The sequence below is a fragment of the Giraffa tippelskirchi genome, chromosome 14, assembly GCF_054371585.1.
Source record: "Giraffa tippelskirchi isolate mGirTip1 chromosome 14, T2T-mGirTip1v1.2.pri, whole genome shotgun sequence".
NCBI lineage: Eukaryota > Metazoa > Chordata > Mammalia > Artiodactyla > Giraffidae > Giraffa > Giraffa tippelskirchi.
In genome coordinates, this window is record NC_137288.1 from 21,928,625 (window position 1) to 22,177,500 (window position 248,876).

Below are 248,876 nucleotides of genomic sequence, written 5' to 3' on the forward strand. Positions count from 1 at the left end.
AATAAAGCATCACTTGCTACTGTTTGACTTAACTAGTCATGGCATTATGTGCGGTTGGTCTAAGGAAACTGCTAGCTCCGCTTAGATAGGCCGGTGTTCACAGCCCTAGGGATCTGAACTATACCTGGGACAAGGCTGGAGGGAATAGTCTATATTATATGCAAAGTCCCCGCAGCACCTTCCTCACGCCCTTTCCTCACCGTCACAATTTAATCATCACAAGATGCTTTCAAATATCTTTTAGGAAAGGTGTAGCTATCATAAAATGAGGCAGCGAAGATAGCTTGGGTCTCGTTTGTTGTTCTTTTAATCCCTCACTTTCTATTATTGGTTTTTTCAGGTGGCACGTGGTAAAGAAACCACCTGCCAATGCAGGAGATGTGGGCTTGATCCCTGGGTCAGGAAGATCCCCAGAAGAAGGAAATGGCAACCCACTCCAGTATTCTTGCCTGGAGAATCCCATGGACAGAGGAGCCCGGCGGGCCACAGTCCATGGGGTCACAAACAGTAGAACACCACTGAGCACACACACATGCATTGCTATTATTATATTTATAAAGCACCACGGATAAAACTAATGTACCTTAGCAACTGCAATAAAATAATTTTTACAAATCACATGTGCTGTGTGCTATGTATGTTTTTTTGTACCTTTTTGTTTTATATTTTCCTTGAGCAATAATATTCATCTCATGTATTTCACTTCTACTTATGGCTAATTACACTTCCTGGTTCCCATAATCCAAATAATGTTGCTACTATATTTTTTTTGTTTCCCATTCTCTGATCATTTCAAAATCATTTCAGAGATTTTTATTGATCTAATAACTCCTTGGTGTTCCACTTTAATAATAAATCCCCAGTGAGGGGCTTCATCAATGTCTACATTCTTAGCTCTGTGATAGAACAGAAACACCCAATTTAAGGGCTTTTAGGGTCATAATGGGAAATACACACTGCACATCACTATTTTCCTGGGGGCTACTCAGGGACCAAATCTCTATTTTCTAGTAAAGATTTTAGAGGAAGTTTTTATTTTATTAAAGGCTACTGTACACAAGCTGCTGTAAGATTTCTTTCTGTTCTAGTTTTTTCCCCCAAAGTTGATGCTTACAATCTATTATTCATCAGGTTGCAGAGTTGGACGAATGAATGACTAACACACACACACACACACACACACACACACACACACACACACACCCCTATAAATTTCATGAGAGCAGGAGTCATATTTTCTTGTTCAGTGTTTTATCTTGTTCAGTGTCCAACATGGAGCCTGTTCATGGTACTTGTGCATGACAAAACAAACCATTAACAAAAATGAAAAGGCCGCCTACTAGGTGGGAGAAGATATTTGCAGATTATATATCTGACAAGGTTTAACATCCAAAGTATACAAAGAACTCATACAACTTAACAGCAAAATAAATAAATAAATGAACAATCCAGTTTAAAACAGGCAGAGGATCTGAATAGACATTTTTGCAAAGAAGACACACAGATGGCCAATAGGTGCATGAGAAGATACTCAGCATCACTAGTCGTCAGGGAAACGCAGATCCAAGCCACAACGAGGTAATGAGACATCACCTCACACCTTTTGGGATGGCTATTATCAAAAAGCAAGAAATGACAGATTTTGGCAAGGATGTGGGGGAAGAGAACACTTGTGCATTATGGGTGGCAACGTAAACTGATATAGCCACTACGGAAGACAGGATGGAGGCTCCTCAAAAAATTAAAAATAGAACTACCATATGATCTAGCAATTTAGGTATTTATTCAGAGAAAATGAAAACACCAAGTTGAAAACACATATGCACCCCTGTATTCCTAGAAGCACTACTTACAATAGACAATATATGACAGCAACCTAAGTGTCCACCAATGCATGACTGGATAACATGGCACATACACACACATACACACACTGGAATGTTATTCAGCCATAAAAATAATGAAATCCTACTGTTTGCAACAACATGGATGGACCTTGAGGGCATTATGCTAAATGAAATATGTCTAAGCAAGAAACACAGATATTGTATGATCTTACTTAATATGTAACATCTAAAAAAACCCAGAAGTTTACCAAAAAAGCAAGCTCACAGATATGGAAAACAGATCTGTGGCTGCTAGAGGAAGGGGCTGGAAAAGTAGGATGCAAAATGGATGAAAGGAGTCAGAAGGTAGGAACTTCCAGTTATAAAATTAAAAAGTCGTGGAAATAAAATGTACAGCATGGTGACTATAGTTAACAGTAAGAAATATATTGCATATGTGAAAGCTGCTAAGTTAGAAAATCTTAAAAGATCTCTTCACAAGAAAAACAATTCTGTATATGTGGTGGTGAATGTAACTAGATTTATTGGAGTGATCATTTCATAATATATACAAATATCAAATCATTATGTATGCTTAAAATTAATATAGTATTGTATGTTAGTTACATAGGCTTTCCAGGTGGCTCAGTGGTAAAGAATCCACCTGGATTCTCCATTTGCAGGACATTTGGGTTTGATCCCTGGGTCGGCATCATATATATATATATATATGATATTTTCAGGTATTGTTTTAAGTGTTGTTTAGTCGCTAAGTGGTGTCCAACTCTTCTTGGCCCCATGGACTGTAGCCCACCAGGCTCCTCTGTCCATGGGGTTTCCCAGGCAAGAAAACTGGAGTGGGTTACCATTTCCTTCTCCAGGGGATCTTCCTGACCCATGGATGGAACCCATGTCTCCTGTACTGGGTTCTTGGCGGACGTCTCCTGCCAGGTTCTTTACCACTGAGCCACCAGGGAAGTATTGTTTTAAGTACTTTTATACATTGATTCATTTCCATATAGTGACTTATTCCATCTATTGGCTCAAGGCATGTCTCTCCATATATTGACCTCACCTATTGACTCATGGTCTTTACAAAAGTCTGACAGATGAAGACACCTTGGGACTGAGCACTGCAGAGACCAGCGAGGACAAGGCTGAGATGTGAACCCTGGCCTTGTGTCTGAGCGTCTGCACCATGTCCTGCACAGCCCTATATGATAGCTATTAATCACATGTGGCCGTATTTAAATTTTAAATTAACCTAATTATGCCAAAGGAGAGGGGGGGCAAGGGAGGGATGGTTAGGGAGTTTGGGATTAGCAGATGCAAACTATTACATATAGAATGGATACACAACAGGTCCCACTGTAAAGCACAGGGAACTATGGTCAATATCCTATGATAAAACATAACGGAAAAGAATATGAAAAAGAATGTCTATACATGTATAACTGAATCATCGTGTCGTACTGCATAAATTAACACATTGTAAATCAACTATACTTCAACGAAATAAAGTTTTAAGAATAAATTAATTAATCTAATTAAAATCAAACAATATTACAGGTTTAGTTCCTCAATGGCACTAGCCACGGTTCGAGTTCTCAATAGCCATGTATGGCCTGTGGTTTCTCCTGGGCAGAGCAGATGAAGAACATGTCCATCATCACAGACGCTTCTACAGCCCGGTGCTCCTGACCATGACACTTCCCTGCCTCGTGGACTCCAACACTCTGTCCACTCCGCCCAGCTATGATAAAGGCTACAACCTGAATTCAAAATATATGTCGCAGAGCAGGACACGACTGAAGCGACTTACCACCACCACCACTCTATTATGCTGAGCCTACATTTTACACAGCTATTCAATATAACACATTGAGGGTTGCAAAGCAGCCTGGCGAGACAATGGTTTGGATCCATGAAATTAAAAAAATTGGGAGGGGAGTTTGGGGAAGAACAGGTACCTGCATGCGTATGGCTTAGTCCCTTCGCTATTCATCTGAAATTATCACAACATTGTTAATCGGCTATACCCCAATACAAAATAAAAAGTTCTAAAAAAAGTTAAGCTCAGGTAGGAGTCAAGAACGGCTTCCAAGGTGGTGCTAGTGGTAAAGAACCCACCTGCCAATGCAGGAGACGTAAGAGACATGAATTCCATCCCTGGTTGGGGAAGATCCCCTGGAGGAGGGCATGGCAACCCACTCCAGCGTTCTTGCCTGGAGAGTCCCATGGACAGAGGAGCCTGGCGGGTTACAGTCCATAGCGTTGCAAAGAGTCGGACACGACTGAAGCGACTTAGCAAGCCCGCATGCACAGGAATCAAGAAAGAGTAATCCCTTGCAGAGGAGTGAGGTGGAAGGCTGTTGGTGCAAACCTAGTAGCAGAGTCAAATTGCACCATGTCTGGGGTCATCTGTCTCTAACCGAAAGCAAGAACCCAGAAAGTAACAGAAACGCTTGACGACCATCAGCTATTTTCCATCAACATCTTTGCTCTCTGCTCTCCTTTCCATCTCATCTCCCATCCTCCTACTTGGTCTCTGCTTTTCTTCCAACGTCCCCTGAAAGCGCCACAGTCTTTTCAGGACCCACGTCTTCCACGATCCCTTATGAGAATTCTGGAATGGGTTCTTCCCTTCAAACCCCTCCTCCTCTTTCTCCACCTTCTTGTTCTGCTTTTCAATGACAGCAGCTGTCATAGTGGGGAGCCTGTCACTCTATGCCAAAGCACTGTGCTATGTGTCTTATTTTGTTATCTCATTTTCCCTGGTGGCTCAGATGGTAAAGCGTCTGCCTGCAATGCAGAAGACCCGGGTTCGATCCCTGGGTCGGGAAGATCCCCTGGAGAAGGAAATGGCAACCCACTCCAGTACTCTTGCCTGGAAAATTCCATGGACAGAGGAGCCTCGTAGGCTACAGTCCATGGGGTTGCAAAGAGTCGGACACAACTGAGCGAATTCACTTTAACCTCAGAACAGCCTCCTCTGGTAGTATTACAAAACCCTATGACAGAGCGGAAACCAAGGTGTAACTTACCCGGGCCACATAAGAGCTGACATCTGGATGTGGACTCAGGTCTGGGTGTCTCCAAGGACTTTTCTTCATGGTGCAGGAGGCCATCTTCAGCATCCTCAAATCAGGATCACCTGTTATAGTGGAAAGAGCTTTTTAACTAAGGGAATTAAAAAACCCTCACTTTTCACTCTATTCCAGGCTAAGTTCAGTGATTATTATGGGGAAATTATCTAATGTCTCTGGACTTCACTTTCTTTTTTGACGCTGATGCTGGGAAAGATTGAAGATAGGAGGAGAAGGGGGCGACAGAGGATGAGATGGTTGGATGGTATCACTGACTCAATGGACATGAATTTGACAAAACTCGGGGAAGATGGTGAAGGACAGGGAAGCCTGGCATGCTGCAGTCCATGGAGTCACAAAGAGTCAGACACGACTGAGCGACTGAGCAACAACAACAAATTTGTCAGATGAGGACTTGAGGGAGAGGATTTTTGAAGTCCCTTCCAGCTCAAAACTAAGAATTCTATTCTACCAATATATTTTAGTTTCCTCCTAAGTATCTAATTTTTGCCACATTTTAACTGATGACAAATAGTATTGACTGTTGTCAATAGGAGCCAGGCATTTTACACTCATCTTGATCACAACCTGTGGAGGTGATTTCACTATGGATTAAATTAATTCCATGATGCAGCAACTGAAACTCAGGGCAGCTAAATAGCTAGCCCTACCTATTTTATTTTTATTATTTATTCCTGGCTGCACTGGGTCTTCATTGCTTTGTGCGGGCTTTCTCTCGTTGCACCAAACGGGTCTCCTCTCCGTCGCGGTGCGGGCTTCTCACTGCTGTGGTCTCCCTTGTCGCAGAGCACAGGCTCTAGAGGTTCAGGCTCCGGCAGTTGTGGCGTGGGCTTAGTTGCTCCTCGGCAAGTGGAATCTTCCCAGACCAGGGATCGAACCCGTGTCCCCGAATTGGCAGGTGGACTCTCAACCACTGGGCCACCAGGTAAGTCCCAACTTGCCCCAAGTACGAAGGATGGTGGCTGAACCCAAACTCAAGGCACCTGGCTCTGGACTCGAAGTCTGCGCTGACCCCCAGGCACACCCACAGGTCCTCCCCTCCCTGGTCAGAGGCCGTATGCTAGACTTTTCATAGCACACAGACATCTAGCACTAGAGAGAGTAGTGCAGAGACACATTAACTCTCAATAAAAAGTACACAACAGAGAAAAAAACAAGCAAACATATCTTGATGGCCGGCCTCCTAACAGGCTGTGAGGCAGCAGGCATATTCAACTTTTACCTGCCTCATTGAACCCACAGACTAGACTTTCATTTGTGAGTTAAGCTGCAAGGGCATGCCTGCTCAGTCGTGTCCGACTCTGTGACCCCACCAGGCTCCTCTGCCCATAGGATTTCATGGAATCTTCAAAAAATCATATGACAAACACTGATTGTAGTACCTCCACTAAGCTTAAAAATCCCACGTAGTTTTTTTTTTTTTTTTTTGAATTGGCATTTCTCGCTACAAGTTTAACAAAAGTCACTTTTAAGACTGGAGAAGGGAAAGGCTACCCACTCCAGTATTCTGGCTTAGAGAATTCCACAGAATTCCACCTGCCCATGCAGATAGATACCAGAGACAAGGGGTCCATCTCTGGGTCGGAAGGATCCCCTGGAGGAGGCATGGCTACCCACTCCAGTATCCTTGCCTGGAGAAGCCCATGGACACAGAATCCTGGCGGGCTACAGTCCATGGGGTCGCAAAGAGTCAGACATGACTGAAGTGACTTAGCATGCATCTCTACGAATACTTATTGACTCCTTACCATATGTATAGTCAATGGGGTCGCAGAGTCGGACATGACTGAGCGACTTTCACTTTCACTTAAAGAGTAGGTAAATTCTGGCTCAATAATACTATCGAAAAAGGAACCTTTAGCACTTTAATTGCCTAAAGTCCATGTACACCAGAAGCCTTATACAGGAACTGAGCCCCTCCCGTGTTTGGCAAACAACAGTGATTTATAGGGCAATTAAGACATTTCTGGAGCTATCACTGATTATTCTGTTGAACTAGGAACTCTCCTCATATAACTATGTAAGTTTATAAGCTTTGTTTTCTCATTAGCTTAATCAAATGTATCATATGAAAATCCCACCTGTGGAGTGAATATACGGATAGATATTTGATGAAGCAAAAACACAGAAACATTTTAACTATAGAATCTAGGTGGTGGTGACATGGATGTTGACTGTACAGCTCTTTCCACTTTTATATTTGAAAGTTTTTACAGTAAAAAGTTGGGAGAAAGATCCCCTTTTATAAAATATGTATTGCATATTCTGTGAATGGGTTTCCCAGGTGGAGCTAGTGGTAAAGACCCCACCTGCCCATGCAGATAGATACCAGAGACAAGGGGTCCATCTCTGGGTCGGAAGGATCCCCTGGAGGAGGCATGGCTACCCACTCCAGTATCCTTGCCTGGAGAAGCCCATGGACACAGAATCCTGGTGGGCTACAGTCCATGGGGTCGCAAAGAGTCAGACACGACTGAAGTGACTTAGCATGCATCTCTACGAATACTTATTGACTCCTTACCATATGCCAGGTGCTGTTATATGCTGAACACTGGGGTTTGAAGCAACGATCCTGCAGCATTGGCTTAGGCTGGACTTAGAGCCCAAAGCAGAGGACCAGATAGCCTTATAGTTGAGACAGGAACAGCCCCGTGGCCTATCCGTGAAAAGACCCACCCATGAGCCTAAGGACAGTGACCTGATCCAAGACTGTCAAATAAGTTTGCAAGTCAGTCTGAAAACTCCTCACCCACTACCCACTCCTACCACCTCCAAACCACTTTCAAAAACCCCACCTTGGGGGAAAACCCCTCCCAAACAGGACAACGACCAAAGACTGTTTGAGACGTCCTCCTTTTACTCCACAAACTCATCCTTTCAAACCCCTTTGAGTCTCTTCATGGTTGTTTAGTCACTCAGCCATGTCGGACTCTTTGGGACCCCATGGATGGTAGCCCGCCAGGCTCCTCTGTCCTTGGGATTGTCTCAGCAAGAATACTGGAGTGGGTTGCCATTTCCTCCTTCAGGGGATCTTCCCAACTCAGGAATCGAACCTCAGTCTCCTGCATTGGAAGGTGGGTTCTTTAGCTCTGAGCCACTGGGGAACCTTTGAGTTTCTTGTAGGAGTGCAATAGTAACTGACTCCCTCTCAACAGAAACTCTGAACAAATAGACTTGGATGAGTTCCACAGGTGATCTTCAACCTTTAGATAGTCTCAGCTACCACCATCTACATGCTTAGTTAAAATCAGTTGTGACAACCCTTCACAAACAAATCGGTCCTTGTTGGTTATTCATTCATAGGTCCTTGTTGGTTATGCATTTTATATATAGCAGCATGCACATGTCCATCCCAAACTCCCCATCCCTCCCCCATCCGTCCCCCAACCCTCCGCCCCGAACAAACATAAGTTTGTTCTCTAAGTCTGTAAGTTGCTTTCTGTTTTGTTAGTAAGTTCATCTGTATCATTTTTTTTTAGATCCCACACATAAGGGATGTCATACTGCATTTCTCCTCTGACTTAACTACTTCACTCAGTATGACACTCTCTAGGTTCATCCACGGTGCTGCAAAGGGCATTATTTCATTCTTTTTAATGGCCGAGTTTTATTCCATTGTATATATATATATATACATATACATATATATATATATATATATATATATATGTACCACATCTTCTTCACTCATTCCACTTTACTTTTTTATTTGACTGGGCCTTAGTTGTGGCACACAGGATCTTTGATCTTCATTGCAGCATGTGGGATCCTTAGTTGCACCATGCAGGCTCCGAACTGCAGCTTGTGCAATCTAGTTCTCTGACTGGGGATCAAACCCCGGGCCCCTCACTTCAGGAGCACCAGGGAAATCCATCACACTTCTCTTGCAAGGTGAGCTGCTGAGGTCAATATTTTATGGACTACAGTAAAAACACAGAGAATACCCAGGGTAAGGATGCCAGGATACGCTTCCTACTTTCCTATCCATGGGAACCATTCTAGAAGTAACACATAGAAGTGATTGTGCTGTATATTGCCTAACGACAAGGTCATCCTATGCCATTCTTCAACTGTTTAGAGCCAACAAAATACAAACTGCACTATAAAAGCATGGAAATCAGAAACAGTGATTTAAAAGGACAGACCCATGAATTTCAGATGAATTCCAGCTGTCCGTGAACGCATACCAAACATGTTTTGGACAGAAAACTTATAGTCCAGGCACCTTTGGTCATTCAGAGCCTAGAAATGAAATTGTTCACAACTGGTTCCTAGAATCTGAACTGTTACCCCTTTAATTGGGGCTTCCCAGGTGGTGCAGTGCTAAAGAATCACCTGCCAATGCAGGAGATGCAAGAGACGTGGGTTTGATCTCTGGATCAGGACAATCCCCTGGAGAAGGGCATGGCAACCCACTCCAGTATTCTTGTCTGGAAAATTCCATGGACAAAGGAGCCTGACGGGCTACAGTCCCTGGGATCGCAAAGAGTCAGACATGACTGAGCGACTGAGCACAGACACGCACAGCACAGCCCTTCAACTGCTCATTGTTATTTATAAAATCAGTAGCATTAATGGTTGCCTGCCCCCTTCACAAGGCAGTTAAGAGGAACAGATCCCCAGCGGTAGAGCTTTACCCCTCGATTCTTCAGCTTGCACATTTTTGTGGTGCTTTGGGTAAACTTCAAAGCAATTTAAATGGACCTGCTCCATTCACTGACACCTTTCATGATCACCTTTCATATAGCCAAGTTGGGAACCCCACTCTTCCATGCTCAACAGGAAAAGTCAGCAGGCACTGTTGGAATTTTCTGTGAGTCCGTTCTGAGCGAGTGAGGCTGTCGTCAGATGCTTCCGTCTGTAAACAGAGTAGAAGGGAGAGAAATCAAGGGAGCTGGTTAGTTGCAACAAATGCTTTGGTCAGCTGTTCCCCACCCCTTCTCCTTGCCCACCTCCAAATGCAGATGCCAAAAAAGCGAGATGCTTCCTTTTCCAGCCACTTCTATAGCTCAGGGAGGGAGGCCATGAGACCCCTTCTGCCCAGAGAGATGTAGGCAGAGCGACCTCCGGAAAAGATATTTCTCCGCAGATACAGGAGATGGGTGTGAGGGAAGGGTGGCCTTTTCCACCCTGACAGCCCTCCTCTCCTGCATTCACACATGGCCGTGTGAAGACCTGCAGTCTGGGTGTGGCAACCACCTGGTGACCTTGAATCATGCCACCTAAGGATAAAACCTGAACCTCCTACAGATGTTGAAACATAAGGAAATGTGACTTCCCTGGTGATCCAGTGGCTAAGACTCTGTGTCCCCAATGCAGGGGCCCAGGTTCGATCTCTAGGCAGGGAACTAGATAAAGCGTTTGCATGACACAGTGAAAGATCCCATATGCTGCAACTAAGACTGGGCACAGGCAAAATAAATAAATAAATGTAAATTTTTTTTAAAAAAGGAAACATAAGGAAAGAAAAGAACATGGGGCCCCCATGATGCTAAATCAAAAACCAATCCAGGAGCACCTTCTGCTAAACATCTTATCAAGTTAGCAATAAATGTGCTTTCTTAACAGGACACCTAAAAGAACAATACTGACTCAGTTCTAGTATTCAGTTTCAGTTCAGTTGCTCAGTCGTGTCCCACTCTTTGCGACCCCATGAATCTCAGCACACCAGGCCTCCCTGTCCATCACCAAATCCTGGAGTCCACCTAAACCCATGTCCATCGAGTCAGTGATGCCATCCAGCCATCTCATCCTCTGTCGTCCCCTTCTCCTCTGGCCCTCAATCTTTCCCAGCATCAAGGTCTTTTCCAATAAGTCAACTCTTCGCATGAGGTAGCCAAAGTATTGGACTTTCAACTTCAACATCAGTCCTTCCAATGAACACCCAGGACTGATCTCCTTTAGGATGGACTGGTTGGATCTCCTTGCAGTCCAAGGGACTCTCAAGAATCTTCTCCAACACCACAGTTCAAAAGCATCAATTCTTCAGTGCTCAGCTTTCTTTATAGTCCACCTCTCATATCCATACATGACTACTGGAAAAACCATAGCCTTGACTAGGTGGACCTTTGTTGACAAAGTAATGTCCCTGCTTTTTAACATGCTGTCTAGGTTGGTCATAACTTTCCTTCCAAGAAGTAAGCGTCTTTTAATTTCATGGCGGCAGTCACCATCTGCAGTGATTTTGGAGCCCAGAAAAATAAAGTCTGACACTGTTTCCACTGTTTCCCCATCTATCTGCCATGCAGTGATGGGACCGGATGCCATGATCTTAGTTTTCTGAATGTTGAGCTTTAAGCCAACTTTTTCACTCTCCTCTTTCACTTTCATCAAGAAGCTCTTTAGCTCTTCTTCACTTTCTGCCATAAGAGTGGTATCATCTGCATATCTGAGGTTATTGATATTTTTCCCAGCAATCTTGATTCCAGCTTGTGCTTCCTCCAGCCTAGCGTTTTTCATGATGTACTCTGCATATAAGTTAAATAAGCAGGGTGACAATATACAGCCTTGACGTACTCCTTTTCCTATTTGGAACCAGTCTGTTGTTCCATGTCCAGTTCTAACTGTTGCTTCCTGACCTGCATACAGATTTCTCAAGAGGCAGGTCAGGTGGTCTGGTATGCCCATCTCTTTCAGAATTTCCCACAGTTTATTGTGATCCACACAGTCAAAGGCTTTGGCATAGTCAATAAAGCAGAAATAGATGTTTTTCTGGTACTCTCTTGCTTTTTCGATGATCCAGCGGATGTTGGCAATTTGATCTCTGGTTCCTCTACCTTTTCTAAAACCAGCTTGAACATCGGGAAGTTATGGTTCACGTATTGCTGAAGCCTGGCTTGGAGAATTTTGAGCATTACTTTACTAGCGTGTGAGATGAGTGCAATTGTGCGGTAGTTTGAGCATTCTTTGGCATTGCCTTTCTTTGGGATTGGAATGAAAACTGACCTTTTCCAGTCCTGTGGCCACTGCTGAGTTTTCCAGATTTGCTGGCATATTGAGTGCAGCACTTTCACAGCATCATCTTTCAGGATTTGAAATAGCTCAACTGGAATTCCATCACCTCCACTAGCTTTGTTCACAGTGATGTTTCCTAAGGCCCACTTGACTTCACATTCCAGGATGTCTGGTTCTAGGTGAGTGATCACACCATCGTGGTTGTCTGGGTCGTGAAGAACTTTTTTGTACAATTCTTCGGTGTATTCTTGCCACCTCTTCTTAATATCTTCTGCTTCTGTTAGGTCCCTACCATTTCTGTCCTTTATTGAGCGCATCTTTGCATGAAATGTTCCCTTGGTATCCCTAATTTTCTTGAAGAGATCTCTAGTCTTTCCCATTCTATTGTTTCGCTCTGTTTCTTTGCACTGATTGCTGAGGAAGGCTTTCTTATCTTTCCTTGCTATTCTTTGGAACTCTGCATTCATATGGGTATATCTTTCCTTTTCGCCTTTACTTTTCGCTTCCGTCTTTTCACAGCTATTTGTAAGGCCTCCTCAGACAGCCATTTTGCTTGTTTGCATTTCTTTTTCTTGGGGATGGTCTGGATTCCTGTCTCCTGTACAATGTCACGAACCTCCATCAATAGTTCATCAGGCATTCTGTCTATCCGATCTAGTCCTTTAAATATATTTCTCACTTCTACTGCATAGTCATAAGGGATTTGATTTAGGTCATACCTGAATGGTTCTAGCATTGGGACCTAGCAAATCATAGGGGTTCTAAAAATACAACACAAAAATAACTCAAGACCTGGCAACAGTAACGGCCAAATCCACAAACAACCAGTTTAAACAGCTTGTATTCATGGAAATATTTACCTGGAAAGAATAAGAACCTGCTAGAACAATTCCAGAGTTCCTCAGCCTCCAGGTCAATTTAGGATGAATGCCAGACTTCTCTGGGAGGAATTTCACAACACCCTCTTCATTGGGAACGTGATGACTTACCCTACAGACACAGCTATAAAGACGAAGGAGGGACTTCCCTGGTGGTCCAGTGGCTAAGACCCCACGCTCCCAACGCAGGGGGCCCAGGTTCCGTCCCTGGCCAGGGAACTAGATCCCACATGTCCCAAGTAAAACATCTCGAATGCCGCAACTGACACCTGGCACAGCCAGACAAATGTTTAAAATGAAATACAGATATATTCTTTAAAAAAAAAAAAAAGACCAAGCAAATAATGAGAATTGTTTCTGATATAGGAAACACCTCCAGAAAGATTGGCAATTTTGTTTTAATAGTAATTCATTGGACTTCCCTGATGGCTCATCAGGTGAATAGCCTGCCTGCAATGCAGAAGACACAGGAGACTCGGGTTCAATCCCTGGGTTGCAAAAATTCCCTGGAGGAGGAAATGGCAACCCACTCCAGTTTTCTTGCCTGAAAAAATCCATGGAGAGAGGAACCTGGCAAGCTACAGTTCTTGGAGTCACAAGAGTCAGACACAACTGAGGGACAAAGCACACAATCTTTGCAACATCCCAGTTGGCGTGAGATAAAGAATAATCACTGCCATTTTACAAGGAACAAAATACAAAGAACATGAGGTTAAGTGATCGCTTATACATCATAGTCAACATTCAGCCTCACGTAAAGATAGCCAGGGACTTCCCTGGTGGCCCAATAGTTAAGACTCCACGCTTCCAGAACAAGGCGCCCAGGTTCAATCTCCTGTCAGGGAGCTGACGGGAAGAACTGACTCCTTTGAAAAGATCTTGATGCTGGGAAAGATTGAAGGCGGGAGGAGAGGGGACGACAGAGGATGAGATGGTTGGATGGTGTCACCGACTCAATGGACAGGAGTTTGAGCAAACTCGGGGAGATAGTGAAGGACAGGGAAGCTTGGAGAGCTGCAGTCCATGGGGTCATAAAGAGTCAGACGTGACTTAGTGACTGAACAACGACCCCCCCCCATTCGAATGCCAAAGTCTGTTTTGAAGTATTTTATGAGTATATACTATTATTTCTGTATTTCTCGTGTAAGCCTTAACATTAAGACAAAGATTTAACTCTTCTACGTGCCCACACATTCACATCATACCCACTCCTCCTTTCCCCATTCTACCAATTTATCAATGATTTAACCAAAAATTATATCCAATTTTTGGTTAAATCATTATCCAGGTGTTTACATTATTATAAGTATGTAAACATTTTTAGGCTTCCCTGAGGGGTCATATGGTAAAGAATCCACCTGCAATGCAGAAGACATAGGAGATACGGATTCTATCCCTGGGTAAGGATGATCCCTGGGGAAGGAAACGGCAACCCACTCCTGTATCCTTGCCTGGAGAATCCCATAGACAGAGGAGCCTGGCGGGCTCCAGTCCATGGCGTCGCAAAGAGTCAGACACGACTGAGCGACTGAGCCCACACAGGGTGGAGAATGGTCTCTGCAGGAGCCTGCGGCCGTGGAGTAACAGGAGAATAGCTGTGACGGCGTTGCCCAGACGGCATCTCCATCATGGCACGTTCTCAAGCAGATCACTTTTAGAAAACAGCAACAGACACAGCACTTGCCAATCTGGGAAACGATTCTCTTAAAATACCCATGCCTCCATAGTTTAGAATAGTTTTCACGTACTTAACCTCTAGACTTAATCCATACGCTTAACCCAGTTTGAGGACTACTGTTTTAAAGCATTAACTCTTTCTGGTAACGTGGGATTCAAAAGGCAGAGAGAAATAAAAACACTAACTTTCTTACTCTCTCCTTATTTTTTACTTGTCACCTTTACTTTTATTTTTTACAGAAACAAAGAGCTTTAGTTACTTTGTTCTTCTGAAACACTTCCTCCTTCCACCTAATAGAACAGTGGGAAAAGAGGTTCAGCAGCTTCTATGTGATTCTGATGTTCAATAACCTATATTTCTCTAGAGTCTAGAATACACAAATAGAATCATCAACAATGACAATTTTCTTTTTTTCTCATTTTAAAAATTTAACTGGAAACGTCTATGGTCCTGATGGCAAGATGTGAACATTTTAAGATGTATATGTACATTATTAGACAAAAAAAAAAGATTCATGATATTTAAGGATTTTAAGATAAAGATGATTTTAAGAATTCAAGATAAAGAAGAAAAGAAAGATTTTAGTAATTTTCTAATCACCCTTATCTTTATTGTGAACAATTTTGGCATATGTGCCTGCTAAAGAAAAGTATTATTAATTTTAGTAAAATTTTAAGAAAGTCACCAAATCCTAGATGCTGAATATTATGGAAACATTATAACCATACTTTCCAGGTTCTTATCATCTCTTTATGGAGACCAGACAGTTAATCAGTTAAACAGTGTATGATTAATTGCTGAAATGAGAGTTATGAAAATATAATATCTAAAAAAAAAGAAAATAAAATATCTGATTCAGTATCATTAAAGACTTAGACTATTAGGAAATTTGCTCCAGAATCCTATCTTGTCATTTATTTAGATGAAAAATAAATTTTACTAAGCTGTTAATTGCTGAGAAATACAACTGAAAAGTTCATACTAAAATTCAAACAGATTACCTTAATAGATATTCAACCTCTGGGTCTAAGCATATTCATTTCTACCACAAGTTCTGAATAGAAACAAACATCATGATACTAAAATTGAATTTTAGTCTAATGCCAACACAGAAATGAAAACTGAAAAACTACAGCACAATATGGTACATTTATTTCTTTTATTCAGAGTTTTATGAAGAGTTTGAAGCTATTTGAACAATCAGACTCCTTACATTTTAACTTCCTCTGAAAACAATAGACATATATTCCCACCCTGTTACAGTTTTATCTCCCAGTTCCTATAGAGAAATCCTTTCAACTGAAACAGTTCACAAAAAGGTTAAAATCCAAGATTCTATCAATTAATGATGAAGTTTAGCAATTTAGTTATTGATGTTACATATTTAATGTACTTAGATGAATTCTTTCATGCCCTTGAGCTAATAATGCATATTAATTAAATTATTAATTAAGTTAAATGCAGAATTAACATTTAATCTTCTTGTTCCATGGCAAACTTAACTTTTCATCACACGGCAAATGCCAGTAGCTTGAAAAGCCACAAATGATTAGATATGTGTGTAGCTATTTCAGTATGTAGAAAAGAAAAAAAATCAGTATCTGGTTCACATTTTTCTAAAAAACTCAAGTTCAGACTTTCCTTTTCAGTCAGCATTTGCCACACCTCTGGATTCCACCAATTGTCTCTAAGTTGTAAGCAGTGAAAAACTACTTCTTCAGAAGTAGACCAAGAAAAGAAAGAAAATGAAATCACCTTTAAAGCAGTGAAACCCAACCACCGACCATCATTACTGGGGAAATAAGTAGTCAGGGTTTCAGCGAGACCTAAATATAAACTTTTGCATACCACACCTTAGCTGTGCTTCTCCACTGAAGGCTCCAAAAATTACATGGTTTCTAATAAGTGAATTGGGCTTCCCTGGTGGCTCAGTGGTAAAGAATCTGTCTGCAACTCAGGAGACCCAGGTTTAGCCCCTGGGTTGGGAATATCCCCTGGAGAAGGAAATGGCAACTCACTCCAGTATTCTTGCCTGGAAAACCCCATGGACAGAGGAGCCTGGAGGGCTACAGTCCACAGGGTCACAAAAAAATCAGATATGTTAGCGGCTCAACAACAATAAGTGAAATAAATTTGTATTTTTTCCATAATCAAAGGATATAGATCAAAGTTTGAGTTCTTTACGCAATCTTGTTGCTTCCTGAAGTGGCATTCTCATGCAAAAATGAGGCCATCACCGGGTAAATCAAGACACCAGCTCAGAAAGTGATCAAAGTCATGAAAAAGTCATTTTGTAAATTATTGAGGGGCATGCAAACACACTCTATTGAGAGTTCCAAGGTCATAGCAGAGAAAAGTATTGAAGTATGTTTTTGCCTTGTGCTTTACAATTTTCATTGAAATGGCTTCGTTTGGAGACCTATAGGAAAGGCAGTGTTGTACCAAAAGAAGGCAAAGAGGCTGTAGATTTTAACCTTCCATGGAATCATTTAGATTTCCTTTTTTTACCTTTAATCTATTCATGTGGAAGAAATATTCTGGAAATGAATCTCTACCTCTCCCCAAAAATCAATTCTTGTTTTTGAACAGGGAATTTTGTTAGATATTACTCATCTTGCACAAATCAATATAGAATGAATTAAAATGTTATTTCTGGAAAGCAAAAAAAAAAAAGGCTGAGTTACAGTTGGAAGACTTCTGGATGGGGGGGTGGCAAGAACAGAATAAAAGCAAGTTAATAACAGGATGTTTTCCATCCAGAGGTAATTCATCTACTGACAATGAAAGGGTTGGAAAAAGTTCTCTTGGTTATGGATTGGGTTCGCCCAGAACTTTTAAACAACCAAAAACACCGTTACAAATCATATGCGCCATGAGAAACACTGTTACAACTAAACATTTAACTAAATGGGAAAAAAAGTTCTGCCCATTAGGCAATGTTAAGTTTTTAACCTTATTATAATAAACGTTGTCCCTTTAAATAATTCAGTAAGACAAAGGCTTTTCTTTATTTCCATAAATGGGTCAAAGGTATATGCAGGAACTGATAACGCTCTATTATATAGAGTAAACGCTCTGAGCACAACAGTCTTCATACCCCTGCAGACAATTCTTTTAGGAAAAAAAAGAAAAAAAAATAGAAATAACATAGAAAATTTCATCCTAAGGGAATCTTGTATCTATTCTGCAGCTAATATACCTAAAAATTATTAGTTATCAAATGATTGTCAATCAGAATTATTTTTAATTCAGTTCAGTTCAGTCACTCAGTCGTGTCCAACTCTTTGCAACCCCATGGACTGCAGCACGCCAGGCCTCCCTGTCCATCACCAACTCCTGGAGCTTACTCAAACCCATGTCCATCGAGTCGGTGATGCCATCCAACCATCTCATCCTCTGTCGCCCCCTTCTCTTCCTGCCTTCAGTCTTGCCCAGCATCAGGGTCTTTTCCAATGAGTCAGCTCTTCCCATCAGGTGGCCAAAGTATTGGAGTTTCAGCTTCAGCATCAGTCCTTCCAATGAATATTCAGGACTGATTTCCTTTACGATGGACTGGTTGGATCTCCTTGCAGTCCAAGGGACTCTCAAGAGTCTTCTCCAACACCACAGTTCAAAAGCATCAATTCTCGGGCGCTCAGCTTTCTTCACAGTCCAACTCTCACATCCATACATGACCACTGGAAAAACCATAGCCTTGACTAGATGGACCTTTGTTGGCAAAGTAATGTCTCTGCTTTTAAATATGCTATCTAGGTTGGTCATAACTTTTCTTCCAAGGAATAAGCATCTTTAATTAATTATTTTTAATTAAGATACTTTAAATTTTTTAAGTGTTTTAGTTTAGGCAATATTTATTAAAGTCAAAACATAGAAAAACCAGAAGTGAAATTCAGATAACCTCCTCTCTGTTCCTCATTTTAATGAAATGACTTTATTCTAAGAGGATTTTCACTTTCCTTTGATCTCCATCAAAACTCAACATAAACTGACTGATGTAATCAGTAGACTTACAAGGTTCATAAATAGTAGTTGGAGAAAACTAGCGAAAGAATTTCTGACTAGTGGAGGGAATCCCTTAGAGTGAGCAGAAACTTTTCAGTCAATGAAGTTCATCTGCCACTAATGGGTCAATAATTGTGTGCATTCAGTTGTTTCAGTCATGTCCGACTCTGTGACCCCATGGACTGTAGCCCTCCAGGCTCCACTGTCTGTGGGATTCTCCAGGCAAGAATACTGGAGTGGGTTGCCATTTCTTTCTCCAGGGGATCTTCCTGACCCAAGGATTTAACCCACATCTCTCATGTCTCCTCCATTGGCAGGCGGGTCCTTCACTAGTGAAAGTTGCTCAGTCATGCCTGACTCTTTACAACCCCATGGACTGTAGCCTGCCAGGCTCCTCCGTCCGTGGAATTTTCCAGGCAAGATTACTGGAGTGGGTTGCCATTTCCTTCTCCAGAAACCTATTAGAGGTTGTTTATTTTTAATTATAATACAAGGCACTGAAAAGATTTCAAGTGTTTTCACATAATTTTCCAAGAAATGGTCAACACTGGTATACTGTCCCACATCTATGCCTTCTAGATACTTTATTATATGATAGGGATGAGTTAGCCAGGTAATCTCACTATTCTAAAAAATAAATAAATAAATCTACTCATGCCTACAGTAGGCAATCCTACTAGATTACCTCATAAAATAGAATGTGAAAGATCTACCACAGGATTTATATACGCTTCATAAAAAGTGATCATATTTAACACAAAGCTATTCATGGGAACGTGCTCACATTTTTATACATATTGAACTATTTTGATTTTATTGGCACATGTTTTGGTTCATTACATAGTGAAACGTTAGATGCCACCTCCCCCGCTGTGAGCAAGAAGGGGCAGGTCTAGTTGGAACAGACTCCTGTCTTCCCACCGTGGAGTAGCCATGTGACCCCACGGGACACTTTGAGAATTTTATTATTCTGGCCACAGTGATTGGTTCAAGAATGAATATATGATTCAGCTTAAGCAATTTGGAGTCTTGGCTAGGATTTCTCTGCTGTACTGAGAGGAAAGAGACACCTTTTCTCCACTGATGACAAAACTATAACAGTGTGTTTCAAGGACTACCAGCAGTCAGGTCCCTCATCCCACGGAAAAGCTTGAGAACAGAGCTGACATCCAGAGACGACAGGTGGAGTGAAAAGGCCAGGATGGCATGGGGTTCCTGGTCCGAGCTCAGGGAGCCAGCACCAAACCATGAAGTTACAATCAATGATTCGGGGGAGTAAAGGCATTGCTCATTTAAAGATGGGATAAACCATCCTCAGTTCCCTGATAACCACCTCCCTCAAGATTAGATTAGGTCTTACTGAACCCTACCCTTCTATGACACTCATCTCACTTACAATTACTTTCATAGTTTGGACACATAATAGAAGCTCAGGAAATACTTTCGGAATCAATGAGTGAACCAATGACTAAAGGAATTCATTAGCAGTGGAACATGAAAAGTGTGAAAGCGTTAGTTGCTCAGTCATGTCCGACTCTGTGCGACCCCATGGACTGTAGCCCACCAGGCTCCTCTGTCCATGGAATTCTTCAAGCAAGAATACTGGAGTGGGGAGCCATTCCCTTCTCCAGGGGATCTTCCCGACCCAGGGATCGAACCTGTGTCTCCTGCATTCTAGGCAGGTTCTTTATCTCTAAGCCATGGGGGTAGCCCATAAAGCAGGTATAAATCATTATTTCCCAGAAATATGGAAGGGAATGTCCCTTAGATTGATCACAGCATTTATCATATGAACAGGTGGTATATTTTTCTACCCATTTAAGTGCAGACAGAGAAGCTAAAGATAGCGTTTAAAAGATAGGGCTCTTCTGTAAGGAAGCTCTTGCTCAGGGTGTGGAAAGAGAGTTGGCTGAGCACAGGTAAAGGAAATGAAAGAGAAAAAGTGGACAACCACAGCTACTAGTACAATAGGGCAATTTCATTACTTACTAGCAAAAAAATCAGAATTAACGCTTTTCCCTCTGCACCAAACATGTGGAGAAGTCTTCCCAAGAGTTCAACTTCACTGAATCTTGTTCCTATGTTAGTATATTAGGTAGTTAAAAGAAAACTTGACGAGGCCATACAAGGGACAGCAGTGGTCACCTCCCTCAGGACCTCAGAAGATAAAGCCCCCCAGATACACCACCAGCCAGGCCTCTGTCAGTGTTTTTCTGCCATGGCTTAGATAAGAGTATTTTTTGTTTAAGCGACAGAGTAATCCCCTAGGGAAGATAGTAGGTCATTCATTTACTTATGCTACAGTTCTTTCCCAGACAATCACAGATAGAAATGCTCCAAATAATAGAAAGCCCTGAAGAAAGGGAAGGATGTATATCCTACTGGCTTCAAACATAGATTTTTGGAGCCAGACCGTATGACTTCAAAACTGGTGGGTTGTTTTTTTTTTTTGGTATGTGTGTGTGGCTATGGGAAGGTTCATCTCATTTTTTATAACCCTCAGGTATCTGCCTTGCATAGGGCTTAGGAAATGCAAAATAAACGTTAAGCATTAGAAGTATTAGGTATTAGAAGTACAACTTAGCGGACATGACTTAGCGACTGAACAACACTGAAGTACAATCCATTTGCTATGATAATTGAGAAATGGTGTAAAATCAAGTGTCACATCCCATAGTCACAGTTAGGCTTGTAATTCTCAGCGCCAAACGGGGCTAACCATTTGCCAGCCACAAGAAAAAAGGTGCCAAAGACAACAGTGAGAAATGGACTGCAATAAAGCCCATGCAGGTGAGCAGGAGGCTTCACAATGACACTTCTCAGTGGAGAGGACCAGAGACTCCACATCCTGAAGCTGTTAGATGTGCACTGGGGAGAGAGGGCAGATTACTTACACAAAGGAGGAGAGGTTCTCTTTAGTGAGGCTCTAAGATGGAATCCCATACACTGAAAAGAATGTTTTATGGGTTTCCCAGGTGGCACCAGTGGTAAAGAAAAAGAATCTGCCTGCCAACGCAGGAGACACAAGAGACAAAGCAAGGAGACGCAAGCCAATGGCAGGAGAAGCAAGGGTTCGATCTCTGGGTTGGGAAGATCCTCTGGAGTGGGAAATGGCCACCCACTCCAGTATCCTTGCCTGGAAAATTCTGTGGACAGAGGAGCCTGGCGGGCTACAGTCCATGGGGTGGCAGAGTCGGACACAACTGAGCACACACACACACGACTTATGACCTAAGCTGTTATCAAAAACTAGTGTGTATTAGACTTCCACAGGGTCGCAGAGAGTTGGACACAACTGAAGCGACTTAACACACACACACACACACACACACGTTAGACTTACAGAACAAAGTGAGATCAGAAAAGGCCAGCTTCCTAGAAGAATGCGTGCTGCCTAAAAACTTCCTTGGTGTGAAATCCATGGCTCATGATCAGAGTCTCTTTCCAGCTTGAGATGTACACTTATTTGCAAGCCAGTTACCAAGGACAGAATTTGATGGCCCCAAATGACCTCTAGGCAAAGCAACTGGCCCTGTTCATAAACCCTGTAAAAATATTGATAATCCCTGCTTTGGTCAGCCTTTCCTGGGCTTTTATAACCTGAAGGAGCCTCTCCTAAGAGGAGACCCCTCCAACTCTTCCAGAAGAGGTAGTGAGGAAAGTAGGGAAAATTGCAATTCAAAACAAAACTCCAGGAGTCTAATGACTACAAAATTCAGCTGTGCTCAGATATAGATATTTAATGTAGATGCCACTGCTACTGGGCTCTTTGTCAGTGTCAGGCTCTGGCGCTATCAGGAGGCCCTGGATTCTGGGGAGGTAGCTTGGGGAAGGCGGATGGGGAAAGCAGATGAGGCAAAAACCTCCATTAGCAAGACAAGTCATGCAAAAAGAGCAGGAAAACAGAAGTCAATTTTTTTTTTTTTAAATTTGTTACAGGTTAGGAAACCATTAAAACTGAAAATTGGAATACAAATGCACTAAAAGAATTAAAGGATTTTTTAAAATGAAGTTTAAATGAAGCTAAAGAGTTGAAAAAAGTTTGGAGATTAAAATAGACAATAAGGACTAAATTCAAGTGAAATAAAAGTTAAAATATTTTTGATTCAGAAAAGTTGAAAAGCATAAGTAAAACCTGTGGGGTTAAAACAAAAAAAAGAATTTAAAGATGAAATGGCAGTGAGTACTGTCCGCACGACCATCAATTAAGATGAGCTTCATCTATATTATTTCATCTGATTGATGACTGTCACTTACCACTTTATAGATACTTCTGTCTCGGGTATTCCTTTGGAAAAGGTATACGGATTCATAACATATTCTAATGTATCGTCTATAGATTATAAGATAAAGTCAAGCATGTATCTGCTGATACTTTTTAAGTTGACCTGTCTTTATACTTAGAAATGTCTCTTAATAGTAAGCTTCCCTGGTGGTTCAAATGGTAAAGAATCTGCCTGCAATGCAAGAGACCCATGTTCGATCCCTGGCTCAGGAAGATCCCCTAGAGAAGGAAATGGCAACCCACTCTAGCATTTTTGCCTGGAGAATCCCATGGACAGAGACTGGCAGCTACAGTCCACGGGGTCGCAGAGTCGGACACGACTGAGCGACTCGCACTCTCAGGATGTTCTCAGTAAGTCATCTCTACTGTGGCAACAGGTCTGCTCTGTTTGAATGAGGAAGAATCTATTTGGCTAGGGTGTTAAGTTTGTAAAGTCTAAACTGCTACATAGTTCTTGAGGCCTGACCAAGAACTTCCCATTTCATTAGCACCACCATAAGCAAAATCTGATATTGGAATCAATGCTGTCAATTGACACCAGTTCTAGAAAACGTGGTTTAGAACAAGACATTATTTGCATTCTATGAAAGTCAAAATTTGTGATATATTCTCAACCAGGTCACTTAAAAGTTTATTTTTGTATTAGCTAGGATAAAAGACCTGTTAAAACGTAACTGAACGGCAAATTTTCAAGTGAATGTTCAACCCGATGTGGTGTTTCAAGAACTTCAAAACATATAAGGCAACTCAGTGGCTATTAGAAATCATTGTCTATGAAAGGATTTTTAAGTAACTCCTACAGAAAGATAACCTGATTCTATTAAATACCATGAAGTAATAAGGGACATATTTTTTAAATGTCAAAATCCAAACTTTTTTATCCTTTGGCCTAACATTCTGTTAGAGAGGTTTTATTATTACTGTGTTCATTTTAATTAGTCTTTGTTTTGCAAATGTTCTGCCAACTCACTGCAGCCTTTGTGCTGAAGGCTTTAGGATATTAGCAACACTGGCTGTCTCCCATCACCATTTCACTTTTCCTGTTTTACTAAAATTTGTTGGTCCCCACCTCCAGTCTTTGCTCAGTTTATGGGACATCCAGAAATTATCTAGTTAGCCCTATATTAATTACAAGTCAAACTCTGCATCTGATTATTAAATAGACCACAAGGCAGATCTTGTGAACGAAATTTTTATTTACACATTGTATCTAGAAGCAGATACATAAATTCTTTATACGATTAATCTCCAAAAATGTGCAAGAATTACTATAGGTTTACAAACCAAAACACGTATTAAAATCAATGGACTTTGGATAATTCATTCTGTGGTGTTCTCAGTACAAATGGTACACACCTGATTGGAAACATACAGAAAAAGTGTAAACTACAGCAATCTGGATTGCAAGTATTAATTCCATGGCACTCCAACAACTATAAAATTTCTTTAACCCAACATGTATACTTATTACAAAATTCTATAAGAATTTTTCATCATCTCTGGAAGTAGAGGTTGGATCACTTTTCAGAAACAGCAACTACACATTCGCCATGTTATGACTGATTAATAAAAAGGATGTTTATAAAAAAATCTTTACAGGATTAAAAAAGTATTAAAAGAAACCGAATTTGTGATTACTAGCGTACCAATATTTGTTTTAGAATTTTAAAGTTATTTATGGAACTGGCAAGTGTTCCTTATTAGAGTTTTCAACAAAACTGTCTATTGCTGGTAGTGTGATTTCAAATTAAGACTTCACATTGGATGAAAAGCCATGAAGATTTAAAACGGATTATTTTGAATCATTCATAAAGCAAATCTCTCTCATATACAATGTGAGCTGTACAAAGATCAAAACTGGCATTTCTGAAAGCATTAGGAAAGAGATTCGGACTGGTAGCACTAGCAGGGACACTGAATATAACCTACTGAAGATTTCAGTAACTTTTATCCTGTTTTAGTAATACTGGCTGAGAAATTATCATGTATATTATACTTGGGTTTTATTTCCTATATTCCAATGGTTTAGCCTTTTGGCACAATTTCTTTTAACACCAAGATGGTTGCCCTGTGTAGCTGGTTTCCTTAAAAACTATTTTAAATTCTATGATCGTTTCCTGTGACATTTTTTGACTTTCTAAAATTTTCAGATTATTGCACCAAAATGGGGCACAGTTTTCCTTAGAAAGAGAAAGGAGACTTTTTCAAGTACTTTCTATGCTTTCTTATTATTTGTAAAAAAACGCACAATAGTGTCCTAGTAAGCCTGGAAATAGCTTCTGGCTTTCATCATGTTTCTGGGATGAGATATTTGATAAAAAGCAACTCTGATTCATTTTGTACGGCAGAAGGATACAGCTTTCCTGTGTTCTTTCTCTTGCCTTGAGTTCAGATATTCAGAAGCAAACATTTAAGAAATCACTTACAAGCAGCACCCATGTTATCTAAGCCACCATTCAACAGAATCCAGAAATTCACCCAAATGCTACCTGCACAAAAACTACAGGACGAAGACTTCTCTTTTCCACCTTTCCATTTTTAACCAGACCATTTTACTAGCCCATAAAGCCAATTGCTCACATTATGTTGTGCTGCCTTGGCCAAATGGTTCTCTCTAAAAAAAGCAAAAAAACATTGCAATATTCCTTTCTGTTTGTAAATGATTTCTTGGCAAAAACTTTTATTTTTATCGATACACTATCAGACCCTAGCAATCTGAAATTGGATTAGAATAGGGCATTTTACTTGAAGGTATTTTATATTATGAACATACAAAAGCACACTACGAATTGGCTTTCTGAATTAGAACAGTATCAAGACTTGCCCTCCATAAAAACACAAAATACACTTTTTAAGACATTTATATGGAAATCAGGATGATCTTAACTTGAAACCAAATGGCTCGATCTTACACACATGGTTATCATGAGGAAGGCGTGGGGAACAGGCTATGCCCACATAAGACGGGGTTCAGGGCAGTCCAAAGACCTCTGTGCACCACGGTCTCACAAAGAGTACATGTCAATGCTTCTAGAAACACGGAGAAGCCATCTCAACACTTATTATTAACACACAGTGACTCTGTGACAATACCTGCCATCTAATATAGATGCACAGGGACTTTTAACTCACCCTAGATATATTTTAAATTGTTTAAAAATAAATAGTTTTGCAAAAAAATAGTTTAAATGTCTTGCATTAATTTGATAACAAGTTTACAACTCTGTAATAGTTCTTAATCCAAATAGCTTATAATGAACACTTAAATTATATTATTACAGTATACTCCATATTCCATCTTATTAGGTGAAAACATATCAGAAAATGAAAGAGGAGTCTTTGCAACAAGGTACAATCCAACATTCCACAAAAATTAAGTACCTTTTCCCCTTTAAGTCAAAATACCATAACACAGGTATTAATACACTGGGCCTTTTCTTGATAATTCTCAGTTGACTCTAAAAAAAAAAAAAAAAATGGGGATACTGATATGTCTGAATGACAAAGCTATTAAACTTGACCTAAGACCTTTACTCTTTGTTTTGTTTTTTCTAATGGGGATAAGAGATAGGAAAAGGAAGAAATGTCTTACATTACATGTTTCATTGGAAGGGGAAACGTTTCCTTTAAAGTTATGTAGCTAGAAACATCTTCTGGATGGAACAATTTCAAAATACTAAAGAATCTGCAGTGAATAAGCACTGCATTTCAAAATAACTAAAAAGTATTGGATACAACATACTACCCCCACCCTGCAAAGGACTGAATCAAAAGAGATGAAAAAACTAATGATGCTAATTTACTTAAGACTTAGCTAAATTAAAAACAGAAACCCTATTGATAAACGGCAGTATTCATGGTAGGTAAAGGCACACACCTGAATCAGTGTTAACATTTTTGTTACACGGTGCGCCACAATTTCCACAATTTTTCAACTAAAGTCACTGGGATTTTTTGGTTTTGTTGTTTTTGTTTTTTTGGTGGGGGAAGGAAGTGTTAAATCTAGCACATTTCAATGGTGACTACATAAAAGAAAAATATAAACCCAACTTTAAAACATTTTCTTTCTATTCAGATCAATTTAAAACTTTATATAGACTTTAATGTGGCAAGAGGATCTAGTCCATTTATGAAAAGCATTTCTACATCAAGTTCCCCCAAGAAAATGTTGTCTAAGCTAAAGAAATCACAGATAAAACATTTTACCAGAGGAAAGTATAGATAACAAAAAATTGCTTATCACAGGAAATTAAGATCATCTAATAATTTCTTTAATAGCTCTAGTTCCATAGGTCTTTATACGTTATGCCAATTTGTACCAGTTTAATGACAGAAAAGGCAACAATTTTTAAATTGGTGGTATACATTTCTTTACAACTTTTTAATGTAAGGCCATTTATTAAAAACAGACGAACCACAAGATGAAAATGAAGGCAACAGAAAAATCCAACTTCTCAGAACCAAAAGACAGCACAACCTCAAACATAATTTAGAAATGAATGTGGCAGAAAGATATGTCGCAGACCTGCGTTCCATTACCCAAGGTTATGTCAGTTCACAATTCTAAATAAACCTTTGTAGAGCATGAAATTAAAAATCATTTTCGGTGTAGGTGTAAACTCTTGTGATTAATCACACGGCTATGATGACTCAACACTATCTTTGAAGATGGGCCATTGAAAGAGAGACATAACAGGTTCATTCTGCAAGTTTCATTCAACTTTACTCAGGATTAGATACACATGAAATGTGCTTTTAATGCATAAAATCACAGTGGATAGCAGCAAAGGACTGGGGGTGGGTGGGTAAGGAGAATCTGATCATTCACATTGTGATTATTCTGCGCGTTGATGGAAGAGACTTCACACCTCCTCAAACCTCCAGACTTCCCTTTGTAAGGAACGAAAATGAACCCAAGACACCTCGCGGACGGTTCCCCACCCCTAAACGGACTGGACACTCTTTTACACATAAAACTGAAATAAAGAGTATGGCAGCAAAAGATTCTGATGGCGATGAAGAGTCTGTAAACTGCATCTCAGTCTCTCTCTCACTCCCAAAGTGCACGATGCCGGGCTGCGGTCCTCTGTCAGTAGTGCTTCTCCTGTAGGTAATCCTTCATTTTGTTGGGCAGGGGCAGCTTCTGGATCAGGTCTATCCGGGTGTACTGGCGGATGACGAAGCGGCACAGGTACTGCAGTGAGCGCACCTGCATGAAGCGCGACACGGGGTTGGTGAGCCGCACCGGGTAGGTGGCGGAGCCCGGCAGGCGCGAGCGCGAGTAGCAGAAGGCGCCGTTCTCCGAGTCCCTGATGGAGTGCTCGATGAGGTCCACGATGGACGTGTGCCCCTCCACGTCCGGCTGCTCGTAGAAGCTGAATCGGCCATTCGAGTGCTCGATCCGGGTGTGTAGGGTCTTGCCGTGCGAGCGGAAGCTCAGGCTGAGTAGGTAGCGGTCGTCCGAGCTGTCCCGCACCAGGAAGGAGCCGTCGGGCACGTTGGCCAGCTTGCCCTCCGCCTCCCAGCGCGTGATGGGCCCCCAGTACCAGCCCTGCTTGGCCAGCTTCTTGAGCTCCTCCGTCAGGCTGGTCACCGCCAGGGGCCCGCTGCTCTGCACCGAGTCGTACACCCTGGCCACCCCGGGCGCCGAGGTGGGGTCGAAATTCAAGTGGCAGCGCACGCTGTCGGCCGCATGGGCGTCCGGGCCGGCCAGCCCGGCGAAGGTCCTTTGGCTCGGGTCGGTCTGCAGCGGAGGTAGCAGCGGGGAGAGGGGGGGGCCGTCGTCGGGGCCCGCCCGTGGGCTCGGCAGCACCCCCGCCGCGGGGCCCACCAGCAGGCCGCCCGCCGGCGGGTCAGCGAAGAGCTCGGGCGCCGGGCGCCCGGCGTCCTCGTCGCGGCGGGCGGGGCAGGGGCCCCCGGCGGCTGGGGGCGGCGGGACGGCAGAGACCTCCATCGGGGAGGAGCCGTCCAAAGGCACGGTGTACGGGAGGTAGTCCTGAGGCAGCAGGCCCAGGACCACAGGCACGTGCTCGCCCAGGCGCAGGCGCAGGTCCCCGGCCGCGGGCGCCGGGCTCCCGGGCGCGGCGGGCGGCTCCGGGCACGGGCAGGCGGGCTCGGCCGCTGGGCGGAGCTCGCCGAAGTCCTTGCGCACGCCGTTGAGGGCCGGGCCCGCGCCGGGCGAGTGCACCAGCGCCTTGACCCGCACCTCCATCCGGATGCATGTCTCCTCCGAGGCGGTGGGCCGCAGCGGCCAGGGCGTGGGGCTGTAGTGGTGGCTGCGCAGCGACGTGGAGCGCATGGGCCGCGGCGCCCGCGCGTCCTTGAACACCAGCGGCGCCGAAGACGACGAGAACGTGTCCTCGTCCGCCGCGCCCCCCGCCGACGCGCCGCCCTTGCCCTTGGCCTTCTGCTTGGCGCTCAGCCGCCTCTTCAGAGTGCCCATGAGGCTCTCGCTCTTGGCCCGGTTCTTGCCGCCGCCGCCGCCGCCCTTTTCGTCCTCGCCGTGCAGATCGCAGCCGGCCATCTCCTTCCCGTAGCAGCTCCCGAACAAGGACTCCTCTTTGCCGAAATCGCTGGCTAGTGCTGGCTGTTGTACGACCATGAATTCCGCGTCTTCTTTGCTCTTACTTAAGTTGAAAGATTTCCGGAAGGTCTTAAGACTGATCTTCTTCATTCTGACGAGCTACCTGATCCGAGGGGCTCAATTTCTCTCGGGGATATTATCCTCGAACATCTGGGCAGGCTGCAGGCGAGGCTGCATCCATGCGTTTTTCCAGCTTCATTTCCCCTCTGGAGTCACTGTCTAAAAAAAAAAAAAAATTAAAGGTCACATTAATGTCTCCACAACAAGTCTTAGTTTTAATTCTTCAGCTTCTGAAAAAAGATGCCTCAGTATAAAAAGACTGCGACAGATTTTTTTTTCCATTTCACACAGCACAGTAGATCACTGCGTATTTGACCAACATTTGATAATGCTTCAGAAACAAACCCTAATCTACCTTTTCTCCCTGCGCCTCGCTTTGGTTTAACCCTAATTATGGTCAATGTGCCTGTCCTTCCTAACATTGAGTCAGTCGCCCTTTTCACACTGACCCACACCGGCCCAGCCGCCAGCCTGTCCTGCAGACAGCCAACACTCAGCAAAGAAGGCACCACGTCCATAACAAGCCCAACCGACTCTTCAACAACCTACGTGTATTTTTAAATCTTTAAACAGCTGTAAAAATGAATTAAAGGAAGTCCATAATCTGTGACAAGTTACCTGAGGAAAGCCTAGACATGTCCTCCATAGCCACAAGTCTACTGAGAACAGGCTCTGTCCACCTGCACGATCCCAGAGCCCACACAACCCAGACCTCCCGAGACAGGTGCTTTCACCCGCAGGGGACACCCGTAACAATAAGTAACAATGAGTACAATTCTTCACAGTAGGAGAAACTGCATTATTCGTCTTAACAGGCAGAAAATGGTGATGTGAAGACTAATAAAAACCTCTGTGTGTTAAGTGATCATTTTCTGGCTCATTAGCAACGAATCTAATTTGTCCACCAAAAAAACTGGCCATCAATTTACAGAGATTAAGAACACTTAATTACCAATATCCATAAAACTAGAGGCCGTGAATACAAGAGAAAACATGTTTAGCCCCCAAAACAGGGATGTTGTAAAGAAAGTACTGTTTATAATAATAACCAAAAATCAGCAAATTCTTGATAAACTAGATCAATGGCTCAGCATCCAAAACAGATTATGTCTGGTGTGTCTGGAGTGTTACCCCAACATCTCCTAAACCCAGGCAGGTAAACCTACTGCACCGAAAGCTTGACCTAGTGGGTCAGGCCCCATCGGCTTTCTATGAATGGTATAAAATGTTAGTTCAGCTCCCTATTATTAAAAAAAGCAAATCAAAACTACAACAAGGTACCAGATCACACTCCTCAGACTGGCCATCATTAAAACCTCTACAAATAACAGATGCTAGAGAAGATGTGAAGAAAAGGGAACCCTCTCCTACACCGTTGGTGGGAATGCAAGTTGGTAAAGCCACTATGGAAAACAGTATGGAGGTTCCTTAGAAAACTAAAAATAGAATTACCATATGATCCAGCAATCCCACTTGTGGGCACGTATCCAGAGAAAACTCCAATTCAAAAAGATTCATGTACCCCTATGTTTATAGCAGCACTATTCAAAACCACCAAGACACAGAAACAACCTAAATGTCCATCAAGAGATGAATGGATGAAGATGTGGTTTATAAACACAATGGAATACTACTCAGCCATTAAAAAAGAACAAAATAATACCATTTGTGGCAACATGGATGCAACTGGAGATTATAATACTAAGTGAAGTAAATCAGAAGTAGAAAGACAAATACCATATGATATCAAGCATACATGCAATCTAAAATATGACACAAATGTGCCTATCTGTGGAACAGAAAGACTCACGGACACAGAGAACAGACCTGTGGTTGCCAAGGCGGGTGGAGGCTGGAGTTGGCAGATGTAAACCATTACATACATAACAGATAAACAAGGCCCTACTGTGTAGCATAGAGCACAGGGAAACACAATCATATCCTCTGCCAAACCATAATGGAAAACTGCCTCACCTGAAAAACAGATGAAGCATTTCTGAATAAAATGTAAGATGTTAAAATCTTAAAACAATCATCTGGAGTCATTTGGAGCTCTCAGGGAGGGCTATCCAAGCTTCTCCAGCAGGCCACGCAATTTTCTAACAATGGATGGGCGGCGAGAGCTCAAGTTCAACATATATGCACTAGAGAAACTCAAATGTGAGTCAATTGCATGTAGAGGTTTTATTCACAGCTAACTTCCATTTGCAAGTAATTCTTCATAAGGTCCCAATTTTGTGACATAATTTTAGTGATATTAAGTAACATTCAGCCTCAGTTCTGGCAGGAAACAGTTGCAGTTGCAAACCCTTCTAGGTCTACCAGTTACGGATATACTGATCATTAGAAACGTGTATGTGTGCAGACACAGTTAATGCAGCAAGGAACACACACAGACTCGTCCCAGGGCTGGATGGAAAACATCTGCGGCACGTGCCACATACTGCAAGTCCAAGCTTCAGAGATGAATAAGGAGGTTAAGTCCTGAAAATAAGTCCAGAAGATGAAGAAAGATCCAGAACACGATGCGGAAAGGAGGCCTGACTAGGAGAGAATCTGCAGCAGGATCTGGACAGCCTGATCCTGCCCACAGGCACTTGGGTCTCCCTCAAATCTTCGCTGCCCTGCTGCAGGAGGACCACAACCTGAAACAGCTTCTCGGTTCCCTCAGGGAAGGACACAGGGGCCTGAGGCTCACGTCCTCACCCCGTTCCTCCCGGGCTCTCTTCACTCGCCTCCCGGTGCTCGGAACACTATAAGCACGCTGTCATTGAGGGCCTTGGAGCTGGCTGCAAACCTTATACAACAACCCCCCGCCCCCAGCTTCGGTCAAGTCTTCCCAACAGTCACTTTCTCGATGAGACCTGCCCTGACCATGCCATTCAGGCTCCACCACAAACCCTCTTACCCAGGACAACAGAAGCGTCTTGCTTTAACAGGCTCTCTGTCACTCCCCTCCTCTTTCACTCACTGACGTCTCCCAGGCATCCAGGACCGTGGCAGGGGCCCAGGAGGTGCAGGCATCAGACACCCCGCCCACCTCCACTTCCCTCACACCTCACCTCAAGAGGTAGTTCATCATCTTAGGGAAAGGTTACACAGCTCCTGAACACGGTCAATACAGTTCTACACGGTCAGGCTGTTCTGGGTGATTTCTGCTCCATTCATATTCACCATATTCTCACTCAACACAGAACTTTTTAACATACTGCTCCTCGGACCTGAACTGTTTCTGTTTTCCTTCTCCTCTTTGATTAATTCCTTCGAAACTCAGCTCATCTGTCAATTCCTCAGGGAACATACTCTGTTCTTCCGGATTAGGTGAAATCCTCGAGTTATGCGATCTGAGAACACCGCACACCTCTCCAGCTTCGAATTTCCATCTGGGATGTATGCTTACATCTACCTGTATGATTACTTGATTAATGACCCCAGAAGGCTATTAACTGACACAAATGCAGAGACTAGTGTCATTGTTCCCTCAGCATGTTATCCCAGCACCCATCGTGGATCTGGCCCAAAGAAGGCACGCCACAGCTATCTGTTGAATAAACAACAAAGTAAAATGAGTGAGAACACTCGAAGGAAGGTCCACAGTGACAGATGACTTGATGCTGATGCACGCAACTGCCTCAACAGCAGAGTCAGTAACTGACTCGGATGTGCAAGCACCGTTTTAACTCACCCTTACTAGGTCTGGCTTCCCTCGTAACTCAGATGCTAAAAAATCTGCCTGCAGTGCAGGAGACCCGGGTTCGATCCCTGGGTTGGGAAGCTCCCCTGGAGAAGGAAATGGCAACCCACTCCAGTATCCTTGCCTGGAAAATCCCATGGACAGAAGAGCCTGGTAGGCTGCAGTCCACAGGGTCGCAAAGAGTCGGGCACGACTGAGGGACTGACTAACACTAACTAACTAACTACTAGGTCTGCGGTTCAAATGTCTCTGCTTCCCTCTGTCGCATCCATCTCACAGAAAACAAGACTGATAACTACAGAAGAAGTACTTGGTAATTATCCACTTGATGATAATTCCTTTTTTCAACTATAAATCCATATGCAACTGAATAATAACATTCAATACACAAAACTCAATCCTAAACATGAGAAACAACACAAAGTTCTATCAGGCCATATGGTCTTTTATCTCTTTCCTTCATGTTCTAGGCAAAGATTACTCTGGAATTTCTAAGAGTATCTGTTTTTCTGTTTGCACTTCCAAAAATATATGGCATCTTTTTATAGGACTACCATCTGTCTCATCATGCCTAAGTAAATGTTCTGAATTAGTTTCACTGCTTTTCTAATCGTAAAGATTTAAGTTTACAAATGTATTGGCTTGGCCAAAAAGTTCACTCGGGTTTTTCCATAGGCGCTTACAAGAAACCAGAACAAGCTTTTTGGCCAACCCAATACTTGAAAATGTGCATAAAGGTTCAAGGGGAAGTTTCAGACGTGAATATGCCACCCAGGCAGAAGATAACATCTTCAAATAATTTCACAATCTCTTTTTTAAGAAATGATTGGTGGTAGTTATGCTTGGCATTGTAACACCTAATGAAAAAACTTTAATTAAAAGACAACATCAAAACAACTACTTAACCTTCAATGAACAAAACCACTTTATTATTGTCATTTTTACAAGTAAGGAAACTAGGTCTCAGAGAGATAAAATTTGCCCAAATAGATTAGATAACTTGCTTCTAGGAAAAATAGCAGATCCAGACCTTAAAGCCAGCTGCTGACGCCGAAACACACATTTTCTCCTCTGACCGCTGCCCTGTTGTTTGTGCTAGTGCTGAAGTCACTGGTTCCCAAACTTTTGGGTCTTGGGACCTCTTTGTCCTCTTAAAAATTACTGAAGATTGAAAAATTACTTAAAATTACTTAAGTAATTTTACTTAAAAATTTTACTTAAATTTAATTTTACTTAAAAATTACTTAAGTAATTTAAAAATTACTGAAAAGCTCTGTCTATGTAGGTTATATAGAAATCATTTCTTAAAAGTCAGTTGCTCTGGGAAATCTGAAAGTGTATCACTAATTTTTTTTTAACCCTATTATATTCAATTCCTATTAGAAATCAAAAAACTGTGATTTAAAAATATTAATTCATTTAAAATGACAATGTACTCATTACATGTTAACATAAACCACTTTCCAAGAAAAATAGATACATTTTCCCAAAGAATTAAAATTCAGAGAGAAGGGGCACTGTTTTACATGACTGTAAATCTTTTCCTGTCTGACTTTATTAAGACAACTGGACTCTCATCTGTGTTTGTATTGAATGAGTTACAATATGTTGTCTTCAAGTGGAAGAAGACCCAACCTCTGACAGAAGCAGAACTGGAAAGGCAGGATACTTTAATAACCTTCCGTGCAACTGTGGGTGGTCTTCTTGTGATAACAGAACAAAGTCAAGGGATAGTTTCTTAAAAGTCAGTATTGCTGAGAAATCTACAACCATATCACATTTTTTTTCTACTCTATTACATTTAAATCTATTGGTCTAGGTTACACTTGGAATGAATCTTTTATACATGCCTGAGTTTTTAACATCATGTATTAGTTATTTCATCATACAGTATGAAAAAATTACATTTACTATCACCACTGATCTCATAAGCAAAGTCTTTAAGTATTGTGAAGCTGCGAAGCCAAGAGTGGTGAGTAGGAGAAGTTTTGCAGTTGACTTTTGGTTGAAAGCTTGGATTTAATTTAACATGGGCAACAACACCGTCAGTGAAGTGAAAGGCTGTACTTTGACCATTTATGAGAAACCATCCACTAAACACTCAAGATGACTAAGCATAATCTGTCAACTGTTCTTTTAGGTAAAAGCAGTGCATCATGAAAAAGCAGCTAGCTCAGCCCATTGCTCACACAAGGCTTCACTCTGGACACCTTCTCTAGTATGTGGCAGAAGTGCTTCCTACACACTTCCATCTCATCAGAAGCATTTTAAAAAGATGTGTACTCAGGGTCAAAATTTGATAAAATTAATAATTTTTATAGCTACATCAGTGACATTCTTAAATGTAATGGGAACCATCTTCTTACCACAAGTGCTTGGAGGGGAAAAACATATGGCCATCATGAAAGTTTAATACTGTCACAGTTGGTGCCACGGCCTTGTCTGTGGACAGGCACCATCATTCCACAGTTGGTGCCACGGCCTTGTCTGTGAACAGGCACCATCATTTTTATTCACGGCACTTTTGCACCCTCAGCAGAAATGGCAAAACAGTGCAAAAGGCAAATAATGTTTCAGCATTATGATGAAAGGGGATCCACAGACTGCATTTTGAGGATTGATATCTTAAAACTATCTGTGAAGACAGTTTAAAAGAGAAAGACTTTTAACGTAGGCAAAGCATCCACGTAAAAAGTCAGCAAGACAGGAGGCTGGCTCGCCACTGTTAAGTATCTCTCTGCATGTCAACGCCCAGCCAGTCTTCATGCACGCTATGGCTCAGGCCCTTCCAGCCAGCGCCCTGGATCCCACTCCCTGCTCCTGAATCTGTCAGCTCACTACCTGTCATCACCTTCACCTAAAAAACGGGAAAATAAAAAACAGGTACTAAAGCCTTTCCATGAAGGGAGAAACAGAAATGAGAGAAAGAAACAAACCAATAAAAAAGAAAATGAAGGGTAATGGCCAATGTAAATGAGATGCAGTGGAATTTAGGGCCCAATGCTTGTTGCCATAGTAAATATGAAGGGGATACACCCAACTATAAGAAGAAAACGACTTTCAGAGCTGTTTTTTAAAAATCCAATCATATGTTATAATTTTTTATCAGTTGAATTATATCTACTTATTTACTACTTTAGATCAAGAACCCCTATACCTGAAACAGTTCCTGGGCACTGCTGACATTCATGCAAACTTTGATAAACTTAAGATTCATTTTTTTTTAAGTTCTTTCTATAAAAAAAAGTTAACTGATTTGTAAACACTAAATAAATGCAGACAGGGAAAATTTTTTTCTGTGCAATTAGATGTAAGCAAAACCATTCTTCTTTAGAAAGAAAACAGTACCTTAAAAAAAAATCTAGGCCTTTGTATGAAGACTGCTTTGCAAATGTGATTTTTTTTTTTTTTTAGCAAAAAAAAAAAAAAGCATTTTATTGGTAAAGTCTTACACAACTATCTATGTCAGGATATAGATTTGGACTTGAAATTCCTAGCAGCCACAGTAAGCCAGATTCAGTTTACAAAATGGAATTTTATAAAAACTTAATTGCAACAACTTTTTTATATTATATAAACTTTTAAATTTATTTTTGTTGAAGCATAGTTGATTTAAAAGCTTAGAAGTTTTGATTAAAATTCTTACTCTTCAATCTTTTGTGTAGGACATGACACTTTGGGAAACTTTAGTAACCGATGTTAACTCCTCCTGAACATGTTTCACTCAACCAGGTAACAAATGGTAGACTGCAGAGGGTAAGAAGCTATGTGTATGTATGTGTTTCTACTTTTTAAAAAAGAATATTTTTAGGTTGACTTCTACTGTACTTTGTTTTTAAATCTAAGATCTTATTTTCTCCACAAATGTGGACACTAGGGAATGGAAATATAAGAGGATATATGGTTGAGAAATAGACAGGCAATGCACCTTGCCTAAAATACACATTGTTGTGATGGTGGTTTAGTCCCTCAGTCGTGTCCAATTCTTTTGTGACCCATGGACTGTATCCCACCAGGCTCTTCTGTCCATGGGATTTCCCAGGCAAGAATACTGGAGTGGGTTGCCATTTCCTTCTTCAGTGCAAATGTGATTAACTTCTAATTTTACTTAAAAGTTAAGTGTCAAACTGGAAAATCATAGATGATGCATTATGTAAAGCTAGAGATGACATAATTCAAACTGAGTTTACTCACTGAATATTTAAAGAAAGACATTGGTCCTACACTTGGAAACAAAGAGTGCATATTTACTTCTTTTAATTTAAAATAAAATGTTTAAAAGTACAAGAGTACATACTTTCATGCAGTTTTTCAATGAACTAGTAAATATCAATACTAACTATTTTCGGAAAAGATTCTCTAACAGAAAAGAATGAAAACAGGCATATGCTAACAACAACTGGCTGTGAGAATCAGGAAAAAGGGGAAAATGGATTTACACAAAATTAGAAATGGAAAGAGCAGTTAACAATAAATCTACAAGAAATCAAAATATGTAAAAGTACTTGGAGATGCTATGAAAATTAAGCTGAAACTCAGATGAAATGGAAAATTTTATGGCTAATATTTATTATTACACCAAAATTCTATCAGAGGAGGCAGGAACCCAAAAGAGGCTGACAGCTGTCAAAGAACCTGAGAAAGTTACCCAGTTATCATGGCCTTCTCTTCCCCTGAGGAGAAAAAGTGACAAGTCACTAAAGACATACGTCCAATATTCCAATACTAAACTACGTCCAATACTCACTAACCTAACCTACTTCAGGGCAGAGAGGGAAAAAATTGGCTCCCAAGTTTATTTTTGAAGTAAAAAAAGAACATTGGTACCACAACTGGACTAAGACAACAACAACAACAACAACAACAACACACCCGAAACACCAATCTCACTTATGAATACCAAAACGGAACTCTTAAATATTAGCAAAATTGACAGTGGTGGGGATAAATGATTCAATTAGATAAGATACATCCCACGTTTGCTGGTGTGACTGTATTTGTAAATCTACTAATATAATTTACCATAGATCAAAGAAGCAATATTATGATGACAGCTGTAAATAACAAGAAAGATCTGAAAAAAATAACATTAATTCCTGATTCCCCTCAAAACTAGTCTTTGTAGAACAGAAACAGATGGACATTTAACACAATAACTATAACAAAATTATGAGCCATAATGAATAATGAATAAATGCTGAAAGGTGGCAACAAGGATGCCAATTATCAATACTATTAATTAGCATTATCTTAAAAGAGTAGCCAGTTAATCTGTCAAGAGTAAGAAGCATAAATATTGGAAAGGAGGAAACACATTGTCATTATTTACAAATGCCATGATTGAATGAATACTTGGAAACACAACAGATGCAGCTGAAAAACTACTGGGGGGGGGGAAATTCAGTCCAGTAACTGCTTACAAAATGTATACATGAAAATCACTAGTAGTTCTACATTTTTAAAAAAGCTGATAAGAAAATATAATAAAAGACTAGATTCTACTTATAATGGTTTTTAAAAGGTGAAATTAATTTTTTAAATGTCCTGAACTTTATGAAAAAAACTCTCAAACTCCTAGGAAGGGAGCATAAAAGACCTAAAGACACATTATGTTCTTCAATAAAACAGGTCAATCCTGTCAAAATACTAGGTTCAACACCCCATGAAAACATCAATCATGTTTTTGCAAGAAATCTGACAAGATGACGTTGAGCTCAGACATACAAACGAAGAAAAAAGAACTAAGGAAAACCTACAGGACAAAACGAAAAGGATGAGCTGCACGGATCACCGTGCACTGCCGGAGCTCAGACCTGAAGGAAGACTGGAAAGGCAAGACACAGACCCCGACACATGGAAGGAGTCTGTGACAAGGGAGACAGCTTCAACTACTGGACAGAAGGTAGGTTACTACGGAAGCGATGAGAGAAGGCTGGAAAACCACTTGAGCGTGGTGGGGAAAGCAAGACTTTGACTTCATTTCTTATGCAACTATAAATTTCAGAAGGATCAAATTTTGCAAACAAAATAGATAAATGAATGAAAGTTGAAAGAACTCTTTAAAAACTTAAGATGGTGATGGCCAGTCCTGGTGTCTGAGTGATTCCCTGGGCCCAGCAAAGGGACCAAGTTTCCAGAGCCTTGAAGACAAGGGGTAACACCCCAAAATACGGACTCATTTTCCACTCTACCTTCATTGGCCGAGCAGCTGCCAAGAACAAAGGTCGCATCTCCCGATACCTGGCAAACAAATGCAGTATTGCCTCACGAATCGATTGCTTCTCTGAGGTGCCCACCAGTGTTTTTGGGGAGAAGCTTCGAGAACAAGTTGAGGAGCGGCTGTCCTTCTATGAGACTGGAGAGATTCCCCGAAAGAATCTGGATGTCATGAAGGAGGCAATGGTTCAGGCAGAGGAAGCGGCTGCCGAGATTACTAGGAAGCTCGAGAAACAGGAGAAGAAACGCTTGAAGAAAGAAAAGAAAAGGCTGGCTGCAATTGCCCTGGCTTCTTCAGAAAATAGCAGTGCCCCGGAGGAGTGTGAGGAGACAAGTGAAAGACCCAAAAAGAAGAAAAAGCAAAAACCCCAGGAGGCTCTTCAGGAGAATGGAATGGAAGACCCATCTGTCTCTTTTTCCAAACCCAAGAAAAAGAAATCTTTTTCCAAGGAAGAGCTAGTTAGTAGTGATCTTGAAGAGACAGCTGGTACTGGAAGTCTTCCCAAGAGGAAGAAATCTTTTCCCAAAGAAGAACCAGTTACTGACCCTGATGAGTCAGAAAACAAGAGGGTCCCCAAGAAAAAGCGGAAATTGTCTTCCAAGGAGGAGCCACTCAGCAGTGGACCTGAAGAGGCTGCTGCCAGCAAGAGCAGCGGCTCCAAGAAAAAGAAAAAGCTCCGAAAGCTATCCCAGGAAAGTTAGAATGGACATCTTCCTAGTGGGGCATAACTTACAGAGGTATTCCCCATCCCATCCCCTAGACCCAGTAAAATAAAAACAAATTCACAAGAAAAAAAAAAAAAAAAAAAAAAAAAAAAAAAACTTAAGATGGCAAGTTTCTATGCATAACATAAAACCTTGACCCCATAAAGGAAAAGATTGACAAATGTTAACAATGCGAATGTACAGCATAAATAAACCCACAAAACAAGCGGGAGGAAAACTGCGAACACATATGTTGCTGTCATTTAGTCTCTAAGTCATACCTGACTTTTTTGTGACCTCGGTGCACTGAAGCCCACCAGGCTCCTCTGTCCACGGGATTTCCCAGGCAAGAATACTGGAGTGGGTTGCCATTCCCTTCTCCAGGGGATCTTCCTGAGCCAGAGATCAAACTTGCGTTGGCATGCATGCAGGTTTTTTGTTTTTTTCTTCTTTAAAAAGCACCCTGAGCCATCAGAGAAGCCTGCAAATACACATGACCAAGGATGGATTTCTGTCACATAGACCATGCTCTCAGAAATCAGCAAGAGAAAGGTACACAGTTCTAGAAGCAAATGAGCAAAATATAAAAAGGAAAAACTGACACAAAAAGAACAGAAGGAAAGTCAAGAAAACAAGCAAGAGAGAAATCAAGCAAGCAAGAGGAGACAAATTCAAGTGGCCAGCTAACACCCTAGAAGATTCTCAACTCATCCACCACAAAGAAATTAAAGGAATTTGGGCATGATGGGACCTCTATTGACACACTGAGATTGTGGTGGTAGCTACGTGACTGAATGCATTTGTATAAACTCAACAGATGTACACTATAAAGGGTGAGTTTCACTGTATGTAAACTATTAAAGAGATGGGAATACCAGACCACCTCACCTGCCTCCTGAGAAATCTGTATGCAGGTCAAGAAGCAACAGTTAGAACTGGACATGGAACAATGGACTGGTTCCAAATAAGAAAAGGAGTATGTCAAGGCTGCATCTTGTCACTCTGCTTATTTAACTTATAATGCAGAGTACATCATGCGAAATACTGGGCTGGATGAAGCACAAGCTGAAATCAAGACTGCAGGGAAAAATATCAATATCCTCAGATATGCAGATGATGCCACCCTTATGGCAGAAATTGAAGAAGAACTAAAGAGCCTCTTGATGAAAGTTAAAGAGGAGAGTGAAAAAGCTGGCATAAAACTCAACATTCAAAAAACAAAGATCACGGCATCCGGTCCCATCACTTCATGGCAAATAGATGGGGAAACAGTAAGAGACTTTATATTTTTGGGCTCCAAAATCACTGCAGATGGTGACTGCAGCCATGAAATTAAAAGACACTTGGCTCCTTGAAAGAAAAGCTATGACCAACCTAGACAGGATATTAAAAAGCAGAGACATTACTTTGCCAACAAAGGTCTGTCTAGTCAAGCCTATGGTTTTTCCAGTAGTCATGTATGGGTGTGAGAGTTGGACTATGAAGAAAGCTGAGCGCCAAAGAACTGATGCTTTTGAACTGTGGTGTTGGAGAAGACTCTTGAGAGTTCCTTGGACTGCAAGGAGAAAAACCAGTCAGTCCTAAAAGAAATCAGTCCTCAATATGCATGGGAAAGACAGATGCTGAAGCTCTAATACTTTGGCCACCTGATGCAAAGAACTGACTCATTAGAAAAGACCCTGATGCTGAAGATTGAGGGCAGGAGGAGAAGGGGATGACTGAGGATGAGATGGTTGGATGGCATCACCAACTCAATGGACATCAGTTTGAGCAAGCTCTGGGAGTTGGTGATGGACAGGGAAGCCTGGCAGGCTGAAGTCCATGGGGTCACAGAGTCGGACTGACTGAAACTATATGTTACCTTTAAAAATTCACTAACAAGAAAATTCAAAACAAGATAATATCCTTCACAGGTGTTTGAAAAAACTAAATCAATACCAACGTTGGCGAGGGTGTGGGGAACCAGCACTGACAGTTAACTAACTGCTCAAGCGTAAACTGTCACAACTTGTGGAGGGTCACTTGAAAATGTGTATCGAAATTTTAGAATTCACATATGCTTGAGTCAGGTAATTATGCTATTAGGAATTTGTCTTTTAGATATATACACATGCCAAAAACAGGGACATATGGAAAATGCTGTGCTGCAGAGAATTAAAAAAAAATACAGAAACTAATATTAATTCATCATTTACCTAGTAATGACCTACTCTTAGTAAATACGGGCCACATATTGGCCTACTTTGTGCCAGGCCTTGGAATACACTGCGCCTCATTTAATCCTCATAACCCACCGAGTTTGGTTCTAGGCACAGGAGTACCGAGTCTGACACAGCGGGAAGCACTCACCTGGAGCCAGATTGCTCCGGGTCACCTGCATCCCAGCTCCAACTTCATCAGCTGTGTCATCTTAGAGGTATCGGTGTCCCTCACCCAAGTTAGCGGTGAGGTTTCAATGTGCTCATAAATACGATGTCCTTAAAAATGCCGCCCACAGATTAAGCTACACAGGTGCTTGCGGCTAAAGGCGGCAGGAACAGGAGCAACACCCGCTCTCTACAAGCAGGGAAGCTGAGGCAGAGATCACAGCACTCGCTTGTGATCACACCCGGATTCTGCAGGATGATCCGCTTAATCTAAACTGCGTGAGACTTCTGCTGCATAATGCATTCTGGTAAAAACGTGGAATTAATCTGGATATCAGGGAGCAACAGTGAAAACACACATCAAAAGTTAGTGTACTAGTTTAGTAAGTTATAGGCCATCAATCGGAGAAGGCAATGGCACCCCACTCCAGTACTCTTGCCTGGAAAATCCCATGGATGGAGGAGCCTAGTAGGCTGCAGTCTATGGGGTCGCTAGGGGTCGGACACGACTGAGCGGCTTCACTTTCACTTTTCACTTTCATGCATTGGAGAAGGAAATGGCAGCCCACTCCAGTATTCTTGCCTGGAGAATCCCAGGGACGGGGGAGCCCGGTGGGCTGCCGTCTATGGGGTCGCATCGCACAGAGTCGGACACGACTGAAGCGACTTAGCAGCAGCAGCAGCAGCAGGCCATCAATACAATGGAGTATTATATACACAAAGAAAGGCGTCCAAGAGACACTGAAAAAAGGCAAGCTACAAAAGAAAAGGCAAATATGATCCCATGTGTGTATTTATATGGCTAAATATATACAGCAAAAGTCTCCTGGTATCAGTGACCACACGTCCAGGTGGAGGACATGGGATCAGGAAGCCACACCTGCAAGGAGACGTAGGTTTTCCAGAGAGGACCTTCCCGTGACCTCTGAGCAGGTCTGACTTTACACAGAGCCGCCACCGCGCCCTCCTCCCCTCGGGCTGGGTACACAAGTGTGTGTCTGTGTGTTTTCGCCACCTGGGGTCACAAAAGCAGGACACTGATGCCCTCAGGGTCGAAGGTCTCCACAGCCTTCCTGAACCGCCCATCTCTGTGGACCTTCTGAAACTGCTCCCAGCCCTCCCTGGGTCCCAAACTCCTGACGCACCTGCCCTGCCCCGCCCCGGGCCTGGCCTGGTCTCGACCCTGGTACCTCACTCTCTCAGTTTCAGTCTTCCGCTTCCCCACTGAGACTCCCCCGGGGCTCCGCTCCTATGAACATCTGACCCAGGAAAGCCCTGGCGCCTAACAACCCCAGGACCTGAGCTTACCCCGGACAAGGCGTCCTCACCACTCACTACCATTTCTGTACGCTTCCTTAACTGCGCTCATCTCTTTGCCTCCCTCTCCTACAGCCTTTATCACTCCAGCTCACACACGTGTCTTGACACTGATAAAACACTGCCCTTCCTCCACCAGTGTGAGGAGAGAGCTGCAAACCAGGGATGAAAGATAAAGTCCTTACTCTCCAGGGCCTTCAATCCTAGTGCAAGATGTAAGTAAGCATACATTTGCAGAAGGGTTGTAAAAGACACATATTTACAGCCCAAATGACACTCTCATCCTTGAGAGGAGAGACCTCGCACACCAGGAGGCAGAGGCTTCTTTTCACCCACTGCGATCACTTCTGTTGGTAGCCACCACAACCACCAACCCCAGAGGGATTATTGCGCACAAAAAAATGCACACTAATCTTCCTGAATCCTCACAATAACTCTATTTTCAAGGTTCCAGCTTTATTTCTATTTTATAGAAGAGTCAACTAAACCTTAGAATGTTTAACAGGTGGCCTGAAGTTGCAAAGGAATTTGCCAAGCAACAGACACAAGAGCTGACCGTTGGCAGTTTCCAACGATGTGTCATTTTATCTGACCGCGTTAACACTTGATGGAGCTGGGAGAACAAAGCCTTGTGGTTCTGGGCAAGACTCTGCAGTCACCACTGCCTAATGACCCTGTGCACCATGCCTCAGTTTCCTCATCTGAAAACAAGAATTTAAAAGCATTCACCAAGGGGGATCCACTTCTGGCATGATGGAAAGGGAGACTGATGGATCTTCTCTGTAAAAAGCAGAGAAAAACTGCAAAAACTATGAAGATTTTTTTCCTCTGTAAAAACTATAAAGCTGGGCCAAACTGTTGAGAGCAACCATTTCAGCATTTTAGAGATAAACTAACAGCATACAGCCGAAAACTGATTCATAAAAACCACTAACCGTTGGGACTTCGTGAAAATTAAAAACTTCCGTGCTCCAAAATGTATCATTAAGAGAAAAGACAAGCTACAGATTGGGAGGAAATATTTGCTTATCGTGTATCTGATAAAGGATTTGTAGCCACAACAAATATATAAAGAACTCTTAAAACTGAATGATACGACAACCTGTTCTTAAGTGGGCAAAAGATTTAAATAAGACCTTTTACCAAAGACAAACAAATGGCTAGTAAGCACATGAACAGGTGCTTGACACTCCTGGTGGTGAGGAAAATGTAAATGAAAACTGCAGTGAGGGACCACTACCCACCCCGAGAAGGGCAAGACCTAGAGTCAGCAAGGAGGGAGAGAAAGTGGAACCCTCCTACATTGCTGGTGGCAACGTAAAACGGGCTGGCTTTTAAACGTTCTTCCTTTTTTCCTTATTGTAGGGAAAATGACTAAAATGCATAACTGGATGTGCACACCACGAAGACTTATCACAAGGCAGGTGCATTTCAGAGCCCCAGGAATCACGCCGTGGGTTTATACAGATCGGCTCCTTTCTTTTCTCAACAATGTACAGTACTCCCCTTGTGTCTTGACTTCTTCCTCTTGGGGTGTCCTGAGGAACTCAAGTTTCTCAATGTATTTCAGTCGAATCTGTAAGTTTTCTTTTATTGCTGGCCGCTTCTATTGTCTTACGAAACACTTTCAACACAGAAAGCATGTTATCTCCTGTTATTTCCTATAGAAAAGTATTAAAGGGTTTGCTTCTCACAGGTAAGTCCTTGGTTAATACTTGGTTAGTACTGACTCACATGTGAGGAAGGGATTAATTTGCATTTTAATTTGCATTTAAGGGATAACCAACTGGCTCGACATATTCAGAGAACACTGACCCTCTAAGAATCCAAAGAAATGCAAATTAAAATAGTAGTGATTTTTCACAAGTCAAAATCGGCAAAGATTTTTCTAAACAGTGATATTCATTAGTTGAAAACATCTTAATATAGTTGTAAAACATCACTTGGCTATATGCAACTCTTAAAAACATACTCTTTGACCCAATAATGCTATTTTTATAAATCTTGAATATGAAAACAAAGCATAACAACATCCCCTGCGTTTATAATGTGAAAAGATAAAGTAAATTTAAATTTAAAAAATCAGAAGCATTCTAATTTCCAACATTATGAGAACTGTAAACAAAATTCTTGCACATCTACACAATGGAACTTTAGGGAACCACTAAAATTGATATTTATACAGTTATAAATAACATGGGGGAAAAGTTCATATTGTTCATTTGTTACGTGCAAAAACACAGGAAATGAAATCTTATGTCAAGTGTGGCCTCGATTATGTAGAAAGAATAGGGAGGAAAATCAGACCAGAAAGAAATACAGCGTAACTGTCAACTGGATCACAGAAGACTTTGTAAGTATTCTTTCCAATACCTTATTTTCAAAATATTCTACAAAAAACACAGTGTTTTTTCCAGAACAAGGTCTGTAGGCTTGTTTGTTGGTAAGGCACTGTTTAGAAGTGAATGGCTGAGTAAATTCAAGTCAGAGAAGAATGCAAAGCCTTTCCTCGGTTTTCAGGCACAGCACGACCACTAAACAAAAAAGCAGGTCAACAGGTAAAAACACTGTTATTATTTTTGCTGTATTAAGAACCTAGACAGCCTCCTCCTTCTCCTCAGCCCACTTAAAATAACTTTTTGCAAATCTGACATTACATTTTATTTAGTGTATATATAGTCTAGACTGAAATATTCAAAGTTTAAACGTTAAGAGTAATAACCCCATCAGCTCTTCAATGGCCTTACTCCTGCTTGTATTCCACGATGAATCACCATCATTCCATAAAACATTCCTTCAATTCCCTTCCCCTGTTCTCACTGAAAAACTGTCCTGGCGGAACCACAACCCTGGGGACACCCGACTCTGCCTGCAGCCTCCCTGGGAACGTGGCTGGGGAACCGCAGGCCGTCCTGCTGGTCTCAGTCTGCAGTCGTCTCTGTGAGCCTCAGGGCAGCCTGACCTCCGCCTGGAAGTCGCCTGGAAGTCATGCTCCATCCCCCGGTCCACTCAGCTCTCCCCTTCCTGTCTGTCTTCCCTCAGACCTCTAACATCTCCCCCACCTTCAATCTCAGCTGAAGGCCCGGCTTCCTACTCCCCAGAGACAATCAAGCCCTTCAGAAGCAAAGGTGAGACTGCAGCCCCGGGTTGGCCCACGCCCGCCCTGTCACGGTAAACCCACGGACCTTTCTACAGGCCACTCCCCTACTGGGTCACTCCTCAGGATGCCACTCCTCCAAGACACAAACCAGCCGGCTAAGCTTCTCTCTTTAATCTCCCCTGCAGCCTAACACCCTGGGGGAACCACGTGTACGTGAGGACCCCCTTGCCCCCATTTCTCCCGCCGTCACAGGCACTCTTGCCAAGGTCACCAAGGCCAGCTGTGCTGCAAATCCAGCGCCTGCTCTCAGCCCTGACCTCCCGCGCCCCCGACACCCCCGACATTTCTGCTCACACACATCCCTCTACACTCACATCCCTCATTCTCGTGCACGAGATAACAGTGATATGCAACCCCTCCCGAACCGTGCCTCTGTTCAGTCCAGTTCCAGCCAGTTCCTCTCTGGACTCTCCTGCTGGCTATCTTATGGATACCTGAGACTCAAGGATACCTGAGACTCAAGCATGTTCAAAATGAAAATCTGGATTTTTTTTCCCATCCCAGCCCTCAACCTGCTCAAGCTGCACTCTTTCCCACTTTCATTCACGGCTACTCCATTCTTCCAGCTGCTCAGATCAAAACCTTCAGCACCAGCCAGGGCTCACCTCTTTCTCTCACTTCACATCCAATCTCAATCCCTATCTTCAAAACATACGCAGAGCCCTCTCACTTGTGGGTCCAATCACCACACTGGCCATCACTGCCGCAGCCTCCTCACTGGTTTCCTGCTCCATCTCCACGCCCCCCAACCCCACATCTCTCAACAAGGCACTGGTGCTCAGGAACTGGCAACAGATGCCTGTTACGATCCTGAAGTAACACTAAGTCCTTTATCTCTGACCCAGAAGTCTCATGTCTTCTGGCAGCAACAATGGAACTGTTTTTGGCTAACTTGGTAACTTGCAAGCAGCATAAAATCTGACTCTTCACTAAATAAGTGAAATGTAGTAAACATAATAGCATCGCTTTGACTTCTTTTAGAGTCTCTGATCTTTGCACAACAAGCTTTAAGAAGTCATATGAATATTTGCATGGCTATAAAGGTAGATAAGTGGGTGTCCCAGGTGGCTCAGAGGAAAAGAATCCCCTGCTAATACAGGAGGTTCAATCCCTGGGTCGGGAAGATCCCCTGGAGAAGGAAATGGCAACCCACTCCAGTATTCTTGCCTAGAGAATCCCATTGACAGAGGAGCCTGGTGGGCTACAGTCCATGGAGTTGCAGAGTCAGACACAAATGAACACCCACACACTGTGTTGACTTAAGTTGCCCAGTCACATCCGATAATCAAGTTAAGAAGAACGGACTTAAAGTTGCCATATAATTTAAAATTAAGAATGATGTTTATGAGTACAACAAAAGCTCTAATAAATTTTCAAGTTCCAACTCCTACTTTGTGGGCTAGATATAAAACTATACCATGGCACTAAGTTTTCTGTGTGACACAGTAAATCTCCAGAGTCTCAGAGTCCTCATATAAAATGAAGACACTGATCTCTATCTAAAACACATGAAGCTCTAAAATTATCTGATTCAATGAGAAAAATATCAGAGACTTAGAAATTTAACCTGTAGAGAACTTTTATGTGAGCACTTCTAAATGTTTTCCTATTACTGTGCCCAACACATTCCTATTAAATTGAATATAGAAAAATTCATAAATTCAGTCATTTAAACCATCAATGGAGCTAGCTTATAAGATTTGATTATTGAAATAAACTCGCTCAATTTTTTAACTGAGATTTTAACACATTGGACTTGAAAAGTGTGTGTGTGCCAGTTGCTCAGTCATGTCCGACTCTTCGCAACCCCATGGATGGCAGCCTGCCAAGCTTCTCTGTCCATGGCATTTTCCAGGCAAGAATACTGGAGTGGGTTGTCATTTCCTATTCCAGGGGATCTTCAGAACCCAGGGATTAAACCCACATCTCCTGCACGGACAGGCAGATTCTTTACAACTGCACCACCAGTTACCCATTAAAAAGGAGTACATCTATTACCAATTCATTACTGTCTCTATGTATATTCATGATAATTTTTAAATTATTTATTATTATTTTTCAAATTAATCATATACTATTTATTTTTAGACTGTTTATTTATTGTGCTGGGTCTCCATTGCTGCTCGGGCTTTCTCTCTAGCAGCTGACGGGGGGGCTCCTCTCTAGCTGCGGTGTGTGGGCTTCTCGCTGTGGTGGCGTCTCTTGTTCCTCTAGAGCACAAGCTCAGGAGTTGGGGCGCGTGGGCTTAACTGCTCCACAGCATGTGGGATCTTTCCAAACCAGGGGTCGAGCCTGTGTCCTGTACTGGAATGCAGATTCTTTACAACTGAGCCACCAGAGGAGGCTGCTCATTTTCTAAATACATACATCTTTACATCTTACCAGGCACTTACCAATGTTTTAGCTAAAAAACAGCAAATTCCCAAATAATCTCACCACTTTCACTGCCTATAAGAAAGTATTAAACTATTGGTTAAACTACCAAGTAGGTAAGATCCTTGGAGAATTTTTGACCAACTGTTGACAAGTAAGCAGGGCCCAAGTATCTGTCTGTTATTTACTTTTATTCAGGGGCAGGGGTGCTGTACCAAACAGTGTAACGATGAAGTTCCTTCATTACTTTTCATTCTTCAAGATATGTTTATACATAAGGTCTCTTAAATATATTGAACTACTAAAGCAAAAATTTTTAACTCCTAGTGGCAACATGCACATAAAAATAACTGAAAAGTAAAGCAACTGCTTTGACTGCTTTCAGCCTTTGGGTCTTAACACAAAGCTCCAATTTAAAAGGCAATTTGTCAATTGTGTGCTCAAATGCTTTTGCACAGAACATTTAAGTTTTTCATTTGATTTGCATTAGCGAATAAGAGTTTTTAGCTAAAACAATCTTTTCCTCATTTTATGTAAGTATGCACAAATAAAGAATAGCACATTTGGGATACAAAAAGTAATCCACATAAGATTTATTAAATGTATATTAAGAGTGAATACAAACTTCATTCATTGATAATTAGTGATAAAGGAGATCCTGTAGAGCAATAATTATTCAAGTGAATGATACAGCCCTATTAAGCAAATATAAATATCTTACAAAATGGAAAAGGTCATACACATTGTAAAATGATAACTTAATTGTCAAAAGTAATCACTAATTCAAGGCTGCCAAACAGGGGACCTCTAATACTTTTAAAATGATCCAAGTGAAAATAATTCATGTTGCCCACCGCAGATCAACAGGTATTTCGTAAATTAAGTTCCACAAAGTTCAGTGGCATGGGTGTGGCTTCATGACAGCACTAACTGAAAATATAATGAAAATCTTTATTTAAAGAAAAATCAGACTCGGGTTTTCCCCAAAGTAAAAGACTTTATTATTCCCTGATGCTGGCAAAACAAACACTTTGGACAAGCTTCTGATGAAACATCTACTTCTTTATCACCACAAAAACCCCACAAGGAATGTGGAATTTCCTGGCAGTCCAGTGGTTAGGACCCTGCACTTTCACTGCAGGGGCCTCGGTTCAATCCCACCAGCCACTCAGCCAAAACATTAAAAAAATAAAAATAAAAAATAAAACACGAGGACAATGAAAACTGGAATGCAAACAACAGCAGATGACAACAGTGTTAACCAGCTCAGACAAATGAAAGAAAGCTGAAATTTAAGCCTGCTACAAGGGCAAGGAACAAAAACAAACCTAAGGAAAAATATCACAAATCTGAAACAAGAGTCAGATGCTAGTCATGAAAAAGTGGGAGTAGAAAACAGTTAGAAAACAAAAACTTTTACAGCCAAAATTAAAATTCAATAGAAGAAAAACTGAGAAAATCCCCCCCAAGAAAAACCCCCAAAATAAACCGACTTAAATATTTGAGAAAAAGCTAAAAAAAAAAAAAAACCAATAACACATCAATCTAGGAGACCCAACACCCAACAAAGAGTTTTAGTCAGCAAAAGAAAGCAAATGCAGGGGGAAAAAAATTATAATAGAAAATTTTAAACTTTTCCCCAAACTGAAGAACACAGTTCACACACTGCTAAGACTCCATGCAATGCTCAGTACACACACCCAAGAAAAAAAATAATAATCAGGCACATTGTGGTGAAATTTTAAAATTTAGGTGATAATAGAAAAGATATTATACAGCTTTCAGAAACAGAAAAAAAAAATCACGCACAAATGACTGGGAAAGAGATGGCAACTGACACAGTGGTAACACTGAAAGCTGGAAGTCAGCCTTCAATTTCAGGAGGAAACCCACTTCCAGCGCTGCCCACGTGCATATCAACAACTCTGCCTGAGCACACACCCCCCCCGCACCCGCAGGGCCACGGGACGGCTCCCGGCCAGCGGACTTCGAGCAACAAGGACACGAGTCCTGTCTGGGCGAGACTGCTAGCTTCTCAGCTCTCTTCTGCACCTGCTGGCGTAACCCAGGGCCACCAGGTGATACGACGGGGAACTGCAGGAAGACGCCAGGGGAGCCCCCCGCCGACAGCAGACTCGGTGAAAGCGAGCAAGAAGCATCATTTACACACTGAGCTTTCAGACTTTCATCTGCCATTGCAGCACAACCTATCCTGTGCCGACTGACACAGTGACCTAGGGTTCTGTACACAGCCAGCATGCGTGTGTACCAGGAACCTTGCGATTCTCCAGGCAAGAACACTGGAGTGGGTTGCTGTGCCCGCCTCCCAGGGATCTTCCAGACCCAGAGACCCTGGTCTCCTGCACTGCAGGCAGATTCTTTACTGTCTGAGCCACCTAGGAAGCCTGTGCAGACACGGCCTGACAACAAATCAAATATTTACAACACAGACGTTTTCTGACATGTAAGGTCTCACACTCCATCATCTTTCTAGGAAGTTATGAGGAAGATGAGCTCCATCAAATCAAGGAAGCAAACCAAGAAACAGAGAACGGGTAACGTCACCTAGAAAGAGGAGCAGCAGCCTCCAGGTTGACAGCTCCAACCGCTCAGCCTGTCTTCCATACTGTCCTTGCACCTACAGCCCTGCCGAATGCCGTCCCAGAGTCAGCTCAACTGTGACATCCTGCTTGAAGACCCAGTCCACGTTCCCTGGCAACCAGAAGTAAAGGAATATATCCTCCATTGATGGCCAGGGAAGCTGCATTCTGGAATCTGCCAGCAACGTGGTACGCGACTCAGGCATGTTACGTAACCACTCTTCCTGCCTCCTCATCGTCTGCATAAGGATAAGGTTATCAGAAGGTGCCCTCTAATTCGAGAAAGGCAGTAATTCTTCAAAAGAACAAAAGCACTAAAATCCTAAAGTAATTCTTTGTTTGGTATACGCTTATACACTCTGACAGTCAACGATACTTAGTAGTAATGTTATTCCCTAAATATATGTACATATATTTGTATGTTAAAAGCAACGTCAATAGACAGAAATGACTTTAATCAGAGGGACAGTACCTTCTTTAAAACCAAAACTCGGGTTTAGTAACAGACACTTTCATTATTATTATAAACATCAAAATAAAAGGGAAATCACATGAAGTGACAAGCCTACCAGTAAAAATTCATCTTCCTTTTTTTAAAAGGGTATTTATTAACCCTGCTGCTCCTACCACCCGGCATGCTGCTGATGTGGTCAGAATACCACCCATCACAGTAAGGACAGCAGCAGGCAGCACCAAACGGCAGCCTGCGGCGCCTCCTGCATACATCTTTTCTCAATAGTTCTAAAGAGTAACATTAAACTGTTTTTGCCACAATTGTTATCTAAGAGCAGCTATATATTCCACTGCCTTCTTGGAAGAGACACTTTACACACAAGTGTGTACTTAATCTTGAGCTGCCACTAAACCGCTCCAGACAGACAAGATGTCCCTTCACATGACCGCACCCACCTGGTGGCAGACTTCAGGACGGCATGGTGACGCCGGCGGCGGTCTTCTGACGCTCAGACAGCTTCGGCTCCCAGGCCCGTAGAGATGTGGTCTCGTCCTCCGTGCTCCTTGTTCTCTACTACGCGAGAGTCGGCTCCCCGGGACAATGGAATAGCCACCGCTCCCCAAACATAGTCTCCAAGTGTGATGTCCTTTTAATAATTTTAAGAAAAAATTTCAGTGGGATGGCTGTTAAGAGTGATAACACAATATTAAAACAAATAGTAGGAGAACAAGCGCCAGGGACCTTGGCGGGCGGCCGTGTGTGGTATGTTCCTGCTCAAGATTTCCCAACAACTGACCGCAATGACCCGGAGCCAGTTAGCCCACCGCTGCTCACACTGGCAAAGTGTCAGTTGCTCGGTCGTGTCCGACTCTTTGCGACCCCATGGACTGTAGCCTACTCCTCTGTCCATGGAATTCTCCAGGCAAGAATACTGGAGTGGTTGCCATTCCAGTTTTCGTGGGATCTTCCCAACCCAGAGATCAAACCCGGGTCTCCTGCATTACAGGCAGATTCTTTACCACCTGAGCCATTAGGGAAGCCCCACTGTAGCCATGGGTAATCCTCAAATTCTAGTAGCTACACCAGCAGTACTTCTGTAGACTCCCATTCTCCTTCCTCTTTTATTTCCATTTTTCTCATCTTCTTGGTTTCATACCCTTTCCCCACAGAAGACTTCCTCAGCAAGAAAAACCAAGTCTTATGCAGATACTGCAGGTTAATCAGAATACTTCTTTTAACTAATCATGGTGTAAATGAAGTGAAGTCGCTCAGTCGTGTCCGACTATTTGCGACCCCAAGGACTGTAGCCCACCAGGCTCCTCCGTCCATGGGATTCTCCAGGCAAGAGTACTGGAGTGGGTTGCCATGCCCTTCTCCAAGGGATCTTCCCAACCCAGGGATCAAACCCAAGTCTCCTGCATTGCTGGTGGACCATCTGAGCCACCAGAGAAGCACCTTACATGCATTATCTCACTTAATTTTCACACCAATGTGGAGGAAGGCACACTATTATTATTTTACAAGAAGATAAATAAGATTTTTATTTTATTTTGAAAATCACTGCCCTATAAAAATCACAGGGCTGAAATTCAAGCCTCAATCTGCAGCCCTATGAGAGCGTGCCTTCACCAGCTAGTCAGTCACCTAGGTCTCTGGCTGGTCTAATTCCAAATGAGTTCTTCTTTCTTGCCACATCTTGAAGATGCCAGAGGTTCCAGACAACTGAAGTCTCATCCCACCAAGTTCTCTAAGGCAACTTCAACGGAAACATGCTCTGGGGCGGGTCCTCTCCTCGCACTCCAGGCAACTGTGATTCCAGACGAGATGGGCCAGCCAGCCGGGTGTGTGAGCGAATTCAGACAAACACCTCAGCCTGACAGGTAAAGGTGACTCTCCCCACATGCGGCTACGTAGGCCATGGAGTTTCAAGAACTCAGGCCTTATTAGTGCTATGATTTATTCAGCTGAGCAGATCAGCGCAGCCAGGGGTAAAGAAGAGAAACACAAAAACCAACAGACGTCCAAGATCCAAGCAGCACACCTCTGCCTTTACTGTGTGGACAACCACGTGGAAACCACAAGTGCTTTCTGCACCCAGCGTCCCCACCCAGGGGATAGGAAGCATGAGGAGTGTGAGGGGGACAAAGGAGAAAGACCACAGCCCAGGGCCTCCACAAGGAACTCAGTAATGAACATTAGATCAGAAACACACGAACTGATCAACGGGATTCCTGAAGGAGCTATGAGGAAGCGGAGTCAGGGAAGGCTTCCCTGAGATGGTGACCCTGGCATTACAATCCGAGGATGAACCAACCTAAGGAGGAGCCACTGAACGGCAGTCCTGTCCAAGGTGAGGACTAAGACGCAGCCTGGAATGCCAAGGAAGAGAAAGGCTGGACCATGACCATGCTAAGGCAGAGAGAGAGTTCTTCAAGACGAACTGAGGAGTCAGGCAGAAGTCTCATTTGTGACAATAGTAAACAGCTTGGATTTCACTTTACACAAAGCATCTGCATACTCACAGAAACTCTGTCAGATGGATTATCACCCCCATCTTAGCTCCAAATGAGGAATAAAACTCTGAGGGGATATATAGTGTGTTCAAGGTCACAAGCTAGCAACATACACTACCCCACTAAAGACTTAACACCTCCAAAACGTCCTCCATGTGCAAAGGGAGAGTAGAAATCTTCAATGACTTATGTATCTCCGACTATTCTATGTCTATTCTTCAAACATCAACAAGGCCAACAGTCACCCAAAACAAATGTCACAACAAAGTAAACGTAAAGTCTGCATGAATCATCAAAGACGACCCTGACGTTGGTTTAACGTGAAATGTGCCCTTAGTCCAAAAGTCTTCCCTACTTAACAGATAAAGCAACATGTGATGCAGCATAATAAATTAACCATAAAAAACACTAATGACAATTTCACTCTCAGTACATTTTAGAATACATCCCACTGTTGCTTCTCTTTTACTACCCGGATAACTCTTTCAATCAAGCTAGTCATACAAGAAAGTTTCCCCTTATCATGACACATTAATATTATAAATGTCTCTCTTGCAAAATGACTTCCATAATTTTATGAAAGTACTTGGACACCACAGATGTGCCATTTCCAGAAGTGGAAGAGGTTAGGAATGAGGACGGAGAACTGAAATAGACAATCTTCATTTCCCATAAAAGATGCAACAAGCAGAAAACAGCAAAAGGTGATCTTTTTTTACCTCTCGGTCAGTTACCTACCTGCCCTTTTTGAGTATTAAAATAGATGCATACACATCCATTAGTTACACCAGATTATAAATAACACGGGGAATCTGACCTCACGTGTGTGTGTTAGTTGCTCAGCCGTGTCCAACTCTTTGCAACCCCATGGATTACAGCCTGCCAGGCTCCTCCGTCCATGGGATTCTGCAGGCAAGAATACTGGAGTGGGTAGACATTCCCTTCTCCAGGGAATCTTCCCAACCCAGGGATTGAACCTAGGTCTCCCGCAATGCAGGCAGATGCTTTACCATCTGAGCCACCAGGGAGGCCTCACACTTCAACATATTTGTTGAATACCTGACCTCATATTTCAACGTATTTGTGTGTATCTTGTGTGTGTGCATGACCCATTTTGCATGACTGCATATTTATGAGCGAATAATAACAGTAATTGTCACAAACTCAGAAATGATCCTAACAGCTTCCTTTTTTTTGGAGTACTGTATTAGTCGCTCGGTTGTACCCGACTCTTTGTGATCCCATGGACTGTAGCACACCAGGCTCCTCTGTCCATGGGATTTCCCAGGCAAGAACACTGGAGTGGGTTGCCATTTTCTTCTCCAGGGGAATCTTCCCGACCCAGGGATCAAACCCGGATCTCCCACATTGCAGGTGGAGTCTTTACCACCTGAGCCACCAGGGAAGCTACGTTATAACTCTGAAATAAGATCACACAATTACTTCCATGAGCCAAATAAAAGAAAATACTAGTAGAAAACAGCTTCTTGAAAACTGATCACAATGGAGAAAACTACCAGAGTTTTCTCTAAAGAGTGACGGTTACCTCACAAGACAGGCTTAAGAAGATGCTTGCTTCTGCTCCCTAAAAAGAGGGCCATTAAAAGGAGCCTGGGATGATTAGGAATCCAGTCAGCACAGCTGAGTTTTCCTCCCAGGGCACTGCCCAGCCCAGGTTGGCTGTAGCCCAGGTCAATGGCACCCCAATCCCTGCTTGGCCACTCCCCTGCAAGGTGCTACAGGGGAGGGTGTCAGGTGACACCCAAGGGTGTGCCCCTGGGTCCTGTGGAGGCCATGTCTAAGGCCTGCTTGCCCATCTTCCCACTAAGAGAAGGGAAAGGGGCAGCGCCAGCTACTTCCCACCAATTCAGGAGGTATTTAAAGATCATAAGGGGAAAAAGTGCTTCAAAAGAGATGCTGAAGGGAGGCCCCAAAAAGGTAAAGGTTCCAGTGAATAAGGTGGGGGATCCTATCCAGACCAGTAGAAAGTATGTGCCAAGTCACAGGTGAGCTCTTCTAAGAATCCTAGTTAAGTCCAAGGTCAGTCTGACAGCTTCCCCAAAGGCAACAAAAAACCATTAGGGACACTGTCGGAACCAAAGGGTTGGTCACATATTCTGCTTGGAGCAGGCGTGGCCTCTGAAACTTAACCATATCCATGCTACCTGATGCAGAAATACAGAGAAATAAGACAGCACCGGAAGCAGATCACAGGCTGTTTCCAGGTTTTCTCTGTGAAACTTGATAAACAGCACCATTCATGTTTTTAAATAAAACATTCCTCACAGCACTACATATTTCACTGAACATCCATTCATTCAAGTAAGCTAAGTAGATTTCATGTTGTGATATTTGTTGCGTTAACCAGAAAAAAAAAAAAAAAGTCAAGATCACCGCACACCTACTGCGACTGGGAACAGCTCGGACGTTTCGTCTTAAAGGAGAGGGCAGTTTACTTTTGTTTGATGACAGACGTGTGTAGCCAAGGACCGCAGTTCATGAAGAACGTATTTGGGCAACGTTTTGTGTCTCATTCACATCGTAACTGTGATTACTACGTTCTCCATCCTCATCCACAGTGAAGTGGCAGGTCGCTTTTTCCAGGGCAGACGTTTCAAGAAAACATTCGTGGAACTGAATCCAACATTATTATATTTCACTACCGGAAGCCTGAGGTCTGCCCCCATATTCCCACCTGGCCCTGAGTTCCAAAAAGTGGGGCTGGGAACCCCGAATTCCACATGCCGCCTAAACGTGAAGTTGGCCTGCAGACGACCGCACACGTTCCAAGTTCTGGGCCGGGACCTGCCCCGGGAGAAATGTCAATAGATGCGACCCAGAAGAGAGGCACCAAGGTGTCCCTGAAGCGAACCGAACGCCGCGGCTCGGCCCGGCCCCGGGGGCGGGCTCACGTCCCCCCGTCCCCACGGCCAGGAAGGTCCGGCCGCGCGTCCCCGCGCGGAACCCACCGGGGTCCCGGCCCCGCCGCGGCCCTGGCCTCCCGCGCGCGCCCGCCGGCCGCCGGCCCCGGGGTCCGAGCGCGCAGGCCCCGCGCCGCCGCCCCAGGCCTCGCCGAGCCCCGGCCTCTCCCCGCCGGGCTGCGGGCAACAAAGGCGGCGGCTCGGGCCCGGCGCGCGCGGTGAAGGGCCGGAGGCCGCGGGGTCGGGCCGGCGCGCGCGGCGGAAGCAGGCCTCGGGCCTCCCCGGCCCGGCGCCCCGGCCCGGCTTCCCGGACGCCGCTCCCCGCCGGCCCGGCGCCCGCCCGCGGACCCGCCGAGGCCCTAGCCGCTCCCCGGCCCGCCCGCGCCGCAGCCGCCCCGCGCCGGCCCGCGGAGCCGCGGCGCCCCCGGCGCCCGAGGGGAGGGGGCTGGCGGCCCGGCCCCGCGCCACAGACGCTCACCCGGCGGCGGCCGCTCCGCGTCCTCGCCCCGCGCCGGCGCGACTGCCGCGCTCGGCCCTGCTCGCCCGCAACTCCGCCTCCCGGCGCCTTCCTCCTCCTCTTCCTCCCGCCTCGCCGCCTCCTCCAGGAGCGGCGCGCCGGCCGCCGGCCCGAGCGGAGCCGCCGCCGAGGAGCCGAGCGGGCCGCCCCGCGCCCACCTCTCGGCCCGCGGCGCAGGCGGGCGTCGGCGCGGGGGGCGGGCCGGCGGGGCGGGGCGGGGCCGGGGCCGGTGCGCGCCGGGGTCCGGACGCCCGCACCCGCCCTCCGGGCGCCCCCGGCCCCGCGCGCCGGCCCGCCCGCCGCCGCCTTTGCAGCCTCGCCTCCGCGGCGGCCGGGCGGACGCGGGAAGGACCGTGTCCTCGGCCCTCGGGCGCCGGCCCCGGCCTCGTCCCCTGCGGTCGGGGGTCCTCTCACCTGGCGCGGTGACCGGGACCACCCGGCCCCGGCGGGCAGCGGGACGGAGTGGCCGAGCGCGCGCGCCCGAGCCGGACCCTTCCCACACCTTTCTCTAGCTTAGCAGTAAGAAGTGCCGATGAAAAGAAAAACTTACTCCTTGTTTCAGGCCATATGCCTTTCCCTTTAGTCCTTGTTAGTGGGGTTTTCTTTATGCATGGGTGTTTTTTGTTTGTTTGTTTTTTAATACAGGAATAGTTGGTTGTTTGTGCTACCGAGTTCCAAGGCAGTGTGATGTCAAGTTGTGTGTTGGTAACTTGACTCACTTTGGGAACCAAACTGTGGATTCTTTGCTACCTGCATATAAAATTAACAGCAAATTGGACTTTTGTGGACAAGAAGCTACAGGAACATTTTTTATTTCTCTTTTCATCCGAAGAAAAGTGGTTAAAGATAAGTATCATTAAAGTCTAACTTGAGAATTAGTGTTGGCTTTGAAAGTTGTATTTCTTGAATAGCATGGAGCTTTTAAAAAGGAAACAGAGCTAGGGGAAAAAGTCTTAAAGTTGTTCCAAAGCGAATGTATGCCTGAGTTATACCTCAGTAAAGCTGTTAGTTTTTAAACAGTTAAAGTAATTGATCTTAGTTCTTATAAATGTTGGATATATAATTCTCATCTGAACACCAAATCTAGATTAATAATTTAAAAATTGCATTGTCAGGTGATTCAGCTGGTTTGTATGACTGAATAGTATATATATAAAGTTGATGTCATCTGTTATATGTGATTCACCAGACCTCTGTCATCTTTAGTTCTTATTTGAATTTATTATTAAACTCCTACAGGGACTTCCCTGGTGGTCCACTGGTTAAGACTCCCTGCTTCCATTGCAAGGGGTGCAGATTTCATCCCTGATCTGGGAACTAATAGCCTGCCTGCCGAGGGAGGCCGAAAAAGAAGTAAAAATAAACTCCTATTATTATTGATCTGATTTAAATGCAACTCAGTTCTCAAATATCCAATCACAGTGAATGTTAACTGAAATAGACCAGTCAGATTAGTGAAAATAGGAAGCAGTAATTAGAGATGAAACAAGACAAAGGATGAGATGATTGGATGGCATCACCAGCTCAATGGACATGAGTTTGAGCAAACCCTGAGAGAGAGTGAAGGACAGGGAGGCCTGGCGCGCTGCAGTCCACGGGGTCGCAAAGAGTCAGACACGACTGAGCCACTGAACAGCAACGGAGATGAAACAAACTTTTCAACCCGCCTCTCTTGCGGTTAAGGCCGTTCAGAAGGAGAAGACGCGGAACAGCCTGGAAATCGGACTGGTGTTTCCTTACCTGATCTAATAGAGAAGGCCAGTAGTTGGAGGCCAGGGAGCAGGGCCGATAAGCACGAAGCTAGCAGTGGGCTGGCTGCTTCTGGAGGAGACAAGATCAAGACCCCGGCTTCTGAGTCTGGCAGAGCCGGTGTGGTGTCTCAGCCGTGACAATTCATACAGATGTGTGAGCTTAACCAAGCTTCTCAGTTGTAACCTCAATTTCCTAGAAGAAGAGGGGTGAGAATGGGGGAGGGTTTTTTTATGTTTTTGTATTAACTCTATTAAATCAGTTCATTTCCAAGTCTTTGAGACCCCATGGACTGTAGCCCAGGCCCCTCTGTCCATGGGATTCTCCAGTCAAGGAAACTGGAGTGGGTTGCTATTACCTACTCCAGGGATCTTCTCAACTCTATATTAAACAGTTGTGGCGATTGCTTGAGATAGTGCACAAAACTGTTTAACTTGGTACCTGGTCCATAATGATTGCTGTTGCTAGGTAATATGTGTTTTACAAGCAAGGTATGCAAATATTTTGGGGCATATATTATCTACTTTAACAGTCTATTTGTAAGATCTGTATTATCATCATCCTCACATTACAGGTGAGAAAACTGTGCCTTCTTGGTTATAAGTAGTAAGTAACTTTCCCAGACTTAGGTCTCGCTGACTCCAAAATATGAGCTCTTAACCACTAAATTAAAATAATAGCGATAACAGTATGAATAATACAACAACACCTTTAGGGTAGAGATACCCCAGTGGATAAAAACACTATTAAAGTCTCCATGCTAATCTAGAAAAATGGAACTGATGAACGTATTTGCAGGGCAGGAATAGAGATGCAGATGTAGAGAACTGACTTTTGGACACCGTAGGGGAAGGAGAAGGTGGGACCAGTTGAGAGAATAGCATTGACATATATTAAATAGATAGCTAGTGGCAAGCTGCTGTGTTACACAGGGAGTTCAGCTTGGTGCTCTGTGATGACAGAGAGAAGGTGGGATGGAGAGGGGTGGGAGGGAAATTCAAGAGAGAGGGGATATATGTAAACACATAGCTGATTCACTTCGTTGTATAGCAGACACTATCACAACTTTGTACAGCAATTATCCTTCAATAAAAAAAATTAAAAAATAGAAATAATGCTGTAGATAAGAAATAAATAACACACTCATTGCTAAAAAATTTTTTAAAAAGTCTCCATGTTTGGCTGAATTCCAACATTTTGGCTTTAGTCAGCACTGTCTGATACATGTGCTTAGTTGTGTCCGACTCTTTGAGACCCCATGGACTGTAGTCTGCCAGGTTCCTCTGGCCGTGGGATTTTTCAGGCTAAAATACTGGAGTGGGTTGCCATTTCCTCTTTCAGGGGAACTTCCTGACCCAAGGATTGAACCTGGGTCTCCTGTATGTCCTGAATTGCAGGCAGTTTCTTTACCAGTGAGCCGTCCATCGAGGAATCCCCTATCTGATAGACACACTTGCTAAAAGATGGTCCTGGCAAAGGGCCCTATTGAGAGGAGCTCAGGTCTGCCTTTTCCTCCTGAAGTTACAGCTTGTAGTGCCAGAAAGAACCTTCTGGATCATGGTCAGTATCCTCATAGTATGGAGGAGGAAAGAGATTCTGAGAAATCATATGACTTGCCCAAGAGACAGAGTTAAAAGTTGCTGAGTCATGACTTCAACTGCCATCTCCCAGTTTCAACTCTGGCTTGATTTCTAGTATTAAAGATCTTCTTTTCTCCAGAAGAGGAAAAATGTGGACCTTGGACTGGAGGAAACTGGGTAGATGCAGGATGGGACGTGGTGGGTAGCCTTACAAACTCATCCTGACATTGCAAGTCCATCCTTGGTGCTAAAAGTCCTGGGGGAAATTAGCCCAAGTAAGCAACACTGCACACTCTCTACCTCCCTCTTGCTTCTCACGGCCATTCTGCTGCCTTGCCTCGCAGCTTCCTGTCTTTGACGATCATGAGAGGTCCTCCACTCATGCAAAGTTCCCTGATCGGTATTTATACTGGATGGAAGAGTGTCTCCAAAAATTCATGTCCTTCGCAGAACCTCTGAGTATGACCTCGTTTGAAAGTGGGGTCTTTGCAGATGTCATTAAGTTGGTACTTGGTCATACTGGAGTAGAATGGGCTGTTCATCCCATTTGATTGTTGACTTCATAAGGGGAAAAGAGACACAGAAGCAGGCATGCAGAGACACTGAAGGAGAATCCCAGGAAGGTAGAGATGGCAGCGATGTGCCCATAAGCCAAGGACTGCCAAGACTGCTGCCAACACCTGGAGCAGTGGAAGGATGATGCTCCCCTACAGCTTCAGGGAGAGCACAACCCTACAGACAGCCTGATTTTCTACTTCTGTCCTCCAGGACCAGGAGAGGAAGTATTTCTATGTTGATAAAGCACCCAGTTTGTGGAGCTTACCCAGTGGCTCAGTGGTAAAGAATCTGCCTGCAATGCAGGAGACTCAGGTTCAATCCCTAGGTTGGGAAGATCCCCTGGAGAAGGAAACGGCAACCCGCTTCAGTATTCTTGCCTGGAGAATCCCATGGACAGAGGAGCCTGGCGGGCTACAGTCCATGGGGCCGCAAAAAGAGGTGGACATGACTGAGCAATTAAACAACAGCAACCCAGTTTGTGGTGCTTTGTTGTGACAGCCGCAGGGACCCAATGCACTAGTCCTAGGCCTGCCTACCCCTCCGCATCCCCCCCTTCCATCCTGAGGGCCTGTTCTCTGGAATGAAGTCACTGCAATCACCTCCCAGGCAAAGCTTCTCCTTGTAGAGCTTCCCAATTACTAGTCACCGAACTTCCCAGTTTGCCCAGGTCGGCACCAGGTTATAACTGTCAGTCTGGCACAAATGTGAATGGTGCCACCTTTCATTCTGAAGTTGTTCCTGTTTGGGAAGTAAATTCTGTGTTCACCCTGCCTTCTCCGTAAAGCAGAGAAGAGTGACTCAGTTACTTGGCATTCAAAGAGAGTTGGACCCAACCCACTTCTCTAGCCGCCCCCCCCCCGCCCCCGTCCACTGTTTCCTCATATTACACTTTGCCCGGCCAAGCCAGGTAGCTCCATGTGCAAGCATCCCACCCTGTGCTTTTCTCTTCACCTAGAATGTTCTTCCATCTCACCGCAGCGCCACCACGCCAACAAACACACCCTCTGATTACTTCTATACATTGAAAACCTTACTCATCATCTGTCAAGGCTCAGATCCACCCCATCAGAAAGGACGTCATGCTATCTAGAAAGCCCACGTTGGGTTTTACAGCACATCCTATACTCTGCCCTGATTCCAGCAATTCTTCTCTCTTCTCCTTTGAGTGCAGATATGTTGTCTTATTCATCTTTCTATTATGCTACTAGTACCTAGAATGAGAAATTTTCACCGAGTAGGGACTCAGGAAATCTTCGATGAATAAATTTGAATATTTCATTCCTCTCTCCATCTATTTGAGAATAGCCTGGTGATAAATGAGTTTTCAAAAACCTTTTAAAGATCCACTTTAAGATAAAAGAGTGGCTAGTTTGTCCTTCGGGAACTGACAGATACCTGGTCTCCAGAGCATAATTATGTGGACCCAAAAAAATAATTGCCTGCCACGTCAGTAAACATCCAGTCCAACAAGTTGCCCACTGTCAAGCCTTCAGCCACAGTAGCAGCTCTGAAGGTGCACCCCGAGGGGGATTCAGGATGAAAAAACAAGATACTGCCACTAGATAGTTAAGATGCTTATCAAAGGAATCATCTCAATGAAGCCAAACACTTGCATCTTCCCATACAAGGAAAGGCACTAAAATCATTATCTTGGGATGCCTGGATGTTTTGGTGTGATTAGCAGTAGGTTTTGATGTTCAACTGCATATGTTTGAAGCAAAACTGCTCTATACCCTTGTGTGTGTGTGTGTGTGTGTGTGTGTGTGTGTGTGCGCGCGCGCGCGCACATGCGTTCAGTCGTGCCCAACTCTTTGTGACTCCACGGACTGTCAGGAGCCTGCCAGGCTCCTCTGTCCATGGGATTTCCCAGGCAAGGATACTGGAGTGGGTTGCCAATTCCTTCTCCAGGGGATCTTCCTGACCCAGGGATCAAACCTGCATCTCATATGTCTCCTGCACTGACAGGCAGGTTCTTTACCTGCAAAGCCTCAGTATATCCTTACTCCTCCTTTAACTCTTTGGAACAGTTCCTCAGAGTTCTCCAAGAGACTGAAGCTCAGGCTATTGCCCTCAGAAAGTCACTGAATAGAAGATAATTCTCAGCTCCTAGCTTGTGTAATTTTTTTCAGTTGGCAGTTTTTAAGAGGAAGTGATGCAGTCCATGGGGTCGCAAAGAGTCGGACAGGACTGAGGGACTGAACTGAATAATTTTCCTGAACTATTTCAAATCAATAGCTAGATTCTGCTCACTGGGGATCTGCTGACTGTAAAGGAATGGTGCCTACCTCCCAAATGATAGGATCTGAGGGTTTTTAAGAGCTGGCAGGAGGTATGTGGGAACCTATTTGTTTGCTCAGAAAGGTGTCACTTCCTCAGATTATCATCCCTACACGGTGACAGTCCCTTGTAGGCTTAGTTTCCTATTTATTCTTCATTTTCCTAGATTCCACATATATGTGTTATTTTTCTCTTTCTGACTTACTTCACTCTGTATGGCAGTCTGTAGGTCCAGCCACTTCTGTACAAGAGAATCCCATTTGTTAAAGAACTCTTCTTTATAGCCAGATAATGCACTGAACTCAAAAGCTAGAAATCCAAAGCAAGATCAGCATTTTATAGAAAAGTAAACTTCCACCTATGTTTGTAATTTTAAAGCATCAGGAAGACCTAACAATCCGTAAAAAAAGAGAAAAAATACTGTACCTTCTATGGATGGATTAAAATTCTCTATTAGAGCATTGTTGCATTATATTTGGAGTCCTTAAAGTACAAATTTCTCCCTAGAAGCAATATCACTTTTAGACATCATCAGTTGTTTACATTCTGTAACCTAAATATTACTATCACATTGTTATTTGATTTTTGCATCATTTTTAACTTTTCATATCTCTGTTTCCCCATTCACCTATAGTTTTCATGGAATTCATTTTGCTCTTTTTAATTAACAGCAGACATTTCAAAAGTGTGAGATTTCTCTGAGGGCAAGAAGAAATATTGGTCATTCAAATGTCTTGTCACATAACAATCATGAACACACCTGGAGTTGGCATGCACACATTTTCCATCCTGAGTCACATGCTAGTGGCTGACAGAGAACTTGAGATCAAAAGGCACTCTCTCTTTGAAACAATACCTGCCATAGAATTTCCTGTGGATGACTCTCCAACAGGATCCATTTGAATGTCCCCCTGGCCTTGAGTTTTGATGGAGACTGGGAGTCATAGGTGTTAAGTACCCTGATGTTAAGTGCTAATCTAATCGCAAAAGGAGTCACTTCAAAACCTGTTTTGCCTGAATTAGCCAACCTGCATAGCTTCAGGTGCTGAAGAGGCTGTGTGCAGCCTGGGGACGAATAGGATTTCTAACTAGCCAATAGCAATATGGGTATCACAATGACACTATTGTATTTTATGATTTTTTTTTCAGAATTTTAAATAAACTTTAGAGAAAAATAGCTGATTATTTTTTTAATCATCAAGGCTTTGCAGGTATTTGAATGTACTCAGAAGCTAACAATGCTTGATTGAATGTTTCATAATAAGGATATTTTTTGGGGGGTCGGATCTTAGTTCTCTGACCAGGGATCGAACTCACACCCTTTGTGTTAAAAGTGTGGAGTTTTAACCACTGGTCCACCAGGGAAGCTCCTATAATAAAGATTTTTCTATGCTCTTTTCATTAACTTTTGTGTGGGTGTGGGTGGAGGGAATATATTTCTTTTACCCTGATTAACCTCCCTTCTCCATTCATATGAGCCTGGATTGTAAAATTTAATTTGTGATAGACTGAATGTTTAATTTAAATAATCCAATGAAATATAAACATATTAAGAAAATAACCTTCAACTCCACTCGTGAGAGTTCAAAATATAGAAACTGCTTACTTTCTTAACCCCATGTTCTCATTAAAAAACCAACCAACACCCCCCTACCACCACCAAAAAGACCACCACATCCTTTTCTAATCACATGCTTTTCTAATCTCTCTCCCTAGTTTCTCTTAACTCTTGACATCAAGATTAACCCCTTGCTGTGCCCGTGGTAACGATGTTTTGCGGGGAAGAAAAGATGCAATAATTACATGAAAAAAGGGAGGGAGGGGCAAACCAGTTTTCAGCATCATCTTATTGCTAAAACTTTTGCTCCAGCAGCGTTGGGAATAACTCGAAAGTAGAGTTAACATTTCATTGTATTTTAATAGTGATCACAACTTGGTAAATGCTGAGTCAGCCACCTAGGCACCTCTTTCCTCTCTCCTTTTCTTACCCTGTGGTGGTCCTCATGAAAAAGTGTGACTTCAAGAACTAGAAAAGGCCTTACACTCACTTAAGAATAGCACTTTGCACAGAATTCTTCATTATGCAAGGAACTAAGGAAATGTCTAGCAATAAATACTTATTTGACTATTACATTGTCATTAGCACATAGTGCGTACTTTAGTACCGTAGCAAACTAACGCCAGTTAAAAATAGTCGGTGAATAATTTGGACCCAGATCTTCAGAAATAGTCTTCTCACAGATTCGCCCTTTTTAAATAACTGCTGAGTGTGCGTAAACTCAGGAAAAATCTGGCACCTCCAGAATTTAACTTGAAAAGAGAAAGCAGCAGAAGACCTGGGGAGCTATTAAGGAAACATCAGTGTGATTCAGACTTCCTTCTGTCACCGACTATTTTCAGGTTCAGTTTTTTTTGAAACCAATTCTCCTGGGATGGGGAGCAAACAATAGCCGTCCCAGCACTTAGCTGTTCCTTTTCAGAGGACTCGCTGGAGCCCTGACAGGCCATCACAGAAACAGGCCTCAGCTCAGTCACTGCTAAGCTTGAGAGGCAGAAGTATAAACACTTGATTCCCATCAAATGGCTGGAGTGTATTTAAGTCCTTATTTCCGGCCGGTGCAGAGAAGTCGGCTTAACTTTTGGACAGGTTGAGGGTAAGCCAGACACACACGGGGAAGGTTGAGAAAGCACACAAGGATAGATCTGAATACGAGATTCTTCCTACAGGTTGTTCCAGGGCCTTCCTGAGGGAAGGCCGAAAATACCCTTTAATTTTACCTCTGCTCTGTCATTCTGACAGGCAATGGAAGTCCCAGAGTTCAAAGTCGTGCTTTAACACGGCAAAAACTTTTACCATCTGCTGTTACTGCTAAGTCGCTTTAGTTGTGTCCAACTCTGTGCAACCCCATAGGCGGCAGCCCACCAGGCTCCTCCAGGCAAGAATACTGGAGTGGGTTGCCATTTCCTTCTCCAATGCATACAAGCATGCTAAGTCACTTCAGTCGTGTCCAACTCTGTGTGACCCTATGGACAGCAGCCCACCAGGCTCCTCTGTCCACAGGATTCTCTAGGCAAGAATACTGGAGTGGGTTGCCATTTCCTTCTCCAAATGGAATACTAGAACACTCAATATGTTCCAATGGGGTCAGGAATTTCTGTCTGGTTTGTTGAACCCCTAGAGCCCTAGAACATACAATAGTACTGTCAGCACATAATGGACACTCAGAGTTGGCTGAATGAATTAATGAAAACTCTACAACCAGAAAAAAAGAGAAAGAAAGAAGGCCCTTTATGTACTGATATATAATAACCTCCGATACACTAAAACATGAAAATAGCAATGTACAAAAGAGTGCATATAGTATGAACTCTGGAAGAATATATAAGGTAATAGTGACTGTGGGAGACAGTCATATTATTTCCTTTTGTACCTTTAAAATTGTGAATTACAATATTTTTCATTCACAATAATACCTTTGATATTAAACATATGGACCAAAACACTAGAAATAAGATTCCTTCTTGTTTACAAAAATAATCTAGCTTTTCACGTTAGATGCTATAGGTACTAAATTAAAAATATTTTTATATTTTGATGGTTTTGAAAACTGTAAGATACACATACAAGATTATTACTATCATTCACAAACATTACCTCATTTGGTCCTTGCAATAACGCTGAGAAACAGGCTCCTTCTACCCCTGTTTTATGGAGAAGAAAACAGGCTAAAAGGAGATAAATGGCTTGACCAAGTAATACAGCTAGTAAGCTGTGGGCTCCAAACACAAACCCATTCATACAATTATTCAGTACCAAATGCATGTACTAGGTTCAGATAAGTAAAAGTAGACCCGGGTTGCTGCCTTTTAAGAGCTTACAGTCTAACTGGAGAGAATGGCATCCATCAAATCAACTGATTCCAAAAATATTATGATTATAAACTGTGATAAGTGGTACACACAGAAAGTTATTCAGGTCTTTTATCTCCCTACTGTTTCTGCCTCTATACCATCAAGCACATTTCTTCAGATACAAAACGGCTTATTCCTCATCTCCCTTTCACTAGACTATCTGAATTTGCTAGACAAAGTTTATTGCAAAACAAACTAGAAGGGAGATGGAAAAAAGGTGCAAGTCAAGATTACTAGAACTATTTTGATATATCAAAGGAGCCTGCATCTTTAGGATAGTCAAACAATTTAAAAGGTTATCTTTATATTTCTCCTAACTTTAAGCAAATGGCAGATGAATTTTCCTTATCCATTCTCCAAACAACAGGTTGATCAGACACTGGGAGAGAAAAGCAACTTTCCCATCCATCAAGCTCCTGCTTTACTATTAATTAAAAATTGTGTATCTGTTATCTTCCTGGTGTATAATCAGAATCATTTCCCAAAATAACTTAAAACCTTTTCAAAAGTCAGATATTTCAAGTTAGTCTTCAAGACTAAATCAAATCAATCTTCTGTTATATAAATAGCATAGTTTTTTAAATTATACCACTTTATAAATATTTTTCAAAAACATTTAGATAAAATCTTAAAAACTTTTAAGAAAAAGATGGCCTAGAGCAGTATTACTAAAACATGTATAAAGCAACACAAAACTCAGATGTTTTCTACAAGATGACATAAATTCTCTTTGTATTTCCTAAGGTTCTTGTTGATTACACCCTTGAGTGGCCCTTATTTTGAAAGAGGAGCTGAGAATCCATATAGTAAAAATGAAGAAATACCAATGCAGGTTTAAATAATGCCTAAATTTCAGAAATACTCTGGTTAAATATTTTAACGTGAATGCTGCCCGTTTAGAATGACTCAATGTTTCAAAATATTTTGGTTGAATTTTAATTTTGGTTTATTTTAAACTAGTGAATAGAAGAATCCGAAAGGCAATTTCCTCTCTAATCTTATTTACACCTTTTAGTATCCTACATCAGAGGCTTTTAAATCAATTACCTAATATGTATATGATACATATTTAATTCCATCTTATAATTCAAGACTGTTACAAGAATGAAGTGTTTCCTAAGTAATTACTACAAGAAAGGAAGGAGAAAACTAAAATTATTTTACTCTAATTCATACTTTATAAGACAAGACCAGAGCTTTCTTGTTAATTTCTTAAACTAATTAAATACTATATCAAAGAACAGTAATAAAATTTTTGACAATTCCTTTCAGATCATCAAATCAGTGGAAATAGACACATTGAAATGGACATTCAGTTCTAATTAAGTTAATTGGTACCAGTAGCTTAGTTTTGAGAAACTCAGGCAGGTTGCAGAAATGTTTGCATAGGATTTTCTATTTTTAGTGTTTGTCTGTAAAAAAGAGTCAAATGTTTGCCCAAAAGTAGTAATGCTCTTTATCAGTGGGGGTGATAAAAATTCAAATTTTTAACATCAGGAAAGAAGCAGAATAGTGTTGTTGCTGTTTTTTTTAACTGAAAATTGAAACTGTAACTCTGTAAAATACCTTTAGCTGTTTATCAAAGCTACCTTGAAGCCTGAGTGTCTCTCAAGATAAAATTTTCCTCATCCTATGTCAGTATTAAACATTTCTTGTTACTGAAAATATAGCTACATTCTAAGAAAGCATCGCTCAATGAATAATTAATATAAAACCCATCACTAAATTAAGAAGAAAAAAAAGGACAAAAAAAAATCTTTATCGCAAGATCTGAAACACTCAACAATGATGCCTCATTTCAAGAATATTTGCAAGATAGTCCAGCCACAAGGGATCGCTTCAGGAAACTGGCTTCATTTGAACCATGGTTAAAGTCCTTGAGAGAATTTCTAAAAAAAAAAAAAAAAAAAAAAAATACTGTAAAGGCCATTCTGAGCTCGCTTCATGGGCTCCGGACCAGCGCTGCTGCTTGGCATCCAAGTCAGAAGGTCCCACAACTGTCCGTTAACGGTCTGTTGTGGAATTCAGTGTTTCTTTAGCGCATGCGGAGCACATCCCGGCGGGGGGCGTGGCTCACCCGGGGCTGGCCGCACCTTGGGTCTTCGTGGATGACGCGCAGGACGGACTTGGCTCTTGCCCTCTTCCTTCCAGGTCCCTAGTGCATCCTTCAGAGGAAGTTGCCACACCCTTGGCCTTGGGAGGGGGCGGCTGGCCCAGGGGCAGGAGAGATGTCGCCTCTGCTTCCAGGCAATGCAGGCAAGGGATGATGGTTTGATGCCAGCGGGCAGGAGGCTCAGACAGGAAGCGGGGACCCAACCGTCGATGACCTGCACGTGCACCAAATCGGGGTTAGTAAGGGCATCCGTGAGGGTCTGCGCTAGCTCTGTGGGTGTCCTGGAGCCCGAGGGAGCGTGACATCAAATAACAAATAAAAAAACACCAAGATGGCAGAGAGATCCTTAGGAACAAGTATCTTCTAAATAGTATTTCTGAGACATTTGTCAACCTTAGTAAAATTTACACAATTCTGTTACTGATTTGTAACTTCAGTGGGATAAGAATGAAAAGAAAGTGAAGTCACTCAGTCGTGTCTGACTCTGCGACCCCATGGTCTGTAGCCTACCAGGTTCCTCTGTCCATGGAATTTTCCAGGCAAGAATACTGGAGTGGGTTGCCATTTCCTTCTCCAGGGGATCTTCCCAACCAGGGATGGAACCTGGGTCTCCCGCATTGAGGGCAGATGCTTTACCATCTGAGCCACAAGGGATAAGCAACAACTATCTATACAGGTATAGATGTTGCTTATGAGGGGCTTCCCAGTTGGCGCTAGTGGTAAAGAACCCGCCTGCCAATGCAGGTAGATGTAAGAGACATGGGTTCGATTCTTGGGTTGGGAAGATCCCCTGGAGTAGGAACTAGCAACCCCCTCCAGTATTCTTGCCTGGAGAATCCCATGGACAGAAGAGCCTGGCGGGCTACAGTCCATAGAGTCGCACAGAGTCAGACATGAGTGAAGCGACTTAGCGCGCACACACTTGCTTATGTAAGGGGGCCATTTTGGTATAGGTTGTTTTCGGCTCAAATCCATGTTCATGCTTCTCCTGTCTGTGCTGTGTTCTAGGAGGCTGCCCTCTATGGGCTCACTGGTGTCCAAGTAGGTCCAGCAACATTAGGAAAGAAGATGTGAGTAGAGACCCGCAGCAGAGAGAATTTGGGAGCTTGCTCCCCTGGTCTGTCCTTGCAGAGGCTGCCTTCCTCGGTTCTAGGTCTTCTAGACATGCCTCTCGGCCACCACCCCCTGGTTCACGGGTATGGTTCCCTCTTCTCGCCATTTTGGGTGGTAATGGACGTCCCGCTGTGCCAATTCCTGGGTGTCATTGTCCTGTGTCAGTCCTTAACCGTGCTCACCACGCTGTGTACTCTTCCTTGGTGGTGGTGTTCAAGTTGCTCAGTCGTGTCCAACTCTTTGTGACCCCATGGACTGCAGCACGCCAGGCTTCCCTGTCCTTCACCATCTCCCAGAGTTTGCTCAAACTCATGTCTGTTGAGTAAGTGATGCCATCCAACCATCTCATCCTCTGTCACCCCCTTCTCCTCTTGCCTTTGATCTTTTTCAGCATCAGGGTCTCTTCCAGTGAGTCAGCTCCTCACATCAGGTGGCCACAGTACTGGAGCTACTCTTCCTTCCTTAAGCTTTCTTTGGTAAAACCCTTTGGGTCTGCCTTGTGTTTTGCCAGTATTCTGAGTGATTCGGCACCTCTTATTGACACAGTGCTCCAATGGATGCAGTTCAGCTTTCTAGTTTGGAGGGGTTTTACTGGAGCATACATCTTAGAAATGATGTCATTTCATTTTCTGGATAATCTCTAAGCATCCTCTGGTGGCCTGGCAATATGCTAACTTGGCTAAGGCTAACCAGCAGTTCCTGGAATTCTCGTCCCTGTGTATTTCTGGTTAGGGCTGGCCACAAAGACATTTGAAAAGGGGAAGTCAAGTCGCAGTTACATTACTCTTATGCCTGGGAGATCGGTGGAGAGGCCTATGGGGCAGTTCACTCCTGGTGTCGTGTACCTTCCAGCCCACCTCGTGGGTGTCTGCAGCTGCTCCACTTCCTGCTATTCTCTGTTGTGATACCTGGACCAGGGGTGTGTGTTTAGCTCTAAGATGAAAAGGGCCAGGTCCCCGTGTGTCTCTGTGGGCTCCAGCTCAAGTTCATGCACCCAGTTAGTTCCCTTTCCTGCCCTCCAACCGTTCACCTTCTTCCCTTTCTGCCTCTGGCCCTGTAGACAGAAGGTCAAGCACCAGGCAGAAAAAAGCTATAGCCTTACAGAGACTGCCTAACCAGTTGCTAGGATTGTGGGAGGTCAATCTTCATAACATAACCATATTTGAATGATAAAGAATATATATATAGTGGTTCTGTGTCTCTGCTAAATCCCTCACACAGTGACACTACTATTCTCTTGTCTTCCCATCGGTGCATTAGATGTTCAAATCCTTTTGTTATATTTTTATCTCTCTTCTTCATTAATGCCATTTCAACTCATTTCAGAGACTCATTACCCTCTAAAATATCTTAGAAATAGTGCTGTGAGACTGTATTCCCTTTGAGAACATAATTAAGTAATTAGCATCAGTCTGGATGCCTGATTTGAGGCTGTTAGTATCCTCACAGAAGCTAAGATTTGGACATTAAAATTCAAATTAGCTATTTTTCATTTTTCTCAAACTGTTGTATGATAGTTATTAAGTTTTTAAAAAATATTTTAAAAATCATTAACTTTTAAATTTGAAATGTTCTGTGCCTTTCACTTAGCTGTGTTAATCCCATTCTTTCTCTCATCTTGTTCCTCTTTTGTTTATGGGTGCCTAAATTGGTCAGAAGTACTAGTGTATTATACCATAGTGGTGGTTTAGTCGCTCAGCCTTGTCTGATTCTTGCGACACCATGGCTGCAGCCCTCCAGGCTCCTCTATTCATGGCATTTTCCAGGCAAGAATACTGGTGTGGGTTGCCATTTCCTCCTCCAGGAGATCTTCCCCATCCAGGGATTGGATCCACATCTCTTGTGTCTCCTGCATTGGCAGACAAATTCTTTACCACTAGCGCCACATGGATGTCTTATCTGGTCAGAAAATGGGTGTTATTTATTCTTTTATTAAACTAGTAAATAGCATCCTTTCATTCGTATTTTACCAGTGGAAGGTAAAGACCTTCTATTATTGGACCAGTAAAAATCCATCCATGTGAACACATTTCTGATTGTGACATCCTTTGCAATCACAGAAACATCTTTCACATTACACATATTTGAAACTCATTATTATGTCACCCATGCCCTTTGTGGGCATAAGAAACAAAGGATGCTAATTAGTGTACTTAAAAATAAATTCTAGATGTGGCTACGTTCCTATTTTTTTTCTTACTTTGGAATTTATCCTTCAAAGTTAGGACTCAGATGTGTAGTTTATTCATTGTCTGATAGCCACATCTGATTAAAAAAAAAAGGTGATATGATGTTAGGTAATAATATTCAGAACAAATTAGGTTGGGACTTTTTTTATGAACATCTTTGCTTTTATGGATTATGTGATGTGGATTGCACCCAAATATTTTTATATTAGAAAAGGGAAAAATTTATTTTTTCAAAGATAAGTATAATAAACATGATCTGCATACCTAAGAATCATAAGATCTTTTGTTTATTTCATAAAGGAAAGTGAGTGAGCAAAACCTGAATCTTAACTTGTTAATTTGTGAGGTTAGCTAAGTATAGCACAATCATTATTTGGAAAAAGTTATACTTTAAGTATCTTTTTATATGCACTAGTCTGAAAAATATTATTTAATGTAACCTTTTTTTTTTACTATGTGAAGTCCATCTTAAGAGATAAGGAAGAACATTCATATTAATAAGGACATGCATTATCTTATTTAATTAAATGCCATCCACAGTGGAATTCATCAATCTGAAGAGGACACTGCACTTGAGTAATGGTAGACCATTACAGAAACTAAGCCAAGATGTTCTTCTAATTTTAAAAATCATTTTCTAAATCTCATAGATGTATTGGCACAGTGTTCATTTTAGTTAAAAGATGTTTATTTTAAAAGTGATTGGCACAGAACCTGGCCAGTGTTCTAGTCCACTAATTTTATACTCCTGGGGTACTCACTACAAAGAGATGAGAAGCATGGTCAGTTCTAAGCAAGAACTAAGTTTGTAATTAACATAGAGTTTGTTTCGATGGGCTGAAGGAAGGAGAAATAAATTCATAGCAACAGCATCTGAAATTAATATTAAACTTTCCATAGTGGAATATATTTTGTATAATTTACCACTAGCAAATTGATTTTATTTGTGTGATATATATCCCATAATTCTTTAATAGACTTGCATGATCAACAATGATTCCAAAAATAGTCATTACCTATATTTTAAAAAATTACTGGAAGAGAAGCAGACAATTTCTGTTTTCAATGTGGAGAGAAAGGAAGGGACATTTGCCCTATGCATTTTATTCCTTGGTTAATGGAACATTTACTGGACATTTTGGAAAAAAAGAAAAGATTAATATTTCAACAAAAGAAAATGACCACGTAATTTTAGATCCAGAATTCTTGGTGGAATTCCAATAGATAAATTAAAGTGCTACTTTCCTTTTCAGGAAAACAGAGTAATTAAATTATCTTCTTTTAAATAAGATTGATTTTTTAAAAATTCCTTTTGCATTGATCTAAGATGATTTCAATATTTTCTAATTTGTAACATTGAAATGATCCTTTCACATAGTGTGATAATATTAAGCATATTATTTTTCTTGGATTAGATGCCTAGCATTCTAATTCATATTAAAGTTATATATTCACTTTCAATGCCCCATACCTTACTCATGAATGCTAGTCTTTAACTGTCTTAATATATTAAAATGAACAGAACAAACATTTAAGTGCATCAGTGTGAGCATATTTACATGTCTGCAATTTTGACCAGCTTCCTCGCTCTGTTGGCTTCAGCAGCACTAAGTTACAGGAGAAATCTTGGATGAAGCCGTTCGGATTGATTTTCCTACATGAAGTCAAAGACAGAGATGGAGGTTTAAGTCTAGGAAATTTTATTGCCAGAAACAAGCCTTTCGTGTTCTAAGTCTATACAAAAAGAGTCACTGGACTTTTTCTCACCCGTATTTTAATGTTATGAAGTAAGTGACCTCAACTCTCCTGCACGGGTTTCTACTCCGGAGTATAACTGCAATGCTAAACCTTTAGTAAAGGCCAATCTATTCGAAGAATTGTCTGTCATGAAATTACTGATTGATCCCTTTGGTTGGACCCTGTTAACTGATTACTTCTCTTTCTTTTAGATAGATTTATAGACCTATTAGACATCACATAAAGCTAGTAATGTAGAAATGTTCCTCAACGAGGCTGCACAGACTGTGTTTAGAAAGTATGATGTGAAAATTTTAAAAGCAGGTTTAGAGTCTAGGACCACCTTTAACATTTTTTTTTCTTAGAAAATTGCAAATCCTTGAAAATAATGAGTACTTCTTAAAAATAAATTAAACTTAAACAATATAGTGCATCAAAAACATACATGAAAAGCTTTCTTTTGACATTAATTATACACTTCTTGCAATTTATTTATATTTTGATGCTTTTGCAAATTTCTTCTGCGGTCAGAGCACAGTAGAAATTTAGAAAATTCTAAATAATCAAGTGTTACAAGTTCATATTTTATCTGAATCTCAAGATAATTCTAAGTGTGTTTAGTTTTTAAAAGGATCTTTTGTTACATTGATGAATGAGTTGTTGATATCCAGCAGTTTGTGAACTCTTCAGGAAAAAAGCCAGGATCATAAGGCTATGGCATGGTTTCACTAAAACCAAGTCATGCTGCACTAACCTTATTTCTTTTTTAGGCAGCGTGACTAAAGGGGAAATTAAGGGGCATGCTATAGACCCAGGGTTTCTGGACTCGAGCAAAGCATTTGACAAGTTCTCTCACATAATGTCTTTGAGGATCAACAGAGAAATGCTAGCTGGAGGCAAAGGCACATTGCTGGAAGGAGCTCTAGATTAATGATCATCATCAAGGGCAAACTTGGTCTTTGGCCCTTTGCTGATCGAATTTATTAGTGATTTAGCTAAAGAGCCCTTTAGATTTACAGCTTGTATAAAAAAACTGGATAGAATGACCTGGACAATTGGGTTGAATTTACAAAAGTGGAATTTAATCCAATAAATTCATAATCCTTGGTCTTTAAAAATTTTTTTTTAACAAGTGTGGTTGGAAGAAATTTAGCTCAGCAATTTTAGTGAATATATGAATCAGCCATATGATATGACCTCGGCAAAGCTACCCTGACCTTGGGCTATATTACTGGCACTATAATATCCGGAGTGAAGAAGACAATTGCTTCAATCCACTCAGTCAGACCCCACTTGGGAATTACAATTTCTATGTGCAAATTGGAGCCTCTTCAAAAGAAAGCAACCAAAATGGTAAAGGAATTCCAAAAGCATATGATCTGGGAAACAGCTAAAGAAATGAGGATGTTGAATTGGGAGACAAGAAGACTAGAGAATATAAAATCGTGGCTTTACAGCATTTGAAGGATGGCCAGGAAAATGAGGATTAGACTGCTACCTCGTCCAAAGGGAAGACTCTGACGATTCTCCTTACAGAAGAGGAAAAGCTCTTCCCGCAGATCAATGTTAGCTTATTATACATGAAGAAGTGTTAGTCGCTCAGTCATGTCTGACTTTGCAACCCCATGGACTGTAACCCGCCAGGCTCTTCTGTCCGCGGAATTCCCCAGGCAAGAAATACTGGAATGGGTAGCCATTCCCTTCTCCTGGGGATCTTCCGGACCCAGGGAGTCAGGGATCAAACCCAGGTCTCCCGCATTGCAGGCAGATTCTTTACAGTCTGAGCCTCCCAGGGAAGCCCATAAATGTAAAAGGATTGATGGAATTAACAAGTCAGCACTTCACTAACTGTGACTGAAATCACTGCCTCAATCCAGGATAATCAATGGACACTAAAACTAGGAAGAGAAAGGTTGGTGAGAAACAGGATATTCATATGGTATCAAAAGGTTACTTTCTGCTATCACACTTATTTTAAAACCACATTTTGTGCAGGCATAGAGAATGTACTTGTGGACACAGAGGTGGAAGGAGAGGGCAGGACGATCTGAGAGAGTAGCATTGACGTATATACATGCATTCAAACGTGTTTACTAGAAAAAAATGAAAGTAGTTACTGTCAAGTTAATCTTATAGTGCCTGATATTCAAAAATACAGCCCCCTTCATCAAATCATGGGTTTCAGGGAAGTATATTGGAAGGCCATGAAATAAAGAAATGGTTCATTTGTGTGAAACATGATGATAAGGCTTCCCTGGTGGCTCAGGCAGTAAAGAATCTGCAACACAGGAGATGTGAGTTTGATCCTTGGGTTGGGAAGATCCCTCAGAGAAGGGAATGGCTACCCACTCCAGTATTCTTGCCTAGAGTATTCCCGGACAGACGAGACTGGTGGGCTACAGTTCATGGGGTCACAAAGAGTCGGACATAACTGAGCGACTAACATTTTCTATGAGGATAAGGTGAGAAGGGTATTCTGAGGAACAATAGCATTGGTGTGAAAAAATAAGCAAAGACTTTTAGGGACCATTTGTGAAAGTAAGACAAAAGCAAAATCTACTAATATGTAGGCACAAAATCTTGATTCTAAAAGAATCATCGTGAGGTCTTTGTGCTTGCAAATCTTATCTTGGCCATAACACATCAGTCTGCCCTACTGCTTAGAGAAGACTATATCAGAGAAGCTACTGTCATAGAAGTTCATCTCAGGTAAAAGCTATTTCAAGTTTTTAATAAGACAGGTTCTTTTTCAACTAGCAAAAAAGATAAACTCATTAGGGAAAAATATCAGTTACATGGCCTATGTTATATAAACCTGATTTTACTCTAAATTTTAGAAGCAAGTGTGATAAACCGTGGTCCCACTGTAGTCACCTGTGATTTATTACAGCTCTTCACCACTGACAGAGCTTTGCTTTTTTTAGACTTTGGCTTTTCTTTGAATTGTTCTTTTTACATTTTCTCTACCGACAGGAAGGAAGTCAATTTTATTTACATAAATCTAAGACTGTTTAAATATCAGCTTATTTCCCAAACCCGAAAATTGGGGATCAGTATGTCAAAAGTGGGGCTTCCCTGGTGGCTCAGACAGTAAAGAATCTGCCTACAAGGTAAAGAATCTGCCTGCAATGTGGGAGATGCAGGTTAAATCCCTGGGTCGGAAAGATCCAGGTCGGGAAGATGCTACTCTCTCAATTCTTAACCCTTATTATGACTTCTAGGATTCCCTGGTGGCTCAGACGGTTAAGAATCTGCCCACAATGTGGGAGACCTGCATTTGATCCCTGGCATCCAGAAGAGCCCCTGGAGAAGGGAATGGCAACTCCAGTATTCTTGCCTGGAAAATCCCATGACAGAGGAGCCTGGCTGGCCACAGTTCATGGGATCACAAAGAGTCGGACATGACTGAGTGACTAACACACACATATATAAAACACACGTATAAAAATTGGGGCTTCCATGGTGGCTCAGATGGTAAAGAATCTGTCTGCAAGCTAAAGAATCTGCCTGCAATGCAGGTGACATAGGTTCGATCCTTGAGTCTGGATCAGGAAGATCCCCTGGAGGAGGAAACAGCAACCCACTCCAGTATTCTTGCCTGGAAAATCCCATGGACAGAGAAGCCTGGTGGGCTACGGTCCATGGGATTGCAAGAGTCAGACACGACTCAGTGACTGAACCACCACCATGTCAAAATTATAAGACAAATTGTTACTTTCCAGTTTTTTATTCAGAACAACATTTTCATATAATAGGCTTGACCTCTGTCTCATAGAGTCATAGGCTAAAACAAAATTAGTTCTTATGTAGAAGAATACTGGGAAAATGGGAACTGGTTCTAGGTTCTGAATCCTGTGAGTTGTGAATGAGACAGAAAGTGGGGGAAGTGAGCCTGGGTTCACAATGGCCACTCCAGATGAGGTCTGTTCGGGCTGCTGCGTCTGACACCAGGGTGAGAGAGAAAATAAAGAGGATTTGGAGACAACATCAAGAAGCCAAGAGGACTACCACATTTCACACACTGGTGGATGCATACATCTTGGAGATGATTTTTTTGCATCATATTTTTTTAAAGGTCTTTTTTTTTTTGATGTTCACCATTAAAAAAAATACTTTATTGACTTTGTTACAATATTGTTTCCATTATGTTTTGATTTTTTTGGCCACATCGTATGTGGAATCTTAGCTCTCTGACCAGGGATTGAATCCACACCCCCTGCATTGGAAGGTGATGTCTTAACCATTAGACCACCAGGGAAGTCCCCTTGCACCACTGCTTATAGTCAAAATATATCTGTTATTTTTGCATAACAGATAACTTACCTCTTCCTCCCCGAAATCTGTAACTTCCAGCACTCTGATGTCTCAATTTTGACTGAGAGCTGGCCACAGTTTGCAGTTTCTTTCTTTCTTTTTTGCCACGCCTCGAAGCTTGTGGGATCTTAGTTGCCTGACCAGGGATCAAACCCAAGAGAGTGAAAGCAGCAGAGTCCTAACCACTGAGCAACCAGGGAATCCCCTACAGTTTGCAGGGTCTTGACTTCATGTTGGGAGCCCTCCCTAGACCATAGATGCCATTCCTCCTCAGTCTTCAGGGGGCTCATTGTTGGAGACGTGCAGGAGGAAAGAAAGAAGTTCATTCCATTTTTTCCCCCAGCTCTTCTCTTTGTTGATTATGGCTAATTTGATTGGTATATATACTTACTCTGCACGCTCCCACCACATTTCTAAAGCAGTCGAGGAAACTGTTCCCCCTCTGCCTTTTTGTGGCCTTGGTTTTTCCTCAAGGGAGACTGAAATTTATTTAACTAGATTTCAGCTGGACAAAATTGATAGTTAGGAAGAGAAAGAAGCATATAATGTGATTATGTGTGCCCCAATACTTCCTAGAATTAGCCCTGTGGACCAAATTCCCCTAAGGAGATGTTTTGCCCTTGTATAGTCCATACAGCATCTTATAATTATATAGCCATTTATTCCTTTTTCTGCTCCCAATCTGACTGATTAACTTATCTAACCATGCCTTTAAAACCCATGCATCATTTTTCACCATTAATCAGTTATTCATGAGTTTTATTCATGTCTGAAGTATGTTCATCAGGAAAAACAGCCTCCATTTGCATTTTAATTGGCCAATATATAGTGGGATCTGATAATACACATGGTGATATCTGGTTAAGTAAAAGCTTATGTTTAGGAAGATTAAAGTGATCTTTATTTGACAGTTCCCTGATGTGATTTTCATGAATGAATTAAAGTAAAAAGTAGGAATTGCTTATATGTTAAACTGGTTTTAACAATAACCATCCAACTAGGATTGCCAGATAAAATATAGAAGAATTCAAATAGAAAACAAAAGTTTTTTCTATTTTTTTCTAAATTTCTAAATTTCAGGAAAATAGCAAATAATTTGGTATATAAGTACACATACAATATTTGGGGGACATATTTATAAGAATATTTATTGTTCATATGAAATTGAATTTAACCAAGTGCTCTATATTTTTATTTGCTAAATCTGGCAATCCTGAATACATATGTATATACAACTACGTACAAAATCAAAACAACCACATTAACAAGGGTTTCCTATGTTAACCATGAATACTCTTTAAAATATATTTTTGATAATTTTGAAAGTAATTGCTTTACTTGAAATTACTTAAGTCTTTTCAAATTTCTTTATCTATAAAATATAAACAGTCTTATCTATATATAATCTTGAATGACTTTATCAGTAGCACCAGGAAACGGTGTTGACTTTCACTTTCTACAAGACTTTCTAGAACTAACACCAAAAAACGATGTCCTCTTAATTATAGGGAACTGGAATGCAAAAGTAGGAAGTCAAGAGATACCAAGTAACAGACAAATTTGGCCTTGGAGTACAGAATGAAGCAGGGCAAAGGCTAACAGAGTTTTGCCAAGAGAATGCACTCGTTAGAGCAAACACTGTCTTTCAGCAGCACAAGAGAAGACTCTACACATGGACATCACCACATGATCAATATCGAAATCAGATTGATTATATTCTTTGCAGCCAAAGATGGAGAAGCTCTATACAGTCAGCAAAAACAAGACCGGGAGCTGACTGTGGCTCAGATCATGAACTCCTTATTGCCAAATTCAGACTTAAATTGAAGAAAGTATGGAAAACCACTAGACCATTCAGGTATGATCTAAATCAAATCCCTTACAATTATACAGTGGAAGTGACAAATAGATTCAAGGAATTAGATATGATAGACAGAGTGCCTGAAGAACTATGGACAGAGGTTCGTGACATTGTATAGGAGGCAGTGATCAAGACCATCCCCAAGAGAAAGAAATGCAAAAAGCCAAAATGATTGTCTGAGGAGGCCTTACAAACAGTTGAGAAAAGAAGAGAAGTGAAAGGCAAAGGAGAAAAAGAAAGATATACCATTTGAATGCAGAGTTCCAAAGAATAGCAAGGAAAGATAAGAAAGCCTTCCTCAGTGATCAATGCAAAGAAATAGAGGAAAACAACAGAATGGGAAAGTCTAGAGATCTCTTCAAGAAAATTAGAGATACCAAGGGAACATTTCATGCAAAGATGGGCACAATAAAGGACAGAAATGGTAGGGACCTAACAGAAGCAGAAGATACTAAGAAGAGGTGGCAAGAATACACAGAAGAACTGTACAAAAAAGATCTTCATGACCCAGATAACCACGATGGTGTGATCACTCACCTAGAGCAAGACATCTTGGAATGTGAAGTCAAGTGGGCCTTAGGAAGCATCACTACAAACAAAGCTAGTGGAGGTGACGGAATTCCAGTTGAGCTATTTCAAATCCTAAAAGATAATGCTGTGAAAGTGTTTTACTCAATATGCTAGCAAATTTGGAAAACTCAGCAGTGGCCACAGGTCTGGAAAAGGTCAGTTTTCATCCAATCCCAAAGAAAGGCAATGCCAAAGAATGCTCAAACTACCACACAATTGCATTCTTCTCACATGCTAGCAAAGTAATGCTCAAAATTCTCCAAGCCAGGCTTCAAGAGTACATGAACCGTGAACTTCCAGATGTTCAAGCTGGATTTAGAAAAGGCAGAGGAACCAGAAATCAAATTGCCAACATCTGCTGGTCATCAAAAAAGCAAAACATCTACTTCTGCTTTATTGACTGCGCCAAAGCTTTTGACTGTGTGGATCACAACAAACTGAAAAATTCTTAAAGAGATAGGAATACCAGATCACCTGACCTCCCTCCTGAGAGATCTGTATGCAGGTCAGGAAGCAACAGAACTGTACATGGAACAACAGGCTGGTTTCAAATAGGAAAAAGAGTACGTCAAGGCTGTATATTGTCACACTGCTTATTTAACTCACATGCAGAGTACATCATGAGAAACGCTGGGCTGGATGAAGCACAGCTGGAATCAAGACTGCTGGGAGAAACATCAATAACCTCAGATATGCAGATGACACCACCCTTATGGCAGAAAGCAAAGAAGAACTAAAAAAAGCCTCTTGATGAAAGTGAAAGAGAAGAGTGAAAAAGCTGGCTTAAAGCTCAACATTCAAAAAACTAAGATCATGGTATGTGGTCCCATCACTTCATGGCAAATAGATGGGCAAACAATGGAGACAGTGACAGACTTTATTTTTGGGGGGTCTAAAATCACTGCAGATGGTGACTGAAGCCATGAAATTAAAAGACACTTACTCCTTGGAAGAAAAGCTATGACCAACCTAGACAGCATATTAAAAAGCAGAGACATTACTTTGCCAACAAAAGTCCGTCTAGTCAACGCTATGGTTTTTCCAGTAGTCATGTGTGGATGTGAGAGTTGGACCATCAAGAAAGCTGAACACCGAAGAATTGATGCTTTTGAACTGTGGTGTTGGAGAAGACTCTTGAGAGTCCCTTGGACTGCAAGGAGATCCAACCAGTCCATCCTAAAGGAGATCAGTCCTGAATATTCATTGGAAGGACTGATGCTAAAGCTGAAACTCCAGTACTTTGGCCACATGATGCTAAGAACTGACTCATCTGAAAAGATCCTGATGCTGGGAAAGATTGAAGGCAGGAGGAGAAGGGGACAACAGAGGATGAGATGGTTGGATGGCATCACTGATGCAATGGACATGAGTTTGAGTAAGCTCTGGGAGTTGGTGATGGACAGGGAAGCCTGGCGTGCTGCAGTCCATGGGGTCACAAGGAGTCGGACACGACGGAGCGACTGAACTGAACTGAACTTGCTGCTGAGATAATCATGTTCTATCTTTCCAACTTTTCATTGTGTGAAACCATGTAATACTTGATATAAAAACTTCATACCTGCTGCTGCTAAGTACTTCAGTCATGGCTGACTCTGTGCGACCCCATAGACGGAAGCCCACCAGGCTCCTCTGTCCCTGGGATTCTCCAGGCAAGAACACTGGAGTGGGTTGCCATTTCCTTCTCCAACGCATGAAAGTAAAAAGTGAAAGTGAAGTTGCTCAGTCGTGTTCGACTCTCAGCAACCCCATGGACTGCAGCCTACCAGGCTCCTCTGTCCATGGGATTTTCCAGGCAAGAGTACTGGAGTGGGGTGCCATTGCCTTCTCCGAATTTCATATCTATCAGGTAACAAATACACAAAATTTTGCATAGCTAAGATTTAAACATTTGTTTAATTGATATGCAGTTTTTTTCTTAAGAGAGTTAAAAACAATCTTTTGAGTCAGTTCATGTTCCTAGTAAAGTAATGCTGAAAATTCTCCAAGCCAGGCTTCAGCAATATATGAACCGTGAACTTCCAGATGTTCAAGCTGGTTTTAGAAAAGGCAGAGGAACCGGAGATTAAATTGCCAACAGCTGCTAGATCATTGAAAAAGCAAGAGAGTTCCAGAAAAACATCTATTTCTGCTTTATTGACTAGGCCAAAGCCTTTGACTGTGTGGATCACAATAAACTGTGGAAAATTCTGAAAGAGATGGGAATACCAGACCACCTGACCTGTCTCTTGAGAAACCTGTATGCAGGTCAGGAAGCAACAGTTAGAACTGGACATGGAACAACAGACTGGTTCCAAATAGGAAAAGGAGTACGTCAAGGCTATATATTGTCACCCTGCTTATTTAACTTATATACAGAGTACATCATGAGAAATGCTGGGCTGGATGAAGCACAAGCTGGAATCAAGATTGCTGGGAGAAATATCAATTACCTCAGATATGTAGATGACACCACCCTTATGGCAGAAAGTGAAGAGGAACTAAGAAGCCTCTTGATGAAAGTGAAAGAGGAGAGTGAAAAAGCTGGGTTAAAGCTCAACATTCAGAAAACTAAGATCACAGCATGTGGTCCCATCACTTCATGGCAGATAGATGGGGAAACAGTGAAAACAGTGTCAGACTTTATTTTTTTGGACTCCAAAATCACTGCAGATGGTGATTGCAGCCATGAAATTAAAAGACGCTTACTCCTTGGAAGGAAAGTTATGACCAACCTAGATAGCATATTAAAAAGTAGAGACATTACTTTGCCAAGAAAGGTCCATCTAGTCAAGGCCATGGTTTTTCCAGTAGTCATGTATGGATGTGAGAGTTGGACTGTGAAGAAAGCTGAGCGCCCAGGAATTGACGCTTTTGAACTGTGGTGTTGGAGAAGACTCTTGAGAGTCCCTTGGACTGCAAGGAGATCCAACCAGTCCATCCTAAAGGAGATCAGTCCTGGGTGTTCATTGGAAGGACTGATGTTGAAGCTGAAACTCCAATACTTTGGCCACCTCATGGGAAGAGTTGACTCATTGGAAAAGACCCTGATGCTGGGAAGGATTGGGGGCAGGAAGAGAAGGGGACGACAGAGGATGAGATGGCTGGATGGCATCACCAACTCGATGGACATGAGTTTGGGTAAACTCCGGGAGTTGGTGATGGACAGGGAGGCCTGGTGTGCTGTGATTCGTGGGATCGAAAAGAGTGCGACATGACTGAGCGACTGAACTGACCTGAACTGATGTCCTTACTTCAGAAAAACAATGAACATACTGTATCTAAATATAATCATCAGATCACCCATCTTAATTTTTATTTCTCATTTTCCTTGACTTCAAGGGAAATACATTAGTTTCCAATTACTGCTGTAACAAATTACACAACCTTAGTGGCTTAACACAAAGCACATTTATTCTCTTACAGTTCTACATGTCACAAGTCCAAAATGAATGTAATGGGGCTAAAATCAAGACGTCAGCAGAGCTGGTTCCTCCTTGGTGCTCCTAGGGAGAATGCATTTTTTTACTTTCTAAGCTGCTAGAGGCCCCTGGCCTTCCTTGACTCATGACCCTGTTTTCACATCACCCCCACTTCTTGGTCCATCATCACACGTCAGAGGACTCATTCTGATCTCTCTGTCTCTTCTGTCTGATTCTAGTGACTACACTGGGTTCACTCTGGGAATACAGTATAATCTCAATGTCAGAATCCTTGATTTAACCACATCTGCAAAATCTCTTTACCATGTAAGGTCACATGGGCACATGTCTGGAGAACTTGGATGTGCATCTTTGCAGGAAGGGGCCAGTATTCAGTCAGCCTCAGGGAGGGATTTCCACAGTGGTTTTATGAACACATTATGTATATATACACACACATATATGTATACATGTTCATACTCACGTGTCTTATATGTGTACTGTATTTATCTTGCTTGGGTTTCCAAGATGGCGCTAGTGGTAAAGAATCTGCCTGCCAATGAAGGAGACGCAAGAGATATGGATTCAATCCCTGGGTCAGGAAGATCCCCTGGAGAAGGGCATGGCAACCCACTCCAGTATTCTTGCCTGGTGAATTCCATGGACGGGGAGCCTGGGTGGCTACAGTCCATGGGATTGCAAAGAGTCAGACACAACTGAATGCCTAAGCACAGCACAAATATGTGCATATATATATATATTTTTTTTTTTTCAAGAGCAGTGCTTTTCACTCACAGGAACTCATTTGAATATTACAAAACACAGGAAGGTAGACAAGACAGGTATTGTTTTATTGATTTTCAAAAACTTATGAGTAATCATAATAGCAAACTTCTTTTCTTTTCTAGGTAAGATTAAATCACTACTCTTTTTCAACATTCAATTTAATAAATTATATTAATTCTAAATTATTTTTTAAACTACTAAATAATTGCAAACTGTTTTGAAGAATCACTCTGTGCGAGGCATAATGCTGTGAGTATTTTATTTTCTTTGGAAAACCCTATGAGTTAGAATCTATTATAATTCTTTTTCATAGATGACTAAAGAGGTATAGAGAGGTTAAATAATTTAGCAACAAAATTTTTAAAACAATTTTTAAAACAAATAAATACTTGTTTATGTATTTACTCAGCACTGTAGTAGTCTCTCTCTGTTGTCCCGTTTAACCCTTACAAAACTTTTACATAATAATGGTATTAATGCTCACAATTAAAAAGAGGTTAAGGGAAGTGCCCAAAGGCACACAGTTTGTAAAAGGCACAGCCAGGGTAAATCGAGCTCTATCGGATTCTGGGGCTCATATACCTTAAAAAAGCTGTTACCATGAAGGAGTTGGTAAAGAACCCACCTGCCAGTGCAGGAGATGCAAGAGAGATGAGTTTGATCCCTGGGTCGGGAAGATCCCCTGGAGAAGCAAATGGCAACCTACTCCAGTACTCTTGCCTGGAGAATCCCATGGACAGAAGAGCTTGGCAGGCTACAGTCCGTGGGGCTGCAAAAGAGTTGGACACGTCTGAGCACCTGAGCACACAGACTTTAAAAGCTACCTGAGTGATTCTAATAAGAAGTCGTTGTTGGTAGATCCTGAACTTCTAGGATGTAGCAGGCTATGAGCCATAGGCAAAGTAGAAGATAAGAATATTGTTCTGGAAGTCAATTATGTACCTTGTCACTGGTCACCAGGAGGTTTGCTGCATCTGGCAGATTATATGCAGAAGGTGACTGTGAGCCTGCAAAGAGCTATTAACTATTTTTTTCTGATACTCAAGTTTCTCCACAGAAGCAGAACCAATAAAACCAAGAGAGAGATGTATTGTAAGAATTCACTGATGTGATTACAGAGTTCAGGAAGTCCCAGGATCATGTCCAAGCCGGAGGAATCAGAAAGGCTGAGGATGTAAATTGAAGCCCAAGTCTAAAGTCCTAAGAAGCTGGAGTGCTGATGTCTGAAGGCGGAAGGAGGTGGACGTCCCAGCTCAAGCAAACAGCAAATTGTCACCCTTTCCCTGCCTTTCTGTCCTCCAGATGTTGGAGGACGCCCATCTGCAAGGGCAGGACAGTCTTCTTTACTTAATCTACTGATTCAAATGCTAATCTCTTCCAGGTAACACCCTTGCACCTGTTCCCAGAAACTCCCTCAGAGACTCACCCAGGTGTAATGTTTCGCCGGCTATCTGGATATCATTTAGCCCTGTCAACTGGAGACATGAAGCTAACCATCATGCTGTCGTTCTTCATTGAGTTTAGGGTAGGTTTATAATTCTAGGTTGGAATTTTGCCTCTAAAGGGTGACTGCACGGCCCCATGGTCTTCCAGCTATTGAATTCCCTGCCTTTACATAGGAGCTGTTTTTGTTTTATTTTTTTCCTTCTAGGAGCAAGTAAGATCCTCCTCTTATCCCCATTGCTTTGCAATTTCATAAAATAATTTCCGTTTTATTTTAGATCTTTTTAAAGACTTAGAAATTTTTTATCTCTATTTTATTTTTCACTTGTGGCCATGCTGGGCCTCCGCTGCTGCTCGGGCTTTCTCCAGCTGCAGCGAGCAGGCGCCACTCTCCAGCTTCTCTCTGTGGTGGCCTCTCCTCCTGCAGAGCACAGGCTCTAGGGCTTGCAGGTTTCAGTCCCTGAGGCACATGGGCTCAGCGGTTGTGACTCGTGGGCTTTAGTGCACAGGCACAGTAGTTGTGGTGCATGGGCTTAGCTGCTCTTCCACACGTGGGACCTTCCAAGATCAGGGTTCTAATCCTTGTCTCCTGCATTGGCAGGCAGGTTCTTTACCACTGAGCCACTGAAGCCCTAGTTATTACTACTATTTTTTTTTAATGTGGACCATTTTTAAAGTCTTTATTGAATTTGTTACAATTTTGCCTCTGTTTTATATTTTGGGTTTTGGGGCACAAGGCATGTGTATTTTAGCTACTCAAATGGAAGTCGCTCAGTCGTGTCCGACTCTTTGCGACCCCGTGGACTGTAGCCTACCAGGCTCCTCCATCCATGGGATTCTCCAGGCAAGAATACTGGAGTGGTTTGCCATTTCCTTCTCCAGGGGATCTTCCCGACCCAGGGATCGAACCCAGGTCTCCCGCACTGGAGGCAGACGCTTTAACCTCTGAGCCACCAGGGAAGTCCGTAGCTACTCAACCAGGGCTCAAACCCTCACCCCTTGCCCTGGAAGGTGAAGTTGCAACCACTGAATCTCTGGGGAAGTCCCACCAAGATATTCTTTGACATTGGTCTTTTCCCATTCATTGTGCTGTGCTCTTGATAGGGGGTTTATTAGTCTTATTTTTCAGTCTGTGCGATGTTCTGTTACACCTTTGATAAGTCTATTTTCTCTGTTCTCTGTTTCTGGAATTCTTACCAGCTGGATGTTGGGTCTTTATTTTGTAACCTTATTCTTTTCCTACTTTCCTCATATATTTTTTCTATGCTGGTAATTCTCTGAGAGGTGTGCTCTCCTTTATCTTCCAGTCCTTCAATTGCATGTTTTATTTCTGCTATCATAATATTAATTTCCCAGAGCTGTTCTGGTTTTATGAATGCACTCCTTCATGCAAGATCAGACTTTGTTTCATAGAGGAAATATATTCTTGTGTAACTCCGAGAATCTATTTTTTTCCCCACTGCTTCCCCCTCCAGGTTTCTTTGTTTTGTTCTTGATCTTTCATTTCCGTGGGTGTGTGTTCAGTCACTCAGTCGTGTCCAACTCTTTTCGACCCATGGACTGTAGCCCACCAGGCTCCTCCTCCTATGGGATTTCCCAGGCAAGAATACGAGAGTGGGTTGCCATTTCTTCCTCCAGGGGATCTTCCCAACCCAAGGATTGAACCCACATCTCCTGCATTTCTGAGTTTTTTCAAATAAGTAGTGAGCTCTCCTGGTCTATTCCTACTTTAAAATGAGGCTCTACAAGAGTTATTCAGAAGCTCTGAAGGTTGGTGTTTTTTTTGCTTGTCTGCGTGTTCGTGTTCTCTTTTTCGACTGGTCGGTTTCCTCAGAAAGGAAGATGTGGCTGCTTGTGTTCTGAAGGAGAGGACAGAAGACACTTTCCATAATGAGGACTTTCACTTAATCCGCACCCACCCACCCCCTTCTCAGTACAGGGGAAATTGCGCATCTGTTTCCTGTCAAGACCCAGCCTGCTGTACTTCTGGCTTTGCTAGAAATCTGTCATCAAGAACCCTCCACTTCAGTGTATTCCATGAATAAACCTCTAGTCTTCACCACACACGAAGGGAGGAAACAAGTGTTTAATGTGTACAATAGGATACAAGTTATCTGCAAATTTCTCTGCCCACATCCTATTTCCACATACCTCCTATATGTTTATATAGGCACTCACAATATCTGGAAAAATATACATTGTGCCATTAACAGGGTTATCTCTAGGAAATGGATTGTGGGGAGAAGGAAGAGAGTGGGGACTTCCAGTTCCTCGTTCTTGCAACTCTATACTTTTCACGGCTTTATCATAATTTTCAGAAACAGCTCCCAGTGTAATTGCGATGTCCATCTAGACTTGGAACCACTGGCCGTGATCTGACTTCTAGGTTCCCATCTCATCAGTATGTTGGCTATAATAGGAATTACAGCAAAGGCTGCATGCGTAGATGAAATAAATTCTGCAGAAGTCTTCCTGTATGACGTTATGGGAATGGGGGTGTTAGCAAAAAGGAAATAGTAAGCTTGGAATTCATGGTTTTTTTTTTCATCTGATGCATTTTTGGCATAAAAGTGTCTGACTGGTTGTTTTACAGAGTACTGTGGATGTTTGATAGGTATTGATAATTATACCAACAGTCTACCCGTGATCCTGAGCAATGCTGTAGAACATGATGCAACACAGCTTTAAGTTGAGTAGATGATTCTGTTTAAATGTTCTCTTAAAATATATATATGGAAAACCATTGATATAATTGAGTCTTTTTAATATCTATATATCTCTACTTATCTTTATGTATGTATGTATATATATCAGAATATTTGTAAAAACAAAGAAAGGCATTAATTACCTGACCACCTTAACACAATGACTATTTTAAAAAATATTTCTTTACATCTGAGGTTTTGATACATTCTCCACATCAATGAAAGTTCTTACATTTTGTCTGATTTTTACGTGAAAATTATTTCACTTTTCAATACATGTCACTTTTTTGTATACTTTTTTAAATAGATAAACTGCAATATGTTTGAAAATTGTTAAATAAAGAGTAAAGTACTATGTTTCTGAGTGTCTGTTGTTACTCTTTCCACCCACTAAAAAAACATTCCATTGCTACTCAAAAAAATGTCACTTTTTTTTTTCCTGAAACATTGTCAGAAATTCCTGCGATAGTCTTTTTTTCTCTTAATTCTGTACTAGGGTGGAAGGGAGTGAATATTACATTATAGACTTTTGTCTTGCACACCATTGTCATTAGATTGTAAAAAACATAATTTTAAGAAAGAAATAAAGCACTAAATACTTTATTTGTAAGCACAGTTAAATCATGTGTGGATCTTTTGTTTCTGGAAATGGAGAAGGTAAATAGAGCAGTTCCTCTTACTTCTCTGTGGCAGGCTCCATTAAGTTTTCATGTGTGCCCAAGTTAGCAAACAATATCATTTGTTGGTATTCACTGTTAATTATTGGTCTTCACACAAATCCAGGGAATTATTTGTAATTCCTTCAAGCTTGGCCAATGTTTTGCCTTGCATTGTAATGCCCTGCAAATTTGTGTATAAAGGAAAAATGTCTTATTAAAAAGAATTACTTTAAAACTTTCAGTGAGACTATTTTTTATCTGTTTCCGGCTCCAGTTTGAATATCAGAGTAAGCAGTGCACTAATTTGTTAGTTTTCCATTGTCTGTGAATTAGGTATCCTCTTATGATTTTGTTTTTATAAGCCTTTAACTCCACGCGGACTGTGGGCTCAGCCACACCCTAGCTAGTTTTTATTCACAGAGGCACACCTTTGGGAAGAATGCAGGATGTGCAGTCAGTTTTTCCTTGTTATACAATCTCACCATGGAGTAACGATGCTCTTGATGTTTAAGCAATTGCATAAAGCTATGATGAACTGTACAACTGAAAAATAAAATAAAATAAAGCTATGATGAATAAAGAGTCATTTCTTGTTTATTCTAACAGCAGTGCAATGGCTGGAAATGGCTATAAAATGTTCAAATGGAAACCGTTCTTGCCAAAGACTTTCACTCATTTATTGAACGTGCCCTTCAAAGAGATTTTTATCTCAGAGTCCCTTTTTTCTGCTCCCGAACAAGTTGGAGTGACTCAAGATGGCCAAATGGAATGCTTTGTAAGCCGAACTTACGGTGTTTTACTCTCTTTTATCAGATTTTGGTACTCTCTTTTATCAGATTTTGGTAAATGTCCTGTCCCGTTGTTCCTTTTACCCAGAGAGCCTGCAGGATGTATAACAGAGTCCATCTGCCCCCAGGATTCAGGATTCAGATGGTTGCTCAATCCAGGCTCATGCACCAGAGGCTCTGCTTTAGGCTGAAAGAGCCAGACCTCTCCTTCTGCTGCAGGGGTTGAGTGTCGTGTCCGACTCTCTGCAACCCCATGGACCGTAGCCTGGCAGGCTCCTCTGTCTGTGGGATTTCCCAGGCAAGAACACTGGAGTGGGTTGCCATGCCCTCCTCCGGGTCAGTCCCTCTTGACCCTGGGATGGAACCCATGTCTCTTAATGTCTTCTACCTTGGCAGGCAGGTTCTTGACCACAAGCTCCCCCTGGGAAGCCCTATATTACTCTCCAATTGACATATTCGTGTGACTTTTCACAACTCTTGATGACTATGGTGGGAGTTTCTCCAGGACTTGCTTCTTAACTAAACTGCTCCCCTTTACCATGAAGTCAGGCTCTTTTTGATACTGTGGGTGCATTTTGCCTTTTTCTTCTCACTTGCGTTTCCACCCACATTTTATGAGGAATAGGAACGCGACTTTCTGTGATTTGGTTTTCTTCCTCTGCCTAAACTTCCCGTCCAACCCCAGCTGATGTAAGTGGGAGTGTGGCTGAAGTCATTTTGCCCAGGTTACTTACAGCCAGTGAGCTTCAAAGCTAGAATCTGAGTGAGGGCTGACTCCCCAGCCCTCCTCTGCCCTGCACCAGGAGTCACGAGCTCCAAGCCCTCAGGGCCCTGTCAGGTGAGTGATAAGCCAGCTGAGTGGGGAGATGGGCAGACCGGGGGCTCAGTGACTCCCCAGTGCCAGGTTCCCCGGGAAGTCAGCCTGTGGCTTTTCACTCCATCTAGAGTAACTTTGGCTTCCCAGGGGGGCACTAGTGGTAAAGAATCTGCCTGCCAATGCACAAGAGATGTGAATGATGGGTTTGATCCCTGGGTGGGGAAGATCCCCTGGAGGAGGGCATGGCAACCTACTCCAGTGTTCTTGCCTGGGAAATCCCATGGACAGAGGAGCCTGGTGGGCTCCAGTCCATGGGGTCGCAAAGAGTCAGACATGACTGAGCGACCCAGCACACATACACACAGAATAACTTCAAATTCCTTTACCTGCGCTGGTTAGTCCCTGTTATCAGGATCTGAGCAGAAATTAAATCCAGGTAACAGAGGCAAAATGGTGATCTCATACCCACAGACAAGCCGTCAGTTGGATGCTAGGTCCCCTCGAGGTTTCCATCTGAAACCAGGGGAAGATGAATCATATAAAAAATAAACCCTGAAACAATTCAGTGATGCGTTCATTGACAGGCGGATTCTTTACTCCTGCCCCACCCTAAAAAAAAGATGATTAAACTTCCTCAAACACGTGACAGCCATTGAATTCAATACTGTTTTGAGAGGCAATTTTTCAATTAAGAACAAAACTTGTTTGTTACCTTATTCCCATGTATGGAGAAAAGTGAATAAACCATGTATCAGTAGAACTTAATTTGAAAATAGTCACAGAATTTTAGTGATTGTGATTGGGAAATACAGTCGTTTGGGCTTTCAGATAGAAAGCGATGCTGAGTAAACTGTAGATGTAGCAAAGGAACTTATGCATTATTCAAGACACATTTACTCAGAGTTTAAGAAATCTTAATGTCATTTTTTCTTTCTTGGCTGTTTTCTGTGATTTTTTTTTCAAGACTAAAAATATAATAACTGGGAAAAGCAATAAATTAACCACACTGCAATTCTTCATAAACTTATTTTTGTAAGATCTTTGTGAAATTCAGAAACTTCTAAGGAATTTACTACTATTTGTTTCTGTTTGACACAATGGGAGTGAACTCATCTAACGCTGATCTTCAGTTCAGATAAATATATCATATTTTGCTTATCTTTTGTGCAGTGATCAATTCTCAAAATTGGAAGTTAGCATACTTCACAAGCAGGTTATCAACAAAATTGTTTTGATTATTTTCTAAAGGCAGATCTATTTTAAATACATTACTTTTCCTCTCTGGAAGATAGATTGGTAAATGCTACTGCTACTGCTACTGCTAAGTCACCTCAGTCATGTCCGACTCTGTGCGACCCCATAGATGGCAGCCCAGCAGGCTCTGCCGTCCCTGGGATTCTCCAGGCAAGAATACTGGAGTGGGTTGCCATTTCCTTCTCCAATGCATGAAAGCGAAAAGTGAAAATGAAGTCGCTCAGTCATGTCCGACTCTTAGCGACCCCATGGACTGCAGCCTACCAGGCTCCTCCATCCATGGGATTTTCCAGGCAAGAGTACTGGAGTGGTAAACGCTAGAACAGTATATTTACCAGGTCTTTTCTCATGCATCACCACTTTTGATTTTCATAATACTGAAAGATAAAGAAGTGTTCACATCATTTTCACTCCACAGATGGTGGTGGAGGTCCAGGGATGGAGTTCAGCCACTCAGCCAGGACAGAGCTAGACACTGAATTCAGATCTTTTGACTCAGTAACCTGCTCTTTTTGAATTAGTGAACGTGAACCTGGTCAGAGGGACCATTGGTTATAAATACCCAAAGTGAAAGTGTGGGTTTCTTTCCTAAATTTGTAAATGATTGCTGGGAATGTAATGAGAGAACTTTTGGAACTCTCATACCCACTTTTTTTTTGGTAAGGTATATACTTTATTTTTATTATATTTAAAGTCAAAATTAATATATATAAACACATCCAAATATTTTTATAAGAACATGACTGGCATGAAAAACACCAAATATTGAGTTGCTTTTCTTTGATGGGAAATTATTGGTAATTATTGGGAATTTTCAAATAATTGTTAGTGTTGGAGAAGGAAATGGCAACCCACTCCAGTATTCTTGCCTAGAGAATCCTGTGGACAGAGGAGCCTGATGGGCTGCTGTCTATGGGGTCGCACAGAGTCGGACACAACTGATGCGACTTAGCAGCAGGAGCAGCAGTGTTCTATACATTTCAGAATTTCTTATACTGCGTGTGTGTGAAAATCGCTCAGTTGTGTCCGACTCTTTGTGAACCAGTGGACTGTAGCTTGTCAGGCTTCTCTGTCCATGGAATTCTCCAGGCCAGAACACTGGAATGGGTAGCTTTTCTCTTCTCCAGGGAATCTTCCCAACCCAGAGATCAAACCTAGGTCTCCTGCATTGCAGGCAGAGTCTTTACCAGCTGAGCTACCAGGGAAACTTCACAAACATTTTTATAAATGGAAAAAAGTAAATGTTATTTAACAGTGTCATTATTTAATAGACTTCAAGATACTTCTGGTCAGAAACAACGTACTAAAGTTTATATTTCATTGACCCTGAGAACCATTTTCACTGAAGTCTCATACCTACTTTTGATATGCAGAGTCTGATCCTTACTTTCTTTGGTGAAATTATAAAAACTATCTTAGAGTCTTGAAAAATACCATGGATGGGTCTCTCCTTATATTACTTAGAGTTAAGGAAAGGTACTGTTATCAGATGCTGAAATAGCTCAGTTGGGAGATAATTAGGCTGAAGATCTAAAGGTCCCTGGCTCAATCTGGGTTTCTGCAGTTGCATTTTGGGCTTCCCAGAGACCTTGGTTTGATCCCTGGGTCAGGAAGATCCAATGGAGGAGGGCATGGCCACCCACTCCAGTATTCTTGCCTGGAGAATCCCATGGACAGAGGAGCTTGAGTGGCTACAGTCCACGACAGGACTGAGTGACTAACGTTTTCACACTTTCACGGTTACCAAACACTGACGTTGCCTGATTCCTTTTCCATCTTGGCAATTGATTTTGACCTCAGACATAGTAGTGACTTTAATTAAAAGTATAATGAGGGACGAGGGTGGGAGAGAGACTGAACGTGGCGTGGATGTATGTATACCTAGAGCTGATTCACGCTGTTGTACAGCAAAAACCAGTACATTGTAAAGCAACTATACCCCGACTAATTATATCCCAATTAAAAAATATTTTTAAAGTGTAATGATAGACATGCTACAGAGTGGCATGAAGTTAGAGTAGCTGCTAATATGAAGAGGATGTTATGTTATTTTTGAACAAGGGAAGCGCTAAATTAAAGTGAGTGCACATATTTACCTTCTTTTTCGATAAGCTGTAGAAAGATGACTCCAGCACACGATATCCATGGAGTGGCCCTTCGGAACCACCCACAGGGGCGAGGGAGGAGGGACCTGGTTTCTAGCCCTCCCTCTGCCATCTTGAGGAGTTCCTTCTAGCTCAGTCTCAGGTTTTTCTTGTAAAATAGGGAAAGCATTGGATTAGATAACTTCCAAGAGCTTTCCTCGTAGCTCAGCCAGTAAAGAATCTGTCTGCAATGCAGGAGACCTGGGTTCGATCCCTGGATTAGGAAGATCCCCTGGAGAAGGAAATGGCAATCCACTCCGGTATTCTTGCCTGGAGAATCCCATGGACAAAGGAGCCTGGCAGTTTACAGTCCATGGGGTTGCAAGAGTTGGACACGACTTAGCGACTACACCACCACCACCACCAAAGAAAGGGCTTTCAGTTCTAGAATGTGAAGCACTTGCATTCTCATGGGGGGGGGGTGTCTTTGGCAGTTTGCACCGACCTCACTTTGCCTTTGCCACCCCAGCCAGTTGTTCAGTGCCTTCCCATCCACCACCGACTAGAGGTGATGGACCATCTTTAAAAATTATGTATTTATTTATCTGTGTTGGGTCCCAGTCACTGCATGCAGGATTTTCATTGCATCATGTGGGATCTTTCATTGTGGCACATGGGTTTCTCTCTACTTACGGCTTTCGGGCTCTGTAGTTGCAGGGAACTGGTGAGTAGTTTTCCCCCAGCGTGTGGGATCCTAGTTTCCAGACCAAGGATGGAGCCTGCATCCCCTGCATCGCAAGGAGGATTCTTAACCACCGGACCACCAGGGAAGTCCCAGTAATGTACTGATTTTTGTGTTAACTCCTTAACTAGAAAGGTATGTCTTTCAGGGAAAGTGGAAGAGAGAGCGAGAGTTGAGAGCGCTGTTTTCGTCTTAGAGTACCAACAGGAAAAAAAAAAAGTAGAGTAAATGACCACGAGAAGATGGATAGTTCCAGTGCAATAGACATGCTGCTTTTCTCTCTAGCTTTGGTTGCCGAGCCAGACTCAGAGTAAAGGCCAAAATGATAGCTTCTTCCTAGTTGTTGCAACACACTTTCATTCAACCACTTATTCATTTATGTACCCCTTCAACACATTCTGCTCTGTGTCAAGTACTAGGTAGAGATCCTTTCATGAGCTAAGGATAAACATACTTGACGATGTCAGCCAAAACCTTAGCAGAGATGAAGTTGAAGGCTGAAGAGGGAATCGGACCTAGGAGACTCACGTTCAGAATTTGAGAGCACAGAGGAAAGTTCCATGGAAAGACCTCTAGCATGAGGCTGATTGCATGCCGTCAGGAAGGTGACGGGTTACAGGAACAAATGAATGGAGTTCCGGTCCCTAGCAATGCCAAATAAAAATATGATGACTGAGTTTGGTCTTGTAGGTTTTCAACATGAGACTCAACATCAGACTTTGAACCAAGAGGTTCTCTTGCTGCTGGCAAGTTCCAGAGTTTTATACCTTCATGATATGTGTAATGACCCCTTGAAACTCTGGGAAAAGAAACCCTTTCTAAGGAACACCAGCTCTCATGCACTTTTATGAGAAGAGTGAAACTATCACTTACTAGTTGTGTGTGTGCGTGTGTGCTCAGTCGTGTCAGACTCTTTGTGACCCCATGGACTGGAGCCCGACAGGCCCCTCTGTCCATGGGATTCTCCAGGCAAGAATACTGCAGTGGGTTGCCACTTCCTCCTGCAGGGGATCTTCCCAACCCAGCAACTGAAACCCGAGTCTCCTACACTGGCAGGTGGATTCTTCATCACTGATCCTCCTGGGAAGCCAATCCTAGACAAATGTCTTTAAGCTTTTTAACTCATTCTACTCATGTGTAAACAACCTCCTCATAAAATCATGGAGATTCAATGAGAGATTAAGTTGTGGACACACATATATTCAGTTCAAGTCATAATTATTATTATTAAACATAAGCATTTTCAAGATGGAGAGTCTGTGATGTTAATAATTATTCCATAATCTTCCTGAAATCTGAGAGCCCTACTACTGAACTAAATATAGGCATGTTTACTCACTTCACTGCTATGGTTAAGCAACCTACATGCCCATCAGTCATCTAAAAATTGCCAGGAATTTCTGATTTTAAAGGAGGTACAGTCTCCAAAGCATCATAAACAAAACTCTCATCTGTTGGCGCAATTGTCGTTTGTTTATGTCTTTAAACTAAAACTTCATTAAATTCAATTACTGCAACCACCAATAACAAGTTCTTAAAAGTTCCTACTGTAACCACAACAACAAAAAACTAACTTAAGTGGTTAAACAGAGGAGAAAACTGTAGATTATCTAGTGAAAATAATCTGGTGAGTTTGATCAATGACTCAATCTCACTGGAAAAAATTTTTGTTTGACTTTACCTTTTCTGTAACCCCATGTGTGTGCTATAAACAGTGTTTCAATGTGTTGATTAAACAGATAACATATCCCAGGTGCTTTCTTACTAAGGCGGGACACTGTGACCAGACCGGATGAGTAACATTGTGACAGTATTTGCAAACACTACATTTGGATCTGAAACCAGGCACTTTCTCAAGCCAATAACTGGATTCAGAGATTGTAGAAGGAATATGAATGCACATGAAGGATAGAACTAAAATCTTAGATTTTACTGAACTCCAACTTCAGTAAAACTTGGGGCAGGAGCAGTAACATTATTTTTATATCTCTACAAAAAAGACATTTTGAATGGATAATTGACAAATGCATAAAAATTGTTGCTTCAAATATACTAAAAAAAATCTCTCTCTCTCTCTCATTTTTTCTGTGCGGCATGCAGGATCTTAGTTCTCTGACCAGGGATCAAACTTGTGCACCCTGCATTGAAAGTGTGGCGTCCTAACCGCTGGACTCTCAGGGGATTCCCTAAAGTGGTTAAAATCTGCACATGTATCTTTCAAAAATTATTTTCACAATGGAGACAACATTTATTGTTGGTCAAATGATATTCTTCATGAAAACAGTATCTCTTGCTATAGTGCACAATTCTTGCATATTCTTCTATTATGACAGAGGCGATGAATCATTATTACTTTAGCTGACAGATATGTAAAACTAAAGAAGAGTATCATTATTGATATTACTAATATTTGAGCAAACTCTGGGAGATAGTGGAAGACAGAGGAGCCTGGCGGGCTATTGTCCGTGGGATCACAAAGAGTCAAGACACGACTTAGTGACTGAACAATAGCAACAACAAATATTACTTTGAAACCATTTGTGATAACTAGAGTGTGCAGTTAATAGCTCTTTGAGGCCAATCCTAGGTTTGGTTTTACTCTGCTTTCTTTTTTTTTTTTACATAAGTTATTTATATTTTTGGGTGCTCAGAGTCTTTGTCGCTGCTCATGGGCTTTCTCGAGTTGTAGCAAGCTGGGGCTACTCTTCCGTACGAAGCACAGACTTCTCACTGAGGTGTCTCTCTTGTTGCAACTCAAGGGCTTGGTTGTTCTGTGGCGTGTGGGATCTCCCCAGACCAGGGGCTGAACCGTGTCCCTTACGTTGGCAGGCGGATTCTTAACCACTGGACCACCAGGGAAGCCCCAGTTTTACACTGCTTTCAGTAATATGATGCAAACCTGCTTAAAATTAAAACAGGGACGATGCTACCTCAATGGATTGTGGGGGTTTTCCACCAACTCTGTGGTCTCATTTAAACAATATGATGCATATTCTTCTGTGTTATAAGAAGTCATACAGAGTACATGGGGCTTCATTAACATTGTATATTTCTGATTAATTATTAAAATTTCAATATAGTCTTGAATTTCTACTGCTATTTAAAAACAGTTCAAGCTACATGGGTGCGTGCGTGCTAAGTCGCTTCAGTTGTGTCTGACTCTGTGCGACCCGGACTGCAGCCAGCCAGGCTCCTCTGTCCATGGGATTCTCCAGGCAAGAATACTGGAGTGGGGTGCCATGCCCTCCTCCAGGGGAATCTCTTGGACCCAAGGATCGAACCCGAATCGCTTGCATCTCTTGCATAGGCAGGCAGGTTTTTCACCACTAGCGCCACCTGGGAAGTCCCTCAAGTTGTGAATCTGTGATTAATGATATTGATATAATTTCCTTGATAGTTAAACTAAGCTTTTATGCTAAAGAAGTAACTAAACATAACCAGTGTAATAATATACCTTGAATGGAATCCTTTTGAACTACAGTCTAAGTATTTCAGTAGGAGGATGGCATCAAGCAAAGAATTGACAGCCATATGTAATAGCCCATGGGATAGAGATAAAAATTCACACGGCAATGGAGAGCTACCCTTTATAGATTTGCAGAAAATGGAGCAGTTACTAGAGGTTTAATGCTTAGAAGTATTTTACCATTATATTCTAAAAGGAGCCACCAATAATAAACCTTTCTGAAAGCCTGAAAGTAAAAACGGGTTATAAATTAAACATTCAAGAGGATAAAGCATTGACCATTAGCTGACAATTCATGATAGCTTCCCTATTCAAGAGAGGAAAAATATATTGCTCCTTTGGGGACCTGTTCTTAGGCTTCACCTAGACTAGAATACCAGTTTGTCACACATAGAAATAAAGACTGGCCCTCGTCACTTCAGTGCACACGCAGCTCTGATGTTGGGGAGGAATTGCCATGTGTTTTTTAATAATAATATTGTGCAAAAAAAAAAAAAATATTGTGCTCAGTCCGTCAGCCGTGTCTGACTGTTTGCAACCCTCATGAACTGTATACCTCACCAGGCTCCTCTGTCCATGGGATTTTCTAGGCAAGAACACTGGAGTGGGTTCCTGTTACCTTCTCCAAGGAATAAAATGAATCACATATAACAAATTATCTAACCACAGGGGACAGAATGGTGGTACAGTTACTGAGTCATTGGCTCTCAGTGCCAAACCACCCTCTCTACAAGGCTTTGTGACATGGGGCTGGGTTCCTTGGGGGTCCTGCCTGTGGTGGGGGTGGGGGCGCTGGGGAGAGGCTGGCGGGCTGGGGGCGAGGACCCCCTTCTTGAGGGTCCAGTCTGCTCCTGTTACTCTGTTGCCACCCCAGCAACAATAGCAGAAGATGAACCAGTCTGCAGTTTTTCTAACCTGTGAAGGGCTAGCCTCAAAGGACCTCCTCAGGACACACCATCATCAGCCAGCCTGCCGAAGTCTAGATCCCAGTGCTGAGGAACAAACTGTCCTCAGCGTGTCAGCTCTAAGGGACTCCCTCTCCCTCCAAGTTTCTCTTTTGTTCCTCAGAGAGGAGGGAACACCCTGCAGCTGTTACTGTGGTGGTGGATTAGTGTTCTCCTTTTTAGCACTTCAGACACAGTGAACAATAGGCTCTTCCTTCCTTTCTTCCCCTTCCTTTCTTTCGGCCTCACGGTGCACTTCAAAGGATCTTAGTTCCCTGACCAGGGATCGAACCCGTGCCCCCTGCAGTGGAAGCACAGGGTCTAAACCACCGGACCACCAGGGAAGTCCCCATAGTTTACGATTCTTTCCATTAAACTATGTTAAAAAAAAAAAGTCATTTCTGTCTCTTGACTGACACAAGTATACTTAGAAGAAAGTGATGAAAACCATTCAACTATAGAAAAACCATCAACTATAATGGCTGGGACTTTACAGAGGTCCACATTTACTTGGAAGGTCAAATGCCTAAGCTTATGATATTTTATAAAAAGGGAGTGGTGAAGCCCAGTTTATATTTTCCTTGGTTGTTTGCACTTTTGGTGTCATATCTAAGAAACTATTGCCTAAGTCAAGAGACATTACTTTGCCAACAAAGGTCCGTCTAGTCAACGCTATGGTTTTTCCAGTAGTCATGTATGGATGTGAGAGTTGGACTATAAAGAAAGCTGAGCACCAAAGAATTGATGCTTTTGAACTGTAGCATTGGAGAAGACTCTTGAAAGTCCCTTGACCTGCAAGGAGATCCAAGCAGTCCATCCTAAAGGAAATCAGTCCTGAACATTCATTGGAAGGACTGATGCTGAAGCTGAAACTCCAACACTTTGGCCACCTGATGCGAAGAACTGACTCATTTGAAAAGACCCTGATGCTGGGAAAGATTGAAGGTGGGAGGAGAAGGGGATGACAGAGGATGAGATGGTTGGATGGCATCACCAACTCAATGGACATGAGTTTGAGTAAATTCTGGGAGTTGGTGATGGACAGGGAAGCCTGGCATGTTGCAGTCCATGGGGTTGCAAAGAGTTGGACACGACTGAGCAACTGAAGTGAACTGAAGTCAAGGTCATAAAGATTCAGACCTGGGTTGTCTTCTAAGAGTTTTATGGTTTTAGTTCACACATTTATTAAGCAAATAAACATATACAAAAAAAAAATCCTAAAGTAAAAGCAAAATATAATTTTCCCTTTTTCTACCTTTTTGCAATATCAAACATGTCTTTCATGACAATAATCATTTCGCTATAAAGTGAAAGCTCCAAACATATAATTTTTAAAGTCCAATGATCTAGAACTATTTGGGAACTTAAAATACCCCGACTGAACTATAAAAAGGACAAGTCATTCTTTTTGAGAGCTTACTGCCTGTTTGTTTCTACAATGCTGAAAATAAAGCTGCTGCATTTAATGTCAAATTAACACCAGTTAATTGTATATATATTTTTTGCAATTTCCAATGTTAAGTAACTCAGGCGCATTCATTTATATACTGTTTAGATTCAGATAATTTCTATATTCTACTTACTAAGTTTGTTTTTCTTTTTTGGCCAAATAGGTTTCAGTTTTGTTTTTATTCCTCATTAAAGCTTACTCATGCTATACATCACTATGGAGAATACTTAGATTGCTCAATAGTTAGTGTATGTTGTTTAATATAGTTTATTAGCAGCAAATTGTGCATTTGACATTGCAGGAAATAATTTTTATTTCTCTTGGGGTAAATAATTCAAATTCTGGCTGCAGAGTTCAGGTCATTATCAGGACAGTCTATGATTCCTCAAAACTCCTGACTAGTCCTTTCATGCATACGAGGAAAAACAAACCAATGTCTCTTATATTTGCTGTCCACATTGCCTGAAGCAGATTTATAGTTGTGCATAGGGCTTCCCTGATGGCCCTTTGGATAAAGAATCACCTGCAATGCGGAGGACACAAGAGAAGTAGGTTCTCTCCCTAGATCAGTAAGATCCCCTGGAAGAGGGCACGGCAACCCCACTCTAGTATCCTTGCCTGGAGAATCCCCATGAACAGAGGAGCCTGACAGGCTACAGTCCAAAGGGTCAGACACAACTAAGCGACTAACACTTTTTTCATAGGAAAATGATTTATTGCTTGAATCTCCCCCATCCTTAAAACTCGTCTCTCACTAACTGAATCCTCTGACCTGATGCTGTGCAGAGGTTGGAGCGTATCTGAGCTCCTTATCCTGTAAATGTCATGGCTCCCTAGTTGGAATAGGGTTTTTGCTGCTAACTTCATGATGGAAAGACTACGCCCCATAATTTAATTAGCTGATCATTCTAATTTACTAGTTTAACTTCTTTTGAGCATTGTGTCACTTGGCACAACATTTTGAGACTTCATGGAAAAGAGCACAGTTTCCAGGCAGGGCACCTTCATTCACTGAACCAATATGGCACCATCATTATTTGAAATACCTCTTCTGTTCTTTGGGATTGGATGGTGTTCAGCCAGACCTATTGATGTGTGCTCTTAATGACCAGTTGTGTACAAAGCACCTGCTTCCCTGAGAAAGGATCTTATTTCTAAAACACTGCTAGTCCTTGCCAAGAGGCGGATTTACGTTTCCTTGGCTGGCTCGATGCTTTATCAGGGTGCCTGTTTGGACTCTGTCGCTGCGGTGCCCAGTCCAAATTTCTTCCTTCTCCCTTTGTTCTCAGAAGGTCCTGCCATGAATCAGTTTCCATCCTTCCTCTTAGAAGCTGGATCGTGCTGTGCCCGGCGCTGCAGCGATCAAGCTGTGATATGAATACAATGGTTCTAGTTCCTGCCACCTTCTCAGGGGAGCTGTTCTGGTCCAAGGACAGGCAAAGAGATACAGTCTGCACCTCCCCCTCCCCATCGCGGTCAGCAAACACCGCCCCTCCCTCTGGTCCCCTCCCAGCCGCCCGCCTCCCTCCCTGCTGAAAGGACTCCCATTGGAATCAGGGGGCATGGCCCGCAAAGTCAGGGGTCCTGTTATCATCTGTTCCTTTTGTTCCAGGACAGATGGTTCCAGCAGACCAGGCTTCAAAACCGAAGTACTCCCTCAGGGGAAATCACCTGAAACGCATCGTACCTGAGCAAAAAAGCAGCAGCAGAATCTCCCTAACTAACTCTGTGACCTTGGGCTTGAAGCCTCCTGTCTTCACATCTCAGTTTCCACATCGGAAAAAGGTGGGAGTGAACTAGATTCCTTTCTTTATTTCCTGCAAATTGATCAGCGCTTTGAGAATCTGATGAAACCCATGGACTTTCTCTTGAAATAGTGCACACAGACAAATAAGAAAAGGTTATAAAAAGTTAGGAATTGACTGGCACCCTGGAGGTCCAAGGCCACTGGGTTAAAAAAAAAAAAAAAAAGCAAATAAGCAAAACCAGAAACACAACCTCTAAGTTCATTTTGATGTCTCATGCCCTGTGGTTCCAGCCTCTTTGGACCAGCATCTTGACCTGCCTCGAACATCCTCAGCCGTCCCTGATGCCTCACTTCTGTGTGATGTCATGCATTGGTTTCCCTTAGTTAGCTGTAAAGTTACACTCTGGGGCAAAATCATGAAACCTTGATGAGACACTACAGGACACCATCATGGGCCATTTCTTTTCACTTCTGAGGTTTTATCTCTCCTCTTTATTCTTATTTATTTTGGGCTGCGCTGGGTCTTCGTTGCTCAGTGGGCTTTCTCTAGTTATGGTGAGCGGGGGCCACACCTGGTTGCGGTGCACGAGCCTCTCAATGCGGTGGTCTTGCGTGTTGAGGAGCACAGGCTCTAGGTGCTTGGGCTTCAGGAGTTGCAGCACATGGACTCAGTACTTGTGGAGCATGGGCTTAGCTGCTCCATGGCATGTGGAATCCTCCCTGACCAGGGATCCAACCCTCGTCCCCTGAATTGGTAGGCAGACTCTCTACCAGTGAACCACCAGGGATGTCCCCATTTCTCTTTTTTAAAAATTATTAAGAAAATTGTGGCAAGATATACATTAAAGTGGTCATGTATGGATGTGAGAGTTGGACTATAAAGAAAGCTGAGCGCTGAAGAATTGATGCTTTTGAACTGTGGTGTTGGAGAAGACTCTTGAGAGTCCCTTTCACTGCAAGGAGATCCAACCAGTCCATCCTAAAGGAGATCAGTCCTGGGTGTTCATTGGAAGGACTGATGTTGAAGCTGAAACTTCAATACTTTGGCCACCTCATGCGAAGAGTTGACTCATTGGAAAAGACCCTGATGCTGGGAAAGATTGAGGACAGGAGGAGAAGGGGATGACAGAGGATGAGGTGGTGGATGGCATCACTGACTCAATGGACATGGGTTTTGATGATGGACAGGGAGGCCTGGCATGCTGCGGTTCATGGGGTCGCAAAGAGTTGGACGTGACTGAGCGACTGAACTGATACATTAAAGTTCACCATCTCGGTTATTGTTACCTGCAGAGCTCACCGGCATACATATATTCACGTCACTGTGCAGCCATCACCATCATCCATCTCCAGAACTTTTTTTTTTAATCTTCTGAAACTCTGTAGTCATTAAACAATAACCCTTCATCCCTCCAGCTCCTGGCAACCACTATTCTACTTTCCATCTCTTTAAATTAGACTACTCTAGGTATTTCACGTAACTGGAATCATATAGTATTTGTTCTGTGTTTGCTTATTTTGCTTTGGTCCTTGTGGTCCATCCACATTGTAACATGTATCAGAATTCCATCCCCTTTTTTAAAAAATTGGAGTACAATTGCTTTACAATGTTGTGTCAGTTTCTGATGTACAGCAGCATGAATGAGCTGTAAGTGTGTGTATATAGATGTACATCCCCTCCTCTTGAGCCTTCCTCCCACCCTCCCATCCCCCCTGTACATTACCAAAGATCACTGAGCTGAGCTCCCTGTGCTAGACAGCAGCATTCCACTAGCTTCTATTTCACACACGGTAGCGTATACATGTCAGAGCTGCTCTCTCAATTCACCCCACCTTCTCCTTTCCCTCCTGCATCCACCCCTCTGTTCTCTACATCTGAGTTTCTATTTCTTCTCTGCAAATAGCTTCATCAGTACCATTGTCTACATTCCATATATAAGGCTAAATATTATTTCATTGTATATGTGAAAAAACAATTTGCTTACGCTTGGGTTGCCTCTGGCGTGTTGGCTATGGTGAGTAAAGCTGCTAGGAACAGGTATAAACAAATATCTGTGGAAGCCCTTGCTTTCAGTTATTTGGGGTATATACTGGCGATTCGGAGAAGGCAATGGCACCCCACTCCAGTACTCTTGCTTGGAAAATCCCATGGACGGAGGAGCCTGGTAGGCTGCGGTCCATGGGGTCGAGAAGAGTCGGACACGACTGAGTGACTTCACTTTCACTTTTCAGTCTCATGCGTTGGAGAAAGAAATGGCAACCCACTCCAGTGTTCTTGCCTGGAGAATCCCAGGGACGGCGGAGCCTGGTGGGCTGCCTTCTATGGGGTCGCACAGAGTCGGACACGACTGAAGCAACTTAGCAGCAGCAGCAGCTGGCAATTCAGTGTTTAATTTTTTGAGGAACTGCTGTACCAGTTTCCATAGCAGTGATACCATTATACATTCCCACCACCACTGCTCAAACATTCTAATTTCTCCACATCTTCAACAACACTTATCACTTGTTATTTTTTTTTTATAGTAGACATCCTAGTGGGTTCAAGGTGATATCTCTCTGTGGTTTTGATTTGAATTTCCCTAATGATTAGTGTTGTTGAGCATCTTTTCCTGTGCCTATCTGCTATTTGTATTTCTTCTTTGAAGAAACGTTTATTCAAGTTCTCTCTCCCTTTTCAACTCTTACCTCTACATTTTTCTGTGCTTTATTCCCTGGTACTTTTCTCTGTTTTAGATTTTTTGCTTAGTCAGTGGTGTTAAATACACACACAATTTAATTTTGCGGTAGACTTTAGTGTTAAAACGGGGCTTCCCTGCTAGCTCAGCTGATAAAGAATCCACCTGCAATGCAGGAGACCCTGGTTTGATTCCTGGGTTGGGAATATCTGCTGGAGAAGGGAATGGCTACCCACTTCAGGATTCTGGCCTGGAGATTTCCATGGACTGTATAGTCCATGGGTTGCAAAGAGTTGGACACAACTGAGTGACTTTCACTTTCACCTTCACCTTAGTGTTGAAAAAAAGAACAATTGCTTAGTTTTCTCTTATTTATTACTATCACTGTTATTGCATTTTTGTTCCTGAAATTGAAATGAGTCTAAAAGATAAGCAACAGAAGAAACTTGTGTGTCAGTTATAAAACAATTCTCATTGTCTATCTGCCTACTAATGTAGACACCCTTTGAAGATTTTATGCGTCTATCAGATTAGCTTACTTATTTCCATTGGTGCCATTTCACAGGGTTAAATTGTAATTAACACTTTGCTCACTCATTATTAAATAAATGTCTACAAAAAATTACACCACGGTGTAACACTGAAACCGAAAGATAAAGATCTCACAGAAGATTGTTATATACCAGGGAATGTAATGAAAAACAAGAAAACCAGTGATATCTGCCGAATTGTCATAGAAATTCACTGGAAATTATAAAATACTCATGAGGGAGCAAAGAAACAGGCCATGCTGACTCCATCTTGAAAAAGAAGGAAACTCCATCTTACACTTCCAGTGAGCTTTGGACTTTGTGCCTGGTAGCCATGGGGATAACATACCTACAGCCAAACTGGCCTCTCAGACTGATGAACACCAGATTCCATACCAAGATTTCCCATTGCCAAAAAAGAATGTAATAATCCCTTATGTGGTCAATCACCTTTGTAATCTTTATGGCTCCCATTGTATAGACTACAATGTATAACCAGCTGACTCTTCTGATTGTGAATCATGGCTGTAACCTGATTGTATCTCCCTTTAACACTTTCTAGGCTAGGTTCAAGGAATTTGCAGATGTGGGCTTGAGCAGTACACTTAAGGTATGCAAGGTTTTCACAAAAGTTGGTTGGGGTCCTTGGCTAAGAGGAGCCTCTGCCTTGGGCCCGCCGGTGTAATAAACTGCACTCCACTATCTGCATTGTCCTTCTGAGTGAGTTTGTTTCCCGGAATGCGTGGCTACAACACTCAGAGATAAATGGCTTCCCTGGTGGCTCACACTTATAGCATTACATGCCAAAAATTTGGGGGCAAATCTAAAGCAAAATATAAATTTATGCCTTTGGATACATTTGTCAGAAAGCAGATTAGAGTAAAGACCTTCCCTGTTCTTTGAGATCAGACATGTCCTAGAACAGCTGCTGACCTCTGAAATGCAAGGCATGCAAGTAGACCTCACTCATCTGCTGACATCTGCACTTTTGTGAGACGGAAATAAATTTCTGTCTTTCCTTCTCTTTTAAATATTTATGTGGCTGCACCTGGTCTTAGTTGTGATATGTGGGATCTAGTTCCCTGGCCAGGGATCAAACCCGACTCCTCTGCAATCAGCATGCAGTCTTAGTCACTGGACCACCAGGGAAGTCTAAATTTCTACCTTTCTTAAGCCACAGATAGTTTGGTCTCTGTTAGGACAGCTGAGCCAGTGTCCCAATCAACAGAGATCTACTTCACACCTCTTAAAAGATAAACTCTACCTCCATGAAGTGGAAGCCTAATAGAAACAGGTAAGCCGTGACACTAACCAAGGAAGGCAAGGGAAATGTCTTTGAAACTTGGGGTGGAGGAGGTGTTTAAAAGAAGACCCCCAAAAGTACCTTCCATAGTGACTTAAAATGAGAGAGATTTGACTATGTAAAAATTAAGCAAGGACCTTTGTTGAATGAAGGACAACACTGAAAAAGTTAAATGAGTGACAGACAAAAAAGGATATTTTCAATGTGCAAAACATGGGCATAGATCAATATCTAGAATATAGAAGGACTCTAGTCAGTCAACAAGAAAAAGATGGGGAATGGTATTCATTCTGTATGCTATTATAACAAATGGCTATAAACTTGGTGCCTTGAAATAACACAGATTTTCATTTTACGGTTTAGTAGGTTACAAGTCTGACATGGGTCTCACTGGGCTAAAATCAAAGTGTCTGCAGGGCTCTGGGTCCTCTGCAGACTCTAGAGGAGACTCCGTCTCTTAGCTTTTCCAGCTTCTAGAGCTGCCGGTGTTCCTGGGCTCATGGTCCCTTCCTGCATCTTCAAAGCTAGAAAAATCAGGTTTATCTTTCTCACATTGCCTCACTCTGACCTCCCTTTCTAGCTTCCTTTTCCACCTTTAAAGCCCCTGGTAACCACACAGAGCCCACTTGCACAATCCAGGATAATCTCCCTATTCTAAAAGTTAGCTAATTAGGAATCTTAATTTTCCTTTGCCCTGGAAAAGAACATACGTGCCAGGAGTTAGTCCATTGACATCTTTGGGAGAACCATCATTCTGCCCACCGGGAACACACCAGAACAAGACAGGGGATATGCAAGCTTCTAGCAGGAGGAACACTAACGCTTAGAAAATTTGGTTCTGAAACTACTGGCACAATGACCTAAGCAGCATCAGGAAATTCATTCATTTATTCAATCAGAATATTTACTAAGCAGATATCGTGGATGAGATTTCTACAGAAATGCAAAGATGGAGAGTTTCCAGGGATCTGCTAAAGGCCCCCTGGACACTCAGCCTGTCCAGGGCCATAGGAGGTGTCCTGAAATACTATAAATAAAAAGTCCATTGACTGTGGACACCAGCCCTATGAGAGATGTTCTTGGAATTCCAAGACTTCTGTCTTCATTTGGGAGTCAGAATGACACAGGGTTTAATCTAATAACTGTGCAAAATTACCTTCCCAATTAAAGAGATGATCAAAATTAATTTATTTTAAAATTACCATGTTAGCTCTGGACTACGTTTTTTGCCTTAACTGATGTCTCAGTCTTCCTTAGAGATACCTAACTTTAAAACTGAGCCAGAAAAATATCTGCGGTATCAAAATGCATTCTGTGGCAGTGATTGGAATCAGTATTTTATTTACAGGGCCAAGATACATTCAGCAAGCTGTATTCATCAGCCAAAGCAGGACTGAAAGTCGGGGTCATTTTCAGAACGTAGATTAAATAGATTACTTCCAGCTGGAGCACAAATGGAGTTCATTATTATTAAAGTTGAGTTGAGAGAGGTTACCCACATGGGAATCACCTGAAGATCACAGGGGTCTATATCTGTGTGCTGGATCTCAAAGGGGCTGGCTTTTTTTTTTTTTTTTGAGCTGGCTTTTATTACATTTTCCTGGAAGTAACACTTGACCAGCATCATATAACTGATGGTCATAATGAGGTTATGTGAATTTACACGTTGAAAAAATATCTGAACATAGTCACAATATTGCTTTGAGCTTCCCCTGCACTCTTTATCCAAGGACTTCCCCATCATTAGCTGGTTAAATCTCACTGTTTGGAAATCAAAGCATACATTTACCTCATTTTAACAAAGAGAATGTTTTGGGAAGTTAAAATATAGAGTAGACAGTTATCCCAATGGGAAGGAAGTAGAGGAATGTGGCAGGTACATCTTGCATTTCCCAAATAATGTAGATGATAAATGTAATGAATCTTCAAGGTTCACGTAAGGACCACCCATCTAATCTATCACTTTAGAAGGGCCACATATAAATGTCACCAGATACAGGGGAAAAACAATCTCACAGATTTGTGGGAAAGGTCTCTGTGTGCCTTTACAAAAATAAGCTCTTTATAAAAGAAATTCTTGTTCTCAACTTAATGTCTTCTTACTGCTTTTCATTTTGTAACACTTTATTGAGATATAATTCATGTAGCATATAACTCACCAATTTAAAGAGTACATATCAATGGCTTATAATATATTCACAGAAGTGCAACCATAACCACAAGCAATTTTAGAACATTTTTATCATTTCACAAAGAAACCCTTTACCCCTTAGCTATTATCACTCTGAGCCTCCAATGAAGCCCACATCTAAGGAAGCAGGAAACCATTTTCTGTCTCTACAGATTCGCCTATTCTGGACATTTCCTATAAATGAGATCATGTAACGTGTGGTCTTCTGTGTCTGGCTACTTTCACTTGTCGCAATGTTTCCAAGGTTCATCCATGCTGTAGCATGTATCAGCATTTCATTCCTCTTTGAGCTACATAGTATTTTATTGTATAGATATGATTTATCCATTCCATACATTCTTTGTTTCTCTTTTCATGACTTGATGGACCTTGGGTTGTTTCTACCTCTGGGCTCTCAGGAATAATGCTGCTCTAAACATTCATGTGTCAAGTTTAGCAGTTAGGTATGTTTTCACTTGAGGGGTGTACACTTACAAGCAGAATTGCTGGGTCATATACTAACTCTGTGTTTAACTCTTTGAGTGTCTGTTGACTATTTTTCAAAGTTGTTGTCATTATTTTACATTTCACCAGCAGCGTAGCAGGGTTCTGATTTCTCCAGATTCTCTCTTATTATTCTTTGACTTTTTTTTTCAAGTTTCAATTAATTTTTTTCTTGAGGGAAAATTCACATGACATAGAGTTAACATTTTAAAGTATACCATTCAACTGCATTTAGTACATTTCACCATGTTGGGTGACCATCATCATTATCTGGGTCCAAAACATCTTCAATACCCACAAAGGACATTTTGTAGTCATTTATCAGTTATTCCCCATCCCCCCTCCCACCAATGCCTAGCAAGCAGCGATCTGCTGTATGGGTCTGTAAATTTGCCTATTTTTGGATATTTCATGCTGTTATAAACTCAATGGTTTGCCCCCTTAATCCGTATGTTGAAGTTCTGACTCCCAATGTGATTGTGTTGGGTTGGTCAAAAAGTTCATTCAAGATTTTCTGCCCAATCTTATGGAAAAGATTGGACCCTAATGAACTTTTTGGCCAACACAGTACTTGGCAGGAATACCAAAGAAAGGATTCCCCCGGTAGCTCAATGATAAAGTTTGCCAATGCAGGCGATGCAGGCTCAATCCCTGAGTTGGGAAGATCCCCTGGAGAAGAAATGGCAACTTACTCCAGTATTCTTGCCTGGGAAATTCCATGGACAGGAGCTTGGCGGGGTATAGTCCATGGGATAGCAGAGTTGGACATGACTTAAAGCGACAAATAAAGGAAATGGAAGTAATTAAGGTTTAATGAGGTCAAAAGGTGAGGCCTCAATCCAATAGGACTGGTGTCCTTATAAGAAGAGGCAGAGTCACCAGAAAGCCCCCTCCCCCACCACTCCTCTCCCCCATCACATAGACACAGAGGAAGGAGCATAGTCAGAAGGCAGACTGCTTCAGGCAAGAAAGACAGGCTTCCCCAGAAACTACATTTTCAGGCACTTTGACTTCTTGCCTCGGGAACAGTGTGAAAATATGTTTCTTTTGTTCATGCCACTAAGCCTGTAACATTTGGTTACGCCATCTGGAGCAGACTAACACACAGATAATTGGAACCGTGAAATATGTGGCCTTATGTGACTCGCATCTTTCACCAAATAGAGTGTTTTCAAAGGTCATCCATGTGGTGGCACGGATCACTCCTTCACTCCTTTTTCACGGCTGAGTACTATTCAATAGTACAGATTTGCTGTATTTTGTGTTTCCATTCCTGCATTTATGGACACGTGAGTTCTTTTCACCTTTGGCTATTGTAAATAGTGCTGTTATGGATACTTATGTGCAAATACTTCCTTGAATTCCTTTTTTCAATAATTTTGGGGTAAGAGATGCCAAAGACACAGGTTCGATCCCTGGGTTGGGAGGATTGCCTGGAGGAGGGCATGGAAACCCACTCCAGTATTCTTGCCTAGAGAATCCCATGGACAGAGGAGCCTGGTGGGCTATGGTCCAGAGGGTTGTAAAGAGTCAAACACAACTGAAACGACTTAGCATGCATAAATCTAGGAACAGATGCTCAGTCATAGTTTGATTCCATGGGGCTTCCTGGGTGGCGCTAGTAATAATCTGCCTGCCAATGCAGGAGATGCAAGAGACTTGGGCTGGATCCCTGGGTTGGGAGGATCCCTTGGAGGAGGAAATGTCAGCCTGTTCTAGTATTCTTCCTTGGAAAAATCCCAGGGACAGAGGAGCCTGGTGGGCTACAGTTCATGGGGTTGCAAAGAATCAGACACGACTGAGCACAAAGCACATACACACACACATTGATTCTGTGTCTGTCTTTTTGCAAAACTGCCAGGCTGTTTTCCACAGTGGCTGCACCATTTTCCACGTTCACCAGCAATGTATGAGGTTCACAGTTCTCCATATCCTTGCCAACAATGTTAGCTTCAACATTTCTTATTACAGCCATCCTAGAGGGTATGAGTAGTATCTCATTCTGGTTTTTGATTTTCATTTCTTTGATGACTAATAACGTTTAGGATCGCTTAATGTGTTTACTAGGCATATCTACATCTTTTTTTGAGAACGGTCTATTCAGCACCTTTGTGCATTTTAAAATTCAGTCATGTGTCCTCTCATTGTGCAGCTGGGAAGCGTCTGTGTATATTTCTGATAATAGATCTTTATTAGATATATGATTTGCACATATTTTCTTCTACTCTCAGGTTATCTTTTCACTTTCTTGACAGTGTCCCTAGAAGCAAAAAAGTTTTAAATTTTGATGGTCTAAATTATCTTTTTTTTTTGCTTATGTTTTTCTTTCATGTCTAAGAAACCATTGCCTACTTCACACTCCTTAAGATTTATGCTTATATCCTCACCTGAGAATTTTATAGTTTTAGCTCTTGCATTTAGGATTTTGATCTACTTTGAGTTAATTTTTTAGACGATGTGAGGAATGGATACAAATTCATTCTTCTGCATGTGGATATCCAATTCCATTTGTTGTAAAAAAACAAAACAAAACAAAACTATTCCTTCCCCCATTGAATTGTCTGGGAACACTGATTGATAACCAATTGACTATACATGTGAATGATTATTTCTGGACTTTCAATTCTATTTCATTAGTCGATATCTCTGTCCCTCAGTCAGTACCAAGCATTAATGAATACTGTAGCTTTGTAGTAAGTTTTGAAATGGGGAAGTATAAATCCTTCAATTTTGCTCTTTTTGAGTTTGTTTTGGTCAGTCTGATTTTTTTTCCACATGAATATTATTTTCCTATAGATAAGCTTGTCAATTTTCACTGAAAAGGTAGTTGGGTATTTGATAGAAATCGCTATGCATCTGTAGCTTAATTTAGAGTGTATTGCCATCTTAAAAGCAGTAAATATTCTAATCAAGGACATAGGATGTCTTCCCATTTATTTAGGTCTTTTTAAATTTCCTTCAATGATATTTTATAGTTTTCAGTGTAGAAGTCTTACTTTTACTGTCTTAAATTTATTTCTAGGTGTTTTATTCTTTTTGATGTTATTGTAAATGGAATAATGTCCTTAATTTAATTATTGAATTGCTTATTGCTAGTATATAGATATATAATTGATTTTGTATATTGATTTTGTATCCTTTAACCTTGCTAAGGTCTTTTTTCCCTCCAATAGTTTTTGTTTTGATTCCTTAGGATTTTTCTCTAAATAAGATCATGTCAATGAAAAAACACATAGAGATGTACGTTTTCTTTCTAATCTGGAGGACTTCTCTTTTTCTTGCCCAATCACCCTAAATAAAAACTTCCAGGACAAAATTGAACAGAAATATCGATAGCAGACATCTGTGTCTGCTTTACTACATCTATAAATAAGACCTTTACTTATTAACTTGTACAAAAAAAGAGCAGGGTTCAAATTTATGTTGCTCTGCTATTTGAAATGGAACATGAATATATCTTGTTTCCATCCTTCCACTTTAAAAGGGCATGAAATATTTATGAACTTTCTATTTTGGTATGGGGACAATAAATTAGAATTTGACAATCCCCTTAAAAATTAAATATTATGTAAATTCATAGGACAAAGTTATGGGGCATGATTAGGAAAATTCATGAGTGGGAATGAAACCTCAGGCCTCAACCACTCTTCCTTCTTAGAGATCAGAATTATTAATAAATCATGATCTTCATTTTTAAACAAGGCAGGCTGGGGTCCAGGTGACTTTCCTGGAAGGCACACAGAATGCTTGCTGCCCTGGGGGCCTGTGAAGAACTTCCACACGTCTATTGGGTAGAGCTCCTTTTGTTTAGGAATCCTGCTTGCATTGTCTTCATAAATAAATTAGTATCCCAATTAATGTAAAAGTAGCCTGTAAAAGGATTTGCCCTTTGGACCAATAATTTCTTCCCTCTAAAAAATGAGGAAAAGGGATCGAAGCACTGCGTTTTTTTTGGTTTGTTTTGTTTTTGTTTTGCTGGAAATTTCTCCTGGATATGGCTGTACAAATGGCTGTAAGGCTGCAAGCACCCCCAACTACAGAGCCTCCCTCACTGAGTAGCAAGGTCATTTCTGGGGCCCAGCATCCCTCTGATAGAGCATCTACCTTGTGGTTATACTTGCAGGTAGCACTGGGATATGACTTGACATTGCATTTGATTCCTAGAAAGAGGATTATTTCAGTCCTTTTGGGTTACTGTTACAAAATAGAATGAATGGCTTGTAAACAAATGTATTTCCAGAATAGTTCTGGAGGCTGGAAAGATCAAGGCCCTGGCAGACTCAGTGTCTGGTGAAGACCAGCTTCCTGGTTCCTGCGTGCATGCTCAGTCACTTAGACGTGTATGACTCTTTGCGACCCCATGGACTGTAGCCCACCAGGCTCCTCTGTCCATGGGATTTCCCAGGCAAGAATACTGGAGTGGGTTGCCATTTCCTCCCCCAGGAGATCTTCCCAATCCAGAGATGGAACTCATGTCTCCTGCATTGGCAGGTGTATTCTTTTACTGCTGAGCCATCTGGGAAGCCCTCCTGGTTCTTAGATGGCTGTTTTTCTGTGTCCTCACGTGGCAAAAGGGAGGAGGGAAACCTTTCCTCTCGGAAACCTCTTTTATAATGATATGAAAGCACAAATCTCACTCATGAGAACTCCACCCTCAGGACCCAATCTCCTCCTAAAGGTTCCACTTCCTAATGCCATCACAGTGGAGATTAGATTTTAACATGAAATTCTTTTTTTTTTTTTTTTTTGGTGTGGGGGTAACAGGACAAACATTCAGTCCATAGCAAAGAAGCACCCTTCACTTGGACAGCTGCTAAAATGTTTGTTGTTAGTAGTAACTACATGTTATGGAGGTCCTGGGGTGCGTGCTTTCTGTTACCTGCTTTGGCCCTATCAGAAGGTACAATTATTAACATCAATTTCTATTTGTAGAAGTTGAGGTTATAGAGGCATCAGTTTTTCTCCCCTACCCCAAATTCTTTCCCCCCATTTTATGTTTATATCCCCTCTTTTCCTTAGTGGAAATCTTCTGCCCATCTCCTTGTGACACGTCCATAGTATCCTGTTATAATATCCAGTTATTCTCTTCTGCTCTTAGATGGGGCTTCCTTGATGTGGGCTCAGATGATAAAGAATCTGCCTGCAATGTGGGAGACCTGGGTTCGATCCCTGGGTGGGGAAGATCGCCTGAAGAAGGGAAGGGCAACCCACTCCAGTATTCTTGCTGGAGAATCCCATGGACAGAGGAACCTGGTAGGCTACAGTCCATGGGGTCCAAAAGAATCGGACATGACTGAGCAAGGAACTCACTACTGCTTAGAGAGTGAACAGGTAACCTAGGATCAGGCATGGAATATTTCCTGCTGTATCAGTAAATGAAGAATATCATGGTCTTCAGCAGTTGCAGCCACCACCTGATGAGGAACTCAGGGAGGAAAGACTCCCTGCCACGCAGCAGCCATCAGACTGCCGGAGCCACTGGCCTACGGTTGTGAAAACACAGGATACCGGCCCCAGACAGGTGAGGTGCACATCACAGGAGTGATGTCAGTGAGCCCAGACTCCTGCATTTTCTTATATACATAGAAAAGCACTAAATTCCTTCACTTGAGATACACGGTTTTCTGTTCAGACAACCTGCCCTCAAGACTACGTGCTTGTTGTTGTAAAACTTCTATATAACCCGGCTCCCCGCTTTGCCTCCTCGGAGCAGTTTTCTCAGGGTTTTCCTGAGATTCTGCCTCTTGGGCTTGAAGTTTTAAAAATTCCCACTGAATAAAACATAACTCTCAGCTTTTAAGTTGCGCATATTTTTTCAGTGGGCGCCAGGCCACCTTAGGTCCCAGCTGGTGGAGTCTTGGTTAAGTATCTCCCTTCCCCACTCCCTCAATTTCCTCCTGGTGCTTCTCACTGGCCACAGCCAACTCAGGGCTGGAGGCCCCGCTGCCTGGATGGTGCAGCCTTTTCACGTGGACAGGTCAGTTACCTGCAGGGTCCGGCAAGTGGAGTGGAGCCGCTGGAGGGGCCACGTGGAGAGGAACTGGCAGGCCGGCCGCCCCTTCTCTTACTCCCAGACCTCATCCAGCCACAAAGACTTTCTCATTTTCAGAGTGACTGTGACAGACTCACTCTGATTTTGGGCCTTTGCATATACTGTTTCCAAAACTCACTGCAGATGGTCACTGCAGCCGTGAAATTAAAAGACGCTTGCTCCTTGGAAGAAAAGCTATCACCAACCTAGACAGCATATTAAAAAGCAGAGACATTACTTTGCCAACAAAGGTCTGTCTAATCAAAACTATGGTTTTCCCAGTAGTCATGTATGGATGCAAGAGTTGGACCATAAAGAAAGCTGAGCGCCAAAGAACTGATGCTTTTGAACTGTGGTGTTGGAGAAGACTCTTGAGAGTCCCATGGACTGCAAGGAGATCCAACCAGTCCATTCTGAAGGAAATCAGTCCTGAATATTCATTGGAAGGACTGATGTTGAAGCTGAAACTCCAATACTTTAGCCACCTCATGTGAAGAACTGACTCATTTGAAAAAACCCTGATGCTGGGAAAGATTGAAGGCAGGAGGAGAAGGGGATGACAGAGGATGAGATGGTTGGATGGAATCACTGACTCGATGGACATGGTTTGGGTAAACTCCAGGAGTTGGTGATGGACAGGGAGGCCTGGCGTGCTGCAGTCCATGGGGTCACAAAGAGTAAAACTTGACTGAGCGACTGAACTGAAGTGAACTGATATACTGTTTTCTCTGGCAGAAATTCCCTCACCCGTTTTCACTGCATGGAAAACAAACAAACAAAGCCCAAACTCCTACTTATCCCTCAATATCAAGTTCAAATGTCACCACACCACAAGTGTGTGTTTTACTTCTACACTTGTAGAAGCAGCCGACTCCAAAAAACGGGACAAAGAAACATGAGTCATCAGTCAGCCACTTACTAGTTGATGTGACTGTGTGCCAGGAACGTCTCAGATTTTAAGTGCCTCTCCCCTCTTTTGTTTTCCCTTCAAAATAAGAATGGGAATTGGTGCCTCGACATCCCTTTTCCCAGGATGAACAGGTCCGCGAGGTAAAGTGTTCTCTAAAATTGCAAATCACTTTACAAATTTCGTTTTGTTGTCATCGCTTTTGCCATTGCTTAGATTTTTTTTTCCCCCTATTGAGATCGAAGTGCAGCAGTCAACTTCAGTGGCATCCGAAAAAGAACTCAAACCCCTCCTCAGCCCTTTTCTTTATACAGCCCCCTTCTCTCCTATGCACTTCCCTTCAGCCGCACTCACGTCTTTTTCCACTTGTTTACTCTGAACCTTGACTTGATGGGTTACATTCAACCTGAATGTGTTACATCCCGTAGTTAAAGAGATTGGGTCGTTTAGTCACGGGAGGGAGGCAGGTAGGGGTGGGGTGGGGTGGGTAATCCTAACAGGAGCCTGCATTCTAACTGGTAAGTGAGCTGGAATTCTCTGGGAGGTGAGAATTCAGACTGGCGGGGTGCTGAGCCAGCCCCTCGCGAAGGCAGGACGCAGGACTGGGTTGAGCTTCTGCAGAACCCGCGCCGCAGCCCGCGCGGGCAGGCCGGAACCCCGGGCAGGCGGGCGCGGGGGCGGGCCCGGAGTTCCGGGAAGGGCGCACTGAAGCGCCAAGACTACAACTCCCGAGATGCACGGCGGCAAAGCCCGTTCATCGCCCCGGTTGCCCCCTCTTTCTGTCCAGTGCTTATGATGGAGACCGCCGTCTAGGAACCGCATACTAGTAACCGTGGAGACTGTATACGCTCTCCTGGTGGCGCGGGGGCCGGGAACAGCTCACGGAGTATGCCTCTCACTCGTTGGGTCCTTCGCGCACAAGGTGCGGAACCCGCCTTCCGAGCGGCCGGGTTTCTCGGGGGGACCGTAATTGTGGCCGGACGCGGTGGCGCGGCGGTTTAATTCTCCGGCGGCGGCCGAGCGGGTGGAGACGAGACGAGATGGTCCTGACGGGGCTCATCCGGAAACTCGGTAACCGTCCGCGTCCCCCTGCGCCCGGGCCGCCCGGCTGAGGCGGCCGCCTGCGGAGAATGGCCAGGCCCCCCCGGCGACGGCTTCCCGTGGCGGCCGGGGCAGCCCCCCGGGGACCCACGTCGGACCCCCGGCGTTCGCGTCGCGGGTGCCCCCGCGGCCTGCGCGTGTAGACGGAACCGGCTTGTTCCTTTGCCTCTTCAGCCCGCTCCCGCCCCCGGCGTGGGCAGGGAAAGCGTTGGGGTGCATCCTCGGCGGGCGGCTCTCGGGGTCGGGAAACAGACGTGTGCTGTGCTGCTTTGACAGGTCACCCGCTGGCCGAGATCCGGGAGCGCGCGCTCAGGAGTATTCTCTGCAAGCTCGAGCACAGCTTGGTCTGCGGCGCGGACCTGGCTCCGCACAGGCTGCTGTTTCTCCACTTGCTGGAATGGTTCAATTTCCCGTCCGTCCCAATGAAGGACGAGGTCCTGGGTCTGCTGAGCAGATTGGTTAAGGTTAGCATCCCTTCGAAATACGCAAGTGTTCTGTAGTCGCTTGATTGGAGCGTCTGTTGAAAATTTATTAAGAAAAAAAGAACCACAATTGGAGATGTTGAATTTTAATTCATCAGGGTATATAATGTTCCTCCTTTTCTCTTATTTGTGATGTTGAACCTCACAGTGTCTCTCATGTGCTCTGAAGTTAACACAGTTTCTGAATTCAGGGATGCCCCCTCTTTTTTTGACATCATCTTGGGAGGTTAATATTTGTCATGCTGGTTTCCCTGAAGGTCTGTTGTTTACATGTTAAAAATTAGAGGTACTTTTGTATAAAAGAGAATGCATGAAAGATGATGTTACAGATCACGATGATAGACAGCACAAGTGTTGCTTTGTTTTTTTCTCCCCATATCTGGTTTTCAGATTCTTTTTCTGTCTTGAGAGTAGCGCGTGTTCAGGGTCAGATACCTAAGTGCTGGTTTAAGGTTTCTAAACTTTAAATTGCATGCGGTTGTGGGGAGTACTTATTCCCTTGGCATCCTGTGAGTAGTTGGAGGTAGGAAACGATAGGGCCAGTGTCAGTGGAGAGAAGTAATCAGTTTAATAGATAAAAGTAGGAATTGATAATGTGCATTTCTAGTGTTCATTGTCTGGGCTTTTCTCTCGTCAGTGTTACCAAGTATTTTATATATGTCTGTATAAATCTATGTCTCATGTACATCACTGCAAGTTTTATGTTTTAAAAAAGGAACACCTGATATGCCAAAAATAATTTCGTGTTTTAGTTTCTGCAACATAAAGTCGATAGAGATTTTGATATTCGTAGTTTTTCTCAAAACTCTCCTTTCTGGTTGCAGTATCCTCCAGCAGTGCAGCACTTGGTTGATCTAGGTGCAGTCGAATTCTTATCTAAACTTCGCCCAAACGTGGAGCCGAATCTGCAGGCTGAAATTGATGGCATTCTGGATGGACTTTTTAGTCTTCCTTCAGAAGTTCCTGAAATGTATTCTTCGTCTTACCAGACCAGTCAAACTGGTAACTCTCTGAAATCAATCTGACGAAGTCAATCAATCAATCATTCTGTTAATATATTGGTTCTAATGGTTAATGCCAAGGAAAGGGACCTTGGTTGTGGCAGTGTTAGTTGCTCAGTCACGTCCAACTCTTTGTGACCCCATGGACTATAGCACCCCAGGCTCCTCTGTCTATGGGATTCTAAACCCTTCCCCACTCCCCCATCCCACAACGTACTTTTCTTATGTTAACTTGTATGAATTTGACCATAATTCTCCTCCTCTAACATTATACAGGGACTTGCCTGTAGGTCATATGGTAAAGAATCTGCCTGCAGTGCAGGAGACCCAGGTTCAGTACTCTGGGTTGGAAGATATTCTGGTGAAGGAAATGGCAACCCACTCCAGTATTCTTGTCTGGAGAATCCCATGGACAGAGGAGCCTGGTGGGCTACAGTCCATGGGGTTGCAAAGAGTCAGACCCGACTGAGCAACTACCACCACCATCATTATAGAGAGGAGGACAGTTGTGTAATTTTGCCTTTTTGGTTGAGGGGCATAAAAAGATGCAAGTGACTTTCTTTTTGTGAGACTACTTTGGCCAATTATTTTTTAAACAATAACAAGAAATATTCATTGAGCACTCATTACTATGTGCCAGGCATTGTTTTAAATGTTTTGTACTTTCATTTTGGGATTGTGTTCTTCATATAGTGATAATATCTGCCCTACTCATGATTTTGTTATGGGATACAATCAAAATGAGCTACACATTTAGTATACCTGCTAAAATCAGAGTCAAAGAGACATGGATTTACGTCCCAGGTCTGCCATAGTTGGGTGGTCTTGGCTAAGGGCCCCAGTCCCTCCAGGCTTTGTTTTCTTCTCCAGAAGTTGGTACAGTAAACGAGAACATCTTACAAGATTTTTGTGAGGATTAAGTGAGACAGTACTTAGCATAGAGCCCAGTGTTTATTAAGCCCAGAACCCCTATTTGATGTCCAGTAGTTCCTTGCTCATGGAAAGTATTTAAATTGATTTGAAGAAAAGCAAATGCTCTTGAAATTTATGAGAAGTCTAAGATTTTCATACTCTTGAGTATAAAATTTAAGTAGAAGTATAAAAAATGTGTTTTTGCTCATTTAATCTGTTAGACTTGATTTTTCTCTGCTGTCACTGCTGTGACCCTTGGTCCCGCTCGCAACAGGAAATAACAATAGCAGCTGCCATTTACTGAATTCTTGTGTGATTGTGATTTTTAACAGTGTATTTTAGAATTTCTTTGTAAGGCATGACAAAGAAAGTATAATCTTATATCATGAATTTTCAACCTAGTTCCTGCAGGTGAGATTAGCGGAATGGTCGTGGGCTAATTTATCTGTATCAGTCTGAGGAGCACTGGCATGAGACTGCAAATGGAAAATTGCCAAGTTGAGCTTCAGCCTTTTCTTCATTCTCAGTCTCACTACAACTGAAGTGCTGAATATGCAATCACGTATGGTAGGGGACTGTCAGAGTTACTGAAAGGTAGTGCCTGACACTTGCTTTGGCAACTTTTTTCTTAAAAAACATGAATGAAAATTGAAGTGATCGGGAACTATGTAGAGTAAAAGAGGAGAGAGATGGACTAAGAAGCAGAGGTGAACAGTCCTTGAATTAATACCTCTTAGCAAATTCTGTATGTACATTGTACATGTTTTCATTCTGAGAAATAATTGCAATTACTTAACAGTAAAAGAAGAAAATCCCTTAGTTTGAAATTGACTCAGCAGTCACATTTTTTTTCCTCTTCAGGATGACAGATTATTTAGAGAAACATAACTGCATTTTTTTTTTTCTAGTTTTTAAAATGATCCAGAAACTTAAACTGTTAATATTTGAAAAGGGCAAGTTTCACTTTCGGCAAGTAATGCACCAGTAACATCTATTTTCTTTTCAGAATTGCTGCAACAACCTGAAATCTTAACAGGCTATTTTCCTCAAGACAAAAGTACTTTGCAGCAGACAGACATACTTTCAAGACCTATGGGTGAGTGTCTGTGGTGAAGTAGATACTGTTGACCTGGGAAATTGGAACATAATGTACTTTTCCTCATTGTCCAGAAGACATATTGTGGTCAGACTTAAATGTTTCAGCACCAAACTGTTTATTTCCTCAGATTAGATTAAGGTGGTCTAAAGGGTCCAGCTTTGTTGTTCTTACTGCCTTTGAGCCGCCATGGCGATGTGGTGATGGTGGCCGAGGCCCTTGGTGCTTGTTGAGTGGGGAGCCTCTGTCAGGGGCTGAGCTGTGCCCTGGGCACATCACCTCGTGAAGTCTCCAGCTCACCCAGCAGGACTGTCCATCCAGTGACGCGAGCCAGAGACTCTGGATCACGTTTGTTGCTCCTTTTGTGTTTATCCCAACACCCAGTTGACCTACGAGTTCTGGTTTAGAGCCTCTCCCGGGAATCTCATCCAGGTCTTCCTGTGTCTGGTCTCTGCTCACATGCCACCTCCTCAAAGAGACCTTCCTGAGGACTCTAGCCAATGATCGCTTTTTCTCTGTCTTTGGTTTTCTTCTTACATGTGTTTATTTAATTGTGTGTTTATTTACGTCTTGTTTGTCTCACTGATTGTAAGCTTAATGGCAGCTACAAGTACTGCTTCACCCGGTGTGGGTGTGGGGAACAGTGCCAGAAATGTACTAGGTGTTCAGTACGTATTTTTTGAACGAATGAGTGAATCTTCATGGAGCCCCAGATTGATACTCTTAATAACCCCATTTTACTAGTGAGGACCTTGGGACTTAGAAAAGGATAAAATCTTTGTAGTAGATGACACGGTTAGGGCACAGTTAAGTGAGCACGAACTTTATGTTTTATTGCCTGTGAAGTTGAAATGAAAAGTTCAACTTTCCACTGATATTTTTGTGGACATCAAGTATTCAGAGCAACTCAGTTTGGAAGCCCTCTGTTACAGAAAAGATTTCGTAGAAATTCTCCGGTAAAGTACAGCGTAAGAGCAGAAAACTTGCTCAGCTGTTAAAATACTTGACCTTTCCTTTCTGTAAAAGTTTTGTTAGGTTTGATACGGTAGTTCTTTGTGTTTGTGGCTGAGAGGCTTAATGTAATGACAACCAGAGACATCTGAACAGAGTGTCTCCAGGGCTGGGAAGGGTGGGTATTTGAGCTGTTGAATGCATCCAGGAAGATTGAGATGGTGACGCATTTTTATGTGAGTTGTAGTTTGTGGATTGATGGTGTGGCTTCCTTTAGACACATCTTTATGTCCCTCCCAACCCTTGCTTTTCCCTTAGACGGTAAACCCTGCGTTCATGTTAACACTTGTGAAGGAAGCAACTGTGCTCTGGGAATTTAATAATACCATTACCTGAATTTAGCAATCCCATGCTCTTTTCAAAGCATGTGGCAGAAAGTCTATTTGCCATTTGGAAGGGCTTATGTGTTGCCACCTTAACTTGTACGCTAGAAGATCTGTTCAAAAATAATTTGAAGGAGGGTAGTATAAAATTGCATTCAGTTGCTCGGATTTCTTTTAATCTTGTTTGAGCACTGATATTTGATCTTTAACCTTATGGTCTTCAAGTCGTCCTCAGAGTAACCGTCAAAATATCGAACACTATTTATGGTATTTGAACTTGACTTACTGAATACAGTGTATGATTACGTTTATATCATTTTTAGTTTCTACAGTTAGAAATCTCCAAATACCAGTTTCTTTTTTGTTTAAGGTCTCTGTTCTGGTTAGCCACGTGGTAGAATAAAAAATTTAATTGATACTATAAATGTTCAATATTGGTTTGTGTTTAATGCCCTTCTAAATATAATAGGAGTTCTGTTTAAATTGTGAAAAGAGATCTGTTATTTATTCTTTGAGGAGACAAATTTGCAGCTGATCTTCTTGACATACTTCAGGGAACTGTGAGCTATAACTTTATTTGGGGACTTGTTTTGAAGGCAAAGCGTTCCTTGGAACGTTGTGAATCTGTCCACATTGCCTGCTTCGCTGCCTTATGTTTTGCTTTTCCATTAGCAGCAAATCCGACCGCGAAGTGTTTGAAGTTTTCTACTTTCCCCTGGCTCCCCCTGACCGCAGCTGACAGACATGTTCTCTCATCTAATGAAAGGTACTGTGCCCGATGTATGGCAGGTGTTTTGGCTTCTGGTAATTGTAGCCATGAAGTCTGAGAGTTATTACTATACATTTTCATCAGGAAAAAAAAAAGATTCTAAAAGTGGCTGTGGTTGGTAGTAATGGGAATGAATATATGAATGATTTTCAGTATTCCAAAAAGCAAGCCAGAAAATTCCCCTTTGCCTTTAATCAGGCTTCTCATCAAGTTTCCTTTTTGTGCTTGGAATCCTGTGCACTCTTTGGTGACGTGAGTCATCTCTTATCAACAGGATTAGCTGGCCATTGCTTAGGCCCTTGGTGAATAAAAATGGAGCAATTAATCATAAAATGCAGTCTTTTTAGTAGACAATATATTTCAAAACATGGACTCTGTTAGGAGAAGGTTGGGGACCTCTGATCTGATTTTATGTAATGGATTTTATTTGGTCATTACTCCTCAAAATAGAGAGATGATATCTAGAAGCTTGGAGAGTGTTTTAAAGTCTAGTTTCACTTTTTGCTAAAACTTAATTTCAGTGAATGCCATACCAAATGTGTTGTCTGCCTTGTTTTGGTGAGGGTCTGAGAAATAAAGACCAGCTTCTAGAATTCGGGCCCAACAGGGATGCTACTAAGTGACTTCCGATGATGGCCCTTCCAGGCCAGCAGTGAGTTCTCTTGGAACAACATGCTGAAGAGGTTGCATGCAGCTGGGGTTGGGGCGGGGGTGGCATTGAGCTGTCAGTTCTGAGTTGGTTGCTGAGGAGGAGATATAGCCTCTAGGGGGCGCATGTGGGTGGTGAATGGTGGACTGGAGCTGGACTGAGAGTGGGTTTGGTTTCTTGGGGTGAGAGGTGAACAACTACCATCTTGCTGGGGAGGCAAGTGCTGTCAGAGAAGTTGAGAGGTGTTGTCATCTCCATGCGACACGAGAGGAATACCAGCTTGATTACCCCCAAGTAGGGAAGAGCAGTAAGGAATCTGATGCCTAGAATTTAATTCTGTATCTACTGTGATTTCCTCTTATACCCTGATTGATTTAGCAGATTTCATTGATCTCATTTCATGGCGTTGTGATAGTCTCTGGGCATACAGTGGTGGGCACCGTTAAGTCCCTGCTCTTGAGGAGGGTCCAGGGGGCTGCGAAGTCGACAGGCAGTAACCACAGCACAAATTCTGGGCACGTGAAAGAACACCTCCCCTGGGCTTGCTCATTGGTTAGGGAGGAGAGCTGGGAAGGTTTCCCAGGGGACGATGTGTCGGCCGAGACCTGAAGGGTTCTGATAGGGTCATTATGCTGCCTGGTTCCTTAGAGTCTGTTATGGGTATACGCTTTTTAAAAATAAATACTGTATTTTGTATATTTTGCAGCTCTTTAAGAAGTAGTAACCACACTGTAATCTGGAACACCTGTGAACTGTTGAAAGACGTTATCATGCAAGATTTTCCGGCTGAGATATTCCTTCAAAGGCCAAAAATTGTTCAGGTGCGTTTCCTCTGTAATTGTTTTAGATTTCGAAATAGGGGACTTTTTGCAGTGAAACACATTGTGCAAAGTAGGAGTCCTTGGGAGGGAAATTTACACTCTCATGTTTAGATAATGAACTATCTGGCTTTTCAGACCCATTATTCTCTAACTTACTTGGACAGAGGTTGTCCTCCTGATAGGAAGTGGTCTCATTTGACACACTCAGTGCAGTTTGACCACCTTGACCTTACCATTGATGGATCACTTAAAGGGGAGAACAGACGTGGGCCACGGGGTTGGGCAGCTATGACCAGTCTGATCAGTAAGACTCAATCACTCTGAGCATGTAGGTGTCTAACGCACGGTGCTGGCTGCTGTGGAAACGGCAGAGGCGAGCGGTGTGGCTGTCTTGGCGCTGCAGCCTGCTGCACGCGTGTGCAGCAGAGACACTGGAGCCTGCACTGGGCTGCAGTGTGTCCACAGCGTCCGGTCAGGCCCGACACCCTTGCTCCGTGGTCACCAGGCTGAGATGGGTGCTGGTGAGTGGCAGCTGTGAATACATGCTGTCCCAGCTCCGAGTGATAGCAGAGGAACAGCTGTTAATCATCAAAACATGCCAAATGATTTAGCTGTTTGATATGAAAAAGGCTTGCTGTACTTCAAAAAAAAATACTATGTAACAATGTCTTGAATAGGGACTGTTTCCTGTGTTCTTTGGGATAGGTACTCAACTGACAGTTCAGATATGAGAAAGGCTGACTGTTCCCTTTAAATTGGATCTTTGACCTGTCTTCCAGCATTACGCTAAGTCATTTTTACCCGTTTCTGCTGCTTCTCTCTTACAAATATTTGGCACCTTATCGAGACTCCTTTGATTGTTCATTTAACCTTGTGTAAGCTCCACGTCCTTCTTTGAAGTCGAGCACCCTTGATTGTTTTCATCACTATTCATTTCAGAACCTTTTATCTCTGTTGAAACTGGCCTTTGGAGGAGATGGAAAACATCGTCTGGCATTACAGTCAGTGTCCTGCTTGCAGCAGCTGTGCACGTATTTAAGAAACAGACTCAATTTCCACAGAGATCCAAGTTTTTCCTCTAATAAACAAGGTATTTCGTTTGTTTATTCCTTGTGCACTGGTGGTGTTTGTAGATCTTCCGGGAACTGCCCATTGTACTTACTGTCTGGCTTACTGTGTGTACATTTCCACAGTGGAGACGCCCCATTCCTGAGGCGTAATCAAATCATAATCTTTGAAAACTGTGTTAATGACAGAAGCACTCATGAGTCCATCCTCTTTTTTTTCTTTAAACAGAATGAACTCATCAACTTTTTTTTTTTAATTTGTTTGTTTGGCTGTGTCTGGTCTTGGTTGTACTTCTGTTTGCTTGTTTGTTTGGCTGTGTCCGGTCGTAGTTGTACTTCTGTTTGCTTGTTTGTTTGGCTGTGTCCGGTCGTAGTTGTATTTCTGTTTACTTGTTTGTTTGGCTGTGTCCGGTCGTAGTTGTACTTCTGTTTGCTTGTTTGTTTGGCTGTGTCCTGTCGTAGTTGTATTTCTGTTTACTTGTTTGTTTGGCTGTGTCCGGTCGTAGTTGTACTTGTTTGCTTGTTTGTTTGGCTGTGTCCTGTCGTGGTTGTACTTCTGTTGGCTTGTTTGTTTGGCTGTGTCCGGTCGTAGTTGTACTTCTGTTGGCTTGTTTGTTTGGCTATGTCCGGTCGTAGTTGTACTTCTGTTGGCTTGTTTGTTTGGCTGTGTCCGGTCGTAGTTGTACTTGTTTGCTTGTTTGTTTGGCTGTGTCCTGTCGTGGTTGTACTTCTGTTGGCTTGTTTGTTTGGCTGTGTCCGGTCGTAGTTGTACTTCTGTTTGCTTGTTTGTTTGGCTGTGTCCGGTCGTGGTTGTATTTCTGTTTACTTGTTTGTTTGGCTGTGTCCGGTCGTGGTTGTATTTCTGTTTACTTGTTTGTTTGGCTGTGTCCGGTCGTAGTTGTACTTGTTTGCTTGTTTGTTTGGCTGTGTCCTGTTGTGGTTGTACTTCTGTTGGCTTGTTTGTTTGGCTGTGTCCGGTCGTGGTTGTACTTCTGTTGGCTTGTTTGTTTGGCTGTGTCCGGTCGTGGTTGTACTTCTGTTGGCTTGTTTGTTTGGCTGTGTCCGGTCGTGGTTGTACTTCTGTTGGCTTGTTTGTTTGGCTGTGTCCGGTCGTGGTTGTACTTCTGTTGGCTTGTTTGTTTGGCTGTGTCCGGTCGTAGTTGTACTTGTTTGCTTGTTTGTTTGGCTGTGTCCTGTTGTGGTTGTACTTCTGTTTGCTTGTTTGTTTGGCTGTGTCTGGTCGTGGTTGTACTTCTGTTGGCTTGTTTGTTTGGCTGTGTCCGGCTGTCGTTGTAGCACGCGTGGTCTTCCTGCCTCATGTGGGACCTTGGGATCTTCTGTCACAGCATGTGGATGCTCTCCTTGTGGCTTGTGGGCTCAGTACTTGCGGGACACTAGGTTAGTTTCACCCCGGCACGTGAGATCTTAATTACCCGACCAGGGAGGGACCCCACGCCACCTGCATTGCCAGGCGATTCCTGGACCACCAGGGAAGGCCCCGCGTCCCCTGTTCTGACACGAGACAGCTGCACGGTGTTTTCTCCCGTGCATGCAGTGGTGACAGGAACTAAGGACCGGGATTGTAAGTCCAGCTGATCATGTGGGGCTTTGGGCATTTTAGCAAGTTATACATTGTGTTAAGAAATTGTTCGGCTTGAAAAATACGTGTCTGTATTTTACAGAAACTATTTTAACGCAACTTGTGTAGGCCGTGTTTTCTGTTAATTTGGTAGTAGCGCCCGACTTCTCAGGGAAAGAGCGCCACCTAATGGCCAAGAGGAGCACTGGGCTGGGCTCATCACACTCGCACTTACGTTTAGGGTTTCTGTGTTCTTACGCGGTATGCATTGAAAGTCCAATGTTTAATTACAGTGACTTGTCATGCTTCATAGTTAAGCCCTATTTTGTTGAGAGCATCACTGATCCTGTGCTACTTGAATGCTTACGCTTTATATTAGCTTTATTATGGACCTCAGGGGGCATGGAGTTTCCTCAGTAACATTCTTGAGAGGTTGCGGGTACCCCATATTTCCTCAGAAAAAGAGTTAAGTTCAATTTGGTTGGTTAGAGTAGTGGATAAATCAGAAGACTTGTTCATCTATTAAATAAATGTTTATCACCTATTCTGTGCCAACCAGTGCTTGCGGGCAGGGGTCCTCAACCTCCGGGTGGTGGACCTGTACCTCTTGTCAGATCAACGGCGACACTAGGTTAGAAGTGAAGCACACAGCACGTGTAATGTGCTCGACTCATCCCAAAGCCAGCCATCCACCTGTGGCCTCCCGTCCCTGGAAAAACTGTCTCCCACGAGACCGGCTCCTAGTGCCAGAAAGGTTGGGGACCACAGCTCGAGGGGGCGAAACACTGAACTGAGCAGGGGAGGCCCCCAGCTGTCTGAGCTTATGCTGCGGAAGGCTGGTACAGGCCGCAAACAAAGGAGCATTCAGGTCGGAAGTGCCCGAAGGGGACAGGAAGGGTGCTGTGACAGAACCTGACCCAGGACACGGGTCACCTAGGTAGGATGGTCCGGGAGGGCCTCCGGGAGGAGGTGGCCTGACGGTGAGCAGGAACCTCCACGTGAAGAGCTGCAGGAGGAGAATTCAGGGAGGCCAGAGGCCTCAGGAACGAGGGCGACATGCTCGAGGAGCAGAGGTCAGGCTGGTGTGAGTGAGTGTGGTTAACCGGGTGGAGGTGCAGGAGGGGAAGGCACGAGGTCCGGGAGGTGGCCTGGGGCAGGGGGTAACGGGACCTGCAGCTGTCAGTACGACTTTGTATTTTCTTTAAAGTGCAGTGAGAAGCTCCTGGAGAGTTGTTATTGTTCCTCCCTCCGCAAATGTCTTTATTTTATCTAATTCTTTTTAAAAATTACGATAAAATACACATAACATAAAATATGCCATTATAAACATGCAGTTCGGTGCATTAATTGCATTCATGCTGTTGTGCCCTCATCACCATCATGGGTTTCCAGACCTTTTTCATCATCCTAAACGGAGACTCTGTAAGCATAGCAGAATCCCCATTTCCCCTTCCCTCTGCAGCCCCTGGTAATCTCTAATCTATTTTCTGTCTAGGTTCTTCATCTAAGTGGGATCGTACAATACTTGTCTGGCTTATTTCATTTAGTTTAGTGTTTTCAAGGTTCATCCGTGTTGCAGCATATGTCAGAACTTCATTCACTTTTATGGCCGAATAATATTTCATTGTATGTACACACCACATTTTATTTATTCATTCATCTGTGGATGGATGTGGGGGTTGTTCCCAGCTTCTGACTATTGAGTAATGCTCTAGTGAACATTGGCATATCTGTTCAAGTCCTTGTTTTCAATCCTTTTGGGCGTATACCCAAGAATAGACGTACTGGGTCTTGTGCTAATTCTGTTTATCTTTGTGTGTGTGCATGCTCAGTCATGTCCGAGTATTTGCTACCCTGTGGACTGTAGCCAGCCAAGCTCCTCTGTTGGTGGGATTTTCTAGGCAAGCATACTGGAGTGGGTAGCCATTCCCTTCTCCAGGGCATCTTTGGCCCAGGATCAGACCTGTCTCCTGCATTAGCAGGCAGATTTTTTCCTGCTGAGCCACCTGGGAAGCCCTTAGCTTTCTGAAGACCCACCACCATCTTTTCCACAGCGGCTGCTCCATTTCACATCCCCACCAGCAGTGTATGAGGCTTCCAGTCTCTCCACAGCCTCTCCAACACAGTTTCCTTTTTAACCATAGTCATCCTCGTGGGAGTGAGGAGGTATCTCATTGTGGATTTTATTTGTGTTTCCCTAATGACTATTAATTAATGACTAGTGATTCTCTAGTGACTTTTCATGTGCTTATTGGCCATTGATAGATTTTTAGAGAAATGTCCATCAAAGTTTTTTGCTCATTTTTAAGTTGGGATATTTGATTTTTTTTTTTTTTTGATGAGTTTTGGGAGTTATTTATATATCCTGGATATTAAATCCTTAGCGGGTGTTTGATTTGCAAATATTTTCTCCCGTTCTGTAGGTTATTACTTTCTTGATAATGTCCTTTGATGCATGAAAGTTTTAAGTTTTGATGAACTCCAGTTTAGCTCTGTTTTCTTTGGTTGTTTGTGTTTTTGCTGTCTTATCTAAAAATTCGCTACAAATCCAAGGTCATGAGGATTCACTCCTATGTCTTCTGCTAAAGAGCTTTATGGTTTTAACTCATATTTAGGTTGTTGATTCATTTTGAGTTAATTTTTGCAACGTTTGAGGTATGGTGTCTCAGAGGGCTTTAGGCAGGAGAATAGATGATTCGTCTCTGATGTTGTAGGTGAACGGTGCTGGCTAGAAGGTTCTGTGTAATCAGGTCAGTTGGATATGAACCTCATGTGCTAAGGGAGTACTGCAGAAAAGGTTGACCTTCACTTTTACCTCAGAGAAGCATTTTTACTACCTTCATTTTTTTTTTTTTTTTTTAATGACAAAAAGCTCATAATCAGTCGTTTGTCTCTACCAGGGAATAATTTTATTCTTTTCTCCCCCAGATGCCGTGTCGCAGAATTCTTCCCTGTCCTACTGTCCGGACGCCAGAGCGGCGCCGCATTCCCAGAACCCGTCTCCTGGAAGCAGCAGCCCCCGGCCCTCGGTGGTGGGGCGCACGGGCCAGCGGCCCCGGGGGGACGGCCAGGACTGGGACGCCGTGTCCTCCAGGTGCCCGGGGGGCGAGGGAGCTTGAGCGCGTGTTTCAGTGTTGGAGGGAGGTCGTCTTTCTCTTCTGTCTTATCTTTTGAAGCTTTAACTCGGGTGTTGGCCTTGTGTTAACCAGTGGCTTTCATACTTTTTTGACCATGACCTCCAGTAAGAAATAAGTATTATACTGCAGCTCAGAACACAGACATATACCCTGTGTGTGTGTGCGCGTGTGTATGCATGTGTGTGCCCCTGTGTCCATACACCAAAACAAAACGTTCACCAAACCCTTCTCTGATTTTGCGTGTTACACAGTGAACTGCATTATTTGTTCATTTCTGTTTCATCAAGAAAATGGTGATTCTGACCCACTGAATTGTTTGTAGCAGCCACAAATGGAGTGTGATCTAGTTTAAAAGCATAGATTTAAAATGTTGGATACATCTTGATAACATTTTAAACCCACTTTTGGATTTCATTTAATTATAATTTAAATGTATTGGTATTTACTGTTAAAGGGAACGATTGAAGAATCAAAACAAAGTCCCCTTCAAGGTGCAGAGTTCATGGTGTTTTATTTATTTGTTTGTATAAAGAAAGATTTTTGCACATTGTTTCCTTAAAGGAACTGGCACGGTATTTGCGTGTTATCTCATCCTTAGGCTACAAGCATCTTAAAAACCTCTTAGTCTTTTCCTTAGGTTCGTTCCACTAAAATGCTCCCTGAAACCAGCACTTGTGTGTTGACCTGATTCTCTTCTCATGACATGACCGGTGTGGCCACTCCAGGCTAACACCGACTCACACTGGCTGTGTTCTTGGTGTTACCTCAAGGGCTTCATGTGCTTTGTCTCCTGTGGTGTACTCGTAAGAGTCCTGTGGTATGACTGAAATTATCATCATCATCATTTTATAGAAAAGTCTGAGGCTGGGAGGGCTGGGGCCGAGCCCCGGTTTGCACGGCTGAGGGAGTGCAGTGCAGGGACGCGGTCCGAGCTGTGCCCCTCTCCTCACAGGGCGGCTGCTGCTGATCAACGTGCTTTTCCTCCTCAGCTCATTCTCTGAGCTGTAACTAGCATGCTGCATGCTTGTAAATTTTCACTCCTGAGTGAACTTCCTTGCAGGCCCTTTCAGAGCTAGAGAGAAGCCCAGCTCATTTCCATGTTTTGGGATGCTTGGTGTATTGGGATTGAAGGAATGACGACGTGTGTTAAATTGTACATGTTCAGTAGTGTCAGTGTGTCTCTGTGATGCAGCTTCAGCGTTGGGTAACATCAAAAGTCAACGTTTTGAGGTGCTTTGTAAACACGATGTTGAAGCCTTTCTAATGGCACTTTGATCCCCACCCCACCCTATATATCCAAGGTAAAAATTTTTTTTTAAATAAAGAAAGCTAAGAAAGATGGGATGTTCCATTTTGGGGTACGTTTTCAAAATCATATGATGTTGACTGTACTAAATAAAGTAATCCATTTCTCATCATGTTTTTCTGGCATTTTCTTGCATTTTTCAGTTGCTAACATTGGCTTACTTAGAACATTTGGTGAAAATCACAGAAAGTCTAGGGAGCCATATGAACTATTTAGTTTTTGCCTTTATAAGTTACAGAAGAACCTTGCTATGAATCTGTTTGCTTTCCTTTAGAGATGGATGGGTTTTCAGTGCGTATGTCTATTACTGCTACAGGAATGTTGACATGTTTGGAGAATATCAATCTGAGAAGAAAATATAAATGCATTCTTGGTTTCGCTTCAGTTTTGAGCCATCTTTATGGCATTTAATCTCATAAACTTGTCAAGGTTTCTACCAGTCTGACCATAGTTGTTCCATGGAACAGTACAGTCGAGCCGAGTACGAGGCTCACTAAGAAGCCAGACAGCAGCCATGCAGTAGTCTGTCTGTGGGCTGTTTCCCTGCCCCAGGGTCATGATTGTCCTTGCTCACTTCACAGTGGAAGTAGCAGCCACGCTCACGTCAACTCGCGGGTCTCTGCCCCTTCGCCTCTGGACCTGGCGCACGTGGATCTGCCGGACCTGGCGGTCGAGGATGCGCTGGAGCTGCAGCTGCAGCAGCTGAGCCTGCCCCAGCTCTGTGTCTCTGTCCTAGAGGCCGCTGCACCCCTCCTGAGAACAGGTTGGTGGTCCTTGGAGTCAGAGCTCTTTTGTACACTTTGTGTTTGTTTCCGTCTGTTTTCTGGGACTCTCATTTTTCTCTTTTTCACTTTCTTCTTACGATCTTTAAAAATCTGTATTTACTTAGTAAGTTCACATTACTGGGGACTTAGTAAGGTCTTTATTCTTTCTCAATTAAATGTGGATGTCATGGAGCACTGTTCAGATAGAATATCCCCTTTCACTTCTGGCCTTTTATTGCACAGACGTCCACTTGTGTGTGGCTATTTTAAAGGTAAGCAGTGAAAAAAAAGCAACACAACTGGAGTGAGTTAGAGAAGGTGGACTGGCATGAATAGACCAGAAGAAAAAACTCTTTGGCTTTTGCTCTTTAGAGAGTTTTTGAGTTGCTTCCAGTTGTTCAGTCTTCCCACTCAGTTTTGACTTGAGTGATAAGTGAAAGTGAAAGCCGTTCAGTTGTGTCTGACTCTTTGTGACCCCAGGGACTATACAGTCCATGGAATTCTCCAGGCCAGGATACTGGAGTGAGTAGCCTTTCCCTTCTCCAGGGGATCTTCCCAACCCAGGGATTGAACCCAGGTCTCCCGCATGACAGGAAGATTCTTTACCAGCTGAGCCACAAGGGAAGCCCAAGAATACTGGAGTGGGTAGCCTATCCCTTCTCCAGTGGATCTTCCTGACTCAGGAATTGAACTGGGGTCTCCTGCATTGCAGGCGAATTCTTGACCAACTGAACTATGAGGGAAGCTTGAGTGATGGGGACATGTTAAAAACCCAAAGAGTCCCAACACTGGATTGTACGTTTGCGGTAATACCTTCCTCTTAAAAAACAAACCAGAATTCAGAAAACCCAAACCTTCTGGAATGACATTTCCTCACCACTGTGCTGGGTAAGTTTGCGCAGATGTCCTGCAGTGAACTTGGGGAAGTGGCTGTGATCTTAGTGGAGAAAGAATAGCGTGGCCAGTGTCCAGGGCAGTCCAGCAGTCAGTGAGGTTACCATGCACCCAGGCCCAGCTGTGCTCAGCTGCTGGACACGGTCTAGTGCACGTTATTCCACGTGCTCCTCACACCAGCCTATTCGGTCCATCCCTCAGTGGTAGTTACTGCTCTTCTCCCTATTTTACAACAAGGAAGCTGAGGTTTAGAGCGCTTTAGAAACTCACCCAAAGTCAGACAGCGAAGAATGCACTTAGCACTTTGCAAGGTAAAGGAAGATTTGCAGTCTCCTTTGTATTTGTATTCTCTAAGTATATACATTTTAAGTAATTGATGAACTTGTCAAAATATAAACACAAGACAAATTTTGCTTTGTTTGGTTTATACTGGCCGTGTGATAAGTGTATTCCATGTTAATGGTTCTGTAAGTCCTGTGGCTATTTTTTGCTTGCTTGGAAGTGATGCGGAAGAGGCAGGAGGTAAGTGTATATTTGGGAACATTAACAGTTTTTATTATGAGGACAGTATACCTTAACTTCTTATGATTGGAGAACTCTGCTTCCTGGAGTGAGGAGAACAGATTAACTTATGCACTAATAAAGTGACATGAAGGAAGATCTGAATTTCTTCAGCATCAAGTGTATATGTTTGTCTGCATGGTGTACTGAGGAGAACAGTTTTAGATTTAATGGTTTTGCATTTAACCTTTTCTTAATTTGCTGTAGAAAGTCAGATTGATAATTATAAAGCTGTAACATGGTACATAAAATTTTCTAAATGTTCTCTTGCCCTTTGGTAAAGGCACATTATTGCTTAATTTGTAATTGTTCAATGTCATGAGAGATTTCTAAGAGAATTTGCTCCAGCTGTTCTAATGAAGCAATTAATCTGGACCCTCATGATCCGGTAGTTTGTTTTACTCTCATTTATTAGAAATTGACCTTTGGTATGTGGGGCAGGGAAGTTTTGATTGAATACTCACCTCACCTAGAGTTATGGGTGGTGGGATTCCTTTGTTGTTCTGTCTGGGTGGAGGAGGAGGCTGCTCAGGTGGGTTGACAGCACCCTTTCTTCTGGAAAGTTTTTAGAGTTTAAGGTGAGTGTAGGTTTCCCAGACTCCTGTGTGGGAAACTACTAATTCATGACAAGGCTTAAACCTCCTAGTCCTAAGAGGGGAATTTATTAGACCATATCTTCTCAACTGACCTATGCCTTGTCACATATTACACGTACCGTGGATGGTCTCTGAATTTGAAAACTTACTGTACTCTGTCTCACAGTGGTTTTAGTTATAGTGTTATTCTCTTCCTGGCTATCTTTCCTACTTATGAGCACATTTGATTTTTTTGTAGCTAAATAGTGTTATGGTTGAAACAGAAGCCTAATAGTGACTGTATACTGTGGCTTCCATAGTCATCTCTCTTTTAACAGTTCTAAAGACGTCAAAAAATAAGAAGAGAAGTAGGAATTTGGGGGCATTAGCTGACCAGAGGATTGAGCAGTATGTTCCTCAGCTTTACCTGGAAGTTAACTTTTTTCCCTTCTCTCTCCTGTTTGTATTCCCAGGTAGTAGACAGATGATAATAAGAGTTCTGGAGTTGCTCACAGAAGTTGTGGTGCTTATTGGTGAAGCGATTTCAGCACATCTGTGGGATGACAGCAGTCTTTTTGCTATAGATATGGTGAGACTCAAGATTTTCCTTGCGGCGTGGGTAATAATATCAGTCTTTTGTTTTATCTTAGTCCTTTCAAGCTGGCTTCATTGTCTCATTAGCCTTTAAAATCTTTCTTTGTTTTAGATGCACTAGATTCTAGGCTTATTTCATACAGTGTCTGGAATTGGTTATTTCTCCAGAGATTCTAGTTACTTTTAATGTGTGCTTCCATATAATGGAAACCATATCATTTTTTACATTTCCCATATATCATAAATCATTTGCTTTTTTATATCTTTTATTTTCAAATTATCATCTCATGAGCTTGCTTTTCTGGGCAGAACTGGTGTTCTGTTTTTCTATTAATGTAAATTTTTATCTTAGGCCTCACCTTTCCTTTTTTTTCCTTCATCAGAGAATTGGAAGTAAAATTGGTTAGTTGTAAAAATATATATTGCTTCCTAGAGTTACCATTTTTTCCTCTTTATGTTATTTTGACCTACCTAGATCTATCTACATTTTATTAAACTTTGCTATAGGCTGCCTGAAATCCTTGTGTATAGATGTTAAAACAGAAAAACTAAATAAAATCCTGATGTTTACTTTATACCAGTATCTATGTGTGAAGAACTCCCCCAATTTTTTTATATACACAAATCTCTTGAGAAGAAACAGGATTTAAATCTTTTACAATAGGTTTAACAAATTGTTTCATGTCCTTCAATTTCCTTGTTGATAAAACAGGGATTATAGTTCTTAATCTTAGTTTTCGATAGTTCTTAAGGTTATCCCACTATTTTGTAGTACTTTTAGAAAATTTTCACATATTGAAGATTTTCAACAAGTGAGTTTTTCCTGAGAAGTGTGAAGAATGTTTTATCAGTTGCTTCTTAAAATAGCTTAAATTTCTTGGCTAGAACATTTATCTGTAAAAGTTAGTCATTCACTTTTAACTTTTGGCTGCTGATCTTTTATGATTCAATGAATTATTTTTGCTTTAAAGGTTAAATCTGTTGTGTAAGAGCCAATTGGTATGTTAGAAATGTTAAATAAAACAGTACTGCTTGAAATTATATTTGATTTACTTATTTAAAAGAAAAAAATGCTCCCTAGGAAAAAAATCTCATTCCTTTAGGCTATATGTTAATAGAAGCAGACAATTAAGTAGAATTACTTAATGTCTTTACCTTTTGCCAAGTTTAAAAAGAAAACAGAGGTATATTTTTGTTGTGTCATTAAAGGAACAAAATAATAAAAGTTGAGCAGTTCAGTAATTGAATACCTGAAGATGTGTGATAAATTCTCTAGAGCTTTCCAAATATTGGCTAATAACACTCATGAAATTCCATAACTCAGTTTGTGTAAACATAATCAAAGAAATTTTTTTCTCTATAAATTGAATATTTTTATTTCATTTGAATTAAATAAAATAAATATTTTCACTGAAATTGTTATATTTTGTTAAAATAAAAAATTTATTGATAAGTGTTTGTAAATGTTAGGAACACCTGACGGATGTTATCCCTCCTTTGCCTACCTAGGAAGTTGTGTTTATCTTTCCTTATTTGCCTGGTAAGTTAGGCTCACGGAGTGAGGCTCTCCTCCCGATGGCAGCTGACTCCAGACTCCTGGGGCTGCTTCTCTTCAATTTTTGCCATTTTCCTCTCTGTCACTGCTGTCACTCAATGTCACGAAAAGCAGTCTTTGCTCCTTCTTTATTACCCATTCCTTCTAAATTCTTGCCTGATCTGCTGTGAGCTGGTAACTTAGATTTCCCGGTTAGAAGAGTTGCTGGTTGAAGTTCAAGTAAAATTTCGAGGATTGTGAAAGATTCTAGAGAGAGGGGCTTAGTATCCAGTAAGGGCTCAAGAAGGGTAATTGAACCAGATGGTGAATTTATTAGTTGGCTGACCGGGATCTTTCCTTAACATATGCCTTCCCGCCACCCCAGAGACAGGTGTTTTAATCCACCAAACATTCTTCATTCTGTTCGCAAAGAGTCGGACACGACTGAGCGACTGAACTGAAACATTCTTGGATGCCTTCTTATATGCTTGGGCGCTGGGGATGCAAGAAGAATGAGCAACAATTCTTTTCCCTCTTGTGGGAGGGAGAAAAAATTGACTCTGTTCCCCATGCTGTACATTTCATCCGCATGACTCATTTACTTTGAAATTTGAAGTCTGTACTTCTTAATCTCTCTCACCCATTTCACTCATTCCTCTGCTTCCTTCCCCTCTGCCCTCTGGCACCGACTTGTTAGTTCTCTGTATCTATGAGTCTGTTTCTGTTGTGTTTGTTCATTTGTGTTTTTTTTTAGATTCCAAATATAACTGAAATCATACTGTATTTATCTCTATCTGCCTTATTTCTCTTAGCATAACACCTTCTAGGTCTATCTGTTGTCACAACTGACAAGGTTTCATTCTTTTTATGGCTGAATGTTATTCCATTGTGTCTCTGTGTGTGGGTCTGTGACCGTTTGCCCCAGCTTCTTCATCAGTTCATCTGTCAGTGGTCACTTAGGTTGTTTCCTTGACTGTCATAAGTGATGCTGTTATGAATGTTGGGGTGCGTGAATCTTCCTGGTTTGGTGTCTTCATGTTTTGGATACAAACCCAGGAGTGGGACTGTGGGATCATGTGGTCGTCCTCTTTTTAGTTTTTTCGAGGAACCTCTGTACTTTTTTCTCCTGTCGCTGCCTCAGTTTACATTCCCACCGGCAGTGCACACGGGATCCCTTTTCTCCACACCCTTGTCAACATTTGTGTTTGTGGCCTTTTGTCGGTAGCCATTCTGATAGGTGTGAGTTGGTGTCTGACTTCTGATTTGCATCTCTCTGACTCGGAATGTTGAGCATCTTCTCAGGTGCCCAGGGTGCTTTGAAAACACTCCCAAGTCGGCATTCTCAAGGAGGGATTTTGTAAATCGTGGGATGAGCTGAGTTGAAATTATGAATATGATTTGGCGAAGAAAGTAAAGGTCGGGTTTTTTAACCTGGTGAAGGGGAAGAGAATGACGGGAGGAGTGAGGCGTGCTGGCTGGCGGTTGAGGGTAGGACTCTAGGGAGGAATGCAGACAACCAGAACACAAAAGGTGGGTGGGTGTGGATGGCGAGAGGCTGGGGGTCAGCGGGGTCTGCTCGCAGAAGGCCGTTGACATGGTGCTGAGGAGTGTAGCTGTCACTCTGAAAGCTGGGTGGGCTTGCTGTTAGACACAGAAGTGCCTGGTGGGACTTGCAGGTGGGACGGTGATTGGCTGTCTTGTGAGAGGGAGAAAGGGACTGTGAGGCTGGAAGCATATGGGGGGAGTCACTATTTCAGATGCTTGATAGCATCCGAAACTTGTTAATATTGTGCAGATAGCAGAGAAATTGTGTTTGCACCATAAATTTTGTTTCATTGGGAATATTTAGAATGTTTTGCTCATCTAATACTTTAATGCTATAATTTTGTTAAAGTTTTAAATATCCTCTGAAAACTCTTTCCCCTGCCCGTATCAACTACCTTATAGCTGTTTAAACATCTTTAACCCAGCAAATTAAAACTATAGCCCAGATAGTATTGTTTTAAAATCTTTTCTTTTTCTTAAACATTAAAAACACTTCCTCTTTTTTGGCTTGGAAGAAGTGCTGGAAATAGTGAAAGGTACAAGATTGATTCTGATAGTACCTCCTTTTTTGCTATTTTGAAAAGTTGATTCATCATTAGAATTAGCAAGTTTATTTGAAACAGTTTCACAAAGTAAATAGATCTTTACAGAAAGCCCTGCACTACTGAGCTCTTAGACATGTTCACTGATTTAAATTGTACATTGTCAAAGTTAGTCTTGAGTAACAGAGATATGTTGTTTGTAGGTATTTAAAAGTATTATTTTAATGGAAAAGTAGTGTGTGGAGGAGCTGCCTATTGATATAATCAGGCTGTCTCTGTGTTTCTAACGTGTTTTCTCTAGACCAGTGGTTTTTAATATAAGGGCTGTTAAGTTTCTCTGTTTTAATTTTGTAAGGGTGGTCCTACTTTTGGTTTAAATTTTTTTATTTTTAGTTTTATTTCTTTGGGTTCAGAGAACATAGTCTTAAATATACATTGACTTTGTTTTTGTGACTGTGTAAACAGTTAGTTTTAGTCATTGTTCCTTGGAAACTTGAGGAGGTGTAGTCTTTGAAAAGTTCAAAGTTTATATCTGTTTAATTTATTAAGTGGAAAAAAGATTGAGTTAAAACCTAAATCCAGCTTCACGTTTTGCTTGATATTTATATTATTCAGACCACAAAGACTCATTCGTGTTGAGTCTTTACTCTCTATTATGCATTTCATCAATAGACAATTATCACTTTATTGAATTCTTTTGTTCTGAATTATTCATTATTTATACTTTATAGATTTTGTTCATATTTCAGTACACTAATTTTTTTAATTGAAGTATAGTTGATTTACAGTATTGTTCCAACCTTTGCTATACAGCAAAGTAACTCAGTTATATACATATGTTCTTCCTTTTTTTTCAATAGTCTTTTCCATTATGGCTTATCACAGGATATTTAATACAATTCCCTGTGCTGTGCATCAGGAGCTTGTTGTTTATCCATTCTAAGTCTAATAGTTCGCATCTGCCAACCCCAGACTCTCATTTCATCCCTTTTCTTCCTCGCGTCCCCCTTGACAACCACAAGTCTGTTCTCTGTGTCTATGAGTCTGTTTCTGTTTTGTAGGTAGGTTTTTTTTTTGGTGCCATATTTTAAACTTATCAAATGATCCATGTAACAGGTTTACTTTATATAAATAATTTTTCATGTTAGTTTCCATATCTTTTCCATGGAAAGCTGAGATGAGAACCACAGTGTTTTCTTTCTTCTACCATCTACTGATGCTGTCCTTTTAGCAGCACATTTATAGAAACATGTGGTTATGATTTGCCAGTCTTGTCTAATGTATCTTACCTTTCTCTTCATACTTTATGCATAACTTTCAGTTTAAAAGATACAACTACTATTTGAGTCGTAAGCTATCTAGAAATTTATGATGGTGGAACATTTGCTCTGAATCAGCCTTGTTACCTGAAGAAAGATTATATAGTTTAATATTGCATTGTTTTTTTTAATTATTTGGCTCTGCCTGTTTCATGTCTTAAGTAAATTTGGGATCCCTTTGAGGGCAGAGATCATGTCTCTTGAACTAGTGCCTTTTCCCCACATACTTATCATTGTGTTCAGGAGACAGTAAGTCCAGTAAGTTACTGGGTGAGAGGTTTACATATAATGTTCGAAGTTGGAACAATTAAGCACTAGAAACTAGGAGGAATTTTTGGTTCCTTAAGTTTTTATATTTTGTTTATTTTTATTTATTATTAGAGTTCATCATGTTAAATTCTTAAAACTTGAGCTTTTAAAAAAATTTAGGTGTGCTGTTTATTCTCTCCTACCATTAAAAGAATCCCAGCATGTATTGTTTATTCTTACCGAGAGGAATACATTTGTGTTATTTAATGATAAAATTTTATGTCATTCTCCATGACATTTGCATATTGGCCCCTACAGTTGACTGTGGTCCCCTGATTGGTGTTTAAACGTTTGCAGAAAGAGAAGCTGCTCATGGTGTTGGGGTCCCTTGGAGACACCGTGTGCTACCATAAAAGCAGCGTCAGTCTGGAGCAGCCCGAGGCGCTGGTCGTGCACCACAGGATGGCCTTTGTCAGCATCTCTCTGTTTGCTGTCCGGCTCCTGCAGACGCTGCTCCCTGTGGAAAAGGTAAGGCAGGCAGTGTGGCTTGTTTGTAGTTTACTGGGTGTTACGGTCCCTGTTGTAATTCTTTCTGATTGTTTCACGGTGTACAGAGATTATACTGGAAATGTAGAAGTTGAGAAATGGCTAATTTTAACATATTTGACTAGTTTTGATAAATTAGTTGATAGAAAAAAGCACTCATTTTGTAAAGTTCTTTTTTTTTTTTAAGGTGATTTTTAAAAATTCTTGTGAAGCATGTTTAGAAAAATACATTCTTACTAAGTGACCGTGTTGTTGTTGTTCAGTCACTAAGTCGTGTCTGACTCTTTGCAGCCTCATGGACTACAGCACGCCAGGCTCCCCTGTCCTTCACTGTCTCCCAGAGTTTGCTCAGACTTGTGTCCACTGAGTCGGTGATGCTGTCTAGCCATCTCATCCTCGGCTGCCCCCTTCTCCTTTGGCCTTCATTCTAAGTGACTATATCTCTGTTTAAAAAGTGACCATCCCCCCCACACAACATGAGGTAGAACACGGCCAGCGTTTCACTGCCCCCTCCTCTCCTTTATCTCTCCTGCCTCCGCCCCGCCCCCAGCTAAACTCCTTTCTGACATCTGTCACCATAGAAGAGTTTGTCTGTTGTTGAACTTTATATAAATAGACTTACAAAGTGTTCACTCGCTCAAGTTTTTTGTTTTTGAGATTCATCGTTGTTGTTGCTTGTAGCAGTTTGTTAATTTTTATCACAAAATATTATTCCATTATGTGACTGTATGTTAAAGGTGATTTTAATCAGTGTGACTATTTCTTTTAAATCCCCTATTGACTGTACTTTTAATTGGAGGATATATCTCTGCATTTGAATGTTAGTAGTAAAAATATCTCAAATGACTCATATGCAAGTGTTGTGAAGTGGACTTACTGCAAAAAGAAGGGTGTGGTATCATGCTTAACTGAAGGTATGGGAGAAATCACTGTAGCTAAAGAACTGTTTCCTGTGTCTTTTATTGTCCTTTGTTATAGGTACTTTCCCTTTTGTTTCCTGGAATCTGCAGAGCATGTAGTCTAAACTCCATTTAATAACACATATGCAATATATGTGATATATTACCAGGCCATCTGGGAAAATCAAAATAAAACATTAAAATTTAAATATAGTATTTTGCTTTAGGGAAAAGTAACATCATTTCTGTTGATTTTAATTTTTAACTTTTATTCACTAGTCATTATATTTCTGAAAAGCATAACCCCCTGTTAAAGAGTGACAATTTTCCAAGTCATTTGTTGTTGGTTAGTCATTCAGTAATGTCTGACTCTCTGTGATCCCATGGACTGTAGCACGCTAGGCTTCCCTGTCCTTCACTGTTTTCTGGAGTTTGCTCAAACTCATGTCCATTGAGTCAGTGATGCCTTTCAGCCATCTCATCCTCTGTTACTCCCTTCTCCTCCTGCCCTCAATCTTTCCCAGGATCAGCGTCTTTTCCAGTGAGTCGGCTCTTTGCATCAGGTAGCCAAAGTATTGGAGCTTCAGCTTCAGCATCAGTCCTTCCAGTGAATATTCAGGGTTGATTTCCTTTAGCATTGACTGGTTTGATCTCCTTGCAGTCCAAGGGACTCTCAAAAGTCTTCTCCAGCACCACAGTTCGAAAGCATCAATTCTTCAGCACTCAGCTTTCTTTATGGTCAACATTCACCTCTGTACATGACTACTGGAAAAGTCATAGCTTTGACTGTATATACCTTTGTTGGCAAAGTGATGTCTCTGCTTTTTAATACACTGTCTAGGTTTGTCATAACTTTTCTCCCAAGGAGCAGGCATCTTTTAATTTAATAAATCCCAAGGCATAAACATAATTCATAAAAGACTGGAATTGCATTTAAAATATAGGTGTCTCACTTTACATAATAATATCATATAACTGAAAACTTGGTAGTACTACAATAACTGGTTGAGTATTACCAGACTCAACATTCTATGTGTTGACTATTGTTGGAAAAGTTACTTGTTAGTTGTACCATAGAGCTGAATTTTTGCTTTTTTGATTATAGATATTTTTCATCTATATGCTTATTTGGGCAGGAATCAATTAAAATAAAAATCAGTAATTTATTTTATTTGAATAGAATGATGTAAAGCCAATTCTCCGTGACTTTTTTTCCTTAAGATACTTCAGTTCAGTACAGTTCGGTCGCTCAGTCGTGTCCGACTCTTTGCGACCCCATGAATTGCAGCACGCCAGGCCTCCTTGTCCATCACCAGCTCCTGGAGTTTACCCAAACTCATGTCCATTGAGTCGGTGATGCCATCCAGCCATCTCATCCTCTGTCGTCCCCTTCTCTTCCTGCCCCCAATCCTTCCCAGCATCAGGGTCTTTTCCAATGAGTCAACTCTTCTCATGAGGTGGCCAAAGTATTGGAGTTTCAGCTTCAACATCAGTCCTTCAAATGCACACCCAGGACTGATCTCCTTTAGGATGGACTGGTTGGATCTCCTTGCAGTCCAAGGGACTCTCAAGAGCCTTCTCCAGCACCGCAGTTCAAAAGCATCAGTTCTTGGGCACTCAACTTTCTTCACAGTCCAACTCTCACATCTATACATGACTACTGGAAAAACCATAGCCTTGACTAGATGGACCTTTGTTGGCAAAGTAATGTCTCTGCTTTTTAATATGCTGTCCATGTTGGTCATAACTTCCTTCCAAAGAGTAAGCATCTTTTAATTTCATGGCTGCAGTCACCATCTGCAGTGATTTTGGAGCCCAGAAAAATAAAGTCTGACACTGTTTCCCCATCTATTTCCCATGAAGTGATGAGACCGGATGCCATGATGTTAGTTTTCTGAATGTTGAGCTTAAAGCCAACTTTTTCACTCTTCTTTCACTTCATCAAGAGGCTTCTTAGTTCCTCTTCACTTTCTGCCATAAGGGTGGTGTTATCTGCATATCTGAGGTTATTGATGTTTCTCCTGGCAATCTTGATTCCAGCTTGTGCTTCCTCCAGCCCAGCGTTTCTCATGATGTACTCTGCATGCGAGTTAAATAAGCAGGGTGACAATATACAGCCTTGACGTACTCCTTTTCCTATTTGGAACCAGTTTGTTGTTCCATGTCCAGTTCTAGCTATTGCTTCCTGACCTGCATACAGGTTTCTCAAGAGGCAGGTCAGGTGGTCTGGTATTCCCATCTCTTTCAGAATTTTCCACAGTTTATTGTGATCCACACAGTCAAGGGCTTTGGCATAGTCAATAAAGCAGAAATAGATGTTTTTCTGGAACTCTCTTGCTTCTTCGATGATCCAGTGGATGTTGTCAATTTGATGTCTGGTTCCTCTGCCTTTTCTAAAACCAGCTTGAACATCTGGAAGTTCACGGTTCACATATTCCTGAAGCCTGGTTTGGAGAATTTTGAGCATTACTTTACTAGCGTGTAAGATGAATGCAGTTGTGCGTTAGTTTGAGCAGTCTTTGACATTGCCTTTCTTTGGGACTGGAATGAAAACTGACCTTTTCCAGTCCTGTGGCCACTGCTGAGTTTTCCAGATTTGCTGGCATGTTGAGTGCAGCACTTTCACAGCATCATCTTTCAGGATTTGAAATAACTCAACTGGAATTCCATCACCTCCACTAGCTTTGTTTGTAGTGATGCTTCCTAAGGCCCACTTGACTTCACATTTCAGGATGTCTGGCTCTAGGTGAGTGATCACACCATCGTGATTATCTGGGTCGTTAAGATACTTACTTTTCTTGTATTTGAAGGCAAATCAATATCTGCAATTTTTGGTAGCTCTTTTAAATATATAGCTTGGAACTTCATTAAAGCAGTAAATGGGTTAATGAAGAGATTGTAGTAAAAGTATTAGCTTATAGATGGTTATAATTGCTTTGATTGAGAACTTTAAAGTGAAATTTAAAGATAAATGCTCTTCTTCCATTGCTGTTAAATTTTTCCTTTAGTTGATATAAATACAAGGTTTTACTGCCCTCTGCCTGTTGCTAGCCCACCAGAAACTGAACTTGAATCTGACTCTGAAACTTTCTACACTGAAAGTAGCTTTTAAATATTTGAGTTGCCACTTACCAAATATGTAATTGGAAGTTGGAAAACGATAGTATGACTCTGTGTAAGGATTTCCTGAGTTTGAAAGTTTTGACAGAATGCCCTGGAAGACCTTTTCTGAAATTGAGAATTGCTGGTTTTTAGATGAATTTGGAGAATATCCATGTACAGGTTGAAAGGAGGCATTGGTAATCTTATGAAAAATGCTCTGCTCGGGTAAATCAAATTGATGAAACAAATGATGTTGACTCCTTTTTACCTAATGGTGGCAATGGCATCCCACTGAAGTATCTTCACTTCTAGTCCCACCTGACTGACATGTGAGTAATGCTCAGAGGACTACGGTCCTCAGTCTGGGGTGTCAACTGTGACGGGTCCTCTGGCCCTGGCGAGGATTAAATGTACGCCCTTACCTTGGTGCTCTGAGTTCCTGAGATGAATTTCAGATGTAGGAATGTAGAATGAAAATGTCAGAATTCCTGAATGATGGGTGAGAAGAGGAAAGAAAGGTAATTAATATTTATTGAGTGGGATATACCACATACTTTACGTGCTTAATCCACACGTCAGCTATTTTTATTTTTCTGCCTGAAGTCAGAGAAAGCTCTTTTAAACTAGAACACAGCGTCTTTGGAGTTGATCCACTAGGATTTACTCTCTCAGTGCAGTGCCCAACTCACTCAGTCTTTTTTGCTAATTCCTCTCTATCTTCCTACCCCTTAAAGGGGCAGAACCCCAAGACTGGGCATGCCCCTCATGAAATGTCATCCCATTTTAAGTCTTTAAATGCCATTTGTTTGGCAAGATCTCCCAAACTTATATTCCTAGACCACTTGTGTCATCTGAAGCCCAAACTCCTATGTATATCCTGTATCTTTTTGCCTTCTTCACTTGACAGTTAGTATCTCCAGCTTAACAGGTCCCAAGCCTAGTTCTTTGCTTCCCTCCCAAGTGTGTTCTTCCTGTGATCTTCCCACCTCAGTAAATGACACTTTCATTCTGGTTGGTAGTTGATCATGAGAAAACCTTACAGGCATCCTTGATTCCTGTCTCTCATACACTTAGGTCCAATCCCTGGACAAAGTGTCTTTCTCCCTTGAACACTGGTCCAGAGCCTGAGTACTTCCCACCTCTCCCACTGCTACTGCCTGAGTTGAAGCTGCCATCCCGTCTTGCCTGGGTTGTTGCAGTGACCTCCTCCTTGGTCCCTCAGCTTCCACCATTGCCCTTTTCCACCTGTTCTGTTTGGACTGATCCTGATAATTCGCCCGAAACCTTCCAGTGCCCCCTCAGAGGACAAGTCCTTTGGATGACCTGAAGCCTTCCCTGATCTGGCACCACTGCCCCCGGAGGCCGTCGCCCCGCGCTAGCTACTGGCCTCCTTGCTGCCAAAGAGGCTCCATGTCTGAGCCTTTGTACTTGCTGTTCCCTCCGCTGTGACTGCTTTTCCCTCAGACGTCCACATGGCTCCTGACTCCCAGGTCTCCACTTAAATGTTGCCTTGTCAGAGGCTTTCCTCTGTCACCCCTCGGGCCCTGTCCATCCTCCCTGTCTCCTGTTTTTAGAATTTTCTCAGCACTCCTAGCTGCACCTGACAAGTGTGGCTGACTCTTTGCTTTCTCCACTGGAATGTTAACTTCATGAGGGCAGAGGTTCTGTGTCTCTTCCCGCTGCGTCTCTGGGACCTGAAATGGTACCCGCATACAGAGTGGGCTCAGTGAGCGTGAGCCAAGGGAGCGAATAATTAGTCATGAGGTAATTTAGTTTCTCTTTCTTTTTTCCTTTAAGAGTGTTCTTCACAGAATAAGAGGAATTTCTCTTGACTTTATAATAGCTGCTGTCTTAATAGTTTTTTTTTTTCTGTGCTTAGTAACATAAAATTTTGATTCCTTTAGTTTTTGACTTTCATTTGGCAACTTTATTTCATGTAAAAGCATTGTTTAGCTGATTTAGCTCTTAGGCCTTCAGGCAGTTAATGATTATCCTTAAAATAGGTTATCCATGAAAATATTATGACTAAACCTACTAAAATAAAGGCAGCATAGTACTGAGGTCTTCTCAAATGGTTTTCTCTGAATGTTTAATTTTCAGTTCTTTTCCTTTTCTTAGTTGATGCATAGAATTCTATCACAAAGCTAGTATCATTAAAAGAAAAAATCTAACAGGGTTTTCTTAGTTTTAAATCAATTAAGTTATAAAATGGGCCCCTTGATTTTATGCTAATTAAAGGTCAATTTTTTGTGAGTGTTCTAGAACTGTTTAAATATTATGTTGAATTTCTCCTTTCCCTTCTAAAACACAAAACCAAATAGAAATTAATTTCTGTTTAAATCAGTATATAGTTATACTTGATTTAGTGTTAGTCAATTCATTGTGTAGTTAATAAGCCCTGGGCTGTCTCCTCAGGGGTTGACTGCATTTTTTCCTGGACATCTGTGTGCACCTGCACGGGATACTTAGAGAGAGAGGCCTGGTGCCTTCTCTTTAGCTGCAGTGGCACCAACAGGTGTGGGCTCCAGGGGGAGGAATGCTAAGGGTTGCTGTGGGGAAGGGGAGGTAACCCAGACCCCAGGCTTTGGAAAGGAGTTGAAATTTGGACTTGGGATATTTTGGGCTTAGAAAAAATTGCACTGAACGAAAGTGTAGAGGTAAATTAAGTCTCGGGGGATAGAATTTTCTTTGGAAAAGCACGGACTTTGTGATAGAAAATTACTAAAAAAAGTTGAACTGCATTAAGATTATAGTTTACTGTATTTATCTAACAATGGTTAAATTTTTTTTTTTTCTTAATTTATCAAGGCAAGCCACTTTTTACCAGAGCCTATGTCAGCAGCATTATTTTTTATTTCTTTGGACATGCCTGTTTCTTTGGAATATCCAAACATTCACGAAGCTGTTGTGGCCTATTTGGAACAGCTGAATTCTGAAAACTACAGTATTTATAAACGAACTGCAGAGGCCGCTTATTCAATTGAGTGCACCTGTAACTTCCTGTCTGATGTTGGGAAGGAGGTAAAAAGTTTTGTTAAAGTCTCTTTAAAATTCTTTTGATAAAATGTTTAGAAAATTTAACCTGTAGTTTTCAAACTGACGGACATTTAACAATTGAATTCTTTGGGGTAGGATTCATTATTACTCAATGGCCCAACTGTAAGATTAAGGATATGATTTATATAAAATAAAATGAAGATTTGGATTAATGAATGGTGTATTTTCATGAGACCAGTGGTATTTTTTTTTAAACAATTATTATCAATATCTTTATTAGATTGAGTTCCTCTTTGAAGTGGTTTACTGTATGTGAACAGTGTGACAGGTGACATAAGCGGAATTATAAGGGCAAATTTAGTGCTTATTTGTAGACATATTTTTCCCTTAATATTTTATAGATCTACATTTATTTATATAAAGAGCCTGTTCTTTTGTTAAATAAAATTATGAACAACATTGTAAGGTAGAAGGCCTACTTTTGGTACCCTGTTACAGTAGTAATTATGTATTTGTTATTTATCCCTTTTAGGATGTTATTTGGTATGTTATCTAAATAACATAAATAAATAGCACTTTCTAAATGAAAGTGTTAATGAGTCTTAAAATAGACATTGCTTACAATAGTTGTTTACTGTATGAAATACCAAAATGGGGCCTGAAGATTTTGAAAAATTAGTAGCAAAATTCTTACTCCTTTTGGCCCCTACAGTGGACTTTTTGGGAACCTCATATTTTGAATTTTCCTTATTAACCAATTCTTGCTTATTTTTATTTTCTTTTCCCTTCCTCTTTATGGCCCTGTATCTTGTTTCCTCCATGACAGAATTTTGAATTGCTGTTTAGTTGAATTAGTCCTGTGGCATTTTGCATGGCCAGTTCATCACACATGTATTGATCGTCCCCTGTTTTCCTAGAACCTGTCAGGACGTTAGAAGGGGGAGGTGGATCTTAAAATACACGGGTTCCGCCTTGAGCTGCAGTTAATAGGGAGACAAGGACACAGTCGAGCCGTCAAAGAACATGCCACTCAGAGGTAAATAGTATAAAGTCTCCAGGGGTGTTGAGTTGAGCATTTTCCCCTTGTTTTTCCTCTGAGGCTGACCTTTTCGGTCTGCTTGTGGAGACGGTTGACTTAAGCAAATGTGAACAGTCTCAGGGCCTCTGGATGATCTAATTTCTTGAAGCTGCTTTGTTAGCTGTTGAGAATCTTACTGTATATGACCTTGACATTTACTGTTGCATTCTGCTTCTTTTTTAGGGAGAGAAGAATCTCTTAGAATTAGTGGAGCTGGCAGATCAAGCCTTACGTAGCTTTTCCTACCATCAGCATTTCCCCCTAATAAAGGAAATCATCTACATTTGTTCAAAAATGTAATTTTTTTTCTTAATATGATTATATTATTATAGGGTGTGTGTGTGTGTAAGTTTAGGGACAATGAAAATGAAACTGGCTTTCAGTCCTGTTATTTTTAGTTTAAATTGCTTTTATATGTTCTGATTTTTAAACTGTGGGTATATAGCTGTATTAGGACAGTTAAATGTTTTCTTCAGTAGTAAACTAGAAATGTCATGCTTGTAATCAACATGAATTATCCTTAGATTTTTATACTTTTTGATGTCTTTCCAAATAAGTGTTCAAATTTGTTAATTTATCTTTAACATTGTAATTAATAACTTGAGGGTTTTTTAAATGTAAATTTCATTATTCCTATCTTTTATATAGATTTTTGGGAAGCATAATGCAATGATTAACTTATTTTGGGGACATTGGAGCAGAGTTTGCTTTAAAACCTAGTATTTTCATTGCTTTTGAATAGAGTAAATTCCATGGTGATAAATATCCGTTAAATATGGAATTTATTTTTCTATCTCTCTCCTGCTCTATCAAGTCAATCACCTCACATAATTACCTGGTGAGAACTACATTGAAGATTTACTCTTAATACATATAAAATGTACAAGATAGTATTATAAGCAATGGTCCCCAGAACTTACGAGTCCTGTGTAACTGGAACCTTGTGTCCTTTGACCCACATCTCTGCATTTCTTCCGGTTCCTGGCAATCACCAGTTCTACATTCTGCTCCTATGAGTTGACTTTTGTAGATTCCACATACAGGTCCGATCATACAGTATTGTTTTTCTGTATCTTGGCCCATGCTACTTAGCATGTCCTTCAGCTTCGTTTGTATTGTTACAAATGATAGGATTTCCTTCCTTCTTCAGGCTGAATGGTATTCCATTATGGGGCTTTCCTGGTGGCTTAGTGGTAAAGAATCCGCTTGCCAGTGCAGGAAACACGGGTTCAATCCCTGGGTCAGGAAGACTCCTTAGAGTAGGAAATGGCAACCCACTCCAGTATCCTTGCCTAGAGACAAGGACAGAGGACAGAGGAGCCTGGCGGGATACAGTCCATGGGGTTGCAAAGAGCTGGACGTGACTTAGGGACTAAATAACAACAACATTCCGTTGTATATATTTAAACACTGATTGTTTTCATGTATTGGCTGTTGTGAATAATTCTAGAGTGAGCATGGGACTGCAGATATCTCTTTGAGAAACCGATTTCATTTCCTTTGGTTACATACTTAACAGTGGGACTGCTGGCTCATACAGTAGTTCTATTTTTAGTTTTTTGAGGAACTTCCCTACTGTTTTCCATAATGGCTGTACCGTTTTACATTCTAAATATAGTTTTCTAAAGACTTTTTTTTGTACTCTTGAAGAGAGGATATTCTCTTTCTTAAAGCAAGTCATGTGCTAAGTTGCTTCAGTTGTGTCTGACTCGTTGCTACCGGCATGCACTGGAGCCCACCAGGCTCCTCTAAGCATGGGATTTCCCAGGCAAGAATACTGGAGTGGGTTGCCATTTCCTTCTCCAGGAAATCTTCCCAACCCAGGGATCGAATTCTCATCTCCCATGTCTTCTGCATTGGCAGGTGGATTCTTTTACCACTGAACCACCTGGGAATCCCAACTTGTTTTAAGCCTACTTAAAACAAGTAGACTTGGCTAAGTATTAATTCTAGGTTGGTTAAATAAGACCCCAGTTGGAGGAACTGGAGAGGGAAGAAACCCTGTTCGCTGTGCTTTTCCATGTCATGGTTAGTAACTTACTTGCCTCCTACCAGCTGGAAGTCCACGCAGGCCAGTCCTTTACTACAAGGAGAAAGTCAGAAGGTGTTTCTGCGGATGTTATCTCACCCTTTGCTACACGTGAAAGTTGAAACCTACCACTGCTGTCTGGAAATTGTTAAGGTAGGTTGTTCAGGTTTTTGTTTTTTCATTGGGGGAAGCATTAACAGTGGATTCTCTTATTATAGCACAAAACTAAGAATTATTACCATAAAAATAGATGGTAACTATTAGTCAACTCTAAAAAATTTATATTATTGCATGCGTGCTGTGTGTGTGTGTGTGTGTGCATGCTAAGTCACTTCAGTCGTGTCTGACTCTTGGCGACCCTACAGACCATAGCCCACCAGGCTCCTCTGTCCTTGGGATTCTCCAGGCAAGAATACTGGAGTAGATTACTGGGCCCTCCTTCAGGAGATCTTCCTGACCCGAGGATTGAACCCGTGTCTCTTAAGTCTCCTGCATTGGCAGGCAGGTTCTTTACCACTAGTGCCTCCTGGGAAGCCCCCCAAAATTGTTAGTCATCTCTAAAAAATTTATTCTATTAAATTCTGTAACTGCAAACTTGGTAAGTCTAGCATCTGAATTGCTTTATTAGAAGTTTTATTAAGAATTACATTTATGTTGTGTTATTTAATGGAAAAATGGTAAGGGAAAGTTGACTTGTATCAAGTATTCAAAGTGATTTCTATGTGCAGGAAAAGTTTTAGGTTATCACAGCTTAAATTTTATAGTTTCAGATCTGTTTTCTTAGTAATATTTTTCTTTTCTTTCTTTTGAAACAAATATTTCCTATATTTTTAAATTATAAAATATTTTAGGATAGAGTAGTACATAAATATTAACTACTTTGATATTGAAAAGAACACTGTACAAAGGACAGTATAGAAAAATATACATGTTCCCATGTACTCTTGAAAATGTCCTCTTGTATTCAATACTTTTATAAGTACTATCTAGGTATAATGTGTACATTTTGCCATTTTTACTTATGATCATTTGTTTTACAGGGAAATAAAAATTTAGTTACAACTGAGGCTTCTTTCCTTTCTCTTCTTCTTTCCTTCTGCCACCAATATAACATTCTTAAAAGTTGGTGTTTATCCTTCCTATTGGAGAAGGCAATGGGGACCCCCTCCAGTACTCTTGCCTGGAAATCCCATGGACAGAGAAGCCTGGTAGGCTGCAGTCCATGGGGTCACTAAGAGTCGGACATGACTGAGCGACTTCACTTTCACTTCTCACTTGCATTCACTGGAGAAGGAAATGGCAATCCACTCCAGTATTCTTGCCTGGAGAATGCCAGGGACAGCGGAGCCTGGTGGGCTGCCGTCTGTGGGGTCACACAAAGTCGGACACGGCTGAAGCGACTTAGCAGCAGCAGCAGCAACATCCTTCCTATCCATGTGTTTTACATACATGTCTCTATAAATCATGTATATTATTGTTTCTGCCTTTTTAAAGTAAATAATTTCATGCTGTATACATGTTTTTATGGCCTGTTCTTTTCATTTAATCTACCTAGTTCAGTCATCTTAACTGCTCTTTACTTTGAATGTATTTAGGTTTGGTCTACTTTTTACTGAAATAAAGTTTTTCAGTATTTTCAGTAACAGTCTGTAACTGATAGTGCATTTTTGAAAATGTCTTGATTTCATCTTACTCCTGAATGATTGATTAGCTGAATATAGAATCGTAGATTGACTGCTGTTTTTTCTTAGCGCTTTTCCAATACTCCTTTGCTCTTGTTAAGCTTCTATCATTGTTGAGAAGTCTGCTGTCAGTTAAGTTATAATTTCTTTGTATTTTTTTTCTCTCTACCTGCTTTTAAGATCTTTTCCTTATCTCTGCTGTTCTTCAGTTTCATTGCAGTATAACTTTGTACTAGGTATGTCATGCAGACTCAAAACTTGTCAAGAGAATCTTTATCTTCTACCAGTTAAAAGAAAAGTTTTAGTGACTTAAGTACTAAAATTGGATTTGAATTATAAAGAGAAGAAAGAAGAATCCTTTGGAAAAATCAGTGTCACTGATTTTTAAAAACTTTTTGTATTATTTTGCAGGAATGTTTAGGCATCCACAATATCAGTAAACCTGTGTCTTCCCTTTGTAATGGAATTCATTTTCTACTTCACCCAAAAGTTCTGTATGAAATCTCTGCATTTGGCATTCAAGACCCCAAAAATGAGGTATGCCATGTTAAGAGGAAGTGTCAATACAAAAGAGTAGTTCTGTAGATACTCAGTTAAATCAAGGTAATATTCTAATGTAACAAGACAGTAGGATGAAAAAGTAAAAAGAGACTTGTCTTTGATGTGTGGGTTCAGTTAAATTGTTGTTAAAAAAATGTTAAAAAAAATGAGGCTCAAAATACAGGACATCCTTGTTCTCAGAGAACTCAGATCAAACTGTCAGTTTTTCATCGAAGGTGTAGGAATGATGCAGTAGTTATAGTAAGGGTATTTCCATAAGAAACATTTTTATTCAATGGAAAAGTGTACTTTAAAGATAAAAAAAAGGGAAACCATTGAAGGGGGAAAGACTGGTTGAGAACAGAATGTGAGATGATGCTGCGGAAATAGGAACTCTGAAGGAAGAGGCATGGAGTGTCACAGGTAAGTAGGATGACTTGGCGGCCGCCTCACTGGGCTGCTGTCCTGTGTTGTTGGGCAGGTGAGCGCCGCGGCCAAGGCCATCCTGGTGCACCTGCTGCAGGGCCGACTGAGGGTGACGGCGCCAACCTGGAGCAAGTTCATGGAGTCTCTGTGCCCCGTCATCCCCGTGCTACAGGTACTCTGCGCTCACCCGCCTAGGCCACGGTTTCTGGGCGGTAAGCGTGACTGATTGAAACGCACGCCCTGGGGGAGACGGAGAGACGCCGGGCCGCTGTGTAGTCCGCCCGCGGGCCCTGTGTGTCTGGGTGGGAGGTTAAGAAGTGAGGCACTGGCATTCAGCACCGACTGTGAAAAATAGAGCTCAGCCTCATGTAAAGGTTTATAGGCAAAGCTAACCGTGCTCTTCAAGCAGACTTGATATAGAATGAAACTGGCTTCGTGGATTCTACCTGTTCATATATGGATTAGTGTGATAGGTTGATTACTGAGCCAGAGACACAGCTTTGTTAGCAGCCCTTCTGGGCTCAGGTAGAGGAGTGGGTTGCGTGCAGGGCCCCCCTCCCTTGGATGAGAAGGTGGGGAAGATGGGAAAGGCCCACCCTCACGGGAGCAGTGCTTCAGAAGACAGAGCCGGTGGCCGCAAGACTGCTTACCCCCTGCAGGCGCTCCCGCTGTGTGCGCAGGGTTGGGGTCAGCTCTGAATATCGGCAGGGGCCCCATCCAGGGCAGCGCCACAGCTAGACTCCTGGAGAAAAATTAGCATGTGTCAGGAAGGTTGGCACATTTTGCTGAAGTTCTCCAGTATTATTTTTTAAATACAGTTGGATATAGGCTTCTTACCTCATGTCGGTTATTTTGAAAAGTCCTTATTCAACTGAATTGAAAGAAATTTGTGAGTTGCCTGACAGGTCAACACAGTTTCTTATTTTCAAGGTAAAGAATCAAGCAGCATGTTATGTATATAGTCAAATCGTAACTTGCCTCTTGATGCAATCTGTTAGGGCTACGCCGACACTGAAGACCTTCTGGGGAAATGCATCCTCCACCTCAGCAGGGAGAGCCCGGAGACCGCTGGAGGGGTGCTGCCCTGTGCCGCCCGGCTGAGGTCCATGCTGCGGCTCCTGATGGTGAAGAAGCCCTCGTAAGTAGAGCAGGTCCTCTGAGCACTTGGGGCCACCGGAGCGTTCCGGGAAATGAGTGAATCGGTGTGGAGCCAGAGCAGGTCAGGGAGAGCGCTCCTCTTATCAGAGGGCGCCGTAGGCGGGCTTGTGGACGCTTTCCTTGTGCCCCATCCTCCTCCAGCCTCGCCACCAGGCCCGCCTGTGTAGTGGCCCCGCTGCCCTCACCGCTGGTCACAGCGCTGCTGCAGGCGAGCTGGAACCGGGCAGAGAAGCGGATGGCAGGAACCGTAGAGCGTTGGCGCTGTCTTCTCTCTTTAGAAAGTGTTAGCCTCCTGGAGTGAACCTTCCCCAATGAAATATTTTTTCTGAAAATTTAAGTTTTCCATGAAAGTGTGGTGGAGCAGTTGCCTCACATACTGGCGTCTGTTGTTGCTGTTCAGCCGCTCAGACGTGTCTGACTCTGCAACCCCATGGACTGCGTCATGCCGGGCTTCCTGGGGCTTACCAGCGTGTGGGTGTATTTCCATCTTGTTTAGCTTGTCCTCTTACTAGGGGAACTGAAGAAGTGTCCTTTCCTCCACCGTTCATGTGTCATTTTAACTAAAAGGAGAGGAGGAGAGAAGGACTGTCTTCCTTCCTTCTCCATCAGTGCAGCATGAATCTTCTGTTACTCTTGGTGTAGCAGGGGTTAGATTTTTCCCTCACCAAGAAGAGAAAAAACACTTAAAAGTCCCGATGGATCAGCAGTGATGACGAGAAAGGACTGGCTGGAAAGACTGGGGGACACAGACAGACGTTCTCTTGATGATGGGTAATTTTGTTTTCCCCTTACCTAATCAGGATGATACAGTGGCTTCTTTGTAAACAGGTAGTCAGATGAAAAAATAAGTAGGTGAAATAAAGTAAAATGATAAGAGAATGGAAGGAGGAAAATCGGGGGATTGTAAGAACACATGCCTCATGCAGAGAGGAGAGCTGTGGGTGATGCCAGAGTGGGTGGGGGACGGGGTTAGTGCGTGCGCTCCTCGGCGTCGAGCTTCTGCAAGTGCTCCCGAGACCCTGGGCAGTGTCTTTATCACTGCTGTGCTCGTTTAGTGCTCCCTTCCTCAAGTTCGGTGATTTAGCAAAACAGATGTTTATTTCTGGATCGCCTTTCCCGGCCCGAAGTCTCCAGGTAAACAGAAACGTTGTTCTCAGGCAGAACATTCTAGGGGCTTAGCGATCCCCTCCCAGCAGCCAAGGGCACGGGTAAGGCAGTTCTGTTACCCAGAGCTTAAAGCAGTGTAAATCAGTGCGTCATTGTTTTCATTATTTGACTAATCCTCCCTCGTCTCACTAGACCATAAACTCTATTAGGCAGGAACCCTGTCCACTGGCTATTCTTTATATCCTCAGACCTTCATTGACCACCTTGGGCATAAATTTGCTCAAAATATATTCGTTGAAAGAAACTAGTGTAGGGAAATAATCGGATTCTGGTGCTTAAGTTTATCTCCCAGAGGAAGAGATGCATAAATCCGTGTTTGATGTGTCCCCTCTAGCCTTTTCCCTGGGGGTGGTGGCTGCCCCGTGACCCCAGACGCTAATGCAGAGCACTGGCACAAAGGAAGAGCATCGTGTGGTGACACAGCAGAGGGGAGAGGGGGCTTTGCCTGGCTTCCCGCACCATCTTGGAGCAAATATTTGCCTTCCAAAGATGGTACCTGCTAGTAATACGGTAAATTCCTGCTTTCCGTTGATTTGGGAAGCCCTCAGGGACTGTGGTCGGCTGTAACCTGGCAGCACGACATGGCCCTTCTAGAACTGGGCGTGTAACCGAGAAAAGAGATTGTGTCAGTCACACTTTATTACTAATTGTAACAAAGCGAGATCAGTGACAGGGGACTTCAGGGTGAGGGAGCACAGGCTTGCAGGGGTAGGGAGGCCTGCGCGGGTGTGCAGGTTTTAACTGTAGTCTCACAAGTGGGACCTGAAGCCTGGAACTTGATTACCGCTTACAATGCTCCAGTGTCCATGCAGTTCAAGAACCTGTCTCTGTATCTCCCAGCTCACTGCTGCTCGTCCACTTGATGATTTTTCTAGTTTTCCATTTCATTGTCTAATAGTGGGCAGCACTTTTCTTGAAATCTCCCACCTTCCCACTCAACTGGCTTTAAAGCTAATCAAGTCCAGATAAAATAGAGTTTTGATGGGAGCTAGAAGTATTTGCATTTTCATATTTGAGGGGATCTATTTCACTCCGAGGATCTCACTTTAGCTGTTAACATAATTAGTGTCCTGGAGGTTCGACCTGTTGTCTGGACTCTGTTCCTGCATGTGTGATAGTTTTCATGATTGACTGAGGTAGATCACTCGACATGGAGGCAGGAGGCAGGATTTTTAATTTTTAATTTGAAGTTGAGGCGATATTGACTGTGAAGTTTGCAGTCACAGTGAGTCTGCATCTTCAGTTGTAATTATCAATTATTCTTTATTTCTGCTGCCTGTTTATAAATGTAAAATGCAAGAATAATTGTAGATATACAGTAAATATTTTAATAGAAAAGGTAAAATGTCATCTATAATGTCAGTATAGTAGAAAATGAAAAAGTGAAAGTGTTATCACTCAGTCGTGTCTGTTCTTTGTGACCCCATGGACTGTAGCCTGCCAGGCTCCTCTGTCAATGGGCTTCTCCAGGCAAGAATACTAGAGTGAGTATCCCATCCTTCTCCACGGGATCAAATCCGTGTCTCCAGCATTGCAAGCATATTCTTTACCATCTAAGCCACAAGGGAAGCATAAGCATCACTGATAATTGTGTTGATTTGTAATAATTCTTTGTGATCATGGGCTTTTCTAATTTCTATACCTTTTTTTTTTTAGCCGTTTATATTCAGTTTATGTTCTAAAATATTGACTTAAAGACTTTGTTTCTTCAGGGTCCGGGTGCTGGCATTAAAGCTCTTAGCATCTCACCTTTCAAGGGAAGAGGGGGCTGATACCAAGCGCCCTTCAATAGATGCCAGAGTTCTCTCCAGAGTTACTAACTTATTTATTGTGAAAAAACCTATTGAACTCAAATTGGATGACCGAAGAGAACTGATGATTAAGGTGACTCTAACTTTCAAGTTTATTCATTTGTTTATAGCTGTGTGATCTATTTTGTGTTACAGTCTTTGTTCCATTATACACCAGATAGGGAAAGAAGTGGTAGCTTCACACGTGAAGTTGAAGTTGTATCCCGGCTTTTTCTGGCTTCTGGAAAAAGCCAGAAATACATTTGTTTATTGAACAGATATTTCTTGACTGCCCAGTGTATGCCAGGCATCATGTCCCTTTTCATTGAGAATATACGCTAGAAAGGCAAATTCATTTGCGTAGTATCTTAAACACAACATAAGGCTAATCTCGAGGAAAGAAATTCTGTGATGACTCTTAAAAACAAATGTTACTGACATAAAAACTATTCTTTCTCTTCTCTCGAAAATATTAAAAAACAATATTCCTATGATAAAATTTTTCAGCCTTTTCATCACAGGAAAAGAATATAGAAGGCAAAGGCAGTTTCTCTTAAATATCTGTTACAGTGGTTCTGAGATACTTTTGTTAACCTCTTTTTCTGAAGCTTGGCTTTTCCCCTCTCTTCAGAGGTTTAGCCTTCACCTCCTGTCTGCCCAGGGCTGCACCCGAATCATGGTGGACTCGCGGGATCAGATAACAGCTCGCTGTCCGTTATCTTCATTGGTTCATTCCGGGTTTCATAGCTTCTCCTGTGACTCCAAGTGTGCAGTCTGGCAGTTTTTATTTAAGTTTAGACCAGCCCTTGAGGCCTGTGGCAGTGATGTAGAGCCACACATAATGCAATGGATTTTTTAAAATGGGGAAACACACTCAGCGTTCTCCTAACCTGAGTGTTCGGGGCCATGTGATGGCCCTGACAGGTGGTTGGAGAACCTTCCACGGGCCGTAGACCAGGTCCTGTTGGCGCCATCCTGCGTACTGAGCCCCTGGTGTCGCTCCTGGCCCTGTGTGTGGTGTGGTGGGAGGAGTGGGTTCTAGAACTGTCTTTCCCGAGTCCACGTTAGGGCTGCAGATGGCAGTGGGTGGGAGGAAGGAAGAGTGTGGTCTGTGTCCTTTTCTCTCCCCTGTTCCTGTTGTGTTTTGCATCCTCAGACTCTGTCCTGGCAGGAAGCGACGTTCGGGGACTGGTATGGGGCAGGGGCTGGTCGGAGAGCTGGGCAGCCCACCACAGAGAGCTCTCTGCTCCAGGGTGCTTGAGAGGGGCAAGGGGAGCGGGCCAGGGGGACTCCAGCTGGCGGCCTCTGGGAGCAGCGGAGAAATCCCGCGAGTCACGTATCTGGGGTCCCTGTTCTCAGGCTAGCTGGCTACCACCTGAAGTGATGTTTTGTAACTTGAATATTTTCTGTGAAATTGTTAAAAGTGGCTGCTAATGGGTTGTGAACGACTTCCTGGCAAAAACGTACATTAAGAGGAGAGACTTATTTGACATGATGACTCTCTGTTTTAGATCCTAACTCCCTCCCTGACCTAGCACATCTTTCTTCCAAATATAAATATATCGATTACTTAAATAAGTTGGCTTTTGAGCTTTTGTTTTTATGTTATGAACTATAGAATACTGTAGAATTTCACTGGAGAATTGGAAGTAGATGAAAAATAATTTTTTTTTCTTTTTGGTTTTCAGTTGGAGACTGTTGAGAAGGTGTATGAAATCTTTGTCTCAGATGATATTGATCTTGTTTTGAGAAAGTCAGCCGCAGAGCAGTTGGTGGTGATTATGCAAGGTGACGTCTTTTAAGGAACGTGCTGCTGAGAGTGGAATTTCAGATTACTGCAAACAGTAGTGCCAGGGGCTGGAAAACTGGTTTGTAGGCCATTCTGGCCTGTGGCCTGTTTTTCTTCTGCAGCCTTCAAGTTAAGGGTGATGTTTACGTTTTTAACAAATATGCAACAAAGGCCATATGTGGCCCACAGAGCCTGATATATTTACTATCTAGTTCTTTACAGAAAAAGTTTGCTGACCTCTGGTCTAGATTATGATTATTTGACCTGTGGAATGTCATCTGATAAGATTATCTTCCTTTTAAGATGTTGATATAATTCGAACAGTAAATTGCATCTTCCTTTCTCAGTTTACCTGGTACATGGTGTTCTGTTTGTTCCATTTTGCTTAAAGAAATCAATCAAATTGTACTTTGTGGATAGGTACAATAAAAATAATGCACTGTAACTATGTATTTTCCTTAAAGGTTTATCTTTAAAAAGAAGTAGCAGAATGTACTCTTAGCTTTGTTTGTAGTGTTGTTATTCTTAGTTTTTAGTGTTTTCCTATATGTGATGTGTGTAATTTATCGTTAATGTTTGAGAGAAGTACCTTTGCATTTACATAAAAGTATTTTTTTTCAACTTGGAAGGTGGCATATGATGAATGTTACCATTCTGATTGGAATGAGAGAGTAACATGGAAAGGCATATTCAACATATTTGTGGTTTTAATAACAGTAGTAGAAACTACAGAAAATCAGGCTCAGGGAAATGTGGAGAGCCTTGGCTAAGAAGATTAAAAAAAAGCTTTTAGAGAGTATTCTTTTGGTATTGTCCAATATTTCAAAAGGAAAGCTCATAATTTGGTATGCACTATATTAGAGGGTAGTGGAAACTGCCATTTTAAAGTGGCAGTTGAAGACAGTTACAGTGATAGTTACTAATTCAATATCAATTTTATGTTTGCATGTTTTTCTTAATGAGAATATAGGAGGACAAATTAAGAAAATTTGTCTGCAAGTTATGAAATACTTATATCTAACTTAGAAGCAATGAGAGTTTTTGGTCCTAATGGTATCTCTAGTACCTATGTGTGTGTATGTCTTAGTCTTTTAGGGATGCTGTAATAGAATACCACAGACTGGGTAACTTACAAACAACAAAAATTTATTCTCACAGTTCTGAATGCTGAAAGTCCAAGGTTACGGTGCGGTACATTCAGGGTCTGGTGAGAGCCCGTTTCTTGGTTCATAGTTGACTGTCTTCCTCCTGTGTCCTTACATGGAGAAGGGGCAACAAAGCTCTCTTCTTTCTATCAGGACACTAATCTCATTCAGGAAGCCTCCACCCTCATGATTGATGACCTCCCAGAAGCTCCACCTCCTTGAACCACCACACTGGAGACTGGGTTTCCCACAGATGAGCTCTGTGGGGACACACACACTCAGACCGTGCCAGTGTGTGCACACATGTCCGCACGAATGTGTTCACTGAAACAGAGTCGTGTTCTTTAGAAATATGTAGAGTATGTTACAGACCCTTTCTTTTATATTTTAAGAGTTGTATTAAGAGTTTGAGATTAAAGAACTTGTGTTAATAGAAAAATCATGTTCCAAGCAATATTTACACATTAGCTTGTGGAGAGTCTGAACGTTTTGAGATGATGGATTTGGAAAAGAGAAGAAATGCCAGTGAAAGAACCTAAAATAATTTTCCATGTACAAATTAAAGGATTCATTTGTATACTTAAATTCTGGTACTTTTCAGAATCTGAACTAGTTCATTTAATGATTCTTTTTAAATAGTTTTTTTACATTATAGAAGATGTGCTTGTTACTTAAAAGTTTTCAAATTGTTGAGATGTGTATAAAGTAAAAAGTTTAAGCTGTCATCCTCTAATTTTCAACTATTTTTAACAGTTTGAAAGTTGTGTAGATGTCTGTTCTGTATTTTTAAGACTATAGAAAATGTTCTTTAATTTTTAGTAACTTTTTTTTTTTTTTTGGTCTACAGATATTAAAATGCACGCTGTGGTGAAAAAATTGCGCTTAGTTGACAAGATAATTGAGTATTTAAGTGAATGTGTGCGTCAGGATGGTGAGGTAAGACATATTTTTACAGACTGCTGTTTTTATTAATTAAATTTGAAATGAATTCACCTGGATTTGGATGAGTTCTTGGAGTGTCAGTCTTGAGTAACACCCACGACCTGTTCATTTGTTTTTTTTTTTAATTTCTTAAAAGTGAACTCTCTAAAGGAAAAGTAACCTTAAAGTTTCTATTAGATACATAAGCAGAAGTATATACAAAACTTACTTTTAGTGGAAAACAATTCCTAATGTTTGCATTTTAGTGTCCCATAACTTTGGTGAAAAAGCATGAATTTAGAAGAAGATAATGTTATATTTTGGAGCTTCCCAGGTGGCACAGCTGGAAAGAATCTGCCTGTAATGCAGGTTCAATCCCTGGGTTGGGAAGATCCCCTGGAGGAGGAAATGGCAACCCACTCCAGTATTCTTGCCTGGAGAATCCCATGGACAGAGGAGCCTGGCGGGCTACAGTCCATGGGGTCACAAAGAGTCAGACACGACTGAGCACACATGCACGCACACACATATGCAAAGTATATTTTATCTCATCTTAGAACTGATGACCATAGAAAACTGTGTTTCCCCCGCCGGCCAGGTGGTGGAGTGTCTGGTTCAGCCGAGCCTCACGCTCCTGAGGAAGGTCCTCTGCGCCGACCCGGTCCTGCGAGTTTCTCTGTCCCAGCAGACTTCTCTCCTGACCCTGCTCTTCAGAGGTACATAAATTCTGATAGTAAGGAGCTCAGTCTTAAGCTTTAAGTGTTTATTCTTTAACTGTAGGTGACATTTACTTTCCGCTTTACTAACAGAATACCAAAGTAGGTATGCCGCTAAAAAAACCCATCGCAGTGGAAAGTGTTTAACACTTTTGTGGAAATTTTCTTAAAATCCTGTTTCAGAGTAGGCCTTACAGCTGGGAGGGCTGAAGCCTGTGCCGGCTCCCTGCACGGTGAGGTAGCTGTCGGGGGTGCTCGGTGGTCAGCTCTCGCCTGCAGAGTGAGGGGCGAAAGCTGCTCTCACCACTGCCTTCTTTCCAGCATCTGTTTCCTCTCTATTGTTTTATTTTGTGCCTTTAGATCTGATGCTTTACTGTGATAACTGCTTATATCCTTAAACTGGTCTAGAGGGTATATATATAAACCCAGTCTGTGGGGAGTGGGAACTAGACCATCCTGAATGGGTCTGAGCATCAATGTATTATATTACATTTTATAAAGTGTGATTTTTTTTTAACCCCTTTCAGTTTGGTTGTAATTGAGTAATGTATTTAGATGGGAAAACTCCATGTAATTTTGTTCTGTTTTTAAATTTTTCTTGCCTTTTCTGACTGTTCTCATTAGAGAGCTTGGTAACATTATATGCTGTTTTCTTTCCTAGAAGCGTAGGCCACTGCTTTTAAATACTCTACAAGAAATGTCTTGATCGGATGTCTCAATATGCTTAACCTTGTCAGTTATTAGGCATTTTAAGAGATAAATGATACTTATGTTCAAAATATCCTTAGAATATAGTCATTTTATTTTAGTATTTTCTTGTCTTCTAATGATTCCTGCTTGCCAAGTTAATAGGACACAGTTTAAATAATATTGATAAAGCTTCTAACCAAGCTTCTAATATTGATAAAGCTTCTAAAGTTCTAGAGACTCGGAGTGTTCAGCCTCATATATTTTGAGTAGTGTGTAAAATTTTATAATTTTTTTAATAGATTGATGTGGAAGAGTAGCAGTTATGGATCTGTAGTTTTCCTTCATCTCATTAATAATTATCTTCCTATTAACCTCATTCAGCAGAACTTAATTCCAGTTTACCATTTCTTTATGATTTTGATTTAAATTATTCAAGCAGTCAACTAATTATGAGTGCCTATTAGATTCAAAGGTGTTTTCTAAGCTAACATAATCTGTACCCTTTCTAACACTTTTTCTATCTCATTGATGTTTCCAATCATTACTTAATTGAGTCTGAGAATAAATGATAATATCTCTCATTAATGAATTTAGTTTCAGGACAAAGTTAGTTTTTTACCTAGGTACTCAACAAGGAAAATTCGTCACGCAGCAGACATTCGTTGACTGGGTACTATGTGCTAGACCAGTAGTGTCTGTATCCTCCAAATGTACTACATCAGAGCCTCTGTTAACAAGCCCTGCAGAGACTTGAAAGGTTGAGAGCCACTCTTATAGTAATGTCAGTTTATCTGGGTTAACAGTGCATTTCTCTGAGAATGGCATCTCGTCTCTTTGAGTTAAGATATTTTAAATTTGAGGTTCATTCTTTCTTGAAGTGAAAATATAAAGTTATGCTTCTTTTTATTTCTCAGTTTCCTTGATATTTCATGAAGATTGTACCATTGTGACTGAAGTTGGAGCACTGTTTTGTCTTCTGTTATTTGATGAAGTATCAAGAATGGATATGTGGTGAGCTATAAGAGTTTTAAACGAATTTTGCTCTGAAATATCTGTCTAAGGTGTCTGATGCACCCTTGCAGCAATATATGGAAATTTCTGACTTAGGAAGCTTATGCTTTCCATGGTAGATATATGTGGTATGATTTTTGGTTTGAGTAAGCAGTATTAAAAAGCACATTGGCTCAAAAAGTCACCCTGAACTTTACTTTTGAACATCACTAAGTACAAAATTTAATAATTACTATAGTAAATTCTATCATAAATGCATTTTTGGTATATACTCTCAATTTTGTGTTTTTTTCTTGAATATTTAATTTAAAAAACCTTGGTGAAGATGTTTAACATGGTAGCATCTGATTAACACTGACCTTGAGCAGGATTCCTGGGAGGGAGACACGGAGGCCCCCTGCCAGGATAGCACTTGCATCGTCTCAGTCATTTCTTATGTGGACTTCTGAAAGAAAAGCACCGTTTGCTCTTTATTAGTAGGTTGGGGAGTGGCGCCGTGTTGTAACTGGACTGAATGACAGAATCAGGTGCCGCTCCTGATCTGAGCATCGGTCGAGGAGGGGACGTGGGCTCTGCTTGTTCAACATAACGACGGTCCACTCAGGTGTTTCTTTGCTTTTATGTTTCCTCTGTGAAATAGGTCTGATAGTCCTTCCTGCAAACCATCTTCACCATCAGTCTTCAGTTTGCCCGTTTCAGTCTCTAGAAGGTAAAGAATTTCTTTCTTTGATTTTCTTGAAGGTAAAATACTGGTACTGAAAGGGAAATAAACATCTGTGATTTGCTGAAGTTTTCATCTAGCTTTTCATCACATGCCTTCTAGCGCTTTCACGTTTCCTTCACAGGGGGCTCCTAAGGGTTCAGTAAGTGTGTATCCCCCTGTCACCAGATATTTGTTTTGATGTTGCTCACGTCTGCAGAAAACTTGAGAGAACTGCGCAGTGAACACTTGTGTATCCTGCAGTCTAGACTCAGCAACTGCTAGGACGTAGGCCTTCCTTCCTTCCTCCCTCCCTCTCCCCCTCTCTTTCAATACATTCATTAATTTTTATGTCATCTTTTCCCCCAACCAGCTTAAAGATAAGTTTCAGACATAATTTTACTTCCCTCCCAATTATTCTAATGTGTACCTCTTTAAATTAAGATGTTATCTTATATAACCACTGTACCATGAATGGTCACATTTAAGAAAATCAAAAGTAATTCTGTAATTTGATCCAGTTTCTCTAATTATATCCAAAATATCCTTTATGGATTATTTTTTTAAAACAAGATCCAATCAGGTCATGAATTACATTTGTACTCATACTTCTTAAGACTTTTTAAAAAGTAAGTTGTTTTTTATGGAAGTGTACACAAAGTTTACAAATCATAAATTTTTCCAGATAAATGCACACATGTATCTAACAGGTAGATTAAGGTACAAAATATCACTAGCATGCCAGAAACCACTTTCATGCTTCCTTACCTTCCAGTGCCCACAAAGGTTACTGTGCTTTCATTTCTGTTATTATACATTGTTCTTGCACTTTATAAAGTATATTCTTGTCTTTGGCTTCTTTTGTTCAACTTGGGGAGATTTGTCTGTGTCGTGTCATGAAGCACGATTAGGTTTATTTTCATTGGTGTACAGTGTTCTGTGTGAGATACAGTGTTCTGTGTGAGAGTATACAGCCATGTAGTTTATATTCTACCCCTGATGGACACTTGGTTGCTTTGTTTGGCGCTACTATGAATACATGGCTGCTAAGAATGTTCTTGAACATATATAGATCAGAGGGTGTTTACACGTTTAGCTTTAGTAGGTGCTCCTAAACAGTATTCCAGAGTGGTGCACTGTAGCCACCAAAGTGAGTCACCCTCCCGGCCCCAGTGTAGCAGTGCCTGCCGCTCCACAAAACATATATCAGTGTAACGTCCGGATCCCCACCAGGCACGTCCATGATTCACCTTTGATTTACCTGTTTCACACCTCACATTAGCCATTTCTCTGAGGAGTCCTGGTTACTCCTAAGGAAAATTCCAATTTTTAAAATTTATCTTTTCTTAAATTATGCAGTCTCATTTGTATACAGAATCCTACCTTATCTTCTTTTATTGAGATGCTTGAAGTGAAGAAGCACACTAAAGTTCCTCTTAGAAATCCTACCCAAGTATGTTTACCTGACATTAGTTACAAATATGCGAATTAGGAATTTGGGATTTATTTTATTAGCAAAATTATTATTTAACATTTGAGATGCTAGACATTGCTATACTGCTAAACACTGTTAAATTAACCTTCAGAGATGCTGCTGTTGAATATTTCTTAGATCTAAAAATATTTCTGGGTTCTCTTGGTAACACAGAGTGATTGAGTTTATGTTGATGCCACTGTGTTCTCAAGCGAAAATAGTTAAGTTGTGATTCTGTCACTTAGCGACTGCTGTGAACATAGGCAATTCATTTAGCCTCTGTAAGTCTCATTTTGGTCACCTGTAAAATGGATATCATACTACCATGCCATGTAACTGAATAAAAGGTGACGTACATTGTTAGCACACAGTAGACATGTGTGTTTCAGTTGAACACCATGTCTGTGTTGTTCACTGTAGCCATGGGTCTTGATTTCAGGGGCTGTCAATTCCCTCTGCAAATAACTCTAATACAACAAGGACTGTGGTAAATCTTCAGGAAACTGTTTAATAAGTGTTCTCGGGGAAGTGTGGAGGAGGGCAGGAGGATAAAGCATGACAACTGCTTAAAATCGGGACCATGAGAGAGATCTCTGTGTTATTGTAGAGTGGGAGGCATAGAACTAACGCTCCTTTGTGGCTCACCCTTTTCAGTAGCATTTAGGAATTTAAAAGTTTGGGATTACTTTTATTCCTTTTCTTCAGGTATCATCTACCAGTGCATGTACTTGGCCACCACGCCGTGAGTCCTTACTCCATGGTTTTGCCATTGTCTGCTGACTCTTTGGCCTTGAAGCCAGTATCAGATATGCTGAGGATGGCTTGGAACCTGTCGTGGTATCACGGGAGTGACAATGTGTTAAAGCAAGTCAACTCCGAAGCTGAAATCCAGGAGTAAGTGTGACACATGTAGAAAAGCATTCACATTTAATTAATTAGGCCTTATTTTTCCTATAGATCAAGTAGCTTTTTTACTTATGGTCATCTGCTTTTTCACTGAAGGTAATAATTTTTACCTTGGTTTATAGTTTGTATGTATTCATTCCTGTTAAAAAACTATCACACAAACAAATTTAAACACATTGTTCTCTGCTGTTTTAGAGTTGTATAAAGTTGGGTTAGTTAATAGATTAATTCACTAGGAAAAGTGCTCTGGGTTAGTGTAAAAGGTTAATAAGTCTATGTGCATTTGTTATCATTACTGTGATGGTGATGGCTTTTAAATATATTGAAAATTAGTGTTTTCTTTTGGGTGAAAATTATATTTCTCTAAGCAGGAAAATGTCAATATAAATATCTTCAAGCTACTGTAGGAGGGGGCAATGGCACCCCACTCCAGTGCTCTTGCCTGGAGAATCCCATGGACGGAGGAGCCTGGTGGGCTGCAGTCCATGGGGTCGCTAGGAGTCAGACACGACTGAGCGACTTCCCTTTCCCTTTTCACTTTCATGCATTGGAGAAGGAAATGGCATCCCACTCTGGTGTTCTTGCCTGGAGAATCCCAGGGATGGGGGAGCCTGGTGGGCTGCCGTCTGTGGGGTTGCACAGAGTCGGACACAACTGAAGCGACTTAGCAGCAAGCTACTGTAAAACCCTAATATTGACAGATACACATCAGATTTTCTTTTGGCCATGAGTCACCCTTTAATCATATGTGAAACGAATCACCAGTCCAGGTTCAATGCATGATACAGGGTGCTGGGGGCTGTGCACCGGGATGACCTGGAGGGATGGGATGGGGAGGGAGGTGGAAGGGGGGTTCTGGAAGGGGAAAACATGTACACCCATGGTGGATTCATGTCAATGTATGGCAAAACAAATAAAAAAAATATATAATAAAAAAGTAGACTGAAAAAAAACAGACAAAGATAAAACAGAATTTGGGGGAGCTAGTTGATAATAAAAATAATTGTGAGCTTTTACTTAAATAGCTTCTGTTGCTCTTTGTTTAGATTTTTAGATACACTGAAGTTATCCACTGAGGACACCCTTACCCTGAAGATGACCCACACACCTAGTGGACTCAAGGACTGTCTCCGCTCCATCGTTCAGGCCGCAGGCCACAGGGAAGTGAGGGCCGCCCTCACAAGGATGAGTTTTTATCTCCTAAATGACAGACTGTCTTTCAAGGGCGGCACTGGCCCATGTGGGATTACCCTGAAGTCCTTGTCTTGGCACACCACACTAAACAGGTCAGTGTCAGCTCAAGGTGCTGGGCCAGAGACCTGGACTGGATCCTATTTGGGTTCCCCTCCATACATTTAAGATAAGAGCATGTGTTCTTATTGTCAGTATCGAGAGAGAGAAATGTGTTTTTAGAAAGAAAAGCTTAAGGATTTTTAATTATCTGTAACGCATATCTAATAACAGCAAAAGAGAAAATTTGAACATAATTACTGCAGTTTGGAGTTACAAATAAATTGTTATAATTTTTTATAGATGTTAAAGTTATTCTATTTTTAGGTCCTATCATAGAAAAATCTTAGTTTATCTTACAAAAGTAAGTGGTTAGGATAAGATGTGATAAACAAACTGAATGCTTATCCTGTCCATATTATAAATGAGCTGAGGTATCAGGGAATTGATTAAAGCCTTGGTAACCCTGGCTGTTTTATTTGCTTTTGCCTTTGTTTTGTTCTTAAGTAAATTATCTCATTGATATTTTTACTCTGAATTTCATGAAGTTGATAACCATGTGTAGGTCCTTTGGTAGTTATTAGAAAACCCTGGCCTGTAAATTTAACACGTTTAACTGGTAGCAGATGACTGCATTTGAAACAAGACTGATAAACAGCTGTTGCCAGCAATTTTACATTTCAGTCTTCATATGACTTTAGTATAAAATATATAACTTTCTGTTAAACAGAAAGTGTACAGTTTTCAAAATGCAAGGTTGTATGAGTTTCTAAAATGTGGACGCTCGTTTAGCTCTCACAATTTGGACATCTAATTCGCCTTTTCCAATGGCGTGCTGGAGCCAGCTAGGACTGCCTTGTTAGAGAGCTGTTGGTTAAGTTGTCTGAATTTTTGCAAGTTAGTTGTTAAACACAACCACTCTTAATTTTGTAAACTTACAGTCAAATTATATGAAAGATAAAGGTAACAATTATGCAAAGTCATCACTTCCTAATTATTTTACAACATTTTACTGTTATATGTGTTCTTGAAGCTGTTTATATGGATCTGTGTATGTCATGGGAATGCTGTGTAATGGTGAGCTGGGTGGTCCCTTGGTGGAGGACAGGCAGACACGGCAGGGTATTTACACTGTAGAAATTGGCAAGCACAGCAAGTCAGCCTCCCCCTCACTGCTCAGCCACCTGCTAAATACTTATCTGCACACCACTTACTTTAAAGAACTAGAAACCATGGTTATGGTTTTCTTTATTGTAGGTTTTTACAGATTCTTCCTGCTTGCACTGAAGATGAGAAGCTGTTAATAGATATCATACATTTTCTCAATAAGTTATTGAAGGAACAAAGGAAAAATGTACCCGTAGAACTTCTAAACTGGCTTCTAGAATTACTTCTTAGACAAGTAAGTGCTGTTAAGGAATTTGAGTTTTAGGTTTGACAGATGATGTATTTATAAAGATTATTAATACTGTGTATGGAAATATGGAAAAGTAAAATTTCAAGCTGATTTTAGAAAAGGTAGAGGAACCAGAGATCAAATTGCCAACATCTGCTGGATCATCAAAGAAGCAAGAGAGTTCCAGAAAAACATCCATTTCTACTTTATCGACTATGCCAAAGCCTTTGACTATGGATCACAATAAACTGTGGAAAATTCTGAAAGAGATGGGCATACCAGACCACCTGACCTGTTTCTTGAGAAACCTGTATGCAGGTCAGGAAGCAACAGTTAGAACTGGACACGGAACAACAAACTGGTTCCAAATAGGAAAATGAATACATCAAGGCTGTGTATTATCACCCTGCTTATTTAACTTATATGCAGAGTACATCATGAGAAACGCTGGGCTGGAAGAAACACAAGCTGGAATCAAGATTGCCGGGAGAAACATCAATAACCTCAGATATGCAGATAACACCACCCTATGGCAGAAAGTGAAGAGGAACTAAGAAGCCTCTTGATGAAGTGAAAGAGGAGAGTGAAAAAGTTGGCTTTAAGCTCAACATTCAGAAAACTAAGATCATGGCATCCGGTCCCATCACTTCATGGGAAATAGATGGGGAAACAGTGGAAACGGTGTCAGACTTTATTTTTGGGGGGCTCCAAAATCACTGCAGATGGTGATTGCAGCCATGAAATTAAAAGATGCTTACTCCTTGAAAGGAAAGTTATGACCAACCTAGACAGCATATTAAAAAGCAGAGACATTACTTTGCTAACAAAGGTCTGTCTAGTCAAAGATATGGTTTTTCTAGTAGTCATGTATGGTTGTGAGAGTTAGACTATAAAGAAAGCTGAGCACCGAAGAATTGATGCTTTTGAACTGTGGTGTTGAAGACTCTTGAGAGTCCCTTGGACTGCAAGGAGATCCAACCAGTCCATCCTAAAGGAGATCAATCCTGGGTGTTCATTGGAAGGACTGATGCTGAAGCTGGAACTCCAATACTTTGGCCACCTGATGTGAGGAGCTGACTCATTGGAAAAGACCCTGATGCTGGGAAAGATTGAAGGCAGGAGCAGAAGGGGATGACAGAGGATGAGATGGCTGGATGGCATTACCAACTGAATGGACGCAAGTTTGAGTAAACTATGGGAGTTGGCAGTGAACAGGGAGGCCTGGCGTGCTGCAGTCCATGGGGTCGCAAAGAGTCAGACATGACTGAGCGACTGAACTGAACTGAATGAGAGACAACATGCTAATTCCCTTGAATTATAATTTTTGAGTTCTTAGTAAGATACTTGTCCTCCCAGAGTACATAGACTTATTAATACAAGTTTACTCTTCTATTCCTTTCCCAAGGATGATTTTGAACTACTGAATTTGCTCTTATTTTCTTTTATCCTTTAATTACTAAAAAATTGAGGAAGCATTTTTAGGCAGTTTTTTTCCTGAATATTTTTAATAAAGCAAACAGGAACACCTAATGTCATAGTTCTTTTAACTTTTAAGCCTGCTGAAATATTTTAGAGATTAGATATTAAGATATTATTAAAATAATTTCTATAAAGCTTTTCCTCTAAATGAGTTTTTTGATAACTTGATTTTTGATCTATACACTTTTTTATAACTTCATCATATTTTTGCTCATTTTAAGAAAAGAATAACCTTTAAAACAATCTCCTTCTTTGGTTAGAGTTCTTGTACACTGGGAGTTGTGGTGGCTTTGGTTTGTGAAAATAGCAGATATGTCCCAGGCTTTAGTTTTAGAACCTTTTCTTGAAAATCTGTACGGTAGTTGAATGTTTGTAAATAAGGCTGTAAATAGTATATAACAATAGAAAAATTAAAATATATTTACCTAAATTGTGTAACTATCGTCAGATAAAACTTTATATTTAAATGATTATGAATTTTATAGTATGTCATGAGTGCTGATATATATTCCATAATTTATTCATAGTTTTGAAATTAAAATGAAACTTCTTCAGAGTTGTAGATGATGGTACTGTAATGTTAATGCAGTTTTAGAAAAGGATTTTTGGTATTTGTTTGAATTTGTGTGGTATTAAAGCTGCTTTAGAAAACTTTTATCTTGTCTTCTCATATATTATCATCACTAGTGTTATAAATAATAATAATACTTTTAAGCATGAGCAAAATAACTTAAAGAGAATTTACTCTCTAATACTATGCTACAAGGGTTAAATTATTAAGTGTTATGTTAAATTATTAAGTTTTAGTTTCTCCACAACATGATTAACAAAAAAAAACAAAACAACCTTTTGGGGGAACAGCATATAGCTCAATCAGAGAGTAAATACATGTTTTACAAACCTCATTTTTTAGAGTCCAAATCCACTATTGGACCTGCTGGTTCTGACGGAGTCCCAGACGCGAGAGGAAACCGATGATGTCCGCACTGCGGTCAGGCAGCAGCTCCAGAAAGAGCTGATTGCTCTCTTTACTACCTTGCTGCTCAGTTTTGAGGCCGTTACTGACAGGTACCACTGGGATCATTGGAGGTTTGGGGACATTTATGTAGAACCTAGTTTTTTGATTTCCAAAGAGTCTTTTCACTTGTTTCAAATTAAGAGGAGGAAAGATTTCAGTAAAAATTTGTTGTGGTGGTCTGTTTTTATTTCAGTCCTGATTGTAATTTCACACACACACACACACACACACACACACACACACACACACACACACACACACACACACACACACACACACACACACACACACACACACGTGTGCGCACGTGTGCACATTATTTTGTTGTCTCTAGGGTTAGTTCTTAGGGCCTCCCTGGTGACTGAGATGGTCAAGAATCCGTCTGCAATGCAGGAGACCCAGGCTTGATCCTTGGAGACCCAGGAAGATCTGGAGAAGGGAATGGCAACCCACTCTAGTCTTGCCTGGAAAATTCCGTGGACAGAGGAGCCTGGCGGGCTATGGTCCATGGGGTTGCAAAGAGTTGCACACGATTAAGGGACTAACACTTTCACTTAGTTCTTGGTTCTCTCTTACTTTTCTACACATCTGACTGAGCAGTCATACCCATTTCTATGACTTCACAAATTTTTGCATTGATGATTTTCAAATATATGTCTGTAGCTCTGACTTAAAAATTTTAAATTCATAATTTTAACCATAATTTTAAATTTAAAGTATACACTTGAGTGGATTTTGATATATATACAGTGTGCAACTATCACTGGTTAATTCCAGAACATTTTCATTACCCCAAAGCAGTCTGTCCCCACTCCCCCTTACCCAGAACCCTGGTAACCATTCATTCATCTTCTTTCTCTATGAATTTGTGTATTCTGGACATTTCATATAACTGGAGGCAAACAGTATGTGACCTTTTTTATGTCTGGCTCTTTTCATTTAGCATCATGTTTCCAAGGTCTGTCCACGTAGCAGGTGTCAGTGACTCAATGATAGTCCATGGACGGATATGCCAGGTTCTGCTTATCTGTTCACCTGCTGGTGGACATTGAGTCCTCCTTTCACTGTGGTGAATTGTGGTGTTATGAACATTCATCTACAAATTTCTCTGTGAATGTATGTTTTCAGTTCTTGAGTGTATACCTAGGACTGGAATTGTGGGATGGAGGAGCCTGGTAGGCTGCAGCCCATGGGGTTGCTAAGAGTCGGACACAACTGAGCGACTTCACTTTCACTTTTCACTTTCATGCATTGGAGAAGGAAATGGCAACCCACTCCAGTGTTCTTGCCTGGAGAATCCCAGGGACGGCGGAGCCTGCTGGGCTGCCATCTATGGGGTCGCACAGAGTCGGACACGACTGAGGTGACTTAGCAGTAGTAGCAGTGGTAACTCTGTGTTAACTTTTAATTTCATTATCAGTTGTCAATACTGATACCCATTTATGCATTTTTCAGTGTAATTGTTACTTGTATTATACATTATATATTCTGGATGGTATATTCACTATGTTTTCCTTGGAAAGACTTGTTTTAAGAGGGAGTATTTTCTGCCATTTCCACTAGTTCCTACTTTTCTGATACAGTGAATTGTTAGTAACCCTCTACCACCAGTAAGAAAGCCCATTAAACCCATTACATTTGTTTTGTGGTTGATTTTTTTCCCTCCTTTACGTACACAGGAAATGCTTGGAGCTCTTTTACGTTTTCCAAACGCAGCTGGCCCTGAAACTACTCCAGTGTCTGAGAGTCACGGACGCTCCTCACTTCTATGGCCTGCCGTCCCTCGAGAGGACCTTGCGGGGGATGGCCCACCTCACAGCATGTCCAGGGTGGAGCGCACACTCTCCTCTCACAAAGCCACTCGACATTTGCGGGAAATACTTGTCAGGTCTCCTCGAAGTAAGTGAAAATAGCCAGTGACTGTAAATAGCAATAAGACAATCCTAGATCATAGCTCTTCACTGTTACTGATCACTCAGTGTGTGCCAGGCACATATGAAGTGCCTTGTGGGTGCTACTGTATTTAATGTGGATTATTTGTTTACGTTGTTGATCAGGCGCTCAGTTGTGTCCAACTCTCTGCGACCCCGTGAATTGTAGCATGCCAAGCTTTCCTGGCCGTCACTATATCCTGGAGTATTGTTTATGGCTTATCATGATTAAATGTTTTAATGATTTTTATTAGCAAATGTATAAGTAAGGTTACTTTTATGAATAAACTCATTTTCAAGAAAAGTAAGGCTTACACTCAAGCCCCCTTTTTTGGGTAACTTGTTTATTTGTGTTTATTAATCCTTTTGTAAGTCATATTTCAGATGATATTATCTAGGATTTGTTTCCAAAAGTACATCTTACTTTTTTAAAAAATTTCAAAATTTTAAATACTCCCAGCTCTCCTATAAAATTTAATGTGACTATAATGTAAAATTTATTATAGTCACTTTAATGAAATATTTTTTTGAGGAATTATAAATACTGAAAAGGAGCAAAGTGTCAGTATATTAATTAGTTATTTCATATTCATGGAGTGGGAAACAGCAACCCATTCCAGTATTCTAGCCTGAAAAATTCCATGGACAGAGGAGTCTGGTGGGCTATAGTCATGGGGTCACAGAGAGTTGGACATGACTAAGCATGCATACACATGCACGCACACACACACACACACACACACACACACACATCTCATATTTAAAGGTGTCTATGGTCAGAAATATATGAAAGTTTAGAACAGATATATTAAGTAAATACTTACCATAATGTTTTTTAAAAAAGTCAACTCCTCCAATGCTTTTAATATAATTCAGTCTACAAATATTCATTGGAAGGACTGATGCTGAAGCTGAAACGTCAATCCTTTGGCCACCTGATGTGAATAACTGACTCTTTTGAAAAGACCCTGATGCTGGGAAAGATTGAAGGTGGGAGGAGAAGGGGACGGCAGAGGACGAGATGGTTGCATGGCATCACCGACTAAATGGACATGAGTTTGAGTAAACTCCAGGAGGTGGCGATGGACAGGGAGACCTGGCGTGCTGCAGTCCATGGGACCGCAAGGAGTCGGACATGACTGAGCAACTGAACTGAACTGACTTACAAGTATCTAATTTATAGCTTTATTTATAATGCAATGTATAAATAGTCCATTTATCAACCTTTTGGAACACATCACCTCTATGAGGTGATTCTGTCAGTTTCAAATCAGGAATATGTGAGGACCTGCTAACAGCAGTAACTGAAGAAGTATTTTGCTGTTTATATTTAGAAATCATCAGAAGTGCTTTTTGATTGTCAAAGCTGTGTAAGAGGAGAGACTTCAGATCACACCTGTGTTTCAAACACGTGAAATTAAAATGAGCTTTCTATGTTATTGAAGAACAAAAAGGCTTAGTTCTAGGTTAAGAAGTCAAGGCAAAAAGAAAATAATATCATTCTAAGCTCAGTTGTATTTGAGGTAGTGAAAATCAGCACAGCTAAGGAATCGATTAAAAGTATGATCCTTGTTTTATGAAAACCTTACTAACAAAGCTTTGGAATAAACAGAGGAATGCGTTTTATCTTCATGTCAATATAACATCTTGGGAAGAAAATCTTTATCTTTACATTAAATGACAGGAAAATAATAGATATTTAATCTTATTTGAGTTCCTCTGCTTAACTAGCTAAACAGGTTTCTTTATTTTACTGCTAACTAAATTGACCTTTTAGAAAGTAAAATAATGCTTATGTGAATGGACATTGAAACAAAGTCATTGTTGATCCAAATGATTTGCTTCATAGTTTTTCACTAATTAAAGCTGATTCCTTTTCAGATGGGAACTACAATTCATTATTAGATATTTTGTTTCTGCAGAGTGAAATTTGAATGTGAGCATTTGCCTTTTGTGGTTGAGAAATGAGGCTTTTAGACTAAGCATGATTCATTATGATAGGTGAATAAATATGATAGTTAAATCCTTAAAAATTATATATGAAGTGCAATTCCGGGTATCTGACAATAAGTCAAGCTGAAAGGAGATACTATCAAAGTTCTTAACTTGTCCATCATAAGCCAAAACTAAAACTACGATAATGTAGCTCTCTCCAGTGAACCATTCAGATTTCTTACTTCTAAAAATAGCCCCTTAAAATATTCAACTTTTAATTATGGAAAACCTTAAACATACACATATGCAGAAAGAATGGTCATGTAGCAGTCACCTATAGCTTATTATCCCCTGACCAGACTTATGTCATTTTCAGACATACTATATAATTATTTGGTTTATGAAAATTCTAATTTAAGTCAGAATCCCCAAGTTATCTTACAAATAAATTGCTTTTGTTGAATAAGCTGTACCTAACATGATTTATATTTATGCTGTCTTTTTTTTTTTTTTTAATGAATCTTCTTTGTTGCATGAGTTGAAAAGAATCCAAACTAGAAAGTGATTTCTGTTATAAGACAGAATGGTCTGCTGTGCTGAGTAAAGCCATTGCATTCTTGGGTGGATGGTGGATGAATTAAAATGCTTCTTGTTCTATTAGATAACAGATGGTTTTGACTGCTTTGACTCAACAAGTTTTTCCTTTATAATATATTGGCACCTAAAAATAGTTAGCATTCTTTTTTTTTTGTATGGTAATGTGAGTTTCCATGTTACTCTTTCCATACATCTCACCCTCTTCTCCCCTCTCCTCATGTCCATAAGTCTATTCTCTATGTTTGTTTCTCCATTACTGCCCTATAAATAAATTCTTCGTACCATTTTTTTAGATTCTGTGTATGTGTGTTAGAATACAATACTTATCTTTATCTTTCTGACTTACTTCACTCAGTATAATAGACTCTGGGTTCATCCACCTCACTAGAACTGACTCAGATGCTTTCCGTTTTCATGGCTGAATAATATTCCATTGTGTATATGTACCACAACTTCTTTATCCATTCATCCATTGATGGACATCTAGGTTGCTTCCGTATTCTAGCTATTGTAAATAGTGCTGCAGTGAAATGGGGTTACATGTGTGTTTTTCAATTTTGGTTTCCTCAGGGTATATGCCTAGGAGTGGGATTGCTGGGTCATATGGTGATTTTATTCCTAGTTTTTTAAGGTATCTCCATACTTCCTTCCATAGTGGCTGTATCAGTTTACATTCCCACCAACAGTGCAAGAGTGTTCCCTTTTCTCCACTCCCTCTCCAGCATTTATTGTTTGTTGACTTGTTGATGATGGCCATTCTGACCAGTGTGAGGTGATATCTCATTGTGGTTTTGATTTGCATTTCTCTAATAATGAACGATGTTGAGCATCTTTTCATGTGTTTGTTAACCATCTGTCTTCTATGGAGAAATGTCTTTAGGTCTTTCTCTCACTTTTTGATTGGGTTGTTTGTTTTTCTGGTATTGAGTTGTATGAGCTGCTTGTGTATTTTGGAAATTAATCCTTTGTCCAGTTGTTTCATTTGCTATTATTTTCTCCCATTCTGAGGGTTGTCTTTTTCACCTTGCTTATAGTTTCCTTTGCTGTGCAAAAGCTTTTAGGTTTAATCTGGTCCCACTTGTTTACTTTTGTTTTTATTTCATTACTCTAGGAGGTGGCTTATAGAGGATCTTGCTTTGATTTATGTCATCGAGTATTCTGCCTATGTTTTCCTCTAAGAGTTTTATAGTTTCTGGTCTTACATTTAGGTCTTTAATCCATTTTGAGTTTATCTTTGTGTATGGTGTTAGGAAGTGTTCTAATTTCATTCTTTTACATGTAGCTGTCCAGTTTTCCCAGTACCATTTATTGAAGAGGCTTTTTTTGCCCCATTGTATATTCTTGCTTCCTTTGTCAGAAGTAAGGTACTCATAGGTGCATGGGTTTATTTCTGGGGTTTCTGTCTTGTTCCATTGGTCTATATTTCTGTTTTGTGTCAGTACTACAGTCTTGATGACTGTAGCTTTGTAGTATAATCTGAAGTCAGGAAGGTTGATTCCTCCAGCTCCATTCTTCTTTCTCAAGACTGCTTTGGCTATTCGGGGTCTTTTGTGTTTCCATTTGAATTGTGAAATTTTTTTGTTCTAGCATTCTTTTTTAAATTAAAATTTTGTGAATTGTAAAGTGATCTTTCGTCACTTTGAATTTTTGTTGTTGTTGTTATTGTTTGCTTGAATTGAAAGCTGTGAGGATTGTTATTCAGTGTCAGCAAATATTTATTGAACTGCTATGTGGGGAACATTATATGCTCTACACAGACATGTTTCAAAGAGTCTGTAACATATTTTAAAAGATTTTCTAAATCAGATGGAAGGACTTTTTCCTCAAACAGCTGCCTCCTAACTCCCGTGTTCATTCTGATTCAGTTTCTCAGATGAGGGTTTGTCATTGTTCAGTCGCTAAGTCACGTCCAACTCTTTGTAACTCCGTGGGCTGCAGCACGCCAGGCTCCTCTGTATTCCACTATCTCCTGGAGTTTGTTCAGATTCATGTCCATTGAGTCGGTGATGGCATCTAACCATCTCATCTTCTGCCTCCCTCTTCTCCTTTTTCTTCAATCTTTCCCAGTATCAGGGTCTTTTCCAGTGAGTCTGGCTCTTCGCCTCAGGTGGCCAAAGTATTGGAGCTTCAACATCAGTCCTCCCAATGAGTATTCAGGATTGATTTCCTTTAGGCTTGACTGGGTTGATCTCCTTCAGTCCAAGGGACTCTCAAGAGTCTTCTCCAGCACCATAGTTCAGAAGCATCAATTCTTCGGCACTCAGTGTTCTTTATGGTCCAATTCTCACATCAGTACATGACTACTGGAAAAACCATAGCTTTGACTATACAGACCTTTGCCCAGAAAAGGGCATATAGTTTCAAATAAGAAACATTTCTTTTGTTGTCATTGATGGAAATGTGTTAAATCCCTCAGATATGTGGGAGATAAAAAGCTGACAGCCAATGATTTAAATATTTAACATAAATTTAGATACGGAATAGAAATCTAAAATGGCTTGTCAATGGAGAAACTGTCCGTTTACATTTGAACCATAATTCTAGAAACCTAGCCTAACTCTTGGTTAGTAAGAGTTCTGTATAGCTAACAATGTCTAAGTATACTTTTCAACAAGGTATTTATAAACTGAACTCTTACTTCAAAAGGGTACTGTAATACTTGATATATGTTATGAGCATGTTTTAAATCACAGAATCTCCTAGGAGTATACTACATCTGCTTTGTACAAATTCCAAAGGAAAAAAGTTTGTATGAAGAATATTTACTTGTGATGCAATACATGTAACGAAATTTTACCTTCTGAACCATTTTTAAATGTATAAACTGAGAATATGATAATATACGAATACTTTACGTGGTTAAGATTCAGCTCAGATGAGTCAGTAGAAAGGTATATATTTAGCCTCTAAGAGTAAAGCTGCCCCTGAATTGTGTGCATTTGCCCTTCAGGTCATCACGTCCTTCTACGTGGAGCGAGGAGGAAATGCGATGTCCTTCATGGGAAAAGGTGTCACGAAGAGCACCGTTCTCTGCCTGCTCCACTTGTCACACGAGATGATGGCCCAGGCCCAGAGCTCGGTGAGCGCACTCGCAGCCGCCTGCCTTCCCACAGTTGCCAGGAAAGGAATGTGCTGTGTCCGATGGGCTTCAAGCCTGTCTGTTTACTCGAGAAAAATGTCTTTTGATGTCTCCTTTTTAGGAGACAAAAATGACTTTTAACTAAGCAGTTTCTTAGAAGCTGTATATTATACAAATCTGAATTTTACTTTTTTATTTTGCTTGAAATCTACATGCACTGGAGAACTGCATTTTTTCCTAAATTACGGGGAAAATAGCAGTTCTGAAGAAAAAAGGGACATGTGTAACTTCTTAAGGAGGAGCTGAGATTTTTGTTTGCCGTATGTTGGCTAAATAATGAATTAAAGCCAAGTCTTAAGTATGAGATTTTTACTTTGTTTTGATTTTTAAAATTCAGATATTTTAAACTCTGTTTTTTCCCTTAGAACCTTACCTGGTGTGTTTCTGTTCCCGTTTTCCATTCTAGGAGTGGATGTCACTTTGGTTCTTGCCTTTGGGGAGTCAGAGTGAAGACCATGCTCCCACTCAGCAGGGGCTGGCTTGGCTGATTCCGTTGTGGGTTGACCGAGACCCAGAGGTCAGTGTGAAGCAGAATTGAGTCTGTTATGTGTGGATTAGAGAACAGATGAAGCAAAACACACATGTGTATACATGTTCATATTTTCCAAAATGAGACTATTTTAGTGATTGTACCTTAAGCTGTATTTACCCCCTACCTTGGGTAGGTTCTGCTGCATAACAAAACACCATAGACTGGTTGGCTTGAACAAAGATACTTATTTTCTCACATGTCTGGAGGTAGGAAGTTGGAGATGAAGGTGTCCACCCACGTGGTCGGGTCTGGCAAGGACTCTTTCTGGCTTTCATGTGGCTCCCTTTTCACCTAATGCTCGTAGGACCTTTTCTCTCTTCGTCTTCTTATCAGGCCGCCAGTTCTGTCAGATTAGGACGCGATCCTCATGGTCTTGTTTAACCTTAACCACCTCCTGAAAAGCCCTCTCCTCAGATACACTGGGAATTAGGGCTTCCACATATGAAATTTGGGGGTACATAATTCAGTTCATGGCACCCCCGTATTCAGCCAAATTCAGAGTACAAATTAAAAATAGAAAGAGGAAGTATTATGAAATCTATCAGTCAGGTTTATAAAGAACAGTGAAAAAATTATTGGAGAAGTCCAGCCATTTTTGAACAGTTTAGAGGAATAGTGGCCAAGTGATATGTGTGTATCATTTAATAGAATAATAACACTACACTGCAGTGTTTTATATTAATGAGTTTTCCTGTTTTGCCATTTGTCTACTGATCTTACTTTTTTTTTCTTGCTTATTCAACCACCCCCCTTCTGGTGGATATTTATTTATTTATTTATTTATTTTTAATAAATTTATTTATTTTAGTTGGGTGCTAATTAATTTACAATATTGTAGTGGTTTTTGCCATACATTGACATGAGTCAGCCATGAGTTTACATGTGTTACCCATCCTGGACCCCCCTCCCACCTCCCTCCCCATCCCATCCCTCTGGGTCATCCCATTGCCCCAGCCCTGAGCATTTGTCTCATGCATCGAACATGGAATGGTGTTCTGTTTCACATATGATAATACACATGTTTCAATGCTATTCTCCCAGAACGTCCCACCCTCACCTTCTCCCTCAGAGTCTGATCTTAGTTTTTTAAACCACTTTATTGAGGTAAGGTTGCCATACAACATTCTGTACATATTTAATGTGTACAATTTTATGAATTTGGAGATAAATATACACCCATGAAATATACCTCACCAGAATCATTGCCATAAACCAGTCCTTCACCACCAAAAGTTTCATTTTGTCTTCTTTACTGTTTGTTTTTGTGATTACAACACTTAGCGTAAGATCTACCCTCTTAGCAAATTTTTGAGTATATATTAATAATGTCCTGTGCTTAGTTGCTCAGTCGTGTCCAACTCTTTGTGACCCCATGAACTGTAGCCCGCCGGCTCCTCTGTCCATGCGGATTCTCTAGGCAAGAATACCAGAGTGGGTTGCCATGCCCTTCTCCAGGGGATCTTTCCAACCCAGAGATCAAACCCAGGTCTCCCACATTGTAGGGAGATTCTTTACCATCTGAGCCATCAGGAAAGTCCATATATATTAAAAATATGTAGTGTTAACAGCTAGAGGTACATTCTTTAGCCACGTTGAATTTGGACTTGTTGCTTCACTGTGTTATGACTGCATTGCTTTCTGTTACCCTGTGGTTATCACAGGGAAGCTCTATTTTGTAATCAGAATTTGGAAGTTCACCAAAATACATAGCTTGAGCAGCAGGAGTACTGTAGCTAACATATTATATCATATCCATCTTACTTGAAACATTTTTCTTTTAAAATAATTTTGGGAAAAATACTAAGTGTCTTATAAGAAGATAATTCAATTATTTCTTTTTGAAAAGAAATTTCAAAGAAGTTTAAACTGTTCGTTTGAAAGAAACACTGAAAAATTAAGGAAGGTGGAACAAAATAATAGTATCCTCTTAACAATGAGAAATAAACGAGTCATGTTCATAAAAGATATGTAAGCACTGTATGCTTTCCCTTGAAAAAGGCTTTTGAACTGTGCTTTTTAGTCTTCTTATTTATGCCTGGTTTTGACTTTTTGTGATACTTGCTTTTATTATTTATATTAGGTATAGAATTTTTATTCATTCATAGATTTATAGGACAGTGTTCTTTGTGTTTTATAATTTAGAATTGCCAAGACAGTGTCATAAGAATATGGTATTTTATGTACCAAAGAAATTAAGAATTCATGTTATGAAGTCAGGTTTTTTAATTTCATGACATTTTCTCTAATTTGACCAGGTGAGGTTCACTTCATTGGGATTAGGATCTGCACTAACCACCCTTGAAACTGGCTGTGTGGCCTTGGCAAACAGTTGTCAAAACATTTCTGGTGGGCTCTGGGGAACGGTGGTGAACATTCTTCTGGACCAGTCGGAATGCAGCATGGTGCGCCGGGAGGTAGGTCTGTCTGTTTAGTTCTTCCTTCCTGTTTCCCTTGGAAATCTGTTGTGATTGTTCTTATAAACCACACTCCCTGTTCACCGTGGTGGACTGATTGCTGACCCTTGTCTCTTCTGCCTGCGAAAAACCCAAATGAAATGGTTGTAGAGAATAGAATGGTATTGATTCACAGTAAAAACTGGAGTCCTTTGCTCTGAAAGATCAAAGCAGAATTGAGTCTGTTTTAATATGGACTCTTCTACTTTATTATACGTTGAAAAGTAGTTCACAGGAAAAAAAATTACTTTTATATTATCTCAGTGTTCAAGTTTATAAAGCTTTACTTAAGATAGGAGCTGTCAAAATACTCATAACATGTAAAGAAGAAAAGTCAATGCTATTTTAATTCTCTCTAGACAGTTTGTGATTTTCTTTACTGCTGCTTCTATCAGAGAGATGATTGACACAGACCATTTTAAAAACAGTAATCCAATAGTGCTTAGAGACTTGTAAAGAAAACATCTGCTCCCAGGCCCACCATTAGCCAGTTTCCAGTTCTAAAATCCAAAGGCTATAGTTTTCTTGTTAACTTGTTTCTTAATAGTAATGCTTAAACGTGTAGCTTCTTCTTGATTTACCAACTGTTAAGATTATCTGTTGGCCTCCAGTGAAGAGGGTTGAAAATTTCCCTCCCTTGGATCCCCTGTTACTCTGGTTGTTCTCTTGTTGTAATGTAATCTTTCACTGAATAGGTAATCAGTGTTCATATTAGTGTGATTATTTAACTTGGCTGTCTTCAGGACCTGGGTGATGTTGGACTTTTGTAGTTTGTGTTTCTAATTTGCCATTTCTTCTTGAGAGGAACTTGTATGAGAGAGGTAAAAAGAGGAGGAGAGGGGTGTGTGTATGTGATCTGTAAGAGAGTAATAGAAACAGGAAATACATTTCTTAAATGCTGCCAGAATAGTTTATGTTTTACATATAATTTTTTGGAAAGACAACATTCTGAAATAGGAAAAAATATCTTTCCCAATAAAGTAGTTTCTCCCACTGTTATGGCAGTTGGGGAATTCTCACAATGACCTCTTAGCATGTTCAGCTGACCAAGGATATGCTTTTTTTGTTATTAAATTATAGTATATTGGTTATTTCAGGCATGACAACAAGATGGCAGTATTGACATTTTTTTTCCCCTTTAATTTCAGGCTGCATTTATTTTTCAGAATCTCCTTGTAATTCCAATGCCTTCAGTAATTACAAAGGATTATACTTGGCAGGTAGGTGCCTTTAAACAGTTATCAGCCTTGTAGATCTTTGAGATTAATTGATGATAGCGTTTCGGCATATATATTTTTATATTTGTGTATATTTCCTTAGTGATGAAACTTCGTACAAGCCAACAGGATCCCTTAAAAGAGAATGTATAAATCTTTTTATGCTTGATCATATTTACCAATTCTCTATGGTGTTAAAAATAATTTTAAGCAGAAATCATAATCATTAGCATGGTGTGCTATGTTCTAGGGACTCTTCTAGAAGCATTACAAATATCAACCTGTATAATGGTTTGAGTTGCGAACCATTATTCTCCTCATTTTGTAGAATAAGAAAATTTAGCACAAAGAGTTTAAGTAGTTTGCCCTGAATCACACCCTTTTGTTTTCAGTCCAGCCAGCTTCTCTTTCCCACTGACTATATTGTTTCTCTAATAATAAGCAGGTTTGTTTGTGGTTACATATACATTGATCTTAACATCATCTTTTCTGGGTTAGTACACAGTGTCATAGCATTAGCTTTCTTTGGTTTCTATTGGATTAATTTTCTGTTTCATGTTCTAAATGTCAAGTCAGTAAATAGTTGTAGCTGACTTTTGTATAGCCTGCTGCTTTTTAGGTGTTTTGGAAGATAGGAGAGTGCTGTCTGTGGGGAGACAGGACGTGCTCTCTGCCCTGTTCCTTATCCACGTGTCCTCATCCCATATATGTGTGTATGCATCACATTGTGGCATCTCACACCCCAGGATCTTAGATAAGATGTAAGATCCCTTTTTCAATTTTTGTTTGAGTACATCTTCAGGGGAGGCACTGAATCTAGTTGAGCTGTAGTGAGGGCAGCTTTATGGGCACTCAGGTGGTTGTTAGGGCCTGGATCTCCTTTAACTCTTGGAAAATTGATTTTTCCAGACTTCACAAACCTAGTAACGCTGCCAATTACTGAAAATCCCAGACAGCTTTTCCCCTGACTTCTCTGGTTTGTTTAACAGGCCTTCTGATAATGGCTGTTATTCACAGTCTGTGTTGTAGTAAACCCGTAGGAGAAAAACTAGAAAAGAATATACAGGGTTAATATTTATATTAACAGCATAGTGGTTTTAATGCCTATTATCCAGTAACCAGATTTAAAAATGTGTTGTTTTTGGCTCAAATGCATATAATCTCTACTCTCATTGTTAACCTAGTGACACTTTTATACTATAACCTTGTTGATGTTCTGCCAGTGAATTTTTTAAAAATAATTGAAATAAATAAATAAAAAGATAAATAAAAAGAATTAAACCTAAAAAAAAACAACAAAAAAACCTAGTGACACTTTTATACTATAACCTTGTTGATGTTCTGCCAGTGAATTTTTTAAAAATAATTGAAATAAATAAATAAATAAATAAATAAAAAGAATTAAACCTAAAAAAAAACAAAAAACAAAACAAAAAAAAATTAAATAAAAATAATTGAAATAAATATAATGCAAAGGCAAGCATAGTAAGTTTTCTTGGTTGCATTAAATAGAGCAGAGCTGTGTTCTGTATTATCATATGGAACCGTGTGTAGAAGCTCACACTTTTTTCTACTTAGTTAAACAGCATGCAGCTCCTTTTTGCTGCTGGTGAGGTGCTTAGTGCCGTGTTTTGGTTTTGTTCTTCTCCAGTTCTTCATCACAGAATTAGTTTTCTATTAAAAAGTTGAAAACAGTGGTTTAAGTATGCTTTCAGAGTCTTCTGCTTTGCCTATGTTGGCTAGAATCAAAAATATTTTGGGAGCTACTCTTATCTAAAATAGTACTTGATGATGAAACTTCTGCTGCTGCTGCTGCTAAGTTGCTTCAGTCGCGTCTGACTCTGTGTGACCCCATAGACGGCAGCCCACCAGGCTCTGCTGTCCCTAGGATTCTCCAGGCAAGAACACTGGAGTGGGTTGCCATTTCCTTCTCCAATGCTAGTCTTAAGCAAAATTAGAAAAATAAGTCTAATTTTCTGGGGGCATTTTTAATGTATGCTCATTTTCTTCCTGTCTTTTTTTGATCTGTTTTGCTTATTAGTTTTTTTTTTTAAGTGTCCTCAGTTGGCAATATAAATAGTTGCCAATCTAGTATTTGCCCCCCAGTTTTAAAAAGTCTGTGTTGTGCTAAGTCGCTTCAGTCGAGTCTGACTCTTTGTGACCCCATGGACTGTAGCCCTCCAGGCTCCTCTGTCCTTGGGATTCTCCAGGCAGGAATACCGAAGTAGGTTGCCATGGCCTCCTCCAGGGGTATTTGTCCCCCAATTTTAAAAAAGTTTACTGGTGCTTTAAATCTCAACGTGGAAACAACTGTTCTAGTAAGGGAGAAAGATGGTCTTTACATATAGACAATGGAATTTTGTAATCTCCAAGAAGTGTGACCTCTGCCATTTCACTACAGCCAAGAAAGAAGATGCTCCTTTTTCAGTGTTTAAAATTAACAACTGTCTTTGGTAGAATGATGAATAATAATCTTATTCAACAAGATGTTTCATTTACTTGTCTTGATGTACATTTCAAAGTGTACTGGGAGATGTAGCAGGAAGTAGCAGTAGAATCTAGATGCTCATGGTTTCCAAGAAGGGGTCACTGCTTCTGCGCACTCTCAGTGGACGTAGGTCGACTGTCTGCATATGTGTTCACGTCTGTTGTATAGAGATGGCCGACTCATTTATAGTTGTAGTATGTACTGTTTTCATATTTAGTGGGAGAATCATCAGTGCATATTTTCATTTTCTGTTGTGTTCATCATAAATCATTATGGGTATTGATTTCACAAAACAGTAAATGCTTGATGTCAGAGAAACAATTTCATTTTAACTGGATTCTTAACATGTAGTTAGAAATTTCTTATATAATTAAGGTTTTTTTCAATTTATACATTACATTATAACATTTTACAAGTTTGTATACAGCCAAATAATTCCTTTTTCTTCTTGAAAACATTCTTATATGTGATTTTGTTTTGCTTTAGTTCCTTTTGAATCATAGCTAGTGGGTATATTAGTACCATGACATATTGAAGTAAGAAGTTTAATCTTAATCATATCCTTAAAGAGAAGAGTTAATGGAGAAACTCAATTTAATTCTACCTTTAACTTGTAATTCTACCTCTGTTACTTCATCTTCCTGGATAGTAAGTTTTAAACGTTCATCTTTCCTTGGTGATCAGGGGGCGTGAGAAGTGGGGCACATATGTAGATTTCATAGTTAATGTTATACTTGCAGACCTTTCCTGTTGTCACTTAGCTTTTTATTTTGTTTTTATTTTTCTCTTTCGTATATTCTGTTTTAAAAGTCTGAACTATATTATCATTTTCATAAAAATAGAAATAGTTATAAACTAGTGATGTGATCATTTGCATACTTTAAACCGATCCTTGGCATACTTTTAACTGATTGCTTGAGTTTTGCTATTTTGATGTTCCAAGAAAAGTCATGAATGGCACCTCAAAAAACTATTTGAAGAAAAAGTGCAAAGAGATTAAAAGTATGCAATGGTAGATTCTTTTCAGCCTTCTTCTGGAAAATGCGTGTGTTTATGGTTGTTAGTGTGCACACATGTGAAATGCCCTTGGAAGAAGGGTTCATTCAGTGGAAAATAAAGTGATAATCAGATTTTACTGTGGATATTAATGAGCATTTTCACTTTATCTAGCTTACTGATAGGCACAAAAATAATTTTGAATAAAATAACTTAGATCACATTTCAGATATTTTAATACAAATCATATCATTGTTTTGTGTGGATTGCAACACACTACTTTTACTGTATTTGTGGCTGAAATACATAATTACTTGATTAAAGCTGTACCATTTCGTAGAAACGTTTTAAACTAAGTGGCCCCTCAAGAGAGACTAGATCAGCTTTCTGCCTTTAGTGGATTTTTTGACAGCAGAGAGCTGGATTAACCTCCCAGGTCAGGGTCAGGCTGGTGTACCTGTGGAAGGACAGAGAGAAATGAAGGAGCGTAGTAGCATTTGTTTCCTTAAGGGGTCTCTGGGAAGATGGTGGGTCTTTTTGAAGAAATTATGTAGTAAATTCCTGTCTCTTTCTCCCTCTTTTCCTACAGGGCCCCTGTGTCCATGATGAGGACTCTGGCCTGTCTCTCATAGGAAAACCTGCCCTCCAGGCTCTTTTATACCACTGCCATTTTTATGAACATTTGAATCAGATGGTAAAACATTGTTACCTGGGACGATATGCATTTGATTTCAGTTGTTCAGCTCTTAATGGAACTCCTGAAAGCAATGATTTAAATGGTAAGTGTATTATGTTTATATTTTTAATAAAATGCATTTCTTAAATTGTTTAAAACCTTTGTGTTAGTTACAAAATATTTGAAAAACAATGAAAAATACACAGGAAAACATTCATATCTAGTCCTACTACCCAGAAGTTGCTGGTGTTGCATTTAGGGTGTATATTTCCTTCCAGACTTCTTTCTCTGTTTAGCTTTTGTTTGTTTTATATAATTGTGTTCATATCTTACATACATTTTTGTATTTCCTCCTTTCACTAAACATTGCCTAAGCATTTTTCTGTGTTATAAATTCTTCATGAAAACCATTTTTGACATCTTATTAATGTTTCATAAGTTATTTCATGCCCTTCAGTAAAATTATATAGTTTTTTCCTCTATGTCTTAAATTTTTTTTTGGAAGGCTCTTCTCAGGCAATCAAGAATGAGACTTTTCCTACTAAATTTTCTAATTTGTTTTGCTAATATAGTGAAAACCTGTTTTGGCATATTACTCATTTATCAAAATATTTGTTGAAATCTTTTTATTTCTACTTGTTTGTAGATCCTCTTGGATTTCCTGAGTATAAGATCTTAGTGCCTATAAATAATAATTGTGTCTCATAAAAAGAAATAGCAATTTAATAATAATAAATAATTTAATAATGAAAAAATAGTTTTAAAATATAAATAATAAAAATTTTTTAAATTTAAATTTTTAAAATAATGTTAAAAAACCTTGACATAATTTCCCACAGAAAAGGTTTAAGAGTAGAACAAAGAATTCCCAAATATTAATATTTTACTGTATTTGCCCTCCCATGTGTATGTATGTACATATAAGAAAAATTGATTTATTTATATGCATATATATATATATTTTTTTTTTTCGGAGCCATTTAAGAGTAAATTGTAAACATGAAATTTCTTTACCCTGAAATACTTAAGTGTAAGTTTCTAACTCACTTTTCTTCTCACTTCCTGGAGGAATTAAGAAGAGAATGACATTTGATGAAGTTTCTGAACATTCTAAACAAATGTCCCTATGGAAAGCTACCCCTTTAATTCTTTGGATTTTTTGTACTGGTGTCACTGGATGCATGGCCCTGGAACCAGCAGCATTGACATCTGCTCCCATCTTGTTAGAAATGCAAATTTATGCCCCCCCACCTTGATTTGGGGAATGGAATCTCTAGGAATAGGACTCAGGAAACCTCTCTAATAAGCTCTCTTTGATTCTCCTACACTTTGAAGTTTGGGAACTGGTACTCTCCATAAATTATGTTAGATTAAGCTATAAAGCATAGTTAACTAATTGTTATTAATTTTTTTAAACATGCTGTATATATTAATTACGGATGATAAAAATTAGGCATACTTTCTTCTTTAGTTCTGGACTGGTTTCATGTAAGGACTACTCTTCCTGTTAATTGTTATGATGCCCAGAAGACTGTTCATGTTGACAGTTTTTCTGTTGTCACAGGTTTAGATGACTCATTCAAGTTCTGGAGGGCTCCATCTCGAATGTCCAGTCAAGATCAAGATCCAAGCTCTCTCTCTACCTCGGAAACAATGGTACTTCCAAAGAACACATAAGTGCTGCATTTTGAATTTCTGCAAAAATTTGCGTTTGCCTAGTGGAGGGATAAGAATATGGCTGTGAAGAATCAGGTTATGACCACCGTGGCAGCTGGGGTGTAGCTAGAGTGCTGTCTGTCCAGAACTAGGTTCTACCTGGCTCAGATAAGTGTACTGAACATAATTTTAGATGAATTTTCAACCTATTTTCTACCTTTTTTTTTTGATGGAAGTTCAAAAGTTTTAAAATATTTATCAGTAGTAGCAGAAGAAAGGGCTTCCTGGGTAGCGCAGCAGTAAAGAACCTGCCTGCCAGTAGTATAGGGGATGTAAGAGATGTGGGTTTGATCCTGGGTTGGAAAGATCCCCTGGAGAAGGACTTGGCAACCCACTCCAGTATTCTTGCCTGGAGAATCCCATGGACAGAGGACTGGCGGGCTATGGTCCATGGGGTCGCACAGAGTCGATACGACTGAGCACACAGTAGCCGAAGAAGAGAACAGACCCTATGTGACTAGCAGTGCTTGGTTACCCCGAAATTTTGCTTAAGGACCAGACGGTTTGAAGAATGTTGACCTGTTCAGGTGATTCCAGTGTGGTACTGATGACTTTAAACACATTTCTAACTACTTGCGTCAGATAGAAGCTTGTCTTAATTATCTGAAGTGCTTAAAATTTATGTACACCTGCCTGCCTTTCTTCCTTTTTATTTATAAGTTGCTTTGTTCTAAGAACTTTGAGACACTGAGTATTTATAAGTAATGACATGCTAGGTTTCATTTGTTTTGGAAGCATACAAAGTCATTCTCAACTGGAAAACATTGCAATGTATTTTTGGAACAATCACTATATAGTAGAACCAATTAGGAAGGCAGAGGTTTGACTCTGCTGCTTCCAGGAACAAAAATAATATGAGAATTAAATAATTATACAGGCATTAATGAGATTCACCTCCTGCAGTTTCTCAAGAGAGTGGTACTTTTTGCTAAGTTTTAAGTGTCTCCCTCCCTCCCCCACCTCCAGACTCAGAAGAGTTTATGTTTAGTGCTAAATTGAACCTTTATTTAGAAAAATAGAATAATTACCCCAATTCCAGTAGGAGTGATGCTCTTCTTTGCAAGCTAGAAATAGTATGTATCTTTGTCTCAGTAAGAGAAATAATGATACGACTCAGTGCTAAAGGGAACTGTAGTAATTGGCTATTTAAATAGTTCATAGAAGGACAGTGTTAATTATGTGCTTAAAAATAGTAATTCTTAGGTTTACCCTTTTTGTTTAAAAGGCTGTAGGCTAACTTTGAAATCTGTACATACTTCAGTTCTTTGTTTATAGAAGGTATATAGTAAATAGTAATTGCTGTAAGTAACTTGGAGTTATCTTAGCTGCTTGGTAGATAACCAGGTTGTATTTTTTTCTATACAAGGAGACTTACAAAACCCAAAAGCAAATCAAGCGTTTATATTTCTCTATTTTATAATAATATATAAATCTTACAGATTAAGATACTAGTTTTTCTGAGAAACACTTTGTAAATATGTCACTTATTATAATAGTTAAAATAGAAGCACCTCTATTAATCCAGGACAGGGAAGCCTGGCATGCTGCAGTCCATGGGGTCGCAAAGAATCGGACATGACTGAGCGACTGAACTGAACTATTAATGCAAGCCTTTAACTTGTGTATGTGAGGATATCACATAGACTTTGAGAAGTATATACCAGTGAAATCTGTTGTTAAGAATGCTTGTGTATAGTCCTATGTAAAACTTACTTCTCAAAAGATTAGTACTGCCTGTTAGAATTTTTACAGTCAGCTCTTTCTTTCTTACTCGGTTTCCAAACAGAAGAGTTTTGGTGTTGGTAACTTACTCACCAAATTGCTGAATTTTATTCACACAAATTAGTCTAATTACTCCAGTTCTATGAATTGTCTTGCTGTATCATTTTTTTCCAGCAGGAGACAAATGTGGAGAGTTTTTATTCATTACGTCAGTGTTACTTTAAGCCTAAGCAGTCCGTACCCAGATCAACTAACACTTCCTCAGGTATAAGAAAATGTTGAAGTAACAAATTAAGGTATCAGTTAAATGGATGTAAATCTTGCTAATAAGCATCTCTGATTATTTAAATCATAGTTTTGTATGTCTTCCAGAATTGAGAAAAAATACAACTTGTTGATCGGTTTGTTTTTCCACTTCTGCTTTCCAAGGAGAGCATTATCTTTTGACATGGGTCATACCATTCAGTGCACTGCGATTGGGTCATTGTCTTCTCTGTGGTATTGATGCCACATTAGGTACTTGAATGGTGCTATCTAATGAATATTGGTGTAGTTGACTGCAACTTGTATGTTTTGTGAATTACAGATAGAGTAAGGAGTGTCATTGTTACCTTGGGGGTGTTGCCCTGTAAATAAAGCCTTTTTAGAGACTCACTGTCTCATTGCCCAAGGCAGGGGTGGGGGTGGGGGGTCAGGCGTCAGTTGTTTTTCCTCCTGAAATCATATTTCTGCTTCTCAGAGATATTCAAACTAGATGGGTGTTTTTGCCTTGGACATACCAGTGTGTATCAACAGCTTTAACACCAAAGTTTGGTCTTTTCTGTGATCTTGAACAGAATTATGTCTGTTTTATCAATTTTCAAAGTAAAGGACATGTCGGTCATTTCATTTTGAGCTTTTCTTTGTGAAATATGTGATTCTTTCAAACTTCCTGGAGCACTGATTTAAGGAAAGCTGATTTTATTTTAACATTTATAGAGAAATTTTACTCATGGGTCCTCATACCCTTTAAAAAACTGAAAATCATTTTTACTATCACTGTTTTACAAAAGAAGAGATGAAAGCATGGAATGAGTAAGTGTCTTGTGCAGGGTTCCAGCATTGCAGACTGGTTGAGTGTTATTTGAATCCAGAGTGCTTTTGGCTCTTGTGCCCAGGTCGTTGGCTGTGATGTCATGCCCCTTCACCACAAAGCAAATGTGACTGGGGCCAAAATAGATGCGACAGTGAGGGTGCAGTGAGCTTAGATGAAAAGGAATGATGAAATAGGGAGTGATTTTGTGTGCTGCTAAGTTGCTTCAGTCGTGTCCGACTCTGTGCGACCCCATAGATGGCAGCCCACCAGGCTCCACCATCCCTGGGATTCTCCAGGCAAGAATACTGGAGTGGGTTGCCATTTCCTTCTCCAGTGCATGAAAGGGAAAAGTGAAAGTGAAGTCGCTCAGTCATGTCCGGCTCTTAGCGACCCCATGGACTGTAGCCTACCAGGCTCCTCCGTCCATGGGATTTTCCAGGCAAGAGTACTGGAGTGGGGTGCCATTGCCTTCTCCAAGAAGTGGCAATTGAGATAAACTTTAAACGATCAACACCTTCTTTTTTTATATTATGTACACATTTACGAGGAGCTAAAAAGATACTCAAATATGTCTTAAAATTCAGTGCCCACATATGAGATTTGAAAGTCTAGTTGAGACATAAAGCATAATTAGAAAATAACTGAATACCAAGCGGTGTGGTGCTGGAAGCATTAAATATTCAGAAAATGCATGGAATTATTTGGAGTGTGGGAGAAAGGCTTAAGTTTGATTATTGGTGTGACCAGATGGGGATTAACCAGGAGACCTGAGTCTGGGTTTATGGATTTGAAGAGAGAATCTGTAATAGCTATAAAGATGTAAAGATACTTCAGCAGAGTGAAATGTCATGAAACATTATAATTTATATTAGAGAAATGTGAATTGACATTCATTCCATGGTAGTTAAACGTTATTTTATAGAACAGGATGACAAATAACACATTCACATATCAATGTCTATTATTAAATATGATCAAGTGAATGTCCCTTGGAGATTATGTTCGAAGGAGTACGTCAAGGCTGTATATTGTCACCCTGCTTATTTAACTTATATGCAGAGTACATCATGAGAAACGCTGGACTGGAAGAAGCACAAGCTGGAATCAAGATTGCTGGGAGAAATATCAATAACCTCAGATATGCAGATGGCACCACCCTTATGGCAGAAAGTGAAGAGGAACTAAAAAGCCTCTTGATGAAAGTGAAAGAGGAGAGTGAAAAAGTTGGCTTAAAGCTCAACATTCAGAAAACTAAGATCATGGCATCTGGTCCCATCACTTCATGGCAAATAGATGGGGAAACAGTGGAAACAGTGTCAGACTTTATTTTGGGGGGCTCCAAAATCAATGCAGATGGTGATTGCAGCCATGAAATTAAAAGACACTTACTCCTTGGAAGGAAAGTTATGACCAACCTAGATAGCATATTAAAAAGCAGAGACATTACTTTGCCAACAAAGGTCCATCTAGTCAAGGCTATGGTTTTTCCAGTGGGCATGTATGGATGTGAGAGTTGGACGGTGAAGAAAGCTGAGCACCGAAGAATTGATGCTTTTGAACTGTGGTGTTGGAGAAGACTCTTGAGAGTCCCTTGGACTGCAAGGAGATCCAACCAGTTCATCCTAAAGGAGATCAGTCTTGGGTGTTCATTGAAAGGACTGATGTTGAAGCTGAAACTCCAATACTTTGGCCACCTCACGCGAACAGTTGACTCATTGGAAAAGACCCTAATGCTGGGAAGGATTGGGGGCAGGAGGAGAAGGGGACGACAGAGGATGAGATGGCTGGATGGCATCACCGACTTGATGGACATGAGTTTGGGTAAACTCCAGGAGTTGGTGATGGACAGGGAGGCCTGGCATGCTGCAATTCATGGGGTCGCAAAGAGTGGGACATGACTGAGCGACTGAACTGAACTGAAGCAGGATTTGAGGACATAGAGCAAATCAGCTTAATACATTTTTACTTTTATCTATAAAATAGCAATCCTTGGTGACTCAGATGGTAAAGAATATGCCCGCACTGCAGAAGACCTGGGTTCGATCCCTGGATTGGGAAGATGCCCTGGAGAAGGGAATGGTAACCCACTCAAGTATTCTTGCCTGGGGCATTCCATGGAGAGAGGAGCCTGGCTGGTTATAGTCCATGGGGTCGCAGAGAGTTGGACATGATTGAACAACTAACACTTTCATGCTAATATAGGAAATTTAAAAAATGCAGATTGTTTAGTGGAAATATAAATAACCCCAGTCAGTTTTTAAAGCACAGTATATTGGTCTAGAAAGAAGTTCTTATGTTTCATCAACTGTATGGGGTGGGATAAGTTAGAATGCAATCATTAGATACTTTCTAAAATCATATTTTTCAAAATTTGTTTGTTCCTTCCTCGGCTGATACTGAGGAAGATCCCAGTGTTTATTAATGCCTGATGTTTGTTGCATTCTTCTAATGAGCCAGGTATTTAGTGGGTCCTCAGAGGCTTTCTTTTCCTGCAGTGAGTGTAATATTCATTTTCATCAGTAGAGAGGACTACTTGAGTGTTTGTCAATTGAAGCGATGTTCAGTGAGAAGATAGAGGATTTCAGCTCCTCATCCTCTTAAATTTTTCTCCTATAGTCAGGGGAGCTCGTGGCTGGAGCCAGGCTTGTTTGGCGGCTCCTGTGTGGTTGTGATGTCAGTCGCAGTGTGTGATTGTTACTTCACAGACTGAAAGTTATCTGGATGTCCACTGACAGGAACATTTAAAAAAAAAAACAAACACATCTCTTTTAGCCAGTTATAAGCAGATACAATTTTAAAATGTCTTTAGGTTTCCCCCTCCTCCTATGTGAATCTAATGTTACATGAAATAAGACATTTAATACTTATGAATGATATATCTAGACTGAGATTTATCTAGCTTCCATCCATAGATGACTTCATCTGCTTAGCTTACAGCTTTTGGATGCAGCTTTCTGTCTTTTAGTTGTTGCTACTGTAATGTCATACTTCAAGTGGCGAGAGGTGATTGAGGTCAGAAGTTGAAAGAGGGATTTTAAAAACTGTATTAATTTGTTGTGCCATTTTCTTCAAATTCTTGTTCTTTTTACTATCAGAAACTGCAAATGAAAATCACCTTGGGTTTTGCTTTCATCCTGTCAGATCAAGTCTAAGGTATCCTACTTTAAGGATTAGGAGAAATATGGAATCAATGTACAGATACCATGAGCTGTACAGTGTCTGGGTTTGTGGTAGGTTGATTTGTAAGTTCTGTTGACAACTTATTTGCATGCATGCATGGACCTGGAGCTGACCCAGCTATGGGAAGTTTATGCTGTCTCAGAGAAAAGAAACTGATGGGAAGATACAGTAATTTTTACACAGGAGGTGCTCGACAGTTTGGGCTTTTTCAGCTTTAGAGTTTTTACAGTCTGTAGACCTGCATGTGAAATTCTGTTTGTTTTCTACAGAATTTCTATCATGTTTAATGTTTCCAAAAGATGTTTTCTGAAATACAGTGTCAGCATAGTTCTTAATTTTTAAAAACAGTTCATTTGTGACCTGGGAAGAGATAGAGAAGAATCTTTTAATACTTCTGCTAATTCTTTTATAGACACTATTAAAATTTGTGTTTGCCATTTGAAACTGAAAAGACTCTTTTATTATGAGTTAAGAAGTGCAAAATACCTTAAAGACACGGCAAGTTATAGTTACAGTGGTGTGCTTCTTAGCCTCTCAACGTTTGAGCATTAAGTGGAAATGGGCTTTGTGTGCACGTTCAGTCACTTCAGTCGTGTGTCCAGCTCTTTGCGACCCCACGTACTGTAGCCCACCAGGCTCCTCTGTCCATGGGATTATCCAGGCAAGAGTACTAGAGGGGGTTGCCATGCCCTCTTCCGGGACTCTTCTCGACCCAGGGTTGAACCCACGTTTCCTGCATCTCCTGTATTGCAGGCGGGTTCTTTACTGCCACGCCACTGGGGAAGACGGAATGGGCTGTATCAGGACCTCAACGTCCTAGATGAGCTTCAAATCAAAACTTTGCTCCTTTGAGTTAACTGATTTACCTAAACTGTAACAGGTCCAAGAAGCAGAAAATGCCATTCCAAAAACTGTTACGACTCTCAAGATATGGAGTGTTCTTCAGTTACACTAACTAGTGTGCTTTTGTGATCAGCCTTTTTGTGTGAGGATGTCTTGTGTGTATATTGCTGGTGTTTCATTTCCCGGTTGGTGATGTTAACCAGTGAGCGCTCCAAGTATGAAACAGTTGTCTTTGCTGATCCCTAGGTGGCAGCTTCATCGGGCAGTGCTGAACTCCAGCCCCTCGTGCTCTCTGCAGCGCCTCACCCTGAAGTCACACACGACCAGCTGGGGGCTCCAGGTATCCTTTTAGGAAGGCATTCTGCTTTCAGAAGGAAGAGTGACAAGTTGGTCCAGGCAGATACTTTGAAAGTAAATGTCTAGATGAAAGAACCAAAATAAGTCTCAGAACAAACTGTCCAGATAAGAACAAAATGAAATGTCACAGAACATAATAGAATAAGTACATCAGAAATTAACAAACAAATACTCTTAACTAATAAATGGGAATTTGGCCATCAAGTTAATAGTCTGATTACCATATGGTTCCTTATTAGATAATAAAGGATATTTGGTATTTGAATCAAGGAACTGATGGATGTTAATTAGCTTCATTTTTTCCCCTTCTTTTGGGAACACACCTCAGTTTGCCAGTTGAAAAGTGAATCCACTTGAAAGTGATGAGAAGTGGGGTCATAAGGATTTTTCAAAGCCTGTGCTTTTGTTTTAAAGCACACAAAATATTTCGAGTCCTTATTTTATAAGAAGGTCGTGATGAGTAGCCTAGGATTTATTTTTATTAATGACAATGTGTAAATTTTATTCTTTGTTTTAGGGACAGTTGCCAGCTCTGTTTGCTTCACACTTTATATATTTGTATAGATTACAGCTAGCTTTTGTTTCTTCTAAGGCAGTAGATAGGCCTTTATTCAGTAGCTTTAAATCCCTAATCTGTAATGAATATACTACCTAAAAAGAAGGCAATTTTAAACACTGAAATATGAGCATCTGCAGGGAAAATGCTTTCTAAAACTTCTAAATATTTGCCTAAGTAAGACTTTACTCTGAATTTTCATTACAGTGTTTGTTCCAGAACTTCCTGAACAGTGTCCCAGTTTGGTTTTTAGTAATTTATGTTAACAACATATAAAAATGTTTGATTTTAGAAAGTTCTCATTTGATCCTCTTAAGAACAAAAGAAGCAAACTCAGGTTGTTTTAAGTAGCTTAGGACACAGAGCATGAAATGAAATTTGATAATGAATTTCATGAACATTTATTTCTAAGAGTATGTTGAGTTACTGTTTTTTAAACAGCTTTATTGAGATATAATTCACATTCATACAGTTCACTCATTGTAAGTGTACAATTCCTTGGTTTTTAGTGTATTCACACAGTTGTGCAAACATCACCACAGTCAGTTGTAGCACACTTTTATCACCCAGAACAAACCTTGTTCCTGCTAGCAGTCACTCCTGATTTCCCTGCTCCCCCCAGCCTGCCACAATCACTAGTCTGCTCTCCCTCTTTATAGATTTGCCAGTTTGGGATGTTTCATATAAATGGAATCTTATTTAGGGGTCAGGGTGAGGGTATCTCGGGAATTTTTTTTGCACTTTTGTGTACGTTTGGTTTATTCAAAATAGAAAGTTTCCTTAAAATAGAAATAAGAAGTAAAGGTCATGAGGGAGTCTTGAGGCAGATTAAACTGTCTTATTAACAGTCCCTTGCTGAGTCTTCTAGGAAAGTTTCATACTCTTGTATCTTCAGTTCTAAAATCCAGAATTTCTGAAAGTGAAAAGTTTTCTCCGAACTCAGGTGGCAGTAAGCCTTAGCTGTGCCTGAATACACTTGGCTACAAAATCTGACCAATTCTAGTTGGAAGTTGTACTTGCTTATATATTTGTCCTACTTGTTGTGATTATGTGTCTGCTGCACTGCAGAAAGATTTGTTTCCTTGTGGGGCATTGCCCAAGATTCCACTGGGGGTGTTAATTAGTGTAGGGTGGTGGTGGTGGTTGTTTAGTCGGTATGTTGTGTCTGACTCTCTTAAGACCCCGTGGACTATAGCCCATCAGGCTCCTCTGCCCATGGAATTTCCCAGGCAAGAATACTGGAGTGGGTTGCCATTTCCTTCTCCAAGGGATCTTCCCGACCCAGGGATTGAACCCGTGTCTCCTGCATTGGCAGGTGGATTCTTTAGCACTGAGCACAAGGATACAAGTACCTTATTACTTTTCTAAAATCTAAAAATATTTTGAGTGCTGAAACACTTCTGGCCTTTAGTTTAAAAAACAAAAAGAATTGTGGTGCATCTGTTTGTTACCCGGTGTCTGAGTGTGTGAGGCACAAAACCATGTCCTTCTTGCCCTTCTTGTCTTGGCCAGTACATGATCACCCAAGGTAGTCCCTCAGATACATGCATGTACATGCACATGCGCATGCATGCGCGCGTGCGCGCGCGCGCGCACACACACACACACACACACACACACACACACACACACACACACACACACACACACACACACACACACACACACACACACACACACACACACACACACACACTCTGGAGGAGCTGGATGTCTGACACGCTGTCCTCAGGCTTGAGGTGTGTTGAGCAGTTAGGGGAATTCCCGAGCTGTCTCTCTTTAGCACTTTTAGGAACTTTCATCTGATTATCAGAACTTGTGAATTTTGTATGTAACCACAAACTAAACAAAATGGTGATAACTTTCACACCTATCTCAATACTAGGTCAACGTGAAGCTGCATCTGCACGGCTTCCTCCTGATTCACCCCTCTCTGCTCCTCTGCCCAGGCAGCGTGTGTTTGTCACCCCGCCCCTCCTCTCCGCGACGTGCAGCCTCCTAGACAGCCTCTTGGTGGCCACTCCAGGAGATACTGCCGCCGCTTTCCGACGGACCCGTCTCATTGAGCTTCTCTGTAGGTAAGAGATACACACACGCAGGGAAGCAGGGAGACTGAAGGTTTTCACTTCTGCCAGATTTGTCTGGACAGTTTTTATTTTCAATCTGTTAAAGCATTTGCGTTGCTTTGTTTCGCTGACTGTTAAGCTTCCCTTACCCCATCCTGATATTTTAAAACTCAGAAGTTCTGAAACCTTGTTTGTCCTCTGCCATACTCAAGGAATATGATACAAGTCTCCTTGATTGTTCAGAATGGAAGTGAAGGAGTTCTGGGCTTCATCTCCCTAGTGGTCATATCAGAATAATGTCATTGGGTTGAAAAGTCATTTTTGAAATCCAGTTGGAGTTGTTTACTTATGAGAGGCTGAAAGTTTTAATAGAAAGTAGTCTGATAAAATTTAAGGAAATCATGATTTGGTTCTTTGATGTATTTAATATTAATTGGCATCTGACCAGACTTTTTCTAATTTTCTGATTAGCTGTACGGTGTAGTTAAAAAGGCCAAGGAGATTGGATTCAGTCCAACATAGGTCCTGATTACGGTTCATTCTCGCACTAGTGTTGCGGCCTTGGGAAAGGCACTTTAATCTCTGATGTGTCATTAATAACACTAGTTAATGGGATGACTGTTAGGATTAAAAAGAGGTGTTGTCTGGGATACTCTCTTATCTTGAGTCAAGTGTTCCTTCCCTCCCAACATCCTGCTTATTCCAGCCACGTGTACCCACCTCCTGTTCCCCACGTGCTCATTCGCTTTTCTCTCTGTTTCTGCCCTTTGAACATCCGCTCTCTGAATTGTCTTCCTTCTCCTCGCCAAATCGCAGCGCTCTCTCTTTCCTTTTGGGATAAGAGCAGTCTCCGGAGAAAGAAGTCTGCTGTGCTTCGCTTACTCAGTGGTGTCCGTTTCCTTACTCCGCCCTTTATAGTAAACAGCCAGGTGAGACTTAGGTCTGTTTACATGTCTTGTCATCTTTTCTTCTGTGCTGCCTACTAGAGTTGGAAAATGAAACTGCTAGGTGATTGTCTTTCCTTCTTAAATGTTTCCTGTCTCAAAAATGGTCAAAATGGAGTGTTAGGAATATTTTTGCTTCTGCAGAGTCTGTTAAGAGTCTGTCATGATGTTGAGGGCACAGAGGTATTAAAGAATCTTATAGGAAAGGCTTATATTTCCATCCCTGTTCCTTCTGACTTGAATTTTTTTGCTGTTTTTTTTTTTCTTCTTTTTTTTGGTTTTTACTTTCTAAATCAGAACTTACTTCCTCAAAAGTGTTTTTCCTGTTTTAAATAGGGACATAAGCACCAAGATCTTTCTCTCGTTTGTCTTTTCCTTCTGAAAGGACTTTATTATATTCTGCTTGTAATAGGTTTCATTATATGTTTTCCTTGGAATTCTTTGTTTCCGACATTTAGCTGATGATATCTTTTCCCATGTTCTGAAATATTGTCGGGTAGCTTTTTATAAACATTTATTTCCTTCATTTCATAAAAATCCTTTTTCTTGAGTTCGTTCATGGTCATATCCAAACTGTAAATTCTGATTTGTTCATCTTCAGTAACGAGCATCCCGATGGTCTGAAGGGTGCTTCTTCTCTTCCTTCACAGCATCGCAGACGCCACCCTCCTAGAGACAAGCGTCCAGGAGCTCCGGGCCCTGCTGCCCACGTCTCTTCCTGCTGAACACACTCAGGCTCAGGTGAGCACCCACATCTCCCTCTCACTTTATCCCTGTGTGTGCGTTTGTGTAGCCTTCAGTGCCGAAAACGGAAATTCTGATGAGGACATACCGCAGGAGAGGAATGGAAGTCCCTTAGGGTATACATGGTATGATGAGGTTATTTGAAATAGGTTACTTAATATTTCAACAGGAGACATCTCTGGGTGGTAGTCAATAGCAGTGAAAGGTTTGAAGTCCTAGATTCTATGCCTGGTTCTATCATTAACCAGCTGGACCTGTTTCATCAAGGATTTGGGTATCTTTGAGCACTGTATTAGAAAAGGGGGAACGTTCATTGTATAGCTCACCTTCCCCCTCTGTGATTTTAGGATATCTCTGTTATTTCTACCTAAATTAAAGTTGTATAAATACTTAGTAAATTCTGTGTATTTTTAAAACTCAGTTTAATAAGGATAAATTTATGTTTGTTCCTTCACAGATATTTAGTGAAGTTGTTGGTAATAGAAAAGGTATATTAAGATCAGATTTTTAAAAAGGGCCGCAAGATTTATTTGGGGTGAGAGATAATCAAGGTGGGCCAGACCAGTATCTCTTGCTCTGTGATGTCTTCTTTGAGCTTTATGTGTAAGGCAGATCCCCTCCTACACAGCAGGGTAACACACTGTACATTATCTTCTGAACACTGGCCCAGTGCAGCGTTTCCGTTTGTGAGTGTGCTTGTCAGTGTATTGGCCATCGCCTCCATTTTTCTGTCTGTCCATCCAGCAAATCTTTATTGGGGGCCTACCGAGTAGCAGGATCTTCCCTAAATGAATAAAACAGAGAACCTTCCCCTCAAGTTGGGAGTGTAGACAGTGATCAAATACATATATGCCTGATGATGTCTTAGATAGACATCTAAGAAGAAAAACTAAAGGAGGAACAGGAAGTAGCGTCAGAGCTGGCAGGGCAGGGCTTTTCTGCATCAAGTGCTCAGGGAGGGGCTTTCAGACAGTGACATGTGGCCTGAAGTGAGTGAGGAGGCCAGTCCATGGGGCATCACGGGGCCCCTGAGGGTTGCCCTGTTCAGGAACCAGCACGGAGCGGCTGGAGCAGAGTCTGCGAGGCGGAGATGAGGCCAGAGGGTCCAGGGCTCCCTGAAGGCACAGGTGCCCTTAGTGGCCTGTTTTACAAAGGAAACGACGAGCCAGGTGACGAGGAGCTTGCCCAGGACTGCTCACACAGTGAGAGGCAGGGCCAGGATTCCAGCCCGCGCAGGCTGCTTCTGGAATCCACAGTCTTAGTCTTGCACCATGCAGCCTGTGTAGACTGACTGCTTCTTGCCTTTTCGTCTTTACATGAGATGGTCCGTTCATTCCAGAAAATTCTGGAGCATACGCCCTGCTGCGTTGTGCTGTAGGCACTAGCGATGCCTCTGTGAACAAAGCAGGCACAGCCCTGCCCACACAGCCTGGGTCCTCGGAGCAGGAGACAGTAAACAGTAAATAACAGGTACGGGTTTTAACAGGTGGTGATGAATGGGGTATAAAGACTCAATGAGGACGGGTGAGACCTCAGAGAAAGCCTCACCGAGGTGAGATGTGAGCAGAGCTGAGGAGACAGGCTGTGGGTGGGGAGGCAGAGCGTGTGGCGGAACTCTGCGGGGGCCGAAGACGTGAGGTGCTGAAACTGGGAGATGGCTTGGTTGGGCTTTTTTTTTTTAAAGAAAGAGTTGCAAACATTAAAAAAAAAAAGTTGCTTTATGAACTATCATACCAGTAGCTGACTGCATCTCCGATATGGCAGTTCACAGGAGAATCTGGCAGCTCAGATGTTCTCGCTCACGCTTCCTGCTGGCTCTCACCTGCCATGGACTGTTCACGGTCACACCACACATGCAGAGGGTAGACTCACTGTAATTGCAGTAGTGTGGCATAGGAAGGGGTCAGGAAATACTTCACAGCAATAAGGAAATTAAATTTCACAAACTGCTTGCATTTCACCCGATAGGAAGAACGTAGAGCCACCTGTACGTTTATGTAAAATGTGTCCACAGATTAGATAAAGAGAGTACCTTCCATCCAGAGAAGCAGGACAGAAGAACTCTTTGGAAGGAGTCTGACGCCATTTACCACAGAGGCACTTTATGTTGTTGTTTGGTTGCTAAGTTGTATCTGCATCTTTTGCAACCCTGTCGACTATCACCTGCCAGGCTCCTCTGTCCATGGGATTTCCCAGGCAAGAATACTGGAGTGGGTTGCCATTTCCTTCTCCAGGGGATCTTCGACCCAGGGAGCAAACCTGGGCCTCCTGCATTGGCAGGTGGATTCTTTACTACTGAGCCATGAGGGGAGCCCTGTAGGCACTTATGCCTCAACAAATGCCTGGCAGTCCCTGACTCTGACAGTAACATGGGAGGAAAAGCTGAGTGTGTGTGTGCACACGTGTACAGAAAGAGAGGCACCAGAATGGATCTGTGGAGTTCACTTCTGTGGATTGTCGCATTGCTTGGGCATGGTGGAGAGATGAGTCGTCACAGTTTGTTATTATTACATATCCAGAGAGTTTTTTTTTTAAAGTATTTTTGCCCATTAATACTTCTTACAGTATTAGTATCAAACACCATTCCAGAGGTGGTTTTATTGGTAATTTTAGGGAGGATTTAATTATTCTTTTAAAACTAAGAATAGTATTTTTATGCTGAAGGATAGTTGAGGGCAAACATTGGACATGTTTTCATTTTATTTGTAGCAGTCAGTACACTGTTAGGCTGACTTCTCCCACCCCTCAATTGTACATCTTGAGAATATGTTATAATCTTTCTTTACAGAATTGTAGAGCTTTGGACTGCCTTTTTTGCTTCTTCCAGAATTTTTACTCCACAGTTTAGCTACTTGAAAACCATAAAGGCTTTCTCTCTCTAAATAGAATTCAGAATTTGGCTTTGAAAATGATGTTTTGTTTGGTATAATTATAGTTGACACTGTTAATGTGACCAAGGCAATGGCACCCACTCCAGTATCTTGCCTGGAAAATCCCATGGACGGAGGAGCCTAGTAGGCTACAGTCCATGGGGTCGCTAAGAGTCGGATACGACTGAGCAACTTCACTTTCACTTTTCCCTTTCATGCACTGGAGAAGCAAATGGCAACCTACTCCAGTATTCTTGCCTGGAGAATCCCAGGGACAGGGGAGCCTGGTGGGCTGCCGTTTATGGGGTCGCACAGAGTCGGACGCGACTTAGCAGCAGCAGCAGCAGCAGCAGTGACATGCTTATGAGAAAAATAATGCTTTGTCTGCTGTGCGTTCATTTTAGGTCTTTCAAAATTATGAATATTTTATGACTTTTTAATTTATTTATTTTTTTAAATTTATTTATTTTAATTGGAGGCTAATTACTTTACAATATTGTGGTGGTTTTTGCCATACATTGACATGAAGCAGCCATGGGTGTACATGTGTTCCCCATCCTGAACCCCCCTCCCACCTCCCTCCCCATCCCATCCCTCAGGGTCATCCCAGTACACCAGCCCTGAGCACCCTGTCTCGTGCATTGAACCTGGACTGGCAATCTGTTTCACATATGATAATATACATGTTTCAATGCTATTCTCTCAGATCTTCCCACCCTTGCCTTCTCTCACAAAGTCCAAAAGACTGTTCTATACATCTGTGTCTCTTTTGCTGTCTCGCATATAGGATTATCGTTAACCGTCTTTCTAAATTCCATATATATGCGTTAGTATACTGTATTGGTGTTTTTCTTTCTGACTTACTTCACTTTGTGTAATAGGCTCCAGTTTTATCCACTTCATTAGAACTGATTCAAATGCATTCTTTTTAATGGCTGAGTAATATTCCATTGTGTATATGTACCACAGCTTTCTTATCCATTCATCTGCTGATGGACATTTCCATGTCCTGGCTGTTATAAACAGTGCTGCGATGAACATTGGGGTACACGTGTCTCTTTCAAGTCTGGTTTCCTTGGTGTGTATGCCCAGCAGTGGGATTGCTGGGTCATATGGTATGACTTTTTTATTAACTTGTATTATAAAGAAGTGACTTCTAATAATGCATAGAGAAGTAAAATACTTTATCACTGAGATGGGCTTTTCATGTGATATGCTTTATTTTTACTGTATTTCCTCTTTCGAGCAGGTGTCCTTTCTCCTAGAATACCTGTCCTCCTTATCCCGGCTTCTGCAGTCATGTTTATTGGTAGATCCCGACCTTGTGATTCAGGATGAGCTTCTGAAACCTCTTATCCCAAACATCATCCAAGTTCTCACCCTATGCACCAAAGATATATTAGGTGAGCTTTATTTATTTATTTTAAAATTAATTTATTTTAATTGGAGGCTAATTACAATATTGTAGTGGTTTTTGCCATACATTGACATGAATCAGCCATGGGTGTACATGTGTTCCTCATCCTGAACCCCCCTCCCACCTCCCTCCATGGTGAGCTTTATTTTTATTTAAATTTTTTTTTTTTAGTTTAGAAGGAAAGTAAATAATACTGAGGAAAAAGTCTTAACTTTGCACCAAGTATTCAGATCAAGGTCACATTTTAGGTTGTTCTTTGCTGGTATTTTTGGAAGACTTTTTATAAAGTGTCTTACAGGTTGGTATTTTAAGTGGCTCCAGGAGACCGTTTCATTATGCAGTGTAATGAAGGACCATTCCCCTGTGCTGTCATTTTAAATGAGGGTAAAGGTCTTTATGTAATGTTAGAAAGTACAGTGAGTGTTAGATGTTAATTATTCTTGTAAGCTATGGGTAAATAACAAGTATAAGCAAGTCCATAATATAATATCAGAAATTTCCAAAGGTCTACAATTCTTAAAAAATATACTGTAATGACACGTTGAATATAGAGCTAAGTAGTGGGGAAAACTAAAGCAACGTAGCTTCTTTATCAAAATTAAAATATGATAGTTGTCAGAAAGAGTTTATAATGAAGTAATCATTCATTTGGTAATTCTCTTTGCCCATTAGCTCATTCTTGTTTAGTCCTTTGCATTTATGGCTTTGCAGGTTTTGGGTCTGGTAAGTGAAGTGGTTTATGATGCCCAGCAAAGGCAGTCTGCAGAGTCTTATCAGCACTCCGTCACCCCAGTGTTGGGGGAGCAGTAGTTACTTACATGCAAGTTTGACAAGTGGCAGTGATGTCCGGGTGAGCTAGCAAGGGTACACCATGCGTTCTCTATAGAGAATAGGGTGAGACCCACCCAAGGGAGCAAGAGGTGATTTTTACATTAAGTGTAATGAAGTGTCTTGGTGAGGTTTATTTTTCAAAAGGCTCTTTTTCTTCTTTGTGTTAATAAGTCAAAACATTTTGATGGATGTTTTTTATAGATGTAGAGTTAATGTCAGCTTTTTATCAGACGTGGACTCACCTGTTCAACCTTCTGGCTGCACTGCTGAGGCGAGCTGGCCCTGCCTCTTTCCCATCTGTTACGATGGGTCTGGCCCGGTCCTGGGCAGCGGTGATCGGTAAGGAGATGGTCTTGCTGGGCTCGGGGTGGTTTTGCTCATAAGATTAAGATAATCCCTTATTTACACACACTCACACATTCTTATAAACAGGAACCTGTATAAAAAGAACAAAATGAAAATGAAATCAATTCCCTGATCAGTAGGTTGTCTTGGTACTATTTAATTTACCTTTAAACACTGCAGTTATTGTTGTGCAATAAACTTCATTAGGATTAAAAAACCTATAAACTTTATTACTCACATAAATTTGACTCACTTCTTTAATTTTGAAGATGTTTTCCATCATTTACACATGAAATTATCTTTCAGATACATTCTGCAGGTGTGCGCGTTTGTCTCCCACAAGCCCCACTCTGTACACCGCCAGCCTGCAGTTCCTTTCTATTCTCTTGACCGAAGAAGCAAAAAGGCATCTCCAGGATAAGGATAAAACAAGCTTATGCCACAGTCCAACAGTGGCTTCACTTCTTGACAAAACCCAGGAAAGTCAGAACTCTCTAGAACGACTTACTGAAGTAATTCTTCAGGTATGTGGTTTCTTGATTTTTCAAACTTTGGTTTAGTTTTTAAATAATTGACTTTCAGTCTTGGTCTTGTAAGAATTTTATTCAATCATTTGAATTAAAAAACAATGCTTATTACGACTATTTAAATAATAGAAGAAAGGAATTTGATAATCATTCTCCAATTCTTCTGTTTTCTAAGGAGTCTTTTAAATAAATTATATATATGTACATATATTCCCCTGTGAATTCAATTAAGTGCTTAAACTTTCTGTATGTTAATACTCATCATAGCTTTTTTCTTTAGAGGTGAGTCTTTGAGAATGATTTTCGGTCTTCTCCACTCATCCACACAGAACATTCTCAAATCTTAACGATTTATCAAATTCTAGTGAATTTCATGAAGTAGATGAAAACTGATAGCTCTTAAGTAGAACGCATCTTTTCATTCACAAGTGTTTTGCTCCAGCTTAAGTTTTCCTCGAAGGCAGTTTGATTTGCATTCTTTGCAGTGCTATGAAGGAAAAACCTCCAAAGATGTCCTGAAGAGGGTCGCTGCGAACGCACTGATGTCGCTTCTGGCCGTCAGCAGAAGAGCACAGAGACACGCGCTGAAGGGTGAGCCAGCTGACGCCTCAGCTGTCTTTAACTTGTATATTTTACTGCTTATTTATTTTAAGTGTAAAGAACTTAAAATCTTAGTGTCACTAAAAAGGATAGTTCCCCCCCTCCCATACAGAAACATAGTAAACATGCTTTGCTTTTTTAAAAAATTTTCTGTGAAGCATTCCATAGTTCTATTTGCAAAGCAGACATAGGGACACCAATGTAGAGAACAAACGTGTGGATGCCACGGGAGGGCGGAGGGTGGGAAGAACTGACAGACGGGACTGACACGCGTACCCCACCATGTATGAAACAGACAGCTAGAGACAGCCTGCTGCACAGCACGGGGAGCGTGCCTCGGCCCTTGGGGGGCCGAAATGGGGGGAAGTCCAAGCATGCATTTCGTTTAGAATAAAGAGATTACATGTGTGGATTACTTTTTGTGTAATGAGTCTTTCTCTAGAGAATCTATTAAATCTTAGAGAAGTTTTTTAAAGTAATATATCACTGTTTCATAATAATTACATGTTAGCCACAAGCATATACGCACACACAAAGAAAACACATAGTTTCTATAGGAATAACAACCGCATTAGATGGTCCTATATTTTCATATAAATTTCCCCTCTGGAGTGTCATAATTTCTCATCCAGACTTAGGGAACACAGGTGTTTGAGATGAAAGAGAACAAGTCCATTAATTTCAGTTGTAACTTTGCTGCTGAAACTCCACTCGCCTCCAACGTAGATGAGATGTGCGAAGAGTAATACTAAGTTGAAAACAAGTGGGTTTTAGCATTTTAGTTCTCCTGTGTTTTTATCCTCTGGTTCATTAATGTCTCACTGAAAATGTGAAAATAGAATTGGTCAGAGACAGAAAATATCATTTTTTGAGAAATTTGATTGCTGTAGATAGTTTTAACTTATTTGGAAATAGAGTATCTTTCTGACTATTTTGGACGTTGTCTTCCAGCCCATCTCGTAGACAGCTGCGTGGAGCAGATGAAGCACATTCACGCACAGCTGAACCTGGGTTCTCTGAGGCCGGGGAGGGCAGCGCTGAAGAAAAAGGTCACTGAGTTCTCAGACTCTGGGAGGCAGGGGTGACCATGTCTCGAGTCCTTGTGCTCATAAATGACACCCATGTTTGGTTGAAGTGAGTGTTTTAGAAGAAAGGTACAGCCACATAAATTAATGGGATTTCTACATTAGCAGGTTTGCGTTGGGATTTATTTGTGTGTGTGTGTGTGTGTGTGTGTGTGTGTGTGTGCACCTTATTTCTCACTTGAAGATCTTTGTGAGATTTATATATGATATGTTGTTGTTTTAAGCCTTTTGGAATGTGTAAGATACATTTTTATTGTACAGAAAGAATATATTTCTCTCATAGGTACAGTAGAAATAGAACAGCTTACTAAGTGTTTTCTATATGGCAGGCACTGTTCTGAACACTTCATATTTATTATCCGCTGCTCACTCATGACAGTAATCATAGAACCAGTAATGGGTAAAGCCAGTGTTTGCCCTGTGTCTGTGCAGTTGCAGAACTGGTATTCCTAATATCAGTTCATTTCCTTTGGTGACTTCTCGGTGTCTCTTTTTAGCATTGAGTCTGCTGTACTCATGACAAGCTGCATGTTCATTGTCAACTTGATGTAACATAGGTTTCTAAGAAAACTGCATTTTATATTGCAATAACTTTGGTTTATAACATTATATCAGTTTCATCTGTACTACATGATATCTGTTTCTGTGTACATTATACCTATTCATCACCAAAAATTTAGTTTCCACCCGTCACCAAGCAGCTGGCTCCCTCTACCACTTTCGCCCTCCCCTCATCCCTTCCTTCCTGGTCGCCACTCCTCTGGTCTCTATGTCTATGTGGTTTTTTGTTTTTTTGGGTCTGGTTTGGTTTGTTCATTTATTTTGTTTTTTTGTGTTTTTTTTTTTTTAATATTCCACATATGAGTATAATCATGTAGCACTTGTTTTTCTCTGTCTGACTTATTTAACTTAGCATAATACCCTCAAAATTCATCCCTACTGTTGCAAATTGCAAGATTTTTTTTGTGGCTGACTAATATTCCATTGTATATATACACCACTTTTTTTTAATCCGTCATCTGTCAATAGTCCTTTAGATCATTTCCATATCTCAGCTACTGAAAATAGCAGTTTTTATATAATAGCAGTGGTTAATAATAATAACTATGGTTAAAAAGATCTGCCACAAAATCTTATTGAGGAAATAAATATGTGTGTGTATTTATAAACATATCTACATGATATATCTACGACCATTATTACAGCGGTCTGTGTAATGCCTTGTTTCTACTGCATCTAATAAGAAACCAAGAAAAAGCCTTATTTAATCATTTTATTGGTCTAGGTGCTTATATGTTTGTCAGTTTCTTTTCTTGCCTCTTTTCCTTTTTCCTCTCATGCAAAGGCCCTTTACTTCATCTTTGAGAAAGTCAGCCAACACCCGATTCAATTGAAAACCAGCCAGTATGTGCTTTACTTTATTGAGATGAAATATGGAGCTTATCATATATTTCAGTCCCTCTGTGCCTGATAGAACAGAAATAGCTTTTCTGTGGTGGGTGTGCTTCTCGAGACGTGGTCATCTTTCAGAGATCGTTAGCTTATAAGTCCCCTCTAAGCCATGGTGTTCGGGCACAGAAAGAGCATAGCTGTGGTGTCACGTGACCCAAGGGAGAAGGAGCTAGTGTATGCAAAAGTGGAAGATGCCATTGTTGTTCATATCTTTCAACTGCTTTTTGTTTAAACAGGAGGATGGTTTTATTAAAGAATTAAGCATTGCCATGCAGCTCCTAAGAAACTGTCTTTATCAGAATGAAGAATGTAAAGTAAGTAGAGCTCCTCCTCAGTTTTGAAAGCAGCGCTGTTATGAAACAGTTTAAATTTCATATGAGATAATTAGGGAAACTGGAAAGCTCTTTGAAGTTTCCTTAGATGCACGGTTGATTGGTTCTTAAGCTCAGTGTTGATTTCAGAAAAGAACGCACCTAATCTTACTGTTGTTCGTCAGCCCTGATGACATTTCTTGTTCGTGTCAGCATTTTAACTTTATCCCTGAAACTTGGACTTCAGGCAGCTAAAGCAAACTTGAGTCTCTTTTTTCTAATGTTAGCCATTTCATTTTTTTTTTTTTTTTAATTTTAACTAAGATGGCGTGAATGGCTGGGTATGTCTTCTAGGCAGGATGTTTTCTCTGCCTAGGCAGTTGTTAGACATCTCTCCACAGGGAGGTGTCCGTATGCCCAGGAAAGGAGATGAGGATGTCTCCTGCTTTGGAGGAGAGGTGGTGTTGCTGTGTTGATGTCAGGGAGGTTCTTCAGTCCCAGCTCTGCCACTTGCGGGGCCCCTGGCACAGCCCCTCTGTCGGGACCCTCAAGATGTTTTGCCCCTTCTGTGAGCATTGGTGCTGTCTTTTTACATAGCCATTGGTGCTCTTACACAGAACACAATATCTGGAACACTTTGATTTGCTTTGTCATAGTGATGGGACACTTCTGAAGCACTAACCTCCACACAGAATTACTGTGGAAAATGAGTAAGTCAGAGATAACTTATGGAAGCTTTCTTTTTAAAAAAATTTTTCTTACCTCTTTTTAAACTGTTTATTTTGTATTGGGGCATAACCGATTACAGTGTTGTGGTAATTTCAGATGAACAGCGAAGGGACTCAGCCATACATATACATGTATCCAGTTCTCCCCCAAACTCCCCTCCCATCCAGGCTGCCGTATCACACTGAGCAGAGTTCCATGTGCTGGGCAGTATTACCTCTCTCGTTATTTTACTTGTGATAAAACTGGAAAAAAAAAAATATCTTAGAAAATGAACATCTTGAGCACGTATTCCTTAAGCTGTATAAAATAATTTACTCAAGACACTTGCCTAGCAGTTTACATTTCAAAGCAGTTTCGTGGGAATTAAGTATTGATATGTTTCATTAGTAATGTCGTTTACTAAATTTGCTGGTGTCCTTGCAGCTGGATGCAGTTAGTGTTCATCCACGACACCTCCCTCAGGCAGCACTCCGGCACACTTCCCAGGTAGCATCTGCCTGTAGATTCACGAGATGCTGGCCTGGGTTCTGGGTATAAGTGTAGTGCTCACATTTGTAACACATTAGCCAGCTATGAAAGTGTGATCTCTCAACAGGTCAAAGCACGTGTGCATTTCCAAGTTGTTTAATGACGAATAAATCCAAAGAAGAATATTTAGATGACTCTTGAGGATAAGCATAGTTCTGTGGGGCGAGATCCTTAATTTCTTTTCCTGTTCTAGCTTACCTGAGGGGTATCACACACTCCCAGTACTAACTGTTGGTCACTCTTGTGGTGACTCAGCAAGTCCTCCACACCCATACCACCCTGGTGTCGGTAAACATGTGACAGTGAGGAGCTTTCATACTGGGAAGCGCCCAGGGCTGGTGAGGTCTATGGACTGAGGGTTAGAGGTGGGGGACGGTGCTGGTCAGGCAGGAGGTGGCGAGACCTTAGTTGTGGTGAGGAGAACGGGAGGGGAGGAGCGGACTTGAGGATCCGAGGGATGAAGAGATGTAGAAGGACTTCCAGCCTCAAGTTCAACGCAGGCCTGAGTCACAGAACAGAATGTATCCGTGAGTAATGCTCACGTGGGGTCTGCCCGTCTTGGTGTAAATGGTCTGTGGGACATCGAGGTGGAGGACGGCTGGCAGTCAGTGGATCACATGGGCCTGGGGCTCTGAGGAGCAGCACAGACCCGGGGGGGGGGGGGGGCGTGTCTTAGGAGTCAGCGGTGTGTAGAGGTGTTTGTAGCCATGACTGTTGTTGAAATTTCCCAGTAGAGTATGTAGTGAAAGCCTAGGTCATATCCTTGGAAAATGCAACTATTTTAAAATGAGACTGTATAGGGAATGCTGCAGAGTTTGGAGGTAATCAAGGATAGAGGGGCTGCATGGAAATGAAGAAAAAAGAGCCTTTAATAGATGCCACAGTGCCTGAGGGTTTGGCAGCTGCTAAGGGAGGAACAATTTTATGAGCATCATCAGTTCAGAAAAGAAATTGAAGATTAAATAATGGCTGGGAAATGACAGCAAGAAGGTTGGTTATGAAAAGCATCATTTATAATTGAGAATATGTAGCTAGCCTGTATGTTGACTTCTAACAGGTAGTGCTTAAGTATAGACAGAAGTGAGCAAATCGAGGACTAGTTATTAAAGAGAGGAAGAAGCGAACTTCCAGATGGACTCAGAGCCCTGAGGAGGCAGGCAGGCTCTGTCCAGACACAGATGGATGGGTCAGTACTGCCAAAAGAGGAACTCCTGGTCCTCCCTGCCAGGCGGGAAGCAGGGAAGGGAGGAGACCCAGGTGAACCGTGTGGACGGAAGGACAGAGTCGAGGAGGAGCTCATCCCTGCCCGGTTCCGTCTTCTCCACACAACAGTGAACATGGTCGTCCTCTGTGGTCGTGGGGCTGCCCTCCAGGCTCGTGGAGAGTGGGGAGCATGGGGAACAACTCGCCTCTCTTCCTGCATGAAGTTGTGAAGGCATTGAACGAATGCCCACGTGTGTGTGCATGCGTGGGTCTACAAACTGCCTAGTCAGTCTGTTCACAAAGAAATTACTGCATTTGCTGCCAATAGTTATATTTTATCCTTAATACTGTACCAGTGATCTTCATGATAAAAACTGAGTTCCTTAAGAATTATTGAGGTAGCATAATAGTTTGAGTAAATTTTGCCATATTCAACTTATTTAAAAGCAGTGATCTTCTGACCTATCTGGCACACACATTAGGTATGTATATGCACACAGGGGAAAAGTGGGCAGGGAGGACTCAGAGTTGATCAGCATGTTTCCTTAACCAGAGAATCCCTTTCTTATCACAGCATTTGCAAGGGCTCGTTCAGTGCTGTAAGATATCATTGTCTTGCTTAATGTACGTGTTCAGAAGCTGTTTTTCTACATTTCTTACCTAAGTTGCAGATCCTGGTCACCCCAGTGTTACAGGGACTTCCTGAGACTGTGGGGCTCATGGTCATGGCGGTCCTGGTTGCAGGGTGCTGAACCTGTCCATGGGATTCTGTTCTCTAATCAGAACAAAATGAATTCTGTTTCTGTCTCCTCTGTTGGTGAAGACTTTTTGGCTTTGATTTCAGTTTATATTTTCATTATTCAGACTAATGCCACCTTACTGCTCTTCCCGCCACAGGAGGCGGCTCTGGACACTCCCCTAGTCCCCGTCCTGCACGCTCTCTGGGCTTGGCTCTTGATGGATGACTCACTGATGCAGGTTGCGCTGCAGCTGCTTTGTGTCTACACTGCAAATTTCCCAAACGGTAACCTGAGCCCGATGCTGCCTTTCAGTAATGTACCAAAGTACTGATGTTGTTAAAGTGGAAAAATGAATATACATTTTTAAGTGTTCCTTCCACTTATTTTGAGGGTGTGTTGGTTAGAGGTATGCTTTCCTGTAGGGATTATAAGAGTGCACGGTTGTTTTAAGTCCCTATTTGATGAGATAGAAGAATCATCAGACAGCTCAGGGCTTAGAGGGAGAACCTGTCCTGATGATAGCACAGGAGAACACTGGATTTAATAGGAGAATTGGGAGAGGGAAGAGTGTGATGGAAGACCTTAAAGACCAGGTAAAGGTTCAGCTTTTGTAGATTCTAGAGCAGGAGGCTGGTGTGGTGACAGGTGGTCCTGGGGTCGGGTGCTGGGTGACCGTTGATGTCGCTGGGGTGCCTCTTTCACTCACGCGTCCGACAGGTGTTTTACTGAGCGCCTCCCTTGGGCCCTGTCGTTAGTGGCCGACAGCCGAGAGTGAGAAAGGCAGGCGGGCGATGACTTGGGCAGGGAGGAGAAACTGTGAGAAACACTCTCTGAGCAAAAGAAAGTGGGGGCCTGCGGGCAGTGTGCATCTCCCATGTAAACCCAGGGGCACAGAGTTGAGGTTTAAGCCAGCAAGTCTGGGGTCTGCCTGCTTTTTCTAGCAACATGCAGCAGCTCAGCACTTGGCTTTTCCAAACATCAAAAGACAGGAAGGACCAGAACTGGGGACAGTACACAGCCTGTCTCATCACTGCTGTGCTGCGGGTGGCTTACCTCTCAGGGTCTGACCTCGGCCTCCGCTCTGGTGGCGTTTGTCCTCCCCCGCCCCCGGATTATCGTGTTCCTCGATTTTTTCCTTCTGTAAAATGGAGGCAGGAGCCATAGTGCTTTCAGTGCTTTATTGAGATCACCAGGCCCTCAGTTCATTAGGTCACCAGCACTGGCCTTTAGGGTGGTTGCAGTTCATGGGTTAATGGCCAAGTCCTTCTGCAGACGCACGAGCTCACCACTCAGGTGGTTGAACCAAAATGTGAAGCTGAGCGACGTTGTGACAGCTGCTGTTTTTGAAGGTTGCAGTTCCCTCTGTTGGTCAAGTTACGGACAGCATCCTGTTCAAGCCTCACACCGAGGGGCCCCCGGCAGCTCCCTGATGCTGTGTATCCTGAAGATGGCTTCCCAGGTGCCTCCAGAGAACACGGCCATTCAGCAGACAGTGTTCATGATTCTTTCAAACCTGGCCTTGTCTCATGACTGTAAAGGGGTAATTCAGAAAGTGAGTATTACGTTCGCCTTCCTATCATAAAAAAGAGACTCCGTGAAATACCTTTCTAACCCAGGACATGTGTGAAAAGTTTAGAATTCAGTTTTTAGGGAAACTTACTATGACTTCAGACATTTTATTTTAAAGGATTGTAAACAGATTAGAAGGGTTCACTTTGTTTAAAGCCTATTGATACATGAAAAGTGAAGAAAACTAGAATATGACCGTATCGTTTCTTTTTATCTTCTTAGCTTTTAGATTGCATTTTCTCTCTCTCAAAAATGATAGTGTTAGAAAGACATCTGTCTTACGTCTGTCTGAGATCATAAGAGTAAATGTGCTGTGCTTAGTCGCTCTGTCGTGTCTGACTTTTTGTGACCCCATGGATTTAGCCCACCAGGCTCCTCTGTCAGTGGGAATTCTCCAGGTAGGAATACTGGAGTGTGTTGCCATGCCCTTCTCCAGGGGATCTTCCCAACCCAGGGATCGAACCCTGGTCTCCCGCATTTCAGGCAGATTCTTTACTGTCTGAGCTACTAGGGAAGCCCAAAAGTAATATATTGGTCTTTAAAGAGACCAAATTGAGAAGTAACAATTTCAGCTCAATTTACATTGTCAAATGATTTTTGAAATTGCAGCCCTCTTTCCCTGAGTTAGACCTGACTTCTGTATGACACAGGTGATTTTTCAGTCCTCTGGGACTCCTGTGCCAAAACTTGAATTCTTGTCACTGGTTTTAACTTAGGGCACTTTAAAGGAGGCTGGCTGGTTTAAACAAAATGTACTACTCATGTTCAGTTAGACTGTATAGATGTATATAAACAGAATCCCTAGTTTGGAAGATCCCTTAAAATCTGATTTTGAACAGGTTATTGTTACTTAATAGTACACAGGCATTTGAGTGTTTGTTTCATTTACATGAAGGCCAAGACAAATTGAAAAAGTTGACAGCTCTCATAAGAATTGAGCCCCCTTTTCCTCATCATCCCAACCACCCCCCCTCAAAAAAAAAATACGCTTTGAGTACAATCTCTAAATAAAGAGAGTCTTACTAAAGAAAGATCTTTTCTCAGTGATATGCTGTGCTAACTCAGCATTGGTTCATGAGTCTCACTGATCATTTTCAAGAATTTTGCAGTCCAGCTGACATCATCGTGGTATCTTGAAATCAGCCATGGTGGGAACATTCCCTCCATGCAAATCAAGGACCTACTGCTTCAACCTCAGCTGTTTATTTACTAGCACGTGGCTGGATATCTGGTCCGTGTGTATGTGTGTATGACTATCCTGGACTGAATGTTTGTGGGTGTCGTCCTTCCACATGTGTGAGGGCGCAGCCTGGGGGTGGGGCACAGTGCTTTCTGCCCCTTCCTTATGGAGAGCATGTTGGTAGGAAGCGGAGTAGGAATTTTCAAGTGGAACTTAAGCGCTATTCTTGGATCTGACGTGTGACTGAACTGGTGCTTATTCTCTTTAAGCTTCAGTTTCTTCCCTCAAAAAATGTTTAGGTTAAACAAAATGCTTTTTAAAGTATTTCAGCTCCCAATCTCTGACCTGGGTGCTGAACTTCAGTGTATTCTGATATCAGTGCGATCAGACTCCACTCCAGGTAGAGGTCAGTCAGGTGGTTTTCCCTCTGCTGCTCTGTCACGACGAGCCCTAGACACTTGCAGTCACATCTCCCATCACTCTTCTGTAGTTATCAGAAAAGGTCACTAACGCTGTTATACAATTAAGACTCGGAAACATCTGTTTTCTGCCTACCACGGCATGTTCCTTTGCACCCTAACCAGTGTGGGAAGCCATCTGCGAAGGTCTTGGTGTGTGTGCACGCTCAGTCTCTCAGTCGCTTCTGATTCCTTGGACTCCATGGACTGTAGCCCTCCAGGCTCCTCTGTCCATGGGATTCTTCAGGCAAGAATACTAGCGTGGGTTGCCATTGCCAACTTCAGGAGACATTCCTGACCCAGGGATTGAACCTGCATCTCGAGTGTCTCCTGCATCGGCCGGCGGACTCTTTTCAAGTCTTTAGGCCCAGCAATAATGGCAACCCACTCCAGTACTCTTGCCTGGAAAATCCCATGGATGGTGGAGCCTGGTAGGCTGCAGTCCACGGGGTCGCAAAGAGTCGGACACGACTGAGCGACTTCATTTTCACTTTTCACTTTCATGCATTGGAGAAGGAAATGGCAACCCACTCCAGTGTTCTTGCCTGGAGAATCCCAGGGACGGGGGAACCTGGTGGGCTGCCGTCTATGGGGTCGCACAGAGTCGGACACGACTGAAGTGACTTAGCAGCAGCAGCAGGCCCAGCAAAAAGAGGGAATTCCCAGAGCCTATTTACAATTTAAAACTCTGCCATGTATTTTATCACCATTGACAGCTCCAAGTCTCCAAGGTCACAGCAGAACCTAGCTGAATGGGAAAAGCAAGGGGTGAATCTAAACGGCCCTCGTTTGGGTGAGAGGGGGAGCAGACGTGAGTGATGGCTGCAGGACAGAATGGGGTGTATCTTGACCGTTTCCTCGGTGCTTGGGTAGCATGGCTAAGGCTCCTGTAGCTCGTTTTGTTCTCACACTCAGAGTCCTTTTACGTAAAACTGCTAAACTTATTTTATAGATTCAAGCCAAAATCTTCACGTAGGTGTAGGGGAACCCCAGAAATAAGCCCGAGTAGATTGTTAACCAGGAAGAGAGATGGGTATCCTGGAGAGTTGTTAAAGTTAATGTTTCTATTTCTGTACCCCGATCAAAATGCTCGTCTGACGGGTTCCCATGCTGTCCCAGGCTGCTTCTTGATGATACCTTTATGCTTTCTTTCCTGTTGCATATAGATTATTCTAGGCAGTAAGTTACTGTCTTTCACATAGTCCAGGATTTGGTGTGGTTTATGGAAGGGGTTTTCTTTGGAGGTTGAAATGACTCTTACAGTTAAGTAATGGAGCTTTCTTTTCTCTATGTTTGCAAGAGTGACACGTAGCCATGAGAAATCATCAGTGATGATAAGCGGCTGGGGTAAAGTAGATATAAGATATACCCACAGATTAAAAAAAAAAAAACACTTGTAGCTATAAAGATTCAAATATCCTTGGTACTGCCAGAGTAGTTAACTGGTGTCCAAGACTGACTGGAGTTTTGCTTCTTTCTCCTCCCTGTAGGATAGCTCTCAATGAATAGCAAAATTGCCAGAATGCAGACAGGAAGAGAAAAACCCAAGAAGCCTGAAACAGTCCCCACACTGAATGATCAATCCTAAATAACTGAGTTGACTAGTTGCCTTATCCATCGTCAGGGATTGATTAGTAGGAACTAAAATTTGAGCACTATTTTGTTCTCCTTTACTTTTTTACTTCTACTTGGAAACTGTCGATGGAGTGTTGGGAAGGTATTGGGAGGAAGGAGAAATTAAAGTTTCTTTAATTTAAAGGCAAATGGGAGCAGAATGCTGGTTAATTGATCTCTGTGGGACTCAGAAAGTAATGAAAAGACTCAGGGAGAAAGTAAAGTAACGTTCTCCCCATTTATCCACAGAGTAACTTCTTGCAGAACTTTCTGTCTCTGACGTTGCCAAAACGGGGAAACAAACATCTGAGTAACCTGAGCATGCTCTGGCTGAAGCTGCTCCTGAACATGTCCTTCGAAGAAGACGGGCAGCAGGTGATCCTGCGGCTGGACGGCTGTCTAGACCTGCTCACAGAGATGAGCAGATTCAAGCACAAGAGCAGCCTTTCCATCCCCCTTCTAATTTTCCATAACATCTGCTTCAGTCCTGCCAACAAGCCCAAGATCCTGGCTAACGGTGAGTATTCTCCTTGTGCACCGCATGAATCCACCATTACACGTACTTATCCACATGGCGTTCCGTTCAGGTTAAAACAGAGTAGTTTTATAAACAGTCCACCAGATGCTCATTCAGCACCAGCCACATTCAAGGCGCTGCCGGAGGCGGAGGCTGTAGGAATGGATCGGGCATGACTCCCGCCTGGCATTCACAGGTCACCCCACAGGGCCACGCTGGGCGCAGGAGGCAGCTCCTGGGAGAGTTTGGTCCCCCTCCTCCCCCTGTCCCTCCTCCCGGTCCTCTGCCTCTTGCGCCTTTGGGCAGGTAGGGCCCCGCCCGTGGAGCATTCCAGACCAGCCTGTCTGCCTGGTTGGTGATCCCCACGCCCTCTCTCTCTCTGCCTCCTTCCCCGTTTTATTTTCCTCTGGAGCGTTACCACCAGCTGATACGCTGTGTTCAGTGTATGTCCGCGCATTCCTCGTCTGCCCCACTAGAGCAGAAGGCCTCATGGGTCAGAAGGCTTCTGTGTCTTTCGCTGCGTGTACCCGGGGCAGCTACGATCGTGCCCGTCACGAGCGGGCGCCCGGGGGGCACATGAGGTGGAGAGAGTCTGAGCAGGCCACGGAGTTGAGGACCCGCGAGCGCACGGTGACAGGAGCCCCACAGCAACTTCCCTCTCTGCCCTCGGGACAGATGGAGGCGAGGATCGGTGAGGACTCAGATTCTGAAACAGAAGGAGAAATGGAGCGCTCTGTTTCTGCAGCCATGCGCTGTTCCTGTGAGGAGAGTGTGAATTTCAGGCTTTATAAGGAGAAGTTATCATGAGATAAAAAAAATCGAGGAGCGGTGGGCTCGAGATCTCCACATACCTGGTGCTGGATGCCAGGCCCTCGAGTGCTGCTTCTCTGGGTCCGTTTCTTCATCTGCAAAAGAACCCCTCTTTTCCTGACTTTGGTAGAAATCAGTTTTAACACATAAAGTGTCCAGCCCTGTCTATGGAATGTGGTAGGTGCTCCAGATGTATTAATTCTCTTTTCTTTTCATGTCTTCCACTTAATCTTCTCTTAGAAGTGTTTTTGTATGAAACATGGAGTTTCCCAAGTGGAAAACTGCTTACATTATTGTGTGTAGTCATGATTCTATTTTTCTGATGATAATTATTGAATTGTTAGAAATGCAGGGAAAGATTTGGGAAGCTCAGCCAGCCTTTAACTTACCTGAATTAACTGTCACCTCCATTCCTGGCGGGGTTCGAGGGGGGCGTCTGGTGGCTTTGTTTCCAGGTTTCTACCCTCCTTCACTGTGCCCCCTCTGTGCTCATGTGGCTGAAATGAGGGTGACAATGGGACCCTTCCTCATGGGACATGAGAGCCTCTGGGAGGTACCTGTCCCTGTTCTGCGGTCTCCTGTTAGCATCACGTTTCTCAGGATAAGTTTCTTCTTTGGGGACCAAAGAAGTTTCTTCTTTGCAATTTTATTATTGAGAGGATCAGGAAGAGGTCAGGCTGTAGGGAGCTGAAGGAGAAGCTTGCATCTTCCATTTCTGGATCACTCGGGATTTATTTTTAAGCATTTCCTTGCATCAGCAGTGTTCTCTCTTCACCATGAGCTGGAAGAAGGAGACTCCCCAGTCCCACAGATGTGAGATGAGGGGCTCCAAGGTGGCTAGGAGGCAATGACTGTGCAGTTTCTCCATGGACGACTCCCAGGCGCGGCCTCCATTCCACCCGGGGATCCAGAGGAAGGAAGGAGCTTGGCAAAGTCAGGCGGCTGGAAGATCTTCCCGGCAAGGCCGCGAGACTCTAATCAGCAGCAGCCAACATCCGGTTTAGGTTTAGCTGGTCTGGAGTGGAGTGGGCAGGGGGGCTCGACTCTGCTGTGTGAGCAGATCCAGAGGGCGCCTTGTTTCCAGGCATGTCGGGCCAGGTCTCCTCTGAACAAAACAAAAACATGCAGGTAAAATATGTTAAAAGTCACCTTAAAAAAATCAGATAACTGAAGATAGTGGGAAACAGGCCAGTTATGATTGGCAGTCTGTGCCCAGGATGGTAAGAAGTCTGGAGAAGTCTATTCTGCTCCAAGGATGTTGGCCAGCCGTGTGCTCTGGCTTTGGTCCAGGAGTGCCGAGTGGGAAGGGGGCGGTCCTCGGGGACAGAGTCTCTCGAGTCTTATGGGCCATCCTGCAGATGTTAAGGTGGAATCTCAAAGAACTAACCTCTTAGAAAAAGGTAAAAGTGAAAGTCGCTCAGTCGAGTCTGACTTTTTGTGACTGCGTGGACTATACATTCTGTGGAATTATTCAGGCCAGACTACTGGAGTGGGCAGCCTTTCCCTTCTCCAGGGGAATCTTCCTAACCCAGGGATCGAACCCACGTCTCCCACATTGCAGGTGGATTCTTTACCAGCTGAGCCACAAGGGAAGAAGGTGAATCAGAATTAAATTGGTGCCCTGAGCCTCATCCAGGCAACGATAAACAAAAACAGGCGCCACACAGACTGCCCCTCACAGCTCTTCAGCCCAGAGACACACAGACAGGTGGCCCATGACCTTGGTGGGAGCTGCTCCTCAGTTGGAACTGCCCTCTGATGGGCGGAGGACAGGTTCATCCTAGGCCTCAGGGAACCTCCACAAACAGTTTTTCAGAAGCATCAGCCAGTTCACAGTTAAAAGATGACCAGGCACGTCAGGGAAATGGCAGCATGAGAGAGCAACAGCAGGGGCAAAACACCAGCTTACCTGCCTGGACCTCAGACGTAGGAATTGTGAAACATAGATTTGCAGACAACTTTAATGATGCCACATTTAGATAAGTAAACAAGCTTGAAAGTATTGGCAGGGAATAAGAAACTGAAAAATTGAAAGATGTGAAAAAAGAACCAAACAGAACTTCACTGTTGAGTATGATAATGTCAGCCCCTTACAGGTGTTTAAATGTAAATTAAGATACTCAATTTGTTTATCACACTAGCTGCAGGTGGCTATTGGTTATCTTATGAGACTGCAGACGTATAAATATTTCCATCCTTGTGGGAAGTTCTGTTGGACAGGAGACTGTTACAGAACTTCAACAGCCAAAATTAAAAATTCAGTATACATGTCTGGCAGCAAGTCAGGTGTAGTGGAGGAGAAAATGTAAACATTCAAAGATAGATCAGGAAACAATTTCCAGAATGTAGCACAGAGAGCTAAAAAAGATGAAAAAGGAATAAAAGAATAAAGGGTTAAGGGGAAAAAAAAAAGCTCAGTGACAGAGTGGGTATACTGGGCAGTCTAATTGCATGTGCATTGAAGTCCTCACAGAAAAGGGGAAGCGAGAGAAAGTGTTTGAGACAGCGATCACTAAACATTTCAAGAACTGTTTTCATCAGACACTAAACCACAGATTCAGGAGACTCAGATAATTCTAAGCAGACAAGTAAAAATAAATCCACATCTCTTCCCTTGAGATTATTTATATGTTTCTGTGAGAGTTCACTTCATACCTCTTGGTTAAACTTAAAAATGTTTTATATGCTTTTTTTGTGTGTGCATGTTTTATTTCACAGTAAAATGTTTTGTTTTTTTTTGATTGATCTACTTGCATTATCAGCGGGGGCACTACATGAATTGTCCCATATATGTAGTTTCTTTAAAAAATGTAAGAGATAGTAACTGGTCAGAGGAGTTGTATCAGCTTACTTAGACCACGGGTTATATGTTCTGAGGGCTTGATGTGAAGTGTGAAAACGTCCCTGGCTGGTATTCAGATGGGGGACACAGAAATCACCCTCCCATTTGATGCTGTTCCCCAAGAGTCGGGCACGCGTCACCTCCCATGATGAACTTCTTCATCTGAAATGGCCTCCCAAGATGAATTTCCCCAGAGAGCTGTTTTTGTGGGCTGGCTCCGCTAGGTCCTGGCGCAGGAGAGCAGAGAGCGCAGAGCAGGTGGTCAAGCAGGAGGGGGTGGGTGGCGGGAAGGCTGCAGCGCCCACACCCCCTTCCGCTCTGTCTGTCCCTTTACTGCACAGACTTCACTTTCTGGAGCAGCTTTTTATTTATTTTTTCCTGTAGAAGATTTTAAATTTCTTAAAATTTCTTTAAAAATTTTAAGATAGGATCACTTAAACAGCATTCTTGTGTGCTTTTTCATTATGGTGTCTTTCATCCAGCTAGTGTTTATTGAGCTCCTGCAATAAACTTGCAGACTCTGCTCTCAGTCATGCACAGGGAGAGAGCTCCCAATAACAAATGTTTCACCCCTAAGAATGCATTATGTCTTAAAAATCACTCATTTTAGAGGGAAAATAATTTGATAGAGTTAAGTAATAAAATGGGTTCATGTATTGCTCTGAAACACTGGGACCGTCTCCTTGGGGCTAGACGTCTCTACTTTGAAAGGAGGAGGCTGCTGCAGATAAGCTGTGAGTCTCGATTCCATACTCTGGCTAGCTTTGCTCAAAGAGGGTGTGTCTTGTATGCTGTTGTATCTTTAAATAACCTCACATACACACACACACAAAAATACCTTTGAAATGTTTAGTCTTTTCTTAAAAGGCTTAGCTAATATGGTATTTCTTGATTTTTTTTTTATAGCAGCCCCTGCTATTGATATGTTCATATAATGTCTTTATAATTTATCGTAAGAGCAAGTTCTGTTTTCCTGCATGTGAAAATGTCAGCTATGATCAAACAGTTCATTAATAAACTCATTGTGTAATTGCTTATTTCTGCCCTGTCGTTGTCTTTAAAGGAGTGTGGCTTCGTTGAATTAGGGCCGAAAAAGTTAGGCATCCACAGCTTCTGTGGTTCTGCTCCTGTTGTAAAAATAGTTTGTTTTGGGGTTGTCCTCCCACATATCACATGATGTAAAAGATTGTTTTTGCCAACTTTGTATGCATTGGATGGGTGAAAAGTGGGTATCTTTGGCTAGTCTGAGATGTGAATACTACTGTCTGGGCCTGACCCCTTTTTTTATGTGTTTATTATTAGAGAAGGTCATCAGTGTGCTCGCTGCCTGTCTGGAAAGTGAGAATCAAAACGCTCAGAGGATCGGAGCAGCCGCACTGTGGGCTCTCATTCACAATTACCAGAAGGTCAGTTGTTAAAACCATTGTCCCTGGGGGACAAACGCCAAGCTTCTCGGGACATCAGAGGAGTGTCAGCAAGGAAAAAAACGAAGTCAAAGACAGTGTTGCCTTTGTGCGTTCAAACCACTAAGTAGACCGTTGGCTGAAATCTCCATGTCATCATTCCCACAGGAGGTGCCGCAGCCCCAAGTGTCTCTCTCGAGTGAATTCTCCCTTGTTAATAGAACTAGGTTTGCCGTGTTGGTGCAGGGGTAGTATGAATCGTTTTTTCTAAAAGATGTGTCCAGGAGATACTCATCTTGACATCCAGCCAAACAGTGAATTTTTATCCAGTTGTGGGATTCGCTTTTCTCCCGGACATGTCATCGCTGAGTTTTGAAGTCAGCTCACTTCTCACAGGGCCAGCCCGGTGAGAGTGGCAGACAGGTTCTCTGGCCTCAGCGCTCCTGATGGCAGACATCTCACTCCTCAGAGAGCTACCTGCGGTTAGGTGGTGACCAGCAGGTGGTGTCCCTGAGCGGTGCTCAGGCAGGCGGCCGGCCCTGGTCCCCCGACCAGGCTGGGTCAGCGCACAGGAGGACAGAGGCCACTCCTGTCCCCGGCACCCCTGACCCCCAGCGCTCAGCACACGGTCGGGTGTTTTGGAGTCCCTCAGTAGATACTTGAGCAACTGGCCAACTGCTCATATTCCATATTGTTGATCTGAAATCTGAGGTTTGAGGGAATAATGAAACACAGAAACTAGACTGCATAGTTGAAAATAGCAAATTGCGATTGGGGAAGAGGTGGGAGAAGGGGAGGAAAGGAAGAGCACGGGACAGTGGAGGGAGAACCTGCTTAGACGGGGAGGGGTGTGGGGGGCACAGCGGGTGGGCCGGGTTCTCGGGCTGCCTCCTCCTCTTCTCAGTGGGGTTAGTACTGTGCCCGTCCTGATTCTTAAGCACGTGGGACTAAACCTGATTGATGGATGGCTTTATATTATCTCTAGGCAAAAACAACTTTGAAAAATCCATCAATAAAAAGAAGAGTGGAAGAAGCATATTCCTTAGCAAAGAAAAGTAAGTTTTATTATTAAAGAGATTATAGTTAAACTTGAAATCTATACAGACTTCCCTGATGAATGAAATATTTGGACAGTTCACAGCAAAATGGCAGTTTTCTATACTCATGTTTTACACTGACGTCTGAAGAGCCTTTTTGTGAAAGCATTGTGAGGAAGCAAACTTCTTTGTGAAGGCATTGTAAAGTGGGCCAGTATCTGGTCCACGCTTCTCACTGTAAATATTTTTTTTTCAGTAATAAAAAGCTGTAATGGGTGAGAATGTTTGAGATATAGTAGTTTCTCAAGACATGTCAGTGGTCTTTCTCTAGGTCATTTTTTTTTCTTGTACCAAATTTCTTTTTGCCAGTGGCTGCCACTGCTACAATGTGTTCTCAGGTGATAAGAATTGGGCCCAATTAGAATTGACCTTGAACAGAAAACTTTGATCCAATTCAGGGAGTTGAATTACAGTCTTCCAGGAATAGATCCCATTGTCCCTGCACCCACTCAGTCCTGTGATGTGATCATGGTATGAGGCAGGGTTTTCCTCTCAAAGGGCATTTTTCATTTTAAGTGACACCAGTTTTCAACAAGCTTTATTCTCTAAACCTTTTTTCTGTTAAGACACTGAACTCTGTCTTTCCTGTACTGTTCTGTGTCTATTGGTTATTAATTTGTATTTTTATAGTGTGATTTTTTTTTTTTTTTTTTTTTGGAAGTGGTTCGGTTGTGGGGTTTTGGTTTTTTTTTCCCCTTTGGTTTTTTCTTAGCTGTGACTGTGAGTTTCTGTCGGTAGTGAATAGCTGAGTTTAGGTGTTACGAATGGTACATAAAAAGCAAGACATTCATTTGGGCTTATAGGTAATACTGTCCATTATGGGGGTGTATTATTTTTTGTTTATATTCTTTGGCTAAACCATTAACTAAAGATAAATTTTATAATGTCTTAATTTTTAAAATATATTTTAAATATTAAATTTAAAAATATTCTTACAGTGTTAGCACATCAAGAATTGACATAGAACTGGAAGCTACACACAGTCCTGTTCACATATGTTAGCGTGTGTCTGCTGCTCAGTGCGGTGCTGACGTTTAATAAACTTGCTCTTCTGTGCTCTGATCTTTCTGTCTCAGCTTTCTCAGACTCAGAAGAAACCCCTCTAAGTGCCTATTATTTGAAATGTCTTGAAAACCTTGTGCAGCAGCTTAACTCTTCATGAATACCCTGAGGTGCTCTGCCCTGAAGCAGGCAGCCGCTGGACAGGTGAGCCAACCTTGAAGCAAGTTGTGTGTAGACCTGTCCCCGAAGACATGCTAAGCCTCCGCAACAAAAGATGTAGAGAGTCCGGGGAACACAAGCATTTTTACCTTTTTCTATGCAATGTGTTTTGTAAGAATCTTATTTATCAGTTATTTAATAAAATATTTTTAGTAACTGAAAATTGACTAACAATTTCTGCTTGCAGGCTTTTATCAGTCTCATGAATATAAATTTTAGGAAAGGAAAGAATACATTGTGTTCTGATCTCCTTTTTTAAAAAACATTGTATGTAAAATTTGGCTCTTGTCAATACAAATCCTTATTTTTCAAAACATACACATCAGTGAAGGCATATTTGTAGTAAATGTGTTTAGTTTGGTGAGTAGCTTCTTTTTGCAATTTTTAGTGACATTAACTCCTTTCCATATGATTTATAAACGTGTTATATTTTTTTATTTTCACCTTTCAACTTCTGAAATGCTGTATAGTAAAAAAAAAAAAAAAAAAGGAAAAAGTGGAATGTATGGTCATTTACACCTAGATTCAAATTCTGTCTCAACTCAGAACATCATGAAGAAAAAGAATGTGAAAAATCTAATAGGACCAACTCTGTCGAGGCCTCTGGACATAACTCGTAACCAACTTGTGGTTCTAAACTCAGAACGTAAGGTCAGCAGTTCCCTGGTGGTCCACCAGCTAGGACTTGGCACTTCCCACTGCTGTGGCCTGGGTTCAGTTCCTGGTTGGGGAACTAAGATCCTGCAAGCCACAGGCAGGGAAAAAAAAGAGCTTCAGATGTAATCACTTCCAGCAGTTTTCCTGACACTTTTGAAATAAGAGAAAATTTTGTCCAAGAAAAGAGAAAAAGCAGAAATACATATATGTATGTGTGTATATACACATCTCTGTTTGTATACACGCATATACCTCACATGTATGTGATTTGATGATGATGAGTTAGTCACTAAGTCTTGTCCGACTCTTGCGACCCCATGGACTGTAGCCTGCCAGGCTCCTCTGTCCATGGGAGTTCTCCAGGCAAGAATACTGGAGTGGGTTGCCATTTCTTTCTCCATCACATGTACATTCGCACTCATTATTTAGGAAAATGTTTTTAATTAAATTATGGTTAACAAGAAAAAAATAACTTTTTTTTTTCTAAGTGCTGTTAGCAAATTGCTATCATTAATAAAATAAACCATGTAATGTTATTTAAGCTGGAAGCATGGGGACAAAATATATATTAAATACTGAAATAGAAGCAGATAAATTTGTAGTGTCTGAAATTATTGATTAGAGATCTGAGAAATAGATCTCGGAAGTTCAGAAGTTTCCAGGCAGCCCAAATTAATTTTAAGCAATGGACCTGGCAGTATTCTGAAAAATTCTAAGAGCAGGAACCTTAGGAATTATTTCTTCCTTTTTGCCTGGTTTCTTATATTCTGCATGATTTTTTGGGACCTTTTAAGTCCTCACTGACGAATGATAAAACGGATTTCTTTGTAACTTCATTTAAAGAACTTCTTCCAGTGTGTCAGGCACTGTTCCCAGAATATTTATCATTTAATCTCTCTTCCTCTAAGATACTGCCGTTGTTCCTAGGTTGGAGGTGAGTGAATGGGATGGCTGGGCGGCTTGCCTGGCTGACAGAGAGTGCAGTTGAGGTTGGAGCCCAGGATAACTGCCGACTAGCCTGGGGGTTTCAACCACTGTGCTCTGCTCCCCCCGCTTCTTTCCCCCCTCATTGAAATCCCTGTCTTTGTGTTTGGATCTTATAGATAACTTCCATTTTTTTCTACAAATGTTGGGTTTCTTCAGGAAAGTCATCACTTCCTTTATGATTCATTGGTTGATTGATTCACATCTCAGTGTTTCCTTTGCCTCATGTCCTTGGAATCAGAGAGAACTGTAATTGATTGTATTCTCTTAGACTTCCCTGGTGGCTCAGATGGTAAAGCGTCTGTCTACAATGCAGGAGACCCGGGTTCGATCCCTGGGTGGGGAAGATCTCCTGGAGAAGGAAATGGCAACCCACTCCAGTATTCTTGCCTGGAAAATCCCATGGATGGAGGAACCTGGTGGGCTACAGTCCGTGGGGTCACAAAGAGTTGGACACAACTGAGCAACTTCACTTTCACTTTTCAGCAGTTCAAGGTAGTACAGTACTATGGGGGGATTTGTGACCCTGCAGGGACGTTACAGAAGGGCTGCCACCCTGGAAAGTGGGAGGGAGGTCCTGGCTTCAGGAGAACGCATCAGAGGTGCGAACCTTGGGGGCATGTGGTGTTCCAGGGCCCTGGTGGCCCACCCGCCTGTCCTTGACTCTTCAGCTTGTGTCCAGCCAACCCGTGGGGAAGCTGTTGAGCAGACGGTCCCTGAGGTCACTGGCCCGCTGTTTCAGCAGCTGCCGTGGCTGTACTTTGAGGACCCAGCAGCATCAGAATCCCCCAGGATGCCTTGAAATGCAGATTCCTGGGCCACTTGAACCATAGTCTTAGGCCTGTGTCTGGAACCGTTAGCAAATTCACCAGGTGATCTTGATCCTCACCACAACTTGAGAACCACTGATTAATCCCTCAGCTTTACAGAGAACCACCTAGAATGTGGAAATGCCTTAACATCACTCAGTCACTTAGTGAGGAAGTCGGGGCTTGAGTTTGGGTCTCTTGCCTGCCAGCCAGATGTTCTTCCCATCACACGTCCCTCATTGAAGCAGCGGTCCAGTGCACGACAGGGTCAGGGGGGACTAGCTCACGCCTCCCCATCTCCAGACTTCCCATTTCCTGGCCGCTTTGTTGGTGGGGTTAGTGTGTGTCACTGCTAAGGATGAGCTCAAAGATTGTGCCATGTTAACCACAGCAGGCCGACGCTGATCCTGAGGTGTCTGTGTTCTAAACCTTGAGCGCTCTGGGGGAGAAGATGGCCCCGGTTTTGAAAACAGAGGAAACAAGTAGAATAGTTAGCTGACCTCATTGGAGCCCTTCCTCACTCTTCTGAAAATTGCTTTCAGAAGCAAATAACTAGATGTTCTTTACTTTGGTATTCTGTAAATAAGGGAGTGAAAAATGGAATTTGTGGGTTTAACTGCAGTTTCCCTTTGGCATGCTGAATACACTCATCATCCATACTAATTTTCCATCGTTAGTCTTTGTGGCCGCACCTGTCTACTCCCGTCTCCTGAGATCTGCCTGACCCCTCACGTTTCTCATGTCTGGCAGTTAGATGGATAAGAATAACAGTCGGCACCCCTGCTCTTGTCACATGAGGTGTGCCCATGGTCTTTTGGCAAATGAGAGAGCGTGGCGCAGTGGTTCAAGGTCTAGGGCTCTGGAGTCCAAGGACCCGGGGCCAGCCTGGCCTCACCCCACATGGCTGTGGGACCTGGGACAGCCTCCAGGCTGCTGCTTCCGCTGTCCCTGGGGATACAGACACCCGCCTTATAAAGTCAGGGAGAAGACTGAGTGCCAGGTCCTCCCTGTACGTACGTGATTGTCTCTTGGATGTTATCAGTGATTGATTATTCTTACGATCTCAACTATCTTTCATTAAAACATTAACACTTTTGTGTCCTTGCAACACTTCTATCCCTTTCCAGATATGTTGGAAAGTGAGTTTTGCTCAGAACTAAGGCTCCTACATTCCCCAAAGATCATCCGTTTCTGGTGGAGGTTCATGTCCACAGTCCTGTGGTCACTAATGGCAGACACTGAGCAAGTTGTCAGGGAGAACTAAGTCTTGCAAAGCTTTGCATAGAGGCGCTTTATACACCTGGGTGACTTGATGCTTGTTCTTCTTCGGCCCATCAAGTTGTCTTGATTGAATGTCAGTTGGTGAAATATTGCTCTTTCTCCATTTGAATTGTGAAAATGGAAAACACAAGAAATTATAAGCTTAGCAGCCAAAAGAAAATCTTAGCCTAAAGAACCCATTAGTTTAGGAGCTGATTTTTCCTCTTGCCACTTGTTGTTGACCTCATGATCCAAGTAGTTAGGGAAATGGATGACAGAAAGCCATTGTTTTTGGGAGTTGGGAGACTTAGTTTCAGGGAATTTAGAGTTTATTCTTAAGTCAGAAGTTATTCATCCCAAGAGGTTCCTTTTAAAACTCGAGTAGCAAGTCACCTGGTTCCAAGTGAGATGGATATGCTGAGCTGAGTACGGTAGGCATTGAGGCTCAGAATGTATGGAAGACCAAGCCAAGACCTGGGTCCTGAGGCTTGGTAGTGAGACGCGAAGAGCTCAACGTGATCCTGTTTCAGATGTTCTCAACAACGTCCATCTTTGTGTTTCGTTCACTCATGCCTTTGGGAAATCTGCCTGAGAAAAGAAATCTGCTCTTTTAAAACGCTCCATATGGTGATGTTCAATAAATTTCTCTTTAATCTCCCAAAGAGAAATATATGTATGTGAATGTAGACTGCAAGGAAAATTCTTTCATGCATTTCTCCATTTCCAACAATGTCACTTTCCCTGTGGCTTGCCCTGTGTGCCTTTGGAGGAGCGTCTGCGTCCCATTCCACTCGTTCAGGTAGGCAGCTATGCTCGGTGTTCTGGTAGCAGATTGCCAGCGTTCTGGGCACATTCTGGACACATGACTTCCTCAGATCCTCTGTTAGAACATTCTTCCCTTGGCTTACCCTGGGAAGAAACAAATTATAAAGTGGAAAAGTATTTTAAATCATTTTCTGATGATATTTGTAAAACTTGAATTGCAGAGAATCAGTTTATGGATATGGTACCTCTTATAAAAGCTTACCTCTTCTATCTGTTAGGAAAAGCCATGATTGCTTTCTGCAGAGTAGAAAGTCCAAAATGATAATGGCTTCAGTAAGAGAAGACTTTTATTTTCTTGTTCTTTTTGTTTGTTTTTTGGTTCCCACATCCAGGAAGCTCCCCTCACCCCCTCCTCCCACCGAAAGGCAGTCCTTGGGGACCAGTATCCCTAGTCTCAAGTGCCCATTCTTCTTTGGTGCATTTTTTCTCCAGCAAGTTATCCTGTGGACATCCGGAAGGAAAGACCTCCCCCAGCTGTCTGTTGCCCTTTCAGGAGCCTTGTCAACTCCTTTTATCCTCTTCATGCTCTCTGGCTTACTCCTCTGTGCCCTTTCTCTTCCTGCCTCTTGGTTTAATTCTTCACCTTTCCTCCACCAGCGGGCCTCCACCCCCCTTTCGTTTCCACTTCTGCTGCTTTCAAAGGCCAAGATCAAAGGTCACCTCTCCCGTGAAGCTGTGGCAGATTCCCCAACTGGCAAGAACGTCTTTACTGTTTGAGTTTCCACATCAATTTTAGTCTAATTTTTTTTTTTTAACTTTTATATCACTTTGCCCTTTCCCCCTTGTATTATACTCATTTGCATAAAGTCATTTTTCCCACCATCTGCTTCAAAACATGACTTCTGACGGCTTGAGACTCCCTGCCTCCCACAATGCCTCACAAAGCAAGTGTTCAGTTTATATTGATTTACTTGAATGAATGGACGGATGGATATGGAAAATACTTTATTAGTAAAAGCTGTTGCATTTCATCGTGTAAGTTAGGCTAAAATTCTGTTGACTTCGTCAAAATAGGGACTATTATAAGCTTTTATGAGAATAGATTTTTATTAGGTGTTTTAAAGAATGAAAGCAAAATGCACTGCTTAAAAACACTTTAAAATCTGTAGAATTTTTTTTTTTTTTTAGTTTTGTAGAGAAAGAATAAAACCCCAATATTTTAGATATGATTTGAAAATATAACCGGCACTGACAGGAAACAGAGGTTCTGATCTAAACTGTCAAGGCCCATTACTTATGAGGAATCTTATTTAGGCTATTCTTTTGGGGAGGCAGGATGTAGGTATCAACTTTTTGCAAACAGAACCTTCAATTCTGGAATATATAAGCTGCAGCTCCAGCAGTGTGGAAAAAACAGAGGAAGCCAGTGTGCATCACCCATGCTGTGTACAAAGCACAAATCAGCGGATAACCTGTTGGCTTCCTCCCAGTTCCTCTTTCTTCGTGCCCACATTTTGGCAGCAGCAGGCACTGTGAGAATCTGACTTTGACTAAAATAAACGTGACACTGCTTTGCACAGAAAGGGAGGAGCGGGCAGTGGTAAAGGCTGAAAGGAAACTTTCAATAGTTGGACTTAAAATGGGGGGAAATGCTTTTCTGGTTGATACCACTGCAATAGGGAATGAAGTCTGTGTTGCATCGCTTTATGTTTTTCATGTATATTTTCTATCCCCAGCTGAAAATACACAGTTCCTTCTGCAAGGTGAGGATAATACTATAGTGCCTGCACATTTTGACCCAAATGGGGAAGTTTTAAGTATGTAGAGTCTAATTGAAAACTGATAGATCCAATGCATATGACATTTACTCTGAATTAAAGATTTGAAGTTGTTTAGGAGATGGGGGCTGATATTAACCACAATGCTGAGCTCTCAGGACTGCGGGTCCACCTTCCCCAGTTCACTCCCAGTTGGAGAGGGAGCATGGTGAGTGAACCCTGGTGTCATGGGGTAGCTGTTGGAACTGCTGTGTGCAGTGGGTGGTGGTGTCTTTACTCAGGGGCAGAAGACAGCCTGTTCTTGCCTCCACCAGCCATCGGCTTGAGGGAAGCAGTGCCTGCCTCTCTGTTCAGATCTCTGGGCTGGGGGTGCTTCTGAGCAAACTCGAGGCTACAACACAGAGCCCCTGTGCTGCCAGGGAGTTGGTCTCTCTGTTGCCCATCAGGCCCTCCTGTGCCCTGACGCCTCAGACCCCCAGGCCTCGACATGCAGTCACAAAGTGTCCCTTCCTCACGCTGCTTCTCACTGACCAGCAGTGGCTTTTGGTTTGGGGGTGCCTGTGAATGATGGGTGCCCCAGAGACTCCATTCTCCACCCCTTGAGCTGACTGGGCCTCTACAAACCAAGGCCTGGCCTTTCACTGTGAGTAGGCTCCTGCTATTCCCTGGGGAAAATGAGCTCACTCACCAAATATTGAATAACAAGACATTTGAGAACTGCATCCACTTTAGAAGGAAAATCACATGCTGGAAATACATTTTTCAAAGCAGCAGCGATGTCAAAACAGATGACCCAGGAATTTTAAATTAGCCAAATAAATACATTGAAAGAGATAAGAAATTAAAAATAAAAGACCTACATGAGGAAACGTGAAAAAGGTACAAAAATATGTACAATGGATATGAAAGTTGAAAGACAACAATGGGTAGGACAAATGGTAACATGGATCCAACTGAGGATGAATTAATCAGAAAACATGACTGGGGAAATTTTTGAGAAAGAAGAAAACAACAGTGAATCGGAAATAGAAAGTAAAAATATAAACACTAGGAGATGTGGAGGCTAAAAGTAGAAGTGCTCACATCTGGATGGCAGAAGTCTCAAAAATGGAAAAAAATAAAATTGAAAATAAGTCCTTGAAGAAATGTGGACGTAACTTTCCTAATACTAAAAAGAGACAATAAAGTTTGTACTTAAACAGCCCATAGAAAACCAAAGAAGAGAGGGAAGATAAATATAAATATACACTCAATGTGAAAATCTAAGAATGTCAAAGACAAAAAGCCCCTAAGCAACCCAATAGAAAGGATAGTAACCTCAAACTGGAAACAACCTAAATGCCCATCAATAAGAATAAGTTAAAAAATATTGTACTATATTTATGGAATGAAATACTGCCCAGCAATAAACAATAACAATACCAATAAGCACAACATCATGAATAAATGTCAAAACATTAAATTGGGCAAAAAAAAGCCTGACACAGAAAGAGAATGTACTGGATGATTCCACTTACATGAAGTCAAATGACAGGTAAACCCAACCTCTGTTGGCAGGAGTTTATAGTAATAATCTTTTGGCTTGTGTTAACTGAAAAGACACAAAGCAATCATCCCGGCTCTGTGTCTTGATCTACAGCATATGATCCCTTGATCCAGGTTGTGTTAACATGCATATGTAAAAAGTCTTAAAAATGTACATGTTACTGTATGTATGTTATAATAAGACACCTGAAAGAAGGAAAATCAGATAATATCAACAGCATGGACATTAGTGAGGAGAACAAAGCAAGTGAAAGAATGCTACATGGCTATCAAGAGGGGAATGCAGGTATCAATTTTTATTTTCAGTGAGGATGAAAAACAAGCAGTGACAAATTGAAGGAATAAGATGACAGAACCTTATATAAATATATCAATAAAAGTAAGTGGGCTAAACTCAAGTGAAAAGACAAACTTGAAAGATTGTATGAAGAAATCTAACTATATGCTATCTACAAGGTTGAAGTAAGGATGAAAAAGCAAATGTAGCAAAAACTGATATTAATGTAAAATGAAATTGACCTTAAGATAAAACATAGATATGAAAAACATCACTATAAAAGATTCTATGCTTTAAGAATATGTGGCAATTTTAACTTTCATATATCTAACAAAATAACCTCAAAACATTTGAATCCCAAAGTGACAGAACAATAAGGATGAAATGATGAATCTGTTATTGCAAGAATAGCTTTCTACCCATGCTGTTGACTTTTGATAAGTTTAAGTAGGCAGTAACTCAAAAAAGATATAGAAAATCTGAATAATACAATTGATAAACTTGATCTAGTGGATATTTACAGATTTCTGCAACCAAGAATTAGACACATTTCCCCCTCAATCCATATAAAGCATCTATAGTTATTCAAGTATCAGGCAACAAAGCCTCAATAAATTTCAGAGAATAAGTTCATATGGAATGAGCTCTTACCACTTTGTAGTTAAATTTTAATAAAACAATAAGAATGTATGCTTGGAAATTAAAAACTTCTAAGTAACTGACAATGAAAAAAAACCACAATGGAAAGTTACTGAATGATAATGAAAACTCTACACAGAAATAACTATGGGATGCAGCAAAAGTGAAAGTCTCGCATTTTTTAATCCTTGACAAATTTTTTGCTTTAGATCTGTCTAAAAGAAGGCAGCTTCAAAATGAATAAGCTGTGTGCCTGTTTTAAGAATTAGAAAACTAATGACAGAATAAAGCTAAATTAAGTTAAAGAGATAATAAAAGTGGTAAGAGCAGAAGGTAGTGAAATAGAATCAAAGATATTGCAAAACAGAAGACAAAGCAAAAACTGGTTCTTTGAAAAAAATAGTAGATGAGTTTCTGCCATAAATGATCAACTGAAAAAGCAAAAGGTACAAATGGTGTAATGAATATAAAGGGGGACATAATACAGATAAAGTAGCATGAAGAGTTACTACAAAATATCAGCAATTCTGTCCTAGCAAATTTAAAAGCATAAATGGACAAATTCTTGGAAAGATATCATTTACTAGAATTGACCTAAAAAAGAATAGACTTCAATAGTCTTACAGCTAATAAAGAAATTGAAGTAGTGATTATAATTGTCTCATAAAGAAAACACAAGACCAATGGTCTCATAGGCAAATTTTAACAAACATTCCAAGGGTAATCCCAATTTTATTCAAGCTCTTTGCAAGAGTGATAGGAAAAGAGGGAAGAATGCCAATTCATTCTATGAAGCCAGTATAACTGATACCTAAACCAAACCAGGAAAATATGAGAATGGAAAAGTATAGGCCCACTTATCTCATGAATAGAGACAAAAATCCTAAACAATATTACTAGCATCAAGTGACAGTATATTAAAAAAAAAAAGACATCTATATGCTTCTTTTCGCTGATAAGATGTAGAAAAAATTCTTGATAATATTCTACTTAATGGCAGACTCTCTTAGTGAATCAGAAGTAGAAGGCAATACATTAAACAATAAGGAGTGTATTTTAAAAACACAGAGCACCATCATTCTAAATGGAGGAACAGTAGACGTACAGTTGGGCTGCCATATCCACAGTTCTGCACTCGTGGATTCAACCAACTGTGGAGTAAAAATACTAGGAAAAGAATTCCAGAAAATCCCCAAAGCAGACCTAGATTTGCCACACACCAGCAACGATTTACATTGTATTTACAGGCTTCCTTGGTGGCTCAGATAGTAAAGCACCTGCAATGGGGGAGACTGGGTTCAATCTCTGGGTTGGGAAGATCTCCTGGAGAAGGAAATGGCAGCCCACTCCAGTACCCTTGCCTGGAAAATCCCATGGACGGAGGAGCCTGGTAGGCCACAGTCCATGGGGTCACAAAGAGTCGGACACGACTGAGTGACTTCACTTTCACATTGCATTAGGTGTCCTGAGTAATCCAGAGATGGCTTAAAGTGAGAGGGAGGATGTCCATAGGTTATATGGAAATACTGCCCCATCTTATATAAGAGATATGTGTATCAGCAGATTTTGGTATCTGTGTGGGTCCTAGAGCCAATAACTTGTGGATATTGAGGAGTGATATTCCCTTGAAATTATTCCCACAAATGGGTGTTCTGAATGATAGCGACTGAGTTTCCTGCAGACGGCCGGCTTCAACAGCCAGCCAGTCATGTGAATAAAGAGCCTCCACAGGAGTCCTGCACCTCGCCACTGCATCCCCCTTCAGCCTTTCCATCTTCCCACCCAAGGGCCCGGATGTCACGGTAGCAGAAAAACGGTCAGTGCTGTGCTTCCTCTGAATCCCAACCCTTGGATTCCTGACCATCAAGATGGTGGCTGCTTCATATCATTAAATGTAAGTTCTTCTCAAACTGATGAAAGTGAAAGAGTGAGTAGAACCCAAACAGTCCAATGGAAAAGTAGGCACAAATCATGAGCAGGCATTTCAAAGAAAAGCTCATATGCCCAATACACATATGAAAAGATCTTCAATATCATTTTCATTTAGAGAAGTATAAATTAAGACCACAATCAGACTGACAAAAAGTAAAGACTGACAAATAACAAATATTGGAAAGGATATAAATCCATAGGAGTTTTTTTATACATTGTTAGGGGAAGTATAAGTAAGTACAACCACACAGCAAAAACAATTTGGCATTTGGGGAAGCAGGATCAAGTCAGCAGAGTAGAACTTGAGCTCACCTGTTCCCATGAACACACCAAAACTAAAGCTGCATATAGAACAACTCTTTCTGAGAACAGCCTGAAGACTAGCAGAACGGCTGTTCTACAATGAAGGTTGTAAAGAAAAAACACAGTGAGACAGGAGGGGAAGAGAAGCCATCTGGTTGGGACCCACAGCCCCAGTGGGTGACCTGGAAGAGGAGGACAAAGTTACAAGCTTGGGGAGCCTCCCTAAGGAGCAGTGGTTTCAGCTCCACATTGGACACCTTAGCCCAGGGGTCCAGCACCAGGAAGCTGAGCCTCCTTGGCTGGTTTTAGAAACCCGCTGGGCTTACCAGAGGGCTGTAGGAAACCAAGACTCTACTCTTACAGTGTGCACCCAGATTTGCTTGCTGCTGGTCCCAGCACAGAGGCATCAGTCTGAAAAGTGGCTGGTGCTCTAGGCCAGCATACCGAGACCACCATAGCATACCCCCCAGCCCACATGGGGCTCTAGTGCCAATGTACCCCAGGAGAGAAGATGCAGCTCACACTGGTCTGCGGCCCCAACTCCTCCAGCTTCAGCCCCGCCTCCCACCTTCATAGTTTACCTCTAGCACCCCCATAAGAAGCCACAGCTCACACCTGATACTGGCTGTGGCCATCACACCTGACTTCCACCCACCATCATCAAAGTGACAATCCCAACATATCCTAGAAAAGGCCTGGCCTAAATAAAACCCCAGGAAAAAAACCCTAATGAAATAGAGATAATTGACCTGAAAAAGAGTTCAAAGCATTGCTCACTAAACATGGACAAAGAATACAGGAATACAGTGAAAACTTCAGCAAGAATTAGAAAATATAAGAAAAATTAGAACTGAAGACTAAAATAATTGAAATTTAAAATACACTAGACGAAATTGCCAACCAAGTTCTGTCTAGTCAAAGCTACGATTTTTCTAGTAGTCATGTGTGAGAGTTAGACTATAAAGAAAGCGGGGCACCGAAGAATTAATGCTTTTGAACTGTGGTGTTGGAGAAGACTCTTGAGAGTCCCTTGGACTGCAAGGAGATCAGTCCTGAATGTTCATTGGAAGGACTGATGTTGAAGCTGAAACTCCAATACTTTGGCCACCTGATGTAAAGAACTGACTCATTGGAAAAGACCCTGATGCTGGGAAAGATTGAAGGTGGGAGGAGATTGGGATGACAGAGGATGAGATGGTTGGATGGCATCACCAACTTGATCCTGAGTTTGAGTAAGCTCTGGCAGTTGGTGATGGACAGGGAAGCGTGGTGTGCTGCAGTCCTTGGGGTCGCAAAGAGTCGGATATGACTGAGTGACTGAACTGAAACAAAATTAATGGCAGATTAGATGACAAAAAAGAATGCATAAGCAACTGGATGACAGAATAGTGGAAATCACCCAGTCAGAACAGTGAAAGAAAAATACCAATCTTTGGGATCTCTTGGGACAACATCAAGCATACTAACATTTACATTTAGGGGTCCAAAAAGGAGAAGAGAGAGAGAAAGGGGCAGATAACACTTTTGATGAAATAATGGCTGAAAACTTTCCTAACTGAAGAAGAAAATAGATATTGAGGTCAGAAAAAACTGCAAGCCAGAAGGGAGTGGCATGATACATTTAAAATTCTGAAAGGAAAAAGAAATGTACAACAAGGATACTCTACTCAGCAAGATGATCGTTCAAAATTGAAGGAGATATAGTTTCCCAGACAAGCCAAAGCTAAAAGAAAGTATCCCCACTAAATCAGCCTTACAAAAATATGTTAGAGTATTATTTAAGTAAAAGATCATAGGAAGAAATAATAAAATATATGAAGGAAAAAAATCTCACTGGTAAAGGCAAATATCTAGTAAAGGCAGTGGATCAAGCACTTTAAAAAAGGTAGTGTGAAGAATACAGGAGGGACTTCCCTGGTGGTCCAATGGTTGAGACTCTTCAGGGGACACGGGTGCAATCCCTGGTCTTAGAACCAAGATTCCACATGCTATGCGGCACAACCAAAAGAAGAATAAAGGACAAAAATTGTAAAATCAATTATAACTACAATAAATAGAGAATCCACAATGTAAAACATGGCATCAAAAACAAAACTTTGGAGGGGGAAGTAAAAAATGTAGTTTTTAGAAGGTGCTGGATCTTCATTCACTATCAGTTTAAAATAAACATATAATCAATATTATGTATCCATTTATAATATATATCAATAACATATCAATATATATGAACCTCATGGTAACCACAAACCAAAAACCTACAATAGAGGACACTCAAAAAATGAGAAAGGGACCCAAACAGAACACTAAATAAAATCATTGAACCACAAGGAAGAGACTAAAAGAACTGTAAAACAACCAGAAAATAAGTGACAAAATGACAATAAGTACATACTCAATAATAATCATTTTAAAGATAAATGGGCTAAATGCCACAATTAAAAGACATAGAGTGAATGAATAAAAGCAAACAAACAAGACCCGTGTATAAGCTGCCTACAAGAGAGCTGGGCTTCCCTGGTGGCTTAATGGTAAAGAATTCACTTGCCAAGCAGGAGATGCAGGTTCCATCCCTTGGAAAGATCCCTGGAGAAGGAAATGGAAACTCACTCCAGTATTCTTGCCTGGGAAATCCCATGAATAGAGAAGCCTGGCAGGCTACATACAGTCCATGGGGTTACTAAAGAGTTGAACACAACTTAGCTACTAAACAGCAACCACACAAGAGACTTGCTTTAGAGCTAGAGACACACACAGACAAATGTGAAAGGATGGTGAGAGATATTCCATGCAAAAGGATATGAAAAGGAAGCAGGGTAGCAATGCTTGTACAAAACAAAGTCTATGACAAAAGACAAAGGAGGGCATTACATAATGAAAAAGGACTCAATCCAAGAAGATAAAAAAATGTTCATAAACATGTGCACCTAATGTAAGAGCATCTAAATATATAAAGCAGGTATTAGCAGACATAAAGGGTGAGTTTGGCAGTATTGCATTAACAGTAGAGGACTTTATTACTCCACTTGCATTAATGAATGTGGATAGATTAGACAGAAAATCAGTAAGGAGACTGGCCTTAAATGACACGTTAGGCCACTCAGAATTCACAGTTACAGAACATTCCATCCCCAAACACAATAAACAATCTTTTGAAGTGCACATGGAGCTTTCTCCAAGTCACCTGCTAGGCCACAAAAAAAGCCTCAATAAATTTGAGAAAATTGAAATTATATTGTTTCATTTTCTGACTCAAGGTGTGAAACTAGAAATTAATTACAGGAAGAAAACTGGAATAAAACACAAACGTGGAGACTAACCAACACACTACTAGAAATCCTATGATCATCAGAGAAATCAAAGAGAAAACTTTAAAAATACCTTGAGATAAATGAAAATAGAGAAGTAACTTTCCAAAATCTACGGGACACAACAAAAGCAATTCTAAGAGGATGGTTAATAACAATACAAGCCTACTCAAGAAATAAGAAAAATCCCAAATAGTCCACCTAAATTTCCACCTGAGGGAATTAGAGAAAGAAGAGTAAACAGACCCCAAAGTTAGCAGAAGAAAGGAAATAAAGTAGAATGAGTGACCACCACCAACACCACCGTAACAGAAAAGATCAGTGAAATGATCTTCTCCAAAGATAAACCAGACTCATCAAGAAAAAGAGAGAGGGGCCCAAATAAAACTAGAAATGAAAGAGAAGTTACAACCAGTATCATAGAAGTACAATCCTAAGAGAATACTATGAACAGTTATATGCCAGTAAATTGAACGACCTAAAAGAAATGAATAAATCCCTAGAAGCATATAATTTTCCAAGGCTGAATCAGGAAGAAATAGAAAATCTAAACAGACCAATTGCTAGAAATGAAGTTGAATCATTAGTCAAAACACTTTCCACAAATGAAAGAACAGGAAAGATGGCTTCATAGGGGAATTCTACCAAACACTTAAAGAAGAGTTAATACCTAGCCTTCTCAAATTATTCCATAAGTTGAAACGGAGGAAACATTTCCACAGTCATTCTATAAGGCCATCATAACCTTGAAACCAGAACAGGACAAAGACCCCTACAAAAGAAGAAAATTACAGGCAATATCCCAGATGAACATCGATGAGAAAATCCTTGACAAAATATTAGCAAACCAAATCCAGCAATACATCGAAAGGGTCATACATCGTGATCAAGGGAGATTTGTTCCAGGGATGCAGTGATGATTTAGTCTGCAAATTAATCAACATGCTGCAACACGGTAACAAGAAGAAGGATAAAAATCACATGATTTTCTTAATAGATGCTAAAGAAACTTTTGGCAAAATCCAATGTCCGTTCATGATAGGAACTCAACGAAATTGATACAGAGGGAACATAGTTTGCCTGTGGATATCCAGTTTTCGCAGCCTCCTTTGTTGAAAGGAATACTGAATCTGGTGGTTATGAGGTCCATGATGCAAACCTTGCTGATCATGTTCCCCTTCCTCTTTTCTACATGGGCTGCCCAGGGCTTTTGAGTGAGATTTGATGTGTGCGCGGACAGTGGAAATTTTTCTTCTTCTTTCAAACTGTCAACTGTAAAAGTAGTCACTTGGAGCTTTTTATTTCATTGATTTTGTAGAATCGATTCCTTCAGTTTACATTCAAAGCCATAAATGTGTGATAGGTTTTTAAAAGTTCATGTCACAAATGCACAGAATGAAACCTGGTAATGCATATTCATATGGTTTGCAAGTCTGCTTGGTAGACTGTTCAACTTAAGACTACTCTCTCTCTTATCCCAGTTACGTATGAATAACACAGGAGAAAAGTGTTATTTGATGCAGCACTTGGAAACAAACTGAGAAATAAATTGGTAGAACAAGAAAAATGGAAATTGTATGTTTCTTAAAAGGGGGTCTAACGGGCAACATTTTTAAACTGAAAAGCTTAAAAGATGCCTTTAACCTATTGTTGTAATTTAGAAAGAACCTCTTGGGTTTCATCATTATGAAAGCATATGTAGAGTTTGAGCATCACTGTCTAAAATCTCAAAAACAATGCTATGTATGAGTCTGCTGTGCATTTCGCTTGCTGTAGATTTGTATTAAGTCAGCACACATTGAACACTATGTTCCAGGCCTTGACACCATGGTATGAAACACAGAGCCCCTGGTTAAGCAGCTCCTAGCCCTCAGGGCAGAGACAAACATATACACGCATTAACTGCCGGGTGACATGACCCAAATAAGATCAGTGAGCTCCTAGAGTCCAGTGGATAAGGCAGCTAACTGTGCCTGCCTCAGACTGCTAGAGCTGAAGATGGCACTTCAGCTAGAGCTGAAGATGGCACAGTTAATGCTGACTTTGTGGGGCATCTTAAAACTAGTTCAGCTCATGTCGCTGTTAGGTTACATTTGAAATTAGAAGAGTAGTATTGGGTTGGCCAGAAAGTTTGGGTGTTTCCATAAACTGATATAGAAAAACCCAAATGAAATTTTTGGCCAGCCTCGTATAATTTGAACTCTCATTAGACACAATCCACAAATGAACTGAATGCATGAATGCTAAATTGCTTCAGTCATGTCCGACTCTTTGCAACCCCATGGACTCTAGCCAACCAGGCTCCTCTGTCCATGGGATTTTCCAGGCAAGAACGCTGGAAAGACCTAAACATATTTTAATCTCAAAGAAGAGGAATGGATACGAAAGAGGTTTGCTGTTGATGGACTTGGAAATATGTGGATTCAACTCCACTATCCTCCAGGGCAGGAGAAACACACAACTTGTGCAACACACACACACTCACACACACACACACCATGGGCATATGTTAGAGTCTGGAGAAGGTACCTAGAGACAGGAAGAGATTGATACCAAGCAGCGCAAGTGAAAGTGAAGTCACTCAGTCGTGTCCGACTCTTTGCGACCCCATGACCCCATGGACTGTAGCCTACCAGGTTCCTCCGTCCATGGAATTTTCCAGGCAAGAATACTGGAGTGGGTTGCCATTTCCTTCTCCAGGAGATCTTCCCGACCCAGGAATTGAACCCGGGTCTCCTGCATTGTAGGCAGATGCTTTACCATCTGCGCCACCAGGGAAGTCTATTGGCAGGTCGGTATAAACCCCTGACAGGTTTCTGCCATAAGCCATATGAGGTCACCGTGGAACCGCAGAGCAGGGCTCCTCACTTGCTTCGTGCAGGGCGTGTCACTCATACACATAAGCACACTGTAGAGTTAGTCAAGCAGAAAACATGTTTGTTAGGAGAACAAAGAACTAGAGCTCCAAGCATCCTTGTCCTGAAGAATCCCGGACGAGCCCCCAAGATGAAAGGTTTGCTGAACCATAGAAGACACCGGGATTCTTGCCTCCAGAGGAGAAGAATTCATTCTGGGGCCAGTGATGAGGCTTGATCGCTCAGAGCTTTCGTGTAACATAGTTTTATTAAAGTATAAAAGAGATAGAGAAAGCTTCTGACATAGACACCATGGAGTGCAAACATCTTCAAATTGATTACTCAACGCCCTGTTTGGGCCCCAGCATTGCTTGGAGCTGGGTGGGCCATGCTCCTGTGAAAACCCCACCCCCACCCCCACCCTGTGCGGCTCAGTCTCCAAGGTCACAGGCGGGGCTGCCCGTATCTGCTGATGCCCTTACTTGGGTCCGGTCACCTTGCACTAAGTGGAGGTCCTCCCACCTCCAACTTGAACATCCACTGGCTCCCACAAGTAGGGTATTGCTGACCATACAGTGATGCTCAACCTCATCCATCCTCAGTTTGGATGCCAGACAGTAATCACCAACCTCACTTCCAGAAACATCTGAATTATGGGTTATTGTTCTAGAGCCCAGTGAAGTTAAAGCTCTGTCTCCTCTCTGCTTAGAGCTGATAAGAGCCCAGATCAAGTTAATACAGTTATTAAAGTGAAAAGAAAACAACTACTGGTCTGTTTCTATTCCGTACTCCGAGAATCATATACCCCAAGTTCTCAGGCAACAGCCACTAATTTCCTTCCCTCTGCTCAATCATTAGGCAAGACAGTTCATACATCTGAATTCAGTATGTGTGTGTGCACCTTGTGGGCCTGTAATATTCTTCTTCTAGCATTTTAGGATGCTAAATTTTTTATTACTTAGTCCTTCTTGTTTAGCATACCTGTTGGTACTCTATGGAAGAGAGATGTTATTATTTATTATTAGCTATAGGATGATCACTAAATTGAAAACACTGTGGAAAGGGCTTATGTTTCACTTTTATTTCTGCTCAGCTATGAGCTAGTTCTCATTTCTGAGAATTTGAACCCACCCTAAGATCTGTCTTCTGATCTTTTAAGGACCCTTTAGAAACATATGGTTTATGGTTTGGCTGGTGTTATTTTTGGTTTAGTTTTACTTTAAACATTCTTCATCTCTCTCTCCTCTGTACTTTCCCCAAGATGTCATGTCACCACCCCCTCTGACTTCAGTTATTTCCTCTACTGGGAAGACCCTGGCTCTGCTTGTAAACCCTTGGCTCATTCCTACTGTTCTCGCTGTCCACATGCCTCCCCATCGGCCTGATTTCTCAGGTCCTTTTAGACCTAAGTAGCCACCCGTCCCCCTGGGGAAGGGCATGGCAACCCACTCCAGTATTCTTCCTGGGAAATTCCATGGACAGAGGATCCTGGTGGGCTACCGGGGTCGCAAAGAGTTGGACGTGACTGAGCAACTCACACACACACATACACATAGCCACCCATTCCAGAGGAATTAAGGTTTCCTCCACATTCCATGCAATACATTGAGGAATCATCCAGTTAACACTTGCTCTTTGTCCCTGTAACTGCAGTTTGCTCAAGCTGACATGACAGTGATCACACAACCAAGGTTATGGACAGTCTCAGCAGGACATGTGTAGACGGCAGAGAATCGTGACATGCACCTAACTTGGAAAGTTTTTGGGTCTTCTTATCCATAGATTTTTATGGGAGATAAGGGCTTCCCAGGTGTTGCAGTAGTAAAGAATCCTTCTGCCAATGCAGGAGACGCAGGAGATGTGGGTTCGATCTCTGGGTCAGGAAGATCCCCTTGAGGAGGAAATGGCAACCCACCCCAGTATTCTTGCCTGGAGAATTCCATGGATGGAGGGGCCTGGCGGGCTACAGTCCATGAAATCACAAAGAGCTGGACACAACTGAAGAGACTTTGCACATAAAGAATATTGATAAGAGTAAATAATATGGCTCCATGGGGTTGCAAAGAGTTGAACATGACTGAGAGACTGAGCACAAATGTGGGAATTAAAGAATAATAAAGAGATAAGTGACTTTGAAAAGGAGTAAAGTATATTACTAGCGACTCATTTTTATCTCTTCTAAAATAACAGTGGAAACAGTGTCAGACTTTATTGCTTCGGGCTCCAAAATCACTGCAGATAGTGATTGCAGCCATGAAATTAAAAGACACTTACTCCTTGGAAGGAAGGTTATGACCAACCTAGATAGCATATTAAAAAGCAGAGACATTACTTTGCCAACAAAGGTCCATCTAGTCAAGGCTATAGTTTTTCCAGTGGTCACGTATGGATGTGAGAGTTGGACTGTGAAGAACGCTGAGCGCCGAAGAATTGATGCTTTTGAATTGTGGTGTTGGAGAAGACTCTTGAGAGTCCCTTGGACAGCAAGGAGATCCAACCAGTCCATCCTAAAGGAGGTCAGTCCTGGGTGTTCATTGGAAGGACTGATGTTGAAGCTGAAACTCCAATACTTTGGCCACTTGATGCGAAGAGCTGACTCATTGGAAAAGACCATGATGCTGAGAAGGATTGGGGGCAGGAGGAGACGGGGATGACAGAGGATGAGATGGCTGGATGGCATCACCGACTCGATGGACATGAGTTTGGGTAAACTCCAGGAGTTGGTGATGGACAGGGAGGCCTGGCATGCTTTGATTCATGGGGTCGCAAAGAGTCAGACACAACTGAGTGACTGAACTGAACTGAACTGAAAATGTTTCCAAATCCTCAACAGGCAACAGTTTTGCTCTCTCATACCCACTCACCCTGTCAAAAATTATGTTAATAGCATAACAGGGACTTCCCTGGTGGTCCAGAGGCTAAGACTTCATGCTCCCAAGGCAGGAG

General features: G+C 41.6%; 2 protein-coding genes, 2 non-coding genes and 1 pseudogene across 14 annotated transcripts; 4 read left to right on the forward strand and 1 right to left on the reverse strand.

Moving 5' to 3' along the window:
• Positions 1-4,597: 4,597 nt before the first annotated feature.
• On the forward strand, positions 4,598-4,669 carry TRNAC-GCA (transfer RNA cysteine (anticodon GCA)). Its single transcript has one exon. It is a non-coding gene; the product is annotated as a tRNA-Cys (tRNA).
• A 19,239-nt stretch (positions 4,670-23,908) lies between these two features.
• SOCS6 (suppressor of cytokine signaling 6) lies at positions 23,909-64,775 on the reverse strand. 4 transcript variants are annotated; one of them, XM_081562665.1, is made up of 4 exons: positions 64,579-64,775; positions 59,950-60,153; positions 52,714-52,904; positions 23,909-29,532 (listed from the first exon to the last, which is right to left on the reverse strand). In XM_081562665.1, the coding sequence occupies exon 4, from the start codon at positions 29,401-29,403 to the stop codon at positions 27,820-27,822; it is 1,584 nt and encodes a 527-aa protein (XP_081418791.1). In that variant the 5' UTR covers positions 29,404-29,532; positions 52,714-52,904; positions 59,950-60,153; positions 64,579-64,775; the 3' UTR covers positions 23,909-27,819. The 4 variants fall into 4 exon arrangements, 3 of the variants coding, with proteins under 3 accessions (XP_081418791.1, XP_081418792.1, XP_081418790.1); XM_081562666.1 differs by lacking the exons at positions 59,950-60,153; positions 64,579-64,775 and adding an exon at positions 58,171-58,377 and having other exon boundaries at positions 23,909-29,528; XM_081562664.1 differs by lacking the exons at positions 59,950-60,153; positions 64,579-64,775 and adding an exon at positions 58,171-58,377.
• LOC145534659 (nucleolar protein 56 pseudogene) lies at positions 39,209-40,103 on the forward strand (annotated as a pseudogene). Its single transcript, XR_014074853.1, has one exon. The product of XR_014074853.1 is annotated as a nucleolar protein 56 pseudogene (transcript).
• Positions 64,776-119,603: 54,828 nt separating the features above from the next.
• Positions 119,604-228,984, forward strand: RTTN (rotatin). 7 transcript variants are annotated; one of them, XM_081562667.1, is made up of 49 exons: positions 119,604-119,656; positions 119,963-120,150; positions 120,993-121,170; positions 123,088-123,177; positions 125,184-125,277; positions 126,636-126,750; positions 127,690-127,840; positions 132,325-132,490; positions 134,421-134,602; positions 137,107-137,222; positions 142,774-142,944; positions 149,772-149,984; positions 151,222-151,334; positions 153,094-153,220; positions 155,161-155,286; positions 155,771-155,887; positions 156,714-156,853; positions 159,753-159,924; positions 161,519-161,618; positions 163,612-163,700; positions 164,284-164,401; positions 166,006-166,102; positions 166,743-166,811; positions 168,982-169,170; positions 170,229-170,468; positions 171,670-171,814; positions 174,201-174,355; positions 175,985-176,204; positions 181,719-181,847; positions 182,314-182,424; positions 184,695-184,853; positions 186,041-186,112; positions 190,183-190,372; positions 191,834-191,925; positions 199,052-199,145; positions 201,604-201,796; positions 203,379-203,469; positions 207,592-207,745; positions 208,792-208,929; positions 209,242-209,459; positions 209,948-210,053; positions 211,014-211,111; positions 212,836-212,913; positions 216,268-216,394; positions 217,460-217,662; positions 221,181-221,448; positions 226,403-226,506; positions 227,489-227,558; positions 228,677-228,984. In XM_081562667.1, the coding sequence occupies exons 1-49, from the start codon at positions 119,626-119,628 to the stop codon at positions 228,760-228,762; spliced, it is 6,693 nt and encodes a 2,230-aa protein (XP_081418793.1). In that variant the 5' UTR covers positions 119,604-119,625; the 3' UTR covers positions 228,763-228,984. The 7 variants fall into 7 exon arrangements, with proteins under 7 accessions (XP_081418793.1, XP_081418794.1, XP_081418795.1 ...); XM_081562668.1 differs by having other exon boundaries at positions 125,187-125,277; XM_081562669.1 differs by lacking the exon at positions 120,993-121,170.
• A 1,752-nt stretch (positions 228,985-230,736) lies between these two features.
• On the forward strand, positions 230,737-230,808 carry TRNAC-ACA (transfer RNA cysteine (anticodon ACA)). The gene has a single exon. It is a non-coding gene; the product is annotated as a tRNA-Cys (tRNA).
• The last annotated feature ends 18,068 nt before the right edge of the window (positions 230,809-248,876 follow it).

Excerpts from the sequence above, each read along its gene's own strand:
- RTTN (XM_081562667.1), top strand. The coding sequence starts at position 119,626 with ATGGTCCTGACGGGGCTCATCCGGAAACTCG. Across the intron at positions 153,221-155,160 it reads GCTGTCTGGAAATTGTTAAG|GAATGTTTAGGCATCCACAA; the intron begins GTAGGTTGTTCA and ends ATTATTTTGCAG. Across the intron at positions 211,112-212,835 it reads GGGCAGCGCTGAAGAAAAAG|GAGGATGGTTTTATTAAAGA; the intron begins GTCACTGAGTTC and ends TTGTTTAAACAG.
- SOCS6 (XM_081562665.1), bottom strand. The coding sequence starts at position 29,403 with ATGAAGAAGATCAGTCTTAAGACCTTCCGGAAATCTTTCAACTTAAGT.